The 230,416-nt window shown below is 51.1% G+C and overlaps 6 protein-coding genes, 1 non-coding gene and 1 pseudogene across 10 annotated transcripts; 4 read left to right on the top strand and 4 right to left on the bottom strand.

Moving 5' to 3' along the window:
• Positions 1 to 23,750: 23,750 nt before the first annotated feature.
• Positions 23,751 to 52,294, top strand: Fibcd1 (fibrinogen C domain containing 1). The gene is made up of 7 exons (XM_027943190.2): positions 23,751 to 23,822; positions 31,957 to 32,436; positions 35,865 to 36,024; positions 36,428 to 36,564; positions 48,021 to 48,117; positions 51,365 to 51,544; positions 52,035 to 52,294. Exons 1-7 carry the CDS (start codon positions 23,751 to 23,753, stop codon positions 52,292 to 52,294), a joined length of 1,386 nt encoding a protein of 461 aa, XP_027798991.1.
• Positions 52,295 to 60,447: 8,153 nt separating this feature from the next.
• Qrfp (pyroglutamylated RFamide peptide) lies at positions 60,448 to 61,255 on the top strand. Its single transcript, XM_027935453.2, has 2 exons — positions 60,448 to 60,576; positions 60,791 to 61,255. The coding sequence occupies exons 1-2, from the start codon at positions 60,448 to 60,450 to the stop codon at positions 61,253 to 61,255; spliced, it is 594 nt and encodes a 197-aa protein (XP_027791254.2).
• Positions 61,256 to 66,212: 4,957 nt separating this feature from the next.
• On the bottom strand, positions 66,213 to 189,403 carry Abl1 (ABL proto-oncogene 1, non-receptor tyrosine kinase). Of its 3 annotated transcripts, XM_071601055.1 has the most exons (12): positions 188,710 to 188,846; positions 134,888 to 135,020; positions 91,948 to 92,121; positions 91,022 to 91,317; positions 82,873 to 83,145; positions 77,064 to 77,148; positions 76,389 to 76,566; positions 74,613 to 74,797; positions 73,267 to 73,419; positions 71,980 to 72,069; positions 71,490 to 71,654; positions 66,213 to 69,641 (listed from the first exon to the last, which is right to left on the bottom strand). In XM_071601055.1, the coding sequence occupies exons 1-12, from the start codon at positions 188,743 to 188,745 to the stop codon at positions 67,927 to 67,929; spliced, it is 3,483 nt and encodes a 1,160-aa protein (XP_071457156.1). In that variant the 5' UTR covers positions 188,746 to 188,846; the 3' UTR covers positions 66,213 to 67,926. The 3 variants fall into 3 exon arrangements, with proteins under 3 accessions (XP_071457156.1, XP_027798590.2, XP_027798599.2); XM_027942789.3 differs by lacking the exon at positions 134,888 to 135,020 and having other exon boundaries at positions 188,710 to 189,403; XM_027942798.3 differs by lacking the exons at positions 134,888 to 135,020; positions 188,710 to 188,846 and adding an exon at positions 106,276 to 106,446.
• Positions 111,014 to 111,087, top strand: Trnav-cac (transfer RNA valine (anticodon CAC)). The gene has a single exon. It is a non-coding gene; the product is annotated as a tRNA-Val (tRNA).
• LOC114098567 (small ribosomal subunit protein eS12-like) lies at positions 173,152 to 173,548 on the top strand (annotated as a pseudogene).
• A 10-nt stretch (positions 189,404 to 189,413) lies between the features above and the next one.
• On the bottom strand, positions 189,414 to 190,263 carry LOC139701630 (uncharacterized). 2 transcript variants are annotated; one of them, XM_071601056.1, is made up of 2 exons: positions 190,191 to 190,263; positions 189,414 to 189,549 (listed from the first exon to the last, which is right to left on the bottom strand). In XM_071601056.1, exon 2 carries the CDS (start codon positions 189,510 to 189,512, stop codon positions 189,414 to 189,416), a length of 99 nt encoding a protein of 32 aa, XP_071457157.1. In that variant the 5' UTR covers positions 189,513 to 189,549; positions 190,191 to 190,263. The 2 variants fall into 2 exon arrangements, with proteins under 2 accessions (XP_071457157.1, XP_071457158.1); XM_071601057.1 differs by lacking the exon at positions 190,191 to 190,263 and adding an exon at positions 189,673 to 190,172.
• Positions 190,264 to 193,395: 3,132 nt separating this feature from the next.
• On the bottom strand, positions 193,396 to 204,053 carry Exosc2 (exosome component 2). Its single transcript, XM_027942824.3, has 10 exons — positions 203,605 to 204,053; positions 202,815 to 203,148; positions 201,607 to 201,708; positions 199,823 to 199,868; positions 199,567 to 199,656; positions 198,509 to 198,574; positions 197,833 to 197,901; positions 195,902 to 196,078; positions 195,012 to 195,140; positions 193,396 to 194,242 (listed from the first exon to the last, which is right to left on the bottom strand). Exons 2-10 carry the CDS (start codon positions 202,934 to 202,936, stop codon positions 194,162 to 194,164), a joined length of 882 nt encoding a protein of 293 aa, XP_027798625.1. The 5' UTR covers positions 202,937 to 203,148; positions 203,605 to 204,053; the 3' UTR covers positions 193,396 to 194,161.
• A 5,820-nt stretch (positions 204,054 to 209,873) lies between these two features.
• On the bottom strand, positions 209,874 to 223,618 carry Prdm12 (PR/SET domain 12). The gene is made up of 5 exons (XM_027936111.2): positions 223,396 to 223,618; positions 221,507 to 221,697; positions 219,877 to 220,032; positions 211,623 to 211,734; positions 209,874 to 210,292 (listed from the first exon to the last, which is right to left on the bottom strand). The coding sequence occupies exons 1-5, from the start codon at positions 223,616 to 223,618 to the stop codon at positions 209,874 to 209,876; spliced, it is 1,101 nt and encodes a 366-aa protein (XP_027791912.2).
• Positions 223,619 to 230,416: the final 6,798 nt, after the last annotated feature.

Raw genomic sequence — 230,416 nt, 5'->3', positions numbered from 1 at the left:
CACTGAGACCAGGGCTTCTGACCTCGCCCGTGAGGCTGGAAAACCCGTTTCAGAGAGGCAGTGAGGCCCTGAGTCAGAAAGTGGCTTTTCTAAGGTCACACAGCTTGTAAATGACTTGGAGTTGGGCTCTGAACTGTGGCCCACTGGGGCCACCAGACTTTGACCCCGGCCGGTCACCACCTCCCCACATGCCCGTCTATCCTGAGGATGGTGGACTTCTGAGGAAAACCTATCTATCCCCGCGTCCTCTGGAGCTATGTGCCTGGCCCCTCAGGCCCTCGGTGCACCTCAGCTCAGCCTCAACTGCCTGGGCCCTGCCTGCATTGGGCCCTGGTCCCTGCAGGCCCAGTGTGCAAGGTCACATCTTTGATAGGCATGACCTCTCGGGAGGCAGCCAGAGGGGTTCCTCCGGGACTGGGACCCCCGTCAACCTTCCTGCAGGCTGACTGTGGGGGAGCTGTGACCTTGCTGGAGACAGCTTCCCCACTGAAGACCAGGATGGCCTCATGTCGGGAAAAGCAGCCAGTGTCCCTCCAGGCTGGCAGCTGTGTGGAGCCGAGCATGGCAGCTGAATCATGGCACTTGGGGTGACAATCGTCAGACCATCAGATGGACACTGTCCTCCCTGCGCCCAGGGAGCGGCTTGCCCTTCCTAGGCCCTCACTGCTCCTTTTTGTATCAAACTTTGTTTCCACACCTGTGTCTCCCCCACCATGAACTAGGGATCTGCACCCCCTTGGGGTTGGAGAGGTGAGCACGCTGGGGCCAGGGAGCAGGGGGACAGCAGGGTGGCCGGCCTGGGCAGACACCCTCTTGTCCTCACCCTGCTGCCCTGTGTGATTGTCCCCCAGTGTCTCCTGTCTGGCTGGGAAACTCCTGAGACAATCGGGTCCTGGAGCTGCCCACTGTGGTCCCTGCGGGCAGAGCCGGGCAGGGAGTGGCATGTGGCTGTCATGTGGCCATGTGGCAGGCTCAGGGAAGGGGCAGCCCCCCCAGGAGCCCCATGGAGGAGGGTTTTCCTGTATCCTCCTGCTTGACTCTGGAGAGATGTCACCCCTTCTCCAGCAGGTGCCCACTAGGGGCCACCATGCAGGGACAGGCGGAGCTGAAGAAGGCAGGGTGGCTGTACTTGGGTGGGGGCAGTGAGGCATAGAGAGGTGGGCACCTGCGGCCCCTAAGGAGTGAGTCTGGGCTTTGTCCTTGAGGGGGTGGGTGATCCAGGAAGGGAGGACCATCTGCTGTGTCCCCGTTCTTATGGGGAGGTGCAGAGTCTGCTTTGATAGCTGCACCCTGGTCATTCCACTCTGTCCCCAGCTCTAGATGGAAGAGCAGACATCCAAGTCCCTCAGGGGCCACCCAGACAGAGGTGCCTCTCAGGGACTGTCACTTGAACAACTGTGGGAGTCTCAGGAGACAGGTGAGGGCTACTGGAGGTGGGGAGCTTATGACGGTGGCAGCTGACCTTGTCACAGGAGAGGCCACCCTGTGCTGTGTTATGTCAGCCTCCACAGACCCGGACCTGATGCCCCAGTTCACCCCAGGGTGCCCGTGGAACCAGACTGGTCCCTCTAACACAAGGCACAGCCGAGAGGGAGTTCAGACGTGGACAGCCGGCACACACCGGGCCTCCTGGTGGGCCCACTGACCAGCACCCCTGGCCCCGCTCGCCCCGTGGGCCAAGGCAGGAACTTCAGCCCTGGCCTGCTGCTGTCACAAGCAAAGGTGGCCACAGCCAGGGCCATGGAGGCCACAGGAAAGGCAGGAGGATGCCTGCATGAGTGGGAGTGGGCTGTGGCCTGAGCCCTCTCCTCTGCTTGGGCCCCTGGTGGGCCATGTGGCCGGGGCAGCACCAGGCTCTGGCCAAGGCCCAGCCATCTGCTGAGGTTTCAAAAGCAAACGTCCTGAGAAATAATAGAGTTGAATAAGCCAGGTGATCAATATCCCACTGAAGGGGAGGGAGAGACCCAGAGAGACCTAGAGACATAGAGAGACAAATGGGGGAAAACTGGGGCGAATGGACACTCCCACCCCGAGATGCAGCGGGGTCAGAGAGGAGCAGAGAGACACAGGGACAAGCGGAAACAGGAGAGGGACGGCTAGACACACGGACAGAGGAACAGACAGCTACACAGCAGAGTCTCGCCAAGACGCAGAGGAGAGGGAGAGGGAGGGCTGAGCCACGCACCTCGCAGAGACATGCAGAGACATGGGGCCACCGGAGAATGGGGGAAGTCAGCCATCCAGTGGAGGCTGGGGAGGAGGCCCAGGCTCTGAGCGTGCTCAGGCAGCGTGGAGAAGCTGCTGTGGGACTGGGCCCCCACACCCCCAGCGTTCTTGTCCTTGGTCCTCAGGCCTCTCAGGAGCCAGTGGGACACCCACACCCTCCTGTTCAGGATAACAGAGTGGACACTGGCAGTGTCTCAGGCCACAGGGGCTCAGCTATGCCCCTCCACCTGCCCAGACCCTTTAAAAGTGTGTTTTGGGGGGACAGTAAATGAGGTGAAGACAGCAGAGTCCACCAGTGGCTACCCTTCCCAAGCTCCCCTGGGCAGTCCCTCTGGCAGCCTGGTGACCGTTAGTGGGCTCAGCCAGGGCTACTCTGCTTGCAGGGAGAGAACAGAAGCCAGAGGCCATCTAAAGCCTCGTTCACGGTCCAACAGTCCCCTTCACCGGGTGGGATTAGGACTGGGCCTTGTGTGTATTTTCAGCTTTTGGATGTGTATTTCTATTCTGGTGGTGGAATTAAAGAGTCTGTACCCTTTAATTTAAAGTCCCAAGCAGGCAGATGGGGTGGCCGAGTGTGAATCGTCTGGTACATTATCTGGTTGTAGTAAATTATTAAAATTTTAACAATGAGGTGTCCCTTATTCTTCCACTGTTCCTCACGGGCCAGTCCTCAGTGTCCTTGACCACCTGCGGAGTGCTGGGCCGCAGACCTCCTCTTCCAAGCTCGGAAGCCACCCGCTGGCTCTGCTGAGGCTGGGCCAGGAGCCTGGGCTGTTCCTCCCCCAGAGCCCGGCCTGGCCCGGCCATCAGACCTGCCTGGAGGGAGCCCTGCCCATCCCTGATTCGATCCCCACCCACCGCTCTCCAGGGTCCAGGTGCCACCCCAGCAGGAAGCAGGCAGCCCTGAAGGTTCACTAGAAGAGAGGGTCTTAGCCAACACGCTTCTGTCTCCACCCCTGGGCTTCTTTGTTTCTCTGCAGAACTTCTTCCTGGGGTGGGCTCTGGCAGGGGGCTGCCACCGTGCTCGGCAATGTCCCATGCCAGCTGTCCATCAGAATCAACCCCCCACCCCGGGAGATGGCCAAAGTCCAGATTCTTGAGTCTCCCACAAGAGATTCCGGTTCCACGAGCCTGGGCATAGTATTTTATGATATTAAAATGCTAGCTTATGTCATGTGTTCTATTTCATAAATATGGTCTTATTATTATTGTGATAAAATGCGCGCATCCTGAGATTGGCCATTTTAGCTACTTTACAGCCTACGATACATTTAGAGCATTTACAATACTGTGCCACTGTCACCTCTGTCTAGTTCCAGAACTTCTTCATCACCTCAAACAGCAACCAATTAACAGTCCCCACCCCACCCTGCCCCAGCTCCTGCAAATGGCTCCTGCCCCCCTCTAGGGGAACATATGCCTATATGTCCAGATGCCTATCCTGGACATTTCATGTCAGTGAAATCACACAGTGTGTGGCCTTTTACACCTGGCTGCTTTCACTCAGAACGAGGATGTCGAGGTTCACCCAGGCTGGAGAGGGTATCAATACGTCACACGTCTTGCCATTTTTTTTGGTACCCAGGACTGAACCCAGGGGCGCGTAACCACTGAGCCACGTGCCCAGCCCTTTTTTAATATTTTATTTACAGACAGGGCTAAGTTGCTGAGGCTGGCTTTGAACTTGTGATCCTCCTGCCTCAGCCTCCCAAATCTCTGAGGTTACAGGCGTGCGCCATCGCACCTGGCTTGCGATTCCTTTGCCATGCCACAGTGCAGACCCATTCTTCCATCCAAGGCCCTTTCGGTTCCACATGTGGCTATTGGAAACTATGTTGCCCTGGACATCTGCTACACTTTCTTGTGTTTGATTTATGTGTTCGTTCCTCCTGGGGACACACCAGGATTTTCCGGGTTAACTGGTAACGCTGTTTAACGCTTTGCTGAACTGATGTCCAAAGTGATGGTGCTGTTCCCACTCCCCCAGCGAGGCACAGGGGTCCGACTTCTCCACATCCCAACAACCCTCGCTTTCCTTTGTCTTTGGTTTTGGAAATGGGGCCCTCACACTGGGTGTGAGCCACCTGTCTGTGACTTTGCCTCTGGTATTTGGAGGCCCTGGGTGGATGGATGGCTACGGGCAGCCGTGGGCTGAACACTGGCTTGATCCCCCCTCATCTCTCATAATCCTCCCAAGTCCTCTGAGGCCCCAGGTGAGGGCCACCAGCAGCATAGGCAGGGGGCATCGTGGGTTGGGGAGGCAACATCCCTCTCCCCTACTGTCACCAGGTCCCTGGCCCCTGGGAGGAAGACAGAGGAGCTCAAACTGTGAGCATTTGGGAGGTCAGTGCTCCTGCCCCAGGCCCGGAAGATTCCAAAGGGCTGGGCTCCTCCACTGGTATCCCTGGGGCCCTGGAGGGCAGCCGTGGCCTCTGGGTCTATCCAGCTCCGGCCTGCTTTTTGTTCAGTCCTGAGCTAAGAATGATGTTCGCATTTTTAAGGAGTTATAAAAAGAAATCAAAGATGAATATGCAAAGTCTAAAACGTTTGTGCTGTCTGGCCCTTTCCAGGTTTCCAGACCCCAGCTCAGCTCAGTGTGACAACGCGAGTGACAGGGCCCTCCAGCCTGGGGGTGGGAGCAGGGAACCTGGAGCACAGTCTCCCACTCAGCATTGCCTGAGGCCTGGGTGGAGGCAGAGGGGTGCACGGCAGCGGCTCCCTGGTCAGACCCTGCCGGCCAGGCATGGGCTCTCTGCTCAGCCCTCCTCCAACCCAGGAGGAGGTGAAAAATGTGACACCTCAAAGTGGGACATTAAAGTTTAATGGGGGACAATGCATATTTAATAGGGCTTAACAAAGCATCTTTAAAGACATCCCAGACAGCCACCCCCCAGAGGGGGCGGGCAGGCAGCCACCAAAGCCCCCCTGCCCACCCTGCAGCCTACACTCCCTGGTCTGTCAGCCTACACTCCCCGGTGGCATCCCTGAGACAACGTGGCCTTCATACTCCTGCTAGAGCCAAGCGGGAGCCCATGCTCTCAGAGGGAGCTGCCCTGTCATTACTAATGTTATGAAGATGTCTGAGGAGCCGTGTGACCACAGGGCTGTGACTCGGGCTTCCCTCTGCAGTAGAGTGTGGAGGATGTCCCCTCTCCTTGGTCCCTCTGACCCCCAGTCCATGTCAAGAGCCACAGGTCAGCTGGAGACACCCCAGGTACAGGAAGGGCCATGGGTCAGGGTTGGAGTGAGGAAGGTCCCCAGCCACAGTCCTGAGGCCCCAGGTGAAGGCCACCAGCAGTGAATCAGAGGTGGACGTTTTTAGAACTATGGCATCCTGGAAGGCTGGCAGGTCCTCTAAATCCTGGGGCTCCCACAGGCGGCCGTGAGCTCTGCAGTCACATGAGGGGACAGCCCTTCCACCGCCTCCCACCCCCACTCTCAAAGTCACCCCAATTATTTCTGGGAGTCCCCAAATGCTTTTCAAAAGGAGCCCACTAGCTCCTAGTAACAGTCCCCTAGGTCACCCTGAGGGAGGTTCCCTGCCCTTGCTGCGGGGGATCCTCAAGTGGCCCCGCCTGTCCTGAGACTGCACCTGAGTCACCCTCTTGGTTCCTTGCTGCGCAGAGATGACATGCAGCCTGTCGCGATGGCCTCTACTGCAGCACTCCTTCGCATCCGGCCCCGTCCCTGCACCCCACACAGCACTGGCCAGCCCTAAGTCCAGCCTTAGAAGAGCCACACACCCCCTTGCCCTGGTCGCCTCCCCCACTGTCACAGTCACTGGCTGGACTGGCAGGGACCAGACCCACTTGGAGCCCGTGATCTCACGCCGCTGTATTAATAGGGATTGGCGATTCTGTGATATGCGCCAGTTTAGGGTGTCAACGACAGCGGCCATCGGGGCAGGGCCTTAAACATGCCCTTTGGTCTCAGGTTCTGTGGGGGACTTCGTGGAGGCTGAAGGCAGGAAGGGCTGAGGAAGGAAACTGGGAGCCAGCAGGGCACCGGGACCCTTCCAGAGCCACCCCCACCCAGAACAGCTCTGAGGCTCGCCCGGGAGGTGGGGTTCCCATATGAGTGAAGCTAAAGTTAAATCCAGACACCTCACTTGACAGATGGGGAAGCCATAGCTCTGGGTGGGGGCGAGAGGGGGTCCTCCTGGTCCCAGCCGAGCCCCAGGCTAGTGGACCCAACAGGGGGGATGGCAGAGAGGGCTGGGTGACCTCCTGAGCAGCATCACATGCTCAGGAGGAAGCAGGTGTCCTGCAGCCTCCGTGTCTCCCCACCCCCTCCCTGTTCCCACCCCCTCCCAGACAGCCCACACCCACCCTCCAAGATGGCACAAAGAATCAGCCGTCCTCACATGTGGGAAGCATTTTCAAATTCCTTTGCCATTTGTTATCTCTCTTTCTTTAAAAAAAACATTCTCCCAAACGTCCTGAGAGGCCTGCGATTTCACGTTTCTGAGGCTCTGGAGTGGGGGAGTCCCAGCATGGAGCCCGTGATCTCACACCGCTCCAGGTCACGGCAGGTGCCTGGTCCAGGACCCAGCCACCTGGGTAGCAGAGGCCCCATCTGGCCTGAGTCCTTCCCTCCAGTCCTGGGAAGTCAAAAGAAGTTCAGGGACAAGGTCCCAGTTGCTGGGTTCAAAGATTCCCCCCTCTGCTCTCCCTGTCAGGGGCCGGGTGGATCCTTGCTTGAGGGCAGAGCTGCGGCCATGAATTGCTGGAGGCCCCTCTGTGGCTCCTCCTGCTTCCCTCTCTGGGGTGGCTGTTGGGTGCTGCCCCAGGGGGAGGACACTGCCTCTCACCCCTGGCCCTGATTCTCAAACCCCTTCTCTTGGGGCCTGCGGTTACTCAGGCTGGGCACTTTCCTGGCAGAGACTCGTGCCTGGGGGTCAGACCACCGGCCTTGCCGGCTATTTTAGTCTGAGCAGTTTAATCTAAATTGCTAGGACTAGATGGAGTTCTCCAAGGGACCTTGAAATAGGACACAGCCAAACCTGCTTTACCTCCCGCCCACTGCCCTGGTCCCTGGAACTACTCCTTCTGAAACTCAAGGGGTCGGGTGCCAGGCTTTGGAACAAGCACCCCTCTCCCTAGGACTCCACCAGGGGCCCCTGCCTAGAACCCTAGGGCTGCCCATGACCATAGTTTATTCTGTCCAGCTCCTCTGGGAACCCTCTGGGTTCTGACGTCGATCATTTGTGGGGGAGAAAGTAGGAGGCCAGAGTGGCAGGTGGGGGCTGTCAGCAGAAAATCTGGGCCAAAAATAGGCACCTGCTTTATAATCAGGCCCCACAGGGTGGGCCTGAGCCGGGATGGCTTTGGAGCCTGGTAATCAAGGAATTAACGCTGGGCGCTGCAAGGCAGGCAGGGAGTTTTAACTCTTAGTACTGCTCGAGGGCCTGCGTGGGGGAGGGACTGGTGGCCTATGGGTCAGGGTGCAAGGGGGGAATGAGGGCCTTGTGCAAAAGTAGTGGTGAGGTGTGGTGACAGCTGTGATGGTGGTGGTGGTGATGGTAGTACTAGTTATGGTGGTGGTGATAGTGATGATGATGGTGGTGGTGATGGTGGTGCTGGTGATGGTGGTGATGATGGTGCTGGTGATGGTGGTGGTAATGGTGGTGGTGGTGGTAGTGGTGGTGGTGATGGTGGTGGTGGTGGTGGTGGTGGTAGTGGTGGTGATGGTAGTACTGGTGGTGGTGGTGGTGGTGATGATGGTGCTGGTGATGCTGGTGATGGTAATGAAGATGGTGATGATGATGGTGATGATGATGGGGATGGTGATGGTGGTGTTGGTGATGGTGGTGGTGGTGGTGGTGGTAATGAAGATGGTGATGGTGATGGTGGTGCTGGTGGTGGTGGAGCTGGTGATATGCCTCTTCCTGTTGTACCTTCATGGTCACCCAAGGAGTTTATCTTATTACTTTATTTTCTCAGATTACTTTATTAGAGATAAAGAAACTGAGGCTGAGAGGTGAAGTCACTGGCCCGAGGTCAGGAAGTGGCAAGGCTGGGACTAAGCTCATGTCTGCCTGTCTAGCTGTGCTGTGTCAGACCTTCGTGTCTGGCCCCTGCTCAGGGACCCCAGGATGGGCCGGCCAGGGGGATCTGCCATGCTGGAGCAGAGGGACAGTCTGCCCTCTCCCAGTTGACACACCATTCTGCTCCCTCAGCCCCTGTGCCTGTGACTCCTCACTAATCCGTAAGCACAGTGACTTCACGTCCCTTATCTGCTTTGACTTCCGCAAGGGCCCCAACAGGTAGGCCTGACTAGCAGATGGGGACAATCAGGTCAGAGAGAGGATGTGACCTGACAGAGGTCACAGACCACAGTTGAGGAGCCCATTGTCCAAGAACCCAGTGTCCCTGGCTCTCCCACTACCCTCCCTGGGCTTTGGCACAGCAGACAGGTCACAGAGGGGCCCTCATGGGAGAGGAGTGGCACAAGAGAGTGACGAGGGCTTCTCCAGGCTGTGCAACTTAGGAGCACTTCACCTCTCTGATCCTTGGTCAGGACTCCACAGCACCTGACATTTGGGGAACCTTGGCCCTGTAGGAGGGTGGGAAAGAGCCCACACTGGACCCAAGATGTGGCAGCCCAGTGCCTTGGCATCCTGGAAGGAGCCTGCCCTGCACCTCTGCCCAGGATGGGCCGTCCCTGGCCCTGGAGGAGGGGGTCCACTCATCTATCCCCCTGGGTTAGAGTGTAGTCGGAATCTGGGTCACTTCTCCTGCTCCTGGCCTAGGACACAGGCGGGCAGTGGCACCCTCCTGAGCCTCCCCACAGCGCAGGGCTCGGCCACGGCTGGTCTATTGGGGCTTGACATCAGAGGGCTCTCTCTGGCTGCTTGGGGGAACGGTGACCCCTGCTTCACCCTGCCGTCACCACGATGGTGAGGGCCCGGCAGGGGACCTGGCTGGACGGCGGCTCTTTCCGTAGCACCCAAGCTGTTGACGAGGAAATTTAAAAACAGAGCCAGCTGCTTCCTCGCACATCCCTGGCACCCAGAAGGCAGGAGCCTCAGCCGATGCGCCAACTTCCTCTCCGAGCCTCCTGTCTGAGCCGCCAGCTCCCCCACACCCCAGGCCCGGCAGTGCCAGGCCGAGCCCCCTGCAGCTCCTGGCAGCCTGCAGCCCCCGCCACCCCGCTCTCTTCAGATGGCTCCAACTCGCTGGCAGAGGCCAGCCTCTGACCCAGACCTGGGCTCCCCTGGGAGCCACACTCCGGGACACTTCCTCTGGCCCTGGGCCCATGCATGCCTGATGGCCCCGCTGCCCGTAACTCTCCTGAGAGGCCGTGGCCTTTGCCAGCCCCTGGGGCCTCCTATGGAGGAAATGAGGCCCAAGCTGTGTTCCTGAGACAAGTGACTCATGACAGGCGCTCAGCACCACCCCCTCTAGGACCCAGCAGAGCAGCAGGGGAGGAGCTGGGTCTTCAGGGGGCTCCCTGGTTCTGTCCACAGGCCAACTGGCAGGGCAGAGACCTTCCTCAAGACTCAAAGCCCCTCCCCAGCCCCCCCTCTCTCTGCAAGCCTTTCCTGACACCAGCCCCAGGGTCTTCCGGAGAAGACCCCCTGAAGGGGGCTCTGCCGGGCCTCGGTTTCCCATCTGGACATCAAGGATGTTGGACTAGCTGGCCTCTAACGGCTCTTCCAACTTGGATACTGCAGGATTCTAGAAAGCCCCCTCCCCCTCCCCTAACCACAGCCCCATCTCCACCACCAAGGAAAAATAAGAGGAAAAAAATAACACCCACCCCATCTAATCCTTTCCCGGCTTAGACCACGCAGCTCAGCTCTCCGCCGGCTCCTCTGGGGGATGATGGAAATGTGAATTTAAATAGAGTTATGTTGAAAGAACATTACCCAGCTCGGCCCAGCAGGGAGAAGTCCTGCCGAGACGCAGAGGCAGGGCCGGGTCGGGTGTTTGTGAGAGAGGCCAGCACCTTTGGACAATTACAATCAGGACAGCTTGATTAGCCCTCCTCCTCGCCCTGCCCCCTCCCAGGAGTCTCCTTAATAGCTAGCTGCCTTCCCTGGGGGCGCTGGGCTGGCCACTGGGGACTAGCCGCGTGTGGATAATCTCCTGGTGGCACCACGATGCCATCCGCAGCTAACGGGGCTCCAAACCAGCTTTGCGGGCGGCTCGCTCCCTCCTCAGCGGGGGCAGCCACCAGCCCTGGACAGGATTAGCATGGTTGTCTGCTCTGAGCCGAGGCCTCAGACATGGGGCTCTGCCCAGAACAGGGCTGGCGCCACACGCTGGAACATCCAGGAGGCCCAGCTGCCTCGGCCTGGGCTTGAGCCTGGCTGGCCCCCATGCCCTCTGCCCAGGATGGGCCGTCCCGTGGCCTGAGGGCTCTGGAGGGGAGAGACAGAATTAGCCACCTCTGATGCTGGGCACAGAGTGGGCGCTTTGGCAGGGTTGCGACATGCACTGTCAGCTAGGAGAGGTGTCGGGCTGTCAGGCGGGCTTATCTTAGAGGTATACTGCATGAGGGCTTCTGACACCCCCAAGCTCAGGCCAAGGGGCCATGCAAGCCCCCAAGGGGAGAGCAGGAGCTGGGGCACCATGGTTCTCTGCCTGGATAGGCCCGTTGGAGTTGGGCCCTGCGTGGTCACTCATGGGTACAGACAAGCCGAGCCAAGAGCATGGCACTCTCACACTGTCAGAGCAGGAGTTCTCTGACCCCAGAGGGGTAGAGCTAGGCACAGGTAAGGGGGCTGTCTCGGGTGGTGGCCAGGACCTCACCCTGCCTGACACTGCACAGCCTGATGGGGATGAAAGAAGCCTGCTGTGCCAGGAGAGGCTTTGCTCCCAAATTAGTGGTGGAGATGATGGTGGTGGTGGAGATAGTGGGGATGACAGCGGTAATGGTCATGAGGCTGGTGGAGATGGTGATGGTGGTGTTAATGGTGGGGATGATGGTGATGATGATGATGGTGGTGATGGTGGTGATGGTGATGATGGTGATGGTGATAGTGATGGTGGTGATGGTGGAGATGATAATGATGGTGATGATGGTGGTGATGGTGATGATGATGGTGGTGATGGTGATGGTGATGATGGTGATGGTGGTGATGGTGATGGTGGTGATGGTGGTGATGGTGATGGTGATGGTGGTGATGGTGATGGTGATGATGGTGATGGTGGTGATGGTGATGGTGATGGTGGTGATGGTGATGGTGATGATGGTGATGGTGGTGATGGTGATGGTGATGGTGGTGATGGTGATGGTGATGGTGGTGATGGTGCTGATGGTGATGGTGATGATGGTGATGGTGGTGATGGTGATGGTGGTGATGGTGATGGTGATGGTGGTGATGGTGATGGTGGTGATGGTGATGGTGGTGATGGTGATGATGATGGTGATGATGGTGATGGTGGAGATAATGATGATGATAGTGATGGTGGTGATGGTGATGATGGTGATGATGATGGTGATGATGGTGATGGTGGTGATGGTGATGGTGATGGTGGTGATGGTAGTGATGGTGATGGTAATGATGATGGTGGTGTTGGTGTTGGTGATGGTGATGGTGGTGATGATGATGGTGATGATGGTGATGGTGGAGATGATGATGATGGTAGTGATGGTGGTGATGGTGGTGATGGTGATGATGGTGATGATGGTGGTGATGGTGGTGATGGTGATGATGGTGATGATGGTGGTGGTGGTGGTGATGGTGGAGATGATGATGATGGTAGTGATGGTGGTGATGGTGATGGTGATGGTGATGGTGGTGATGATGGGGATGGTGATGGTAGTGATGGTGATGGTGATGATGATGGTGGTGATGATGATGGTGATGATGGTGATGGTGGAGATGATGATGATGGTAGTGATGGTGGTGATGGTGGTGATGGTGATGATGGTAGTGATGGTGGTGATGGTGATGGTGATGGGGATGGTGATGGTGGTGATGATGGGGATGGTGATGGTGGTGATGGTGATGGTGGTGGTGATGGGGGATGATGGCCCTGCCCAGGGACAATTACTTCTGCAGGTGTTTCCTGTGCACCCACTGAGAGCTCCACACCACACCTTCAGAAGTACCAGCCATGAATCTGTCTTTAAAAGACACTTCTGGCAGTGCCTTGTGGAAGGGCAGGGGTCTCTTCCTTGCTCACCCCTGGGCTCAAACAGATTGGCCTCTTAGACCAGGGAGTGAGAGGAGCAGCAGTCTTGGTCAGGAGGCAGGATGACAGTGGTGGACAGATGGGTGACATGGTGTGGCCGCAAACATGGCTGGAGAAGGGGCAACGTGGAGGCAAAGGGGCTGAAGGCTTAGAGTTGAAAGTGGGCTTCAGGTGGGAGAGGATTCTTGGAGGGTCACAGCCTGGCTCAGGGCATGGGGGGAGGAAGTGTCTGCATAGAGGAAACATCTTGTAGAGAAAGGAGGGGTGGATTTGGATGGGGTAGGGGCACTGACCTTGATCTTGCCTGTCAGGCAAAGGGTTAATCCTGATGGCAGTGGGGACCCTCTGGCTGCTGAGAACAAGGGCTGAAAGAAGGGGGGTAGGGTTTGGGGAGATAATGCCAACGGTGCCCTTTGGGGCAGACTGGGTGCTACATGCTGTCGTTGTAATAGAACCACAATGATCCCCAGCGGGTAGCAGGCTTTGGGCTCAGCACTGTCCATCCACCCTACATGAGTCCTCTCTGATCCCTGGGAAGCAGCTGCAGTGGTTTTAAAATCTGCTTCCTTAGAGCAGGCCTAGCTGTGCCCTCTCTGAGTGGACGGCCGGCAGGGCACACTTCTCATGAGCAGTGGAAATGAAGAAACGCGACTGCCAAGAGCAGGACGTACAAGACTGTGGCTGCCCCAGGCTCCATGGCACATGCCTGTCATCCCAGCTACTCAGGAGGCTGAGGCTGGAGGATCCCAAGTTTGAGGCCAGCCTCAACAACTCAGTGAGACTCTGCCTTGAAATAAAAAGGAAAGGGCTGGGGATGTGACTCACTGGTAGAGGTCTCACCTGGCATATGAGAGGCCCTGGGTTCCACTCCAGTACAACATTAAAAAAAATAATAACTTATGGCTTCTGTCTCATTCTTTCTCTTGGTTGCTCGCTCTGGTCACGTTGTGAGGACTCTCAAGCCGCCCTATAGAGAAGCCCTGGGGCAAGAAACTGAGGCTTCCACCAAACAGCCATGAGAGGGCGCCATCCTGGAAGTGGCTCCTCCAGCCCCAGCCCAGTCCCTGCTGACATGTGACTTCAACCCACGGAGGGGCCCTGAACTAAGAGCCACCCAGCTAAACTGCTCCTGCATTGCCAACCCTCAAAAACCAGATGAGATGATAAACACTGTTGTCTTAAGCAGCTGAGCTGCGGAACAGTGTGTCAGCCGCAGTGATAACCAGCCTGCGAGCACTTCTCCTTTTGGCTCAGACTCGAAATCCCCGGTGGGAGGCCTTCCAGGCAGGGGACCTGGCTTAGACAGAGCTGTCCCAGCCAGAGCACTTGTCTCAGTACAAAGAGCATTTGTCAGGATCCTCCAGCAGCGGGGGCTTCCTTCTCCTTGGGGGCTGCCGCTTGGACACCAGAGTGGAAGGCTGTGTCACCAGGAGCACTCAGCCACTGGAGCAGGTCCAGGCTGGCCGAGGGGCTCCTTTCACTCTGTGCCGGGAGCAACCACACCCCTTCATTAGGACCCTCCCTCTCCACTGCCTCAGCCCAGTGCAGACCCTCCGTGCTGGGATGCAGGCCGGGACCTGGGCTGTGGGAGGCAGGTCACCCCCACGTCCTCAGGTGCAGAGACAGGCAGAGAGAGCCTGGGGGAGGGAGGCCACGGCTGGAGCCTTCCCACCCAAGGTCAGCTCGCAACAGTGTGGGAAAGAAGGCTGGAGATTCCAAGGGCAAGGCCAAAGCCGGGCAGGGGGACGGGGAGTCTTAAAGACAGTCCTGCCCTTTGACTCCATAATTCTATTCCTGGGAATCCACCCTCAGGAAATAATTAGCAAGACCGACTGAGTGCTGGGAGACTATAGACTGCGCTGTTCAGCAACAACTGAAGAAGATGTGTAAAGTCCAGGGGATTCACCAACCGCCTCTCTGTTCCAAATCTGGAGTCCGACGCCCGGTACGAGTCTCCACCCTGCAGTCGGGTGACCTCGGGGCCTCAGTCTCCTCATCTGTAAATGGGGAGAATAGCCAGACTGAGCCACGGTCCCCGTGAGGATTCCAGGAAGCAGTAGCTGTAACACGCTCAGCTCAGCTCCCAGAACCTAGGGCCCTCTTATAACATCAGCGTCATTGTCAAGGAGATCTACGTTAAACACGAGGCTTTGAATTATTAAAGACATGGGCAATTCTCCCAGTCAGGTGACCCAGTGGCCTATGTCGGATAACCCAGCAGGTAGAACGTAAAGGCCATCTCTGCTCTAGCCTGAGGCTAGAGGGTGCTGATGGCACGTGACCTCCATCACTGCCCCTCTGGTGTCTGGTGTCCAACGTCCAGCGTCCATCCTGCGGAGCTGCCAAAGGCCAAGTGGTAAGTGATGTATCTGGAGTGACAGGGAAGCCCTGAGGGGAGGTGTGGGGGGATGCAGGGGAGGGAGGCGGCCAGTACTGGGTGTTCTGTGCTGGTGCTGGCCACCTGGGCCCAAGCCCCTGGGGACTCTGGGAAACCAGGTAGCACTGCTTCCCCAGGGACGAGGGAGCTGGACGGTCATCTCCACGTTCCAACTCCCATCGTCAGTGGCCAAGGGCTGTCCTTGGGAGACAGAGTGCCTCTGCAGATCTGGCACGTTCTGGAATGCCCAGGAGGACAGAGGTCTGACGGCGTCAGCGGTCAACCACGGCACGTGTGGAGTAGACGCGGCTGTGCTTTTCCCACCCCAACCCCAGAGCAAGCCCTCTCCCAGCCCAGGACGCTGCCATCCCACTGGCCCAACATCCCCATCGTCCCCAGTGATGACTAAGGAAACAGATGAGAAGGAAGCACCCAGAGTGGTGACAGCATCGTCTCTGGACGTGGTGACAATATGTGCATTTTACAATTGGGAAAAAAAAAATATGAATCCCCACATTCACAGGCAGCAGCAGGGGCCATGGGGTCCGGGGCCAGGAGACACTCAGGGCGCCTCTCCGGTGGCTCACAATGATCACCTTGACATCACCGCTCTGAATGCTGGCTCAGCACTTCCTGTGGGCAGGCCCAGCCCTGGGGCCCCTGGCGGTCTCCCGTCCTCCGCCCACTGCACTGGGAGGGAGGAGAGCTCTTGGCCTCTGCTCCTGTGTCAGTCAGCCGCAGCTGTGCCGCCGCCGTGTGAGGACCAGTCCCAGCACTGACGGCTAACCGCCACAGTGTTTGTCTTTCTGGTTTGTGGCTCTGCTGGTGCAGGCCCTGAACACATCTCTCGCCCTCTGGGAGCTGCCGTTTCCCAGGGCAGGGCCTGCTCATGGCCATGGCAGGGGGGCAGGAGGGTGGCGCTCAGAAGTTCACACTCCTTAGCTAAAGCAAGCCTCGAGGGCACGTCCCCTGCAGATGGGTAGGAGGCACACAGGTCACCAGTTGAAGGGCACAGGTGTGTGACTCTAACAGGGAGGATCTGGGAGCACAGATGCCACCTCCCCCAGAGCTCCCACCCACCTGTGACCTCCTCCAGCCTCGGGGATTCAAGGCCCACCCCATGCCCTCAGAAGCCCTAATGGACACCTCCAACTTAGCTCCTGGCCACAGTCGCCCCGCCCCCCAGTCTCCCCACCTCATCAGGAGGACCGCTGTCCTGAGGTGGCCCCAGACCTCGGGTCCCCTGGTTTTCCTCCGCCTTGGTCCTCACGGGGCTCCCCCAGCCAGGCCTCCGAGCTCTGTCTCCTGAACCTGTCCCTCGTCGGCCTGCTCCTGCCTGTGTGCACAGCCAGCTAAGCTGCCTCTATCCCTCGCCCGGCACAGCAGCAGCTCCTCACTGTCCCTGTCCTCAAAGTGGCAGTCGGAGCAAAAGTGCAAAAATGTCCATCAGATCACACAGGCCCCTGCCTGTGAACTCCTCGAGGTTTCCACTGCAACCGTCATAAATCCATGCCCTTCCCCTGCTTGCCTCGGCCACCCCTCCTTCCCTCTCTGACCTCATCTCTCCCCAGCCTGCCCCCTGTGCTCCACCAGGCTGCACAGCTGGTCAGCTCTTCACACAGGCCAGCCTTGTTCCTGCCCCAGGGCCTTTGCACCTGGGATTCCCTGCCTGGTTCACTCTCCCTCAGAGCCTCCTCCACAGTCTCCTCTAATCTCCCTATGTGACAGCACCCTGCTTTACTTTCTAAGGTCACCATTCAAACACAGCTTACTTGTTCACTGGAATTGAACTCTGCAAGTGGAAGGAACGTGCGGGTGGATTGGACACCGGAGGAGGCAAGAGAGTGAGGCTTCTCCCTGGAGCTCTGAGGGTCGGAGCTTCGAGCTGGTCTTCATAAGGGAGTCCATCTAGGGGAGCCTCGGCCTGGGAGCCCAGGAGCTGTGCCAGGGCCGTGAGAACCCTCGGCGGAGGTCAGGAGGTTGCCTCAGCCCCGCGAGCAGTACACCTGCCCCCAGGCGTGGTCTGATGAGCCCCGGGTTGCGGGTGCCAGGAAGGTGGGCCCCGCAGAGCAGGCCACGTGAGCCAACAGGCAGATGGGAAGGGGTCACCCTGCCGGCGAGGAGGGTGACAGGGAAATGTCCCCTGTCCCCATGAAGATCTGGGCTGCAGGGCTTGGATGCTTCTCCCAGGGGAAGCACCGGTGGCGCTGGAAGGCAGCCTGGCGGGCTTGGAAGGGGCTCTTTGTCCTCTGGGAGGCGGGAGGGTGGGCTGGGAGCCAGTGAGCCAGGCGCGCCCTTCCACCCCATTGACACTCTGAGGTCTGGCCCCGACCTCGACTTCCTCTGAGGCGCAGGTGACAGCCGAGCTGCCTTTCCAGCCACCGTTTTTAGGATGGACCCTCTGGCAGGTGATGCCGAGGGAGGACCCCGCTGGGGCAGCTTCTCCTGGGGATGGGCTGTCCCCCGCCGAGAGCCCAGAGAGCATGGGGCCGGGGGAGGCTGCGGGAGGCTGGGGGAGGCAGGGGAGGCTGCGGGGCCTTGTCCAGGGAGCCTTTGCTGAGTGACAAGGTGAGAGAATGGACACAGGGGGGGCCACAAGTGCGCTAGGAGGCACAGCTAGCCGTGACATTCAGGGGGCAGTGGCGGAATGCCAGGCACCTGGACCTCCACGCCCTGCAGGAGGGCTGTCCCACGGTGCCACCATGGTGGGAAGCCACTGGGCTGCATTCCTGTACCCTCAGCCACTCCCACCCGTGACCCAGCATTGTCCAAAGGTTGTGTCCACAACACTCCAGGGGACATGCGGCCCCAAGTTCCTGGCCACCCTTCTTAACAGCCCAAAGTGGAAACAGGCCACAAGTCCACCAACGGGAAAGTCGTCCAACTGAGGCGGAGATGAATACCACGCTCAGCAGAGGGGGCAGCAGCCAGGTCCCCAGGCCCCAGGCTGGGCCCCCCCCATATGGTCCCACTCACAAGACGTAAGCTTTGGTGATGGACACACCTGGACGGTGATCTTGGGGGACGGTGACCAGGACGGGCATGAGGCAGTTTTCTAGAAGAGTGGCAATGCTCTCTATGCTATGGGTGCTATGCATTGACGGACATGATGGTCAAGACCCCCCACGCTGCACCCCTACGACCGGCACTAGGAGACGCGGCTCGGGGGTGGAGCCTCACGAACACCAGGCCCTGGTTCATTCTCCAGCACCCAGGAAAAACACGTTAGAATGATCTGTGCATTTTATTACATGCAAACCTGGCTGTCACTGTGTCCTCAAGTCAGGAGGAAACATCCGCATGTGGGAAGGAGGGACTTTGTTTTTAATATGGCGGACTAAATGCCTCTCTGAACATTTGGATACCAGAGTCCACAGAGCTCAGAAACAAAATGACAAACATCATGTTAAATGAACACCTAAACATACACACACACACACACAGCAAGGACAATCGGGGTCTGCAGCCACATTGCCCAAAAGCATTGTCAATTAGGGGAAGCAGACCTTGGGGTTCAGGGTCTGGGACACAGGCCTTGGGGTCCCAGAAAGGATGGGAGCAAGGCCAGGAACCAAGGCCACATCCTTGGTGAAGGCACAGATCAGAGAAAGTGCTCTCTCCAAGGAGAAAGTATGGCACAGAAGACATCCCCTGTAAATTAATGCCCACCGCCTGTTCTTACGGATATTTTTGGATCCAAATTTACTGCATGGGAACTTAAAGTGGTCCTGGGTTGGGAATGTCTTCAGATGCCCCCTGGAAGCAAGCTCACCCTCCAGGGAAGACCAACTCCCAGCCCAGGACACAGGACTCCCACAGACAAAGCTCTGACAGAGACAGAGCCACAGTCCAAAAGTACAAAACACGCACGAAAACAAGCTGTCCTCGAGTGAGAGCTGAGGACACGGCAACCCACAGGACGGGCACCGGGGACTTCAGACGACGGAGCTCGTCTGCAGAATGCCAAAGGACGTGAGAAGAGGGCCCACTGTGGTGAAGCTGGGCCACTCGTGGGTTGGGATGTGGCCCCTGGTTGTATCCAGGCTTCTGAGCAAGAATTTGATTTTTGTACCCAGTTACTTTTGATTCAACACCACAAATCTGTAACCTAATTGTTGGTTGCAGAGAGGCCCCCAATTCTGCCGCTGTGGGTTTCAAATGTGGATTCTGGAGTCAGACTGTGGGGTTTAAATTCAGGCTGTATGTTAATGGGATGAATCACTTTGAACAAGGCGCTTCTCAGACCCGAACTGTGCACAAGGATGCCGAACAAGACCCAGTGTCTTCCAGCCTTCAAAAGAACAATTCCCCTTTCTCCTCCGTATTTATTGAGCCCCAACTGTATGCAGGGGACCTGTGGGTGCAGGTGCGATCCTCCCTCGCTCCTGGGTTCCAGCCTCAGCCTTGGGGGCTTGCTCTGGGCACCTGCTTCTCTGGGCGCAGCTGACAGACTCGCCACAGATGCCACACACAGCATCCAGTGGACTCAAGGCACAGAGGCCCGGTGCACAGGGAGCCAACACAAAGGGACGCACGCACACGGGCACACTCCCTGCTAATTCCTGCCTTTGAGAACAGTCTCTGGTCTGTCATCCCCACTCAGTGTTGACAAAGCAAAATAAAAAATAAAAAGAAAGAAAGAAATCCACCCTGTCACTTGGACTCCCCACCCTGCCAGGCTTGGCAGCCCCACCCCCACCCCCGCCTTTGTATTATGGGTTTGTGTCAAGGTGTGTTGGATTCTAAATTAAATGTCAGCCCACTGTACATTTCTGGCTCCAGCTGCAGAAAATGAGGAGCTGGCGTTGGAGACCATCCAGTTGTTCAGCTCCCCGTGCCTAACCGTGAGGGGTGACAAGCCCGTTGAATCACCGCACAGCACCTTTCCGTGCCATGGGAAGCCAAGACAAATTCATTTTTAATGATAAATGTGACTGTCAGAGTTAAGTTGGAGCAGCTTTACAGGGAGAACTGAGTGCCTGTGGCAGAGCAGGGCAGAGGCTGGGTGGACGAGGGCCAGAGGTCCTGACCTCTTGGCCAGCCAGCCCCAGGCCCCGGGAGATGGGCACATTTGACATTCCCTCCACGTTCGCTGAGTCCCTTGCTGCAATCCAGTTCAGGAGCTCTCAGACAAGAGGCGCCAAGGCATTTGAGAAAGAGAGTGGGTTCCAGCAGTGCACAGACCAGGGCTCAAATCCTGGCCCCACCAATTTCTGTGTGACCTCGGTCCAGGTACTTCTCTCTGAACGGGGATATTAGCAATACCCACAGGTCTTGGGTGAGGATGACTTAAGTAAGAGGTAGTGCTCACGAGCAGGGTCTAGCACAGGGGATATGCTTACCAAATGGTGATTTGGTATTGATTATACAGTTTTTTATAATGTATTTTAAAGTATTAGGGATTGAACCCAGAGCCTGTCACATACTAGGCAAGGGCTCTACCCCTCAGCTACATCCCCAGCCTGGTTTTTACTTTCTATTTTGAGGCTGGGCCTTGCTAAGTTGTCCAGGCTAGCCTTGAACTTGCCATCCTCCTGCCTCAGCCTCCTGAGTGGCTGGGATAAAGGTGGGCACCAACACACCCAGCTTATATTATTAAGGAGACTGCTACTGTGCTGCGTAAGTGACCTTTCCGCGTCCATTTCCTTACCTATAAAAGGAGATGGTAAGAGCTCCCACCTAGTAGAGGGGCTGAGCAGAGGGTGATACTCAACAGATGGCAACTGGCCCAGGGGTGGCACCTGGATATTGTCACCCTATGTCCCCAGCTACTCTTCCTTGTCCCCTCATTAGCACTCTTGGTTTCTGTTCCTCCCACATGGTGTGCCTCACTGTCTGCCCCACACCCCTCCCTGTGTCAGGTCCCCAGAAGCCACACCCTCCCAGTAGGCTGCAGTGGGCACCTGTCAAGGACCATGCCCAGGCCAGCTGACAACCTGTGATTGATAAGGCCTGGTCTACAGGGCGAGTGGGTCAGATCAGAGCCCTTCCTTCTCCCTGGAATTTAAACTAAGTATCTCAGACAGGGCCTTGTCTGTTGGGGAGTTATCGCCTTGGATCTGGTCCCATGTGGCCTGCAGGCCACATGGGCTCTGGCCTCCCTGAGATGGATCCTGGGCTGGCTGGGAAGTCCCGATCCTAGCCAGGCCAGCACGCTGCGCAGGCTTAGCGTTGGTGTCCTGCACCGCGGGCTTTGTCCCAAGGCTATGGGAGGTGGGGAGACTGCTCTGTGGGCTCAGCTGTCCTCTCTTCCAGCAGGTCTCAGGGCGGGGTCGCACAGGCTCTGGGACGGCTTCCATCTCCTCCGCATGACGCCCTGAGGGGTTGGTGACAGGTGCAGCTCTTCTCCAGGACAATGCCCAGGAGCATCAGGTGAGCTCAGCCTGCAAAGCACCTGCAGGCTCACGCCAGTCATGTGTCACGGCTGACCCTCTGGTGTCCTAAACAGAGGCATCATAGGGCGGGTGATGGGGTGTGGACTGAACCCCAACATGCACACTGCAGCCCCATAGGCAGGAGGGTTGAGGATCCTTTGCTGAGCGGGTGTGATGACCCGGCAGAAAACACTGCCAGGAGGAGCCGCTAGGTGGCCCCCGCTCACCTGTCCAGGCTCCCTCTGCAGGCCTGGGAGCAGGCGGTCTGGAGCAAGCTGGGTGGGCACCTGCCCAGGCACACAGCTTGCTGTGGCCCCGCACTGGGAACTCCTTCCTCCCCAGCATCCAGGCACCCCTGCCTTCACGGGAGGCCTATGACCCTTCTCGGGTGCGTTCCCTGGCCACCCAGCACACCCCCCCAGGACTTCCTCTGCTGGCCCTCAGCACCCTCACTCAGACTGCAGAGACTCATCTGGGGTTGACATGCTCTGCCTAACTCCAACTGTGGAACGGCAGACATGCAGCCCCTACCCCAAGCTTGCTTCATACCAGACCCCCTGCAGGGGCTGCACACCTCCCAGCTTCCTCCTCAATGAGGAAACCCAGCTCAGGAGAGAACATGGAATCTACGGGGGGGGGGGGGGGGGGTTGTGTGTCTAGGCCTTCCTGCCAGGTGCCTTAACATACCGTCACTTAGAACCCCACCGAGGCCTTCCTGGAGGGTGCTGTGAACCCCTTGGAGTATGTGGAGAAACTCAGGCCACACAGCCAGGACCCTGTTTCTCCACCACATCCTTCTGCCCAGGCCTGAGGGTCCTCCAGGTCACCCACCCACTCTCTAATTAATAGTAAAAAAGGAGGACACACAGAAAGAGCCAGAGTTTAGAACGGAACCCAAGTCTGACTCAGCCAGTGCTGGGAGATCCTCTCCAACAACCTGGCCAGAGCCTGGGCAGCTGAGGTGGGCTGCAGGTGAGGCCAGCAGGGACCAGGGAGGAAAAGAAGGTTGTAGACCCACAGGAACTGGGAACCCAGCTTCTGGCTAGTGACTGACAGTCTCCTCACACGGCCTGGGGCCACCACCAGTCCGTTGTAGTTCTCGGAGACCAGGAGCACTCCTGCCCCGAGCCCCCACCCCCAGGTGGCCTGCCGCGACCGCGGAGAGGGACAAGGAGAGGGACAAAGATGGGGAGACAGACTGGCAGCCGGTGGGAGAGAGACGAAGACGGTGCCAGGGAACAGCGTGGCGGGCCAAGGCGCCCCGGGAGCCGGAAAACAGCTTCGGGAGAAGCGGGGGACGGGAACGGGGGCGTCTATCTGGAGCTGGGGGAGCCGGAGACAGGCGACCGCAGACAGGCGCGGGGGAGGGGCAGCCGGCGGGGGCGCGGCGTGGGGCGTGTGGGAGCCACCCGGTCAGAAGCCACAATAGCAGCTCGTTAACGGTGCAGATTAAGGACTTTGTCAATTACCTCCGAAGGCTGCTCGGGCGGATTAAATGCTTTTAAAAGTGCTGCCGGTGGGAAGGGGCGCCTAAGAAGCCCCCCTCCCGGCTCAAATCCCTCCTCTCCGGGCAGAGGGGGAGGCGGGGGACTGGGACTGCGCGGGACGCGTCGGGAGCGCGGAAAGGTCGCGGAGCAGCTCGTACGCGCGCCCGCGGCGCCCGCAGCTGTCCTAGCGGCAGGGACCCAGGTTCGGCCCGCGAGCCTCCTGGGCAGAGAAGCGTCGATCCGCTGTGGGCCCGCGAGCTCCAGGGCACGGGTCTGGGAACGCAGGCCGAGGCGTTCCCAAAACCCGGCTGGAGCGTCGGGGCTGGAACGGGGCGGGGCAGGCGGCCGGAGACTCCCCGGCTGGGCACACTTGCCCCAGGACCCCGACCAAGACCTCGGGCCCACAGGGGGCGCACTCTTGCCTGTCCCCACCCCTGACTCCTAGGGTTTAGGAGTGGGCCCCGCGCCCCGAGCCCAGCGGAGCGCGGCACCGCTCCCGGGAGACGCTCGACGGCGCCGCGGGGGCGTCCACGAGGCCCGCTTGGCGCCGCGCCCCGCGCAGGGTGAGTTGGTGCGAGTCCCGCCGAGAGGAAGTTTGTGCAGAGGTGCCGTCAGCCCGCAGCCCGTGCCCGTTTGCCGGGGGTCTGGGGACCAGTTCTGCCTCCTTTATCCGGGCCGTTTGGGAGGTGGAGTTGACTCTCCAAGTCCGCGGTGCCTGTGCGCGTGCTGGTGTGTGTACGTGCGTGCGTGCGTGTGTGTCGGGGGGAGGCCGAGGGGAGCAATAAAAGGCAGGAGAGTCCGAGACAAAAAAGACACGGAGATTGAGAAGGGGGCGGGAGAAGGAGCTGGGAGAGGAGCGCGCAGGGAGGCGCGGGAGCGGGGAGCGGGGACGGCGCGCAGCGAGAGCGGCAGGCGGGCTGGCAGCGGGCGGCTCTCGCGCTCCCGCACACACCCGCGCGCACACCGGGACACACACACACCTGCACACAGCCGCCCGCTGCCGGGTCGCCCCGGTGCCGGGTACCGAGGAAGGGACCCGGCGGACAGAGCGCGCTCCGCGCCCGAGCCTGCGCCCACCTCGCCGCCTTTGCGCTCCGCAGCGGCGCGCCTCGGCAGGCGCCCCCGCCAGTCCTGCCGGAAGATGGTCAACGACCGGTGGAAGACCATGGGCGGTGCTTCCCAACTTGAGGAACGGCCCCGCGACAAGCCGCAGGTACACACCGGCGCGGGGACAGGGGCCAGCGGCTGGTGAGGTGCTGTCCGCTTGGGCTGCAAGGCGGGCACCTACTGCGGGGGCTGGAGTTTGGGGAGCTCCTGCCAGGAGGCCCGGGGCGGGCACCCTTCTATCCTCCCCATAGGATACTGGACTCGGGGCTCAGATGGGGGCGGCGCCCCCGGAGGAGCTTCTCGGGCTGTGGCCAGGTGCACCCTGCTCCAGTCCCCAGCAGAGATTCTGGGTACTCGTGTGCAGACTGAGTAGAGGACCTATAGTTAGCTATGATCAGCCCTTTAGTTTGCTCTTGACCGACAAATGACTTCCCTTGCTGAATCGATTTCCTCACCTCTATCTTGGGCATCTTCAGCACTTACAAAGTCCCCACTCTGGATGCCACCCTGTGCCAGGCACCTGGTACATCAACCTGAGCTTCAGAACCAGAAGTGGCTTCCCTGGATCTCCCCTTAATCTTTCCCGTATGTCAGGACCCTGCATACAGCAGGGAATCAATACACGTTCATCTCCTGTTAAGAAGGCTGGACATTGTGATTCTCTGACTTTAAGGCGAGCAAAGCAAGGCTCAGAGAGGCCCATCTCCAGCCTGAGGCTACACAGCTCTGCAGGGATCTGAACCCTGGTCTGTGTGCTTCAGGGCTGGTTGGGCCCTCCCTTCCTGCTCCTCTGCCCTGCTGGAGACTTGGAGGGTGCCCACCTCTGTCCCGGAGGGTGGGAAGAGGTGAGAGTAGAGCAGGGCTGGCCATCATCGAGGGGTGCCATCCAGAGCTGAGGTGGAGGGGCTGCCCCAGGGCTGCCCCAGGCTGGGCTACCAAGGGACAGGGCAGGCAGGCTGGAGGAGCGGCTGCTCACCATGGAGAGGAGATAATGGGGCTGTTCGTTTTAAATTTTAAATTTCTTCCAGACAGCTGTCACTGGGGAAGGAACAGTGAGTTTGCAGCCACTGGAGGGGGCGGCAGGGGCGGGCCTTGGCGGCCCCTGCTCTCTGGAGCTGCAGCCTGCTCCTTCTTCTGAAGTGACACTGGTGTGGCAGGGGGACCCAGCCTCCGGCAGTTGGCACACCTTTTCCCTTCCTCTGCACTGCCTCACTTCCCAAAGCCGTCTGGGGGCCGGTCAGCGGTGTGCATCCCACATCTCAGACTGGGGTCAGGGTGGTCACCAGTCACACAGCCTGTAAGCAGAAGAGCAAAGATCCAGACCCAGGCTGAGCCCCAACCTTCTCCCAAGCTTCTCCCACCGCCTTCTCAGGGGACAGGAGGGTCTACCTGACTGCCTAAGCTTGGTCTCCCCCAAGCCATCCAGGTACCAAGCCCCTCCTGCTGAGTCTGGACTCAGCCTTAATTTCTAAACTTGTCCTTGAGGGCCGTCCCCAGCCTGGCCCCATCTCTCTTCCTCTGAGTCCCCTGCAGGTACGGACTGCTTGTCATTTGCCGACTCTGGGTCTCCCTCGACTTCCAGATCTTTGATCTCTCTTCCTGTTGGCTCTACCAGGCTCCCCAACACACACACACACACACACACACACACACACACGCCTCTTCATTCAGGGACACCTTACCTAGTCCTCAAACCCAGCGCAAATGAAGCCACCTCCTCTGGGAAGCCTTCCCAGATGCCTAGTGGCCGTGTCTCTCAGTCCCAGTAGGGTTCTTAGCCTGTGCCTCCACTCTGCCCCATCCCCCAGCACTGGGTCCCCCCTCCAGGGCAGTTCCCTTTGGACAGACACCTTCTGGGTCCTCACTTGTGGTCCCCCTGCAGGCCCAGGCCCCCTTCCTTCCAGGCCGTTCAGGTTGGGAGCTGAAAGCTGTTTGCTGAGTGAGCTGCTCAGAGCTTCAGCCAGGAGGGGCCTTGGGCGATGAGCCAGGGAGCCTGCGCTGTCTCTAGGGGAGGTGGCTTCTAGGGATCCGTTTGAGATGTGGCTTCAAGGTGTCCTGGGCCAGGCTCAGCCTCCCAGGCCTGCTGCTCCCCAGGGGCTCAGCTCCCAGCTGCACGTGCCCCTGAGCATGACTGGGGTCCAGGAGCCTGAGCCAATACCAGAAACCCCTCTCCTCACATGGTGAGCCAGCAGGTGGCCGGCTGTCCCCTGGGCCAGCTCTATGCTTATTTGAAGCTTCAGACGGAGCCCAGGCCTTTCTTGTGCCCACTGTCAAGGCAGAGAGAGCCTCGGGGCCCTGGTTCCCTCGAGGCCTGCCTCCCCTGGGCAGCCTCCCCTCCCTTGCTTCCACTTTCACCTTAGCCATTGATTGACAGGCTGTGTGACTCTGGGTAAGTTATGCCTCCTCTCTGGGCCTGGGCTGTACCGTCTGTAAAATGGGAGCAGCAAAATCTGCGTCCTCCTCCCTTTAGGACTGAGTGAAATATGGGGTGTTGTGCAAACTGTAAAGCACTGTGCACCCATGAAGAGGTTGGTTCTCAAAGCACCTGGACCCCTTTCCCAGGCTGTCAGGACCCTAATCTCTTCTCTGCACCCCAGCTCCCACCACAAGGGCCTCTGTCACAGGTCCCTTCTTCTAGAATATTCCAGTGCCCACCCCGGGGTACCAGTTGGGCTCAGCCCTTCATCTCTCACTTCTTAGTCACAACCACCCTGGAAGTTGGGTGGCAGAGGTGCCCATCACCCAGGACAGACGAGGACACGAGGCGCTGGAGCTGGGAGCTGAGCCCGGGCACTCGGGCAGCAGAGGGCGGCCTCTGGGAAGAGCAAGGAGGGAGGTTCAGCCAGAGTGACGGCATCCTTCCCCGGGGCAGGGCTCCGCTCGGGTGTGTGGCTCTCAGGGCACGTCCACACCCCTGGGTCCCGGGACCACCTCGGGCCACTCCGTCTGTCTGGCCTCTTCTTCTCATTTTCTGGGTGACCTAGGACACGTTGCTGACCTCAGCGTCAGGACCGTCCTTTCACCGGGCAGAAGGAGGGGCCCCCAGGCTCCGGAGCACAAGGGTGCGGCAAAGTCTGCAGGAGTTGGAGTTACTTGGATGAAAGGATCTACAACTAGACATGGTCCTTCCAGCCTGGAGGGAGGAAGTTACCAGAAACTGTCTCCTCCCTAGGGAGGTGAGGGCTGGTTTCCACAGTCCCTAAGCCTCCCCGCAATGAGGTTGACCTGCAGCCCATCCCAGACAGTGTCTCTTGATGTTTTCAAAACTTCAAAAAAACATCCCAGAAAGAAAGAAACAAATTCTCATGGGGAAGTTTTTCCTGATGTCTAACCTTAACTCCTGCTGTATTTAATCCACTTGGTGGCTATTTATGGAGAACATACTTGGTGCAAGGAGGCTGTGCCTCAGGAGGCTTAGAGTCCCAGAAGCAAACCCAGAAGCCAGACTTTATCATACCACAGGCGGTGGGACTCAGCATGACCACTGGGCCTCATCCCTCATGTTTCCTGGGGCTTGGGATGGGGCCACGTTTGGGGTGAGGGAGAGGGAGAGGGGAGAGGAGACTCCTGGGGCTCCCCTGTCCTGCTGCTCCGGAGCTCACTGTGCAGCCCTGTGTGGCCGGTGGGCAGCCCCGGGCAGGCAGAGGCCGCAGTGGAGAAGCTTGGTGGAGAGGGCTCAGGTGCAGGGGAGGGTCACCAGGGCTGACACTAGCCGAGCCTCCGGTGCCCTGGGGTGGTCTCAGTGCCCTGGACGGCTTTGCCTTGGGGGAGTCCTTGTGTTGGAGTTGGGGGAGGGGGAGCCGGCAGGGAGATGGTCACTGTGGTCTCTGTGGTGGGGCCTGGGCCAGGGCAGGACCTGGGGGTGGGGCAGTGGTCGAGGGGGCAGCAGAGGCAGGGGACAGAGCTGGGTGACTGACTGGATGTGGGTGAGGGGGCCCAGGGAGGTGCTAGCTTTGGAGGACAGCTGGTGGGTTGGTGCCATCCTCCTGCTGGGGTGGACAGACCCTGGTGTGGGCTTCAGTGGGCGTGAGGCCCAGGCAGGCCACCTGGGAGGCCAGGAGCTGTGTGTTTGGGGAGAGTGGACAGGCCATTATAGGAAACCTCTGGGGGCAGACCCCAGCAGACCAGAGCCGAGCGCCCCCTGGGGAGCCAGAGAGCCTGGGGGCTTCGCGCCTCCAGGAGGGGCGACGTCTGCAGCTGCTTCCTTCTGGACACCGTAAGCCCCTCTTCCTGGGACCCTCCCAGTGCTGTGGCTCCAGATGCCCCTCAGAATGGTCTCCATTGAAGAGGCTCTGGCAGGACAGGGGCACCTGCTCAGGTCACACAGGAGGCCAATCTCTTCCTACATTTGGGGGACTCCAGAATTGGAACAGAAACACCCGCCCTTTCCCAAGGGCTTCTGCCAGGGCCTGGGGCTCATAATTCAGGTGGAGGAAGAACCCCCGGGCTCTGGGCTGGGGCAGGGGCTGTGCGGCTCCCTCAGGGCTCCAGAGCACCCAGGCTCCTGGTTCTTCCAGTCCACGGCCCCTGGATATCCTCCTGGGATGAACAGCTTCCTGCCTGGCTGGGGCTCCGGGGAGAGGCAGTGGGGCGCAGAGGCTCACGTAGGCTCTGACCTCGCCTGCCCCCTGGAGGGGGACCTTCTTCTGTGACTTCATCCAAGGAGATAGGCTCGGGCCACTCAGGGGACTGTGCCACCCACCTTCCTCAGAATCAAGGCAGAAGGGCAGCGTGAGGGCGGAGCTCCTCCCCCTCAGCCCTCTTATCCTTCCCCAGAGCTCCACTGGGGACTGGTGACACCGAGTAGATAGCCTGAGCAGGTGGCACCTAACTGGGGCACCTCCTGCCTCTCTCCCAGCCCAAGTCCATCTTGTCCTCTGTGGGCTAAGGTTTTCCAAGCAGCCATGGACCCTGGGCTGGCACTGGGGGTCACTCAAGGAACAAAGCTGTGTCCCCCGCAGTTGGTAGCTCACATGGGCAGTTAGTGGCTGAAGTGGACCTTGAACCTGGGTCTCCCTTCCTGGGCTCCGGGAGGCTGGCCTCAAGGCTGCCACCTGGGATGCCTCGTTCAGGGGAAGTGGGGCCCCTCCCCCTCGCGCCATCCTCTGGGGTCCCTGGCTCTGTGGTGGCCAAAGGCTGATCAGTGAGCCGCAGCCCAAGGCCCCCTCGCCGGCTCCTCGCTGTCTCAGGCAGATTTCTTTGCGAGGCACGTAAACCACAGCCTATAAAAGCGAATAGCACTTCATCTTTAAGGTTGATCTCTGAAGACTAATTCTCCTCTGCCAAGTGCCCTGCTTCGTCTCCTGGCTGCGATGTCCCTGCCTCCAGGGTCCCCAAGCCTGCGAGAGCCCCTGCCCTCCTTGGTGGCCTCTGTCTTCCCAGGGAGAGCTGGGGGTGGAGAGGAGGGTGCCCGGTCGGTCGGGCTGGTGTCCTGGACGCCCCGTGGGGGGGTGGCTGGCTGCTCTGCAGAGCACCCCCACCACGCCAGCCAGGGACCTGGACGCTGCACAGTCCAAGGATGCAGCGCAGAGATGCTCGGGGCAAGGTGTCTCCCGGCGGACGCTGGAACACGCAAGGCTGGGACTTACTTGCTGACGCGGGGCTTTGTCTCCGGAGCCCCAGCCGGAGCTCCTTAAGAGGAGGAAAGACCCGGGAGGATGCTGGGGAGTGGTCCTGGCGCATCTGCCCACCGCGAGCCGCCCAGCCTGCAGAGGCTGCCTCTACTGCTTGTCCCCACGTGGCTTTGGGCTTGGGTCCTTGCTCTCTGAGCCTCAGTTTCCCGTAGGCAAGGTGAGCTGGACCCTGCTGTTCACTGCAGGAGGTTGCTTGGAGCTGGGGGGAGCACGCGGGTGCCCATGGAGTGACCGATCGTGCCAAGCCTGTCTCTCTGTGAGCCGCTGGGGCCTGGGCCGGCCCAGAGGTCACCTTCATTCTGTGCCGCATCATCAGAGGTGGGCACAGGGTCAGAAGTGGCCCTGCCTCAGGATCCGGGGCTCAGTGGGGAGGCATGAGCCTCTGCCGACCATGCACGGCAGGTCCCAGCAGACCCTCGCCTCCTCCCCAGTCCAGCATCGTCCTGCAGACATGGCCTAGGCCATCTGCTCTTCCTTCCTTCTGTCCATCCATCCGTCTGTCCGTCCATCAATATCCAGCAGTCAAGACAGTCTGTGCCCGGCAGTGAGCAGGTCCTCGCCTGTGCTGGGACTCACCGTCCAGGGCATCCGCCAGCCCTGAGTCCCCAGAAACGCCGTCCACGGCTTCCATCACCTGCCCACGTGGCTCAGCGCCCCAGGGAGGTTATGAATCACAGTCCCTGGGACACGAGCTCCCCACCCGGGGTCTGACCTCCCCACCCTCGTGTCCTCAGGGAGCCTGGCTCCTAGGGAGACCCAGAGAATGTTGCATGGGGGATCTAATGACCTTCTGTCTCAACCAGCACCATCATGGGGAACGGGGAGAAGCCCCCAAGCTCAGGGAAGGAGGGAAATCCAGGAAGGCTTCCTGGAGGAGATGACCCCGCTGGGGCCTGAGGAGGAAAGCCAGTTGGGCCACCAGGAAAGGGAGTAAGGCGAGCAGCTGTGCCCGGCCCAGGAGCAGCCCGTGCGGAGCCGGGGGAGCTGGGGTGGAGTCTGGCTGGAAAAGATTGTCCGGGTGTGGGGGACCCGGCATCATGACCAGAGAGACAGTCCAAGGACCTCTGTCCCTCATCTTGACAAAAAACCAGACCCTTCCTCAGGGTCCCCAGGTCTGCCTGCCCCTCCTCACCTGTCCTCTTCTTATTAGCATGTGAATTTACAGAAAGGCAGCTGGTGCCTCCCGACGCTTTCTCAGTAGTAAGACCTGACGGATTGTCTCCCCAAGGCAGCCAGAGCGCTGTCAGTTACAGTGCAAGACGCCCCTGCAACGTCAGAGATGCTACAATGTGGAGAGAGAGAGAGAGAGAGAGAGAGAGAGAAGGGGGGGTGCCCCTCAGGCATCCAGAGCCACAGAAATAAAACCACCAACAGACACTGGCGCACGTTGATCGCGGGATAATAAAAGCTGCTAATATTTATCGCAGAAACACAGGGGCCAGGCACAGCTCCAAGTGCTTTTGTATACTAACTCATTTAAAGAAGCATCTCAGATTCAGCAAGTTGGAAATGTGTGTCATGACGTTGAGGAGACTCAGTGGTAGGGGGTCCCTGGCCCTGGGGGAAAGCAGGAGGCTTGGGATCCAACTGAAGCTCTGTTCCTAATTTGCTGTGTCACTCTGGGAAAGCCCCTTGCCCTCTCGGGGCCTCTTTTCCTTTGTGTAAAATGTCCAGTAGCTGCCAGCGGTTCACCCCGTGAATCTGCCCCATAAGCACTTGCTGCTGTGAGCCACGCCCGCCCTTAACTGCAAGCTGCACTTTGGCTGGGGCTGCTTTGGTCATTAGGCCCCGCCCAGAGGGCCCGGTCCTCTGACCTGTCCCCTGCCTTCCCTGCCTCCATTCATCCCGTTCTGGGAGTCACAGCCTCAGTCTTTAAGGCAGGGACCTTCCCCAGTGGCCTTCGGGCTGTTTGGCATTTGTCCTGCCAGGGCCCTGCCCTGTGAAGAGGGCCAGCCCAGGGGAGAGGAGAGGAGATGTTAGGCAGCCACTCTGTGCCCAGCAGGTAGAGACCAGCCACCGTAGAACAGACAAGGGATCCGCGGGACCTTTGGTGACTGGCATCCACTACCCCAGGGCAGTGACAGCATGTCCATTTTAGCATGACCCACGTCACCATTCAGACTCTCTCCCTGGGTCAGCAGAGCAGGTGCCCACATACAGAGAGACGCGAGCCACTATTGCTGCATTTTTACAGGTGAGGAAACTGAGGCTCAGAGAGGTGAGGTCCCTCTGCAGAGGTCACACAGGAACCTGAGCCCAGGCCTGCGGGCGGCAGAGTGGGGATGTGCCTCAGCCCCCACTGGACCCGCGGGGCTCTGTGGGATCCAGGTGGCTGCACGTGAAGGGGACCGGGGGCCGCTGTGCTGCACTGTGGCAGGTGGCAGGTGGGGCAGGGGGTCAGAGGGAAGGCAGAGTGCACTTCTCCCTGTCCTGGCTGCCCTCTGGGCCCTGGCTCCCTCCACCTTTCTAGTTCTCTTGCTGCCCGCGCCCCCAGCACCCCCGAGTCCTCACTGGGCAGAGCCGGAGGCCGGGGTCTGCCCCTGACGCTTGCCCCCCTCTCTCCTGTCCGTCTGTCTGTCTGTCCATGCATCCTGGGCTGGCCTGCAGCGGCCGAGCTGTGGCTACGTGCTGTGCACCGTGCTGCTGTCCCTGGCCGTGCTGCTGGCTGTGGCCGTCACCAGCGCAGTGCTCTTCCTGAACCACGTGCACGCCCCGGGCACGGCGCCCCCACCCATCGTCAGCACGGGACCGGCCGGGGCCAACAGTGCCCTGGTCACCGTGGAGAGGGCCGACAGCTCCCGCCTCAGCATCCTCATCGACCCACGTTGCCCTGACCTTGCGGACGGCTTTGCCCGGCTGGAGGGTGCCCAGGCCTCGGTGCTGCGGGCGCTGACTGAGCACCAGGCCCGGCCACAGCTGGCGGACACCCAGGAGCAGGAGCTGCTGGACACCCTGGCCGACCAGCTGCCCCGACTGCTGGCCAGGGCCTCGGAGCTGCAGGCCGAGTGCACGGGGCTGCGCAAGGGGCACGGCCTGCTGGGCCAGGGGCTCAGCTCCCTGCAGCATGAGCAGGGCCGCCTCATCCAGGTAAGGGGTGGGGCTGTGCCTCGGGCCTCGCAGAGGTGGGGGCTGCTGACACCACGCGCTGCCCTTGGACTGGCGCCTGCAGCCCAGGCCTCACTTCAGCCCCGACCAGGGGCCGTGGCCGTTGCCGTCTGCGGAGAGCATGAGGCCAGAGGCAAAGTCTCGCCCACAGCCACCAGCTCCTGGCTACCAGGGTCCAGACCCTGTCTGTCCTGCACATTCTCCTGGTGACCCTGGGACAGCCAAGGGTCACGCTTGGGGCCCTCCAAGAGGCAGGGTGATGCTGGCAAGGCTGGGCACCATCCTGTCATAGCAAAGTGAGGCTCAGAGGGGTGCGACGTGCTCAAGGCTGTGTGGTTGGATAGTGCCCGAGGTGGGGTCAGAGAGCTGCACCCTGTCCCCAGAGTCCCCCCCATACACCGCCCACAGCCTTCCAGGGATGCAGACCCTCAGTCTGTCCCCACCCCGCCCTTCCCTGCCCCTGAGTCAGGTTCCTGCAGGCACCAGCGGGGCTGGATGAAGGATTGCTGGCATCCCTGTGGTGACAGCCCCAAGGCACTGGCCAGAAGGTGCCCCTTTATGGGGTCAGGGACTTTGGACTGTCTAGCTGCCTCTACCACTTTCCACAACAAAAACTGAGGCCCAGAGAGGGGCGGGGGGAGTGGTGGTGGTGTCCTGGTATTGTGCCTGGAATTCAGCCACCGGCTACCTGCTCAGACTCCAGCCCTGAGCCCTGTCACCCCTGTGACTCCCCAGGGGCTGGAACCCAGCCCAGGCCGCCAGCAGCGCCCTAGCCTTTTCCATCCACCCCCCTTCCGGACACCAGGGATGACCAAGCACTTGGTCACTCCGTAGCTCATGAGCAATGGGCTCTTCCCTCCCTCTGAAGGCTGCAGCTGGAGAAATTACAGTCCTCATCGCCCTGTCGGGGTGACAGATGGGGCGGGCTGGGGGAAGCTTAGCTGGCCTTCCCGCCGCCCCTCCCCCCAGAGCGTCCCTGCAGGCGGGAGAGCTCCAGGCTCACCCTCCCCAGGCTCGGCCTGGTCAGCAGGGGCCTGGCCCGCCAACAACGCTCACCCTTTGGGCTGGGAGGGCCCCCCCTCCATTGCATGGACAGCTTTCCTGGGACCCTTTCCTGCCACAGCCCCCAGACGTGGTTGTCCCTCAACACTGTTGAGCTTCCCAGTCTCCAGATTCCAGAGACCTGCCTCTTTGTCTCACCCAGAGGCAGCGGCCATGGCTCTGAAGAAGCCCTCCTCTCCCTGTGCCAGACGCCCAGCTGCACAGCCCTGAGTTCTCAAAGCCCGGCCTCCGCGGGCGTTGGCAGAGGCCAGTTGGGCAGGTTCCAGACCCCAGCCCTACCCCCCAGAACCTAGCACAGGAGCAAGCGTCAGGTGTTCTCAGGCAGGGTCCCCCCAGGCCCTCTGGCTGGGCTGAGCTTCTGCCCTGAGGGTCTGAGGTGGCAGAGCTGGGGTCCGGCCTGGCCAGCTGGGGTCCTCGGGCAGGTCACATCTCTCCAGGCTGGTTTTTCTCACCTGTAAAATGGGGTAACACGTCCATGCCGAGGGACGTGAGAGCCCTCGGGGAGGCTCAGCCGTGCCAGGCCCTGTGTTAAGGGTGACCTTCAGCCCAGTACCCCACGGAGGTGGAGGGGCAGACGCAAAGGGCTTCGGGAGCTTGGTCGCCCGCAAGATGCTGGGAGCAGCCACTGGGATTCTGGCCTCTGAAGCAGCCGCCTCCTCCCGGTGCGAGCAGGGACTGACTTGCCCATTAATTCGGGGCATGTTTATGTGAACATTTTCAACTTTAATCATTTGCTGGTTGAACCGAGGTCTTCCCTGCCCGTTAGCAAGAGGGAGGGCCGCGCCTGAGTTCCTGAGCTGAGGCTGCTCCGCCTCTTGGAAGGACGAGCCACAGCACGGTGGCTCCACTGCCCAAGCCCCCGGGCTGCCCGCGTCCCTCCAAGGGGCCCGCCCAATGGCCAGTGACCCCGCTGCGCTGCTCCCCCAGGCCCAGCCCTCACCGAATCCCCTGCTTGGCGGAGGGGAAGGTGACAGGGGAACTGACAGCTTCGCTGGCTGCCTCCCGCGAGCGGGCATCATATTTTGTAAACTGCCGGCTGGTGCGTTTCTATTTTCCTTCCTCCGATGGGCTATTATCTGGCGAGTGACAGGTTCGGTGTGTGAGACCGGCCTGCTGCACGCTGCCAGCTGCCTGTAATCTGCCCATGTCCCTCCCTCCCTCCCCCTCCACGTGGTCCCACAGCCTCCTGGAAACCAGGCTGTGGAAGCAGGAGACCCCAGACCCTTCAGGCCACCGGCACCCCAGAACCCCCCAGGGAGCCACAGGGTCCTGCTGAGCTCCTGCCCTGGGCAGCAAGGGGCAGGAGGGCAGGAGTCAAAAAAAGGACACTGGTGTAGTGCTTGGGAACCCCCACCCAGAAAGACTGTCCTCATCCCCCTGTGCAGGCCAGAGAGGTCTCACTCTGCCAGGGGCCTGGCTCCCCCAGACCTTGGGTTTGTTGTACAGTGACACAGTCCTGGGGAAGTGACCTGAGGCCTGGTCCTCATGCCTGCTCCCTCACAGGGACTGCTCCTCATTCTGGGCCTCAGTTTCCCCATTTGTAACAAGGAGTTGACGACCTCAAGTCCCAGCCCTCTGCAGCACTGTGGGAGGCCCAGAGAGGTCCGCGACATCAGCCGACCGCGGAACCTCAAAGCAGCGGTCCCATAGGGGATGGGGCTTCGGAGCGGGTGTCCTTGGTCCTGGACCCAGCCCCTAGCCTGTGTCCAGGCTCCCGTCACCTCGCCAAGCCTCAGTATCCCTCTGTCAAGGGCAGATCTGTCACCCCTGCCTGGCAACCTTGCTTGGGGGCCAGAAGAGGTGGCAGGTGGGTGTCCTCCAGCCTGGGGGTGCCATGGAGCTCTGGGAGCACGCCCTGGGCCCACTGTGCTGTTTGCAGTGGCCACCAGGGCAGTTTGGCCAGGGAGGTGATGTTGGCCCCGTTTTCCATAGAAGGACCCCTACAGGGCACTTGCCGTAGCTGTGGAACTGGTCAGTGGGTGGTCAGGCTGACCCCAGCCTGGCCCTGCCACGAGCTGCCTCCACCCACACCCGGCCACCTGTACAGAAATGGCTGAAGGGCAGTCAGGCGGCAGGAACCTGCTGGGACACACTGCCTCCTCCCACCTGGGCCCCTGCCCTCGGGGACCCCAGGTCTCAGACCTGCAGCAGCCAGCAGAGCTCGGCTGACCCTCAGACACCCTGCACAGGGAGCCGGGTCGGAGCAGGCCGGGGCTCACTGGGCCAGGAGCCCACTTCTGCCTTGGGGGAGGGCCCTTCTGGCAGGTTTCTGGCGCGCTGTGTGCCCGTGACCCTGCGGGGTCCCTGCGGGGTCTCTGTGCCCTCCAGTGAGCCCCCGTGCTCTGCAGCTTCTCTCCGAGAGCCAAGGCCACCTGGCTCACCTGGTGAACTCTGTCAGCGACGTCCTGGATGCCCTGCAGAGGGACCGAGGGCTGAGCCGGCCCCGAGTCAAGGCCGACCTCCAGAGGGCTCCTTCCAGGGGCGCCCGGCCCCGGGGCTGCGCCAACGGTGAGTGGACGGGGGATGCCTCCCAGGTGACTCATGGGTCCTGCCCTGGCGAGCAGGGAGAGCCAGGGCCCCACCGTGCCCTGTCCTTGGCCACCCACCTCACGGCTCTGGTAGACAAGGGAACACTCCGGCTGGGGACCCAGGATTTCCTGTGGCTGAGCAGCTGCGAGCACGTCACCCACACCCTCCCGTCGAGCTCTCTTAACCCATTTACCAGAGAAGAAAAGTGAGGTCCAGAGAGTGTCGGAACCAAGTTCTGGCTCTAAGGCCGGTGCTCCTGACTGCACGTGGCATCGTGGGGTGGACAGACAAGTCAGAGAGAGCAGGGACTGTTTGGGTAGGAAGGGGTGGTGGGGACATGGGCCTGGGCCGTGGCCACCCTGATGGGCCTTCCCCATGGCAGGCTCTCGGCCCCGAGACTGCCTGGACGTCCTCCTCAGTGGACAACAGGACGATGGTGTTTACTCCGTCTTCCCCACCCACTACCCCGCGGGCTTCCAGGTCTACTGTGACATGCGCACCGACGGTGGCGGCTGGACGGTGAGTGTGCATGTGAATCTGGTGCTGTGAGCAGCTGCCTGGGACCCACCCGGCCCGGGCCGTAGGCCCAGCCTGACCCCCACCCCCACCTGGACCCGGAAAGGGGGCCCGTGCCCCGAGGGAGCGGCAGCAGACAGGAGCAACCTCGTGCGTCCTTGTTCTGGAGGTGTGCTGGGTCCCGGGATGAAACACGGCTCTGGAGCCGCTGGGTGGTGGACCTCGAGGGCCGCGGCGTGGGCGCTGGACTTCCTGAGCTATCCACCGTGCGGTGTGTGCAGGGCAAAGGGGGGACGTGAGGCGGATGGCTTCCTGGCGAGGAGCCGTCGGATTCCTGCAGCTCCTGGTTCCTGCCTGGTTGGGTCATGGGAGCAATGGGATGTCCCAACCAAGGGACAGGGATGGGACAGTTACCAGTGCCTCTGAAGTTCCTCTGGGAGAAGGGGTGCAGGAGACAGAGGCTCAGGTTTGATGACCACAGGGCGCCTCCAGACCCGCCAGCCGGACGCTCCTTCAGGCAGGGCCTGGTGCTCTGTCTGCAGGGGGCCAAGGGAAACTGGCTCGTGGTCCTGCGGGACTGAGGTCACCAGGTCTCTGTCTTGGTGGCCACTGTTCGGGAAAACAGGAGACCAAAGGGAAAGGCCTGGTGGGCTTCGCTCCAGTGACAAGACTTGTAGACCCTGAAATTTGAATTTCAAAAAATGCTCACATATTCCTCCCCAAGTGTTATTCAGAGGACATTTTAAAATTCTTCTTTTGATTTTTAAAAAAATCATTTAAAAAGTTCAAAATCCTTCTCGGCTTGCTGTCCAGGAGCGGGCAGCGCCAGGAGCCGTGCTGCAGGCCTGGTCGAGCTGGCCACTCTCGACCGTGGGAAGTGAGTTTCCGTCCCAACCCTGAACCCCAGCCCCTTCGCAGGCACCACTGGCCATTGCTTGATTTTGTGCAAATTTGAAAAATGCACGTCCCTTCCTTTATGAGGACGCCCTGTCTCCTCCCACCTGAGCCCCTGGGCGCTAGGCTTGGTGAGTTTGCCCTGTTGGCCAGATGCCCTTGAGCAGTGAACAACTTGAACCACCCTCCCCACATGCCGCCCTGAAAAATCGCTCACCCTTCCCTCACACGCTGACTGTGACTGGGACATCACTCAGCCACGGAGAGCAGGCTCCTTAGGGCTTCTCAACGTCACATTTAATTGCAATTCAACAGACACTTTTGAGTACCTGCTCTATGCTGGTCCTGGGGAAGCACGGAGATGAGGAAGGCTTTGTCCTCCCAAGAAGGCTGGAGTCTCGGGGCTCGGGAAGAGTCCCGCAGCAAAGGCTGGGTGCCCTGAGCCAGCTTCTACAGGAGGGGCTTTTCTGATCGCCTTACGGGTGGGCGGGGCTGCTCAGTGTGGGAAGGAAGAGAAGGTGCCCCAGGAAGAGGGTGGCCTGGCGGGCTGGAGCCAGGAAGCGCGGGGCCCACCCAGGGCACAGGGACTCAGCTGGCACCCGAGGCTGGAGAGGCGCGGCTACGGTGGTTGATGTCCTAGTCTGTGGGCTTGAGACAGACACTGGGGAGCTATTGAGGGTGGTGGAGAGAAGAAAGACGGGGTGAGAATTGTGCTTCAAGGCAGGGGTGCAGCTGGATGGTAGAGCATTTACCTACTATGCGCTAGGCCCTGGGCTCCAGCCCAGCACTGCAAATAAAGAGAAAGGAATTGTGTTTCATGTGCCCAAACCTGGCTGTGGGCATCACTGGCGAGAGCGGGAAGAGAGAGGGGAAGAGGTGCTTCATACAGGCCTAGGTGGAGCCCCTTTGCCAGAGAGGCAGAGGTGCATGAAGGTTGCTTGCTCCGTCCGTCATCCAAGGACAGACCTGGGCTTGGCTTTCAGTCCTGCTGTGTGATCTTGGGCAAGTTACTTAAGTTCTCTGAGCTTCTGTTTCCTCCTGCATCACTTAGACCTTTGAAAGGCAAGCCCCAGGAAGGGACTGACCTAGGCAGAAAAGGAGCGTGCTGGAGGGAGACGGGAGGCCAGAGGAACCCGCACAGGGCCACTCAGCCAGCAAGACTCCCACGCCAGGGGGGTTGGCCTGGTGAGGACCCCATCCCCCAGGGCCGCCAGGGAGTGCTGGATGCGCAAGGCCGGGGGCATCCTCAGTCTTTCTCCGGAGGCCGTTCTCACAGCAGTGATTCCAAGCCTGCGAGGGCCCCGAGGGGCCTGTGCCTGGCCCTGCCGAGCCTGGAAGGATGAGGAAGGACAGCCCAGAGGTCCAGGTGAGCTTCCTGGAGCACCAGGTGTGCCCGGAGCACCTTGCACACGGCCTGGAAGCCGTTCGGTCCTCTCCGTGACCGTGAGCCTTGCCCAGGGCCAGGCACTGGCCACCTGCCCCTCACTCTCCACCAGGAGGGCATCTGCAGCAGTCCAGGGGACAGGGATGGGCACCTGATGCCGGGGGAGATGGATCTCAGCTGCTTCCAGGGAGCCCGGGTGGACGCTCTCCTGGTCCCCGACCTTGGACTTGGACACGGTCTCCGGGCAGAGCACCTCTGTCCCTCCCAAGGAGCTTGGCTCCGACTATTTTCGGCGTATTGATGTCCAGGTGACAAGTGTCCAGGGAAGAGTTTAACATCGCATGAAACAAGTGACCTGGAAGCAGAGCTCAGGGAGGCCTGTGGGCAGCGTCCGCGGGAGGGGAGGGGAGGCCAGTGCGGGTCAGCTTTGAAAGGGGTCAGCAGAGGTGCGGCGTGGGGAGCGGCCAGGAAAGAGTCTGCCATGAGAGCAGAGAATCCCCCCAGACCCCGCCGCAGCCGCATCTCCACTCGTCTACAAGCAGAGAGCTCTGAAGGTATGGCCCCGTGTCTGGGTTAAAAGCTCTTCTGCCTTCGTAACTGTCAGATCTCGAGTTATGGCGTTTGCTTCTGGGAACCCCTCTGCAGGCAGAACGGAGAGGGGCTGGGCCCAGAAATCAGAGTTAAGGGTTAGGACAAGCTTGACGGCGCCTGAGGTGCTGTGTGGCTTGCACTTGACGAGGCTGATCAGCTCTGGGCCCGTGGTTCCTACGGCCTGGGATTCAGGGGCCTGAGAGGCGAGTGCCGGAGCAGCAGCGTCCTGCTCTGCCCTGTGGCGCCCACCCAGCCTCCACACCTGGATGGGGCTGTGGGAGCGAGGCTGGGACCCGCCGAGAGGTGTCTGCGTGGCCAGGAGACGTTGATGTCCATTTGAGTTTCTGTCAGGAGCGATCTGTCCCAGGCACATCAGGATATCTGTAGGACGGCCTCCCTGCCACAAGGAATCTTTTGGAAGCTCAATTGCTGTTTAGAGGGCTCAGGCCACTGCCTCTGCAGACCCTCGTCCCATCCGTCCTCATCAGGCCTCACGTCCTGGCTGCCTGGCCACCAGTGCCAGCACTGGACACTCCTCCCTGGAGGACAGACACCTGGAGCTGTGTGCCTGGGACCAGGCTGGACTTTCCAACCATAGCCTAGGAGCAGGCGGGGACGGAGCGTGGCCTGAGGGACACTACTGTCCACATGCCACTGCCCACCTGGCATTGACAATATGCCTGTTAGTCCCTGAGGCCGGCAGGACAGCCCCCCAGCAGGCCTGGCCACCTGAGGGCTAACCAGGGAGTGACAGTGGCGGTGACTGTCCCTCGGTGGGCCTCGTTCATTCCTGTGTTTAAACACTGAGCACCAAGAACGTGCCAGGCGCAGAGACCAGCAGGGAGTAAGAAAGGGAGGAGCCCTGGCCTGGGGGGAGGTGGACAAGGCAGCTGACCTGTCGGAGCTGAGGGGAGCCCCAAACCCAGGCTGGAGAGCTGTGGCTGGGAACAAGGTGGGGCTCCGTGGGGAGAAGACGGGGTTTGTTCTGGGGCCAGACGGTTCTGTGTGGCTGGTGCATCTTCATAAGGGGGCTTGGGCCAGGGTCGGGTGGGAGGCGAGTAGGTAGGGCCAGGATTGACGCTGGGCACTTGGAGGGCTGGGCACCTCTCCTGAGGGCGGAGCCAGCCCGGGGCCGCAGGATTCCACGGGAGGAGGGCCCGAGGGTGAGGCGCAGGGTGCTGGCAGGTGTGCCCAGCCGTGCCGGAGCCTGGGTACCCAGCCCCGAGCTCACTGCAGATAATGGGAGCTGCCTGGTGCCTGCAAGGCCATTGCTGGTTCCTTGGGGTCGAGGAGGACATGGAGCGGATGGGCAGATGCTTCAAGGTGGCCTTTGGGTTTACGTGGCTGCAGGCTGTGGCTGGGCCTCTCTCCACAGGAGTCCCTTCAAGGCCCCTCCTGAGCGGGACGCTCACCTGCAGGAGAAAAGGCGGAGGAAGACAGGGGAGGGAGGAAGGGGTTCCGCTGCCTGTGGACCTGCAGGCTTCCTCCCGGCCCAGCCTGGGCCCGTCCTGGGCAGGTCTCTGAGCTCCTTCAGGCACTCAGGGGTGAGCTCCGTGGACACTGAGCGCACCCTCTGGTGGCCCCTGCACCCCTTAAGACTTGCAGATGAGGGGCAGCCAGTGCCTCTTGCAGCGCGACCGACCCCTCCAAGCCTCTTTCCTCACCTGCTGAATGGGCACCGTAGACAGCTGCTGCCTGAGCAGCTGCTCCTGGAGCTGCAGGGAGGGGACCTGAAGAGGGAGGAGGGCCCCTGCTGCCCTGCCTCTCTGGGCCGCACAGCCGGCCCCCACTCACTCTGCTGTCCGGGGCAGTGCTGGCACCCGGGCCTAATTGCCAAACCCTGTCTTCATGATCACCGAGGTCGGTCCAGCTCAGCACCTCCTGCAGCAGAGGGTTGATTGGGCTCTGCACCCGCCCCTGGCTTGGATCCTCGCACAGCCCCCCACAGCCCCCCACGCCCCCCACCACACACACCAGGGACTGTGCGGCTCACGCCCCGACCTGCTCAGCAGCCGCTCCTCCAGGCGTTTCCATCATGGGTCACCGGTTCAGATGTGCCTCTAATTGGCTCTGCTGTGAGAGGAACCCCCTCCCCACAGCCGCATTCCTCCACCGGAGCTCGGAGCTCCGCTGGCGGGAGGGGAATCCTGCTCGCCCCTGGAGGACTTCAAAGGCTCCTGGCAGCAGGATCGGGCTCAAGGAGAGATGAAAAGCTTCCAGGGGCTCCCCAGCTAGCACCGGGCTGCAGGCTGGCCCTGTGAGGGGAGGCTGGCTGCAGGGACCAGGCAGGATGGGACCTGCCTCTGGGGCAGCAGCTGTGGCATCCCCCTTGCCCCAGAGGACAGGATCTTGCTGTGAGGTCAGTGGGCTGCCATGTCCCCTGCCGCCCAGCCCACGTGCTGCTCTGGGGAGGAGTCCTTGGAGCTCACGTTACTAATGACCGAGGTGACAGTGCCAACACCCTCGTGCTCCCTGGCTGATCTGAGTGGAGGAAGCTTGCAGCCTCCAACCCGTGAAGCCTGGATTTTTCAAACTTCTAACGCAAATGGGATGGCGCACGTGAAGCGCCTAGCGCAGGCCCCGAGGCGGCTCGCGTTTGATAAATGGCAGCTCTGAGCCGTGTTTTGCCAGACACTGGCAGGCACTGCTGCCAAGCCCGGGAAGGGTGGCCGGGTGCCAGGCCCGGGGGTGCCACTTCCAGTCCAAAACAAAGAGTGGGCCCCATTTCCTCCTGGGCACGTACCTGGCTCCACAGGGAGGCAGCCGCGTTGGCTAGACCTACTGTGTGCCGCCTGTTTGCAGGTCTGCTTTTTGCATTTTCTCCACAACCCTGCAGGGGAGGAAGGGCTTGCAGAGGGGGACTCAGGCTTGGGACGGTTCCAGGACTTGTCTAAAGCCGTGCGGCCGCAGGAACGTGGGCAGAGCCTCAGGCCTGCTTTAACTCACACGGCCAAGTCCATTTTCCCTTAGGGATAGGAACCAGCGTCTCCCATTGCAGCCTCACTGTAGTCTGGAAAAATCCCAGACACTGCCTCCTGGGGACCCTTCTAGGCACAGAGACCACCCTGCCCAGTCTCAAGTGGCTTGGACCCACCTACCCCAGCCCCCGCCACAGTTCCTCAGGCCACCTGGCAAGGTCCAGCCAAGCTCCTCCTCCGTGGAAGTCCTCCCAGACCACACCTGCCCCGGCAGAGGGCTCCACGCCCACTCTGAGCCCCCAGCAAGCCCTGTGGTGACTGTTGTCAGGAATGCTGGGTCCTGGCTCTCTGGCCCCGTCTGAATCCCAGCTGTACGGGGGAACCTAGGCAGGCACAGGGACCAGAGGAACGTGCAGGCGGGGCGAAGCTGGGCCCTGACTGTCCCCCATGCAGCAGCTGAGGGCCAGACTCGTCCTGTGAGCGGAGCGGGTGTGGGGCCCAGCAGGAGAGAAGCCAGACTTGGCCTGTCCACCAGAGTCTGGGTAGACCTCGGGCCCCTGGTGCCAGCCCAGTGTGCTTCCTGGACTGAGAGGTGGCTCAGAGGCCGAAGGCTCAGTGTCCACCCAACCAGGCGAGGGCACCCTTTCCCCTCTGTGCATTGTCATCCTCTGCTCTGGCCTCCTGAGCCCTGGGTCTCTAACCAGGAGCACAACACCTCCCCTCAGGGCTGCGGCGGGACAGGCCGTGGCCGTCCTCTGAGGCACTGGCCTGGTGCTAAGGTGGCCATGGAGCCCAGACCGTGTGTCTGGGGGGGAGCTCCCTGCACTGGCACCAGGGCAGATGTGCAGTGGGGTGCAGGGTCCGTGTGCTGAGGTGGCCCTGCTGCGGCTGGACCCACCCCGCCAGCGTGCGGCTGGGGAGGCTCAGGGGCATCTCTGCGTCCCTTGGCCTGGCTGACGAGCAGCGCGGCTGCTGCTCCCTTTGAAATGGCACAGCACCATCTGCAGGGCCATGTGGGCCGAGCGCTCCCTTGGCAGAGCCCCCCTGGCGGCACATCCAAGGCGTTGAGCGGCTGGCTTTTGAGAATCCGCACCAAGAAAACACTCTGTGTGTCTTCCCACTCGTGGCTCTGTCCCAGGAGGCTGAGCGGCAGCCGTGTTTCTGCAACAGTCACTTTCCAGCCGGAACCCAGAGAAGCCCAGGAGCTGGACCAGCGACTGCTTCAGCCTCCAGACTAACCAGCCTGACCCCCTTCCCTGCCTTGGCCCTCCCACGTCGGCCCCCAGAATCCCGCACAGGCTCTCGCCTGAGCACGGGGAGGTGGACACCCCACTTCTGACCTGCTTCCCTGGGGTGTCTTCCTGTAGTTGGAGTCTCCCCTCCTGCAAAGTCCAGCTGGTGTCCAGAAGTCTGCAGCCGCAGCGGCAGCGGGCCGTGGTCCGCAGAGGCAGACAAAGGTTCCCACACGCCTGGGCCCGGGGGCCATCTGACAACCTGGGGCTGCTTGTGGCCCTAGGGACTCCTCAGGCCACCTCGCACTGCAGTGGGCTCCAGGCCACTTGGTGTTGGAGCCAGTGAGTGAGGCCCGCCCGCGGCAGAGGCCGGCAGTCCCCAGCAGAGCTTCCCAACGTGCAGGTTCTGACCCAGGGCAGCGTGAGAGCGACTTTGATGGGTGGCGACCAGACGGAGAGGCACAGAGCAGAACCCAAGAGCAGTCATCAGGTGCACGGGGTGAATGCCGGTTCAGGAAGCATCCGCCTCTGACAGAAGCGTGTGTGAGGGACAAGCTGCATCTCTCTGGGTCAAAAAGTCACTTCTCCAAAACCGTGTCACGGATGGACGTGTCTCGGCCCCTCAGGGAGGGTCTGCCTGCGTCATAGATGTGTCTCTAAGTTGGTGTCGAGCTGACCACTTTGACAGGAACGTGAGCCGTTCTCTCCAGCATCCTCCATGGGGTGGAGGCAGAAAGCGGGGGCTGTGCTGGCTCCAGCTGATGGCACCCGGGGGGGAGGGCCCAGGAGGTGGTGGCCCAGGAGGTGGGACCAGGAGGTGGTGACCCAGGAGGTGGTGTGGCCCAGGAGGTGGTGTGGCCCAGGAGGTGGTGGCCCAGGAGGTGGGACCAGGAGGTGGTGGGACCAGGAGGTGGGACCAGGAGGTGGGGCCCAGGAGGTGGGACCAGGAGGTGGTGGGACCAGGAGGTGGGACCAGGAGGTGGTATGGCTCAGGAGGTGGTGTGGCCCAGGAGGTGGTAGCCCAGGAGGTGGGACCAGGAGGTGGGACCCAGGAGGTGGTGGCCCAGGAGGTGGTGTGGCCCAGGAGGTGGGACCAGGAGGTGGTGGCCCAGGAGGTGGTGGGACCAGGAGATGGGCCCAGGAGGTGGGCTCAGGAGGTGGGCCCAGGAGGTGGGACCCAGGAGGTGGTGGGACCAGGAGGTGGTGGCCCAGGAGGTGGTGGGACCAGGAGATGGGCCCAGGAGGTGGGCTCAGGAGGTGGGACCCAGGAGGTGGGACCCAGGAGGTGGTGTGGCCCAGGAGGTGGTGGGACCAGGAGGTGGGCCCAGGAGGTGGTGGGGCCACACCCATGACCAGCACCCAGTTCAGAGGGCAGGGGGAAGGGGCTGAGGACAGCTCTTGGCACCAGAGGCTTGGGCCAGGCGGAGCCCCGGCCAGTGCTGCCAGGTGGGAGTGGACGTGATGGTGGACACCTGCTTCAGGCCTTGGCCTCAGGGGCGCAGGTTCAGCCTGTCTCTGGGCTGCGGCCATGAGGCGTGGGGGACATTGCCTGCTCTGCCATGCCTGGCCACCGAGACAGGAGTGTCCCAGCTTCTGTCTGCTGTGACAGGGGCAGGGGGAGGGACATGGAGCCCCAGGTGGGGCTGGGGTAGGGATCTGGTGAACAACGTGGATCTGGGGAGAAGGACTCAGGAGAAGGGCCCTGCTGGCCCCAGCGCCCGGCACTGCCCTGTCTCCACCCCTTCAGTGGGACTCGGGGAGCCCCGACCAGGAGCCCTGCCCTCTGCACGTCAGCTTGCCCAGCAGAGGAGCACAGGCAGGAGGAGCGCGGGCAGGAGGAGCACAGGCAGGAGGAGCGCTGGCAGGAGGAGCACGGGCAGGAGGAGCACAGGCAGGAGGAGCACGGGCAGGAGGAGCACGGGCAGGAGGAGCACGGGCAGGAGGAGCACGGGCAGGAGGAGCACGGGCAGGAGGAGCGCGGGCAGGAGGAGCGCGGGCAGGAGGAGCGCGGGCAGGAGGAGCACAGGCAGGAGGAGCGCTGGCAGGAGGAGCACGGGCAGGAGGAGCACAGGCAGGAGGAGCGCGGGCAGGAGGAGCACGGGCAGGAGGAGCACGGGCAGGAGGAGCACGGGCAGGAGGAGCGCGGGCAGGAGGAGCACAGGCAGGAGGAGCGCGGGCAGGAGGAGCACAGGCAGGAGGAGCGCTGGCAGGAGGAGCACGGGCAGGAGGAGCACAGGCAGGAGGAGCGCTGGCAGGAGGAGCACGGGCAGGAGGAGCACAGGCAGGAGGAGCACGGGCAGGAGGAGCACGGGCAGGAGGAGCACGGGCAGGAGGAGCGCGGGCAGGAGGAGCGCGGGCAGGAGGAGCACAGGCAGGCGGTGGTGATGGTCCCTACTGTCTCGCCCCCCTGCCGTGGGGGTGGGGGCTGAGGCTCAGGAGGGAGGGACGGAGGGGGCCCTGGGGCTCGGGACTCCTCCCCACAACTGCACCCCACTGGGCAGACCTGCTCTCTTCCTGCTCCAGGATCTGGGCCACTTCTGGCCTGGGTGGGAGGTCCCCGGGCACAGACCCTGCCCCTTTGTTCTTCGGCCCCGGGGCCTGGGGGCAGGGTCCCGACCTCGTGCCCGACTCAGTCGTGTGGCTGGCACCAAACCTGCAGGGCGAGGGTTGATGGCCGTGCTCATGAGTGAAGGGCTCATGGCAGGCCCCGCAAGGAAGGCGGGTCAAAGGCCATATAGGGCTGGAGGCTGGAAGGATGCGGCCGGCCAGGGCAGGGGCAGCAGGAGGGAGGACAGGAGGGCCATGGCCAGGCCTGGTACTACCCAAGGCCCACCGTCCACCTGCTCACGCCAGACCTGAGCACAGCGGGTCATCTGGCGGGGGAGGGGCCTACTAGGATCTTCATTTTGAAGAGGAGGAAACGGAGGCTTGGGGCGGTGGAGGCTTGGGGCGGTGGAGGGAGTGGCTGGCCACAGCTGTCTGCAGAGCCAGGGCTCCAGACCCAGATCCTCAACCACCACGCTCCCGGCCTGGCACGTGCCGCCTTCTGTGCTGGGCGCACTGAGGGCCCAGTCACCTCTGGTGCCAGCAGGGCCCCCCCGGGGGCGCCCAGCCCCACGGCCCCTTCAGCTCGCCCCCCGGCAGAAACAGGCTCAGCCCGCCGCCGCCTTCTCGGGGGAGCGCCTGAGCTTCTGCCAGGATTAGGCCTTTCAAAGGGCGCGTGCTCAGGGTCCCAATCTGTAGCCATCGATACGTCTCTCTGCCGCTCCTCAGATCTCTCTGAGCCTTATCGAATTTCCTTCCGCCCCAGCTGGTCCCTCCTGAGGACTTTGAAATTTCAGGGCTGGACCAGCTTGAAGGTGGTGGAGCAAGAAAAGACAGTGTCTTCTCCCCCCGCTCTGTGACATCAGAGCAGCCCAGACGCCCGTGACTGCGGCGTCCCCACGGACCCAGCACATCTGGCTGCTGCACACCTAGCAGACCGCGGTCAGCCCTGGCGCTTGGGCAGTTCCAAGCCACTGAAATCAGGCTGCTTAGTAATGAAACTGGCAGCTCCCGGGCACCACCGACAGATCTCTAACACGTCAGCCGCGGGCACAGATGGAGGCAGGTGGGCGGCGGGGGGCTGCCTCTGCCAAGGAGCAGGAAAAGGCTTGTTAAACAGAAAGGCGGAGGGGCCGGAAGGGCTGTCAGCGATCTTGTAAACACTCGAGGCAGCTCTGGCCTGGGCCAGCGCAGTCCTGATTTCAAAGCAATTTAACCGGTGGGACTCCCGATCCCAAACCAAGAATGTTATTAAAAGAAATAACAGAGGTAGCTCGGGGGCTGGTGGTACCTGGATCGCAGCCAGCCCTGTGTGGCCTCGCCGTCCTCCCCTGAGAAGCCCTGGGCTCGGGGTTCCCAGGCCCCCAAGGATCCCGGCCCAGGGAGCTGCGGGCGGGGCTGGGGAGGCGAGCTCCAGGTGGGGGACGCTGTCTGACAACAGAATGGGCTTTGTTCTCTCTGTTCCTGTTCATTTTGATCTGGAGAAAGATATCAGGGCTGACACGGTGGCACATGCCTGTGAGGCCCCCGGCTCAGGAGGCTGAGGCAGGAGGACTGAGAGTTCAAAGCCAGCCTCAGCAACTTAGTGAGACCTTGTCTGCAAAATAACATATAAAGAGGGCTGGGGGTGGCTCAGCGGTTAAGGGTCCCTGGGTTCAAACCCCAGTATTAAAAAAAAAATAAAAGATATCAGGCTTGTCACTCCCCTCTGCTTGGCCAGGGTGAGACTGAGGCCCAGCCCCCAGCAAGGCAGAGTGGGCCTGGAGCTGGGCCTGCTCCTGACCTGGGCGGGCAGTCCCACCCGAGGCTCCCGAGCCTCCAAGGCTCCCCAGCCAGGGGCAGGACAAGGGGCGCCTGGGTCTAGGAGCCCGCTCTCACCCCACGGTTGCCTTGCAGGTGTTCCAGCGCCGGGAGGACGGCTCCGTGAACTTCTTCCGGGGCTGGGAGGCGTACCGGGAGGGCTTCGGCCAGCTCACGGGGGAGCACTGGCTAGGTGAGACCCGCCACCGGCCTGCTGGGCCTTCTCCCCACGCACAGGCACTGCCCGGGCCCGGCCCCTCCCAAGTGGGTGGCAGTCTGAGGTCCCCTGGCCTGGGCAGGCCTGAGGCCACTCACAGGTGTCCCTGGCCAAGGGGACCTAGACGGGAGTGAATGAGGCCTGAGACAATGGAGCCAGAGGAGGGGGGTCAGTGGTGGGCTGGCTCACGGGCTGAGCAGACCCCTGCCCCCCGCTGTTGGAGTGGCCAGGAGCAGGGCACCAGGGAGTCTTGGTCTGTGGAGGACACTCTGGGACCAGGTCACTGTCCTGGTTGCTGGAGCCATGACAGGTCCAGAGCACCAGGTCATGGTGGGACCAGGAGGACCAGGGACAGCTGGTCAGTAGTGCCCAGTGTCCTTCTGGGGAGGCCAAGCGTGTGAGCCGCCGGCTGACCTAGTCCGTGCCTGGCATGAGGAGTGCGCGGGGGGCTCTGGTGATCTCATTGTCATTACTTGACACAGCACCTCCTTTAAACTCCCTCTGTATTTCCAACTTTGGGGAACCTTATTGAGTTTCATTCTCACCGATGATCACGAGGCTGGGTCCTGGGTCCGTGCTCCAGGGGAGGGGCGGGGGTTGACGTGACTCAGACGCAGTCCCAACCGTGCTCTGTGGCTCCTCTGCGGGCACTGCAGCCGCCACCACAATCCCAGGGGGGGTCTTCACCCCCAGAAGGACGCCTGCCCTCTGGGGCCCGAGCAGATTCCCTCACGCCTGGGGAGCGGGCCCAGGGGGAGGAGCAGGGGCAGAGGCGAGCCCACCTGGACTCTCAGAGGGACCCCCGGGGAGGGTGGGTGGTGCCACCCTGCACAGCCCGCCTGCTGTCTGCCCGGCTGAGTGTCCTACAGACGGCAGCTCCTGAGACCTCCGCCTACCTAGGAGGGACTCCTTTCTGCCTTCCACAGAAGGGGAGATGGAGGCACCTGTCACAGTGTGTGCAGGGTCGGGCGCCCCAGCCCTGCCCTTGAACCTCGCCCTGTACTGAGCCAAGGAAAAGCCGGGCAGGGTGGAGAGGCCCTGGCCAGGAGGCCCTGCCCCAGCCCACTCCATCCAAGGGGTGTACAAAGCCGAAGCAGAAGGCGTCCAGGGAGGGGCCTGTCCCCACACGGCCACCCGCCACCTGGGAGCTGCGTTGGTGTCCTGGCTGCTCGGCGGCATCTTAATTGAAATCTATCAGCGGCCGCAGAAGGTGCGGGAGGAAGCATTAAAGCGGGGCCTTTATTAGTTCTGCGGAGCCGGGGCCTGACAAGAATGCCAAGTCCAGCCGGCCTCAGCCTCCCGGTGTGGCCGCCCTCTGCTTTTGCATGCCGGCTGGGCACCTTCTCCTTGGGGCCTTTTCCTATTGAGTTATGGGAGCTCTTTATATATTAAGGTCATTGATCCTGTGTCTGATACGCATGATACAGAGGGACTGCCCCTGGCTCACCCATCAGCTTCTTTTGTCTTTTGGTAATTCTTACTTCCTAGAAGTTTTACACTTTGAGGTCGTCGATCCTGGCAGTCTTTTTGTTTATATCTCTGAATGTTAGGCCCGGATTCCTCACCCCCATTTTATCAATGTCTCTGGCACTTTTGGGGGGATGATTTGGGGAATTTTGTTTTAGGTTCATGATTTTAATGCCCCTGGGTGACCACGTGAGACCTGGGGGCAAAGGGTTCCGGGTTTCCTCCCCGCCCTCTTGACTTGAGCTCTGGGGAGGACGTCGGGGCTGCCTTCACCCTCCAGGGCCCGGGTCTCGGGGAGGAGCGACTCCCCTTTCTGGCAGAGACCCCGGAAGATCCCCGGGGCTGGGAGAGCCCGGAAGGCCGAGTGGAGAGAGGCTGAGGGAGGAGGTGTCCGGTGCTGGAGGAAGGTGCAGGGGGCGCTGCCCCCGCGTCCCCACCCCTTCATGGGCACCAGGAAGGCACATCAGGAGATGAGTGTCACTTCACCAAAGCGTTGGTGGGCTCAGGGTGGCCTCTGGGCACCAGCAACCATGTGGTGGTGAGCGAGAACCTCCCAGAATCCCCTGGGGCTGGTTCCCTCCCACCCTGTTCCTGGATCATGGGATTCGTCCTGGGCAAGGTCTGAAAAAGAGCAAGGGATCTGGTCCTTCCGCCTGGGTTCAAATCCCAGTTCTGCCCCTCAACAGCTGTGTGGCCTGGGCCACTCTCTAGGCCTCTCTGAGCTTCATCCTCCTCCCCGGTGCAGCAGATCCCCAGCCACCTGGATAGCGTGTGAGGGGGCCAGGCACTGGGGAGGGGCTGCGTGGAGGGGGCTCAGCCTCGCCCTCCGCCCTCTGAATCATTCCTCTGTGTGCCCGTGCCTGCCAGGTGGTGGCTGTAGTCACCCTGAGGCCCCTGGGTCAGGGAGGGGGAGGGCAGCTGGCCCTGGAGGAGAAGGCAGGACCCTGCGCTAAAGCTGCGAGCCCCTTGGGGAGGAGCAGGGCTGACACAGGAGCCGGGAGGCCTCCCGCGAGGTCTCACCTCTCTTTCCCGTCCCCTGGGCGGGGGGGGGGGGGGGAGCAGGAGAAGGGGGGCGGGGGCGGGCCAGACACAGGCCAGGCCTTGGAGATGGCAGGAGACGGGCAACACCTTGGCCTCCTGGGCTCAGCCAGCGTTTATTGAGCACCTGTTATGCTGGGGTCAGCAGTGGCCAGGACAGACGGACTGCTCTCATGGAGCTTCTGCCGGGTGGGGCAGCCACAGGACAGGCAGCTGGACCCGAAGGACGGACCCTGAAGGGGGTGCCGCTGGGATCGGCAGAGGAGACTGCCAACCCAGACAGGAGGTCGGACAGCCTTCCTGACCTGGAAATGAACAGGGAGTGGGGACAAGTGGTCCTCGGCAGAGGGAACAGGATGTGCAGAGGCTCCGAGGACAGATGAGGAGTGCGAGTTCCATTTGCCACCTGGGGATGAGGGAGGAGGATGCCAATGTCCCCAGACTGTTCCTGTTTCTCTTCCAGCCATCCACTAGAGTGGGAGGCATAGCCCAACTTAAAGCGAGCAGAGAAAACCAAACATGAGAACCATCAGTCTCCAGGCTCCTGTCAAACACAGGCCCACAGGAAGAAGGAAGTAGCCCAGAGCTGATGGCACCCACTTGGTGGTTGCTGCCTTTTCTTCACCAAACACGAGCTCAGCTCTTGTTTCCCCTCAGTTCTCTCTGGGAGGCACGTCCCAAGCCCGTGCCCTCTCCCACCATTCTCTTCCTCCCTCAGGGCTCAAGAGGATCCACGCCCTGACCACGCAGGCGGCCTATGAGCTGCACGTGGACCTGGAGGACTTTGACAACGGCACCGCCTACGCCCGCTATGGGAGCTTCGGGGTGGGCTTGTTCTCGGTGGACCCCGAGGAGGACGGGTACCCGCTCACTGTGGCTGACTACTCGGGCACTGCAGGTGAGGCTCCGGCTACAGCAGGGCCGGGGAGACGAGGTCTTGCCGGTCACACCCTCTGCACTCTGGGGTCGGGGTCAAGGCCACTGGTCAGCACCTCCAAGTCCTGTTTTGCAGACCAGGAGTCAGGGCTCCCAGGGCCTTGCAGAGGCCTCCGGGCTGCGCATCCCTGGGCTGTGCGTCCCGAGCCGTGGTCTCTGGGCTGGGGCAGGGCGCGAGGAGAGGGGGCGTGGCCGAGCTGGGAGGAGCCGCGAAGACCACCTGGGGACGCCCTGGTGGCCCCACGTGTGCACACGTGCAGGGGCTGGAGTGCATGAGGTGTGCACACCTGTGTGTGTGCAGGGTGTGTGTACATGTGTGTCCACTCATGTCAGGGGATGGGTCACAAGCACACGTGGCCAGCGAGCCGTGCGTCTGTGCCTGTGCTCATGCCTGCAGTGCGCCTGGGCGCGCCTGGGCCCGAGTGCACACCTTCGTGCGAACTTTTGCGCAGGTGACTCCCTCCTGAAGCACAGCGGCATGAGATTCACCACTAAGGACCGTGACAGTGACCATTCGGAGAACAACTGTGCTGCCTTCTACCGTGGTGCCTGGTGGTACCGTAACTGCCACACTTCCAACCTCAATGGGCAGTACCTTCGTGGCGCCCACGCCTCCTATGCCGACGGCGTTGAGTGGTCCTCCTGGACCGGCTGGCAGTACTCACTCAAGTTTTCCGAGATGAAGATCCGGCCGGTCCGAGAGGACCACTAGACTGGCACAGTGTTCAATCTGAGTGTCCTCCAGCCACACCCCATGGCGCTGCCCCTACCCCCACCTGTGTCCACCCCTGCCTGCTGCTGAGAACCTTCTCTGCCCACCTGTGCATGGCTGACCTGCTTTCCAGGAGGGGAGGGCCAGACCAACCTCGTCACTGACTCCCCAGGGGACGGGGGTCACACATCACCTCCTTGCCCTCCTGCCCGCCCACTCCCTGTTTGCCTCTGCTGATGGGGCCTGGTGAGCTCCTCCACCCAAAATCCTGCCGCCTAGACTGTGGCTCCTGTGCTGTGTCCGCCCCTCCTGGCAGGGTCCGTGGGGTCCGCCGCGCGCCCTGGTTCTGGACGGTGCCCCCAGGCAGCCCCCCCAGGCAGCCCGAACCCCTGGCAATGAGGCGACAGAGAGCGAGGGGCTCCAGCACCGCGGCCTTTCCAAGAGACCAGTGGGGGGCGCTCTCCTGAGCCCAGGCCCGAGGCCCGAGGCCCTCCCAGCACCTGCCCATTTCCTGGGGGCCTGGAGTGCCCACCCTTCCCCAGAAACTGAGCCCTGCCATGCCCCAGGCCAGGCTGGGCACCGCTGCCTGCAGGGACCCGGGTGGGGGCCAGCTGAGACCCCACTCTGTGCCCGGGGCAGGCCTCCAGGCCCTTGGCTTGCTGTGCCCGTCGTCTCCACCAGGCTCAAAGGAGGCCCAACCTGGCTCCCGCCCAGCCTCCCTCCAGCCTCCCGCCCAGCCTCCCTCCAGCCTCCCGCCCAGCCTCCCTCCAGCCTCCCGCCTTCCTCCTGCCTGGCTGGCAGCCGGGCCCATCCTGCCCGGGACTGCAGCTCTTCAGGAAGGTCTCCCTTTGGGCCCTGCCCGGCTGAGGGTCGGGGTGGCCTGGAGGGTCTCATGGGCCCTTGGAGGCAGGCTGGGGTTCCAGCCCTCAGCCGCCTGCCCGAGCCCTGGGACCCCATGTTGGCAGCAGGACCAGCCCCAGGGCTGCTCATCCAAGTTCCTGCCTGGGGGACCTAGTGGGGGTCCTGGGGACAGCCGGCAGCCAGCCTGTGCCCCACCAGCGCCTCCTCCTCCTCCTCCTCGGTCAGGAGGGACCTGAACCCGTGACCTGAGCGTGGGCCTGCTCCCTGCTCGCCTGAGGGCCCCGCCTGGCCGCTTGCCCTGGACAGCGCCTCACTCTGCCTGGCCTCGGCTTCAGCGAATGTCAGCAGCACGTCTGTCTGCGTGGCCAAAGCCCTGGGTACTGGACAAGGCCAGGCTGCGGCCCATTGGGCATCAGCTGGAAGCAGAGGCAGCCAGGAAGCAGCTCAGCGTGGCCAGAGCAGGGCTGGAGCCGCCAGAGCAGGTGGCTTCCCCTCTGCAGGAACCAGGAGCACCAGCGCCGTCATGGGGCAGGGCCGGGCGGGCCCACAGCTCATCCTGGGGGCTCTCCCATGGCCCCAATGGAGCCGGCCTCTGCTGCCAGCCTCGCCGTGCCAGCCTCACTGTGCCAGCGCTGCCTAGGCACGTGCGCTCTCTGATGTGTCATCAAACAAGCCCCCGTGAGCGCCGTGCTAATGGAGTCACAGATGTGTGTGGCGGGCGGCGCGGCTGCCCGTGCCAGGCTTGGCTGCAGCTCAGACTTGCTGGAGCTCTGCCCGGTGGGCAGCAGGGGGAGGGGCAGCAGGAACAGGTGAGGGCCGCCTACAGGGGTCCGTCACTCCCCAGGGCACCAGGCCAGGGCTGGCACCACTAGGGGATGTGGCCTTCCTGGGACTGGCGAATGCACACAAGGCCCGTCGCAATGAGGCATGTCAGGGCAGCAACCTGCTATCCCCATGTCCCCAGTGGGCATCTGACACGGGCTGGCAGAGAGCAGACGGTCCTGGGCCACAGCCCTGGCCTTGAAGAGCCCACAATCTCATGTCCATGCAAATGGCCGCCCCTGAGATAGGAGAGATCACAGGAACCGGGGCACGCTGGGAGACCGTAGGGCCTGAGGGGTGAGTGACCAGGCCCACTGTCTGGTATGGGCGGAGGTCACCAGGACCCACGGTCATTGCACACAAACCTTGCCCCACTGGGCCCAATTTGATGGCCTGGCAGTGGGCTGCCCATGTCCCAGGATGTCACCTAGCCCAACTCCCTCCCCTTTCCTTCCTTCCTTGGTGAAGACGGTGAGCCAAGCCATGCCTCTCCACGGGGACCCGGGCGTGGCTCGCTGACTCCCCACCGACTTTGGAAATGTCCTCTGCAAGCCTCAGCCCAGTCCCCTGCTTCTCTCTGATCCTCTCAGAGCATGAGGCCAAAGGCCACTCAGCTGGTGGCCTGGGCTCGCCAAGAGCAGAGGGTGGGAGGACCCTGGTTCACACCCTGGTGGCCTCAGCCATAGCCAGGAGACATCCCCCAGCTGCGCCTCCCTGAAGCTGCCTGGGAAGGGGATTTCTGCCCCGGGGATGAAGGTGATGTTGGCAGTGCCCATCGTCCTGGTGCCCCTCGCTTGACCGCCACCCACCCTCATCCACACAGGCGTCTGGTGGCTTGGCTGGTGGGAGACGGTGTCCTGTCTCTCTCCAGCCGTGATTCGGGGAATTTGCTGTCAACGTGGACTGCCACCGGGGACTCGGGGCCCTGGCAGGCGAGGGAGGAGGGATGGGCAGATGGGACCTGGGCACGGCCTGCTGGCCCCCACAGATCCCCGTCCCCTGTAGGAGTCAGGACGCCAAACTTGGAGCCAGGTGACCCTCCCGCCGCTCCCCAAGGTCCTCCGTTTCTTCATCTGCTGGCAGAGAAGTTGCCCCAGAGCTCCGAATGGCCCAGGTGGCAGCAGACTCAGCAAACCTGGGCCAGGGGTCTGGCCTGAGGGGACGGGGGCGAGGCCTGATGGGCAGCTTGTCACATGGCCTTCAGTGCACTGGGACTGTGCAGGATCTCTGCAGGCCAGGGCTGTGCGCTGGGCGTCCCGTGGTTCCTGTCTGTAATAAAGTCTCGTGGTGACCCGGCTGCAGCCTCAGCCTGTAACCCTGCTTGGTGTCCATGTTACAGCACGAGGTGGGCCAGACGACACCAGGTTTCCCAGTATCTCCCTAAATTGCTGAGGCTGGCCTCAAACTCGTGATCCTCCTGCCTGGGCCTCCTGAGTTGCTAGGATCACAGGCAAGGGGCCGCTGCACCTGGCAAGAAGAAAGGCCTTTTTTTTTTCTTACAGTGGGGATGGAACCCAGGACCTCGCCCATGACAGGAAGCTCCCCATCATAAGCCACATCCCTGCCCCCCCCACTTTTATTAGAACAGCCAAAGGGCTCTCAAGGCAGCTTTGCTGCTCAAGAACTTTTGGCGGCGCCAGCTGGAGGCTCCGTGGACGGTGGTGGCCTGGGCCTGGCCAGCAGGGGCGGGAGTAGCCACGGCCCAGTGACTGGGCTTCCCCCTCTCCCACACGAGCTGCCAGGGTCTGGGCTACAGGGGTGAACCTGGGCCTGGGCCACCTGGCATCCCCCAGCGTCCTCGGGGTGACACCCTGCCCTGCGGGCCTCCCAGGGCTGGACTGGCACTCAGAGGCACTGAGACTCTTAGGAACTGACCATCCCTCAGGGCTGCCACCCGTAGAGCAGGAGGGAGCCGGGCAGGCGGGCGGGCGGGCGGGCAGTGCTGCTGGAGCTCCCAGGGCCCCGCGGCTCAGCAAGGGACACGGCCAGGGCACAGCTGGCTTGTGGCTGGGCCAGGTGTGGACCCCAATCCTGGGGCTCACATGTGGCTTCATGGGGGGCCCGGATCAGGGAGTCTGAGGTCCACACGCTCATGCCCGTCTCAGCTTCCTCACCTGGAGGGAAAAGGACAGGCGGTCCCCAGGACCCCAGGCCGCGGGTCAGCTGGGACAGGCTGGACGCGGCCTGGTCCACCTCAGGACGTCCTCAGCCTTTGAGGAGCCACCTGCCAGCCCCTGCCCCAGGTTGCTTCCCCTCGGGTTCCCTGTGTCCACCCCGAGGCCGAAAGCCCCGGGCCACTGGCTGCCCTTCGCAGACCCTGCTGTGCCCACAGGCCCAGCTTCACGGCCTGTGCTTCCAGGCGGCCCAGACCGGCACCTGTCCTGGTGGAGTCCCCTTCTCGGCACCAGAGGCCCCACGAGCTGTGGCACTGCTGACACCCGCCTGCTCGGGAGTCGCGGAGCCCGGCTGCTGGAAGGAGCTGGGACTGCCTCGGGAGCCGGCCTTCCAGGCTGTGGGCTGGGGGACGCCTGGCCAGTCCTCAGAGCCGGGAAGTTCGGCATCAAGCCCAACCTCTGCTCTGGCTCCAGGCTGGAGACTGATGCTGCCCCAGTGAGCCCAACAGGGCACTTCCTGTGCCCCACCCAGAGCCACAGGCCTCAGCCCTAGGGCCCTTCTTGGAGCCCAGTAGGTCAAAGCTGAGTATTTCTTGGGGTGTGGGGTGGCCTGCAGGGGCCCACACGGCCCTCCTGCCCACAGCTGGCCCCAGGGCATCCTGCCAAGCTCAGCTTAGGAACCAGGACCTCGAATTCTGCACCCAAAAGAACTGAAGCACAGAGAGGTCATGCTGCTGGCCCAAGCCTCACAGCACAGAAGGATCTATGGAAATCAGCAGCCAGTGTCACCACGGCCAGCTCCCCCCACCACGCACTCACACGTGGGCACATGACGCAGGTCTGTGCGCACAGGTCTGAAGCCAGGGCCAGACCTGAGGCAGCCAGCCAGACGCGCCCCGCACCTGCAGCTGCAGCCCCTTCCGCAGGCCGCCAGGGACGTGTCAAAGGCTGTCCACATCCCCCAGCACCCGAGACACAGGTGACCTGCCAGCTGGGTGGGGGCCCCTGGAAAATCCTCTGGGCTCAGTTCCCAGCTTGGTGTGAGCAGCCAGCCCCAGGCCACAGGAGAGTGGCCACGACTGCCCACTGTCAGCCAGGGCAAAGCTGGGCCAGGTGAGGACAGAGGCTGGCGGCTCCTGCTGTGTCCTGCAGAGCTCCTCAGACAGGGCAGGGCCATCCTGCGGGGGGGGGGGGGGGACAGGGAGGCCCAGGCTGAGCCCCACGCCCCTTGGCTCTGGAGAGCAGGCCCCACGGCCTCCACCTGCTAAGCCACGCAGCCCTGTGCGGTCAACTCTTGAGTGCCCCAGCAGAGCAACGTCCGACTCTGCAGTGGTCAGTGGCCACATCAGGGCAGAGCTGATCCCACAGGAAGCTTCCAGGGCAGGTCCCCAATAAAAGGAGCGGCCTCGCAGCACCCACCATGCAGTTCCTGTCTCGTCCTCACGACTAAACACTCAGGGTCACTCCAGGTGAGCTGGGCTGCAGGAAATAACCACACAAGAGACAGATACCTTTTTCTTTGGGTCCTGTGACCTTAGGGGTCTGGAAAGAGAGAGAGAGAGAGAGAGAGAGAGAGAGAGAGAGGAGCACGTGCTGACCCTTTTATTGAGGAGAAGCCATTCAAACGAGGCCAGGGGTCAGGTGACAGGGGCTGGCTCTAGCCTGGTGGTGTCTGCTGTCAGCAGGTTGTCTGACACCTGGGTAGGCCACACCCAAGGGCAGAGCAAGAGAAGGGGACAGGGCAAAGGGGTAGGATCACAAAGGAACAGGAGAGTGTAGCTCAACTCCATGGGTGACACGCCTACACCTGAAGACAGGCCCTCAACTTCCTGAGCTGGGACGACGCCCAAGTCACCACGAAATGTAGTGATAGGTAGAGCCTCTCGCTTCAGGATGGAAGGCGGGGTCACTCAGAGTGGCTCCCCACAGTTGCCTGTGCCCCACATGGATGGTGGCCCTGGGAAGCAGGTGGAAGCACACCCTGCCCATGAGCCATCTGGGAGAAGCCACCTGGTGGCAGGAGGCTGGGAGTGACAGAGGCTGTGTCCCCACTGTGGGCACCAGTGGGGAAGGAGCAGGAGTCGATGACCACATGACCCACACGGCGCCCTTGCCACTGTCCACACTCTCTTACAGCCTGGCCTGGGGGTCCCCTTGCTGTGGCCCGGAGGTGGAAGGGATCACTCTCAGAGGGTGATCTCAGAGGGACGAGAGGGCCACGTCCACCCAGCGGGACAGTCAGCAGAATTTGAAAACAACGTATCACTCTGGGCCCGGTAGGGGAGTGCGAGGGGGGAGAGCCAGAGCATGCCATTAAGGGACAGCGACTGTGGGGCCAGCCATGGGCTGGAGAGGGCCCAACTGGCCCCACAGCACCAGTGCCCACTGCCAGCCTCGCCTCGGGCTCGGGCAGGTGAGGTGCAGCACCTCTCGCCTTCCTGGGCCAGGGGAACGGCCATAGGCCGTCGCTGGCTTCATGGTGTGTGACTTCCTACTAGAGCAGCCGGCGGGAGTGTGGGGGGTGGCCATCCCCTCACCCCATCTCCTCGGAGAGCGAGGCTGGCCCACAAAGACGTGTGCGTTGGATTATCAAGAGTGGCCCGGGAGCTGCAGCCCGAGGACTTGAGGGTGGGTGGCTGGTGCCCACGATGGGCAGCTAATGATGGCCACTCTCCTCCAAAGGGCAGCATCCGCCCCGCTCATCGGGCCACATCCTGTCGCGCTGGCCTGCATTGTGTGGCCAGCACGGCCCCCTCCTTGACCACCAGTGCTCCCAAAGGAATCCCAGGGTCAGGAATGCGCGGCAATCAGGCAGCGTGGGGCGGGACGCCTGGGGGCCTATAAAGCTGGCCTCCCAGACAGGGACCCCGAGAAGCTCCGCCAAGCCCAGTGCCAGGCCCAGGGACGCCCCTCCCGGGAGTAGCCGGCGGCATGGTGAGTACAGCCCTGTCCCGGCAGGAGCTCTGGGAAGGCCCTCAGCAGGAGCTGGGCATGGGCGGGCAGCAGTGGGCACCCGAACCAGGGCACGGGAAAGGCCCAGCCCTGGGGAGACCTGACCTGGTCCTGCCACAGCCACTCTGCCAGGGCCAGGCCCTTCTTCCACAGTGCTCTTCCTGCCACTTCCTGGGCGTTGGGAATGGGGGGCCTCCCTGTGCCCCGTGGTGAGGCTCCCCAGTTTCTCCCAGGTTCTCAAAGGGGTCTGGACTCCCCCAAAGGGGAGAGTGGCCACATTCTGCTCCACGTCAAGATGCGCCCTTTGTCGAGGCCTGGAGGGCACCCCAGGTATACCTCTCCCCAGGAGGGGCTGCTCCCGGGTCCACATTCTTTCCACCAGGAGCATGGGCAGTGTGTGCTTGTCCCCTGCAGAAAACTGCCCACGCCACCAGGCCCTGATGGGAGAGGGAGAGCCAGCCTGGCTGGTACAGCCAGCTCCTGTGGGGGGCTTCCCTGGCAGCCGGAGCCTGCCCCAGCCCCAGGGGGAGGGAGCCCAGGAGAACTGCTTTGGGCAGAGAGCAAGTTTGCTCTGACGATTCTTTGAAGCTTTCTGGCTGAGCTCACTGTGAAATGTCTTCAAGGAGCCGTTTCTGGAAAGAGCCCTGGGGAGTTTCTGGAAGGAGCTCTTCTCCAAAGCGGGTGCTCTCTCTTCCAGCTTCAGAGCCACTACTCAGAGGACGAGCCAGCTCTGCTCACCCTTGGTCATTACCAAAAAGTCCCCTCTGGGGGAAGGGAGCGGCTTAGTGTCAAGGCAGGCGCATTCCGGGAGGTCTCTTTGTTTTAGACAGTCACACATGGGGGACAGCAGCAAGTCAGGGTGGGCCACACTTGGGTCCAGCACAGTTAGAAGCCGTGGGACCCTGGACGCTCATGTTGCCCATCTGAGCTGATGGGGATGACACCCCTGCTCTCAGAGGGGCCTGGCACCCCAAGAAACCATCCCAGCCACGAGAACCGGGCGTTCAGAGACTCCACTTTCTGGCCCGCACCTGGGCATGATCTTTCTTCCTTTCTGGTGATTTCCTGCCTGAAAAAGTGGGAATGACACTGGTGACAGTTTACCATGAAGCAGCAGCGCGGTCCTGCAGGGAAAGCTTGTAGCTCAGGCCCCCCATGTCCACTGTGTGTGTGGAGGATCGGTCAGGTCACCTGCTCCCCCCCAGTTGAGTGTCTGAGTTAGGGCAGGGCCACCAATTCCCTGCTCTCAGGAGCCACCTGTTCCTGCGCTAGAGACAGCAGCAGAGGATCCCGGTAACCAGCTTACCAGACCCACTCACTGTCAAGTGGAAACAGAGAAACTGACACTTCTCACTTCCTACCCCGTGGCTCTGAGATGATAGGGCCCGAGAGTCAATAATTATAATGAAAGGAAATGAATCCAAATTCCCGCAGCCCTCCGGGGGCTGCCTGGGCACCGCTCTGAGCCGTTCAGAGCCTGAGTGTGACAGTGCTAAGCTGCTGCGGCGGTTGTGTGGCAGGGACCGCGGGAGAGTGAGAACCAGCCTAATTGGTACAGTCAACTCCTGAGCCTGCTAAGAAAAGAAAGGCCTGGTCCCCAAGGCTGCTTGGAAGCTGGGCTCAGGTGGGCCACCCAGCTGGGTAATGACCACCCTTGGGTGGTCACCCAGGCCTTGGGAGTCCGTTGATGGACTGTTGAGTGTGGCCACAGCACGGCCGTGACCCTCTCCCTCTCTCCTCTGGTCAGGTGAGGAGCCATCTCTCCACGCCCTTCCTCCTCCTCCTGCCACTGGGAGCCTGTCTCCCTCTGCTGGACACGAGGGAGCCCACAGACACCGGGGGTGCCATCGCAGCCGGTATGAGCTGGGCCCACCTGGCCCAGGGGTCCAGACCCCACTTTGTGTGGGGCCCCGCCAGGTGGCCAAGAGCACCGCACGCACAGGCCCCACTTGCCAGGGCTGAGGGGCTGCCGGCCTCCGGCGGGGAGCAGGCTGGCCTCCGCCTCGCCAGGCAGGACGGCAGTGAGGCCGCGGGCGAGAAGGCCGGTGGCCCGTTAGGGAGCCTGGCCGAGGAGCTCAGTGGCTACAGCAGGAAGAAAGGCGGCTTCAGCTTCCGCTTTGGCCGGCGTCGTCGGAGGGCCAGGCGTTCTCGAGGGGCGGCGCCCCACGTCTCCCCTGCCCTCCTCCTTCAGCCTCCGAGACCCAGACTCTGAGAAGACGGGGCGTTCCCGTCGGGTGCTGAGCAGGGGACGGGCGAGGTGTGCGCTTGCTTTTGACTTCTAACTTTGCTGAAGAGAAGAAAAGATAAAGGCAAGGAGGAGCCGCTGCGCCCTGGCGGGGAGCCACCCGCCTGCCCAGCCCCGGGCGGCTCTCGGCGGGGGTGGGGGGGAGCGGCGGCTGTGGGGCCGGGACATGAGTGGGTGAGCTGCTGTGCCGCGAGCTGGGAGGGGACCGTCACTGCGGGGTAATCGGGTTCTCACAGTCTCCAGAGGGACGCCGGCAGCTGGCATTCGAGTGCATCGGCCAGCGAGCACATTCCCTGGGTGCAGAGGAGAGACGGGGAGACCCGACACAGCAAGGCGACAATCTCCTTCTCCCCATTAACATGAGATCCCTGAGGAAGAGGACCTGCCTGGCTGAGCACCTTCAGACCGCGGCCCCCCGCCCCCCGCCTGGCCACCCCTCTGCGGCTGTCCCTCCTGGAGGGCGGTGTTTGCAAGCCCGGAACCCCGTGGGAGATGAACTAGGAAGGAACACGTTTTTGCTGTAGCAGGGTTGCATTTCGAATGCTCAAAATATGGATGTGTTGTGCGTATCTTTTGAAATAAAAGTTGTGACAACTGTGAAGTCATAATGAAATGCCGGCTTCTCCCCAAGTCCTCAGGGCCTCAGAAACTTCCTTTTCCTAAGCTCCGAGCGCCTCTGCTTTGGGGAGATGGAAATCTGCCGCCCGCGCTGGCACACCTCTCCTCGCATCCCCTTAATTGGCAGCTGGTCAAAGGTACAGGGAGCCCCGGTGCCGGCTCCCTCCTCCTCCGCTTGCTGCTTGGTCCCCGCTTTCCTCAGAACAGGGAGCATTAGGGAAATGACACCCCCACCCCCGGGAAGGCTGGCGCTCAGCCTGGAGTGGCTGCAGGCCCGTGGCCAGGAAGAGCATTCCCTTCAAAGGCTGCCGAGCGTCCCTGCGTCCCGTGTCAGAGGCAGCAGTCAGAAGCTGCTCACTCCCGGCTGCGGCTGCCGAACTGAGGACGCCTATTGATGTTGCTATGGCAACAGCTCCCTCCCCCCTCAGCACTGCGGCTCACCCCGTTCACAACTGAATAATTTTCCATTGAGCTGTCACAATTAATTGGTGGATTTTTATTAGCCTTTTAGAACCACCCTGGGCCGGCCCAGCTGGCACCTTGGAGCATGCCAGTGTTTCCCTTCTATGAGTGACTACGTTCCCCAGTAGCAGCTCTCAGTCTGTGGCAGCCAGAAAGCCACTTCATTAAGGCGACAGATCCGAGCCACAAAAGAACCGCCGCCTGGGGAGAGGACGGCGAGTGAGGTGGGGGCAGCCCAGGGTCAGAGCCCTGCCCGCCCGCCGCACACTGCCTCTCCCGGTGCCCACTGTGCCCACACAGAAACAGACGCCCTGCGGCCTTGCCGGGCGCCCTGGGTCCTGGAGCTGCTGTGATAGGGACAAGCCGAGGGCACCAGGGTCTGGGAGGCACGTCCTCCTCAACTCTCGCCCCTGTCTGAGGAAGAGCTGATCGAGAGGCCCTTAGAGGGCTGGGGTGAGCTCAGCGGCAGAGGGCTCCTGCTGTGCCCCAGGCCCTGGCTTCAGCCCCCAGCACCACAGGAAAAAAGAACTCCTGCAAAGCATTGCGGTCATCACCTGCTGCATGTCACTAGGGGGGTGGACACAACCCCTGGAGCATCATCTGTAAGGATGGGCAGAAAGGGGCGATGTGATTCTGACTGATTCCCTTGCCTGCAGGTGTGCTCAGTCAGCTGGGGTGCCCAGTCCACTTTGCGGGGGACAGTAATCTGGAGTGACCCCGTCCTGGCTCATCCACACGCTCATCAAAGACCAGGTGGACAGGCCAGGCCGAGGCAGGGAGGTGCCCTGGAGCAGGTCCCCTGCCCACCTTCACTTGCCAACCTCCGTGCTCTGAGAAAGGACGAGCCCTTGGCCACTGGTCTCGAGAACCTGGAGGACGCGGAGCTGAGCCCTCCGCCCAGCCCTGCCCACGTTGGGTCTGCACTGGCAGGTGTCCATCCAGCAGGCTTAGACAGGCCTCGGTGGAGGAGCCTGGGAAGAAGAAAAGGGGCCGGGAGGCTTCAAAGCAGTGGCTGAGCTCGGCCACCCTCTCGGCATTAAGAGCCAATGCTTCCTCTGCCCAGTTTGCTAGAACACCTGAGCTCGCAGGTTGAACCGAGGGCTCTGACCTGTTCCACCACTGCCAAGACACCTGGTCGCACTTCCTCTTCAAGTCCCAGCACCCCCCCACACAGCCCGTGGTCCTCCCTGGGGAGAGCTCTCGTCCCCTCCAGGCTGGTGAAGGTGACACTCAGGAAGCATTTACTTTGGAGCAGGGATTCAGCCCCCTAGTGCCCAGCTTTCTCCCCCAGCCTGGCGGCTCCTGCTCCTCTCCAGAGCCCTCGAGAGCTGCCTACAGCTGTTCCCTATGTTTACTTTAGACACAGAAAGGGGTTCCTCCTGGTGTGCCCTTCAGTGGCCCATGTCTGTCTGTAATCCCAGACTTGAGAGGCCAAGACAGGAGGATTGCAAGTTAAAGGCCAGCCTGGGCAACTTAGTGAGGCCTTAGTGAGACCCTGTCTCAAAATAAATAAATAAATGAAACGAATGGAAAAGCTAGGCACGATGGCCACGCTTGTGATCCCAGCAACTGAGGAGGCTGAGGTAGGAGCATCGCAGGTTTGCGGCCAGCCTGGGCAATTTAGCAAGACCTTGTCTCAAAATAGAAAATAAAAAGGGCTGGGATGTAGCTCAGTGGTAGAGCACCTCTGTGTTTAATTCCCAGTACTGGGGGTCGGGGGGTGGGGAATGGAGAATACTTCTGTCTATAGTTTCCTGTATGTTTCAAAAATCAAAATTCTTCTTTTGGAGGGCGGGTATCAGGGATTAAACTCGGGCGCTTGACCACTGAGCCACATCCCCAGCCCTTTTTATTTTGCATTTAGAGCCAGGGTCTCACTGAGTTGCTTAGGGCCTTGCTTTTGCTGAGGCTGGCTTTGAACTCGCAATCCTCCTACCTCAGCCTCCTGAGCTGCTGGGATTACAGGCACGTGCCACTGTGCCCAGCCCAAAAAAAGGTTCCTGGGGTAGCTGCTGTGTGAGTAGGAGGGAGTCACCTCCTTTAATTTGGCTCCAGTGTGAAGACGCTGCAGCAAAGAGGCTGCTTGAGACCTCAGCCCTGATGAAGCCCTTGTCACCTGGTGCTGGTTGTCCCCTTGGGAACGCCCTCTCAGACCAGGTCTTGGACAGGCTCTCTAACTAGTCACTATGGCAGGCACGAGGCGGGGGGTGCTGGGTGACCACCAAGAAGCCTCAGCTTTTGTGCCCACTGAGGGCAGTGACCGACCCTGCTCTACCGAAGGACAACGCGAGGGTTCCACATGGGACAGCGTCTCCAGGAACAGCCTTCACTGAGGTCCAGCGTGCATCACAACGTGTACCAATTCAAGCTGACCGTGTTTTGTGGTGACACACCCACTAGCCGGTGACATCCAGGCTGACCCAGAGCTGTCCCCACACCGTGCCCGAGCAGCACCACAGCGGAGCTACAGCTCACCCCCAGCTGGCTCCCCCCAGGTCCTGTGTGGGCGCCGGCAGGTCGTGACATGGGCCACTCTCGCTGTGCCACTGTTACCCTGTGAGCACCCTGTAGCCTACCCTCTCCTCCCTGAGGAGCAACTGCACCATTTTCAGTGTCTAGGTTCCTGTTCTGTGACAGTGCCCGCATCAACAGTGGCTGCCAGCCCCTTGGTGCACTGGGCCCCTGGATGCTTCCTGGTTCAGGGCCTGAGAGGAGGACTCAAAGTCACCCAGACGCGCCGCCCCCGTGCAAATGCACATTTTTATGGAGACAGAATATAATTTCTATTAGATTCTGAAGGGGTTCTAGCACCTCAACATGCTTAAGGAACCACGATCTTAGAGTGGCAGACCAAACTCAGTGTGGTGAGGTCAGGGGACACGTGGCAGGTCCTCATTTGGGAGACAAGAAGTATATCATGCCACACAGGCACATGGGCTGAGGTGTCGGGTCTCATTTGTGTCAGCTGACTCACACAGATGCCAACACACCTGAGGACGCTGTGACGACCACACAACAGTTCACTTTGCACACAAGGAGCAGCCTCCAGTTGTGGCTGTCACCAGGCAGGTCCATGTCTTTTTTTCAGACCAGTCCTGAGGAAGACCCTGCCAGCAGCAGGAAGGCCCCGGGAGGCCGGGTGCCCGACTCCACCCGTGAGCAGCAGCGGCCCACACCTTCTGTGTCTGTGGAGGGGGCAGGGCCTGGGCCCAGTGACAAGCCTGGGGCTTCAAAGGCACCATGAGCAGAAGTGCTACTATCCACCTCCTCTTACCAGTGTCACCCAGCTTGCGTGGAGGCTGGTGGAGGGAGGGTTAGCAGCCCCACCCAGAGGTCCTGTGGAGGTCCCCAAAGGCAGGACACTTGTACTCCTTCTTGTCCACACCAAGAAAGACCGTGCCCGGCATAGCTGATGTGGGTGGAGCACATGGGGCTGTGGGTGGGAACAGAAAGTAGGTTTGAAGGAAAAGGAAAAAGGGACCCGACGGATTCACCCAGCCTGCGAGGGCCTCAGGACGCGGCCTCCTCCCCCACTTCAATGACCGTGGCAGCCTGACACGGCCGGTCAGATGGGGCCTGGACGGGGTGTGGAAGCCAACAAGTGCGGGCCAAGGACTCGGAGGGGCCAGAGCGCACAGCACAGCACAGCGAGTGAGTCCTGCAATATCGGCCCCAGGACAAGGGTGACGCTGGGCGGGTGGGTGGGGCTGTCACCGTGGGAACCCGCCACCCCTCTGTTCCATGAAACAATGTTGGACCTCAGCTCAGGAACCCCAAGCCCACGTCACCCTCCCCACATGCACACAATGGCTTGGAATGACAGGAGTCACAGAACAGAGCAATGTGCCAGCAATTTTATAAACACTTATTTATTTCAAAAATACTACAGAGGAGAGATTTAGATAAAAAAAAAAACAAAAAAAACACAGTCATATACAGAAACAAAATGCACTGGACCAAGGGAGAGAAAAGGGTCACCCTGGGCATCCAGAAGGGAGTACAGTGGAAACCATTTACACGTCGTTTATAAAAGAGCATGTCTATAAGAGAGTGTGATACCAAAGTATAAATGCAAAATATAGTGGCACATCATGGAGAGACCAGTACCTCGTGGAACGGGCGGTCGGGGAGTGGGAGGTGTGTGGCTTGGTCTCAAGGCCGCTGGCGGTGTGGTGGTGCCTCCCGGGCTGAGCCACAGCCGTCGGGGGCACTGTGAGGACCCCATGAAAACGACCCAGAGGAAACCATCTTTTCCAGAAAAGTAAAATGTGAGTTTAGGTGGTCGGTGTGCAAGTGGGGCCTCGTGAAGCTGCACCTCGCACCCCTCAGCTGGGGCCAGGCAGGCCCCGGCCCGGCCCCCGGGTCACCAGGCTCTGCCCTGGGCTCTGGTCCCGGCCAGCCTGGCCTGCTCTGAGAAGACCCTGGGGTTTCCTGCCTGTGGTTTTCTCAACAGTCCCTGGTGGCCCCATGGGAACACTGGGCTAAGTGTTGCTCATGGTGATTAAATAAAAGATGTGCAGTTGAAGGTGCCTGAGCTGGGGAGGGCCTGGGGGAGCCGTGGCATTCCTTCTGAGCCTGGGGCCTGGGGGCAGCTCCTTTCTGGGTCAGGTGGCTGTGTGGAGGGCAGAGTTTTGAAATGCTCCAGGAGTTCCAGAAGACTACCTTTCACCAAGAGGAGGCCCCATGACAATCTCCTGTGTCTCAAGAGGAGCAGGGAGGGAAGGGAGACTGGTCAGAAACCCAGGCCTTTTGGGGCACCTGGATGTGTGCAAGGGTCCCCTGGCCACTGCAGACCTGCCCAGGCCCAGCCCTGGGCTAGCACCTCCACTTCTACCCCCCTGGGCACCCGCTCAGCACTCAAGCTTTCTATCCAGGATTCGCAGTGCATGTCACAGGGAGCCAGAGCTAGAGGCTGGGACCCAGCGAGGACACAGAGTAAAGACCCCCAGCCTGACACTCTTTGGCTCCCTGCTGTTGGGCCTCCAAGGCTAGCTGGGTTTGGCACCCCGTGTTCCCTTGACTCCACAGCCGTCCCTTCTGCGAGAACTGGAGAGCTCACCAGCGACTGGAGGGTGGTGCAGCGTGCATACCTCTTGGGGACGGAGTTCTCCAGGCAAGGGGCCTTCAGCGTGGAAGGTCAGGACAGCAGGCGGGCTCCCTCCAGGGGTTGGAGGTGACGGCATCTGGAGGCACAGCTGGAGCAGGAGGTCCAGGGAGAAGCAAGGCCAGGGTGATCCTCACAGCTGTTCCCAGCTGGCCTGAGAGCTGAGTCCAAGCACCAGGGGGTGACAAGCCTGGTGGGCCCTGGAGTGCCACCTACAGTCCACAGAGAGAGGACTCCACAGATAGTAGGAGAGGTGGCTCATGGGGCCGGGCTGGGGAGGCGACGTGCAGGAGGACAGCTGGTGCACAACATAGGTAGTCGGGCAGGACTCTGTGGGACCCTGGTGCCCCCCTGGCGCAGAGCCCTGGGCCAAGTGCGGCTCACTGGTCCTTTGTCAGGCAGGGCAAGCCCTAGCAGGCTGCAAGCAGTTCCGGCTGGTGACCCCTGGCTCCTGCTACCTCTGCACAATGTCGCTGATCTCCTTCACAGAGCTGAGGAGCTTGCTGAAGTCCTGCGTGGCTGCGGGGCCACCCCCTGCCGTGGCCGGGCAGATCTGAAGCTCCCGGAGGCTGCTCTCCAGTTTGTTGATGGCCTCTCGGAAGGCGAACTTGTTCCTCATCTGCTGGATGGAATCCACGTAGCTCACGCAGAACGTGTAGAGGTTCTTGCCGGCCTCCAGCACTGAGCTGTGGCTGGCCATCTGCTCAGAGTTCCTGGAGATGGCCAGGCACAGGGCCTCGGTGCTGTCCAGGACCACGCCCTTCGTGATGGTGCCACTGGCGATCCTCTCTGGGGGCTGGCGGGTTTTCCTAAGTGATACGCGGGTTGATATGAGGGGGACAAAGGCCGTGGACGAAGGCTGGTCACCTGCTTGGGCTGAGGATGCTGCTGGCATCACGGGGGGGCCAGGGGCTGGGCTGGTGGGGGTCCCGGGAGGCTTGGTGGCTGATGGTGGCTTGGGCGTGGATGGGAGCACAGGCTTTTTGAGGCCTTCTCCTGGCTGGCTGGGTTTGGTGGTGTCACTGTTCACAGCATCTACAACCAGACTGGTGGCCTTTGCTTTTGCGCTGACGCCCGTGTCCCCTGCTGCTTCCTGGCCTGGGCTCTGTGAGGGCTTCCCCATTTTCCCTGTGGAGGCTGGTGGGGGCGGGGGGGCAGGCTTGAGCTTGGACAGCCTCCCCTTGTCTCTCCCTGGTGACTCGGGGGGGTGCTTGTGCCTTCTCACTCTGGACTCCTCGGCCGGGGCCTTGCTGGGGACCCCAGAAGCACCTGCCCCTGCCCTGCTGAGGGGGGGCGGTGGCTCAGCTGCAGCAGGGGCCCCCAAGGCACTGCCCTTCCCAGCCTCGTCCTTGTGGGGGAGGCCAGAGGAAGCAGCCATCATGACCTGCCGACGGAGGAGCTTTGGGGTCAGACTGGGAGGGCTGGAGCCAGGGCTGGCCCCGGCGCTGTCTCTGAAGACCTCGTCGGCGGCCTCCTCGCTCTTCTTTGCCAGCCGCGGCGGGGGGGTCACCGTGCCTCTGGCCACCTGGTCAGGCCTGTTCTCGCTGGCCCGCTTTCGAGGCAGAGCTGGCTTCTCACTCTTGTGCCCCGCAAATGTGGAGGAGTCAAACTGCCTGCCGGTGGACTGCAGGTCCCGCGGCAGAGTAACGGACCGCCACTCGGTGTCCCTGGCCCCGTGGGGCACGCAGGAGGCCGAGCAGGACCGCAGGAAGCGCTTGCTGGAGCTGCTGCCAGCCTCCTCTTCACTGGCTGCCAGTCGGCTGCTGGTCAGCGTGCTGGACTTTTTCCACAGGTGGGGAGAACGGAAGCCCGAGCCCCCAGGCTCCCGGAAGGCTCCATTGGGGACACCAGCTCCATTGCTGGGCTTCGGGGACTTGGTGGGCTCAGCTGGGTCTGAGGGGGTGGGAGCTGGCGTCCCGTTGCTGGTTTCCCGGCCGTCTTCCTCACTGACCGCTCTGCGCTCTGGCTGACCATCCATCTCCCGGAAGGAGCTGCTGCGCTTGGGAGGAGTTGGGGCCATTTTCTTCTTCTTCTTGATCAGGGCGCTGAACAGGTTGGTCTTCTTGTCTTTGGGGAGAAGGCGCTCATCTTCGTTCAGGCTGCCGTCGGGGGCACCGCGCTCTTTTCGAGGGAGCAGGGGAGACACAGTAGGCTCTGGGTCCAGGGGGTCTGAAACACAGGGGAGAGGTGAGCAGCTCCAGGCCAGGAGCTCCCAGCGGAGCCTCGTGGGGTGCGGGCTGGCCCGGGCTGATGGCAGGCTCTGCATCACTGCCCGAGCCAGGCCGCTGGGCCTTTCTCTACTCACCCCAGAACTCTCCCACTTGTAAAATGCAGGACGAGAAAACCCACAGCCCGTGAGGACGTAAATGAGACGATGAAGGCAGAGCTCCCGGACCTAATTTCTCAACCATGCCACCATGGTTGTTAGTCTCCTTGAAGACAGAGGACCCAAAGTGCAGGATGGCCCTGGCCTCCTCGTCTTAACACGGGTTTACTCTAAAGCTCAGAGTCCCTCCAATGTCACTCTCTGGTCAGTAAGAGCAATGACAAGGTCAAGCAAGGGGTCAGATGGTGGCTCTCAGGCAAGCCAGCCAGTGGAGGTTCCCACGAGGTACCATCTAGAGGAGAGGCTGCATACCACAGGGGGACGCAGCAGCAGGCCGTGGTGTGTGAGAAACAAGGTGGCCTCTCAGGACTCCCCCCGGGCATCCTTCACACATGAACACTGCTCACAGGAGGGCTCTTTCTCTTCTCGGTGGTGCTGGAGGTCACGCCAGGTCCTAGCCCACACTAGGCGAGTGCTCTCCCACTAAGCTACTCCCGGAGCCCCATACGAAACCTGAAGAGGGAAATTCTAGGGGCCGGAGCTGGGGCTCAGTGGCAGAGCGCTTGCTTTGCACGTGTGCGGCACTGGGTTCGATCTTCAGCACCACATAAAAATAAATAAAGATACTGTGTCCATCTACAACTTAAAAAAATATTTAAAAAACTAAAGAGTGAAATTCTACACATCTGTCTCAGGGCAGGAGAGCCACCTGACATTCCTGGCTCATCATGAGACACACAGCAAAACACCCCTCAGAAGATCACCGATGGGCGTGAATGAACACGACTGTGGACCACCGGGCTTTTACGCTACCACGTGGCCTCTCCCCTCTGCCACTCCCCCGTCCGCAGTCATGGGACTACCACAGGATGAAGGCTGAGGGCTCCAGGCAGTCTGCGGGCCGCAGCCTGCAGCTGGGCGGCGAGTGCAACTGCACATGGCCACTCCTGTGGAGGCTGACCCTTCCAGCCCTTCCTACTGGGTCTGTGGGTTCTGCGGTGAGTAAAAAGCCCTTGCAGACCTCCACCAGAACTGGCTTTATCCTGCCCCTTCCCACTCGCCCAGGCTCGTAGCATCAGGCCCACCACCAGCATTTGCCAGGAGCCTCTGTGAACCCAGACGCCTGGCCCTACTCAGACACCTGGACCCAGTGATCCCCAGCAGAACCAGTCTTCCGACTCTGGAGGCACCTGCTACCTTAGAGCGGAGCCTGGCACGTGCACAGGAGCACTGGGCCAATGTTTGCTAATATCATCCTTGGTAATCTCTTGAGGCCCGCCCTAAACTGATCCCATCTCCGGGGTTCTCCTGGGTAAGTGTGCGACAAAGACACTCTTTCGGAAGCCACAAGGGAGAGGCTGTTCCACAGGCATCTGCTGGCTCCACTCAGCTCGAGTGGACGGCTCCTACTGCTGCCTTTACAACCAGCTGCTCTGTTTGGTCCAATATTTACCACTGCTGCACTGGCCCTGAAAGATGCCTCCAAATGTGGTGAATGAGAGATGCCGAGGCCTCGTAACACCTCTGCCTTCTGACTGAAGCTGACGGCCCCTGAGTGATTCCCAGGGTAGGGTGGTGCTGTGCGGGAGGAGAGCCTTCCTCTGTCCAGAGCGGGACTCAATGAGGGACGCCTACTCCTCAGTGTGGGCCCATGCACAGCCTCCTGACAGGGTGGGTGGCTGGGAACGTACCGCTCTCCCCCTGGCCCTTGGAATGGGGCGTCTCGGGCACGTCGGTGGCATCTTTGTGCTCGGCAGCCCTCCTGGAGGTCCTGGTCTTGGTGGGCAGCTCTGGGGCCTGCAGGAAGGTGCTCGTGGCTCCCCGAACGCCTTGCTTCCCCAGTTCCTTTTCCACTTCTGAGAATCACACAAACAAGACCCAGAGCCATCAGCGACAGTCAGCTCAGAACGGGCTCCCCTTTGCCTTTTAAGACACAGTGGGCATCAATGCTGTACAGAGAAGGGATACAGATGCTGAAGGAACAGCACTTTCTGAGCATTTTCCAGAACTCTGCAGGGCCACCAAAGAGCCCAGTGCCAACACCTGTGGCCTGCTTTCTGGGCTCAGAACACTTGCTGACCCGGGCACTTTTGCCAGAGGAAACTAGAGGCTGAAGGCTGAAGCCGTGTCTGGCAGGCCCAGCCCCACGGTCACCCCACTACAGGCACCCTGGGCCTTTACCGTCCGAAATACTGGATTCCTGGAACATTGTTTCAAAGGCTTGATGGATTTCAGCAAACGAGGGCCGGTCAGAGGGGTTCCACTGCCAACCTACAGAGAAAAGGCCAGGTCAGACCATCCACAGCCCTGCTAACAAGTGTGGGCCAGCAACTCCTAAGGGGCGGTCTGGAAAAGGGACTCCAAGCCTGTTATCACATGGTTCTGTCACAAGTTAAAGTGACAACTGCCACTGTATCCCATTATAGACATTAAGAATTTGAAAAGACATTACCAATTGTCAGGAACATGAACTGCAAAACCCTAGAGAGACACCAACACTAAAAAACCACATTTATAAATCTATTTTCCCAGCCCCACTGTCATAGGTGTTGAGAGTTAATAAGCCAAACGGCCTGCTCCTATCTCAGCCTTACTTCACGGTTACCCAAGTCTGAAACTTCCTCAGTGGAGAAACGCTATTAAAACAAGACCAAACGAGGATGAAGAGCAAAAACGCCAGGGTGGGAGCACGTGGCTGCTCTCAGGTGCTCCCGAGGGCAGTGCAGGTTGGCACTGCCTTTTCGGGATGACAACCTGGAATACTTTATCAAAATTTAAAACGCACACAGTTCTTTGAACAATGCAGCTTTCAGACACGAGGTGAGCGCACAGAGACCACACAAGGGTGCTCATTCCTGCCTTGCTTATGGTGGCGAGAACCACACAAGTACACAAACCACCAAAACCCGTCCCCAGAGGGCTGGGGGGACAGATGAAGTCACTGAATGGAAAGCTAGGCAGCTCCACGAAGACACAAGGCAGGGGTCGGGAGAGACCTGATGTCCGGACAAGGAGAGGTGTCCTGTTACGCCCAGCGGAGCACAAGCTGAGGAACGAAGGAGCACACTCCTCACACACACAGGAAGCACACAAGTGTACCGTCCAAATACATGTGCGTTGACACGGGTGAGCAGTGTGAAACTGCCTGGGTGGCACTGCCTGCAGGTTCGGCCAATGGAGCGCAGGGCTCAGGCAGGCCCAGGAATCTGCACTTATCAGTGACAAGCCTGGGTTTGGTATCCGTCTATCCCATTGAAAAATGAGAACAAAACAACTCAGAGGTATGTCAATGCAGGTGTACAGAGCACTAAAGAAAGTCTCAAAATGTACGTCAAGCTGCTGCCGTAGGGGCTTCTGAAGCACGGGAGCAGAGAGCCACGGGAACCCCACTGTCTGCTGCATGTGCACTCTCCCAGCCCTGGAGTTTCTCACCCCCCAGGCTTTCTAGAACGTGCGGGGGAAGCTCACATGCTCGCATGAGTTCGTAGACCTTCTCGGGGCAGCCTTCCGGCCGCTCCATGCGGTAGTCTTTCTCCAGCAGCTCATACACCTGGGACAGGTCGATCCCCGGGTAAGGAGACATGCCATAGGTAGCGATTTCCCAAAGCAGTACTCCAAATGCTAAAAGAAACAGAGACAGGCTCATGGAGAGGCGTGAAGTCTGGCATCCTGTACGGCAGACATCAGAAGTCACCCCTCAAAAGCAGCCCAGGGACGGACCTGCAACCCAGGCCCACGGAGCACGATGGGACTGTCTACTCCCACCACAGACCAAGCCAGGCTGAGGAGAGAGGGTGACCAGGTCAGCCCCTCTGGGAAACAGCCTTTGCAGGGCCACGGGGCAGAGGGCACCACCCTCTTTCACAGCTCTGCGTCCGCAGCAGGCCACCTCTGGTTTCTGGGTATATGGGATTATCTCTAAGCCCTGGGCTTCCAACTCTAAAAATTTCACAAAATTTTTTTAAAAGACTTGAAATCCCATTTTCCACCAATGGACCAAGGACTCCTTGGAGGAGCATGATTCAGGTCTAGGCCAGGGAGGGGACCTGGACTATCTCACAGTCTCAGACACACAGAGGTGTGGAGGACTGTGAACCATATTTGAATCTCGGTTCAAACTGTGAAAGAAAATATGATTTTTATAATTTGATTGGAAATTTGAACGCCGGATATTTGATAATATTCAGAAATTCCACCAAGTTTGAGGGCAGCACTGTGGTTATGCTAATAGAACTCATCTCTAAGAGATGATACTGAAATATCTGGTGCAGAACATAGGAAGTCTGGGATTTGCTTCCTGACAACGTGGGGCAGGGAGTGGGCAGGGTGGATCACACAAGACCTCCATGAGCCAGTGACCATTACGGCTGGCTGACCGGTACAGGTGCTCATTCTGGCTGTCTTCTTCAGTGTGTGCTTACAGTTGTCTGCACAAAGAGTTCTTTAAAAAATAAACATAGGTGATCGCCACATGAGACTTGAGAAACAAGTGTCCTTTTAAATGCCCAAACCACACTAAGCAAAATTCCCTGCCCAGAGGAAGGTTCTGGGTACCTGTAGGGCCAGCTGGCTGCCCCAGCAAACCCAAGCAGTGAACTGAGAATGACCACATGAGATGGCACGGACATCAGCAGTCAGTAAGCTATTCTGGGCTACCAGGGTTTGGAAAAAAAAAGGGAGAAAGGAATTTTAAAAGGAGAAAGAAAGAAAAAAAAAAAAAAAGACAGGGAATGAAGTAATGAAGAGAAAAAGAGGGAAGGCAAGAAGCCGGGGTGCAGGGGAGGCACTGAAGGCTCGCCCTGGCAGGGCCTCACCCCAGACGTCAGACTTGATGGAGAACTTGTTGTAGGCCAGGCTCTCGGGTGCAGTCCATTTGATGGGGAACTTGGCTCCAGCATGGGCTGTGTAGGTGTCCCCTGTCATTAGCCGGCTCAGGCCAAAGTCGGCCACCTTCACCAAGTGGTTTTCCCCTACTAGGCAGTTTCGGGCAGCAAGATCTCTGAGAAGGGAAGGAGTTCATCTGTGAGGGCCTCTGGCTGGCTCCAGACCCACCACCACTAGGCAGAGGTGCAACACGACACTGGGAACGCGGAGTCTGGTCCCAGGAAGCTTCAGCACGTGCCAGGGGGCAGCACCAGTCCCTCAGCAAACTGCTGGGGCTGGTGCTGGGAGCAGGCCCTCTGGGCCTGTGACCTGGACCAAGTTAATTACTTTGGGACTCAGCCATAAAGTGAAGACAAGAGTAACCATGCTCACCTCTCAGGACTGCTGTGAGAGGTGATAAAACACGTAAAGTGCCTCTGTGGGCACCGAGAACACAGGGGCTTGTCTAAGTGTGGCAACTGCTAGGCTGTGCCAGGCCCAGGGAGCAAGCCCTCAGCCAGACCCCCGAGTGCAGGAAACACAGATCAGAGTGAGCCTCCCACACCTGTCCCGACTCCACAGGAAGAGCACAGTCCAGCCTGCAGCACTCCACTCAGACTGGCTCCCGACTCTCCTCGACTTCCTGGTGCAACCCCGACACACTCTAAAAACTCTCTCTGGCCTAATGCGCTCCCTCGCACCTCAATTCTCCCAGGAAGGTGGGTGTCTGATCTTTGGTTCATGGATGTTAACCATGAAATCCCAGGCAAAGTGGAAGGCAGGGGTAAGGCCAGGCACAGCTCAAGGCGCTGCTGCAGATACAGCTTGGTCACCAGCAATGAGAGAGATTAAATACAGAGGAGTGGTCCTAACAGGATTTTGGTAAAGCACTTAAACTTTGCCTGAATGGAGAGGGGACAAACCTAGCCATGCAAGGCAAACCAGAAGTCAAGAAATCTCAATTTGCAGCATCAGAGGTTTGCTGTGCTGAGTGACAGGAGCATCTGGACTGGGCCTCATGGAGCATGGAAAATCCGCCTTAGGAGGAACTGCAGCATTTCACACGCGCTCTCTAAGAAATCTCATGTAGAGGTTTCACACTTGAGTTAACTGGGTAGGAAAGGCTGACAGTGGCATGGAAAACATCTCACACAAATGACTCTGGCAAAGCCTACCAGGTCCTGTCCTGTGGGCATCCCTCTGCTGAGAAGCCACGTCCACCTGGAAGTGTGACACCATGGCACCTCAGCTCTCCTGAAGGCCTGATGCTCCGGGCCTTGAAGCAGCAGCCCCCAATTCAGGTCTGCACACATGCAGTTCTGACCATCAGGAAATGTCCCTGAACCAGGCAGCAGCAATCTGTGCTCTGCTGTAACCATGAGCTCGAATGAAAGCAAGCTGCTGTCAGAAGAGGCATCACCGACAAACCTGGCCTCGGAGGAACAGCGAGCGAGCACTCGGTCCCCAAGGGAGCGGTGATGTCAGGAAGGACACCTCCTACGGGCTTCATATACTATTCCACTATCCAAAACGGCTCTGGAGTGACATGATTCTTACTCTGGGGATGAGCTGCTCCACTGGTCCAGGGTCTATCCTGGATGATGCCTAGGGCGCTCTGTGTGTGTCTCTGTTCTGAGGCCTGGGGCGGCCAACGCTCACACCAGAGGAGGCGCCTGAGGGCCCCAGGCTGGGCGGCGGGGGAAGGCTGCCCGGCCAGGGTGGCCTACCTGTGGATGAAGTTTTTCCTCTCCAGGTACTCCATGGCCGAGGAGATCTGCGTGGCCATGTACAGCAGCACCACTGCGTTCACCTCCTGCCGGTTACACTCTCTCAGGTAATCCAACAGGTTCCCGTAGGTCATGAACTCCGTGATTATATAGAATGGGGGCTCCCGCGTACAGACTCCTGCCAACAGGACACGGAGGGCTTTGGCATGTGGCTCTGCCCAGCCAAACATACCTGGCAGGGCCTGGCTCAGAAGCAGATTCCGACTCTGCCCCTGTGCCCGGTGCCCAGCTTCTCACATGGTTCCAAGCACCTGCCGCCTGAGACCGTGCTCCTGTGCCAGGGGCGTGGCCACCCTCTTCTCTCAAGCCCAAGAGCCTGAACTGACACAGGCAGAGGCTGCCGGTGAGACAGGAAGGAAGGCCAGGCCCCCACATCCAGGGACCCAGGCCAGGCTATCTGCAGTGGTTATGTCACGTCCACGTCCATCTACTTCAATGAGAAAGCGCCTGAAAATCCCCAAGTTTCAGCAGCTAATAAGAGATTTACATACAACCCCCCCACACACACACACACACAGTCAGTGTGTGTCAGCTCAAAACCCTAGGGGAGTGCTGCTGCGGGCTCTTCCTGTAGCACCTGTGTCCCTCGGTGCTCCCTCTGCCGGCCCCACGTACCCAGCAGCTGCACCAGATTCGGGTGCTTGATCTCCTTCATGACCGCGGCTTCTTTCAGGAACTCTTCCACCTCCATGGTGTCCTCCTGCAGAAGGAAGGGAGAGACATGCTCATGCAGGCAGGCACGCCTGATCGGCTCACATAAGCTGGAACCTCAATGTCCACTCAGCCGGGGCCACCCCGTCTACGGTCACGCTGCTATGGATGGGTGACTCCCCTGTAGGCACTGGCTTTCCCCTCTGTCCCAAGCTTGTGAATTCCTTCCCGGGGCCATGGTTCAAAGGTGGCTTGCACACGTGGTACCAGAGACACTGACCGGACGCTCCACCCTAGGAGTTTGTGGTGTGAGAGGTGTGGAGCGGCTGCTCTCCTGGGGCTCCCGACACACCATAACCACCACTTCAAGAATCTTTAGTGTTCTGCCTGGGGGAGGACACCTGGTGACAGAGTCTGTGCTATGGTCTAGGCGTGAGGTGTCCCCTTGTTCCTATGCTGCAGGAGGGAGAGGACAGGGGACTGGACTGTGAGGCCCCGAGTTCTAGTCCATCCTGGCTTGCAAGGACTCGCTGGGTGGTGACTGTGAGCAGGTGGGCACAGCTGGAGGAGGGGGACACTGGGGCCCTGTGTGGCTGGGGGCATTTCCCCTGTTGCCCCTGCCCCTTCTCGCTCTGCTTCCTGGCCACCACAGGGTGAGCGGCCTTCCTCCACACACCTCTGCCTCACCTCGGGCCCAGAGCAATGGGGCTGGCTGACCAAGAACCCACGGCTCTAAAGCCAAGGTCGTATGAGCCTCTCCCGTCTACGGTTTCCCTTCCAGGTGTCTTGGTCACAGTGATGAAAAGCTAACAGTCTGCACTGCCAAAGAAGGTCGCTCTGCAATGCGGCACCTAGGGTGCTGGGCTGCCTAGGCAGGGTGTCGCAGGCTCCTGGTGAAGCCGCCGCCACAGCTCCTAACAGACGGCATGCGTGTCCCTACAGGTCACACGCAGGAGTCCACAACACCCAATGCCAACAGGGAGAGAAAGGCACGGGCAGGTGCCCACACAAACGCCTCCGGCACTTCCTCACGGTGCGCAGAGTGGAGTGTGAAGAGCAGTGGCCCTGGCACCCAGCCTTGTGGCCTACGTCCATCAGCCTCTTTGTGACTTAGGCTGAACTGACCATCAAGACCAGAAGCAAGCAGGGGACCGGCAGGGCCAGCCGTAGTGACCACCTGGCTGTGGAGGCGAAGGAGAGAGCGGGGCACCTGTTCTGTGGAGTCTGGCTCTGAGAGGAGGACGGCTAGGTGTCCGGGGAGTTCGGCTCCCTGAGAGAAAGCTCTCCAAGCTCCCCGCTGCAGGAGAACCCCAACACTGCCAGACCAAGGAGCTGCCGTACCCTTCCTGTACAGCGGGCTGGGCCGCCCCCTCCCCAACGGGCACCCTTCCCTCGGAGCGGCCCCCCGCGGGTTGGCATGCTCACAAGCGAAGCAGGACCAGCGCGGCCGTGTGCCAGCCCATTACCCCTGGCTCGGGCTCAGAGACGGGAGCTCAGAAACAATTGATCGCTCTTTAAAAACAGCTAGCTGCTCTTAATGGCCATTAAACACGGTGGGCAGTCGCTGTGTCAAGCCGCACGGGCAGAGCTCATCCCTGGCACCACCCGGTGGCTATTTAATTCTTCCAAGTCTGCTCCGCTCTTGCCATCTCAGCAGACCACGCTGGCTTTGGCGTGGAGAGCTGTGATTTGCCAGGGTGACACACTATGTCAAGGGATGAAGAGCTAGTGGCCACCAGAACACAGGGACTGCTGCTGCCCACGTCCAGGACCCAGGCTTTCCGGTCACTCCTCGGACAAGAAGATGCTCAAAATGTAGCTCTCAAATGAAGCTTTTTAGGAGTTGAGTCTTTCTTTTTAAAGTGCCACAAAATAAACCATGCACGGTGAGACGGTTTCAGAAACACCACTTGCTGACCACCTTCCACAAGAGCCACCCTAGGAAGATCATGAACGGCACCAGTCTGCGGAAGGAGCCGCGTGGCTTTCTTTTTTTTTAAGAATATATTTTTTTTTAGTTGTAGATGGCCACAGCACTTTTATTTATTTGTTTTTATGTGGTACTGAGGATTGAACCCAGTACCTCAAACTCTCTGCCACTGAGCCACAAGCCCAGTCCCGAGTCACATGGCTTTCAAAGGTACCGATCTCTGTTCCTGTCTGTTTTCTCCCTCCCTTGCTCTGTCTCTCACACACACATACAAACACGCACATACCACAGATGATACAAACAATTCCTTCTTTTTTCTTTCACAAAAATTAGTATGAGGGCTGTGGCTGTGGCTCAATAGTGGAGCACCTGCCGGGCATGTGTGAGGCCCTGGGTTCGATCCTCAGCACGGCATGTAAGTAAGTAAAATAAAGGTTCATCCACAACAACAACAAAAAGATGGTGTGAACTTGTCTCCTTTGCTGGAATCCTACACAGTTCCATTCACCACTCACTCACACTAACAGCTACGAGATCTGAGAGCTGGAGACACTCCTGGCCTCTCCTTGGGATGCTGGGGTGGAGGAGGTGGCCTGAGGGAGCCCTGGGCAACCTCATCTCCCCATCTGTTAACTGGCCCCTTCGGAGGGCTGGCTGGCCCGGCCCAGCTGTGGACAGGCATTGAGGATGGTACAGCAGAATGGTTAGGAGGACGGCTTGTCAGACACCGACCTTGCTCTGCTGCCGGGTGACCTTGGTAACCTACTGTCCATCTCTGAACATGTTCTGTCACCTGCGAAATGAAGGACTCTCTACAGCACAAACCCAGCATGCTCAGGGCAGGGCTTGGACGTGGGCAGCACCAGGGCGCTCACTGTTAGTAAGACAGTCGGTCTCTACTCTAAGAAGCACCAGCTGGGCGGCAGAAAGGTTCTACAGAAGACGGGCTCTTGTCTTCTCAGAAGAAACTTCACCCAGACCCGAGGCCTGTGCAGCGTTCTCTAACCACTTTTCTTCTCAGTCCTGGTCTCCCGCAGTGTAGCTGCTCTAGGGCGCAGGCAAGAGCAGTTTTCAGGGGTGGCGGGCTCTCAGGGCCTCCCTCCCTGCAGCACCCTGGCATTGCGTGGGGCTCTTGTCCCAGTAGGTCAGTTTCCCTAACTGTTTACCCAATGCTTGGTGAGCAAGGTGACAAGCACGTGCAGTGCCAGCTGTCGCCACCAAGGAGCCAGAAGCAACAAGACTAACAACCTGTGGAGGGAGGGGCAGCTTCTATGCTAGGCCAGACATGGCCTTGAGGCTCACGTGGAGAGCCCGTGGCAGCAGGGCTGGACTCTGGCCCCTAGACAGGCCGCTGCACAGAGCTGCTTGTCCAGAGGACGGGGGACAGCCCCCTGCAGAGAGCCGGGCGATGCTGCCCGAGGGGCCAGGGGCCGCGTAGCAGCAGGCGCTGAGCTACGCAGGCTCCCCTCCCCCTTGCGTGCAGCCCTCCTCATCAGGTCACAGTGCCACTGTGGGCGTGATGCCAAGAGTGGCTGCTGTCACCCAGCCCTCCGCTTTCTCTGCATGTTTCTGGAGCTCCCCAATAAAGCCAATTTCCTGGGAGAAAAAAATAAAACCTCAACCAAAGCCCAGCGAGTGGAGGGTAAGCAGTACTCCTCACACCGCTGTTGGCGGGCAAAGCCACACGCTCCTGGGAGGTGTGTGGCAGCACAACCCAAATCACCAGCGACACACGGGCATGGAGGCCGCCCAACCGGGGCGGAGGACCCTATATGCGGATATCGCCTATTTGAGAATTATCTGCTGCTTCCACTCTCCTGTGACCTGCCGCAGTAGTTTTCAGACTCGGAGACTTAAGGAGAGGTCTTTCTGTTCCACAGAGAACACTGGCGTACACACACTTCCAGAACCCAGCTCACGAGCCTCTAGTTCTTGATGGTTGGTTTTTGGGAACACCTGGCCTTAAACAAAGAAAGCAGGCAGAGCCCAGCAAAGCCCAGTCCTGAGGACACTGGGGACAGGGAGAAGCAGCTTCCCGGCCACAGGGCCTTCACTGCGACTTCCCACCGGCAGGGGTCAGCCGAGAGCCCTCCTCTTTGGGGGTGTTCCCTCTGCTCTGGAAGCACCTGCCTCCGGTTCGGGGTGGAGTGATCAGGACAGGCAGGGCCATGCTCCCCCTGCTGGTTAGGAGAGGTAACAGAGTGGGCAGGAGGTGGGGGGGCGGGCAGGAAGAGCAGTGAGGCTCTCAAGGCACTGGTGAGGCAGGGAGGGCTGGGGAGGCAGGGAGGGAAGAAAAGGCAACTTTCTTAGACATAGACTTGAGGCTTATGTATATTTTTCATGGTGTTTGAAGAATAAGATACTGAGTTACCACTGGGGGAAAAAAAGGGCTTGAGAGTTGGCCTTTGCTGGTGCCTGGGTTCAAATCCTCTTGGCCTCAGTGTCTTCTTCCCGAAGAAGGGGGCACCTTGGTCAGTCTTAAATGGGGATTATATTAGTATTTTAGTACCCTTCTCTTTAGGCTGTAAGGATTAAATGAGACTCCATTAAATAACATGCACTCAGAATTTTGCCAGCACACACTAAAAGCCCATTAAATGCTGGTCATTTGTATAATTGAAACCCAAAGTTCAACATCCACAGTGGAGAGCAGATAAATACCTAAGCATCCACAGCCTTCCCTGACCAAGGGGCGGTGACTGTGCTGGCCTGGTGAGCGCCAGGCAGAGGGCGGTCGAGCTCGCAGAGGTGGCTCATGCCTCCAGACAGGGACACAGACTCCTTCCCGACTATCATTCTTTACTAACAGTGGGGCCACCCGGAGAGGCCACTAAGAGCAGCACCAGAGTGGAATGATGTCACTCAGGTCGCAGCCCTCAAAGGCGGTCCCCCACTGCAGGCCACCGAAGCTCGCAGCTCTGTGCTTCTCCTCTCCCTCAATCTGTGTCTGCTGATCCTGGCACAGAGTGTGACACCAAGGAATTTGACACTCGCTCTAAGACAGGGACTCTGCACCAGTCCCCAAGCCTAGCCCGTGGCACTGCCACTGCAGGAAGGTGGCAAGAGTCTGGCCACACCCGTCTCGGCACTCAGGCCTGCCTGACCTCCAGACACACAGGACACTCAGGCCTGCTGTTCCCAGCATGGAAGTTTCTGTCCTTTTCTTTTCCAATAGCTACAAAAAGGGGCTCTTCTCTTGACTCCTGTGCACAGGCTTCACATTTAAAACAAGGGACAGCAACGCAGGTCAGCACTAGGGGACACTCTCACTCCAGGGAAGAACTCCACATCAGGAAAAAGGCTGAGGGCCGACAATGAACACTCCCACTGGAGCCCCAGGTTTCTTCAGAAGGAAAACAATCTGGAGACGGAACACACTTCGCTGGTGAAGGAGGAGCGTCAGTTAACAGGGGCAGTGACGGAGTGGACAAGCATGTGGCCTGACGCCTTCCCAAAGAAGGGGGCACCTCGGTCTGCAGAAGTCTGAGGCCACGGCACAGAGAACTGGGGCTTGCTGGGACACCCAAGGCACTTGCCCGCAGTCTGCCCGCAGCAGCACACAGGAGTCGTTCCCCTTAGATAACCTGGTTTTAAACCCTGAGGAGCTCTGCTTCCTCCGCCTAGGGGTGGCTCCCTGCCACTCATCAGCAGGGCAAGCCTCTGCTTCCCAGGGCCACAGAACGGGAACCCTCCTCCCTGTGGCCACCTCTGACGCTGCAATGCTCAGCCCCCAGCGGCTCTCAGTGTTCATGGAGCCACACGAAGGGGATGAACTGATCCAACCCGCAGGGGAACCCAGCCAGGCGACACCCAACCACCCCAGGGGCGGCGCACCAGGCCCACCTTCAAGGTCTTCACGGCCACGGTGAGGCTGTACTTCTTCCACACGCCCTCGTACACCTCCCCGTACTGGCCGCCGCCCAGCTTGTGCCTCATGGTGATGTCCGTGCGCTCCATCTCCCATTTGTCGTAGTTGGGGGACACCCCGTAGACCGTGGGCTTATTGCGTTTGGGGGCTGGGTAATGGAGAGTGGTGATGAGCCCGTCTGCCACCGTGGAGTGATGGTGGACCAACTCCGCCAAAGTGTTGAAGCGGCTCTCGGAGGACACGTAGAGCTGAGGAGAAGAGGGGACAGCCTTCAGCTGTGGCGCAGACGCTCTCAAGCAGGTCAGGTCAACCAGCCTGGCTGGACCTTGCTAGCACACAATAAAACCTCCAGTGGCTCTCCACCCCTGGCTGAGTCGAGCGGTCACCTAGGCCGTCTTCCTCTGCGCGTGCTCGCTGCAGTAACTGATGTGCAGAGAGGCACCAGCAAAGGCCAAGGGCCTGCGCACCGGCAGCTCTACCCGAATCCTCCATCTCACCCCCAGGCTTCACATGTCTAGTTCCCTCTTGCCCCGAGAGCCAATTTAAATGTCCCTAGAGTCTTCTCCGATCACTCATCCAAGTCACCACCCAGCAGGTGTGATCTGTGTTACTTCTCTGTGCCATCACGGCTGCTAACATCCTACTCATCTGCTTAATCACTGTCTGCCTCCATCTACTGGGATGCGAGGCTGTAGAGCAGGCCCTGAGCGGTCCCGCGTATCCTGCAGCCTCCACCCTGGAAACAAGTGAGCACAGTGAGTTCAGTGGCCCACGCCCGTCATCCCAGCGGCTTGGGAGGCTGAGGCAGGAGGATCAAGAGTTCAAAGCCAGGGGCTGGGGATGTGGCTCAAGCGGTAGCGCGCTCGCCTGGCATGCGTGCAGGTTCGATCCTCAGCACCACATACAAAGTTGTGTCCGCCAAAAACTAAAAAACAAATATTAAAAAAAAATTCTCTAAAGAAAAAAAAAAAGGAGTTCAAAGCCAGCCTCAGCAGCTTAGCAAGACCCTAAGCAACTCAGTGAGACCCGGTCTGTAAATAAAATACAAAACAGGGCTGGGGATGTGGCTCAGTGGTTGAGTGCCCCTGAGTTCAATCCCCAGTGACCCCCCCCCAAAAAAAGAAGTGAACATGGAAGAGCTGCCTGAGTTAATTAGTGAACAGAACTCAATGCCTGTTGATCACTCGATCTGTAATCACAAGTGGACAAACCGAGACTGAGACTGTGATCAGAGATGAAAGCTGCCAAGTGAACGCACATCTCCTTTGCATGGCTGCCTCTGGCTTCATCAGGGCGGGGACTTCCAATCCCTGTGGTATGCCCATGTGGGCTGTCTCCCAGGCCCCCCAGGAGCCAGTGGGGTCCTGGAGGCACCGGCACTGCCTCTTCCATCACAGGGAGCAAGCAGAAGGCCTTTAAGTACAAGAGCGTAAGAGACCCACGGCAGGCGAGGACCGCTGCCGGGTGTGCCAAGGCCCAGAACAGGACAGAGGGAGGGAAGGCGCAAGCTGGCGGGATCTCCCAAGTGGGCGGCGATCACCACTTTGCCTTCTCCCCCCCTGTCTCAGAGCTGTGGAGATGAAAACCTTCTAACCACAAACAGCTCTGGACTGAAATCCGCACAGAACACTCGGGCTCCAGGTGTGTAACAGTCTATTTGCTTGATAAAGGTGGGAAAGACACCTAAAATCACAACTAGGTACTTTGGTCCAAACTGCAAAGTTGTGGAGAGAAGAAATACAATTTAGGGACAACAGTGACATTTGGTGTATCAAGGTCGTGGTGGGGAGGAATAGGGTCAGGCTTTACCTGAAGCTATAGCATTTTATTACTTTAAAAAAGAAATGTGGTGCACACCTGTAATTCCAGTGACTTGGGAGGCTGAGGCAAGAGGATCCCAAGTTCAAGCTAAACTAGAAAACTCAGCAAGACCCTGCCCCAAAACTAAATAAATAAATAAGGATTGAAGCTGTAACTCAGTGGTAAAGCACTCCTGGGTTCAGTTCCTAGTAGAGAAGAGAACAGGAAGAAAAGCCTGAGACACACAGCAGGGACGAGATCTTTGGCTCCTGGTGATGTGAGCACCACGCTGTCATGGTCTGGGGACCCCTGGGTTAAAGGCCTGGTCTCCAGGTGGCAGAACCTCTAAGGGGGCCTTGTGGGAGGTTCTTAGGCCCCGCTGGGGCCTCAGAAGGGAGTAAGGAGCACTCTTGGACTCGAGATGTTTTTTATTTTTCTTTGCAGTACTGAGGACTGAACTCAGGGCCTCACGTGGTGCAAGTACCCTACCATGGGGCTACACCCCAGCCCCCTCCAGTTCCCGAGAGAGGGTGGTTACACAAGGAGCAAACCCAGCTGGGCCCTGCCTCTGCTTCCTGACTCAGGATGTGACTGTCGACCCCACACGTTCACCACTGCTGTGCTGTGCAGTCTGGATTTTCAGCCTCTCAAACCAAAGGCTAAATAAACTTCTTTTCTTGGTGCAGCCCGCTGTTTCAGGATCTGTCTCATGATGGTGATGAAAGGCTGAGTACTACAACAACTTCTGTAAATCTGTGATGTTTAAGATAAGTCAAAACATTTTTAAGCCAGGTGTGCTGGCCTACACCTATAATCCCAAGACTCAAGAAGCTGAGGCAGGAGGATTCCAAGTTCAGGACCAGCCTCAGCAACTTACAGAGACCCTGTCTCAAAATTTAAAAAAGACTGAGGATATAGCTCAGTGGTACAGTGTCCCAGACTCAACTGCCAGTACCTGCCGCCCCCGCCCCCCAAAAAAAATTAAAGGAGGAAATAAAATATACAAGTTGAGCCCATCAATGCATTCAGTATCAAGGAGATTTTTCTTTCCTTCTTTTTGCTTGAGGAGATGACATACGCAAAATTTTTTAATTTAGACAAGCCAAAGGCAGACTTCAGGCTTATAATCTTCCTTATTATTATTATTATTTTTTTTAGTTTTAGATGGACACAATACCCTTATTTTATGTATTTATTCTTTTTTTAATATTTATTTTTTAGTATTAGGTGGACACAATATCTTAATTTTTTAAAATGTGGTGCTGAGGATCGAACCCAGTGCCGCACACGTGCTAGTAGGCAAGTGCTCCACCACTGAGCCAGCCCAGCTCTCAGGTTGATAATATTTTGGTAACCATCTACTAAAATAAAACCCAAGACTTGTCCATAAAGACCCTTCAGCTCTGTGGAACTTGTTCCTCATGTGCAGACTGTGACCTTGGGACACCGGCTTGTACCTGTGCAAATGGTGCCTCTGAGGTGGCAGCACCTCTGGGATGAGGAGGCACAGCAGGTGGCCCCACTTTCCCACTTCAGAACACCAGAGGGAACTCTGTAGGAAGCGCTCTAGGGTCAAGGTGTGGGACAGACTGGACCCAGAGAGCACGTGCACACAGGGTGCGAGAGCAGGGGCCTGGAGTGGAAGTGGCACCACCACCAAAGACCTGCCGTCGGTTGAGTACCCACGCGGTAATGTCCATGGCGCTCTCCTCAGCATTAAGTCTCAGAGGCGAGGGTGGTGCAAAGGGAAACTGAGTGGGACGGGGGATGGCTCTGAACCCCTCTCCAGAAAAGTCTGTCAGCTGTCCAGTGACTGCACTGATGCCTGCAAATGTCCAGCCCCTTTCTCTCAGGCTGGCTCAGCTGACGTGTCCTCCCCTCCAGGGAGAAGAGGGCAATGAGAAATCGGGGCCAGTCAACAGGCGCTCCTGGAGCTGAGCCCCCCTCCCACCCCGCTGTTGAGGCAAGGAGCCCCAGCGTCTTGCTGGGCTCCTGGCAGGGCTATGAGGAGCGAGGCCTGGTACCCATTTTTTTCCTGTCAGGACATGAAGCGCAGAGTCAGCCTGAAAGGAGCTGCCTAACCTGAAGTTCAAGGCTGCCCAACCCGAAGTTCAAGGCCTTCCACCACACTTGAAGGCAAATGGCTCCCCTAAGCCCTAGTTCACGCAGAATTTGCCCCTGGACCTATTCCACTCCCTCTCAGGCTGCTCTGCTAAGGATTTTAGAACTACAGGAGGTTTCACAGGGTGGACAAACTTTAAACTTTTCAATAATTAAGTTTATAGGCCCTATGACTGAGTTCATCTTTCAACCTAAAGTTTACATATGATACTCATTAAATATTAAAACCACCCTCCTTCAAATGCACTGCATATTTGATTCACAGCCATGTTCCCATGTCCCGCTAACAGTCACTCTGATGGCTTCCTTCTGATCAGTTCCAGTTTTCAAGCAGCATTTTGCTGGTGCACTGGGTAATCATCAGGAATCTGAGGCATGTTCAGGGAACACCGTGAAGTCAGTGCTGTGAACAGCATGTCATTACAGCTCCATACACACTTGGGGTGCGTAGCCAGACTAGCACCCCTTCCCAACTGTGCGTAAATCCAAAAGAAAGGACCTGTCAAAGAACTGGCTTTGTTCCTGATGGCTGCCCGAACAGGCCCACCAGAGCTTAGGCACCTATAGTCTGGGCAGCTTCAGACCCTGGGATCTCACCTGGGATTCACCCTTCATAGGCTGCTCAGCAGGAAGTGAGCTTTAAGCTTCCTCCAGAGCTCCTCAGAGATCAGCTGGAGGCAAGAGCCCAGCAGTTCCTAGCAATGCCCCAGGCTCCTCTGAAAGGGCTGGAGCTAGCCGGCAGGCTCTGCCTCAGCACGGCCTCCTCCACCAGGGTGGGCAAATCCTGGAAATCCAAGGTGCTCCATTGTCAGCCCTTCCTGCCACCTCTGCCAAAGTGTGAATGCGAATTTCACTCCTGTTGACTTGGACCTGAGATGTTTCAGCAGGCCATGAAAGTAAATGTCCACTGCATCTCGTTCAAGACAAGGACAGGGCTTGAATAGGAATCATGGGCTTGACAGTGGCATCTCACAGAGGTGACTGAGGAATAGACACAAATAAGCAGGACTAGGAAGGATTTCGGCAGGGGGTGGTGAAGGAACATCAGTCTTTAATTGTGCTGTCAACAGAGGGACAGCATGGGAAGAACCACCACCAAATCCGGGGTACCTGGAAGTTTCTCAGACTGACAGGACTCGAGAAACAGGGATGGCTCCACCTGACATTGGCCCTTTCAATAGTCTACCTCAACAGTCCCAGAGTGCTCAGCTCTGGCACCCACCTGGCTGCCTGGAGAGCTCAGAACACCATGTCAGAGTAAACTCAAGTCAGGGTGGTAGAAGCAGATGAAATCCTGTGGGGCCCTAGAGAAGAACCTTTTACACTCAGTGTTTTCTAAAGATTACCTGGCTTGAAAGTAAGAATGAAACTTAATAAATCCCTGCATGTCCCTCTTAACAACCTTAAATTTGCCTTTTAGAAAACCACAAAGGATGTACGAATATGTAACAACAAGTCCCACCATTATGTACAACTGTAATGCACCGATAAAAGAATGTGGGGAAAAAAGAGGAACCCAGAAAGGACCGCGTCAGGGCTCTGCTGAGGGCAGAGCACTCTTTAGAGCCTGTCCCCACTGCGAGGGCGGCACCTCCCAGTCTCACACCACCTGACACAGCCTCCTCAAGTGTGGCTCTCATCAAGGAGCCTCTGCAGAGGGCTGAGATGTCTCCAGTGCTCAGATGGCCCAAGAGAGAGCTTCTTCCAGGGAGGGTGAAGGACAGCTGGATGCCCTGGCAAGTCTGAGGAGATGCCCAGAGGTGGATGCTGCCTGGGTAAACGATGCCCTGTGCCCTACCTGGAACACAAGGACCCTATCTGGTGCAAACCAGCTTTTCCACAGAGGGGCTAGCCTCTCCTTCATAAATGTCAGATTCTGCAAATCGCGCATCCTACCTGTAGGTCTTTCCTTGTTCCCCACTGAACAGTGTCTTCAACCAACCCCGGCTAATGAGCTGTCAAACCAGATCATCTGTCTGAATCTGTTCCAAGGCAGCTGGTTAAACAAGAGAAAGACACCACTATCCTGTTAAGCTCACCCCTCAGTGACCATCCTGTGCATGTGGCTTGCCTGGAGAATGAACACCGATGAGAAGCAAGCTGCCAGCTCCAGAAAAATCACCTCCGGGTGGCCCTGATGCTCTGAGTCACTAAAATGTCACTTTGTGGGCTGGAGGCTCTTTCAAAGGGCCACTATCCTGGAGTCCGGCTGGCAGAAAGAAGAGAGACACCACCTCTTCCTGTGGGAGAAGGTCCCAAAATGCAAGTAAAGAAGCCCATTTCGAGTTGCACCAATAGCAGACTCCTTCTGTACCCAAACTGCAACGCTGGTGCCAAAGACACCTGCAAGGACGGAAGCAGACTGGCAAGAGGACGGGAAGCTGAGGCGCGTGAAAAAGAAGGTAAGAAGCAGACACACGTCCATATGGCACAAAGGAATGGGCGGGGCCAGCCAGGAGAATGCTAAACGATAAGGAGGGGTTCTAGCTCACCAGCTACAGGAACAGCAATTTCAGGTCTGGCACGGGCACAGGACAAGCAGACCAACGGGAGAGAACAGAGGATCATCGGGCCTAAACAGATAAGTAAATGGGATATTCCTACACGTACGAAATAGATGAATTTAATAAACGGCATGAGGATTACTCAAAATATGACATATACATATTAAATATGATGAGATGACCTTCATCAATCAGAATGACAGATGTTCTTACAAGTTTGATGGTATTCTACTGATGGGGTGAGGGGAAACAGGCACATTCAGGCACATTTGTAGGTTTTTGTGAGAGAACAAATTTGCATGATTTCTAATTAAGTTGGTTTGGCAATATCTACACGAATATTAAATGCAAATAACCTTTGCTCAGTTCTAACATCCTGTCTTGCATATGTTTACACTGTAAACAAAGAAGAATGTGCAGTGTATTTACAAACTGCAGGACATGAGCCACTGTTGGGACTATGAAATAAATGTAGTGAACTACAATCAGAGATTCTAAAGATTGCCACAGTGCAGAATGGAACATAAACATCAGACTGCAAGACACACAGGAGGTAAGCGAGGTTGGGGATGTCCTGCTACTCGCGGGGAACCCAGTGGTGAAGTGAAACGCTGCTCCTGCAGCAACCTCTTAACAGCATCGTTTACAATAACAAAGGACTGGAAGCAACCTAAAAGTTGTCCATCAGGTAACTGTTTTAATAACTGGTGGTCCACCCACTATCCAGGCCATGAAAAGAATGAAGCAGCCACCAAGGAACAACCTCCAAAATCCCTCATTAAGAGGCTAAAGGCAAGATGCCTAAAAAGGCATTTGTGAATCTTTTTTAGGGAAACATATGTGTCAACAAATTTTGAAGAAACTGGTAATAGTGGTTGCCTCTTGGCAGAACTAAATCAGGAGACAGAATTACTTCTCACTGCAATTAACTTTGTCCTATTGATTTTTTCAAACCATGTGCATACACTCCATGGGACAATGCACCTACTAGCAAGGGTTCCTCAACACAGCCAGGAACAGCTGGGTTCCATCAAGTACTCCCAAACTGAGTACTTGGGCAATAAAAGTCCTCCCCCTAACTCTCCCTTTTTTTTTTTAAATGCAAAAAATGCAGATTACATCAAGGCCTGTCAGAGGACTGAGGGGAGGTTTGAGGAAGATGTATTTCAAGGTGCTCCATTATACAGCCGGAAGATGTACACTCACTAAATGTCAATGCCTCCCTTCCCTTCGTGGATTTTAAAGGACTGTTATACAAAGACCACAAAATAACATGTGCCCACTCCTTTACAAAGCTGTAAATCAGGTTTGGAAATCTATTGAGTATAATGTGGATTCATTTCTGTTTAAAAATTGTTATGTAAACACACACACACACACACACACACACAAAACCCATGTGTGATTTTATCCACAGAAAGGGTGGCCCCGTGCTTGACTGACTTGAGGTGCTATTAAACAGCAAGGGCATATAAATCTCAAGACGGATCCTCAACAGATCTCTCATAAGGCGAATGGAGTTACCCCTGCTGTTTACCTGAATGACTCTTAAAATAGCTTGACTGAGCTTTGTTGCAAGAATTTACTTGCCAATGGCAGGACCTCGAGGTTCTCCTGGCCAGGCCTAAGTACCACCCTAGCCCCAAGGTACCACCCTTGTCCACCAGCTCCCCCGCTGGCCCCTGGCCTGGGTCCCCACCTTGCCATCAGAAGCAGTGTTAATCCTGTAGTGGTACACTCTCCCTTCATATCGCAGCGAGATGGACCTCTGGCCAGGACTGCTCTCACTTTCCCGCACCAAGAAGCTGCCGTTGATCCCGCTGCTCAGCAGATACTCGGCAGCATTGCGGGACACAGGTCCGTGGTACCAGGAGTGTTTTTCCAGACTGTTGACGGGTGTGATGTAGTTGCTTGGGACCCATCCTTGGCCATTTTTGGTTTGGGCTTCACACCATTCCCCATTATGATTGTAGCCTAAGACCCGGAGCTTTTCACCTTAGAGAAAAAGAACCAAATTAAACATTTCAGCTTTAGAGACCAGCTTTCTTAGGGGCTGGGGATATAGATAGCTCAGTTGGTAGGTGCTTGCCTTGTATGCATAAGGCCCTGGGTTCAATCCCCAGCATTAAAAAAAAAAAAAGACCAGCTTCCTTCTTTCCTATTTATTGTATGCTTACTATAATTCTCCAAATTTCTACACACTGATTTTATTTTAACAAGTCTACATAAATTGTGCATGTGTAAGTGTATAAGAATATACGCTCATAACTGAGAACCTCCTGTTTGTAATGAATACATAGATAAGCGTGCAGCCTCAGTTTTTATAAATCTACTGTGTCTACTCGGGTGCTCTGCTCCCACTGTAAGGAAGCTTTTTGTGGAAGAATGTTTTTCCTTAGGGGAAAAAAATAGTAATGTTTTCAGTTTTTAAGGTCCAGGTGTCCTCTGTATATGAAAGCAGGGAGGCTGGCTTGTGAGGACCAGGCTATCCTGGGGCGGCTGCTGTTCTGGGGTGTCTCTGCATTCCCAGCTGTGAAGCTGCTGTCTTACTAAGCAAAGGAGTGGTCAGTCATGCTGTCCCTGTCTGTCTCCTGCAACCACAGCCAGGCATCCAGGGCCCTTTACCTTTAGTGATGCTGAGGGTGTTATCTCCACTGGCCACAAAGTCGTACAGTGCAACAAACAGGTTGGGGTCATTTTCACTAGGTCCAGCAAGGAGATTTTCCTTGGAGTTCCAACGAGCGGCTTCACTTAGACCTTGGGGCTCGAAGTCAGATGCTACTGGCCTCTGCAGGGCTTCTGGAAGACAAGGCAGGGAACAGAAAAATCAAACAGGAACAGGAAGAACCGCAGAAGCATGAGCTTTATTTTCAGGAACAAAAAGTCTGTTTCCAACACTGTATCTTCCTAATTTATGTCATATTAAGGATTTTTTTAAAATAAAAGGACTATTTTACCAAATTTTCTGAATAACAGAAGTATTTTCATTCCAAGGTGGTAATTAATATTTTCAAATGGTTTAGGCTTTTTAAATCCCTTGTTTCAACATGAATTTAGTCAGAAATAAATAAAATTCATCTTCATAACTCTTTGCCATTGCTTAAAATATGGAATTCAAGTTTCTTGCTTTAAAACATTTTCAAGGGGGCTGGAGTTGTGGCTCAGCGGTAGAGCGCTCACCTAGCAAGTATGAGGTCCTGGGTTCGATCCTCAGCACCACATAAAAATAAATGAAACCAAGGTATTGTGTCCAACTACAGCTAAAATATAAATATTAAAAAAACATTTTCAAGTCTACTAACATTAATATGGATACAATTTAAAAATCAAGTAGCACAGAAGAGCTTAAAATGAAAGACAGACACCTGCTACTCCAGTCCCTTCACCCGCAGGTGACAGCTCTGTCATGGTGTGGAGGTGAGGTATCTCCCCAAAACTCATGGAGTCAACACAAGAAGGTTCAGGGGAGACACGCTGGGCTGTGAGTCTTACCCCATCAGTGAATGGACCCCACAGGGGCTGACTGAGTGCTCTCTGGGGTGCCAGGGGGTGGCTGCAGGGCCGGGGCTGGGGCGTGGCCCGGGGTCTGGGCCTGTATCTGGCCAGTGGAGCCTCTGCTTGCTGACCACCCTGTGAGCTGCTTCCCTCCGCCACACTCTCCCACCATGTCGTCCCCTCACCTGGAGCCGGCTGTATGTGGTCTGAGACCTGAAACCCTGAGCCTGCAAATGCACTTTCCTCCTCTGCGTCGTTCTGGTCGGACCCTTTAGTTGCTGAGACAAAAGCGCTGACTGAAACAAGCTGTCTGGGGATGGCCTCTCCTGCCAGCTGTGACCTCTGGGCCCACTGAGGCAGCTCTCCCAAAGCTCACATCCCAAGAGGAGGGCGGAACGTCCCACCTTCCTGCCGCTTTCTTCCCCTCCGCCCACTTTCAAATGTGGTGGTCCTGACTTTTTTTCCTTGTGAAAACCACTGAGTTCTTCTATTCTGGAATAATAAAGCCTTCCATGATTTGTCTTTAAGTAGACTCCACAAGTTGAAAATCAATCAACAACTCTTATGTTAGGCCTGTGTGAGCCTTGCCACTACCAGCCTCAGAGTTCACTCATTTTTCCTGAAGTTCCTTCCTTTTTTACTGTTGAACGGTGCCCAAACTCTAGAATTTCTTTGTAATAATGACAAAATGCAGAAGGTTTTTCCAAACCAGCAAGTCTGTCCAAGTGGATCTTCACAGCTGGGGGACACTCTGAAGTGAAATCCAAACACCGTTTAAAGAGAAACCACAAGAAGAAACCAAACCTGATAGAAAAACAAACAAAAAAACGGCAGGGGGAGAGGTTCTGACTGGAAAAGAATAAAAATATCTACAAATAAGCCCCCACACACTGGTAACAAAACAAAATTATGTTTTATTTATCCCTTTTATGGATATGGTGTATCTTACACATCACTTCTGGGCGATTATACCCATCTTAGAGACAGGCCTGACTCTGCATCCACTTCAAAAAACAGTGGAGGGGACTGGGGTTGTGGCTCAGTAGTACAGCACTTGCCTACATGAGTGAGGCACTGGGTTCAATTCTTAACACCACATATAAATAAAAAAATAAAGGTCCATCAATACCCCCCCCCAAAAAAAATCAACAAACAAACAAAAACCATCACTGGAGCTGCGTGCGGTGGCACATGCCTGTAATCCCAGTGGCTCAGGAGGCTGAGGCATTGAGCAACTCAGTGAGACCCTGTCTCTAAATAAAATACAAAATAGGGCTGGGATTGGTTCAGTGCCCCTGGGGTCAATCCCCAGTACTCAAAAAAAAAAAAAAACAAAAAAACACCAACCCACTGGATACATTTAGAAACACCTGAGGGCCAGTGTAACTTTGAGAAATAATCCTGGAGAGCTTCAACAACAGACATTCCATAATAATCAGGGTCTTTCAATTCTACCTTTTGTATGAGTAATGAAGTGACTCTTCAGAACTGTGTATCTAACAGAGTAAATCCCAAATTGTATTCACTGCGTTTGGCAAATTCATTTTATCAACGGTGAGGGCAAACACAGTTTTAAAGAAAAGGATCTTGCTACACGGCATCTCCTAAAATGTAGAAAGGCCCATCCTGGTAACTGCTGGGCTCTAAGGTACCCTCCGCTCCATGGCAGTAGGACTGGACAGTTTACACACACACACACTCACAAACACACACACACACACTCACAAACACATACATACAGACAAGCTGCTTATAGCAGGAATATATGTATTTTGCTTTTAAATTCATTTTTTTGACAATAGAAACATACAGACTGTACCTACTAGTGAGGTACATGTAATGTTCAAAGCAGGGAGGCAATTTGTCTTATCAGCACATGTGATCCCACCCACCCACCCACCGCAAGCTGGTGTGCCAGCCCTGGCTATCCTTCTGAGGGTGGGGATGTGACTGGGCTGTCTTCTCTAAGTCCTACCTAGGATGCTCAACTCACCTCCAGCTTCTATGGCCTGCAGGTGGAGGGAGACCCAGTGCAGGATCATTCCATTGGCTTATGGCAGCCTCACGCCTAATTCAGTAGCATTTTTAAAAAGTAATCTGCCTTCACTGAGTCTTCCTGAAGCACCCATCTTAATTTTCAGAGAAACAATTCTCTTTTCACACTTACATTTGCTGGTTTCACAATAACTGAGTAATCAGGACAAGTACTGTATATGGAGATAGATAAACAGATCCAGAGCAAACACAATGGCTCTGCTGCAGAGTGCCAGGGTCCAGGAAGGCTCACCTCCAGCAGGAAGAGGAGCATGCTTGCCAGCTCAGCACGACAGGTAAGCAGCGGGCAGCCGGTCAAAAGGACCCTTACCCCTTACCTACCAAAGGAAAAAAAGAATTCCCTCCACTATGGAAAAAGGATGTAAACCATAAATTCACAGAGAATTAAAATCACCACTGAACATGGAAAGTATGTGAACCCTTGCTAGTAATCAAAGAAAAGTAAATAATTCCTCAACTGGGCCGATGCACTTTCTGACAGTTACAGTGGGGATGAGACAGCAATGACCTGCACTTTCTCACAATGCTCAGAGTAGGTGTGTAAGCTGCTGTTATGTTGTAGGAGGCAAGTGGAACATGAACCACACTAAAGAATCCATAATCTTTAATTTACTTCTAGAAATTTAGCCTAAGCAATTAATACATTGATTTCTATATACTAATTTAAAATAACTCAGAAAAGCACAAAAAAGTCTATCAATACAAGATAATTTCTTCTCTACCCCTAAAATAGAATATTTAAGTAGCCATTTAAAATATTGTTGGAAGGGGCTGACGGTGTAGTGTAGCTCGGTGGTAGAGCACTTGCTTAGCTTGAGTGAAAGTCTGGGTTCAATCCCTAAAGAAAAAAAAATATTTTTGGGGAAAAAATTCAATGTTCAGGAATATACTCATAATAACAAATTAAGGGTTTATATTACATCCCAGTACATACAATATGATCCCAATTTTCAAAAATTGAAAAAAGACCAGAAGAAACTTATACCAAAATGTGAACGATTTTTAACTTAAGGTGGTGGAATTACAGGTGTTTTTAATATTCTTAACACTTTTCTATGTTATGGCTTATTTCTTACAGTGAAGGTGGATTATTTTAATGATCAGAATACAATTACAAAGCTTAAAAACTTACAAGTGAAGCCAACCAATACTTACATAACTGATAATTTACTGTGAAGCCTACTGTGGGGGGTGGGGGATCCCAGGTTGTCCTGGAAAAATACTGTGCGTTCCCTCTGTCTCCACCTCTGGGCCAGGAGCATACAACTTAGGCAGACTAGGCCCACACAGGAAATTAAACCCGAGTCATGGATACAGCAATGCTTTTCTTCTCAAATGCCATTTGACCCCTTCTATCAAACATTCTGTAGCATCTGGATTAGATCAAAGTTATATAATCAGGGGAAGTGGCCTGGAAAACACCTGGAGTAAGCAGAATGCAAATGCCCGCCCAGAGGGGGCCCTGAATTTGACGTGTGGGTTAAAGAGGGGCTGTCCCTAGTGCAGACAGATGCTGAGCATTCTATGCTGGGATGAGGCCCTTGCTAGAAAGGAGAGGGCCTCCCACTGCTCTGATTCAACAGGACGCTGGGCCATCCAGGGCAGGCCCTCCGTTTCCCTCCCAGCTCTATTCCACAAATTAATGGCCACAGCCCCAGGGGAAGTATTGCTCATGCATGCCTCTGGGTCAGATGTTGAAGTGAAGCCACAGTCCAACACCAAGTCTTCCAGTCAATTCCCAGTCCAGGCTGATGTCAAGCTGACTCACAATGCACGAGTGCCAAGTGACTTGCTTCATTTCATAGTGAGCTATGTTCGTCAACCTTAAAAATGATCATGGCTTACGGGGCCAAAGGCAGAATGTGCTCAAATCTTTTTTGCTTGGGACACGAACTTTCTGCCAGTCTCACTGTCAGGAAGTCAAGACCCCAAAAGAAGCCCAAAAGCTTCCTTCAAAAGAAGGTGCCAGAGCAGCTCCCCTTCTGTTCTCCTAGAGGATCTTCCAGCTGTTAGGAAGTCTTGAGAAATGAACTTCAGCATCTGCTAGCATTCTGCATTGTTTTCCTTTTTCAGTGAACGCTTTCCGCTGCATCCTTTCCGAGTCATATCTTAAATATACTTAAGATCTGGATCTTTAAAAATGCCTCCCACCACATTTAAAACTGTTTTGTTGTTCTGCCATAATGCTAGCAAAAAGGTTTCCACATCCACCAACAAAACTCAGGGAAGGCCATCAACTAGCTAGCTGAGCTCCAGGAATTGGTGACATCTGAAAAATGCTCCCTTTAGCTTCAGCCATGAGTGCATCGAGTTGTTTGGGAATCTGTTAAGAGCTGAGCCGCGGCACTCACTGGATCTGTGTGTGCCGGACTTGTTTGGACAGTACTCTAGGAAAATGGTTTGGGTCTTTCAAGTACAATTTAAAGACTGCTTTATATAAAAATAACCCTTTTTCAAAGTTGTGAGTCATTGATGAAAAATGTTTACAGAAGATCATCTGATAAAGCGTATCTGGTCTAGACTGCCAGGGACTGCTGCTGAGGAGGGGACACTAGCACAGAGGGAGGGAGCAAAATGCTCTGTGAACCCCCGCAGCCAGGAGCTTCACAGTCCCGAGGGAAGGGAGTCTTCACCTCCAGGAAAAACATCCTGGGCAGCTTCCCACCTTCCCGTTGGCACAGGTGCCAAGGTCGTGGCAGTGGCCGACAGCACTGGTTCCCGTCCACACTTGGGGCAGGGAAGTGCCTGTGGGACTGTCATCCCCTTTACTTCCCAGGCCAAGCACCAAAACCTTGAGGTTTTATTTCTGTTTCCTCAGTGGCTCCTTTGCTAGCGTCCGGTTCAAGGAATCTCTCTAAAGTGAAGGTCTATAAAACAGACCCTTCTAGAAGGAGGCAGGGCTTCGTGTTTTACTTTACTCTCTGTTCCAACTGGTGAGATCATGCTCCGACTATTCTCAAAGTCAGTTTATAACAGTCTCATGCAGCTTTTTATAATATGAGCTTAGAGGGAAAGTATTATTTCCCACAATTTGGACTTGCTGAAAGTCATTTTATCACATTCTACACGGTCCTTCATTTTGCAATTCATACCTTCACTCAGAGCAGTTAAAATTATGAAAAAACAAAAAACAAAACCAAGTTTAACTATAGCCTCTGTATTAATTTTATACCCTGAACAAAATATACTCCGGCATCTTAAAACACCATCTGCTTGGGAGGTTGTGGTGGGTGTGCTGAGGCCAAGAACCAAGCAGACCCTGTGCCTCGTGAAGAGATGCAGTTAATGAAAATTTATGGCAGCTCCCCATAAAATGCATGACAGAAGGCAGGCACTGTCCTGCAGATGAGGTGGTGAGGCCAGGACATGGACCTGGCTGGAAGCTCTGATGAGGGGAGCTCCCTGGCGTGGGGAGGGGTGGACCCCTGACTAAGACAGTCACAGCAAAGGCAGAACAACTACCCAGGGACCACGCCAATGTGATGCTCCCCAGCCACTAATCTGTGCTGTGTGGGACCTCATTATCATCAGCAGATGCCTCGAGATGCCTAAGTTTATAAATGCACAAAATCCTGAGGATTATGATGGCAAACAATTATATTGAAATTGTCCTAAAAGTATTCTTAGAAGCACTTAAGCTTCTTTGTTAACACATTAAATAACAAGATACAGCGGTAACTACAGTCATTTTGAAGGGGTGAGAATTTACACAATAAGCACAACTGTATGTAATAAAAAAAAAACCCTGCTATCCACTGGCGACGGTCTCAAGTATGGCTAATATTACTGTGGCATGTCCTTAAAAAAGTGGAATGGTAGATTTCAGCAAGAGGTTAGTGAAGTGAACTCTTTATTTCTTCCTACCCAAAGACATGGGGCCCCCAAGTTCTACCCCAGCCTCTGACAGTGGGAGAGTCCTGGGAAGGAGACTGGGATGCACGGTGACAAGCCCATACTATGCAGCTTTCTTTGAAAACAAATGCTGTCTTACTACTTTGGGCTTATGGGCATTATAGGAAGTAAAACAACAGGTTTGTAGAGAAAACTCCTTAAAAAATAGTTATTTAAGGTAGCCCAAGGTTTAAATATTTTCCCTGGAATCTTTGTACATAATATTGTACTTAGCCAGTCAATTAAAACAAAACAAAACAGAATTTTCCCTCTTGAACCTCTGCTCTTGTCAATAGCCTAAGCACTAAACTTTCTGAAGATACAGTCTCCCTGCCTCCCTCAACACAAATACAAAGAAGTAAAAAAAAGAAACTTTATATCACCTTCTCTCTTATGGAAGAAGTGTAGTTGCTGGAGATGGAGTAAGACCTGTATGAATATAGACACTGTCATCTTCCAAAATCACTTGAAACACCTGTAACACCCATGTCAGAACCTGGTCAGCTCCCACTACATCTCACCATGGTTCCTGTCCCTTCCCTGCCTGACCACACCCTTTTTGACCATTCCACTTCCACACTACCTACTCTCAGAGGGGTCTTTCTAAAATGTCAATCTGGCCAGGTGACTCCCCTGCTTCCAATCCCATTGAGACAGCTCCTGGCCAAGAGGCAAAGGAAGCAGAGGCTTGGGAGCTGGCCCTGCCTGTCATTGGTCAGCCTCCACCTACTAGCGGTGTAACCCTGAGCAACATTCAGAACATCATGTGCCCTGCAGGGTAGCTGGTAGTTGGCAGCTAACATGGGACAACTATCACTGCTCCTCAGCCTGAACAGGCCCCGAGAAAACGGCTGGCACTGTTACATCATCCCACTACAGGGAAACCTTGAGCCTGGCAGGGTCTAGTCTGGGGTGTCTGCACCCACCCCCTCTGCTGTGCATTCCAGGCCCCTTGCAGTTTTCCCCTCCCCTGTTCCCCCCACCTGATTACAGCTCCTTCAGCCCATTGGAGAACTTTCAGCCTGCCTCTGTCACCGCCCTGCCTCCACAACACCCATCATGGGGGTACAAGCAGCTTGGGCTCTGGCATGGACAGGCCATGCTCCAGTCTCAGCACCACTGTCTCCTGAGATGTTCACATCTGAGCCTCCATTTCTCCTGTGCACGACAGGACAACAGAGCAACACCCCGATCAGCTGACAGGAGGGGGGAGAGCTCTCAACAGAACACTTCTGCCTGGAGCACTAAAGTACAGGGCAGAGCAACTGCCCCTCCTCCCATGGCTGTCACCACAATCACGTCAACTCACAGGGGCTGAGACCAAACCTCGGTGTCTGGAGCCCCTGTGCAGTGCAAGGCAGCACACAGCACTGCCTGGCCTGCGCTGAGCACCTGCGTCTGTCCTTAGCCATGGCAGAATATCAAACCAGAACCCAAAAAGAGCAGCTTCAGAGATGGTGACCCATAACTGGATCGGCAGAAACAACAGGCACTAAAGATGGAAATGTTCCCAAATCTAGGGAAGGCAATGATTTGTTCTGAGCATAATATAAGCCATGGCTAAGGTGCTAAACAAGGTGTAATATAAAAACACACTTCTCTGTGCTTTCAAAAGCAACAGTATTTGTTAGAGACCTCTGCATGCTGAGATTCCCAGATGTCTCCAGAAAGGTTCCAGGAACTCCTGCGCTGGTCACACAAACTGCTTGTCGTGAGCATGAGCCGCCAGGCATTTTCCTTCTCTCACAGGCCAGTCACAACAGATGGAAAGCCTCCTCATTTCGCATTTCCTCTTCTTCCATTTGTTTTCCTGGACTCCTGGGTCCCTTTAGACCACTCACTGGCCTAACTGGGCTACCTAATGGCAAACAATTTCCCCACAAAAAAAAGGCAGGGGTAGGGGGCCGGGGCTGGGTGCAGTGGTAGAGCGCATGGCAGGTGTGAGACACTGGGTTCCATCCTAAGCACTACATAAAAATAATAAAATAAAGATATTGTGTCTGTCTACAGCTAAAAAATATTTTAAAAAAATATTTAAAAAGCGGGGTGGTTCCAAGAGCAACGCCTCATTCTATTCACGGCCTGCCTTTAAACACAGTTTGAAGGTATATAATGTATAGAGATGTTAGTGAGATTTGAGGACCCGTAATAAAGGTAAGATTAAGTCTCTATAGAGAATTTAAGAGTGAAGAGGTTAAATGGATCTTAATGTGATATAATAATAGCTACTATTGATCCCTTACCATGTGCCAGCACTTCATCTTCACTGAATCCCCAGACCCTTTAGGGGACACTATTATCATTGCTGAAGAGGAAGGAAATGGAAGCAGAGGTTTGACTGATCATCTTCCCTTAGTTCTCTAGCCAGCGCCCTGCCTATCACTGGCTCGCTCATGCAGGGTCTCTGCACCTCCCTCTTTCTCCCTCCCCCTCCTCCCAGACTCCTACCTGCTCCTCCCTGGGCATCCCTTCCCCGGCCTGCCCTACTGGCCACTCTCCAGGGTCTTTGCTGTCTCCAGCCTTCCTTCCCTCCCACCCCCTTTTCCCTTTCCTGTTTCAACCTTGTTGTCTTGTTTCCCAGTCTCTGTCTATCCCCCTCTGTCCCTGTCTTCCTACTCCCTACCCCACCCCTGTCTACTTCCGACTGGTTTCTCTGTCCTTCCTGGTCCATCTCTCTGCCTGCCTCCCCTATCACCATCCCCCAATACACAGCATAACATGTATCTATGGCATGGGCTAAAGGTCTTGAAAACAATCTTTGGAGAGAGTAACAGCTCTCCTCACCGAGAACAAATTCACACTTTCAAAAGTAACCAGCACCAGCACCAGCACCTCGGGAGGCTGAGGCAGGAAGATTGCAAGTTCAAAGCCAGCCTCAGCAACTTAGCAAGGCCCTAAGCAACTTAGCGAGATTCTGTCTCAAAATAAAAAATAAAAAGGGCTGGGGGTGTGTCTTAATGGTTAAGCACCTCTGGATTCATTCCCCAGTACCAAAAAAAGTAACTAGCAAGTTATTCTTCCTGACAGCTCTCGAACTACAACTTCACTAGGCAAGAAAACAAAATTGACTAGAAGCTGATAATTGTTAAAATTAGACAATAAGTACAAGAAAGTTCAATGTGGTCTGCTTTTGACATAGGCTGAAAATTTTCCATCAAAAGCAGAAAAAAGAAAAAATTGAACCTAAAATTTATTTTGCACACTGTTCTTCTGTGTTATTAACTTTGATCCACCATTATGGAGGGAAAGTTGAATTTTCCAATGTCTTATTTGCTCTTTAGTTCATGTTATATATTTTTAAAACCTCTCCATTCCTATTTTTTTCCCTTTTTATTTCAGATCAGTGATTACACTGGTGAAATTACAACTGACTTGATTTTACAACAAGGTACTGAGTAAAATGAAATTTCGGTTTTCACATATTTAGGGCTGTGGAAATACTGCCTCTAGAGAGGAAAGATTAAATCCCAATCATAAACCAATGGGAATTTTTCTTGCACAATTACAATATTCACCATGGGAATAAGAGAAGGTCAGAGAAAGGGAAAATATTTTCATCTTAAACCAAGGACAGAAAGTATTGATGACTGCATATGCATTAAAAACTTTGGAAACAAACTGATTCATTAACAAGAAAAACTATGGGTGGGTTCAGCTCAATGCTGTCATCACTTCAGCCACTGGAGAAATCGGTAAAGCCACCATTTTAGAGTGCTTATTAAAAAAAAAATAAATACCAACAGCTTACATATGCTAAACTTTTGTTCTACGTCAGGCTCTGTGTTAAATAAACACAAAATCTCTCAAAAACTCAAAGAGGCAGAAAATACTATGAGACTGATTTTATAAATAAGAACATGGAAGCTCTGAGAGTACCATGCCCAAGATCACCCAAGAGCATGGAGGCATCTGGGTGTGGGTGGCGGGTCCTGGCACTGCTCCATACACAAGTGCAGGGAACCCTAGGAACACTCCAGGGGGCCCCAGGCTGACTAGGCCTAAAGGATCTCAGAGGAGTCTCATGCTAGCAGAAACACACATTTAGCTTTCTGGTTCCAAGGCATTGTATGACTCATCGCACTGGCCCTCAAAGCAGTCCTGAGGTGGGCTGGACAGAAGATGCTCTCTGTCTTAAGAGTAGGGAAACAGAAGCTCAGAATTGGAGGAAACTAGATTCCCGACTCCAAGGAACTGCCACCGAGTGAAGGGCGCGTCTTGCCCTTCTTCCCTGGCATCCCCAGAGCACTGTCATGAGAATAAAAGAGGATGTCATAAGGAGTTTAGCACCAAGGCCTGTCACATCATAAAAGCACACAATCTTAACATAACCCAAAATGACAAGGACTGTTAGGTGACAGAAAGAGCCTCAGAGTTTCTCTGTTACTAAACAAGGGAACTATGTGATGACCTCAGGAGCATATTTAGAGAGCGAAGCCCAAGTTCTAAAAGTGTGGCTGCAGGGCTGGCACCACAAGCGTGCTGGCGGCAGCCGCTGCGAGGCCGTGTTTTTAAAGTGGGCTCTTGAAACACAGTCGAAGTTCAGGAAGAGTTCACTCACAGGCCATCAGGTCAGAACTATCATGTCCATGTACAACAGGCACGCACAACATACGTAAATACAAGCACAAGAGCAAATAAGGTAAAATGGAAAACAACGAATTCAAAAGGCTAGCGTTCATTCTGTCTTTCACATCTCCAGGGGGAGGAATAACCAGAAAGTAATGTTGAAAGTGGACCCCAAAGATTCTGAAGCTCAATGTGTTCATTGTGAATAGATACTGCTATAATATGCTTTTTCACAAAGTTGGAGATCAAATGTTATAAAAACCTATGTATGTATAAGCTATTTCTAAAAGATACACAGTTTTCCAGAAGAAACATCTTAGTGATTGCCTCTGGGTAGGGAAATGAGAAAGGAGAGAAAATTATTTTTCATTAAATACCTGTTTAGAATTTCTTAAGCGCATATGTGTGTTTTAAATTTAATCTTGATATATTTTACTAGTATTAGGTTTCTGCAAGAGAAAGAAACACTGCCCTAACTTCAGAAATTATTAATTGGAGAATTTCTAAAGATTCTTTTCTAAAATCCACAGTGGATTCCACATGAGTCAAATGGTCACAGTGAGTAGGACACAGAGTGGCTAAAAGCAGGATCCCTGACATGAGTTCAAACCCCAGAACCGCCACTGACTAGCTCTGTGGCCTTAGATATGTTGCCCAACCTTCTAGTGCCTCATTTTCTTCATCTGTAAAACGGAAAGTCACAGATTTCTGATGGGACACATGTACATTAGATCACCTGGAGTTCAGAGACAGTTCTTGGCACTGGACAAGCATTTAACAATTGCTAACTATCTTCATGCTTCCTATTGCTGCTTTGGCCAGCAGGCCTGAGAACAGGTAACATGAACATCAAACTGCATTTAAGGCTCAACTTTCTTTGCCAGAACAATGGAAAACTTGATGTTGTTCAGTCTCCCCCCGGACCTGGTATGGCTGAGACCCACAGTGGGTGTCAATAAACATCCATCGATTGATTTAGAATGTAGTAAAAATGGAAAGCTTGGATTACTTATCCAGATGTTGGCAACTGTTCTTCCCAAGAGACAAACAGTACTTCCAGGCTTTAAGAAACAATCACTGAGGTTTGTTCAATTCTTTCTACTATAAAACAATAATTTCATCTCTTTTCTCTAATTAAATAACAACAAAATAAAAGGAAACTCAACAAGAAGGAAGAATTCCTACAGTGATACCTTCCTGAATGAGGCCTTATCCCCAGAGCAATCTGTTGTACCAGAACTTTTTTTTTTTTTTAAAGATTTGACAGCAGGTCATATACTGTGGCATACTCTTATAATCCCAGCTACTAAGGAGGCTGAGGTAGAGGATCACAAGTTCTAGGCCAGCTTGACCAGTGAGACTCTATGCAACTTAGCAGGACCCTGTCTCAAAATAAAAAATTAAAATAATAAAACAATCAAAAATAAAAAGGGGTGTTGGCTGTAGCTCAGTGGTAAAGTATCCCTGGGTTCAATCCCCAGTAACCAAAAGAAAAAAAAGAGGGAGAGACTGACAGTATTATAATTCATTTTAAGGCATGCTGAAATAAGACACTTTAGGTTTTTTTCCCCCAAAGAAATAATTAAACAAGCCAGGTATGCACTAAATCTCAGTTTACCCTCAGGAAAAAAAAAAATCAATGCCAGGCAAAGCTGTGACCTAAAACTTTCCTCTAGCTCTGCAGTTACAAAAGTCCATTCATCTCTGCCTCAGGCATCCATCTGCAAAGTGGAGATGATAATGCCTAACACTAACTCCTTACAGATGTAAACCACAATGTGTTCAGAATTTTGAGCAACTTGGAAAAAATAAGTGACGTAGGAACTGAAGATGATTTTGGCTGCTAAGATGCCAAGTTTTAGGGACAAATAAACCATCTTCCTCCAAATGCTAGATTTTGTGAGCTCACTCCATCTGGACTGGCCTTTTTTGGGGCACGAAACTCTGAAATCGCAGAGAGGAAGGGGGAATCATGTTCATAACTTGTGGAAAGAAGGCAAACCGACTTCACCTACATCAGTGGTATTAATGATTTCAGCAGCACATGTGATGCCAGGCAGTCCTGAGCTCAAGAGTTGTAAAGAAAAGAAAAATAGACTAGAAAGTTAACGAGGCCTCCATTTGCTTCTCCTTCAGTTCCAACCACTAGAACTTCAGGCCTTTAGCAGAAATCCTACTTGTTCAACAATGAGATTTACATTCCTACTCCTATTTTGAGTCCTAAATGAAAGCAACAGAAAAGCCAGGTGCCGTCCGGTCTGAGGTACAACTGGCCCTTCTGCTGAAGGCAGCGGGCTGGGACGACGAGTCCCAAAGCACATCAAATTCGTGCTACCCCATCAGCCTCCACTCACTTTTCTTCTGTTGTCACCTTATGGCAGAAAACTGAAGACAACAGTGAAGGAAAATCATAAAACAGTAATGAGAGGAGCTAGAGGAGTGGGTGGTGGGTGGGCAAAAGCGAATGCGCCGGCTCTAACCCTTACAGAAAGACGCGACCTCGAGCCTCCCCTCCCCCAAGCCCTACTCCGGACACGCTCCAGACGCCTTCCTAAAATGTGCGCTGAAAAGCGATTCCTACGACCTCTTGGTGGTCTGTAGAAAGCCTGGGGGGGTGGGCAGAAAGGTCACTAAAAATTCTGTAGCCGTACAGCGCGGATCGCGTTGCCTTTGTGCACAGCAGTGGAAACGCGCGACGTGGGCGCGCGAGGCCGTCAGGGCCTGTGCAGTGGCCTTTCTCAAGCTTCCTGGGACAGCCTGCCGCGTGGGGCCGCGGGGACACGCCGCCCGGCTGGCGCGCCCAGGGCCCTCCGGGTGGGGGCGGGAAGGTTGCGGGGCCCGAATCCCGCATCCCGGCGGCAGCGCCCAGGACGGCGGGAGAAAGCGGAGGGAAGAAACGGGGAGGGGGCGAGCGCGCGGCCAGGTCTGGGCCCGCGGCGGGCTCACCTTCTAGGTAGCAGCTGGAGGACGAGGAGAGCCCCTTCTTGGATTTGCAGCCCACCAGCTTCAAGCAGATCTCCAACATTTTCCCGCGGAGGCGCCCCGCTCCAGGCTCGGCGCGCGCCCCGGGCCCCCGGCCCGCCAGGCCGCTTTAGCGCCGCCCCGCGCGCCCGCCCATGGCCGCGGCCGCGTCTCCGCTGGGCCCGGACGCGCCCGTTAACAAAGGGCCCGGGCCCGCCCCGCCCCCGCAAGCCTCCGCCGGCGCCTCGAAGCCTTAACCCGTTCCTGGCCACGGCCACCGCCTGCTAACCGCGCCCCCGCCCTCGACGCGGCTGGCACTTCGCCCCTGCCCGCCCCGAACCGCCGCGGCTTTCCCGGGCCATCCCAGCCCATTTCTGTTCATCAGGGGAGCCCGTGCAGGGCCTTTGGAGGTTCTTTCTGGACGCTGGAAGCACAGTCCTGCACTTGACGCCCACCCTGGGCAGTGCAGCACTCCCGGGCACCACTTCGGAAACCTCGCGCATCTCCTTGATGGCATTAGCCGTCCCCAACCTGCCCCCCTTCTGACGAGTTCCACTGGGCGCAGTGCCAGGGCAAACCCCATGTCCCAAGAATGTTGGTGAAAATGCAGATTCCTCTGGAATTACCAGTACTAGTCATGCACATTCAGGGAGCATACTATGATTAAGGCCAACTCTGGAACGAATGGAGAGCTGCAAGCCACGGGACAACCACACAAAATACAGGACACACGGCTCAAACCAACCATCCAGGCATGGAGACAGCTGTAAACAGAAGTGGTTTAAAGTGAAGGGAAATTAGTCTCCCCATGCAGGGCCTGCATCACTTTTTTCCTCATTTTCTGCAACAGGTAACTTTCCTGCCTCTTTAGGGAGACCAGGGGATACCACTGTTTAAAATCCATTTCATTGCTATGCTGGTTCAAAGTTTTTATAACTCTAGTTAGGAATGATCATAGGCAATATTGTAACAAAGTAGCAACAATCACAATGTGTTACTGACACAAACGCAGAAATCTAGAGCAGTGGGAAGCAATCAGGAGCCAAACCACAGCCAACAATTTAATAAAATTCAACTAAGTTTCAATAACAACAGGAAAATACATTTACTTAATATTGTCTGATATCTATATTGTAACCAGCAGAAAATTTAGTTCACGTCTTACAGCACCTAAACAGTAGGAGCTGACATGCACTGAGATCTTACCATGTGCCAGTCCCTATAGCTCCTATGTAAGAAGCATGTTATATACATCACTGCACTACATTTGCACCATGAAACTGAGGAAAATCAAATCATTGTCTTGCTTTTTCATGTGAAAAACAACGAAGAAGAAGGAGGAGGAGGAGGAGGGAAAGAGAGAGAGAGAGAGAGAGAGAGAGAGAGAGAGAGAGAGAGAGAGAGAGAAAGAAAAGAAAGGAAAGGAAGAAAGGAAGGAAGAGAGTAAGAAATTGATTGATTGATTTGAGGGAGGTTGCACCTTGTCCATAGCTGGAAACAGGCAGAGATGGACTCAAAAGTGAAGGGACCAAGTCTGCCTGGCTCCAAGGATCAGGTGCCTGACTAATGGATTAGGTTGCCCCATTCCCACCAAGAATCTGTCTTTCAAGTGGATCAAAGCATTGGGCTATCTGTATCTTTGATCAGATAACTCAGGTTGTCACTATAGATTTTAGAAAAAACTTTGGTTAAGAGAGCCCGGCTACTTGTTAGCCTGTCCTGTAATGATGAAAACTTGGATACCTTAGGTACACTAGGAATGGCTAAGAAACAAGATCTTCACATAAGATTCAAGACTGGACTGGACCAGACTAGTGTTTGTCACAGGGGTTTTCATGAAGGACATCATTAACTTTTCAGAGGGGTTCTGCCAATTCTGATCCATGTATGAAATGAATTTGTACTGCACTGTGTAGACCTACTGCTCGTGTCTGGTACCAGATGAGGCCTTGGAAGCACCCAAGAAGGCACTATTGGGACACTGTTCCCATCTCCTGAAGACCCAGAACTACAGGGCCACTGGGTGACAGATGCAGTGACTGGATGCTATCTAGAGGCGGGAAGACACTGTCCTGATCGTAGTAACTGCCAAATTAAGTTTAGTGTTGTTTTGAACATTTCAACCTCCACATGTAAGCCCAAAATAACATTCAGAAGGGCGCCTCCAATACAAACAGGCTAAGAAATACAATATCTGTTGTTTAGGAAAGTTCAAGGGCCTTGGATCAGACTATGATAAAGTCTGTCATTATATAGCATTTCAGACTAAAGGGCTATATTACTTGGCAGCTTAATGCCAAGAATTATATTTTTAAAATTCTAACCATATTTTGAATACTATCCATTAATTCAGTCCCAGATATTTGTTTGTATGTGCTGTACTTTATACTGGGATATAAGCTTGTTTTTAAAGCTAATGACTATTATTAATGTCCTGTTCTTGAGTCTAAAATGATCTTATCCTCTTAAATCCTCTTAGAAATGAGTAATGCTAATAAACTGTGTCCAGATCTTTTACAATTTCCATATAAAACTATGCATACAGATCTGGCAGATACTCTGAATTAACAGCAATGAACATTGACGATATTGCCAAACTGCACACTACCAAATCAAACCAGGACTATTCTTTCCAGATCCTGCTTCTGCTGCTTTTGAAGCTAACTTGCAAGTTCCAAAAAGCACTGTGGACAAGTGAATAAAGGAATATTGCAATCATCTTAGCAAAGGGAAGAAAGGCCCAAGAAGAATTTCTCTACAACCCCACACTTAAAAAGATAAAAGAAAAGGAATGAAAAGGAAAAAACAAAGGAAGAAATTAAAAGACTATCAGCTAATTTGTGATGTGATGTTGCAATTTAGTTGTTTGGAAAAGAAACTTAATTTGCACCTAATATGAGCCAGACACTCATAAGCCCTCACTGCGAGCCTATTAATTTTGTATAGTTTAATTCCATTTCACTGGTAAGGAAACTGAGGGAAGGGACAAGAGGGGAAGTTCATATAGGTAGGAGGTAGCAAGGCAGATAAGTCTTGAACTTTACAGAATTGCACAAAATTTCCAACTTAAGTGAAAGATGAATAATATGAACAAATCCAAGATGAAATCAAAATCAATAACTGTTGGGAAAATATGTCTTAAAAGAAAATAATGTGGCTGGGTGTGGTGGCGCATGCCTATAATCCCAGAGGCTGGGGCATGAACATTGCTAGTTCAAAGCCAACCTCAGCAATTTAGGAAGGCCCTGAGCAACTCAGCAAGACCCTGTCTCAAAATAAAATATAAAAACGGCTGGGGGCTGAGGATATAGCTCAGCTGATAGAGTGTTTGCCTTGCATGCACAAGGCCATGAGCTCAATCCCCAGCACCAGGGGTGGGGGTGGGGTGCTGGGGCTATAGCTCAGTTAAGGGCCCCTGGGTAAAATCCTGGTGGGGGGGGCGGCGGGAATCGGGCTGGGGATGTGGCTCAAGTGGTAGCGCGCTCGCCTGGCATGCGTGCGGCCCGGGTTCGATGCTTAGCACCACATACATACAAAAAGATGTTGTGTCCGCCAAAAACTAAAAATAAATAAATAAATAAAAAGAAAAAAAATCAGGGAATTACAAATATTGTAAAACATATTTAAGAATATTAAGAAAGAATAAAATTCCTTAGTTACATCAAACCTGTGTTGTGATCAATGTTTCTAAAGTTTGGTGCATGAACAACCGATTGTGACTCACCTGAACTGCCTGCTTAAATGCACACCTATGATCCCTAGCCCACAACATCAGAGTATGTGGACTGAGTGCTTTAAGCTGGCTGGATGATGGATGTGTGTATGTGAGGTAGAAAACTGGTTTGGAAGAGAGCAGGGATGCTCCTTGTTTTCACTGGTAACAGGGCAAACAGAAATAGATATTTCTAAAATTTATTCATTTGAAAGTAATTTCCGAATGTAAGAAATGTGTAACTTCAGAACAAGTTGTCAAAAGCACACTTTTCTCTGAAGAGATTAGGAGATTGATTTTTTTTTTTTTAATTTGGAATTCATCTCTCTTTAAAAAAAGAGGTGGGGGGCAGGGGCCCCCAGCACAGCAGGGGAAGGAGGCAGGATTCAGGTGCAGAAGCTCCACTCAACAGTAAGACTGGGGTGGGAGCATGGGTGGGAGGGAGACGGGCAAATCTGAGATGAGGCCTGGCTGCGATCCCATGATCAGATGACCCCAGGTTTCACTAACTCCAGCTAGTAGCTTGGTGAGAACAGCACAGGTACTGAGACACACGCATTTGATTTCGTATGTACAGGCTAACAAAGCCCACTGCCTCTGACTGTGCAAGGCCTCAGGTTCCCCACTCTGTCCTGCGTGTTTCTGACTAAAGGACAAGATAGCTTCAAAGATTATACAACCATGTCCATTTTTGCCACTGTGTAAGAACACATATGCATCCCTTTAAGTCTCAAATTTTTCAATTTTTAGCACTATTTGTTGGTCTTGAGTTACGTGTCACGGAGGCCTGTGACTAGCCTGGGCAAGCCAGGCAATGGGAAGCAGCCCAATGGAGATGGAATGAGCTGTGGCATCATCCAAGCCTCATTCTGAGCCTAGATCTGCCACCCACCATAGCAACTTATCCCGCCCTGAGCCTTTGTTTTCCCATCTGCAGCATGGGAAGTGATGCTAAGTGTGGCCATCTCACTGGGGTTTGAAGATTAGAAATAACAAATACCGTATGGGGCTGGGGATGTAGCTCAGTTGGTAGAGTGCTTGCCTCACACGCACAAGGTCCTGGGTTCAATCCCCAGCACCACACACACACACACACAAAAAAAAAAAAGAATGTATGGAAGTGTCCTATGAAGAGAAGTGCTCAATGATCTGTGGCTTTGCTATTCCCAAAGGAAGACACCTATCCCAGCAGGTGATGGTCTGTTCCTGCCCAAGCACCTAGGACAGAGCTCAAATTAACAAATGTGTAAGTGAAAATTATTCCAAAAGGCACACTCTGAGGGAGTGAAAGCAGAGTCTGGAGGTTTTCCAAGGGATGAGGAAATGCATTTGTTTTCTGGAGGGAAAGAAACCCCAGCTACGCAGTAGGGTGGCTACCCAAGTTCAGATATCACTGAGCACCACCCCTCTCAGCCTAAAGCTGAAGTCTGCCATAGGGGCTCTGTGGCAAAACACCAGCCCACACTCCCACATCTTTCCCGGGGCCTCTTCCAGGCCCAGGATGCAGTGCGCAGGCTGTACTGATGACTGCCCTGCAGCTGACACTGACTCTGCTGCTCCCCTGGGGGTTTCCAAAGCTACAATTCTCAGTTGGGGCCAAATCTGAATTGCCTTAGAGTAAAACCACTTTCTAGAAAATCTCATTACAGTAAGATGGTATTTTTATGATTGAGTTGAAACACAGCTGTTAAACAATTCTTTTCCAGATGGGAGAAAACTAATATTAGTATGCCCATATTAATTTTTACTAATTTTTATTTTAAATCAAAGTAATATACACACATGTAGTTAAAAATTAAAGACTACTAAAAGCCTTGTAATAGTCTTATTAAAAAAAAAAAAAGACTAAAAATAGTCTTGTAAAAGTCTTGCAATAAAAACCACAGTCCCACTCCAATGTCTATTCCTTCAGAGACAGCCCCCTAGATTTCTAACTAACATCCACATCTTGCTGTTTCTGGATTCACTAGCTTTACACATCATCTACTTACTATAGAAGCACTGTATTGGCAAAATCCCCAACCTCCCCAAACTGAAATCATTTCTGGTTAAACCAACAGTCAATGTTTGCATTACTATATAAATATCGTTCACTGCTCAGCCAACAATCTACTATGAAAGTCTGTTATACAACTTTGTTTATCCTGGAGATATTAATTACCTTGATTTTATTTTTCACTTGATTAGTTTTCTATGTACGTATTACTATTTTCCCTCTTAAATACTTCAAAGATCTGTCAAAAATTTATTGGTATTTTTCCAAATATTCTCAATTCTATTTACTAACTGATTTGCTTCCTCATTTTGCTAGAATTCATCATTCTACAGAAATTCTTGTAGGGGAGGGGGTACATGTCTCAAAAGTACCTTTCTTTAGACCTTGACAGTTTGGCTGGGTATAGAATCCTAGGTTAAAAATAATTTTCCTGACTAAATTTTGAAGGCATTTCTCCACTATTTTTTTTACAGTTTCTAGTACTATTGTTTAGAAATGCAATCCTGTTCAGATTCCTTATCCTTTATAAATGGCATGTTTTCTCTTTGGAATTTTTTTAGGATCTTGTAATATTTTCAGTGTTCTCATGTTTCACAATAATATTGCTTGCAGTGAGTCTTTTTCATATACTATGCTGGACCTCTGGAGGGCCGAAGTCATTAGCTTAAGAAAATACTCGCATCTCTAAAATCTGGATTTTTTCCTTACACTTGCTGTCTCCTAACTTCTCTCCCACTTACTATCCTTCTTCTTATTATTATATTATTGTTATCATCACTATTATCACCATTATTATTATTGAATTCTCTCTCAATAATTCCTATCAGATGGATACTAAAGCCCTGGGATTGAGCTTCTGATTTTATTTGTTCTCTTTTATTGCCTATGTCTTTGTCTTTATATTCTACATTCTGACTATTCTAGAATATTTTTCAAGCCTTCTGTTTGAATTAAAAAAAAATTTTTTTAGATGTTGATGAACCTTTATTTTATTCATTTATTTATATGTGGTGCTGAGAATTGAATCCAGTGCCTCACACATGCTCTGCAAGCATTCTACCACTGAGCCACAACCCCAGCCCCTTCTGTTTGAATTTAAATTTTGGCTATAATGTTTTAAATGGTAAAGCGCTCATTCTGACTGCTGTTGTTTTAGTAGTGTCCTATTGTTTGGTGTTTGTGATCTCTCTGTCCAAGGATAGCAAATAGTTGCTTTGAACACCTCCTGCTTCCTGCACTGTCTTTATTTCCACCGGCTTCCTATTTTCTGTGTTTTGTTGCACTCTCTCAGTTACAGACTTCTCTAGTGTCTGGGTATCCAGTCACTGTACAGGAGTAAGAACTAAAAACACAACTGCAAGTGCTCAACACGAAAGGGGAATGATGCCTGGCAGACTCTGATGAGATGCAAATGGTGAACTAGATTTTTAATCAGCCTTTTCTGTAGGATGATTCTTTTTTTTTTCCTTCTCCTTAGAAAATAATATTTCAGGCTAGATGCAGTGACACATGCCTATAATCCCAGCGGTTTGGGAGGCTGAAACAGGAGGATCTCGAGTTCAAAGCCAGCCTTAGCAAGAGCGAGGTGCTAAACAACTCAGAGAGACCCTGTCTCTAAATAAAATACAAAATAAGGCTGGGGATGGGCTCAGTGGTCGAGTGCCTGAGTTGAATCTCTGGTACTGCCCCTCCCCCAAAAAGGAAAATAATATTTCAATCTTATCTTTGTTAGGGCTCTGGCTAGCAGATACCAGAAGAGAGGCTAAGAACTAAAAACAAACAAATCCCCACTAGCCCAGCGCATTTTTTTCAGCCAATTGCTTCATCTTGACCCATGCTGGAGGTGAGGCTCCTGTGTCTAGAGCCTTAAAAGATACTTCCCTAGTCTCAGGGAGGAGAGGAGGACAGGTGGTCAGCTGGATGCACAGGGTGGGGAGCAGCTTGAAGGATGGAAATGTCCCTTGAGCAGACTTTCACAGATCTCTTGGGCTCACCCCTGTTTGGGTACCAACACCTCTAATGCCCGAACTTTCCTCCAGTCCCTATAAGCACAGTGGCTCACTTTTTATCAAGGGCTCTTTCAGAAAAAGTTAGCCTTGGGCATCTTCAGTGCCACTAACTCTTCTCCCACTCTTCTGACTGCCTTTCATTTCCCAGAACCTGCTGAGCTTTCTACTCCAGTTGAGTCTTTTTGGGTTCCTTTGTCTTATGCACATTCACTTTTTAAAAAATCTTTTTGTAGCTAATTTAGTGGGGCTGAGAGAGACAATGGAGATAAATACAGGGCTCCCACCTTTAATCATTTTTAATCAGTTGACACTGTGGCACATAAAGATAAAATAATTTGTATGTACTAGGGCACTCAGCAGGTTAAGAGGAGAATCTGGTTAAAAAAATCCAGATCTCCAGATTCACAATACATGACATTTACCATGTACCTAGAATAAGAATTGACAGATACCAGGCTGAAAAACGATTTAAAAATTATAAACTACAGGTCTCAAATCTTAATTTTGTGGATGGTCAGGAAATGAACCACCAAACCCTGAATTATTAAATCCACTTACAATACTGAACCTTTAAGTTTAATTATAAGCAAAAATATTATTAAACAAAAGTAGTTTGGAATATTCTTATTAAACTCTAAGTGCTGAATTCAACTTAAAGAGATTCTGAATGGTTTTGTGATATGTCTGTGTCCCTTTATGATGCTTAACTTTTGCAATAAGTGCCAAATAATGTTGTTTTAAGTCACCAAAAGTCGTTTTTGTTTCTAGTCTGATAATAAGTGAAGATTACAATCTCTATAAAACAAATCAAAAATAGCTACATGATGACTTTGTTGCAATCAAAAACAGTAATAGTTTGAAAAACCTACAGGCTTCCAATTATCATCTGCGGAACAGATGAACTGGAGCACACTAAGAAACAATTGATAATAGGAAACGCCCACACACTGGTTATTAACATGCAATCTCTCTTGGTTTTCAAACATGGGCACTGAGCTTGGCTTTCTGAAGTTGTCTTGACTTTGAAGTTGGTAAAGCAACAGTTAATCTTTTTCTTCCCTTTCTCTAAGACTAAAAGAATCCGCAGAGCGCACAGACCAGGCCGGGATCACATTACCTTTGGGGGTGGGGAAGAAGGCAGCGGGAGGGGAGGGCAGAGAGAAGGCTGGAAGGAAAGAAAAGCTGGCTAACCCTCCCTGCAGTGCAAAACCCAGCAGGGACTCGGAGGAGTCCATGTTTATCCAAGTTATCTCCGGGCAGCTGAGCTGGGCTGTGAAGTACTGGATGCCTTGGTATCCGACCCTCTCAGTGGCCTGTGGTTGTGCTGGGGAAAGCAAAGTTCTTGGTAATTATTTACCAAAGCTTGGAACCCTAGAAATGAAACATTAAAGAAGAGCTCATGTTTGCTTCTTCAAAATGTTTAGCACCCATTTGTTTTGTTGTCGAGGTTCTAAACACACACACAAAACACATGGAATCAGATTTCCTCCCTGCACTTGTTAGAAATCCCTGCTCTCCTAGAGAAGCCATGGCATCTCTGAAGTCAGACAGCACTGCAATTGCTTCTTCCTTAAAGCAACAGATTCTGCATGTCCATCCAGAACTACTATGACCTGACTGGGGATAGAAGGGCCACCTGCTGCTGGCTGTGGAGAGACTGTCCAGAGGTCTTTGCTGAGGGCAGGAGGAGGGCCAGGTTGGGGGTCCTGTGTCCCCTTGAGAAGAAAAGTACAAAACAGAGCTTTGGTGCAAAGCCACCAGGGCAGGAACCACCCTCTGGTTTGATACCCTTCCTATAACTGCTATAGAAGTTCTATGCCCTACAGCAACTCCCAAAGCAGACTTAACCTCAAAGTTACATTCACATATCCCGAGTGTGATGCTTTATTTTATGTATCAACTGGATGGCATGATGGCTGGATATCAGCTTAAACCTTAGTTCTGGGTGTGTCTGGGAGGGTGCGGTGAGAAGAGGCCAGCATTTGCATGGGTGGGCTGCGAGAGGGGGCCCTGCTGCATTGTGGGCAGACCTCCCTTCCTCAGCCTGGCTGCCTGAGAGGGGACATCCACCCCCCTGGCCCTTAAGACTCCCTGGAATCCATGCCACTGCCTTGGGCTCTCAGCCTCCCCACTGCACTATGACCAGCTCTCCTGGGTCCCCAGCTTGCAGGTGGCAGCAGTAGGATTCTCTCATTGTCTCCTGAGTCAATACCTTGAAACCTCTCCAGAGATGAAGGCTGTGGTTACCTACCTGTCCTCCTGCCCCACCCTAAACTCCTCCCATGACCTGGCCCTGCTAAGGCCACATAAAAGTCAGATCCTCCTGGTAGCCTGCCACCATTTTGCTCCTGAAGGTGTGCCCCTCCAGTGCTCCATAAAGCATGGCTGCTCATGAGGTCTGCCTTTCTTTTCTTTTTTTCTTTTTGTATTCTCTTTCATGTGCTTTCATTTAGTTCCCTGACAGGGAAATGGGATGTTTTAGGGGTTCTTTTTGCCCCTCCCCATTCCAACAAGCCTCCAGTTTTTTCTCTCTCCATGAGATAAAAACTAGTTTGAGCCAACTTTCTGCCATTTTGTTCCTGCATGCAATGCTGGCCTCCTCACTCCTCCGAGAGGGAAGACCCCTCCCAGGCTCTCCCAGAGGTACTCTGCCCCAGACCCTCCCCTCTGGCCCACCTGGACCCCAGGAGTCCCCTATCATTGAGACTGGAGAGAAGATGTTCTCTCACTCTCCAGTGGAACTCTCCGCTGATGGAAGACTATCAGGGGACGCCCTGATGGCCACCCTGATGGTCAGACCTCTCCAGCACCGGAGCTACCCAGTCCCTTCCACGGACTCCCCCTTAGCTTGCCTTATTGCTCATCTAAAACCCTGGGTTCCTCTACCAATATGGCCACAATCTAAATCAGACAACCTAAGTCCATGGCCCGAATTAGGAATTTGTGACGTTTGATCCCAAAATCCTCCAAGATTTGACAATTTCCTCCAACGAAATGGTAAATGGCCTGAGGCTTCCTACCTCCAAGCTTTTTTAACCCTCTGCTCAAAGCCCTCATTATGCCATCCTTGTTCTGCTCTACAATTATCACCTCATTCTGTTCCGTGAGTCCTCTAGAACTTGCCCTAAGATCTGGCCTTACCCTTGGGTGTTCAATGCACACATCGTCCCAGAACAGAAACTACAGTCCCCAGCCCCTCTTGCAGCAAGGCACTACCAGGGGACTAGGTTCTCACCATCCGAATGTGAACAGAAGTGATGTCTATAATTCTCGGTCAGGTTCATAAAAGGAATGGGCATGTGCTCCCTCCTCTTTGCATGTCCCCTGCCTACAAGGGGCCTGATAGCCAGGATGGCCAATATGGATCCAGAGGTTGAAGTCATGTCTTAAAAGGGTGATAGGACGGAAGGTGTCTGACCTGTGGAGCCACTGAGCCCACTCGGGGCGGCTAATGACAGCCTGGCACAGGAGAGAGAAACAAGCACCTCGCCTGTTCAAATCACTGGAATTTGGGGTCTATCATGACAACCATTTAGACCTTATGGTAACAGCAGTAAAAAAAAAAAAAAAAAAAAAAGAACCAGTTCTGGGGCTGGAGTTGTAGCTCAGTGGTAGAGCGCTTGCCTCGTATGCGCGAGGCCCTGGGTTCAATTCTCAGCACCACATAAAAATAAATAAATAAAAATGAAGATATTGTGTCCATCTACAACTTATATATATATATATATATATATATATATATATATATATATATATTTATTTATTTAAAAAAACCCAGTTTTAATTTACATGAATCTAAGAATTCTCCAAATCAAGTTTATTTTCTACCTCTAGTAAAAATTGTTAATTGGAGTTTTTGAAATGGTCGTGTCACTTTTAGAAAATGAGAAACTGCGGGGCTGGGCTGGGGCTCAGCGGTAGAACACTCACTTGGCACACGCAAGGCCCTGGGTTCAATACTCAGCACCACATAAAAATAAATAAACAAAATAAAGGTATTGTGTCCAACTATTAAAAAGAAAGAAAGAAAGAAAGAAAAGAAAATGAGAAACTGGTCTAAATAATCCCTGTGAAACGCAGTGTCTAGCTCCTAACAAACACTCATCTACTAATCTACTTCCACCGACCATTATTACTCACTGTAAGCTGGTATTGGTGTAAGGAAGATAAAAATCCAAGTGTTCCTCATTGGGCTGGGGACATAGCTCAGTTGGTAGAGTCTTGCCTCACAGGCACAAGGCTCTGGTTCAATCCCCAGCACCACAAAAAAAAAAAAAAAATTCCGTGTGTTCTTCATGTACCTATGAAGAGCTTGTATCAACAAGACAGTATACAGACCAATTAAAAAATAGGCAAAATATCTGAGTTGATATATAACGAAAGAAGTAATACAAATGGCTAAATAGCACATGAACATTTGTGCAGCATGGACATTCAAGAAATGGAACCTAAAGAGGAAGGAGACAAGGAGGGAGGAGGGGAGGGAAAGGAGAGGAACAAGACTGACCACACTGTCACGTGCATGTACAGATATGTCGCGTTAGATCCCAGCATCATGTATAATTATAATGTGCCAATAAAAGAGGGATGAATAAATAACAAATGACATCTGTCTTGTGCTATTACCCTTTCAATCATTTAAACGTACACAGACTGTTATTACATAATCATTGTTTGTTAAAATGTGGGTGCTTGGTTTCATGATGTTAAACTGGATCCAAAAAGGATGACATGCCATGGAAACGGACTTGTTACCTACCGATTAGCACAGTGTCAGTAAGATGACTTCTACCCAATTAGAAAGACAGAGAGAGAGAGATGGAAACCAGGGCCCTAGAAAGAGTGGAAACTACTGTCATAATGAGATCTACGATTTCATATCTATTCCAAAGGCAGTAATAAAAACAACAAATACAACCCAGTGCTGTCAAAGCTGTAAAGAAATAGGAAGGCTCATGTCTTGCTGGTGGGAATGTAGTCACTTTCAGAAAGAACACCCTTTTTTCTTTTTGTGGTACTGGGGGATTAAACCCAGAAGTACTTCACCACTGAGCCACATGCCCAGCTCTTTCTATTTTTAATTTTGAAACAGGGTCTCCCTAAGTTTTCCAGGCTGGCCTTGAACTTGTAAATCTCCTGCCTGGTACCTCCTACCAGGTACTCCTCCCGAGTACCTGGTATTACAGGCATATATACCACTGCCCCGGGTGAAATATGCACTTTCTTAAAAAGCCAAACATGGGCTGGGGTTGTACTCAGTGGTAGATTGCTCACCTTGCATGTGGAAGGCACTGGGTTTGATCCTCAGCACTACATAAAAATAACATAAAGGTATTGTGTCCATCTACAACTAAAAAAAAATATTAAAAAAAAAAGTTAAACATAAAACTTACTGTAACACCCACAATTCAATTCCTAAGAATCGCACCAGGAGAAATGAAAACACATATCCACATGAAGACATACATAAATGCTCACACAGCATGGCCCCAAACTAGAAACAGTCCAAATGCCCATCAACTGGTGAATAAATAAACAAAATGCACATCTGAACAATGGAATAATATTCAACAATAAAAAGAAATGAGGCACTATATATGCTACAATACAGACAGACCTCAAAAAAATACTGAGAGAAAAAAAACTAGTCACAAAAGACTACATAGTGCATAAAACTCCATTCATACAATAATGCACAGAAGACAATTCTATAGACAGCAAGAAAATTAGTGTTACCACACTCATACATTGCTGGTGAGACTGCAGATTGGTGCAACCAATCCAGAAAGCAGTATGGAATTCCTTGGAAAACTGGGAATGGAACCACCATTTGACCCAGCTATCCCACTCCTCCATCTATACCCAAAGGACTTAAAAACAGCACACTATAGGGATGCAGCCACATCAATGTTTATAGCAGCACAATTCACAATAGCTAAATCGTGGAACCAACCTAGATGCCCTTCAGTGATGAATGAATAAAGAAAATTTGGTATATATACACAATGGAATATTATTCAGCATTAGAAGAGAATAAAATCATGGCATTTGCAGGTAAATGGATGGAGTTAGAGAAGATAATGCTAAGTGAAGTTAGCCAATCCCAAAAAAACAAATGCCAAATGTTTTCTCTGATATAAGGAGAATGACTCATAGTGGGGATGGGGAGTGGAGCATGGAAGGATTAGAGAACTCTAGATAGAGCAAAGAGGAGGGAAAGGAAGTGAGGGGTCAAGGGAGCAGGAAAGACAGTGGAATGAGATGGATATCATTACCCTGAGTACATGTATGAAGACATGAATGATGTGACTCTACTTTGTGTACAACCATACACATGAAATATTGTGCTCTACATGTGTAATATGAATTGAATGGCATTCTGTCATATATAACAAATTAGAATGAATTTAAACAATCAGTATTGCCTGGTGGGAGCAGGACTAACTGTGGCGGGGCAGAAGGGATTCTTTGAGGATGATGGAAATGCTCTAAAAGCGGAGTTTGGTTAAGGTGCACGCTTTACACACTTACTAGAGACCACTGAATTACACATTAAAATGGTAAATTTTCTGGCATGCAAATTAGATATCAGTAAAACGGCTAATAAAAAAGGGAAAATAGCAATGTGTACTATGATTCTGATATCCTTTTATGATGTCACACAAAGGAGTAGAGATGCTCCAAGTCACCTGCTCAGTCAGTGCCAGGCCAGGCCGTGCGTGCTGCCGGTGCTTGGTGTACTCAGACACGTTCTGACAAGAGCCATGTTCCATTCCCCACCAACCCTGACGCTCCCAACACCCAACCAACAGATTCCCACTGCGGAGTGTGTGTGAGGGAGGGCTGCGTGAGGACAGGTGCTCCAGAGCCAGAGCAGGGAGAGAAACCTCGGGCTGGGTACAGTACAGCCCTCTGGCTGGGCAGCATGGCACACTCCTGGGATTCCCATCTACTGGAATCCCAGGCTGAGGTGGGAGGACCACTAACTTAAGGCCAGCCTCGGCAACTCAGTGAGACCCTGTCTCAAAGTAAAATGAGATTTTAAAAAAGGGCCTGGATGCAGGTCAGTGTAGGGCATTTACCTGGCATAGACGAGACCCTGGGTTCAATCCCCAGGATCCCCTCACACATGTACACAAATGATGCCTGAGAAAGCCAGTCATTTGGCACAGATGAGGCTGGAATGCATGAACCACCCCTCTCATTCACAGGAAGCATGTGGACACTCTCCTGGGGGCACCTGCAGCCTTCTCAAAGGCACCGAGGGATGCCCATTTGAGCATTCCAAATATGCACACCCTGTGAACAGCACAGTCCCAACTGTTACATCTCTACTGGAAACCAGGTGTCATAGGGACTAGCTGGGGATCAAAATATTTAGAATATTTAAGAGCTGTTGCAGGAAAGTTTCTAGGTAGTAAATATTATGCTTGCAAAGTGCTGAGAAGGAAAAGCAATCAATTAAATATTGGGATTATTAACAATAAATATTTCATGAATCATAAGGTAACAATAAACAAAGGGGTTGTAAAAATGAACCCACGGATAGTTCTCAATATTGTCCAGCCTTCTCCTTTCCACTTTCTCATTTGATCTCCAAAACAACTCAGGGGAAGTAGAAGGGAATGACTCTTATTTCCATAAAGCAGCAGTGGCTGAAGCCCACCAAAACAGAGTCACACCAGGCAGGAGGGGTGGGAGAAGCTGAGAGCCCCCAATGCCTAAAACATGCCCAGGATAACATGCTCGTACCAGGATGTCTGGACAACAGAAATCACACTGTAAGGAGCACTCTGAGAAGCAAGCACCCAGAGAGCATGAGCTAACTTGGACAGCAGATAACCCACCTGCCACCTTATCCTTCTGCCCCTTCTGCAAGTAGCAGAAGGTAGCTGGCGATCAGGGTGACAGGGAGGTCCTGCAGACTGCAGGGAGCCTATATAAGCCCTCACAGAAGCACAGCTCCTGGAGGGAGAGAGGCACTCTGGGAAGCAAGGCTCAGAGACCCCCTGAGGCCTGCTACCACTGCAGGAGCACTCTTCCCCAGTGCTGCTGAGGGCGACACCTAAGGGAGGGGAAGAAACACCCAAGGAGGCACTCTCCTGGCCACATCGGCTGCTCTGCTGTCACTGCGAAACCCGCGAAACCCGCAGCCACTCTGGTTCGAGCTACCTGCCTCCGATCATCAATCATCCAGAGACCACCTCGGTGGCCAAGAGACCAAGAGACGTCGTGCAGTTGGTGGAACGTGGTCTGTTCTGTCTGAGGGACTGCTGGCTGGGAGGAATGGGATAGTCCGCTCTGTGAGTACTAAGAGTGTGTTCAGCCTAACTGCATGTGAAACGCACCTGGCTCAGGTGAGTTCCTCTGACAGCGCTGAGACACACTAGGATAGAATCAGAGATAGCTGCAGAGTAAAGAAAAGCAGAGCTGGGCACAGTGGGGCCAGCAACTCAGGAGGCTGAGGCAGGAGGATCCCGAGTTTGAGGCTAGCCTGGGCAACTTAGCAAGACGCTGTCACAAAGTAAAAAATAAAAAAGGCTGTGGATATGACTCGGTGGTAAAGCACCCCCTGGGTTCTGTCCCCAGTACTGTGAAAAAAAAAAAAAAACCCAAACCAACAAAAGGAAAGTGGATCTGTCTCTTCACTCTTGGACTCACTGGCTGGGGTACTGTACAAAATCCTTGGCTCCTCATCACAGACTTGGGAATGGAGATAAAGATGGCAAAAGAAAAGGAGCCCAGCTTCCTGGCCTAGGGGTGTGCAGTCTTGAGGGGGGGGGATGCAGCACAGAGATGACGAAGGTGGGAAACACTCAATCATAAATGTGTGGTCAGGGGCCAGAAGAAGACGTTGCTTCTGTCCAGGCTTCTCCTTTCCACTTTCTCACTGATCTCCAAAAGGGGAATAGAAGGGAATGACTCTTATCTCCGAGGCTGTCAGGAAGGGCTTCCTAGGACAGGAGCCAGTGCTATGACTTGAATGTGTCCCCCAAAAGGTAGTGGTAGAAACTTAACCCCTGGCGCAAGTGTTGGAAGGCGGGGCCTCGCGGGAAGTGCTGAAGTCCTAAGGGCTCCACCCTCACGGATGAGAAAGGGCATGAGAAAGGGCACCAGGCGCTCAGCTCCATCTCGCTCTCTCGCATACTCTCCCTTTTGCCTTGGGATGATATAGCAAGAAGCCCTCACCAGAGGCCGGGCCTTCGGTTTTAGACTTCCTAGATTCCAGAGCCATGAGCCAAAATAACCTCCTGTTCATTATAAATTATCCCATCTGTGGTATTTTGTTAGAGCAACTCAAAATAGACAAACAGTAAAGCAGAAATATGCAAGTCTTTCTTTTTACCATTTTCCTTTCAGAATTTAGAAATCAATTAAGGGCATACAAGTGACACATACATGTATACACAAGCTGAGCTGATTTTCCACAAAGGTCCAAAGGCAATTGAATGGGAAAAGGTTAGTTTTTTGAACAAATGGTGCTCAGACATTGGATATCCACGTGCAAAATGATGACTCTGAATCAACACTTCGTATAATATGTAAAATTTAATGCAAAATGGATTATAAGCTCAGAAGTCAAATAAAAACTTATAATACTTATAGAAACTTAAGAAAAATAGGTGGGATGGCACACACCTGAAATCCCAGAGGCTGAGGCAGGAGGATCACAAGTTTGAGACCAGCCTGGGCAAGTTAGTATGATCTTGTCTCAAAAAAAAAAAAAAAAAAGACTGGGGACGTAGCTCAGTAGTAAAGTGCCCTTGGTTTCAATCCCCAGTGAAGGAAGGAAGAAAGGAAGGAGGGAAGGAAATTGATAAATTGTACTTCTTTAAAATTCTAAAGTTCTTCTCTTCTAAAAACACTGTTAAAAGAATGAAAAGGCAAATCACATAGTGGGAGAAAATAACCTGGCAAGAATGTCACAAATGATGTGAACACAAACCGGCACAAATTGCTGATGGGAAGACAAAAGGAGAATATATACTCACTCTGTAGAACTCTGCAGTTTGTTATCACATGACCTAGCAATTCCATTCTATTTACCTAAGACAAATGAAAATCATGTTGACACATGAAACTTGTTTGTGGATATTTATAGTGGGTTTATTCATGATAAAAAAAAAAACTGGAAACAATTTAAATGTAGTTCAGTGGGTGAACGAGTAAATATATTGTGGCACATCATACAATGGAATACTACTCAGCAATGAAAAGGAATGGACCACTGATTACATACAACAAGGATGACTTATAAATGCATTCTGGCTCAAAATATGACATACTTTATAATATTATTCATATGGTATTCTGTAATGGGCAAAATTCTAAGCACCAGAAACTGAGCAGCAGTTGCTATGGTTAGAAGGATGGGTTGACAACAAAAGGATAAAGAAAATATAGAGGTCATGGAATGGTTCTATGATTTGTCTGGTAGCTAGTTACATAACGGTATTCATTGTCAAAATGGGTAAATTATACTGTGCATAAATTCAGTGAACTAAAAGGCAAGACAATGGAAATCAAATTATTGAGCCTGAGCATAAGGGACCTATAGAACACTACCAAATGGACCAATATTTGCATTAAGGGGGTCCCACAAGGAGAAGAGACAAAGGGAATATTTGAAGAAATAATGGCCAAAGACTTCCCAAATTTGATGAAAGACATGAATATAAATGCCGCAGTCTGGCTGGGCACAAAATAACCGAGCAGCCACGAGGCACTTGTAGGTTCAAACAGGAACTACTTTATTGCCCGAACTCTCACCCGCACTCCACGCAAGCTTCCGGGGAAATCCCCCAGCCTCCCCGGGGCCGCAAGAACTCAACAGGAACTCTGCGAGAACTCAAAAGTAGCGGGGGCACCCAAGGCAGCAGGAGCCGCCCTATTGCCGGATTGCAGGGGTCTATATACAACTGAATACACAGCCTGTTTCAATCCAGCCATCATCCAGTCACAGCCATTATACACAGCTTAACTTAATTATCATCATCTTAATGGCTTGCGCTGGTGTCACCTCTCAACCACTCCTTCTGGCAATGCCAGGCGCCATCCCGACTGGCTGTGGCTCTCAACATATAAATATCCAAGAAGCTCAATGAGTGCCAAGTAGGATGAATAGAGACCCACACTGAGATACACTCTAATCAAATCATCAAACACCAAAGACAATCAGAAAATCTTGAAAGCAGTAGAAGAAACACTGTGTCATATAGAAGGGATTCTCAATAAGATCACGAGTGGACTTCTCATCATAAACTCGGAGGCCAGAAGCCAGTGGGCTAAAATGTTCAAAGTGCTAAAGAAAAAAACAATCAAACAAGATTCTGTGTCTGGCAAAAATATCCTTCAAAAATGAGGAGGAAGCTGGGTGCAGTGGTGTATGCCTATAATCCCAGCAATTTGGGAGGCCGAGGATTATGAGTTCAAAGCCGGCCTCAGCAGATTAACAGCTCAGTGAGACCCTGCCTCTAAATAAAATAGGGCTGGGGATGTGGCTCAGTAGTGAGTGCCCCTGAGTTCAATCCCTGGTACCCACCCGCCCCCCCCAAAAAAAAAATAGAAAGAAAATTATTGGTTCATGCTTTGGACATGCAATGAATAAAGATATAATTTTTTATAACAACAACAAAAGAGTGGAGAGAAGAAGCAGGGCCTTTGTATGTTACTGAGGTAAAGCTGATATAGATTCAATTAAGAGAGTTTAACAATATAATGTTAAGTGTAATTCCATCTATCTTCTTTTTGTTTTTTGAGATGAGTTCTTACTATGTTGCCCAGGGTAGTCTCAGATTCCTGGGCTCAAGCGATCCTCCTGCCTTAGCCTCCTGCATTGCTGAAAGTAACATGTATGTGCCACCACACCTAGCTATCACCACGTGTCTTGGCCCATTTTGTGCTACTATAGAATAGTAGAAACTGGGTAATTTATAAAGAAATTTATTTCTCATAGTTCTGGAGGGTAGGAAGTCCAAGATCGAGGAATCAGCATCTGGCAGGAGCCTTCTTGCAGCCCCAACTATGGTGAAAGGGCAAAGAGAGGGAGAGGGAGAAGGACAGAGAGATAGTGTTAGGAAGAGAGAGTGTGACAAAGGAAGAAAAAAGGGTGCCAAACTTGTCCTTTTATAAGGAACCCATTCCCATGACAAAGGCAGTAATCCATTCATAAGGACAGTGCCCCCATGACCCAAACACGCTCCTTAGGCCATACCTTCCAATACTAACATGGGATCCAATTTCAACACCAGAACGTTGAAGAACTGAATTGCTTTTACATCGCTGTCAAAAATCTGCTAAAAAGCCAGGCTTGGTGGTGCACACTTATAATCCTAATGACTCAGGAGGCTGAGGCAGGATAATTATAAGTTCAGAGCCAGTCTGAACAATAGCAAGACTGTATTTCAAAAATAAAATACAGGGGATGGAGAGGTGGTTCATTGGTAGAGCACTTGCCTAGCATGAGTGAGTACTGGGTTTGATCCTCAGCACCACATATAAATAAATAAAAATGAAGGTCCGTTGACAACTAAAAAAATCAATCAATCAAGCAAGCAAGCAAGCGCAAAGGGTGTAGCTTTTAAAAACAATGCTGGAAGGTTTACATTGTCTGACTGCAGGTAATGTGGTATTGGGCTGGGGTTGTGGCTCACCTGTAGAGCGCTCGCCTGGCACACCTGAGGCACTGGGTTTAATCCTCAGTACCCCAAAGAAAAAAATCTGGTGAATTTTATATATATGTGAGGGTCTCTTTCTAGACTCTCCATCAATTCCATCGATATATTTTTGGAGCTAATACCACATTATTTTTTAACATGTATTTTTTTTAGTTGTAGGTGGACACAATACCTTTATTTTGTATGTGGTGCTGAGGATCGAACCCAGCGCCCCGCGCATGCCAGGAGAGCGTGCTACCGCTCGGGCCACATCCCCAGCCCCTGTGGTAACTTCTTTGTAGATTCTACCAGGCCTTTTTACATAGGCAATCATGTCATCTGTATATGAAGATAATATTTTTCCCTTCTAATACTGGGCTGGCTGGGCTCACTAGACCCTCTAGCACATGGCTGCTCAAAACTGGTGAGGGCTGGTATCCTTTCCAGTGCCTGAACCCAGGTGCTGGGAAAACCTCCAGTCTTCTATCACTAAGATGTAAGCTGTGCGTTTCCACAGCTGCCCTTCATGTTGAGCAAGTTTACTTGTGTTCATAATTAACCTATCAGATATTGATATTGAGCTTTTGCCAAAGACTTTTTCTGCGCGTACTGAGATGTTCATAGGCATTTGTTGTATTGGATTTACTAAACACTTGTTAAGAATAACGAATGATGTTGGCCTCTGGTTTCTTTTCCTGTAATGTCTGTCTGACTTTAGTATCTGAGTAATGGTGATGTTCTGGAATGAGCAGGGAAGGTCATTTTCCCTCCTTTTCTATTTTCTGGAAAGGTTGTATGGAATTAATATTGTTTCTTCCTTAAATGCTTAAATTCTAGGGTCTGAGCCTAGAGTTCTCCTTGTGGGAGGTTTTTAACTACAAACTCAACTTCTCCCATGGATTTGGGCATTTCAGGTTGATCTCTGGAGGGAACTTGGTAGTTTGTTTTTGTTTTGGTACCAGGAATTTTTGTTTGAACCCAGGGGTACTTAACCACTGAGCCACATCCCCAGCCCTTTTTATTTTTTATTCTGAGACAGGGTCTTGCTAAATTGCTGAGGCTGGTCTTGAACCTACAACCTTCCTGCCTCAGTCTCCCAAGTTGTTGGGATTATAGACAGGTGCCTGATGCCCAGCTGAACTTGGTAGTTTGCAGCTTTGAAGAACTCTGTCCATTTCCTGTAGGTTACTGGTTAATGCTCACTTTGAGTATCTACAGAATGTGAGTGACATCAATCTCTCTGATTCCTGATACTACTTTTTTTTTTCCTCCTCTTTTTTCCTCACCAGTCAGGTTAGCAGTTTATGAATTTTATTGCTCTTCTCCAAGAACCAGCTTTTGTGTTCTTGATTTCTAAAATTGTTTGTCTGTTTTCTATCTCAGATATTTTCACATTATTTGTTTCTTGTTTTTGTTTTTGTTTTTTTGTGCTTAACTGGGATTTTACTAGCTTTCATTTTTTCTGATTCTTAAGGTTGAAACCCAAGATCATTGACTTGGAAACTTTGTTCTTTTCTAATACAGGCATGTAATTCGATATACATTTTTCGTTAGCTGTATCCCACAAATTTTATGTTGCATTTCACCTTCATTCTTGCAAATAATACTAATTTCACTTTCTACTTATTTTCCTTTAACCCATGGTTGATTTAAAAGTGTTTTTTTCATTTTCCAAATATTTGGAAAATCTTCCAGGTACCTTGCTATTACTGACTCCTTCTTAATTCCATTGTGGTCAGACATCATACTTTCTATGAACTGAGTCAGTTTATATTTATTGATGTTTTTTAATGGCCCAGAAAAGTATTTATCTCGGGAACAGTTCCACATGCACTTGAAGACCACATGGATTCTCTGCAGCTGGAGGAGCTCCACAGGTGTTGACTAAGTCAAGTCAGCTGGTTACACGGTCCAAATTCTCTGTATCCTTAATTGGCTTTCTGTCTAATTCTTCTATCAGTTATTGTTAAATTCTTCAACTATAAGTGTAGGTTCATCTGTTCTCCTTGAAGAATTTACAGGTTTTCGATACAAGTATTTTGAATCTCTGTGAATATGTATAAACATTTAGGATTATGTCTTGATGAATTTAGGTTTTATCATTATAAAATGATCATCTTTGGTAATAAGTTTTGTGTAAAAATGTCTTATCTGATACACCTTTAAGGTTTTATTTTGATTAATATTAGCACAATGCTAACAACTTTTTCCCACCCTTTTGATTTTAACCTGTTTGCAAATTAATATTAAAAATGGTTTTGCCAGGCACGGTGGCACAAACCTGTAATCCCAGAGACTCAGGAGGCTGAGAGAGGAGGATTTCAAAGCCAGCCTCAGCAATGGCAAGGCGCTAAGCAACTCAGTGAAACCCTGTCTCTAAATAAAATACAAAATAGGATTGAGGATGTGGCTCAGTGGTTGAGTGCCCCTGAGTTCAATCCCCAGTACCTGTAATCCCAGCAACTTGGGAGGCTAAGGCAGGAGGATTATAAATTTGAGGCCAGACTCAGCAATTTAGCAAGGCCTTAGGCAACTTAGCAAGACCCTGTCTCAAAATAAAAAATAAAAAAGGATGGGGATGTAGCTGAGTGGTTAAGCACCCCTGGGTTCAATCCCCAGTACACCCCCTCAAAAAAAAAAAAAAAAGACAGGAAAGGAAAAAAAACTAAGTAAATTTTTAAATAAATGTGATTTTAAATGGAGAAAAGGGGAAAAGTGGACTAATTGTAGACAGCATATAAATAAAAATGGATTTTACTTTTTTAATCCAATATCACAATCTCTGCTTTTAACAGGGTTTATAGAATCACTCTATGGATCAGCTGCCACCTTGCTGTTTGTTCTACGACTGTCCCATTCGTTCTGCCTGCTTTCCCTATTTTTTTCTAGCCTTTTTAAGATCACATAAATATTTTTATGACTGCATTTTATCTTTGTTGGCTTCTTAGCCTCAGCTGCTGTTCTAGAGTCTGTGGGAAGCATGTCCACCTCATCACAGTTCACCCTCACCTGGCAGCCACCCCGTGCCCCACTCCGTGGGAACCTTGCGACATGTGCGCCCACCTCCCCCAGCCTCTTGTTCCTGTGCCATAAACTCCATTGTAATTAAAGGAGAAATGCCTTTAATTCGCTGATTACAGTTGAGCCTTGGGTTTTTTTAATATTTATTTTTTAGTTGTAGTGGGACACAATACCTTTATTCCATTCATTCATTTTGACGCAGGGCTGAGGGTCCAACCCAGGGCTCCGCACGTGCTAGGCAAGTGCGCTACCGCTGAGCCACAGTCCAGCCCATATTAAGGCTTGCCTTTTAAAGAGATGGTCAAGGAAGGAAGGCTCCTACCATTTACCCACGTGTGACGCGCATCTTCAGGGTCTTGCTCCTTCTGGGGCCCCAGTTTTCCCATCAGCCCAATTTTCCTTCTGTTTTTTTTTTTTTTTTTTTTAATATTTATTTATTTATTTATTTTAGTTCTCGGCGGACACAACATCTTTGTTTGTATGTGGTGCTGAGGATCGAACCCGGGCCGCACGCATGCCAGGCAAGCGCGCTACCGCTTGAGCCACATCCCCAGCCCTTCCTTCTGTTTTTAAGGACATCCTTTAATACTGGTTGTGCTGCAGGTTTGCCAGTAATAAGTTCTGTCTTTGTTGTTGTTTTTGTTTTGGTCTGAAAAATGACTTTATTTTTTTCTCCACTTCTAAAAGACAGCTCATTGTGAAAGGAATTCTAGGCATATAACTGTTTCTTTCCGTAAAGAAATGTTGCTTTACGTTATCTGGTGTAGACTGTTCCCAAAGAGAGACCACCAACAGTCTGTATATTATGTCTTTTTATCTGGCTGGGGTTTTTTTTGGGGGGGTGGGGGCAGGCAGCAGGGATTGAACTTAAGGGCACTCGACTACTAAGCTACATCCCCAGCCCTATTTCGTATTTTATTTAGGGACAGGGTCTTGGCCCCTCACTTTTGCTGAGGCTGGCTTTGAATTTGCAATCCTCCTGCCTCAGCCTCTCAAATCACTGGGATTACAGGTGTGCTTTCTCTGGCTGTTTTTTTTTTTTAATACATTCTATTTTATTTATTTATTTTTAATGTGGGGCTAAGGATCAAACCCAGGGCCTCGCATGTGCGAGGCGAGCGCTCTACTGCTGAGCCCCAGCCCCAGCCCCACTCTGGCTGTTTTTAAGCACTGCTTTATTCAACTTCATTATAAGGTGCCCTGGTAACATTTTTCTTCATTCTTCCTGTGCTTGAGACTCCCTAATCCATGACTTTTAATGCTTTCTTTGCAATTTGGGAATTTTTCAGCTATTTCTCCTCTACTGTTTTTTCGATCCCTTACACTCTTATCCCTCAGGAACTCCAGTGAGCTGGCACACGAGCTGCCCACCACCCACCTGCTCTCAGCTTTTCTTCTGTTTCATTTTGGATAGTTTTTATTAAGTCTTAAAAATCACTCATCTTTAGTTCTTCAATATTTATTTTGACATCAATCTAATTTGGTGTATTCATCTCTGAAGTTTATCTTCCAGATCTCAACTGGACATGTTCAACTTTCCTCCAGCTTTTGTGCAAACAATTACAACAATGTCTGTAGTGTGATAATTTTATCATCTATGCCATTTCTGGTCAGTTATTAAATGTGGCTTACTACTTCTCATACCTAGTAATTTTTTATTAGATGTACTGTAAATTTTACCACCCTGGGTCTTGATATTTTTGTATTCTCAAAATACAAATATTTGTATTGTCTTTTTGTATCCTCAGATTTTGTTCTGAGATGAAGTTTGGAAACAGTGTGATCCTTTTGGGTCCTGCTCTTAAATTTTGTGAGGTAGGTCCAGAGTAGGATTTTCCCCACTATTGAAGCAGGGTCTTTGCAATGATTGATTTTAGTGTCAACTAGACTGGGCTATGGGATGCTCAGATATTGGGTCAAACATTATCCTGGGTGCTTCTGGGAGTCAAACTTGGATGGGATTTACATTTAACAATTTAAACTGAGTAAAGCGGATTTCCCTGCCTATTGTCTAGCAGCCCTCCTCCAGTGGGCTGGAGGCCTGATCAGAAGAAAAGTTCTGACTCTCACTGAGTCACAGAGAACCCTTCCTGCCTGCTGCTTTCCAACTGGGACTTGAGTGTTTTGCTGACTTCAGACTCACACTGAAATATCAGTGTTGCCAGGGTCTCCAGCCTGTCACCCTTCAGACTAGAACTGCTTCTCTGGCTCTCTGGGACTTCATCTTGCTCACTCACCCTACACAGTCTGGGACTTGTCAGCCTGTATTAATTCCACGAGCCAATTCCTCACAATAAGTCTCTTTACATACACATATATGCATGTACACACAAACACACCCACCCAATTAATTCTGATTAAGGAAATGATTCAAACATCAGCCATTATATATAGTTTCAAATCACCCTCCCTTCTTATATTTTGCCACACTAAAGTTTAAATAAAATAAAATGTACACGCATGGAAAAAAAAAAAGCTAAACAAGAAATTATCTTTTTGTTTCCCTAGTGCTTAGAAACTTAATTTGGTGATTAATTTAAATGGTTACAGAGAAATAGAAATGTGCATGCGCGCGCGCACACACACACACAGACACACAGACACACACATGGTCTCTCTGCATTTTTCCCTAAAAAAACTGTTAATTTAGTAAGATGGTAACTCAACATACTATGTACATCATTTTAATTAATGTGCTGATATAGTTATGTTTTAAACTACTTTAAAGCTTTAATCTTATCTACTCACAGAATTATATATTCTGTATAGCTAAACACATACCTAAAAAGGTACGTTAAGCTGAGCATGGTGGCACACACCCATAATCCCAGCCACTTGGGAGGCTGAGGCAGGAGGATCGTGAGTTCAAAGCCAGCCTTAGCAAAACCAAGGTGCTAAGCAACTTGGTGAGACCTTGTCTCTAAATAAAATACGAAATAAGGCTGGGGATATGGCTCAGTGGTTGAGTGCCCTTGAGTTCAATCCCCAGTACCCTCCCCACAAAAAAAGGTACATTAAGACTAACTGAGGAGGGCTGGGGATGTGGCTCAAGCAGTAGCGCGCTCGCCTGGCATGCGTGCGGCCTGGGTTCGATCCTCAGCACCACATACAAACAGAGATGTTGTGTCTGCCGAAAAATAAAAAATAAATATTAAAATTCCCCCCCCCTCTCCTCTCTCTCTTTAAAAAAAAAAAAAAAGACTAACTGAGGAGCTGGGGTTGTAGCTCAGGGGAGGAGTGCTTGCCTAGCACGCGTGAAGCCCTGGGTTCAATTCTCAGTATCACATCTACAACTAAAAAAAAATTTAAAATTAAAAAAAGTCTAGTTGAAAAGTTTAAACATGATAATAGATAACAAAAGACAAATTTGAAAGTAATCTATTAATGATAAATGTAACAAGTCTGAGGAAAATGAACTCTGCTTATACTAAAAATGCCTATAGATGATGAGCTTGAAAAAAACAATAAAATTCTGACAGTGTTGGCTCAATGTTAATAAATTTATTCATGAGAAGTTTTCTAATTGGAAATTGTTGAATTAATGAGATACAAAAAGTAAAATCAGAATCTGAGTCTCCTTTCTGTAAAACAACCAAGTTATTCCACCCCAAGAAAATAAATTCCTTTCCTTTTTATCATCAAAATATTTTGTTAACTATCTGAATCTTTTGGCAAATTCAGAAATAATTTTCACAAAATGTTCCATATTTTTTAAAAAGTTGTCTTCAAATAATTTTATTTATTGTTGTGTGTTTTCAAATTATTGCCTTTAACAATTTTGTGTCTTTGGATACTATGGTTAATGTCATACATGGCTGCAGCAGGAATGTGCAGAGAAAAACTAAGCGTTTCTGGCTTGAAGAATCAGAACAGTAAAGCCAGGAAACCATGAATGCTCAAGAGTGAAGTCATCATGAAGGGGGAAGATGGGAAAGATGGAAGAAGAGTTCCCAACCTGAACAGTCACGTCCCTGACTGACAGGTGAACCACTCAGAAAAAAATAAGAGAGTCAAAAATTTCTATAATTTGGCATTTATATAAAGTCCAGGATACAATCCAGAATTATTCACTATACAAAGAATCAAGAAAAAGAAACACATTTTAGTTCAACTACAAGTCTAACCTGTTTGAAAACAGCTTTTACATTATCTCAATGAAGTACAAACAGACATGTCTTCAATGAATGAATGAAAATCTGAGCAAAGAAACATAGGGAAACACAGTGAAAAAGAATCAAATATTAGAAATGAAGAATCAAAATTTTGAAATTAAAAGTTCACTAGAGGGGAAATGGGGATATAGCTCAGTTGGTAGAGTGCTTGTCTCACATGCACAAGGCCCTGGGTTCAATCCTCAACACCACATTAAAAAAAAAACAGTTCACTAGAGGGGCTGGGGCTGGGGCTCTGTGGCAGAGCACCTGCTGAGCACATGTGAGGCCCTGGGCTCAATCCTCAGCACCACATAAAAATAAGAAAATAAAATAAAAGCTGATTGGATAACAGTATGTAAATTTCAAGAAAAATGAGTAGAAATTAACCAAGATGAAAAACAGAAAAAAAATTAAATGAAAAGAATGAACACAGACTCGGAGACCTGTTAGATGATATCAAGGATAACTAGAATACCAAAAAAAAGAGGAGAAGGAGAATAGTAGAGAGTTCTTTTGAAAAAATAAGGGACAAAAATTGCCCAAACCTAATGACATACAAAAATTTGAAGATGTATAATCCTAAATAAACATGAAGAAGCAGAAAAGCAACCCATATATCACAAAAACGCCAAAGCCAAAAAACAAATCCTTTTTGTGTGTGTGTGTGTGTGTGTGCGCGCGCGCGCGCTGAGGAGCAAACCCAGGGCCTTGTGCATGCAGGGCAAGCCCTGTACCAACTGAGTGGACCAAGGATCTGACTTCTCATCAGAAAGTATGCATGCCAAAAGGAAGTGGAACAACATTTTAAAAGTGCTGCCTAAACCAACAGCAACCAACCAAATAAAACTTGTCAGCTCAGAATTCTGCTCCCAGAGAAACAGAACAAAGGCAAAGGACAGATATTTTCAGATAAAAGAAAACAAAATCCATTGCAGCGAATCTATGCTATGACTTATTGATTTATTTTGGTACAAGGGATTGAACCCAAAGCCTTGCTCATGGTAGGTAAGCTCTCTACCACTGACTATCCTCCAGACACGGCCACCTACCTATCTTCTTTCCTTTCTTCTTTGTGATGACACAGGGTCTCACTAAGTTGCCTAGGCTGGTCTTGAACTTACAATCCTCCTGCTCAGCTCCCAAGCAGCTTGGATTACAGGCATGTACCACCATGTCCAGCTTCTATAAGACATTTTAAAAGAAGTTCTTCAGGCTGAAGGGAGAAAATACCAGAGGCAAACTCTTATACTAAGAAAAGAATACTAAGCTTCAGCAATGGTATATATATCTAAGTAAATGCAAAAGACTTGTTTACTTTTTCCTCCTAATTTCTTTATAAACTATATTTTGGTTTAAAAACAAAAATTATATTGTCGATATATTAAGTTTTTAATGCAAGGGGATGAAACACATGTCATAACAACTATAACTGAAAGGACAAGAGGAACGGGATGTACAAATTGCAAGATTTCTGAGAAACAATACATTGTATTGTATTTGTATTGTATTTGTTTTGTACAGTACAAAATTAGTATGTATATTGTAACCCATAAAGGTCACACACACACACAAATAGAAAGAAAGAAAGAAAGACAGGCCAGGTTCAGTAGCACACACCTGTAACCCCAGTGACTTGGGAGGTTGGATGCAGGAGAATTTTGAGTTTGAAGCCAGCCTGACTAAAATAGCAACATCTTATCTCAAACTTTTTAAAAAGTGGGGAGGGGGCTGGAGATGTAGCTCATTGGTAAAGCACCTCTGAGTTCAATCTCCAGTATTACAAAAAGAGCGAGGTGAGGAATAAAAAAACACAGAAAAATTCAACTACTCCAGACAAGGGTAGAAAAGGAAAAACAGAGGAACAAACAACAGAGAAACAAGAAACAATAAATTGAAATGGTGGATCCAAACCCAGCCATATCAATAATTACATTAAATATTAACAGGTTAAACTTTCCAAGTAAAAGGCAGAGACTGTAAAAATGAATTAAAATGCAAGATTTATTGTGATGCTGACTGCAGAAGACTGCCTTATAAAGGCCCTGCTATGGGCTGGGTTGTGGATCAGTGGTAGAGTGCTCGCCTAGCACGTGCAAGGCCCTGGGTTCGATCCTCAGCACCACATAAAAATAAGTAAATAAAATAAAGGTATTGTGTCAACTACAACTAAAAAATAAAAATAAATAAATAAAGGCCCTGCTAGGTTGAAAGGAAGTGGACAAAAAGAGACTAGAAGGGCTATATCAATATCAAATACAACAGGTTTGAAATAAAATAACAAAAAAAAATCACGTCAATGTGTCAAGAAGACAGAACATAAATATGTATGTGCCTAATAATAGATTCAAAAATACATGAAGCAAACCCTACAGGAATAAAGGGAGAAACAAAAAAATTCCACAATCACAGGTGTATCTCTTAAGAACACTCTAACTAGAATTAGACCAAAACACAAGGCAGTCAGCAAACACACCCAGGAGAAGAACAACACTACCAACCTTCTTGACTTAACAAAGATTTACAGAACTCTATGCCCCAAACCAAAAATGCATATTCTTTTCAAGGGCACATGTTAAATTTACTAGACAGACCATAACATGGGAAATAAAACAAGAACAATTTTAAAAGACTGAGATATGCTCTTTAACCACAATGGAATCAAATCACAAATGAATATCAATAAGATAAGCAAAACCCCCCCAGCAAACCCCTAGTATTTGGAAATAACACACTTATTATCACTGGTTCCAAGGAATCACAAGAAAAATTAGAAAATATTTTAAACTGGGGTTCAGTCCCCAGTACCATAAAACAAACAAACAAACAAAAATTACAGACCAATAGCTCTAACAAACACAGAATTAAAAATTCCTAACAAAATGTATTATGTAGAATCCAACAATATACAAAAATAATATATAAAGACCAAGTGGAGTTTATCCTGAGGATGCAACCTTGGCTCAACATGAAAATCAATCCATGTAATTCATTATATTAATAGAATAAAGGAGAACAAAATATATGATCACTTATACAGATGCATAAAAAGCATTTAAACTAATTTGATACCCCTTTCATGATAAAAATTCTCAGTAGATTAGGAAAGGAGGAAACTTCTTCACCCTCCTTAAAGGCTTATATAAAACCCTGCTGCTAACATTGACCACAATGTTAAGAGGCTTGATGCTTTCTAGCTGGCATCAGGACTAAGACAAGGATGTCCACTCTCAGGACCTTTATTTAGTGTCATACTGGAGGTCTTGGCTAGTGCAGTAAGGTAAGAAAAAGAAAAGCCATCACTGGCCTTATTGGCAGACAACATGATACTTTATCCAAGAACACAGAAGTAAACATTCACTTCAAGAGTGCAAGATATGTTTACTAAGACCATACTCTAGGAAATAAGATTATAAACTTTAAAATATTAAAAATAATACAAGGCATATTCCTTAGGAATCAAATTAAATCCTGGCATAGTGGCACGAGCTGGTGATAACCAGCAGTTCAAGAGTTTAAGGCAAGAGAACTGCAAGTTTGAGGGTGAGGTCAGCCTCAGGCAACTCAACAAGATCCCATCTCAAAAAACAAAACAAACAAATAAACAAAAAATGGGGGGAGGCTGGGAATATAGCTCAGAAGTAGAACACCCCTATGTAATGTTTTGAACAGCCAAGTTCAATCCTAGTACTTCTAAAGGATTTTTTTTAAAGAATCAAATTTAAAAATTATATCAAGAAGATAATAAAATGAAAAACTCAGTATTTGGAGTGAATCCTATGCACTCTACATGAAAAGCTACCAGAACTAATACATGAAATTGCAGGGTACAAGTTCAGCATAGATAATTCATCTTTGTATCTATACACTACAATAAAATGTTAGTGAGTTAAATTTAAGAACAGTTTATTTACAATGTCATTTTTTTTGAGAGAGAGAGAGAGAGAGAGAGAGAGAGAGAGAATTTCAATATTTATTTTTTAGTTTTCGGCGGACACAACATCTTTGTATGTGGTGCTGAGGATCGAACCCGGGCCGCACGCATGCCAGGCAAGCGCGCTACCGCTTGAGCCACATCCCCAGCCCCATAATGTCATTTTTTAAATACACTGTTATACATTTAATGAAAGATACCCAATTTTTGTACTGAAAGACACTGGAAAGGGAAATTATAAAAGACCTAAAGACATGGAGAAATATACTACGTTCATGGATTATAAAATATGGATTACTCATCAAATAAATATTAGTATGACAATGCACCCAAATTGTTTAAAGATTTAATACAATCATCATCAAAATCCTAAAGGTGTTTTAAAAGAAACTGAAAAGCTGATTTTAATATTTATATGGAAAGGCAAATGACCTAAAATAGACAATTTTGAAAAAGAACAACACAACTGGAGGGGTTATACTACCTGAATTCAAGATACATTACAAAACTACAGTATTACCAGTATAGAACGTCAAAAGAATAAATATTTACATACATATATGTATATATATATATATATATATATATATATATATATATATACACACACATATATGTGTGTGTGTATATAATAGATAGAAAGAGAATGTAGTCCATATGCAGGCCCATAGTTACATCATAAACAGAATACAATTCAGATGTTGCCCACATGTGGAATATAGTCCATATGAAACCCCAAACAGGATAACCCCAAAGAAATCCATACCAATATAAATATAACATATATGAAAGTCAAACTTGTGAAAACTAAAGAGAAAAAAAATCTTGAAAGCAGGGCGAGAAATTACATCTCTCTTAAGGGGGAAAAACAACTAGAAGTATGGTGGATTTCTCATCAAAAATCACAGAGGCCAGAAAGAAGAGGAACAACTTCTACAAGTGCTGAAAGAAAAGAGTTGTCAACCTGGAATTCTACACACAACAAAAATGATTCTTCAGGAATAAAGAAGAAATCAAGATCTTCTCAGATGAAGGAACCAGGAGAATCTGTCACCAGCAGATCTACGCTAAGAGAATGACTAAGGCAAGTTCTCTAACATAAGGGAAATCGCAAAAGAAGAGACCTTGGAACATCAGGGAGGAATCAACATGGTAGGGAAAACAATGGTTAAATACACTTTTTTCTTTCTCTGAGTTTTTAAATTATGCATGACAAATGAAACAAAAATTATAACACTGCCTCATGGCTCTAAATGCAAAAATATTTAAGATAATCATTGAAAGAGAAGGGTAAAAGGATGTAAAAGGGAGGTAATGTCTTTGTGCTTCACTCAAACTGGCAAAATGATGATAAAAGTACACTGTGATAAGCCATATACATAGAATGTAATACCTAGCACACCACTTAAACAGTGATACAAAGAGATATTTTTTAAAAACACTATAGATAGCCAGGCAGAGTGCCACAGACCTGTGATCCCAGCTATTCAGGAGGGTGAGGAAGGACAAGTTTATAGCCAGCTTGGACAACTTAGCAAGATTGTCTCAAAATAACTTTTTTTTTTAAAGGGGCTGTTTTAAAAAATAGCTCAGTGGTATAATGCTTACCTAGCATAGATGAAGTTCTGGGTTTGATTATCAGTACCCCAAAAACAACAAACAAAAAACTATAGAATAAATCAAAATTGAATTTTTAAAAGATGGTCAACTAAAAGGCAGGAAAAACACAGAAATGTAAAGCAGAGAAAAAAATTGAATCAAACATCAAATGACAGATTTAATTTCTGATATAACACTAACTATATTAGATACAAATGGTTTAAGTAAACAAATTCAATGACAGAGATTAACAGAATAGATTTTTTTTTAATATTTATTTTTCAGTTTTTGGTGGACACAACATCTTTATTTTATTTTATGTGGTGCTGAGGATCGAACCCAGTGCCCCGCGCATGCCAGGTGAGCGCGTTACCCCTTGAGCCACATCCCCAGCCCCCAAAATGGATTTTTTAATGACCCAATTTATGCTATCTAGGAACTCACTTCAGCTATAACAGTATATATAGGTTGAAAGTCAAAGGATGGAGAAAGAGATATACAATGCAAACTTTAATCAAAAGAAAACAGGAATGACTATATTAGTGTCAGATAAAATATACTCCAGAGCAAACAAAATGACCCGAAATTAAGAAAGACAGTATAAAATGACATAAAGTTCAATACATCAAGAAGACAGTGATCAGCCGGGTGTGGTGGCACACAGCTGTAATCCCAGTGGCTCAGGAGGCTGAGGCAGGATGATTGTAAGTTCAAAGCCAGCCTCAGCAATTTGGCGAGGCACTAAGCAAGTCAGTGAGATTCTGTCTCTAATAAAATACAAAATAGGGCTAGGGATGTGGCTCAGTAGTTGAGGGCCCCTGAGTTCAATCCCTAGTACCCACCCCCAAAAAGAGAAGACAGAATGATCCTAAATATGAAGACACTCAAAAATACGGCTGTAGAATATGTAAAGCAAAACTGAAAGGGGAAACAGACAACTCCACAATTACATTTGAAGATGTCGATTCCTCTCCCATCAACTGATAGAACAACCAGAACTCAACCATACCATCAACCAATAGGGTCCCACTGACATTTATAGACTGACTAGTCCACTCCACCACAAAAGCATATGCATTCTTTCCAAGTGCTCACAGAACATATAACAAAACAGATCATATCCTGCACAATAAAACAAACCTCAAATTTTAAAAAATAAGCTAAGTCATGTAGAATGACCACCATTCAGACTGGAAATCACCAACAGAAAGAAAACAAAAAACAGGATAATCTCAAACTACTTGGAACCTAAAACAATGAACTTTTCAATAATCCACAGGACAAAGAGAAAGTCTTAAGGGGAAAAAAAAAAAAAAAAAAAAAAAGAACTGAACTACTGAACTGAATGTAGACCATACCATATTCCAGCCACCTTAGGAAACAATATGGCATTTATAACATTACCCCTCCTATGACCCATATACTCCACTTTGTGGCATATACCTAACAGAAATGAAAGTGTGTGTGCACACAATGATGGACAAATGTACACGGAGCAGTGTTCACAATAGCCCCAAATTGGAAGCAAGCTATATATTATCCACTAGTAAATGCATAAACAAACTGAGATACAGCCACATAATGGAACATTACTCAACAAGGAAAAGAAAACACTATGAACAGACCTCAAAAAAATTGTGTGAAATACAAATCAAATATAAAAGTCTGTGATTTGGTATGATTTTTGTATGATTACACTCTCATAAGTTTCTTGAAAAGGCAAAACCAACAGAGAGAGAGACAACAGATGAGTGGTTGCCCGTGGCCAGAGGTTGGGGGAGGAAATCAATTGGAAAGTGGCCCAGAAAAACACTGAATGGTGAAGAATCTGTTTTGTAATCTTGACTATAATTGATGTTACTGTATTTTACCCCCAAATTCATCAAAATGTATGCTTAAAATGGATGAATTTTATTATATGTGTTAATCTTAATTCTTTAAAAAATCATTACCAGGGGCTGAGGTTGTGGCTCAGTGGTAGAGCGCTGGCCTAACACGCGGGAGGCCCTGGGTTCGATCCTCAGCACCACATAAAAATAAACAAATAAAGGTATTGTGTCCAACTACAACTAAAAAATAAATATTAAAGGTAAATATTCAGTTTTCTCCCTTACTACACAGTTTGTCTCAAATGACAAGTTTCCCTGAAACTCTTGAGGAGTTACTGTTAACCAATCTCAACTGAATTTCTCTCATAACAAACCACTGGGGGACACATCGTCATGGGATGGTGAAGGTTAACACTCAGTGTGTGCTACTATGCATCGAGCACATTTTGTAAAACACCTCACTGAAATCCCACCAAATCTGTTAGAAGTGCCATATTAAGAGCAAACTGAAACCCAGGAGTTGAGTTCCCTGTCCAGGGTCACAGCTGACATGTAGCAGAGCCTGGATCAGAACCTAGACAGAGCTGAGCCAGCCGTGCTCCTCCTGGGAGCACACGGGCTTTCCCGCGGTTGCTGGACATGGACTAGCTCACCCGTCCCGTGCGTCTTCCCCACGGCCACCTGCCTGGCATGGCCACCTGCAGCCCTTCAGCTCCCGCCCCCGCTGGCCAGCCGCCATTCCAACACTTGCCAGAAGCAGAGCTTACCCCTGCCCTTACCCTGACCTCACCATGCAGACCGCCCCCATGCGAAACCGCCTCTGAGAGGCCAAGTCGTTCCACGTGGGGCATGGGGAAGCCATAGCTTGCAGAGTCCCCAGCTTTAACCACACCCACGCCGGGTGAGTTGGTCCCGAATTCATGTGCACCCAGGGAGAGGGCGTGTGGAAGGCGAGTTTTACTAAACCATCTTGCCTCCTCCACCCTCTCCTATTCTTAAAGGGTCCACTGTTCCTGTGGGAGAGTCCCGAAGCACAAAGTCAGAAAGGTTTGAAAGGAATTTCTGAAGACACACGCGCCTTATGTCATCCAGATAACAAGCCACGGCAAAGCGCTGCAGACCATGAAGGAAAGGAAGGGCGTGCTGGCCACCGCTGGCCACCGCTGGCCGCCGCAGCTCCCATGGCAGCCCCTGAACCCTCTCCCTCGGCGGTGGCCAGGAGCCAAGCGCCGCTATTTGCCAAGAGACCTAGTATTGTAAATCTATATGCTTTTTTTTTTTTTTTTTTAATTTGGGCATAAGCCTCCTGTTCCCTGTCACTCACCTACCTTTTCTGCTTATCCCAGTGATATACTTAGCAACTGTGGATAAACTTTATAGGAACATGTTTCAGATCCCATTATAATAACTTTTATAATGATCAGAAATCTGCCTTTTGTCAGGTCCCTCACAATGGCCCAATGCCTTCTTTTTTTTTTTTTTTTTCCAGTTGTAGTGGACACGATACCTTTATTTTATTTACTTATTTTGATGTGGTGATGAGTATCGAACCCAGGGCCTCGCACGTGCTAGGCGAGTGCTCTACCACTGAGCCCCAGCCCCAGCCCCAGGCCCCCAACGCCTTTTATTAATAATAATAGACTGCACCCTGAGAAGCAGAGCATTCACTTTTATACATGTGCAAGCTGGAGAGTTTCCCAAGTGCAACATGGAAAGATAGGCCTTGACCATCTAAAAGCCAGGAGTGAGAGGCGCCAGGGAACTCAACTGCAGCTGTGCGTGAAGGGAGTCGTAAAAAAGAGACTGTAACTTATTTCATGTGTTTTTCAACAAGAACTATCTTTGCAATGAAAACAGTTTTAACCAAAAGATATTTGTCAGAATAAGAACTAAAAGCTAGTCATTTGTCTACAACTACTATTTATTCGGAAAGCTCTATCAATTTTGACCTGTAGAAGAAATTAAACTGAGGGGTGGAGAGAGAAAGTGAAGGGGCGACAAGAGAAAAGGCAGTGGGCAGTCCCGGGGTGCGGGCCCGGCAGCAGGCCAGCTTCTGGAGTCACAAGCGCGAGCTGGAGCAGCAGAATATCCTGTTTTTCAATTTGGCAAAATGTTCCCATATGGAAAATGCCTGGAATAACTGTCACACACAGACAATAAAGTTCTTGGCAACAAGGACTTAACTGTCAACCAGCCAGCTGCTCCACGTTCTGTGCGCACCTGCCACCTAGTCCCTCATAGACACAGAGTTGACGTGAGCAGAGCACTCAGGACTGTGCTTGCCTTGGCTGCCTGGCGGGTGTGCTGTGTTGTCACCGCCCCACACTCCAGGGAAAGGTTCTCCATCCATCCAGACAGTTCTCCTGCACCCCACTCTGCACCAGGCACCATGGTGAGTGCTGAGTTTGACCAAGCAGGACAGGGGATGGTCCCTGTGCTCACGGAGCTGACAGTCCAAGGAGAGGGGGGTGCAGAGATATCACATTAGTTAATGCTTAATTATAAACTGAGGTAATTTCTTCAAAGACAAGAATAAATTCTGAGAGAATATAACAAAATGAAACCTTATGTAAAAGGTTCCTAATGAGTTCCAAATGTTTTATAATTACTCTCATAAAAATGTTTTCAAGTAACACAGATTTGTGTCAGCGTAGACACTACTGAGATCTCCTTTTGTATTTGCATCAAGTCTCTAACTTAATTTTAATACTGTGGCATCACACATCAAATAGAAAAGTATGGAGTGGAGACCTAACTCAGTGTAGAGCACATGCCTAGCCCACTCAAGGCCCTGGGTTCCATCCCCAACACTATCAGAAAAAAAAACGATCCCACTTAATACTGATTATATAATCAGCCCAGCCCTGGTAATCTGTTAAGAATTTTTCATGTTTCCAAGGTAAAAATTGCTCATTCCTTAATTCATCTCTCTTGTCCATTAGACTTAGACACCAGAGCCCCTAAAAAGAGAGAGATACCTAAGCAACAAAAGAATTTGATCAGTTTTGCCAAATAAAGACAGCATTTAAATCTTTAAGCCACCAAATAAGACAATCAATATATGACGTCTAGAGACAACTCCATTTGCAAATGCAGGATCTGAAGCAGCACTTTCTGACCTGCATGCTCATGTACTTCCGATATCATTGGGAAAACACTCAGAAACAAGAGAACAGGACCAGCTACAGGAACAGACCATTCTGAAACCATTTCCAGGAACAGGGTTTGTTTAAACAAAATGTATTAAGTGAAACCAGCTGTTTCCAGGGTCAGTGCCATCTGAAGTGGAATTCTAAAACCACCTACTTTGTAGTGTCAGGGTCCTGCTTCCTTCCTGGTGCTCTGAAGGAAGAAGTTGGTGGCAGACCAACTGTAGGACTGCCTGGCAAGGAGCAGTTCCCTAATGGATAAGGGCCCAACTGTGGTGCAGTGGACATGCAGGAGAAAGCACATGATCACCTGGCCTGGCAACCAGCTTTGTGCTTCCAACACTCACCAAAATGCTGAAGAAATGTGAAGGAGTCGAGGACAGTGAAGGGGAGGATCATGGTTTATAAGTGGTGCTCTTTTGAGGGTACCAGGAAAGAGGGTCCTGAGGTCAGGCATAATCAGCATATTCTGCAGAAGGTCAACTGATAATCCTGTCACACAGGCAATAGCCAAAATACCCCACTTATTAAGAATAAGCCCAGGGGAGATCAGTGGACTAGAGGAACCAGGGGAGGGAGGGAGAAGGGAACGCAGAGTACAGGGAATGATAATGGTCAAATTTTATTGTTATATTAAATGCATGCACAAACATGTAACAATGAATTCCACCATTATGTACAACTATAATGCACCAATAAAAATATGGAAAAGAGATAAAAATGTACCCAAGGAGAACTCTAAAATGCATTCCTTTTTTTTTTTTTTTAAGAGAGAGAGAATTTTTTTAATATTTATTTTTTAGTTTTCAGCGGACACAACATCTTTGTTTGTATGTGGTGCTGAGGATTGAACCCGGGCTGCACGCACGCCAGGCGAGCATGCTGCTGCTTGAGCCACATCCCCAGCCCAAATGCATTCCTTTTTGATACCTGAAAATGAACATAAACATCCAGGAAAGCAGAGCCTAAATTATAATAAGGTTTGATTATTCAAAATCATTTTCCTGAACTTAATAACAAAAACAGAAGAAAGATCTTGTTCTTTTGAAAATTTACAGGTGGCATCATACCTGGGTAATGCGTGATGAAGTCATCTGACCCTATCAAGTGACTACCAGTTATAAGGTTTTCCCAGTGTATCATCCAGTACATCCAGTGGGACTATAATCGAAACAATGCAGTTGAGAAATGCAGTCATTAATCATGCTATTTTGGAAACCAATTTGGGGATGATGAAGGAAGAAAAAACAGTGATTCATTTGTTTTGATGAAATCTGGCCTTCAACAAATCTCTGGCCTAAAATAGGCCAGGAAATATTGATATTTCTATGGTCCAAGGTGTCTTAAACTATGCTTTTTAAAAAAAGGTTTTTCCCAAGCTTGTGAGCAAATTAAGTGAACAATAAATTAAATAAACCAGCTAGTTGATGAAGCATTCTCTTGACTGTAATGTATTCTTCTCACTTTGTGGATGTGAGTTTAAAAATTGTTCTAAGGACAGTTACAAATCTTGTAGCTGATAGCACTTAAATCAACAAAACTAGGCTGGGCTGGAGCTCAGTGGTAGAGCACTTGCCTAGCATGTAAAGGCCTTGGGTTCCATCACCAGAATTACAAAAACTAAAACAAATTGATAAGAAAGCAATATGCCATGGCCCAGTGTCATCACAGGATAATGATGGCAAGGTCTAAACTGCACTCACTAGCTAGGTTTACCTGTCTCTGTGAAATGCAGGCAAAACTCAGGACTAAAACTCAAGTCAAAATGTGCAATTTGCAACACTGCCGCATGGACTTGAGTTGTTTCTCAAAAGAAATGACCTGAAACTTCTAAAATGCACAGAGAATACTGTCACTAATATCAAAGGTGTAAAGAACTTTCCAGTGATTAAAAAAAAAATTCTGGTAATTCATGGTAATTCAGGTTAGGCTTCATGTTATTTTTATTTTTATTTTTTTGATTTTTGTAGTTGTAGATGGACAAAATGCTTTAAAAAAAAAAAAAAAAAGTCATCTGACCCTATCAAGTGAAGAAGGAGTCAAGGGCAGTGAAGGGGAGGAATTTTTTAGTTTTATGTGGTGCTGAGGATCGAACCCAGTGCCTCATGCATGCTAGGCAAGCACTCTGCCACTGAGACACAATCCCAGCACAGCTTCATGTTATTATAGGGGAAGAAAAGGGGGTACATGCTAAGTAAATGTAAGAACTCGAGTAGAAGGGAGCAAAATAAAGCCATGGAAAAACCTTCAAAGAAACTCATCATTATCCACAGCAATACTAAGAACAAGCAAATCCCACATTCTCCTAAGTGGCTGCTTAAAGGGTGTTGCTTCTTAACAACTCTTTAAGCCAAAGTACGCAGACAGGCAAGATGGCATTAATGGAGAGAGTGTTGGATTAGAAGCCAAGAGAAAAGACGTGAGGTGTGGTCCTGGGGACCTGCCACTTTCTAACTTTACTACTGTCACTTAGCAAGTTTAGTCACTTACTGTCTCTGAGCCCTACAGAGTTCATCCACAGTAGGCATACTATGTGCCATCTCATTTGACATCACAGGACCAGATTTGCCAGGTATGATGTAAACAGAAGGTATTATATTACTTGAATTCTCTTAAACTATCCTACTTTTTAAAAAAAATTTTTTAAATATTTATGTTTTAGTTGTAGGTGGACACAATATCTTCATTTCATTTTTATGTGGTGCTGAGGATCGAACCCAGTGCCTCACACATTAGGTGAGCACTCTACCACTGAGCCCCAGCCCCAGCCCCTACTCAGTGTTTCTGACCCATCTGAGGTCCTCTTATGCCTTCCTCAGTTCAGTACATCCTTACTTGTGCCACACAGGACGCAGAATGGGAATCACATCTGACATGGCTCCTGATGTCAGGGCAGAAAGTAGCTAATGGAAACTGGGGTGGGGGGCAATCAAGATGACAAGTGTGGAATTAGAGTCACCCTATCCTGGGCAACAATGGCGAGGCTGTGTTACTTGTGAGGCTCTGCCCTGGCACAGTGTAGAGTAGATCCCGACCAGAAGCCAGCCCCAAGGCACGTTACATATACTTCCTGGATGGAAATGCTCTGTTTGCAAATCAGCTTCTTGCTCCCACCTTGTCTGGCTAGAAGAAAGATGACTGGAGCTTACGTCCCAGCTAGGTTCTGAACCAAGTGTGATCTTTAGGAAGTTAATGTGTTAAAGGTTTGGAAGTAGAATGTCCAAGAGCTCATGTGTTGAAAGCATGGTCCCCCATACAGCAAGGTTCAGAGATGGCAGGTTTAGGCAGTGACTGGATCATGAGGGCTCTGACCCTCTCAGACTGACTAGACTACAGGGAGTAGGGCCTAGTTGGAGGAAGTAGGTGACTGAGGGCATGCTCGGGAAGGACATCCCTTCTTCTGGTCCTTTCCTCCCTCTCTGTCTCTGCCTCCCAGCCACCCTGAGCTGAGCAGGATTCCTGTACCACACCACTCACCATGACATTCTGCCTCAACCTCGGGCCCAAGGAAATGAAACCTGCCGACCAGAGGGTGGAAGTGCCTAATGCCAAGAACACCCACCTCTAAAGTCCAGGCAAATAAGACTGGCCTAAGGCTGAGTCAAGACCAAGAGAACCAAGAAAGTCCCGGTCCTTTTTTTTTTTTTTTTTTTTTTAGTTTTTCGGTGGACACAACATCTTCTATTTTATTTTTATGTGGTTCTGAGGATCGAACCCAGCGCCCCGCGCATGCCAGGTGAGCACCTTACCACTTGAGCCACACCCCCAGCCCCGTCCCGGTCCTTATCTTGAGCCTGGCTCCAAGTTCAAAGCAATAATAGCTCACCACTGGGCAGTAACTCCGGTAGCTGAAAGCGAAAGGACGGAAAGAGATCCCATGCGAGCATTACTGAGAAGCTGAAGCTGAGTGCGGGGCGCATGCTGCGATCTCAGCCACCCGGGAGGCCGAGGCAGGAGGACTGCAAGTTGGCCATCCTGGGCAACCTGGTGAGACCCTGTCTCAAAATAAAAATCAAAGAGGGATGGGGTGTAGCTCAAGTGAGTTCAATCTCCAGTATCACTAAATAAATAAATAAAGGAAAGCTGCAGTAGCTGAAAGACACAAGTAGACTCAGAACAAGAACGATTACCAGGGATGAGGAGGCAACACCACTCATGATAGAGATTAACTCAACAAAAACCCTAATGATCCTAAGTGTGCATGTTCTGAATAAAGGAACTTTCAAGATATAAAAAGAAATAATATATAAATAAAAGTAGTGATATGGTCTTTATTCTGAGTAGTCATTTCTTCACTTTTCTTCCATTTTTGTTGGTCCAAGTTAGCTCTTCTACTTATTAAATTATTACATGATAACAACTTTATTTTAAAGCTAATGACTAAAATATGGCAGATTTTCATCACGGCACTATTTGGTTTGGCAAAATCACTTCAACACTCTTCTGGGACAAGTTGACTGCACTAGGCAGAGGAGGAAATGACACAGGAGGAGTTCTATGAGGACAGAAAGAAATAAAACATCTAGCCCTTCCCTCATGCCAAAGGTCAGGGAGAAGGAGGAAGAGAACCAGCAAACAGCTTCCCTCCCTGCAAAGTCAAGGGAAGAAATGATGAGCAGTTTGGGTCCAGTTATTTCAACAGGAAAACCCAATATAACGCTGGGCACATAATGCATGCCCATTATCCCAGGCTTGGGAGGCTGAGGCAGGAGGATGGAGGTCAGCTTTAGCAACTTAGCAAGGCTCTAAGCAACTCAGCAAGAGTCTGATTCTAAATAAAATATTAAAAAGGGATGGGGATGTGGCTCGGTGGTTAAGCACCCCTGGGTTCAATCCCTGGTACCAAAAAGAAAAAAAAGAACTCAATAAAAGGAACCATCAACTAACAAAATATGGTTCCAGCTAACACACTGTCTTAACTGTGTCCTTTAGAGTCTTCATTTGTCTACCCTTCACCCACCAGTCACAGGGCCAAACTAATAGCCTGCAACCCAGAGCCCACTCCAAACTACCTCCTTAGCTAACTCTCACGCACAAAGCCAGTATTTCTCCTTCCCTAAATCTCCCAGAGCCAGCTACGGCCCCCGTGGCCCAAGGCCCACGAGCATTACCCGTGCTAAGCTGCTTTCCCATGGAGCCCAGCACAGGCTCTGGCCTGGGCTCTCCCTTCACGTTCCCTCTGATCCTGACCAAATCTCGAGCTTTGCCAAGTGGCCATGCATGGCACGGCACGACCGCCCTCTTGGAAATGTCAGTCATGAAAACTTCTCAATGGCATTAGCTTGTCCCTGTCATTGCTCATTCACTTCCATAAATTAAAATCTTGCAGGTACCAATGAGACAGAGAAGCAAGAGAAAACCTGATGGGGTGCAGAAGTCTCATGTGCAGAACGCAACTACCACCCAGAGCTGAGGGAGCCAAGATGGAAGGAGCTAAGGCTTGGCTGAGCTGTCCCTCCACCCTAAAGCTGAGGGCCAGACCTCTTTAGAGAGCACAGCTCCTCAGGAACATGGCCTGGCAGTAGAGACACTTGCCAGAGGGGTGATTCAGAGCAGCCCAGGGAGTGGCCACCACGTGGTGGAGCAATGTGCTGCAGGGTGTGAGTGGGTTGGAGCGGGTCCCCTGTACCGCCCATCGGGTTGCCTGTGAGGGCTGTTGAGTGGAAATGGGCATCCTGCACCCCAGCCACTGGGACTCACACCCACTGAAACCAGCCTGCCAGATACAGGAGAGGAAGGCCTCCTCCACCATGGCCTCGCAGGGCTCCTTCAGCCCTTCCACCAACAAAGCCTAACACCAAGCTAGCTGCAAAGGAGACGCGGTTACAGAGTCGCTCCCCAACTGCAGGACGGTGACGGAGAATGGACTTGAAGATGACAGGCAGTAAACTGGTGACTGGCACAGACAGTGGCAGGGAAGGGAGACAGGGAAGGCAGGTGGAAATCAGTGTGGCTTTGGTCCCACTGCCTGATGGAAACTGTAGACCACCCGTGGGAGACCACCGCCAATCACACCACATGGAACAGCAGCAAAGTAAAAGAGCAGGTGCAGCCCTCACAGCAAGGCAGCCTGGATTGTAGCACTCGGGACCTCCCTCTTTTGCGTTGCGTGGCAGCAAGGGAATTCTGAAATTCAAGTTGAGAGTCTGACACCTACCCCAGGGTGAATGCAGTGAACTAGGCAAGGTCAGGACCCTGGGCTCGGCAAAAGGAAAAAAAATGCAAGATCAGCAACCATGCCTCAGGGTCCATCTGCAAAGGGCCCGGGGCCCAGCAGACTAGACCAGCAGATAAACAGGCAGAGGGCCTTCCCCTCCCCAAGATCTCGCCCAGCTCTAGGTGGCTATTTTTTACTTCATTTGTCAACTCCATAAGGAACTTTATCAAGACTATCTTAAATTCACTGAAGGGTGTTGGGACCTTTTACCTCCCTTGGGACCACGGCCATTATTGGGTGTTGGTTGAAGTGGCCTCATGGGTTCTTCCAGAGCATTTCTGTATACGTGACCTGGCTGGATTGGCGCACGTGGGCTTTTTTGATTTTAGCTCCGCCTAATGGTGAAATCTGCCCAGGCCCCTTAATGATAGTGACGTAATTGCCCCTTATTGGTTCTCATTACTGTCTCTTCTTACCCCCTCCTATCACTATATAACCTTGTCCCTGACACAATAAAGTTGAGATTGCTGCACCTCTATGGTTGACTCAACTCCCGACTCGGTGTGATTCTTGGCCAGGCTGGGTGGTGGGCCGGGTCGCGACACTTACCCTCTCGCTCAGCCCCTCGGAGACGACAGGCTGGTCCTGCCTGTCTCCCACATACCCTTGTCGCAGGGAGCGACAGAAGGGCTCAGATTTAAAAATGTCCCTGACACTGAAGAAAATGATATTGAATAATGCTATTGAGCTAGTGTTTTGGCGGTGTTGGGGACTGAACCCAGGGCCTTGCACGTGCCAGGCAAGTGCTCTACCACTGGCCAGCCCAAAAGCTGCTCTTCCTGAGCATGGCAGCTGTGCTGCGATGGTGTTCTTGATGATCATGAGTCTTCAGCCAATTTCCAGGTGGTGTAGTGAGAGGTGTTTGCACGTGAAGAGGTAGGAAGAGGAGGAGCGAGGGCCAGGAGCTGAAGAATCCAGGTGAAGAATGCACACGTGGACCTTTCTTTCAACTTTCTACAGTTCTGACAATATTCACTAAAAATGCTAAGCAAGTACTGGACTTGGTGGTGCATGCCCATAATCCCAATGACTCTGGAGGCTGAGGCAGGAGGATTCCAAATTTGAGGTTAGCTTGGGCAACTTGGCAAGACCCTGCCTCAAAATAAAAAATAAAACCAAGGCCTGTGGATGTAGCTCAGCGGTAAGGCACTCCTGGGTTCAATTCTCAGTACCAAAAACAAACACACAAAACCAGAAAGCTAAGAAAGAGAAAATAACAGGTAAGCGCTTGGGACAGTTCCAACCTATCCTCCTCAACATCCTCAGGAAGGAGAATCCCACGCCTTCCCAGGAGGCCAACCCAGCTATAGCATCTCCGCAAGGATAGGCCCCACCAGCTCAGCAGCTAGCAGCCACTGGGGCCCATGCGGCACTGCTCCAAGGGCTACAATGTGTTGTCACCAGGCCTCCTTTCAACAGCCCCAGGAGGGAAGTGTGTTTACACACACCCGCATCTTCAGGCATGGACACCAAAGCTTTAGAGAGGAACACAGTGGCTGTCTGATCCCAGAGTGAAGGAAAGCGCCAGGGTTTAGACTGGGTACACAACTGCAGCTCATGCTCTTTACCACTACCAGTCTCTTCAAACTTGGGTCAGGACCCATTCTTGGTCATGAAATCCTCTGGTGACTCACAGTCAGCATTTTCCAAAATGAAATAAAATAGCAAACATCACTGTGCTCCACAATAAAGGAAAATATGAACTCACATATGTACATATACACGAGTGTGTGCATGTGAGTGGCCCATTGTCATAGCCTAGGTATCCCTGCACCATCACGGCTGAAGGCCACCACATTATTCTATACTGCTTCTTCCTCTCCCTCACTTCCTGTCCAGAAGCCTCACTGTTCGGGAGAATAAAGAGAAAAAGAGCAATACAGATTTAGACAGTTAACAAAAAAAATGCCACTGGGAATTCTCTAATCTCAAAATAAAGTACTCTTAGAACATACTAACAGATAATATTGCATTTGGCAAATCTGCTAGTATAAAAGACATATCTTCAAGCAGGAATTTGGAAAATCCTCTTGGTACTTGTTCTAGTAAGATGTTATCTGCAGTTCTATTAAAAGATATCAGTTTGAAATTCAGGCTGAAACAGTATATATATAAACATGGTCAAAGGTTAAAACAGATGGAAGACTCTTCTCTGGCAGTTCTTCTCACTGAAGATCCAAGTGCATGTTAACATGACTGCAGGACAAGAATGCCCAAGGAAAGCATTCTGACGTTCCCCAAGAAATCCCAAAGCAGCTGAGGGCTGTGTGTGCGCATGGGAGGGAGAGGGAGAGCCCATGCCACGGGGTGAGGTGGAGAATTATTTTAACAGTGTCCGCTTAGACCAAGCACCCAACCAAATGTCCTATTTAAAGAGAATACTGAAGGTTAAAAAAATCATTGCACGTGTGTTTAGGGTCTGCCATTAAAGGAGAGTTGTCTGTGAATTATTCTTATCCTCACCAAATGAAGTCATAGGAAGAAAGTACTATGTCTTTAAATTCACGGCTATTTTCACTCCAAGTTTCTGTGTGAAGCCATCACCGCTCCCTTGGGACTGCGCTGACTCACTCCATCTTCAGAATGACGCAAGTAAGGTTCTCTGCACTACTTCAAAACAGGCGCAGGCCGGCCCCAGAGCCAGCAGATCCATCAGGCCCACTCATGAAGCCAGGAGGGAGCACAGGGTCCTGTCCACGCCTCAGGCTCACCAGCATCTGTTCGCCTTCTCCAGTGGGAAAAGAGCTTGACTGTCAAACCCATATCTCGCCCAACCCCTGGGGGACTTCACCTCCACCTGACGGCCCACTCACAATCCACCCTACCTTCTGGGGCTGACTTGTTCGTGTGATAAGAACAGAAACAAAAATCCAGTGCAAAGGTGCTTAGTACCACCCACCTGGAGTTCCCACCTCTAAACGACCTTATCCACAGAAAACTCCTCCTGCCAGGTGTCAATGGGGCGCAGGAGAAAGGGAGCAAGTGGAGCAGGGAAGGGGTGGCTCACTAGCAACGGCAGGTGCAAGAGTGAATGTGAGGAGAGCAGGATGCAAACACTGAAGCTGGGAGAGGCCGCATCTGGGGTCGGCCACATCCAGAGGACCCACCATCACCACCTCCATGATGAAGGCGAAGAGGCGAGGTCCCCTGGCCTCCGCGGGCCACCACACTCCACACAGTTGCTACGGCTTCCTTCCTTTCTCCCTGGAACACAACCACAACCAAAGGATACACCCATAGCAACTGTGCTGGCTGTGGTAAGTGGTGCACAGCTAGGCCAGCCTCTTTCACACAGTGTTCTGAGGACACTCAAAATCATAAAAGACATCCACAGTGCCCTATTAACACAAGATCAAATGCACCTTCCCCGTGTGCTGTCTTATCTTAGCCTCCTGAAAGCAGCCAGAGTGCCTCACTGCTTTAAACCCAAAGTTGCCCCCATGTAAAAGATGGCTTATATGGCATGTGTGCTGTGTTGTTTGGTTGGCTGGTCAAGGCACTTAACCACCAAATGCATGCTGCTCATCAATTTCTCTGAAATTTACAAACCACCTCCCCAGATACAAAGGTCCTCCATATGTTACCACTGGAAACTAGAACCTTAGTTTACGTCAAGGCCTTACAGACTGGTTCCAGAGGTGACCCTGGCCTGCACGTTGCCCCACATCAGCAAGCTCCGACCTCAAGGCAGACATGGTGGAAGGCAGCAAAGAGGCAAAGATGTCCGCAGTGAGCATTCTGCCGCGGGAACGAGGACTAAAACTCAAGTAGCTAAAACACGCTGCCACTTTTCCAGGACCGCCTCCTTCCTCCCTCGGTTGATCTTCGTTGCCTTAACTACCATACGAACCACCTGACAAGCTGCACACACATCCCTGTGGGAACACTGCAACTACAGACGGGCTTTCATTCACCTGGCTGCTTAGGCCAAAGGATATTACCACGTCCTGGCAGTGGGGCTGTTCTGTGAACAAGTGATTAGAACTGACTTTAGGATGAGATCGTTCATTTAAAAAAGATCATAGTTCATCAATATCTGATATTTAAATCTCTTAATCATAATTCTCAATTAACCATCCAGAAATTGAGAGTGTGGTGCTTTCAAAAGATTTTTAAAATGAGAAAGAGCTTTGGGAGTTAAAAATAGTGACTGGCAAAACAAAAAATTTAAAGTAAATGAATGGAAAATGGTCAAAGAAATCTTCCCCAAACCAGAAAACACCCCCGCCCCCAACACAAAGATCCAGGAGGGCCAACATTAAATTATCCAGGAAGAGAGCCCTTCTAGGGGCTGGGGTTGTGGCTCATGTGTGAGGCACTGCGTTTGATTCTCAGCACCACATATAAATAAATGAATAAAATAAAGATCCATCAACATCTAAAAAATATATATTAAAAAGAAAAAAAGAGTCCTTCTAAGGAGCACGACCTTGTGACCTTGCTGGCTGTGGTGGTGCACACCTGTAACCTCAGAGACCTGGGGGGCTTAGTCAGGAGAATGGCAAGTTCCAGGCAATTCTGGACAACTAGGTGAGACCCCTTCTCAAAAAGGGCCTGGGGTGTGGCTCATGGGTTCCATCCCCTGGGTGGGGGGGGGGGGGGCAAAACAAAAAAGGGGCACCCCCTTGTGCAGGGGCTCTGCTGCTCCTCCCAGCCCAGGGCCACCCGCCACACACCAGCCTGCCAGCAGGCAGAGCTGGAGACTTCACCCAGGGCATCTGCAGGCAAGGCTGGGGCGGGTGGGGGTTCACAGGACTCTAAGGCTGATCCCCTCAGGCAGCCTGCGGCACCACCCCTGGAGGCTGCTCTGTGGCACTGCAGGACTGAGGGGAGATGAGATTTTTCATTTAAAAAGGGTCATAGTTCATCAATATCTGATATTCAAACCCTCCCGTTGGATTCAGCCCACTCACTCCACACTGCTGCTGCTGTTGGGCACTCCTTGCCTTGTATACTTTCTCCCTTTTTGGGTCATTTTCTCTTTTTTAAAAGAATAAAACTTCCTTTGTGAGGGTCTGTTGGAGGTAAACACTGTTTTTGCTGGTCTGAAAATATCATTATCACGCCTTCATTACTTGCATGTTCAGTTGTGCTTGAATTCCAGGTTGACACTAACTCTCTCTCACACTTTCAAGATGCTCTCCTGTCTTCTGTTTCCACAGTTGCTGTAGAGAAGCCTCCTTTCAGTACAACAGAACTCCTGGGCAGTCAGTTTCTGTGTGATTATTGTTAAGGTTTTCTGTCTTTGGGCTTCTATTACCTTCAGATTTTCTGATTTCTAAATGTAAAAGAATCTTGCTTTTCAACATGCTTGGGAATTTTCTAGCATTATCTTCTCAAATACTGCTTCTCACCTATATTTATTATTGTCCTTTGTGCCTTGTAGTTTAAAAATTCATTCATTTCTCCATTTTAGATTCAACTTTTATATTTTTCATTTCTGGTTGTGGTAAATTTTGTAGGATTTCTCTGCCTTTATCCCTCAATTTCCTAAATCTCTCTACAGCTGTGTCTAACCTGTTGTTTAGCCCATCTATTATGGTTTTAATTTCACTGATTTTCTTTTTCTTTTTTTTTTAACTTTATAAAAAAAATAGTTTTATTTAACTCAGCATTCTAGAGGTTAAAGGCAAGACACTGGCATCAGCTCAGCTCGGATGGAGACCTGATGGCAGAGGGTATTACGATGGCAGAAGCATGAACAGGAGAAATCACATGGCAATACTGGAAGCTAGAGTGAGGGGGATGGGCACTGCCTCGTAAAGGTCTTACCACCTCTTAATAGGGCCATCGTGGGTAACAAGCTCTTTTTTTTTTTCCTTTTATAACTTTATTTATTTTTTTTTCATATTTCATACATTAGATTCAAGTTGGTTATGAACTCCCAATTTTACCCCATGATTTTATTTTTCATTTCTTTTTTAGCTCTTTTTCAATTCCTTCAGATCCCTCTTCACAGATCTTATTTTCTGTTTTGCATTTTATTTCCTTAAATGTTTTAAAAGCCATTATTTTATATTCTGGATGATTTTTAATATCTAAAACTATATTCTAGTTTTCCCGCTATTGCTGCTCACTCTTCTGCTCTCTTACACATGATTTTCTCGTGTTTTCAAGTTTTAGATTGTAAGCTCATAATTGGAGCAGCTTTATCTGTGGGAACCCTGTGAGGCTGGGGTAAAGGTGGACATAGTCCAAGAGGATATGAATTGACTTCTGCCAGCTAACCAGGAACTTCAGCAAGCTAGGATCTCTTGAATATAATTCGTCTTCTTGGAATTCCCCAAACAACATAGGCTGGGTAAATTCAAAGTTCAAACAAAAGCAGGCTGAGAACAGAAATTATCCAAGGAGATTTTCCTTTCCTCTGAAAGTGCAAGCTGAGTCAGACAAATTTCTCATAATATTCTGTCCGTTGTGCTTATTTTTCTAGACAACCATTTTGCTAGAGGTTGCCCTGCAATTATCCTACCTTTAGATGGTAGTCTCAGTTCCAACTCCTTTTTACCATAGCCCAAGATTTTGTCTTCTGTACCTCAAAGAGTATTTAAAATCTAGGTCTCACAGGCACCTACTATAATACCAGCCATTCCATTCCTGTTGGCCATGAGAAAAGAAGGCATATGTCAGTACAAAGATTCACTTATAAGTGTTCTAGCAGCTTTGTTTGTAATAGCCTAAAAAAGGAAAAAAACCCAAATGCCCATGGACAAGTGAATAAATAAATAATGGTGCACACACACGCACTCACAATGGAACAGTCAGCACTCGGCAATAAAGAAATAAACTACTGATACAATGTGTCAATCAGCTTTGTATTGCTGTGACCGAGAAAAAAAGTTTGAGGAAAATAAAGTTAATTCTGGCTTAAGATTTCAGAGGTTTACACCAACCAGCCTCTCTGGCCTAGTGAGGCGAAGCATGGTGGAAGGGCATGAGAAAATGGCTTGCCTCGTGGCAGCCAGAAAGCAGAGAAAAAGGGAGGAAGGGACCAAGGACAAGATAAACCCTCCCAGGACACTTCCTCCAACTAGGTCCTACCTCCCAGAAGTCCATCAGCGACCAGTGAATTGATCCACTGAGGAGGTCAGAACCCTTGTGATCCAATCGCTGCTTAAAAGCCCCCACCCCCACCCCCCAGACACCTTTGAACCTTGCTGCAGTGGGAACCAGTGTTTTCAACACATGAAACCCTGAGGGACAACCCAGATCCAAATGCGAACAATACAACATGGGTGAGTTTCAAACAGTTATGCCAAACAAAGACGAGGTCATGAGATATGGCTATATTTTGTATAATTTTATTTAAGTGAAAACGAATATGATGACAGACACAGGTCAAGTGACTGAATGGGAATGGAGAGAGGTGGACCAGGGAAACTTTGGAAGATGATGGGTACTTCACTACCTTCACTGTGGTGATGGTTTCAGGGTGTACATGTCATGATTTATCAAATTGTACATTTTAATATGTGCAGTTTATTTTATGTCAATTATACCTCAATAAAGGGGAGGAGGGAGAACCTCTTGGTTACTGAAATCAGCAAATGACTCCAAGATGGCTTTAATTGTAGCCTGTCCCTCTTATTTCCAGCCTGTCCTTTGTTGTTCTTTGTTTTTGCAGTGCTGGGGATAGAACCTAGGTCCTCCCCACGCTAGGCAGGTGTCCCCACTGAGCCACAACCCTAAACCCATCCTCTGTTTTAAGAGGTTGTACAGACTTCCCTCTTTTCTTGCAAGTTCATGTCTAAATGTTTTCATCTGGTGGATCTTCAGGGCAGCTCAGCTCCTCTACTGGCATCAAGTCTCCCTCCTGTTTGAAGACAATGCTAGATTCTCCTCGTGTTCCTCTCATGTTACCCCATCTCACTCAAAAATCCCCTCAGGTGAGCACGGAGTAAGCTCCTAACCGGATCCCGAGCCCTTGTGTTTTCCTTCCCCCATCCTTCCTCAGGACATTCCCTCTGTCCAGATTCTGTGTCCCCTTTTATACACCCTTTTCTTCCTTTTGACAGGGGGTCTGGAAGTATCACTTCAGGACCCCAGGTCTCTTCAGCTGCCCAGATTCCCTCCCTCGACTCCCACCAGAGATCATACCCATCTTTTTCCCTAACAAATCACCCTAGTGAGGAGCAGTCTCTTTCCCCTCAAACACTACGGTTTTGTTGTTTATTCCTAATGCAGGGTCTCACCAGTGTCACAGACGTCCTGAAGTCCTGGGCTCAACTGATCCTCCTGCCTCAGCCCCCAGAGTACCTAGGACATTAGGTGTGCACCATCATACCTGGTTTGACCTCTGTAATTCTTCCTACCTTTATTACTAATGTAAACCCAATAACAACTAGCATTTGAGCTCAGCGTCTGAGGTTCCATTTTCTCCATTCAACCCCTGAAAACCAGGCCATCTCTGAATGGCCCACAGCACTAGCATAATGCCTGGCACTCGTGCAGACGAACAGTAAATACTTGGCAAATAAATCAATGAACATATGCTGGAGTGGAAATCCATCAAGGAAATGAAAGTGTTTGGGAGAGAGGGCCTCGCCCTCGTGAAGAACCACAGGGGCCAGCCGCCCAGCCTTGGACGCACTGGACTGAAATCCAGTCAGTCACCACAACTGCTTAGAAGTATCCATTTTGAATCTAAATGCTAAACATGCTTTGCTTCAAGAGACCACGACAAAAATGTGAGCACTGTTGTCTCTACAGTAGTTACAGGGCAGCATTCTTCTTTAAACTCCAACTTTGGAAGGAGAAATATCTGTGAAGTTGTCCTTGCAGATGTGTTCTTTCTCCTGTTAGGTGCACAACCTTTCAAGTGAAGATATCCAGAACATCTAAAATCCACAGCATAAGTTAATGTACATAAATGTCGTTGTGCCTAAGAAAGGACAAATGCTCCCACCTTCTGACATGTGTGTAATTTATTAGGCCAATAAAACAGCAAAGACCTGTATCCCTATTCCCCTTGTCCGCGCCCCGCCCCCCGCCAAAAAAAAAAAAAACAGGAAAAAAAAAATGAACACCGGGGCTGGGGATGTGGCTCAATCGGTAGTGCGCTCGCCTGGCATGCGAGCGGCCCGAGTTCGATCCTCAGCACCACATACAAACAAAGATGTTGTGTCCGCCGAAAACTAAAAAATAAATAAATAAATATTTTTTTTAAAAAAATGAACACTAATGTCAGAACACAAGCCAGCACTCCAGCTGCCCTCATCAATTCCATGCCTCACACTCAATGGCGGTCTATGAGGTCGTTTGGGTTTTTAAGATAGCGCCACCATGTGGCTGAAGTTTTTAGTACACTTTCAATAATAGAGACAACAATTGAAGATGTTATACTTGAAAACAAGGGAGCAAACTACACAGGCCCAGCATTATTTTTTATTAATATTTATTTTTTTAGTTGTAGTTGGACACAACATCTTTATTTTATTTATTTATTTATATGTGGTGCTGAGGATCGAACCCAGGGCCTCGCACATGCCAGGCGAGCGCTCTACCGCTGAGCCACAATCCCAGCCCTATAAATTATTTTTATAATAATCAAACTTTCGAGTTCAGGTATTAGAACTCTGTCCCCTTTTGGAGGATTCATGTTCTGACCTTTTCCTAAAGAATTTGGAGAGTGGCATTTCAAGGGTCTGCGACCCTGTCTCCTGCCTCTCTGTATTGTTCCAAAGCTCTTCTGTTCTACATGAAATACAGATTATTTAGAGACTTTGAAATTTTTATTTTTTAACAGACATAGATTTATACTTGCTGTCCTAGCCTTTCAGCTGTCCTAGCAGCTTACAAGTATTTGTAAAGCATTATTTAGAAAGAGGCTGACACACAGAAGCACTATGTAATGGTGCTTTTAATAATAAAATTTTGAAACTTCCAAAATATATGTATTTAATATAACTCTTTCCAGATGAGTACTTTATATATATATATTTTAGTTGTTGATGGACTTTATTGTCTTTATTTTTATGTGGTGCTCAGGATGGAACCCAGTGCCTCACGCATGCTAGACGAGCACACTGCCCCTGAGCTACAACCCCAACCCCCCAGATGAGGACTTTGGAATAAAAGACCATACTATAAATTTTAACAATCTTTCAGGGTTTAAAAAAAAAAAGAGGCACAACTGACTGAAATAAAGACAACAAAAGCCATAAGTCTGTCTGTGCCCCTGAGGCCTGGAGCACAGTCCTGATGCTGGTAGACAAAGAGACATACTAACTGTGGTTGTCACACCAGGGAGCACTACTCGGAGAGGTGACGAGTGCACCACAGACAACCAACTCATGACTGGAGTGAAAGAAGGCAGACTCAAAACCACACACTCTCGGTCATCAGGGTGTCGGGAAGACATCGGGAAGAGGCAGAACACAGGGACAGAAAGCAGGTCAGTGGCTGCCAGGAGGGGCTGAGGGTGGAGGGAAGGGACCCCACCAAGGGGCCTTGCAAGGGAAGTGTAGGGCGATGGAGCTGTTCTGGATCCTGGATTCGGTGGTGATTTCACAACTATCTGCACTTGTCAAGGTCACAGAACCCTACAGTGAAGAGGGTGATTTCTAACTGAATGCGATTATATACCTCAATAAAACTGACTCAAAGATTAACAAAATAAAATACAATAAAAGACTAAGGCCATGGTTTTTATCTCTAAATTAAATACTGATTATGCTTCCAGAAGCTAAGGAAGCTGTATTCTATAAAAGTTAAACAACAAATGATTGGACTTTTTTCTCTATAACTGAACTACTTCAGTTAGACCTTTGGCCTTTACTAACTTTATAACTACCCTGTATATTAGTCACAGTTTATTGATCTAACTATGTAACAAGCTGTATTCTGTTTCTCTAGGTTTACTGCTTAATATTTGTTGCCAATCACAGATGTGCATAAAATAAAGAGTGAAAAAGTCCTCCTCTTCTCTCCACACCCAAGAGACAGCCACGCCTGTTCCACACAGGTAGTGTGAACGGGGTCCCATCCCCCTTGCTTGTCCACTGAATGCTGGACACGCCACCTTACTCCTCAGTCTCTAACAGCTGCCTGGTTCTGTACAGACTGACAATCACAATTGATTTAGCCACGCCCATTAATGAACATTTAAGGCTTTCCAGCTGTTCTAAGTTAGGCTTCCCGCAGAGGTTCTAAGGCAACCTACTCCGTGAGCATCCCATGGAGTGGGTCTAGTACAGATGAGAACTCCAGGCCAGGTCTGCTGGGGACCAGGTGCTTCGATGCTGTGTCAGACAGCCCTGGCAGCACCCGGCTTACTACCTCCCCTCTAAGAGCAACAACCCTCCTGACCAGTGCAAGTTGGGGTTGAGGCAAGGCCTCTGGGGCATCAGCAGGGCTCTCAGGCAGACTGGCAGTCACAGGTGGAAGCATCTGTTTCTGCTCCTGGGTGCTGCGTGCCTTCCACCTCTGTGGGCCTGAGGACATACGGTGAACCATCCCTGATGCTCCAGAGGGAAGTTTTGTTCCCACTAGGGAAAACCTTCCCTAAGCTCCACCTTGCTGCCATTCACACCATGACTCCATGAGGTTGTAACTTAACAAAGCACAAATTATCTCACGTGTTTACAAATGCAGGAATCCCTGCCCCATCAAGGGGAGTCAGAAAGGAGGCTGCAAGCTCTACTGCTAGCAGAGGCCAGGCAGTCGGCGGGGGCGGGGGCAGCCAGGGCCAGCTCTCCAGTTTTAAGAGGCACGGAAGAGAAAAGCAGCCACTGGGCTCTAGCAGGAAGCTGCCATGTGAAAATGTAAGGCTTGGTGGGATGAAATCACCTAGCTAAAAAAATGATCAACGATATTTTAAAATGTCCTCCCTCTTCTCTCTTTCCCTCTCTTCCCTTCCTTCTCCCTCTCTCTCTCTTTTTAAGTTGTGGGTCTGTTTCCCAAGCTGGTCTCAAACTCATAGGCTCAAGTGATCCCCCACTCAGCCTCTCAAAATTTTCTAATTTTTAAATTTACAAAGTTCAACTTCATTCTTTTCCTTGCAAATTACTCATTAATTAAACCAAGTCATTTTTTCTAGAAAGTTTCCCTCAGTCTAAATTTTGATGACTGAGTTTGACAAGCCAGGAGGTATACAAATTTTAATGTTTTCTTCTGTGTGAAACTTTCTTTGCTCAAATACAGGCGGCTCTTTCTGTTTAAAAGACATACAGGTGGCTCTTTCTATTTGTGTGGGTGAACGTGTGCGTGTTTGGAGAGCTGGGCTGTAGCTGGCTGGTGTGAAGAGTCAAGTGTGTTTCTCATGCAATCTGCAGTGCTTACAGAACTAAAAACTTGGTACTGAGTATGAGGTCAGACTCTCTAGGCATTCTGAGGCCATGTGAACCCTTAGAAAAACGGGATCCCAAGGGCCAGGTCATCCTGGCATTCTACAGCAGACAAACGACTATATCAGCAAGTGAATGAGGCTATTTCAGAAGACAGTGCTGTGAAGCAATCCGAAGGGCACAGGAGATAAAGAGCTGATGCTGGCGAAGTCCCGGAGCCACGCAGGAACTCTACCCAGGGTCAGCAGGGAAGACTTTTTGAGAAGTTATCACCTGGGTTGCGGCCTGCGCGGATCTAAATGAGCAAACAGGGCAGGGTGAAGGGCAGGGCCCAGGGCTGCAGTAAGAGGGAAGAGCACCTGCAGCAAAGGGAGCCGTTGGAGGTGAAGGCCAAGAGGGGAACCCAGTCCTTGCAGGGCCCACAGCCCAGAGAGGAGCTGGAACTCCGCTCTGAGATGTGTGTCACTGGCGGCAGAAGCCTGGGGAGTGAGGAGGTCTGATGTAACTCCTGGGGCCAGGTCACTGCCAGTGGAAAGTGAGCAGGCCCAGATGGCAACAGGAGGCCAGGAAGTTTTCCAGGACAGAGAGGTGGCAGGGTGGGGCCAGGGAGGTGACAACAAACTGTGGGACAGCTGTAGGTGTGGGATTTATTCTGGAGGTTCACTGCTGCATGGATGTGGGAGTGAGGCCAGGGTGGGGGCCAGGATACCCCAGCTGTAGGCTGTCACCCTCTCCCCTGGCCTAAGCCATCAAAACCAGACCTGGCCCAGAATGTGAAGGGCAGGCCTCGTGAGAAGCCCTAAGCTGGAGAGAGGCCTGGCCAGCACCTGCACTGCTGCATCTGCAAGCACAGGGACGGGTGCCTTGGAATCCTGACCAGCTATACTGACAGTCACCTGGATGCCCACCAAGGGCTGTCCACTTCTGTCAGAAGCCACTCTTGCTAGAGCTGCCTTTTGCCGCGTGCTTACCATTCCTTTCTTGGGTCGGACTCAGAAGTGTGACTACGATTGTGCTTTCTCTTCCCAAGCTACAGGCCCCTGTCCTCCCAGCAGTTCCCGCTTTCCACACGGGGTGCCGTGGGCCGCTCGGGTTGTCCACATCCACAACGCGCTAGCCGGGGTGCGGCAGGAGGCCCAGTGTGCTTGGTATGTGCTGGGGAATGCCACGGTCACATTCCTCCCAGGGCACCAACACACACCATGGCCCCAGGGCCCTGACAATCGGAAGCTCCTGAGTAGCAGTTTCTCAGCAACCCTGGGAAACTGGTCGTGGGCGATGACCTGCACCCACTTGGTCTCCACTCCACCAACTGCAATTCTGATGAATTTGCCCAATTCTTTGCTCTTTCCTCTCAGGGAAGTTCTCAAAATAAGACCAACACCCCATCCTCGTGACTGCTTCCTCGCCCAGTTCTGCTGAGGAGCAGATTCCCCACCAAGCCACACAGTCTGGCCGGTGCCAGGATTAGGAAAACCCGACAGACTGTTGTGGCCTGCTGGTTTCCCTATGGCTTCTGAAGGTCTCCATATTTGCTGAAGTGTTAAACCTGTGGCATACAGACGAGAGCACAAAAGGGCCTTGGGGGGCCACAGAGGCGGACTAGCAACACAGGGGCTGCCAGGTGCGATCGTGGCACTATGCCCCCAAATGCTTCACTTCGTTATTAGTAAAAAGAAAAAAAATACTGGCCAGTCATCGCTGTACACAGGTACACCGATGTCTGAAGCACTTTCCAAAGAGGCAGTTAGCAAAATGGGATCAAAAGCCTATAAAAGGACCTGTTCTCCTGTTACAGAAATTCCACTTCTAGAAATTTATCCTAAAAAATAATTAGAAAGTATAAAGATAGATCTTGAAGAAAATTCTGAGGGAAAAAGAACAAACAACTACAGTGACTATGAATGGAGGATCAGGGGACAAGTCATGACCTAGCCACACACTCCATGTAACTCCACGTGGATCAGACCTCTACCCTTTTGTATAACACTCCCTCCTCCTTAGAGAAGGCTGCAGGGGGGTAGCAGAACAGCAGCCAGGCGTCCCCAGGCTGCTGACAGAGTAGTTACCACTGACCCAAAGCCTCCCCTTCCACCTCTGCAGGAGCCCCTTGAAAAGCTGCTATAGGGGCTGGGTTGTGGCTCAGCGGTAGAGCGCTCGCCCAGCACGAGCGAAGCCCTGGGTTCCATCCTCAGCACCACATAAAAATAAATAAATAAAATAAAGGTATTGTGTCCACTACAACTAAAAAGTAAATATTTAAGAAAAAAAAGAAAGAAAAGCTGCTATAGGCTACGGACCTCCTTGAAAGGCAAACAAATGACAACAAAACAGAAACAAACAAAATATATCCACACACACACACACCCAAACACAAGAATGCACAAAATGTTTTCAGTGATTTCAGGAAGACCTGGAAGAGGCTCATAAAATTCAGAGGAAAACATATCATTCATACTTAACATAAGAAATCCTCCTGACAAAGCATCGCTTTCTGAAAATGGGTAGCACACTGGCCAATCGGGCGGACGGGCAGCTCAGTGCACTACTCATTCTACTTGCATCCTCTGAAACAATAAGATCCATCCAAACCCAAGGTGTTGAAGGCACCAAACACAACACACTTGCCTACATGCACACAGTGTGCCGGAGGTGCCCCAGGAAGAGAGATCTGTAGAGACTCCCGTCACTGGACGCATCAGTCAGAACAAGAATCTGATCCTACCGACAAACCAAACATGAGACTGCCAGGAGAGAAGCACAGCACAGTCCCCCCAACGAAGAAGGAACCTCAGACATGAAAAATGTCCACAGCAGAAATGAGTTCCAGACAAAAGGCACAGACCTTTATTTCCCTCCAGCCAGAAAAATAAAGCAACTGACAGAGTGCTGGACAGATGGGTGGAGCAGGAAAACCTCACCTGGCAGAACACACCCCCCACCTCCTGCACTGTGGCTGGACCAAGCTCAGCTTTAGTCCTGGACAAGTCTCCCTAAAGGGCAGGGGATGGGTGCATCTGACCCTGTGGCCCTGCTCGCCTTGCCCTTCCCACCCAGAACCTTCACACAAACTGCCCCAGGGTCTGGACGTCCTCACCTTCCACAGCTGCTCATCAGTCCAGTCTGCCCAGTGTCTCCTGGGGGTACCCTGACCCCATTATATTAGGTTCATCCTCCCTTGTGCTGGCAGAGGAGGAGGTGGTGGTGGTGGTGGTAGCAACAACAAAACACAACTGTAATTAAGACTTTTTTTGAAGGCTCACCTGTTCTAGGACTTTTTCTCATTCACTTTATAGACGTATTCTTTCATTTAAAGCTGGGTGGTCGTCCACACTCATAATCCCGGTGACTAGAGAGGCTAGAGCAAATTCAAGGTCAGCCTGGGCTGTTAGAGTCTATAAACAAGTCAGGATGGCGCCTGGCATTTTGCCAGAGAAATGTTAGAGTCTGTAAACAGGTCTGGATGGCGCCTGGCAAAATGCCAGAGGGAGTGGTTTGTGAAGTAACACCAGCGAGCCATTAAGTGTGGAGATTTCTTATTGGTTGACTGATGTATCTAGTTTATGCTAATTAAGATAAGCTGTGTGGAATGTATAAATACCTCTGTTGTCCTACAATAAACGGCTTCCACTCCTGCTGTATCAATGTACACAAGTTGTTCGTCACCCCCAGTTATTTTGCTGCAGCCGGACTGTGGCAGATGGTGGCCTGTACGGGGAGCCCCGGGACACTCGGGGGTAAGTGACGAAAAAAAAAAAAGCAGCCCGTCCATAGATAGGACGGGAGCAAATCTGCTCATCCCTAGGCAGATAGGGCGAGAGGAAAAACGACCATTTCGAGAAAATGGAGAAGATTGATACAGTATGTTTGTGTCTTGTTTTGTCTCAGTGTATTGTATTGTCTTTGTGATGAAAATATGGAAGGGGTGAGAAGTAAATTACTAAGGGAAGAAGGCACCCCAGTGGAACCAAGAATAGTTAGGGCATGTGTTGATGGAAGCCCAGGAACTCTAGTCAGAAAGAAAAAGAAAGTTCAGAAGAAGAAAGATTATCAGGAAAAAAGTTGCAGCAAAAGGCTATTACTAAATACTTTTCGTTACCGGAGGGTGCGTGAAGCGGAGAGGCGGCTGCCGAGTGTGCAAGCCGGTCACAGCGCAGCAAGGATTTTCCAAGAGGCGGCGGCGATTGGCCCTTCCCCGCCTCCTGGCCGGGGAGCTGGCTCTTCCACTGCCACGAGCCCAAATCTAGACCTGACCTGGAGGCACAGTCTCGCAGGCTCTTGCTCCCTGTGCCCAGTAGCAGTTTGAGTCCGGGACACTCCCCAGGGCCATCTGGGGCTGCCCAGGCGCTACAGCCAGCAGAAGACGCTACTGGTGTCCCTGATGTTTGGTCATTTTCAATGCCAATAACTAAGCTACAATGGTTCTCCCACACCTGGAAGCTGATGAGTAATGAGCACTATTAATGCTTATTTCAAATGCAAAAAAACCTTGAGATAATGTACTAAATTGTTCAGAAGGTTGTTTTCTTAGTAGAATGCTACAGGATTTTCTTTAGCCATCCGGAGTTCCTGCCTTCGTCCCAGTGCCGGTAAAAACCAAGGTGGAAGAATTTCCAGTGTTGCTGAAAACCGGACGAGACTTCGGATCAAGCTAGTTGCCTGCAGAACTTACCTGGACTGTGATTTAAGCTAGCTGCCTGCAGAACTTACCTGGACTGTGAGTTAATCTATTGAGACACTACTTTACCTGGACTGAGACAACGAACTGTAATCTACAACAAATTGTAACTCGGTATCTTTGCAAATGGTGTCATTGCTGGTATAATTTTTCCAAGGGCTTCTTGCATGGAGCCATCAATTGGCTTGGTATTGTGACATTTTGTATCCTCCCCTTCTGCTCCTAGTAGATTATTTGTGGTATTTATGTAAAAACCACTATGGTCGTTATTTAAATTAAACAAAAGGGGGAATTGTTAGAGTCTGTAAACAAGTCAGGATGGCACCTGGCATTTTGCCAGAGGGAGTGGTTTGTGAAGTAACACCAACGAGCCATTAAGTGTGGAGATTTCTTATTGGTTGACTGATGTATCTAGTTTATGCTAATTAAGATAAGCTGTGTGGAATGTATAAATACCTCTGCTGTCCTACAATAAACGGCTTCCACTCCTGCTGTATCAATGTACACAAGTTGTTCGTCACCCCCCGGTTATTTTGCTGCAGCCGAACTGCGGCACTGGGCAACCAAGGAAGGCCCTGTCTCAAAATAAAAAGTAAAGGGCTAAGGATGTAGCTTGATAGTGAGACACCCCTGGGTACTATTTTGGGCAGTGTAGTAGCTAGCCTCCAAGATGGTCCCCAATGATGCCCAGCCCAATTGTGTAGTAAGGGTCCTCCCGCACGGAAGAGGCTGCCCTGCATAACCAGTGCGACATACTGAACCCACAGTGGTGTCTGAGGCTAGGTCAGAAAACACGTGGCAGCTCCTGGGGAAAGCAGCTGCCCTGTGGTGGGCATGCTCGGGCAACCTGTGGAGAGGGTGGCACTGCAGGCAGGCCATAGGGGGAGCCCAGCTCTGCGCAGGATGAGGGCTTGGGATTCCAAAAGACCAAATCCACAATCATGAGTACAAGGCAAGGAGGAGACTTGCTTTCATTTTCTTTTTAGAACCCCCTGGACACTCACAACCCATGCCCTCCCTACAGCCAAGTGGAAGTGGATACAGACCAGCCATCCCATGTTTGAACTCAGTCACCAATGCTGACGTGGCAGAGGCCAGCAGAGGAATGGCACCACACGTACAAGTTTCTTTTAGACATGTGAAGGTCCTTTGGCAAGTAGTAACAGTAAATACATCCTCTTCTCCCTTCAACTCCCACAGCCCTAACATCTATGTGGCAAAACATAACTGAGGTGTCCCCCACACTGGCAGGATTACCCCCGGGGTGAAGAGCAGAGAGCAGAGCAACAGCTGGAGTCCAGCAACTTCCATCTACAGGAGGCTAGCAAAGGCAGCAATTTTGTTGTGTTCAAAAATGTACAATATCTTAAAAGTTCAGAAGAATGAAATAGCCCATTGAGGTGGCCACGTGGCCTCTTCAGCCTGCTGCAACAGTGGGTGAGCAACCTGAGCTACAGGCGCTCTTTCACTTAACCACACAGTGAGGAAAACGCCCATGCCAGTGCCCAGGGCCCAGACGCAGCTTCTAGGAGAACTGACAGGGAGCCAGCTCCCAACCAGGTCTGCACATGCCACCAATTCAGCTAGTGCTCACAATCTAGAATAAAAGATGATTAAATGTCCCCAAAAGTGATCTACAGCACTGTCAAGCCAGTGAACTGCCTTGGCAGAAAAAAGATAAGCCTATTCCACACCTGAGTTATGTTGACAGTGGCCTTAAAACTTCTTATGTAAGGGCTGGATAGTGGCTCAGCGGTAGAGCGCTCGCCTAGCACATGAGAGGCCCTGGGTTCGATCCTCAGCACCAAATAAAAATTTAAAAAATAAAATAAAATAAAGGTATTGTGTCCAACTACAACTAAAAAATAAATATTTAAAAGAAAATTCTTGGGACTGGGGCTCTGGCTCAGAGGTAGAATGCTCACATGGGTGAGGTCCTGGGTTCGATCCTTTCAGTAGGCTGAAAAATGGCTCTCCAAATGGTACAGACACCTAAAAAATAAAGGTATTGTATCCACCTACAACTAAAAAAAATACTTAAAACAAAAAATTTCTCATTGAAAAAGATAATTTGGTAGAGAGTAAGCCTGATTTAGATTCTTTATTATTCATTAAAAAGCTCTGTAACGATCTCCTCAGAATCTAAGGACACCGTCTGTTCAAAAACTTGACAGGCAAGCTCCACGGCGCACGGAGACGGGAGTTTCGTCGCCTGTGTGTGTGCTGGAGGATCTGGCCTAAGACAGGAGCGCGCTCCTTCTTTAGCTGTGACTCAGTTCATGATCTTTTCACTCATATTTATGAAGATAATAAAAAAGGAAAATTAAAAGGGTATGAGATTTTCACATGGATACTCAACCTCACTAGTCATCAGGGAAAAACAAATTGAAAATCTAAATACCATAGCCACTTAATGGCTAAGGTGAAGGACTCTGACAAGACCAAATTCTGATAAGAATACCAGAAATTCTGGATGCAAGGACACTGGTGGGAACATAAAATGACTGCCACTCTGCAAAACAGCTTGGCAGTTTCTTATAAAATTAAACACATACTTAACCACATGACCCAGTAATACACATGCCTAGATCTTTCCCCAAGCACAGTAGGCTGGAAAACGGCTCTCCAAATAGTACAGACACCCTAACTGATGTAACCAGTGGACCTCAGGTATATATATGGCAGAGTTGAACCCAAGGCCTCAGGCATGCTCAGCACACGCACTCTACCGCTGAACTCTACTCCCAGTTCTATGATTTTCATTTAACAAATTAGGAACTAAACACTCAGAGAGGTTAGGACTACTCCTGTCTGGCGAGGTAGACATGCTCTCTAGCAAAGCACAGAGGACACGGTCCCCTATATTTGCTAAGTGAGGTGACATTGCTAGTAAGTGGTCATCTGGCATTTGAATTCAGATAAAACTATGATCTTAATGTCACCTCTACTTCCCTATTTGACAAGGAGACAAAGAAGCATGAACTTGCCAAGGAACAGCAACTCCTCTACATTCTAGAGTTTGTGCTCTTGTTTGTGTTCCGGGTCTGTGAGAATGAAGCCACAGTTGGGAAGGTTAGCTTAACACTGGCACATGGTCCCAGCTGACTTGCCCAGGGTCTGCTCTATTATTTTTTTTTCATCTTCAATTTGTTGTCACCTTCTTCTTCTTTTTTTTTTTTTTTTAATTTTGAGACAAAGTCTTGCTAAATTGCTTAGGGCCTCCCTCATTTGCTGAGGCTGGCCTCAAACTTGTGATCCTCCTGCCTCAGGCAAGTTGGAATTTTAGCCACCATCAAATGAGCAGGAATGTAATAACCTGACAGTTCTGGAGTTCCGTAAGATAAGAAACATCAGATTTCAAAATTGAGAAACATTTTCCCACAAGCATTTCAAACAATAAGAGCTGAGGTCTGTTATCAAAAGAATGCAGACTAAAATCTGGAGGAAAGAATTCAGAATGAGAAACCTGCATGTGAAAGTCACTCTCCCCTCACTCCAGGAGCACCAATTTCCTCACAGGCCAGGTACGTAAGCAAAAGGGAGGGCGAGAACAGGGAGATATCTAGGCCCCTGCTGTAGCTAGCCCTATCCCGGCTTTAGGAAACTAGGCAACAGCAAATCAAAGCAGCAGGTGCTCCACCAGGTAGGCCAGCAGGCCCGACAGTCGTGTCTGCGCATCAAACAATTAAAGATATGGAAGAAGGGACAATGCCCTTCTCGCCTCCTTACTTTTCTTGTCCACTTATGCCCAGATAAAACTGAACAGGTAAAAAAACATTCAACCCCAACACTTCAAACAAAACTCTGGCAATGACTTCATTAGGACACCTCAACCTGACTTTAATTTCCTCTCTTGAAAAGGACTAGCAAAGAGGCCAGGTGTAGCATTACATGCCTGTAATCCCAGTGACTAGGGAGTCTGGGGCAGGAGGATTGCATGTTAGGGGTCAGCCTCAGAAATTTAGCAAGACTCTGTTCAAAATAAAAATAAAAAAGGCTGGGGATATGGCTCTGTGATGATAGAGCACCCCTGGGTTCCATCCTCAGTATGGAGGAGGAGGAGGAGGAGGAGGAACAGCATAAGATAATAAAATAGCTGTATGGCAAATGCTAAAGCAAGATTTTAAAGAATAATAAAACATATTCAGTCATATTACTCAATAACAATTTTTTAGAAACAAATTCATACCATAACACATTTTTAAAATATTTAAAGTACAATTTATTTCATCTTAATTTTTACTTTATAAATGCTTTTAAAAATATTTTTAGTTGTAGATGGGGACAATATCTTTATTTTTATTTATTTATTTTCATGTGGTACTGAAGATTGAACACAGTGCTTCTCATATGCTAAGCAAGTGCTCCTCTACTGAGCTACAATCTCAGTTCCTATAAATGCTTTATAATACACAAAATATCTTAATAGCACATGACACTAGCTATGTGTATGTATATATGATACATACAGAAGAGATCTGCTTGCCCAAAAGAATTTTTTTTAATGGAGACCATTGTTTTACACAGGTGTTGTTTTTTGTTTGTTTATTTGTTTGTTTTAGTACCAGGGATTTAACTCAGGGACACTAGACCACTGAGCCACATCCCCAGCCCTATTTTGTATTTTATTTAGAGTTGCTTAGCCCTTCGCCATTGCTGAGGCTGGCTTTGAACTCAGGACCCTCCTGCCTCAACTTCCCAAGCTGCTGGGATTATAGGCATGTGCCACCAATCCCAGCTCTACATAGGTTTATAACGAACCTCAAACTTCAATTTGCGGTTTAGAAGAAGGGCTCCAGCACTAGTTAGTGACTTAAAAATATGCCAAGAGCTCTGCGCAGTGCCTAGCACAGGGAAGCACTCCACAGCTGCTGTCACAGGTACAGACAGTATGACAAAACCTGGTGTCTGTCTCAGAGGGGTATTTATGCACAGCCCATCATCTGTAAATCAAGCAACGGTCTCTGATCTTCTGAATGCCCTGCAGAAAAGCTCATATGTTTTGGTTAAATGGGCCTCAACTTCAGGTGAAGCCATCACACTTCTCAGAAGTGTGTAAGGAAGGGCCCCCACTGCAGTAACAACTGAAAAGCTGTGTGCGCATCTCATCGGACTCCCGACAGCACACATCCTCAAAATGATATCCACCACCACAACACACGAATGAAGTGGTAAAAAGCGCCAACACTCCTCACAAATGGCCACAGGAGTACAGCCCAAACCAGAGGCAACTAGGGCTTAGACAGAAACAGCCTTGCACCACAACCCAGGGCCGCAGTGGGCTCCTTCCTCTTTACAAATGCTCTGTGAAAGGCGCCAGGTCCTGTTGAGAAGGTCTGGGCCAGATGCTCCACAGCTGTGATGTTCCACGGCAGGAACTGGCCCTTCACTCCTTTTCCTCGGCCCTCCTCACCCAACTTCCCTTGCACTACACCGTTCTGACCTGGCTCCTTTCTCTGTAACAGACAGCAAACGCCTAAGGACGGGTGTGGTCTTGCCCGCTTCTGTCCAACGCAAGCTCTCGGTCAAAACATACGCTCCAGCTCTTTCCCTGCCACTGCTGAGTCGAGCAGAGGCGGAGGCTCGGGCCCGTTCAAGATTCCGCTTTACCAGTCCACCCACCGCCATGGCCCAGGAAGGCACTGCTGCTGGAGGTGTAATGGCCATCAACACTGCTTTACAAGAGTGCCGAAGACCGCCCTCATCCACGATGGCCTTGAACATGGAATTCGAGAAGCTGCCAAAGCCTTAGACAAGCACCAGGCCCGTCTCTGTGTGCGTGCATCCAACTGTAATGAGCCAGATGTATGTCAAACTGGTAGAGGCCCTTTGTGCTGAGCACCAAATCAATCTAATTCAGGTTGATGACAGCAAGAAACTAGGAGAATGGGTTGCATCTGTAAAACTGACCGAGAAGGCAAACCCATGAAGTGGTTGCTTGCAATTGTGTAGTTGTTAAGGACTATGGCAAAGAATCTCAGGCCAAGGATGTCATCAAAGAGTACTTCAAATGCAAGAAATAAGTAAATAAATCTTTCATTCATATTCAAAAACAACACACACTCCAGCGTGGTGACTGGTCCTCCCCTCCCGTCCTCCGTCCTCCTCCCTCCCCAGGGCTTCTCTGGGAGGGGGGCTGGCACTCAGACACAGTAAAACCAAGCCCGGGTGGGGTCTAGCAGCTCCCCCTCAGTGAGGGAAAGCAAAGGACTTCCAGGTGCCTTCCAGCCCTGCAATCAGAGGAGATGCCAGGTGCAGCGATGGTGCCCCTGAGCCTGTGTGGCCATTCATTATGCGTCTACTGATGATTCCCCTAAAAGCCAACTGAAACAAAAAAACTTCATGTCAATGAACAGATCATTTACCAACTCCTCTGACTTACCATTAACATCACACAATTATGTGCTCTTAGGAGGCAATGATGTGGACTTACCTGAAGTTACAGAAAGTGGCACTGGGATTCGATCAACTTATAAGACCCATCTACTAATTATGATGTCCTGATCTGGCAACACTTTAACCAAACTCAGTCAGGGAAAAATGCCCTCAGGCTGCTGCATCCCCCTACTTGGATAGGAAAGGATTAATTTTCATCTGAACAAGTGTTAAAGTATCACTGATCATGCATGCTGACTGAACTTCAGATGACTTTCTGGATCAAATCTCCCTTGATTAAATTGCAGAAATATATACTGTTTTGATAAAGAACAATATAGCTATTTAAAAAGTCTACCCTTGTATTTATTTCCTGAAGGCTTTTCTCCAGTGTACCATCATCTCAATTAAACCTCAAAAAACAAAGAGCCCTTTAAAAAAACATCAGGAGACAGTATGCACATCAGCAAAATATAAATAAGACAACAGCAGGGAGGATGCTCCTATTCATACATGTCCCAACCCAAGTAACAGAGCTGTGGAGGCCATGCGGCACTGAGTGATACTTTCTGGGTGCCAGAGTCTGCTTTCACAGCTAGACTGAAAAGGCTCACATATCACAAAGACCCGTTTATCTCAGAGAAATGTCTTTCCATACATTATATCCACCAAACAATATTCTGTTTTGAATGGGGGGCGGGGGGACTGTCACCATTTCTCATACCATGTTTTAGTATTTTTTTGTGTTCTTGTCAAGCAACTACTCAACTGGGCTTCTCAAGAAAAAAAAAAAGAAAACCCTCCAGACATGCTAATATCTAATTCTAACTTTAATTTTTCATTGTTGTTGTGAATATTAAATAACTTAAACTCAAAAAAGTCACCTGTCCCCACACTAGCCTGCTGAGGAAACGTCTGTGTCCTGGGGCAACGCTGTGTATCTGCAGGCTAAGAGCTGTGGGTCCCAGGCCTTGCCCTTGGCTTCCTCCTAACAGACCCTCAGGGCAGGACAGTGTCCTGAGGCTGAGGCTGTTCTACCACTTACGCAAAGAAGGTCACAGGCAAATTCCAGGGAAGACACTGGAAGACACTGGAAAAGGAGATACCTCCAGGGCACTCGTTCACTTGTCACTGCCCCTGGAGGAAGGAACCACCTCCACCTTAGCAGCCTCTCAACTCTGCCTGAGGCCTCCCTGAATCTGGTCTGCACCAAGCACACAGTGCCTTAACTCAGTGGTGCACCAAGTCCAGGCACAAGCCAGGTGGCAGGAAGAGACCAGAGGGCCTGAACTGGATGGTCCAAAGTCAGACCTCTTTTAGAAGAGGCAGTGGCCTCACCCCAGGGCTGAAGGATCATCAGAAGGAGCGGGAATGTTTCCACCACACAGAGGTGGAAAATGTGTGAGGAGACGTGCATACTGAGTTAAAACACAGCATGGGACCTCATAATTTTTGTTTTTAGGTACCCGTTAAAAATATAAATTTAATTTTAAAGAGAAAAACAGTGTCAGTAATATATTATCTCTAACACTAGGTAGTTGCACCATCTACCCTGGGAGATGGTCAGCACACTGCACAGGGACAGCCGAGGACGGCCCCATTAAATGGAATTTTGCCAATTTCACAACAGAAACAAGTGTGCAAGTGGCACGCAAACTAACCCAAGTTAAACAAATATAAGTGATATCATAAAGACTGTAATGTCACTTGATAATGGACTCTGACATCGTTCTTCCCAAATAATGGAAAGAATGAAACCCCGAGGGGAATGAATGCAGGGCTTTTCCCACAGAGCCTGGTGGCTGCAAGTAACAGTGAACCAACTCACAGGGCTTCCACAGTAAGGCGTCAAGGTGCGGTGCGCTCACCAGCTCGGCGCTGTCCTGTTTACCCTCTGGCCTGCCCAGTGTTTCAGGGCCCCCACCTGCTGGCTGGCCTCATGGTGCTACACTGGCTACCAGAAGCAAAAAACACCTCACTCCAGTGCCAGAATAAAAGGCCCTGATTTCAGAAAGATTTGGTCAGTTTAGGATTCATGCCCACTTCAAAGCAAAAGAAGTGCCCAGGACAAAGGAGCTGCTTAGACCAATGACTCTCCACCCCAGCTGCCTGTGAGAACCTGGAGCATTCACAACAAAAACAAGGACATGCCTGCAGATCCTGGGGTCAGAGGGTGCTCCCCACTGCAACAGCACCTTTCCCCAGCTGCAGAAAAATTCTTTTGAACAGAGTCTTCTTTACTGAAACACAAATTAAAAAACAAACAAAACTGATGCTCAGGCCTCTCCCCAGGCCAATTAGGTCAATCCTAAGAAATGGGATCTGGACACAAGTGTTTCTAGCTTCTGAGGAGATGCCAGTGGGCAGCCAGGGTTGAACAGCCATCTCAAGTCCCTCTGGAGCTTGGGACAGCTAGCTCTTTGTGAGATAGAGTCAGAAGGCAATGGAGGCCACACAGTCAACCAGCAGGAGCCTGCACAGTGTCCTCCTTAAATATCCACCACATTAAGAACCTGGTGAGGGGCTGAGGTTGTGGCTCAGCAACACAGTGTCTGCCTAGCATGTGCGAGGCCCTGGGTTCGATCCTCAGCATCACAAAAAAAATAAAATAAAGGTATTGTGTCCAACTACAACTAAAAAATATTTTTAAAAAGAACCTGGTGAGATGGTTGATAGAAACATAAATATATGTCCCTTAAATGTGTTAAAATGCTCAACATCAATCACAGGAGAACTACTAATCAAAACCACACTATTTCTTACTTACCTGATTAGAAAAACTCCCAAAATTTTACCTCTCTCTCTCTCTTTCAGGGGGGTACTGAGGATTGAACCCAGGAGCACTTAACCATTAAGCCACAACCCCAGTCCTTTTTATATTTCATTTAGACAGGGTCTTACTGAGTTGCTTAAGGCCTCACTAAGTTGCTGAGGCTGGCTTTGAATTCGCCATCCTCCTGCCTCAGCTTCCCATGCTGCTGGGATTACAGGTGTGCGCCACCACACCCGGCAACAGCACAATCTCTAAACTAGGTTTTGGGGACACAGAGACCCTCTGCGTTACTGGTGGTGGAAGCATAAACTAGAATCTTATAGAAGGAACTTTGGGATATCTACCAATATAGATCCTGTATTAGTATGTGTCTATGAATTAGTGGATATCCACTAAGTAGTGTCACCTGCTAACGGAAATGACAAATGCACAACCCTTCCATCCAGCACTCCTCCTTTCAGGAGGCTCTTCCACAGACACAGCTGTGTGAGTATGAAATGGCACATACAGAGTTATTCTTCAGCACTGTCTGCAACAGCCAAACACTAGAAATAATCCAAATGCCCCAAAATAGGAAACTGGTTGAGAAACCAACGATATTTCCAGGTTAGTGGGCCACAAGGCAAAAAAAAAAAAAAAAAAAAAACTGCCTTGCATGCACAAAGCCCTGGGTTCCATCCCCAGCACCACACACACACACAAAAAAAGACATCTGTATACCAACATGGAGACATCCTGAAGATCAACTGAGACACAGAAACCAAGATGCACCAACAGCTCACACTGCATGCTATCCTTTGTATATAAATACTCACAAAAAAGAAACATTTAAAGGATAAAAAAAAGGAACTACAAAAGCAGAGTAGTGGAATGAGAAGGTCAGAGGGCAAGATAGGAGCAAGTGTTGCAGAAGACATATTTACTGTTCTGGACTTCAATCAGGAACTGTGCTACCTAGCCAAAGTCATGCAATTTATTTTTTTTAAATATTTTTTTAGTTGTAGATGAATACAATATCTTTATTTTTAGTTATTTATTTTTATGTGGTGCTGGAGATCGAACCCAGGGTCTCACGCATGCAAGGCAAGCGCTCTACCACTGAGCTACAGCCCCAGCCCCTCATTCAGCCCCTCAGCAAGGAGAGGCAGCACACTGCAGCATCAGCCTCTCGGAGGCTGGGGAGGAAGCCCACTTGAGCCTGGGAGAAGAGTTCGGGACCAGGGAGGGAAACACAGTGAGATGGAGTCTGAAATGGAAATTCTAATTATTTACTTTTCTCCAGGTCTTACTTTTTTTGCAGCAGAATACCCAAACATAGAAGATAATTGCAAATATGTGCCCATACAAAAGAAGAGCTAGTGCTCAATTACATACGGGAGACAAGAGTCCTGTTTAAAATAAGTAGCTAACCACAAGTCAGGCCTTGCGAGCGCTGGACTCCAAGTCTGCTTAAGCAGCTGCCCTGCCTGAGGGCTGCCATGATGTCATGAGCCCTCCTTACAACTGAAGGCATGGAATAGGCCAAACACCATCTAGAGCCTTCCTCAGTCCACAGACCTGATCTGGCCAGGACAAAAGTGACTTGAATTTCCCCAAGGTCCACGACAGTTAAGAATTCGACATGATTCTTTTGGTTCCCAATAAAGGGAAATTTCAGAATAGAAAAGTATGACATCTGAAATAAAAATTTTCCAAGACATTAAACTTCAGAAGAGATAGTGAACTTGAAGACACACCAATAGAAAATAAAAACTAAAAACTAGGAAGAGAAAAATGTTTTAGTGACCTAACAGAGCTTCCATAGAATCAAGGAAGAACTGACAGAATATTCAGTCATATTTTCATTCTCAATGGTCTTATTTGTGCCTTTCATTCCATCAGTCTTGCCAGAAGTTAGTCTATTTCACTAGTCTTCTCTGTTTCAAAGTCAGCTTTTGGTTTTGTTGATCATTTCCATTTCTTAATTTATTTTTATTTTGTTACTCTCTTCCTCCTGGGTGGGGGCAACAATCGGGCTGGAAGGAAAGAAAATAAGAAGCTAATACCTCCATCCCCAGCCCTTGAAGGTCAAGGGTCTCATATGTTTTCTCTCATATGTGGAAGATAGAGAGTAAAAAGGCAAAGAAAGCTGGCAGAGCAAAGATCTCATGAAAATCAAAGGGAGATCAGTAGATGAAAAGGACCAGGCAGTGAGGGGAAGGGGGAGGGGAGTGCTGGGGAGTGATATTGGCCAAATCATATATTGTACACAGGTACAAATATGTAACCATAGCACCAATAAAAAATAAATAGTAAGGGAAGCTGTCACATGGTGGTGCAAGCCTGTAATCCCAGCGTCTTGGGAGGCTGAGGCACGAGGATCAAAAGTTCGAGGCTAGCCTGGACAACTTAGTGAGGCCCTGTCTTAAAATAAAAAAGGGCTGGGGATGTAGCTCAGTGATAGAGCACCCCTGGGTTCAATCCCCAACAGTAGGGGAAAGGGAAAAGAAAAGAAATGTACACCCAACAAGAGCAGAACACATTCTTTTCAATAATACAAATGAAACATTCACTAAGACAGGTTATATTTTGAGACATCAAATTAGTCTTAGTAAGTATCAAATGACTGAAACTTTACAGAGGATATTCTCAGACCTCAATGAAATTAAATTAGAAATCAATATGATATCTGCAATATCCAAATATTGGAAATTAAATACTTTAAAAACAACATATCAGGGCTGGGGATGTGGCTCAAGCGGTAGTGCGCTGGCCTGGCATGCGTGCGGCCTAGGTTCAATCCTCAGCACCACATACAAACAAAGATGTTGTGTCTGCCGAAAACTAAAAAATAAATATTAAAAATTCTCTCTCTCTCTCTCTCTCTCTCTCTCAAAAAAAAAACAAAAAACAACAACAACAAAAAAAAACACAACATATCAAAATGTGTATAATGGCAGTAACTCAGTGTGTAGAAGGAAATACACAATTTTAAATACTTAAGAAAAACTCAAAAATTTTAAATGCTTGTATTAGGAAAGAAGAAAAGTTCAAAATCAATAATCTAAATTTCCACCTTAAGAACCTAGAAAAAAGTTGGTGTGGTAGCACCTGTAATCCCAACAACTCAGGAGGCTGAGGCAGGAGAACTGCAAATTCTAGGCCAAACCTGGCAATTTAGTGAGAACCTGTCTCAAAATAAAAAATAAGCCAGGCATGGTGGCACGCACTATAATCCCAGCAGCTTGAGGCAGGAGGATCTCGAATTCAAAGCCAGCCTCAGCAAAAGCGAGGTGCTTAGCAACTCAGTGAAACCCTGTCTCTAAATAAAATACAAAATAGGGCTAGGGATGTGGCTCAGTGCTGAAATGCCCCTGAGTTCAATCAAATAAATAAGTAAATAAATAAAGTAAAAAATAAAAAGATCTGGGAGTGCAGGGTTGGAGTTATGGCTCAGTGGTAGAGCGCTTGCCTAGCATGTGTGAGGCACTGGGTTCAAACCTCAGCACCACATTAAAAAAAATAAACAAACAAAATAAAGGCATTGTGTCCATGTGCAACAAAGAAAATTAAAAAAAAAAAAAAAGATCTGGGAGTGTAGCTCAGTACTAGAGCACACCTGGGTTCAACTCCTAGTACCAAAGGAAAAAAACAATCTAGGGGAAAAAACAAAATAAAGTAAAAAAAAAATGAAGAACAGAAATCAATAAAGTAGATGACAATTGAGAAAGTCAATTTTTTGAAAGACTAATAAAATTGATAAACTCCCAACAAAATTAGCCAAAAGAGGCAGAAAAAAAACAGAATGCACAAATTAACAATAAAAGATTGTTAATGAAAGAAGAAATATCACTACAGAGCCTAAGGACACCAAAAGGACAGGGAAATACTAAAACACGGGGAACAAACCCACTGACACACACAAGGTATTAATTACCTCTGAGGAAGAGCAAGGGAGGATCTGGCGAAACTGGGGAGGACGGGCCCTTCTGAGGAGTGCTGCTGACTTTCCACTTCTTTACCAGGACAGGTTCACAGAGGTGCTCATTTCGGGATTATTCATCAAGCTGCATATTTACCATTTGTATCCCTTTCTGTATGTACAGTATAATTTTTAGAAATCATACAAAAGTTCCATCAACAGATGGAAGGGTAAACAAAATGTTGTACATACAAGCTTGGAGTATTATTCAGTCTTAGAAAGCAAAGAAATCAGCATATATGCTACAACATGAATAAACCTTAAAAAATATGCTAAGTGACGGCTGAGGTTGTGGCTCAGTGGTAGAGCCCTCACCTAGCATGTATGAGGCACTGGGTTTGATCCTCAGCATCGTATATAATAAATAAAATAAAGGTATTGTGCCCACCTACAACTAAAAAAATATTTTAAAAAATTTTAAAAATAGCCAGGCACGGTGGTGCATAACTGTAATCCCAGTAGCTTGGGAGGCTGAGGCAGGAGGATCGCGAGTTCAAAGTTAGCCTCAGCAATGGCAAGTGCCAAGCAACTCAAGTGAGACCTGTTCTCTAAATAAAATACAAAATAGGGCTGGGATGTGGCTCAGTGGTTGAGTGCCCCTAAATTCAATTCCCAGTATCCCTATCCCCCAAAAATCCTTGGATCCATTAGGAAAGAAATTACCTGTCTGAGAACTTTCTTCTATTTCTTGTAAGTGGATAAGTCCAATCTCTTATTTAGTGCATTCAATTCTTATTAAACAAGAAATTTTTACTGAGGGCCTATCTATTCAGCACTGGGCTTAGGTAACAGACAAGGAGGTCGATCCTGCCTGCACACACTTACATTTCACTTGAGGACCCAGCTCACAAGAAGCCATTAGGAAATACTACAGGGCAAATACACAGTGTGTGGGCAAGCGTTCACTGTATTGCAGAAGCACGACGGGGCAGAAGTTACAGAACAACTAGGGAGGGCCAGATGTCAAATGTGGTTTCAGGAAGAAGGGGCACTGAGAGGAATGTGAATGGTAGGTGGGTTTCGAACACACTCAGTGATGTCAGGGGCACAACCACCAGAGGCAGGAACCAGGCAGTCAGGTAATGGTGAGGAATGTGGCAGAGCAGTCCAGAGGGAGTGCTCCCTCTCACCCAAGCCCATCTTCTAAGCAGTAACTCACATCTCTTACACCCAGACATTTCTATGGGTATAATTCCCAGCTCAATCATGGTAACGCATCCCTCTCTCTCCCACCTGAAAAATGCACATACTGCTGGGGGTGGTGGCACACATCTGTAATCCCAGCTACTAGGGAAGCTGAGGCAGGAAGATCACCAAGTTCAAGGTCAGCCTGAACAACTTCTCAAGACCTTATTTCAAAATAAAAAAGCAAATAGGGGGAAAAAAGGGCAAGGGATGTAGCTCAGTGGTAGAACACCCCTGGGTTCAATCCTCAGTACTGCCAAAAAAACTTAATTCCAACACAGGTACACTCAACCAAAATGAAGAGATTTCACATTCTAACTTCTATCTTTTTATTTGATAGAATGTTTGATTCAAACCAGGTAAAACTCTTGGTCAATCATCTTTGGTCATTTTCTTTTACCTACACCACAACAGAAATAGTTTTCTTCTAATCACAAGCATAATTCTTAAAATGGACAATAAAGTTTTATGAAAAACAAAAAGGCCATTCAAAATGTATTAGACTATAGGAATAACAGGGCGCCTATTAAAACATAACTATACAAGATTTTGCATTTTCATAGATCATGTACCACAACCCAACTCTTACATAAATAGAAAGATATATAGTCTTTCCAAACAACCTCTTTTAAGAATCTGAGTGAGCTGTGAGTGGTGGCACATACCTGTAATCTAAGCTATTAGGGAGACTGAGGCAGGACTACAAGTTTGGAAACCAGTCTGGGCAAGACCCTGTCTGAAAATTTTTGAAAGACTTGGGTTGTAAGGCAATGGCTCTTGCCTAACATGCTCAAGGCATATTAATCCCTAGTATCAAAAACCCAAAAAGTTTGGGGAGGGGGGAGGCATGGGAAAAATGGAGGAAGTTTGATTGGGCAACGGGGAGGGAGGGGAGGGAGGGTGCATGGGGGCAGGAAAGATGGTGGAATGAGATGGACATCATTATCCTAGGTACATGACTGCACGTGTGGTGAGACGCTACAGCTACATCCCTACATCATGTACAACTATAGAAATGTAAAGTTGTGCTACAATTGTGTACAATGAATTAAAATACATTCTGCTGTCATATATACCTAATTAAAACACTAAGGACAGTGGCTAATATCCAGTATATTCTCAGTAAATGAGTCAGTTACAATTCTAGTAAAGTCTATGCATTTTATCAAATTAATAAACCAATCATTTAGATAAAAATGAGCATCACATTGCATCTTAAAAATATAAAATTTTTCTGATGAAGAGGGATGTGACCCTGCTATATTTCTAAAAATGTGGTTTAAAAATATTAGTGCTTAGAGCAGTATTACTATTCTTTAGTTACTTTCAATTTTTAAATCTTAATATTAACAATACAGGTAGTAAATTCTGAGGAATTTTTTTTGCAAAGATGAATGTAATGATAGAGTTTCTTAAACAAAAGTTATAATTTTTTGCCTTTTATTTCATAACTTTCTGCAATTTAAAAAAATAGCTACCATATAATCATAAGACATAATTAGATATTTGGAAAGTTTTACCAGACCCTGTCTCCTGCTTAGATAAGGAAAAAAATTTTTTTTGATTGGTTTAACATTAATGCCTATAGGACTCAACAGATGCATTATCCCACCTCCTAACGTGTATAGATATTTAATATAATTTGACAGTGAAGGAATCACAGTGTTGATCTATCATGTACCTACAACTATGACCTAAAGTTTCATTTGAGAACCTTAAAGTAGCTTTGAACTGATAGTAAACAATGTCTTATCATTTTCAGTTAAGCTTAAAATAAAACATTGAGTGTAAGTTAGTTAAATAACTTTGAAGGACAGATATACTGACTAAAAATTAGAAAATATAAAAATAAGTTGTTAAATAAATTTTTAAAATGTTTTTAGTTATAGGTGGACACAATGTCTTTATTTCATTTTTATGTGGTGCTGAGAATCGAACCCAGTGCCTCACGCATGCCAGGCAAGCACTCTACCTCTGAGTCACAATCCCAGTCCCAAATAAAATTTTTAAGAAGCTTCAGCTGGACACAGTAGTCCATGCCTATAATCCCAGCAACTTGGGAGGCATGGAGGGTTAGAAGTTTGAAGCCAGCCTCAGCAACGTAGTGAGACCCTGCCTCAAAATCAAAAACATAAAGCACTGAGAATGTAGCTCAGTAGTAAAACGCCTCCTGGGTTCAATCCCCAGTATCACAACAAAAAAACATATCAGGACCTGAATCTCCAAGGTCCCAAGGGCTTCACTAACCACAGGTATAAAAGTCAACATCCTCGCAACGACCAACAGGACTCCACTCTTCTATCCTCCCTTTACCCCCACTTTACCTCCTACAATCCTCCTTTTGCCTTCTCTGCTCCAGCTTCACTGGCCTCTGGGCTGGTCCTTGAATATGCTAAGCAAGCTCTGCCTCAGGGCCTTTGCACCTGCCTCCCCCTGCCTAAAACACTGTACCCTCTACTTCTATTGCAGCTTGCTCCTCACCTTCCTCCTTCAGTTCTTTATTAAAAATGCCACCTTCTCAGGTGGGCTTCTCTAGCTACCATTACTAAAATTATACCCCCACATACTCACATTCTGGGTTATATTTTGTCCTCAGCACCTTCCACCACCAACACATCTGTACAGTATTTCACTGCAGAATCATTACACCCTACTTTTTCACTCTGAAAATTAGTTTATAACCTTTCCTTGCAAAACTGTCTCATGGATGATTCTGTTCCTCACGTGACGTAAGAAGCAACTAGAGGGCTAGAGTTGTGGCTCAGTGGTAGACTTGCCTAGCACGCGTGAGGCACTGGGTCCGATCCTTAGAACCACATAAAAATAAACAAATAAAGGTATCGTGTCCACCTACAACTAAAAAGAGATTTAAAAAAAGAAGAAGAGCTGGGGTGTGGCTCAGTGGTAGAGGGCTTGCCTAGCGTGTGTGAGGCCGTGGGGAGGGAGGGAGGGAAGGAAGGAAGGAAGGAAGGTGCTGTGTCCATCTACAACTAAAAAAAAGAAAGAAAAAGAAGTAATTAGAGCCACACTATACTCCCCAGTGGCATATGACCATGCTTCAGTCTTCCTGCACCTAGAATTCCCCGGGCTCACTGCCTGTCATCTCTGTAGTCCCTCAGAGTGCCGCTTCTACACCAGTGGCCATAGGACTGCGCCTTCAAGGGGGAAACTGAGGACAGTGGTGCAAAATCTCCACACAGGGAGGATGACCTTTTGCAACACTGCTGCAAATTTTCTCAACTGTAATATTAACTATATCGCACAAAATGAAACAATTAACCTGTTACCCTTTTTCCAAACCAGAAAAATGTTCACTAAATTGTCACAAAGCTATGATATATGTCAATTTGGACTCTTCAATACTCCTGAATATAGGTTACTCAAAACTCTCTTCAAGAGTATTCCATGCATCCTAATCTTGCACCAAAGACAGTCTAATAGTACAATATTTTTAAGTAATACTTGAATAGTTTTATAGAAATTCACATAATAGACACATCTCACTTTAAAAAAAAAAAAAAAAACTAGCAGAAAATCTTCAATGATACAGGACCAGTCTAACTCCACACCATGTACAACCCACAAGAATGGGATCTGTCCACATAGGTATGATATGTCAAAATATACCCTGCTGTATATACCCTAAAAAGAACAAAAACGATCTGCAATAATTACACGGCAAATTACAGTTATTTATTTAGTATATTGATGGTTTGTCTACTCCCACTAGAATGCAAGTCCTAAGAGGACAAGGATATTTTTTTCTTCTCATATGTATCACCATTCACCAAAACACTACCTAGCACATAGTATAGGCACGATAAATATTTGTTGAAGAAAAAAGATACACTAGAAAAAGTTTTACCAGTGAATGCTTTCAATTTTCCTAAGAGAATTTTCTTAGTTAAACCACTAAAATGTGAAAAGAGCATGTGGTGTAAAATAACACCACAGCCCCCCAACACACACATACACTGTCCATATGACCAGGCCCTTCTGACCTGAATGATCCTGGCAAAAGCTGCCATCTGCCCACTCCTTTCAAATTCACCACCATACCACCAACCACCAACCATCATCAACACCATTCTAGGCTTCCAGATTCATGTCTGGTCTAACACTGTGTTTCTTACTTGCAAGTTTTTCAATCCAATTTACAAGGACATCAACAAACTCTAGAAAGATCAGCCTGTGAAAGAGCAAGAACAATTTGTAATACAAAAATAACAGTGTATTTCTCCAGAAAAAGAATCCTCAAGGTCCAAAGAAACTGACTTGTCTTCAATCATGACAATCTTTCATCAATAGGTACAACAAAGAAGTGATTATTGATCCAGCTGTCAACAATTCAGTTTTTCTTTCAATTTTATTACAAAATAACACAAATTTGTTGTAAAAACACATTTGGAACATCACAAAAGTAAAAACTTTAAAATTTTCTCCATCCAGGTCATACTAGCCCGGTGCACTGGCGCACACCTATAATCCCAATAGCTCAGGAGGCTGAGGTAGGAGGATCTTGAGTTCAAAGCCAGCCTCAGCAACAGTGAGGTGCTAAGCAACTCAATGAGACCCTGTCTCTAAATAAAATACAAAATAGATCTGGGATGTGGCTCAGCGGTCAAGTGCCCCTGAGTTCAATACCTGGTACTCTCTCCAGGAAAAAAAAAAAAAAGGGTCATACCATATGGATAGATCTCCAAATGCTTTCTTTCTACTTACCGTAAGCACAGACATCAATTCACTGTTAGTCCTTCAAAGTCTGCTTGTGTACCCTCTGAACAGACTTCCTGTGGTAATGGTTCCCAAACTTTAAAAAATATTTTTATATTTTTTTTAGTTGTAGATGGACACATTATCTTTATTTTATTTTTATGTGGTGCTGAAGATCGAACCCAGTACCTTCCACATGCTAGGAGAGCACTCTATCACTGGAGCTACAACCCCAGCCCCCAAACTTTTTAATCTCTGCTCTTGCTCCACTTTTGAAAATTACTGATGACCCCAAAGAACTTTAATTTATATGGATTATCTCATCAATACTTACCATCTTAGAAATTAAAACTAAAACTTAAAAATATACTTATTGATTTAAAAACAAATATTTTTATTATGTTTTCTCCCAGAAAGGCAAATTTCATGGGTAATAACAGATATTCTTTTCTGCTACACTGAAAACCTCTGTACATGGTGGTTTCTTAAAGGCTGGAGGCCAGGTAGAATCTGAAACCATATCGATAAACTTTTGTATTCTATGACATTAGAATCTCCTGGTTCACCTTGTACTTTGAATGGAGCTTCCACCTGTGCATGCTTCTATATCACATGTTGATCATTTAGAAAACACTGGTTCACTTATTTATGTAGATCTCTTAAGTTATAGCTTTCATTATAAAGTATCAAAATATCACAGCCGTAAATATTACACCAAGCTCTACATCACAGTGATATACAAAAGTTATCCAAAATCCTATTTCACTAGAAAACTAACATTTTATAATTGGCAAAAAAAAAAAAAACAATAAGAAAGAAAAAAAATATATATATATACACACACACACACACACACACACACACTCCCGGTTGTTTTCCTTGAAAGGAAAGATCTTTTCTTTCAAGAAACACAACCGAGAGTATTTTTTTGTTTTGGTTTGTTTTTGCCAATGATAAAATTTTGGCTTTCCAGTGAGATTACTGGGTCACTGACATACAAATTCATCTAAAACTCTCCAAAAAGGCTGTGGCAATTTTCACTATCTAAGGCTGCATGAATGATCACCACTAGTTAAAATGTAAATATTTCCTTTTTCAATCCTGAATTTGAGAAGATCATATATTACCACATTTGCCTGCCTAAAATAATACTCAAGTAAATCCGATGTTTCAAGGTGAAGTAAAATCCAGATTAACTTAGATGAAGTGAATATTTTTGAATTTCAAAGTGCACACCATCTGCACACGCTGCACATCCACTCGTGGGACGGGTGGGCTCAATTCATACCTTAATACTAAGCAAAGCCTGAAAAATATCAGGCTGCAGCAGCACAAACACGACCCTAATTAACGGATCCTGGCTGGCCTCTTTACACATATCAGTTAAGCTGACCCTCAGCTTTAACTTCACACAGGATTCTTGGAAGTGAACAATGTAACATGTACTGTCAGCACTCAAATGCCAGCTATGTTCACAAAAGTGTCAAAGACAATCTTTATTGCCCAAATGTCATTCTAAACAGGGAGAGAGGAAGATGCAACATATCATCAGTGGGGAAAGAGTTACTCCTTATGGAAGGTAAAATAATTAGAAGATGTGTGTCCTCAATTCATCAGAAATGCTGCTTTCCAGTTCAATCTTTTCCACAGAGCACAAAAGTGAGTATTTTCAAATCCTACTTTTGATTGAAAAAAAACAAGGATACTAGTGTCAACTCGGATGTGGTTCTTAACTTTTTAGAACACAAACCACTTTAGGAATAGGATAAAAGCTCTCTACAGAAATAGTAGTAGTGGATTCATGCAGTTAGAGGAAGTCTGTGCCTTCAGTTAAAGCAAATGACAGAATTAGGAATCCCAAGAAGCCACTTAAGACCAACCCTATCATGAAACTGAGGCCCTGGAACAGTAAAACGGCTTGTCCAAGGTCAACAGTGAACAAAAAGTTCAATCAATCAGGCAAGAAGTAAGCAACTCAAACAGATTTTTGAATAAAGCCCTAATTTTCTTATACAAAGAAAGTTTCTGTCGGCAACTAAGAGATAACTACAGTAACAAAAATGTTAAGTAGAACTGGAAGGAACTGACACAAGTACTGCTGTTTCAAAAACCTCCTTGACAGCCTAAGCTGAAGGTGTAAGGAAAAATATGACCAGAAATCTTGAAAAAGAACTCACCATGTTCCATAAAAACATTGCAGTGTGGACCCCCATGCCTTGATGAGTCCTTCTTCCCTGCTCCTTTGATAAAGTGCAGGGCAGGCAAACTTGGCCTTCGTTGGTCCCCAAGAACTTTTCCAGGCTGCTGCCCCATAAAGCAATGATAAGCACCCCTTTCCAGAAGAGGGTTCAAGATCTTCCAGAACGGTGAGTGGACTTAGAAGGAAAAGGATATATGCGTGGGATTTCACATTTACTGCATCTCCCCAAGTTAACTGAGGTCAATCACAGAAAGACACCTTCCGTGACAAAGGGGAGCGGACCTTTAGGTTGACAGATGTAAACAGGAGTTCCAATTATTTTCGCAGTTTAACTTGATTTTAAGTTTCTTGATTTTAAGTATGTTTCACAGGCTGAATAACAGTTTTTTTTTTTTTTTCATCCCCAAGAAGAAAAATTTAAACACAAATATTCACAGGCGACGCTAGGTCAACAGTCCTACAGTCTTTTCCATTCACAAGTAAAAAGGATCGTCCTTGGATGCTACTTCCGAACTTTTCCTGTGGAAGTCACCAACCCCCTATCTTGGTTTCTCCATCTTCCAACAAATTTCCTGCCCCTCTTCCTTCCCTACCCTGCTCTCCGGGAAAGGGCACGGGTCACCCAGATTTCAGCGAGCTTGCCCTCCACTCTGACAAGAAGGAATGCATTGCCAGCAACTTTTAAGTCCGCTTTTTAAAAGGCCTGTGAAACCAATCCAGGCTTTTCCTTTGCATTGAAGTTTTTGGCTGCACTGGGACCGAGGGGGCCGAAGGTGACATTGGAAGAAGTCAGGGCATCAAGGCTCGCGGGAGCAACCTGGAGGACAGGAGAGAACGCCTGACAGTGGGCAGGGGCTCTCCTCCGGCGGGCGGGGGGCTCGGCGGCCGGGCGTGGGCCGGGGCGGCGGGGGCGAGCACCGGCTGCCGGGGCGCGGCTTACTCGGGGACGACGCTCCTCCACGCATCAAGCAAGAAGCCGGGTGTCCCCGGTCGGGGGCGAGTGAGACCACCCCGGCGTCCCGGCGCGGGAGCGGGCAGCACGGGCCGGAGGACGCGCGCGGCCCCAAGCCGGGGGCGGCCACGGGGGGAGGAGGCCCCGCCGCCGCGGCTGCCCCGATCCCGGGGTCTCTGCCCGAGACACCCCCTCCCCCGGCCCCGGACGTCGCCGCCGCCTCCGCCGCGCAGTCACATCCCCCGAGCTCCGCCGAGGCACAGCCTCCCCCCGCCGGTGGGGGCCGCGGACAAGGGAGGGGCTCCTCAGCCACAGGACCGGGAACCGGCTCCGGCTCCGGCGCCGCTCAGAGACAGACACCGACCCCCGCGGCCGCCATGATGGATTACGAGCCGCTCCACAACGAGGCCAGGCCCCGCCCTCCAGCCCCGCCCCCGGCGACTTGCGAAGCCCGCCACGCGAGGCCCGGGCGACCCTGGTGCCGCCTTCTGCGGACGCCGCCGCACCTTCTGCCGTAGTCTTGGTGCGGGTGAGAGTCCAGCCCCGCACGACCTTTTAATTTGGTTCTCCTGGGTGCAAGGTGAGCGGTAAGGAAGCGCCCGCCTCCTCCGCACTGCCATTGGTCCCTGGGAATCCGGGCCCCTCTCTTCCATCCCATTGGCCAGTGAGAGCAGCTGGACCGGCCCTGACAGCCAACCGCCTTCGGCGCGGCCGCGGGGCGTGCCGGGAGCTGTGGTTCCGCTGGGCGCCCGGCCCCCGCACAGACTCGGCCGGCCCTCGGCTCTCCGTTCCAGCGCTCCTGCCCCTCCCGCCAGGGAGCCGGTGGACTCGTTGGCCTCTCCCCTGGCTGGCCAGCTCTCCGGGCGCCCGAAGCTCGGCAGAAGAGCCAGAGCGAAGGGGAAACTGCGGATTGGATTTTCCCAAAACCGGAATTGGATTACTTCCTTGAGCCTCTTTTAGGGGAGAAAATTTGGCTTGATCCTTGAAATCCAAGCTATTTGGTCCCTTTCATCCCATTCACTCCCTAAAAAGCACCAATGTTGGAACTAGAGAAGAAATCCGACATGCTGCTAGCGAATTTAATGGTTTGTTTCTTTGAGGGATCAGGAGGCTGGCTTACTATAGCAACAGCATTTGTTCTGAGGGCGCGTCAGGTGCAATCGGATGTTCGCAGGTGAACACGTATTTGCATGACATTCTTGCTTGTTAGACAACAAAATGCCCATATTAGGCTTTGCAGGCCTACAAGCTAGCTAACAACCTAAATACGCCGAACTCGCACCTGTCATAACCCATCTTCTGCGACTAAAAAGTCCTCATTCTTCACTCTCCATAGAGCAGCACCTAACTGGGATATACCCATTTCTGAGGGGACCCACTCATCACAGTGCCTCTCTACGCCCTGCAATATTGGCACTTTTCATCGACTGCATTCTCGTTTAGTACTCATGATAGCCCTGTGAGGGCTATCATGTAATATTATCCCCATTATACAGATGGGGAAACAGATTCAGAAAAGTGACTTACCCAAGGCACTTGGCTAATATGACAGGCATTACTTCAGCCCAGATTGGCCTTGCTCCAAAATACATGGTATTCCTACTATACCATCAGCCACCAAATTACTTTTCAGAAGTTTCTACTGATACCACAGGCACCACAGCTGCATTGAGTGCCAGTACATTCAGCTAAGCATTTTAGAAATATTTCTGCCACACTGAGACATGGCATTTACCATATACATATTTTTGTTAGTTGTCAATGGACCATGATTTTATTTTATATACAGTGCTGAAAATCAAACCCAGTGCCTCACACATGCTAGGTAAGTGCTCTACCATTGAGCCACCACCCCAGCCCCCCATAGCACTTACTCTTGATAATGGCACTTTGATTACTGAAGAGGAAAATATCCACTTGGAGATTCAATGGGAAACATGAAAAATTTGTGCCAGATTTAGAACTGGAATTCATAAATGCACGTCGATATAGCTTTGTGGCTCAGTGGTAGAGCACTTGCCTCGCACATATGAGGTACTGGATTTGATCCTCAGCACCATATAAAAAAATAAATAAATAAAAACCTTAGTTCTCATCTATAGTATTTTTCTTCAAACTTCAATGCCTTTGTTCCTCTTGATTTATCTGTCTTATACTGATTGCTACTCCCAATTTTTCTTTGTGACATTTTCTACTTTTTTAAATTCCTATTCATGTTTTAATCACTTCCTCCACATCTGCATTCTTCACTCTCTGGTCTAGGTTAAAATTGGGAAATCAAATCAGAACTCTATAATATACATAGCTTACACTTAACAATTCATTTAACAAGTATTTACTGAGTACCTATTCTAAGTACTAGAATACAGCAATGGGGGGAGAAACACCTCCTTATTCTTGGGGAGCATACATGGGACAGGCAATATGCAAATAGGTAACAATTCAAATAAAAGATAACCTCAATGCTGGAAGTTAGACTTCTGGATTCATGACCTTTCAGTCAGTCCTACTTGTCCTCTGAAGGCCTGCTTTCTGATACCTCTAGGGCTTAAACGTGCTTGATTCAGTCACTCATGAACTTACTCAAGTCACCTTACTTCTCAGACTTCTTCACCTATAAGCGGGGTTCCTAGCTGTTTACTTCATAAAGTTATCATGCCAATCAGACCAGACTTTGGTTTTCCACAAAGCTGGAGATATGCTTCATGGTGGTCACAGTAGAGGTCACTACCCTTCATCTAAAGATTAGATTATCCCTAATCTCCATTCTTCACTTCCACTGTTTTGGGGGTTTCAGGAGAGCCCCAAGCCAAGACTTTTTTTTTTTTTTTTTCCTAAAGATGCACTGTACTCTTTCAATCCCTATAGAATGATACTTTTAAGGACTTAAAACTAGAATCCAGAGCCCAGCAAATGACCAATGTTGAATAAATCTCTCTAAGCTCGTTTCCATTAAAAGTGATTCAGCCGAGTCTAATTTTGTCTTCACTCTTGTAAAGCAAAACTCATTAAGTTTAAAAATTTCAGCTTATTCCATTTCTTACACCTACTGGAAATACACTTAACCAGGGCGCCCTCTAGTGGGCCATGGAAAGCAGGTAATCACCAGAAGGTGCTTTCAGACCTTGGTCAGCAGGAACTGGATGAAGAACCAGCATGGGTGAACCAGGTGAGGACAAACAAGCTTGCGGGACGCAGGCTCTGCTCTTTATCATTTCTGTCTCTCAAGTGGAAAATCTTAAAAACATGACAGGTGAGCCAACCTAATGATGCAGTGCTGCCTAAAGCTTATTCATTTGTCTGCACTTTCCTCAAAACAGGTGACACATGGGATAATGATTTTTAAAAGTTGTCAACTGAGTTATAAAGAACCATGTTATTTAATGAAAAAGAGCCAACTGTATTTCAGAGCTGTCCAAGGCAGTGTTTGGTTGGTTACTACCACTGAAACAGCCTAGGTTTGTTTTAATAGAAGTAGGGTAGAAAGGCCTCAGATGGAAGTTATGTCTGCTGAGCCCTCCTTCAGCTAGCTGCATTTAGCTAATTGTTACCCAGAAACCAACACTAGCACACTTACAACCATCAAAAAGTAGTTCACCACACATGTGGAATAAGACAGTACTTCCATATATAATGCCTTAAAAAATGTTTCTGAAAACCTAAATCAGGGCACCATTTTTAAATAGTCATCAGAAAAACAATGGATCGGAATTCTAATATTCCTCAGTGAGAACTTCACTATCTGGTTTTTATTTTTTAACCGTAAATTATTCAAAAATGAATGTGTCACTACTTCAGTTATAGGAGGAAAACAGCTTTGCTTTTCCAATCTCCATTTTCCTCACTTACTTTTCATGTTTATCAGAGCACCCAAAAGTAAGATGGGCCCAGAACATTCATTCTATTATTGGTAATAACTTCTTATAAACCCCCCTCAAAGGCAGGACAGGTTAAGTAAGGGACCTGGTGTCAACTCCTCACCTCTCAGTGGAAGGAACATATAGTGGGAAATGAGATTCTGGCTAAGCAAAAGGTGGCTGGGTGAACTTTATTCTTCCCTGACCATGGGCCTCACTTCACCACTGTATTCTTCACCAAACACTTGAACTTCAAAGGTGGAGTGGAGACCAGAACACACTACTTAGGGGTCAGGGGATGCTGTGTTTTCTAATGGGGTAATTTCAGGGGGCTTCGTGCCTTGTGAATGATGGTGAGTGGAAGACAAAGGATTCACCCAATTGTTCCAGGAGCCATTCGCCTCAACAGGATAAAAGACCTGAAACTACCTCTTTGCACTGGGACCTGGCCTGTCCAGCAATGTTCAGTTCCCGCCAGGCTGTCTCATAACAAGAGAGAGCAAGCTCAGGAGCTCTCCAGCCCCTCAACTGCAATGCAGATGAGTAACGAGTCTGTGGATCCTCCCTGGGCCACATGTGGGGACCTCACAGTGACTTGGCCCACCTTCAAGAGCCTCTCCTCATCCTTCCTGTTCTAAAAGCCTCTGGCGTGTTTCCAGCACAATCTCCTCCATGACTTCTGGCTTTAAGATGTCTTTGATCTGAGAAAGACAGAAAAAAGGTATGTGTTCTGAAAAGAAGCTAACCATTAAGCAGACCATCAAGCCATCCAAAACACGGGAACTAAGCATGGTTAACATAAAACTTCTGCACTCTGTTCCTTTACCAGAAACTCACTTGGTGCTATGGAATGTGATCTGCCAGAAGCAGCTTAAGAAATCAAGACTCCCTGGGACATGAGTGACAACGACAAAAATATTCTGACATTCACTTAAAAGATGAGTGCGGAAGCACAGGCCTATAATCCCAGCAACTCGGGAGGCTGAGGCCCTGAGCAACTGAACATGGCACTGTTTCAAAATTAAAAAGGGCTGGGGATGTAGCTCAGTGGTAAAGCGTCCTTGGGTTCAATTTCCAGTACCAAAAAAAAAAAAAAAGGTTAAGATTTGGGATGGGCAAGATGAAGTCAAGAGGATAGAGGTTTACTATCATAAGAGAGCCTCACCTGGCACCTCCATTCCAAACTCTTAGCCCATGAAAGATATTGCCAGTGTCTTTTTTTCATACCAGGGATTGAGCCAAGGAGCACTTAACCACTGAGCCACATTCCCAACCCTTTTTTAATTTCTTATTTTGAGACAGAGTCTCACTAAGTTGCTTAGAGCCTTAAGAGGGATCTGCCAGACACTCAGTAAGGCTGCCCCCCAGACCAGTCCTTACTGATGAGCATGGTAGAAGCACTGGGGACACTGAGGAAGCACCGTTGCAGCTCTCAGAGGAGTGAGGAAAAACGGAGCTCCGGTGGAGTACCTGATGCGAAAGGGATGCTTCATAGCAATACAGGATACTGGTGTCATACAGCATCATCCTCTGAGTTACCAAGGAGACAATGCAGTTCCGGAGCCGTGATATCACCTCTCGATCAGCAAGGGAGACAGGCTACAAGGGGTAAAAGAGGAAGTAAAGGGAAATACAAATTGGACCAAAACAGTGAAAAGTCCCAGTAAATTAGCAGAAAGGAGATCATGCGTGACTCAGCATTGCTCTGAGACTCCCCCAAGGAAGACGAAGAATGTGGCTTCTTTAATGGTTCTTTAGCTGTTACCCTGCACCTTTGCCCTATCACCCAGCAAAGATCAAACCAGTCATTGAATCTATCTCTTCAGAAAAGAGAAGTTAATTCAATGTTATGAACTGAATTTCCTAAATGGAAACTCAAACTCAGTCTTCAGCAATAACATGCAATCATGCACTGTACAGTGACACTTCAGTCATCAACAGATCGCATATGACAGTCTCCCAAGATTAAACCACCTGGTAGTGCTGGAGCCATCTTAGTTTATAAGTACACAGTACAATGTTCCGACAATGACAGTCACCTAACACTGCATTTCTCAGAACAAAACACCATAGCTAAGCAGCATAAGAGTAATTTAAAAAGCAACAAAGCCAGGCGTGGTGGCACACACCTGTATTCTTAGCAACTCAGGAGGCTGAGGCAGGAGGATTGCAAGTTCAAAGCCAGCCTGAACAATTTAGCAAGACCATGTCTCAAAATAAAAAAATAAAAAGGCTGGAGAGGTAGCTCAGTGGGAAAGCGCCCAATACCACCCTAAAAAATAAGGCAATGAACTCTGCCACAAAAAACACAGCAGAGACCAAGCGTCCTCACCACCAACAGCAGCAATACGCTCACTCACCTCCAGGTTTGCAGTGAAGCCCCCTGCGTCCTCATCCTTGTGCTCAGGGGTTGGGTAGATCCAGATGAAGCCATTGTTACCCAGAATCACTGAGGCACCACACGGCAAGTCATGGAAGTGAGTCTTCTGCCGTTTCACCAGGGAGGGGGAAACCTGGACCAAAACACCCTGACCTAGCTAAAGAAAAAGATCACAGGGTAGGTCACTGTAGACCATCAGTGAGATGACTGAAAACAGATTACAGAACATACATCCCTGTTACATCCCAGTCAGCGTCCTTCATTAATAACTGCGGTCCTCTACGTGTATATACAGAGGCTATTTATATATTCCAAAGAAAGTAACTATTGATACTCTGTCACTTCCTTTTGTAGCAATCATCACATTCTAGTCTAGGGCAGGTGTGCTGGTTAAAGAAGCTAGAGCTGACTGGGATGCACTGAAGTCCCCCATTGCCCAGGACACTGTCCTGTTCCATGGCTCTAGCTTGATTCCAAACACCCATCCTGCCCATGAGATGTGCACCACTGAAGAGCTGGGTACAAACCCATGCCTGGTCCTGGCAGGCCAGCTCCAGATCCACATTCTGCAGCACACAGGCTTGTACAGGATCCACCTCCTACTTCACGTACATGAGTGTGGGTGTCCAGACTCATTAAGGGAAAGGGTTTTTCCTCCACTCAGAACCTGAACAGGTTCACCCAGATAAAGCCAAGAGACTTAATAAATCATAATGCATTTTAGGAAGTATGCATATGCTATCTCCAGGTGCAGTGGCAGACACCTATATCCCAGTGGTTTGGGAAACTAAGACACAAAGATCACAAGTTCAAAACCAGCCTTAGCAACTTAGCAAAACCCTGTCTCAAAAAATAAAAAGGACTGGAAATGTAGCTCAGGGATAAACTGTCCCTGGGTCAAATCCCCAGTATCCCAAAAAGTAAATAAAATAAACAATAGCTTCAAAAAAGTAACCTCATGCTGGGCATAGTAGTACATGCCTGCCTGTGACCCTAGGAGGGAGGTTCAAGTCTGAGGCCAGCCTCAGCAACTTAGTGAGACCCTGTGTCAAAATAAAAAATAAAAGGGCTCCAACTGTAACTCAGTGGTGGAGCATCCTGGGTTCAATCCCCACCCACTACCACAAATTATTGCAAAATAATAAATAATGTAGTCACATGTAAGAAAAATCATGAATTTCATTTAGAGTCTTTAAAGCAGTGAAATTTCATTTAGAGGATCTATATAGAAGAAAAGCAGTAAAAATCCCTTTATTTGCTATCAGTGACATCCATTTCACTGCCTGGACTACTAGGTGCTGAGACCGCCCCTGTGCTGCAGGCTTCAGTCTCCCTTTGTTCTACAGACAGCCTCTTGGCCTGGCCCCAGTGCCACATTGCAGCATCCCTCAGAGGGGCGGAAGGGCTCTTTGGGTGGAAGAGGATAAAAGTCACCACCCTTGGGCTGGGGATGTGGCTCAAGCGGTAGCGCGCTTGCCTGGCACGCGTGCCGCCCGGGTTTGATCCTCAGCACCACATACAAAGATGTTGTGTCTGCCGAAAACTAAAAAATAAATATTTAAAAAAAAAAAATTCTCTCTCTTTAAAAAAAAAGTCACCAACCTTTACAATGCCCCCAACCAATGAAAACCATCTTCTTCCCATGGAGCTCTGGGAACACCAGCAGAATATGGGATGCTAGTGGCTAGTGCATAATTACCTAGATTGGTTTGTTGGTTTGTTTTGTGTTTTGCAGTGCTAGAGATCAAACCCAGGACCTCACTTATACTATACAAAAGCACTCTACCACTGAGCTACACCCCCAGCCCCACCACCAGCGTTCTTTAGGTCAGCATGTCAGGGAGCTACAGAGATTTGGAAATGGATCTGATGTCTCAGTCAGCTAACAGGAACGGCAAGAGCCTGACTTACCTTTCCATATTTCAGGCTCCTCGTATGCAGAGAGACAGCTCCATCAGAGAACACTGCCTGGACCTCAGCCTAGCCAGGGTAATCAAGGAACAAATAGAAGCCTCAGCTGCCCACTTTCATGTCACTGGTCTCCCTGGCCCCATGCCTCAATCTTTCCCTCCTATCACCAATAGTCCACCTCAGCTGTCTTGTTGAACCTAGAGGACTTCAATGTGACCTCACTTTCCTCTTGGCTGACGAGAACAAGAGTTATCTTGATATGAACAATATTTTTTTCAATTCCCCAAGATAAAAGTTAACACTAATAAGAAAACTTAAGGGGCTGGGGTTGTAGTTCAATGGTAGAGTGCTCTAGCTCATGTGAGGCCCTGGGTTTGATCCTCAGCACCACGTAAAAATAAACAAGCAAATGTATTGTGTTCATCTATAATAAAAAAATAAAGAAAGAAAACTTGAGTCTAGTATAGCATGGGCATTATGAGTTACAAGACCCAAAGAAATGAGCTGGCAGCAGGTATAAACAAGAGTTGGGAAAGACAGAGAAGCACCTCAGCAGACTTGACCCAGGACTCAGACCCCTGCAAGGATTCTAAGTTCCTCCTGTCAGAAGCAACATAAGCCCCATGTCCAGCCTCACTGGAAAGCACCAGAGGGTGAAACACAAGATACAGGATACACTGATAAGATCCCCTTCCTGCAAGAAACCTCTCATTGCAAGCTCATCTTCTGCAGATCTTCTCCTCTGAAATACACAAAGAAACAACCTGGTTACTTAAGCCAGATCCTGAGAAAGATCTCTCTCCATTGCTTCTTTCTCTTTCACTTCCTCTTGAGATCATTGAAGCCAACATGAGACTCAAACTCTAAGAACCATAGTAAGAGGAGGTAACTCAAGCCACTGGAGGGGAACAAGGGTGACATTATGATTCCCAGCTCCACTTCTCCTTCCTGCTTCCTTCTCCACCCTCTGAGTAACATTAAAGTTTCTTGTCTGATCTGTGAAACCCTCCCAAACTCGCCCAGCCTAATGCTTCCACTCAACCTCCATGATAGCTCCTGAGCTCCAGCAAGGCCTGAATATCTCCTGCTCGGCTGACTCTGCCCACACATTTCCTGTCACTCAGATTCCCTAAGCTCATTAAATTCTCTCCATCCTTCAAGGAGTATGGCTAGTCCTTCCTGTGAGCTTCTCTCACTGGATTAATAACTCTGTACCACATCCTGCCAGGTGTGTGGGTCAGACCTCTCATACCCCCACTCTTTAAGGAACTCAATTGTACTCCTTTTACCCTCCATCCTCCACAGGACCAGTGCGGTGAGCCTCCCTGTAAACTACGCTGGACTGACGGTGGTATTGTACAAAAGGCTGCAGCTTAGTGACTGAGATGTCTGAAGTTAACCAAATGCCCTTTGATTCACAAAAACTAATCTAAAAACAACTTTACAAGGAATACCTTCACTGCAAAGCTAATACACCCAGAAAAATTATTAGCACCAAGATTTAAAAGCTTCTCTCTCCAGCCATCTCTTAGGATCCCACCCCATGGATGTTTCTGACTCTACCACAGACCAGTTGTTGCCTGTGTTGTAAGACCTGGGCCACCCTACACATATGCCCAGGCAGCAAACTTCACAACAGAGCTCAGCGTTCAGCAAAGTTCTCCAGTGGGGCAAAAGACACCACAGCTCTCACAAGCCAACTGCACACCTCCAGGACCCAGCTGCAGCCCTTACCAGCTCTCCTCCAGGAAGATTCATGGATGAGAGAAGCAAAACTGAATCCAGCCTGGAGTTGGTCTCCACCTTCCACCTCTTCTGTTGAACCTACAAAAAAAGTTCCACACCTGGACACATACTCCAAGGGCAAGAGCTAGCCTCATAAGTGACCAATAATCCCAAATCTAACAAGCCACAGGTCACATGACAGCCAAATGCATTCACTACCCGACTCCTTAAATCACCAGCTGGCCTTCACTCTGATAAACTTTACCTCTGTGATTCTCCCCACTACAATGTCTCCTACTTCACCATTATACCTGAAAGATAAAACAAAAGGTCATTCATCAATAAACAGATTTTCACACAAGACTAATAAGCACCCTTTGAGATTCTGGTTAAACAAGGATGAGAGATTTGATTACGGGCCACATTTAGCAAATCCATAAAATTATTATTATTTTCAGGAATTAATAACCTCAAATATCCCCACATATATAAATCTCCATTGACTATCCTTAAACAAACCACTCATTGGAAATAGTTCTGTTTGCCTAAGATCCCTATTTTGTTGGGTTACATGGCAGAGCAAAGCAAGGCATATTTTCCTGTAAAACAAAGGTGGGTTCTGCATTGGCCAAAGGAGGAGAAAGGAGATTTGAAAACAGGTCACTATCTGAAGGGCCCCATGCTCTCCATCTCCCCAGCCGCTGCCTGCACAACTCAGTCCTCTTTGCAATTTCCTCATCCTAGATTGTAAAGATGAAGTGCTCCAAACTAAGGCCCAGGCCTTAGATCACTTCTTATTTACTCAAGGTGAGCTCATCCAATGTAATGGTTTTAAAATACCCCTAAGAACCATAACACACCCCTGCATCCCAGATTCTATTCAACTGCTAGTTACCCACCATCACCACTTAGACACCTCATGGACATTTTCAAAGATAGCAAGGCTAAAACATGCTTTCTAGCAGTCCACTCCCCTCTTCCATAGCAAGCTGCTCCCCTCCCAGTCATTCCCAGCTCAGTAAACAGTGGTTCTGTACCTCAGGTTGCTCAGGCCTAAATCCTTGGAGAGTCATCCTTGATTTTTCTGTTTCTCACACTGATACATCCAGCAGCAAATTCTGCTGACTCTACCCTTAAAATGTATCCAAGAAATAAAGGGCATCTGAATGGAAAAGGAAGATGTAAAACCATCTCCATTCCCACATGACACTTGGTCCTAAAAACAGGTAATCCCAAAGAACTGGGATCTAATACCCTTTCATGATAAAACTAAACCTCAGAAAACAAATACATGCAGAATCTAATCACAACTCCCCACTTTTTGATATTCTAATCCGAGTTGTCCTCACTTTAGATGATAAGTATGATCCTCTACTCCATCTTCCTAAATCCCTTCCTATCCCCCTTCAATGTCCCCATAGCAGCCAGAGTGATCTGATTAAAACCTAAGTCAAGCTGGGTGCATACCTGTAGTTCCAGATACTCTGAAGGTGGGTGAACTGCTTGAGCCTACAAATTCAAAACCAGCCTGGGTAACAAAGCAAGACCCTGTCTCAAAGAACCTAGGTCAGATCAGAACTCTCCTCAGCTGCACCCCTTCCAGTGGCTTCCCAGAGTGGAAGATTAAAAGATTAAATGACCACCAGGCAGGTCAACCTTGCATTCCCCTCAGTCCCTGCTTTCCTCCTTGTTCATTCGGTTCCAACCCCACTGGCTTCCCTTTTGGGAAGGCTTTATTGACCACTTACAACTATGCAGCCCTGTGCTAATACTTTAAATGTACCGTCTCACTGAATTCTCAGAAAAATCTTTTTGTAGGTCATGCTATTATTTCTTATCTTTACATTGCAAGGCTTGGAGAGGTCAGATGACATAGAGAAACCTTTGAAGCCTGCATTAATCTCTACTACCATTCTTATAGTCACATTGAAAACTGCAGATCTGTAGCAGCGTAGGGCGAGTGAGTGGCGCTTGGAAGATAAGGGGTGGCAGAAAAGACCTAGTTGTACAGTATGGATGCTGCAACAAATACACACCTTCTGTTCTCACCTGGTGTTCAGAGCTTTCACACAGATCAACTTGTTTACTCTCTCCACAGAGCCAGCCACAGATGCAATAAGTTTCTCTTCTCCCATATATGTTCCATGGCCCCTGTTGCAAGACAAGGAAACAAAGAAAGTATACCAGTTTAACACCTGAAGTGATCTCTCCCCTCAAGAACAACGTGTCCAACAGGCTCCTCCTGGCCCAGGGCCTCCAGAAAGCTACCTGGACATCTGCACCTTACATGTGCTCAGCTGTCACCTTCTCCAGCAGGCTTACCTTCACTACCCCATTTAAAATATACTGCCACCATCCCATCAAATTCCCAGCCTCATTCCACTCACTTTTCCCCCCACTGCATCTATCACCAAACATTCTGAATAACTAACTTGATGCATTTATTGTTTATTATCTGTCTCTCCCTGTTAGAACATAAGACTCCACGAGGACAGCGGTTTTTTCCACTTTGTTCACTATGACCCCAACCACACAGAACATAAATGTATGTTGAACATATGAGGAAATGAATCCCAAGAATTTCTAAAACTAAAAGTTTAAAGGCAATGCTATAAATGAGGTACCCCTCCTTATATATTCATGATGTAAAGGTAGGTTTTGTTTCTTTTCTTACATTGCTATTTCATTTAATCCTCACTACCCTACTAAATAGTTACTGTTATCAATATCTTACAGAAACTCAGGTTGGAGAGGTAACACCACGGGAACCGGCTGCTGACTCAAGAGCCTGCCCTCCCAACTACCACACGCAAAGTCGGTGTAGTTGGGTGCAGCTAGCACCGAGTATCTGTCCGCCCCAAGCCCAAACAATTACTGATTCCAAAGCAAAAACCCCGGCTCCGAGGTGTCACTGAAGGGGCAGTCCAGGCCAGGAGGGCCCAAAGTTCCCTCAGACAGGGACACTGTAGGGGGCCCTGCTCCGAATCTTCCCCATTCCCCTCTCCTGATGAAGGCTCGAAGATCTGGTCTCCAGGCAGAGGATCCCAAAGTCATGGCCGCCAGAGCTCGGGAGGAGGGCTGGGGGCTGAGGCTACTCAGGCCGGGACACACAAGATGCAGAGAGTAAGGAGCACCAGGTTCGGAAACCAGGTGACTGGGATGCTCCGGAGCGGCACCGCGAGAGGGTTCCACGTGCCGGGACGGGAGGCCACGTGCAGAGCCCTGCTGCAGCCCCGGACCCCCAAGTCCCCACGTACCGCATGAAGCCCGTGTCCGTGGTGATCGTGTCCCCCGGCACCACCAGGTGTTTCTTAGTATCGCGACCAAGGCTCTCACTGAGGGGCTTGCGAGCTACCGGGAGCCTCATCTCCATCGCCATCTTGGCGCCAATGACTTGCGCAGGCGCAGCTCGGTCGCGAGCCGCAATACTCCGCTCCGCTATTCCCTCGGACGCTCAGAGGGGCGGGGCTTCACGGCTGTGGCAAATGGGAATACACGTTCGGGCGGCCATGTTGACTATTGGCCACTTTAGGTTAACTTGAAGGGAATCAGGGAGCCGAGTTGCCATGTTTACTACTGGCAAGGAAGTACCTGTAGAATTAAAAAAATAAAATAAAATCTCAGATTAGGTGACGTATGAGTTTTTACCCACGCTGTCTCACATCCATCGTCCTATGTATTGTTTGCCAGGGTTAGAGATTATTGAGAAATAGTCTTCTGAGTTTTCCGACAACTCCGTTGCTATATTCTGATACAGGAAGGCTCTGGAGGACCGGGAGGTGGGACCTACCGAAAACACCCTCTGAACCGAAAGCCCATTGCACAACCATTCCGAGTAGCCCCGTTGTCCGCATTCCAGCCACCCGTGGGTGTTCAGCCGTCGCCGACACCCCCCGACAGCGCTCCGATCCCTCTCATTGCGCTGTCCTTTGCTAACGACCTCTCCGGAGTGAGCCGGCTTACTCCAACGTGGTGTAAGAAGGTCGGCCAGATCCTGCGAGGCAGGTGCATGAGGGGGGAGGGTAACCCTTGCTTGCATTTACTCACACAGCAATCGGGGCGCTTTCCGTGCTCGCAGCACCCTTCAGGATTCAGCGTGGAAGTGCACATGTCCCTGGCTTCATCTGCGGCTCCTATTTAGCAGGAAAGATCCTCTGGTTCCTTCTCCTGGCCTCTTACTATCCTCTGCCTTCCCCTTCCCTGCAAGGTTTACAGAAAACTGAACTTCAACCTCAGGGGATCGGAGAGATTTCTCTCCAGGGACTCTAAAGAGGATTAAACGAAACAGCTTGCATGAGCCACACACTCCCACGCTGAGGACAGGAAATCAGGCACATCAAGCCCATCATGTCCTGAAGATTCATCAGACCAATAAATCTCCACAAGGACAGCATTTCCTTCACCTAAGCAAGGCTCACAACTACACTTGTGAAGAAAGCCAACCCTGCCAGGCAGTAGACGACATAAATGCTAGTGCCCGAGTGAGCAGACACACCATCCTTCCCTGTCTAGAAGACAGTAGAGCCAAGAAAGTGCAAGAACCACCCATCTGTTGCGTCTGGCTATGGCCATAAGAGGGCGATGGTGTCCTTTGAACCAACACAGGCCTGGCAATTCAAGGAATGAGGGGTGTAGTCCTGGAATCATCCCAGAGAGAGATTTAACCTTAACCCCTCCCACAGCACTCACATTCCCGAGCCTATCACGAAGCATTGTGATAGGCATTGTGGATAGGAATGGTGGATACCTGTTTATCCTGGAGGCAATGGAGCCCCCCCCTCCAAAGGACTAGAATTCATAGTGGCCTGATGCTTGTTCCAACCACTCCTGCGTTCCCCCAAAGCCTGCACCTTTACCAAACGTGTCCTGGGTGCCTTGCTGGCCCTTTGCTGAGTGCTTTACAAACATGGGGTTATTTATTCCTCAAAGTTGACCCCTCTAGAAGGCACATCTGGCTATTCTTGATGATAGTTTGGGGCCCCTGAGTTCCTAAAACAAACTTGCAGCTAGGACTAGAATCCAAGACTCTGGATTCCCCACCACTACCACCACCACACACACAACTCATCCCTGCTTCACCATGCAGAGGAGTGGGCACCAGAAACAGCTGGACCACCCTGGGTGATTTGTGAAGCATACAGATTTCTAAGGCCAGATTCAGGTATTGAGTCTCTGCAAAGGTAGGGTTCAGAAGTCTGTGTGTGTTTCAACACTCGGTGTGATTTCAATGACAGGTAAGGTCCAACGTCCACCAATTCCTCCCAGATCTGTGTGCCTCCACAAGCTGATCGAAGTTGCCTTTCACCAGGACAACTCTAACAACCTCCTCTCTTACCTCCCTAACTTTGCATTACACACACACACACACACACACACACACAACAGCAACTAGAGGGAGCTTTTAAAAACAGATCACATTAAATCACTTCCCTGCTTAAAACACTTCTGGCAACTTCCCTTTACACTAAGAATAAAATCCAAACTCATCACTGAGGCCCCTGCCTGTCTCTGACTTCACTCTCCTCCTGAACCTTTGCCATGACTCACTGGGTTGCAGCCAGATCCATGGGCCTTCCCTTGGTCCCTTGAACAACACACTCATCACCACCCCAGGATCAGTTTGCTTTTGGCTCTTTCTCCCAGGTCTTTGTGTGGTCAATACCTTCTCCTCACTCATACCTTGTTCAAATATTCCCTCCCCAGAGAAGAAGTCCCTGGCTTCCTTATCTGGAAAACACTCCAATCCCTTCTTTTTTTTTTTTTTTTTTAATTTTTAACATTTATTTATTTATTTATTTTAGTTTTTGGTGGACACAACATCTTTGTTTGTATGTGGTGCTGAGGATCGAACCCAGGCTGCACGCATGCCAGGCGAGCGCGCTACTGCTTGAGCCACATCCCCAGCCCCTCCAATCCCTTCTTGACCCTGTTGTATTTCACATCACTGGGGTTCTCTTGTTTACCTGTTTGTTTATAACAATCTCCCAAACCCCTCCTCCCATCAGAAATAGGGACCATTCCTGAAACCAGGACTTAGACTATTTGGTTCAGCCCTAAATATCACATAAGGCAGAGAGAGAGCAGCCATAAAATATTTGTTGGAAAAATAAGATATATTAAGAAAACATGTTTGTTTATTTATTTGCTCATCTGTCTCCTCCACAGGTGGTGAGCCCCATGAATATCCAGGCTTGGTCTATTTGGTTTGCTGGCCAGTCTCCTGAACTGTACTTGATTTATGGTAGATGTTTGTATTAACCATGCCTTTGGTTTTTCATATTCTGGGAGCCTTACTGACCTTGCAGGATTGCCCCTCCCAGAGTTAACCCATTGCTAGGGACAGTAAAGACTCACCCTAGAGCATGTGTTTCCAGTGAAGCCCATTAGTGCAGAACCCACATCCATAACACCTCCTTTATTGGGCTCTCTCACTTGGGGCCACTATCCCCTGCCCCAGGGCCAGGTGACAGATAGCTAGGGACAGCCTCTTTGCCCCCAGAGCCTGTGGAAATTATCCAAACTAGCCAATCCTAAGCCTGCTCATCCTGCCTTGCCCATTCCTTCCCATGGAAAGCACCAAGATGGCTCTCACCCACATTCTCCCCTGGCTCCCTCTGCTTCCTGACCAGCCCCAGTGTTTCTCCATGTGGGCCTGCATGTTCTGCCTCCTGTTTCTAGGGACATCTGGGTTATAACCAAGTTCTTTCTTCGTGACAGTCATTTTCATGCCTGCCTGTCTACAATTAATTGAAACAAATCCTGGGGACCCTTAAAACAGCCTTCAATAAATATTTGTTGAATGAATGAATAAATTTATTCAACAGATGTTTGCTGGGCACCCACTATGTACTGTGGGGTCACAGAGCTGGGTCATTTGCTACCCCAGCTGTCAGGGTGTTAAGATATTCAGAGAGGGGAAAGGAAGTGGGGGCGGGCAGAAAAGCTGCTATGACACTTGTCACTCACCAAAGGTAGCATTATATTAACAACAGCTCCCATTTATTATTTACTATGTGGAGAGCCATGTACTTTATTCATTTATATACATTATCCTGTCTAATCCTCATGATATCCTTAGGAATTAAGCATCATCCCACTTTCCATCTGAGAAGCGTGACGCACACAGATGTTAATTGACTTGCCTAAGGTCACATGGCTAATGAATGGCAGAGCAGAGTTTCAAACCCACATCTTTGGCCTCTGTTTAGGATCTTCTGTCACTAGAGGTCCTAAACCATGCAATAACGCAAGGGGGGGAAAAAGGCATCCCAATGGGAAGGAAAGAGGCAAAAGCATGCTTGATTATTTATTTACAGACAATATGATCAGGTACAAAGCCCTAAGGAACATACAAGGACTCATGATGAATACCTGAGTCTTGCTAAATTGGAGGATACAAGGGCATTATACGCTGCTTCCTTGTGGGATATGCAGAATGCACTTTGGACTGAATCTTCAGACTGACTAGGAGGTGTTGTGGACAGACGGCTTCTGGAGTTAGACACCAGAGGTGAAACCTTGCTTGGCCATTCAGTGACTGAGTGCCAGGACATATGACTTATCCCTCCATGTCTCAATTTTCTTTTATTTCACATGGACATTAAATAAAAATGCATCCAGGAGAAAAGTGGGACAGTGGTAGTGCATGGGTATGTGGAGATCATTCACAGAATACATGTGTTTAAACACTATGCACAGAAATTGCTTCAAAGATTTGCCTGCCTTTGTCTGGAGGCCAGAGTTCTGCACTCCAGAAAGGCGCTTAAGGCTTCTGCTCGAATGCACAGCCCTCCTTCCAGTTTGAAGGCTCCTCAGAACCACGGTTCACAGCTTCTCATTCTTGTGTCCCAAATGCAAGCCCTGGCACACATAGCAGTACTCCTCTGGGCAGGCAGATCAGTCAGCATCCCTGAGGCATGGGATTGCAATTATGGCATATTGCCACCAGGTGGGTTCTGGAGCCTGGGCATGAACAAATTATCTATAAAGAACAAATTAGATTTTTGTTCAAAAGGCCCATTGCCTTCTTTGCCATCTGACTCCTGCAGGCCTTTCTTCAGGACTCTAGCATTACTTGCTGGGAGACCAACATGTGGGCCAGGAGGAAAGGGGACTCTGGACACATAAGATTTGATCTAGGGAACAAGAGAGCTGGGTGGGTACTGAAGTGCAAGAAGGGTAATGTAGGGTCCACCAGAGGCGTTGGAATCCTTCAAAGGGGAGGCAAGGTTTGGGAGGGAGGAGGGGAACCAAGGGTGACTCCTGCTGCTGAGCATAGGGAGCAAACCCATGATGGTATCTGCCTGTAGGCTTCTCTGCTTGTGCCCCTCCTCCAGGGTGCAAGATTAATCTCCCAAAGCTTTGGGAGGATTTGGGGCATACCCTCTGAACTTCCAAACAGGGACAGCCTCTGTGTGCTAGTGTGAATTCCCAAGCATCTGCAGGTGTGTGCAGCTATTCAGCAAGTGCACAAGTGAACAAGGAAGCAGAGAAGCATGCCCATGAGAAGCTTGACCACACCGTCGGTTGGAAGGGTGGCACACGCTGGAGAACAGACTCAGACTCACACTATCCAGCCTGCACACTCTCACTGACCAGGAAGTCCTGGATAGGAGAGCTGTGTCTAGCCCTATGTTGTCCATGAAGTCTCTCAGACCTAACCTGACAGCCTTCCTGCTCCCTGGTCTTCTTTTAAGTGGCTCTGATGCCGGGCACTTGGAAAGTCTAGGCGTTGGGAGGGCACTTGGTGGTCATTTTGGTCCACCCCATTGGTTCTCTGAACCCCTTCAATTTGGTCATAAAAATTTAAAAAAAAAGTGTTTGGGAAAATAATAAATGAGGTGAGTCAGCTGGAAGCCAAGAGAAATCTGCCAGGTCCCTTCTACGACTTCCAGATGTGCACTGGGGCCCTTCTCTTTGGGCTTTGCCCCTAGTGTGACACCAAGAGCACAATGGTGGATTACAGCCCCAGTAAGTGGAACAACCTCACCAACCCCCTTTCCAGCCTCTGAGCACTTTCTATATTTCCTTCTCATGAAGACAGAAGTAACCACCCACTCAGATGCCAGGTGATAAATGTTCCAAGTAATTTTTATTTTAGAATACAAGAGAGGTACAAATGTATTTACAGTTGTACATATACAATCAAATAATATATATCACAGTTTGTAAATATCATTTTAAGATAAATATTTACAAAGTTAAAGTGACCATTTTCTGGAATTAGAACACGGTTTATTGAAAACTCTATACACTTTATACTTTTTATTAATATTATTATAGGTTTTTTTTGTTTTTGTTTTTGTTTTTTTTTTAATTTTACAAAACCCCCTACGGGAATTCTGCAAGGTGTGAGACGACACCAGAGGGCGCCCACGGCCAGAGCTGGAGAAAACATGGGCAGGTAGCAGGGAAAGTGTGGGCAGGCGGGGCGCAACCCTTGGGATCCGTCGCAGCTCAGAACTGCTTCACCCGCAGAGAAGTCAACCTAGTCAACGCAGTCTTGCCCTGCTCTTGCTGGACGTGCGCGAAGGGGTAAGGATGTGGGTACCTCTCCTTTCCCAAGCTTGACATCAGAGCTGAACAGGAGGCTGGTCCAATTCCCTCATTTTACAGATGGGGAAATTGAGGCCCAAAGAGGGCAGGGTCTTGTCTCGCTCGGAGGCCCTACAGTGGATTCGCAGTGCCTGCACTCTTATCCCGCTTATACACTGCAAAGTATTCGTGCCTCATTCATCCCCAGGAGCCACGTTCGGGATAAGGTGGCCTACAGGAAAGAAGGGCCCAGAAATCTCAGATCTCTCCGGGTCACTGCTGGCTGCCCCCAGGCCCCAATAGCTTCCAAATCTCAAGATTGTGTCTTTGACTCAGGACACCCCACGACCCCGATCCCAGAAGGCAGAGATGGTGGCTCTCCCTTCACTCCGAAGCGTGGGGCTCTGTGTGAGGACGGTGGGAGCTGAGTGCCCTCCGAGATCTTCGGTCCTCTCTCCTGCCACCCACCAGAGCGATGCCCGCTTGGACTGACCACAGAAGGGACTCCGGGGTGAGGCCGGGCATGGAGACCCCTCCCAAGAGGAGGCGCGGCCAAGCAACCAACACCAGCCAAGTGGCCTGGAAAAGGGACGTCGCCCCTCACGTCCTCATTGAGAAACTGGGCGAAGAGTGTTCCGGGGGTCATTTCTGGGGCGCAGCTACGGCGGGCGAAGACGTGCCCGCGGCGGCGTACGTCGAGGGGGTCAAGTCTGCAGAGCGGGGAGGCCCGCCCGGCGGAGGTCCGGGGGCGCGCGGGGCAGGCGCGGGAGCGGGAGCGGCGCTCACAGCACCATGGCCGGCAGGTGGTGCGCCGCGGCGGCGGCAGCGGCGGCGGCGGCGGCGAGCGCGGGCGCGTGCGCATGCGGCGCAGGCAGCGCGGGTGAGTGCGCCTGCAGCGATGCGCTGGGCGGCCGGTGGCGCGCGCTCTTCTGGTGGGCGCGCAGGCCGGCCAGCTGCGAGTACGCGCTCTGGCACACCTGGCACTTGTAGGGGCGCTCGCCCGTGTGCAGGCGCACGTGATTGCGTAGCGTGGACGACTGGCTGAAGCGACGGTTGCAGAAGCGGCACACGAAGGGCTTGTCCAGCGTGTGGATGCGCATGTGCGAGCGCAGGTTGCTGCGCGAGTTGAAGCCGCGGTGGCAGATGACGCAGCGCATGCGGCCCGCGGTGCCCGCCGCCGAATCCGCCGGGTGGAAGTCCTCTGGCCGCGCGAGCGGGGCGCGGGGCCGACGGGGCGGGCGGGGAGGGGAGAAGAGAGGAGCAGCCCCGTTAGAACCCGCGTCCGCCCCAGGCTCTCCGCGCCCTCCCCACCCACTGCCTAGCAGCCTCCGGCGCTGCGTGGGTCAGGGCTGACGGAGCCCTGCGCTGCCGACCGACTTAAGGGCCAGCTAAGGGCCTGGCTTGGGTCAAATGGGAGCTGGATGTCAGATCACGCTGGGAGACCAAGGGGACTTTGCGACTCAGCCTCACTAAACCTGAACTTACTCATCCCTAATATGGGAACCTGGTACTGTCTCTGCAGCTAGGCGCGATTTCCTGAAATGAGTAGGAAAACTGTCTATTAAGTTTTTTCTGTGCTAAGCTCTTTACCAACCTCAGCCTATGTATGACCTGGCTTACGGTATAAAGGATAGCAACTAGGAAACACCCCGCCGAGAAAAATCATTTATTCATCTCATAAATATATACTGAGTGTCCTCTGTACCCATGAACTGCTCCTCAGTTTTGCCATCCCTGAAATGGAGGTAGTAATAGCGTTAACCCCATTAAGTCGGTGGTAGGAATCAGAAATTAATCTTTGTAAAGCATTAGCAGCAGAACAATTGTTCCATAAACAGTAGTTAATGAGCCGTAGGTTGACGCCTAAAATTAGGGATAATCAAATTTCACAAGGGTTTTGTAAGCCCCCAGTGGAATGATGCTCATCAAAGATTTTTATTTCTGACCCAAGGAAACCAGGGCTAGTCCAAAGCTTGGCACAACAAAAATCTCAAGCTAATGAGCTCTGTTGTGATGGGCACTGTCCCTGGAGTCAGGCTGTGTGCCCTGCCCTCATTCCAGCAGTTCATTCCGAGCAGCTACTCTGTTCCTGGACAAGGAACCAGGCAGGACAGGATGTATGCAGAGTTGGAAGGGAACTTCAGGATCTCCTTGCTCAACACCTTTTCTTTATTGATGAGGAAATTGAGGCACAGAGCCATTCCCAAGATTGAACAGCAGAACTGGAACTCAATACAGCCTCCTGCTGCCCTGTCCATTTCTCCTGCCATATCCCATCACCTCTCTGGGGTCTCCTGCACCTGCCCCCAGACAACCTATTCTGGTCAGAAAGCAAGAGGATTGTCTTCCACCCACACTTGGACCATGGTGGGCATTCCAGGAACACCAGGCGCATTGGGTCAGTAGGTCCCATCTGCTGGATGCTGGTGAGGTTGAACCAGGTTCCCAGGAGGCTCCCCGCCCCTTCCTTCCCCCTAGTGGAGGGATGCTCTGATGGGTCTTGTCTCTGTGGCCCCGTGGGGAATACCTACCATGTTTGTTCTTTTTCTGCTCCTCCTCCAGTCCTGGCACACCCGGGATGCCCAGGAAGGTGTTGTGGGAGTTTCCATACCACACCAGCAGCTCCTGATCCGGAGGGATCATCTGTAGGGATGGAGGTGAGAGGTCAGGGAGGCAGCAGCTGGGGAGTGGGAGGCAGGAGTCTCTAAACATCCCCTCACGGCCAGGAGATGTGCATCCAGCCTCAGCCCCGAGAATGCCACACCTGCTCCATGTCCACTGATCTGCCCCAGCAAGCTGCACAGACTGGGCAGGTGCCGGGACATCACAGCCCTCTGCTCCCTCTCCCTGCCTGGACCTCCTGAACATCTCTGTCCTAACTCCACCACACCAGAGCGTTCAAGCAACAGAAGCCTCACGCGAATAGAAGTAACAGAAGATGGAAGCCAGAAAACTTCATTTCTTACTCAGGGAAAACAGCCAGCCCAGCGTTGCAGGGCTGAGCCAGATGTTTCGGAGGAGGAGCGTGGGTTGGAGGGTGCCCTGTAGTGCTTGGTTAGACCCTGTCTGATAATGTTCTGGAAACATCTCTAATCCCCAGCACCCACAGACAGCAGCACATCACACCCATTTCCCCTGCCCAGCACAGGGCCCTGCGTGGCTCCAGGCATTTGGCAGATGCTAAAAAAGAAACTCGGGTTGACAGACGCCTCCACCTCAGGAAGCACCAGGGTACACACAGCCTTACACGAAGTCTATTTCAGCATGATCTAGGTCCATGACCAAGAACTGATGATAGGACTCAGCTGCTCTCAGGGGAGGACCTGCGCGGGAAATGGCTGTTGACTAACCAGGGAGACCAGCAGGCCTGCTCCTGAGTCAGCACAGGGGGCCATCCCCAGGGGCCCTCTTGGCCTTTGGTGAAAGCCAGTTACCTTTCCCGAGTCGGGGGCCTTCAGCCCCAGCCCGGTCAGACGCACAAGAGAAGGGACAGCCCATCATTCTCCTGAGGACTGGCCCTAGAAACATGGCTGTGGCACGTGCCCTGGGATTCCCTGAGGAACAGCCCCAGACGACAGCTGCTTTGTCTTCCTGGTGGGTCCTCTTTTAGTTGAAGCACAAAAAAAAATTACATAGAATTCCACATAGGGGTGTCTGAAGCCCCCCTTGGTCTTCATGGCCAGGGAGTAGGCCCCCTCCTCTTCGGACTGGGTCCAGCCTGCAGAGCCCTGCCATACTCAGAACCCTTGGGTTCACCTTGTCTTCCTTCCTCTGCTCAGAGCCCACAAGACCCTCAGACCATCTCAGCAAGCTCTGTGCTTGACCTTGAAAGGAGGGAGCAGGAGAGGAGGAGTGGGGGCAGGGAGGCATGAGGGGCCTGGGCAACTGTGTCCTCCTGAGACAGCCCAGGGCCACCATGCCCTTTCCCACTCAATCACAGGGCATCGCAGCCCATGACCAGTGAGTGACAAGATACCAGCAGAGAGTACCACACCTACTGTGATTGTGTGGGATTAAATGTGGAAAAACCAAATGGGGAAACCAAGGGAAATTAGGCAGAGCTTCAAAGAAAGCAGGCAGATTAGAATTTGGCACCACAGCCAGCATCACTGTGGCCTCTCTGGTCCTGGCTACTGTCCAAGAGGCCAGTGGGTCAGAGTTGGAGTCCCATGTTAGAAAAGGAACAAGAAAAAGGTTTTTGAACCCATCAGAAAAGTGGGTGATAGAACCCACAATAATTAAGATGCTTTGTATAAGAAGGATGGTGCAGATGGGTTCTAAGTCACTGGGTCCCTGCATGATCCCGGGCAAGTCACTCTGCCTTTCTAAGGTTGTCTCCTAAAATGAGGATGGCATTAGGTCCCCCAACCCAATGACTCTGGTTGTAAGTTACCTCCAACATCATCCCATCCCCTGGCTTCAAGTCTCAGTGGAAACCTGACCCAACAGCCTAGGGCTTCCTCTAGATAGCTCCCCAAACCAACTGCACGTGCCATCCAGAGACAACACTGCAAGGGGTTTGGGCTCAGCCCTGGAGCCGGGCATGGCGGGGTCCACTCAGACTCCCCACCTGCTAAGTGAGTGACTTTGGCCGGCAGCTTCATGTCATGGGGTATCAGTTTCCTCCACTGTATGTATAATAGGGACAGTCTTGTTGCCCCAGCCTCCCTGCATGGTTGTTGGGGCAACAAGGCCGCTCGCAATAAAGCTCTGCACAATGAAGACATGGAAGGGCCAGTTATTATTTTCTCTGACTCACCCATCTCAGAGAGGCTGGCAGTGATCTGGCACATCATGTCCCTGCAGCAGTGCCCACAGAGCCTGCAAGGTGGTGTGGGGCTGTTGACACAGTGAAAGCTCAGGGTGACTAGGGACTTTGCTTTCCATGTGCCCAAATGCCTCAAGAACAATAGTCCCCAACCAGTGTGTCTCAGTTCCCTGGCTCCATTTCCGGAGATAGAAGCCCACCCCTCCGGGACAGCTGTGGGAGGGAGGTTGGGCCAGCCCCAGCTGATGATGCCCTGAGTGATGTCTCCACCTCCAGTCCTGTGGTCCGGGAACCAATTACTAAGTTGACGCTGGCCTTTCCATTTTAATTGAAAATAAAAACTATTATTAAATGCAAAATAAATGTAATAAAAATAATAACAATGGGAATGGTGGATGAAGATCAGAACATCTTGGCTTGTACATATCTTGATTTTTTTGTTTTTCAGTAGTGGGAATTGAACCCAGGAGCACTCTAGCTATGTGAGCTACCTCCCTAGCACCAACCCCCACCCCCCGCGCTTTCTTTCTTTCTTTTTGAAAGTGAGGGTTTTGCTAAGTTTCTCAGGCTGGCCTTGAGCTTGTGATCCTCCTGCCTTAGCCTCCTGAGTCACTGGAATGACAGGTACATGCACAGTGCCCGGCTCAAGTCTCGAATATTCTTATTCAAAATTATTGTTTGTAATATAATATTTAAAATAAGCAGTTCAATGGGAAGGTATAGTATAAGGTGACTCATTTTTTAATTAGAATATTCTTAATGTACTAAAATTAATTTTACTCATTAACCTAACAGTTAAAGCACATGGGCATAAATGTATAAGCATGCAACAGGGTAGATAAAAAAAGTAACTCTCCCACTCTGGATGCCCAGCTGCTGCCACTAGTTCTCTAGGTGTCTTTCCCCAGAAGGATTTGACATGAAAAAAATGCTGATTTGAGGTTTGAGCAGAGAAGCATCTTGGGACAGAGTGATTTCACTTTTACTTGATTCATCTGATTTTTTAAAAAGTAACGAGCACATCTATTTCTTATACACACACACAACAAAACAACAATTTTAAAAGAAGGAAAATCTATTACAAATAACCTACGGGGGACCAGGGTTGTGACTTACTGATAGAGTGCTTGCCTCACATGCATGAGGCACTGAGTTCAATGCCTGGCACCACATAAAAATAAAAAAACAAACAAAATAAAGGTATTGTGTTCAAAACTAGAACTAAAAAAATTAAAAAAAAAGAACCTATGGGAACTGAGTATAACACATTCCCCAGACAGCGGCAAGCCATCTTCGGAGGGCTGGGGGAGGCAGCCCCATCTGCAGAGAGAAGGGGAACCAGGAGTTCCTCTGTCCTTCAGGGTCCTAGACCCTCGCCTCTGGGCTCCAACTGCTTCCAGGCATCCCGCATCCAACGAACTCCTGTGATCAAGCCCAGGAGGCCCTGGAACCTTCAGCTTCTAGTCCAGGATCCTGGAACTACTGTCCAGAGGCTTTCAATATCCCACCAACTAAGTGCAGGGAGTGCCTAGGTCCCCTGCAAGGACCTGTGAGTGCTCCCACTGCTGACGCTCAGGCTGGTCCAAGCCAGAATGTCTGGGGCTCGGAGAACCAGAATCAGCCAGTCATTTGCCTTTCTGGGGAGCAGAGATTGGCTCAGACACACCCTGATTAAAGCAATCCCCAGAGAACCAGTCCCGGTGTACAATCCACATCCTAAAACTTTGGGAGAAATGTCTATACCCAAATCTTGTTTTGACAAATTTTAAGACCTCTGAGCTCATTCTCTGGAACCTTCCTGATCAGTCCAGTTTATCCTGCTCCACTTTTTGCATTTTTAGCTTAAATTGGAAATAATAAGCTTTGAGGTTTGTTTTCCTAATACAAATTCATGACACACCATTGAATATGCTCCCAGGAGACTCCGAGGCCCTCCCCTTCCCCGCATGGGTAGAAGCCCTGGCGTAGAAGGATCTCAGTGTCATCTGGCCGAACATCAATTTCCATTGTACACAGATGTCCTGACACACCAATTAATAGAGTTCCAGCAAATAGATATTGGCCAGGGAGGCCACACAGCCAGGCGATCAAGACCAGCTCTGCAGCCAGCGAGCCCTGGTTCTAATCACAGCTAGCCTTCTCCATAATCTCCAAACCTTAGTTTCATCCTCATTAAAATGGGGAGAGTGGGCTGTGGTATAGCTCAGTGGTAGAGTGCTTGGTTAGCATACACAGGCCCTGGATTTAATCACTAGAACTCAAAATAAATGAGATAAAATGAAATGGGGATAGTAATAGCACTTCATGGGGCTGACCAGATTATATTTTTAAAAAGTGCATAGCTGGGGAGTAGTTCAGTAGTAGATTGCCCAAGGCCCTGGGCTCAGTCCCCAGCACACTCCCCAAAAAAGTTTCTAAGACCTTTTAAAAAGGACCTAGGATAGTGCCAGCATATAGTAAATGCTCCACAGATGGTAACATTATTAGATTATTAGTCATGCTAACTATTACTAATCAGAGCAATTTAAGTGCATCCACCAATGAGCAAGGTCAAAAGGAAAATGGCATTTTTCCCTGTAGATCCAAGAAAAGAGAGATGGGACTCTAGGAAGAAATTAAAAGTTCAACTGCCTGAGATGAGAAGGAAAACAGCAGGAAAGAAAAATCTACATTTCCAGGACACAATAGTTCATCAAAAGGTAGGGAAGGAAAAGACCCAGAATTTTTTTTCTGGTGAGAAAATCCAAAATGGTAACAACTTATTTCTAAATTCTTTTCTAGTGCTGACTTTTTTATTTTTTATCTTTTATTTTAATTTTTTTGTAGTTGTAGATGAGCAGAGTGCCTTTATTTTATTTGTTTATTTTTACGTGATGCTGAGGATTTAACCCAGTGCCTCACATGTGCTAGGCAAGCACTCTGTGGCTGAGCTACAGCCCCAGCCCCAGCCCCCTAGTACTTACTTTAAAATATATATATATATATATATATATATATATATATATATATATATATATTATAATAAAATATATATTTTTTATAATATTATAATAAAAATATATACAACTAAATATATATATATATACATACATATATATATATATATATTTAGTTGTAGATGGACACAATACTTAATTAATTAATTTATTTTTATTGGTGCTGAGGATCAAACCCAGGGCCACACAAATGCTAGGCGAGCACTCTACCACTAAACAACAGCCCCAGCCTTAGTGCTGACTTTTGAGGTCAGTCTTGCTTCTTGGGCCAGTCAGTCGTGTTCTGGAAGAATGGGGTTCCTATGGGTACCTTTTTTGACTTGACCCCCATCACCTGCAGAAAGGTATTCAACATTTAGTTCCTCTTGCTATGTGCTGGGCATTTTCTAGAAAGGCCATTTTAGGCACCCGAGGCTGGAGTAAGTTTCTGTAACTGAAGTAAGCCCAGGGAAGTAAGCCCAAGCAAGAATAACACCTGAATAGATTCAGCCAGATGCAAAATTTTCCCACAGATTCACCTGTGCTTGGAAACCCCACAGCCTTTGTCTCCTTTGGGAGGGCCATGATTTTGTTTGGGAAAGTCTTAGTGCAGCAATAGTATATTGTGCTTATTGACTAAATATGTCCTTCCCCCTTTTTGGCAAGTAGCGGGTTAGTGTTATGAAATATAAATAGCACTAGTGAGTGGCAGAAAGATTAAGAAAACAGATCACAGCAAAGGTCCTTCTCCTTGGCTAACCCCACATACTCACAGAACAAACAGCTGATTTATTCCAGAGACATCTGGATAGTGGCCTGGGTGGCAGCGATATGTCCAGTAGGACTGCGTGAGAGCTGCGCCTCGGCCCTGCCCCCATGGTGGTCATGTGTAGCCTGACACACAATTGATCTGGTAAGTGTACTCTGACAATTTGACAAAATGGTTTGAGAAAATTGCTACCTTGAAAAAAGTGCCCAACTTCATTCATGAAAAGTAATTTGGGGCATTCTGTATTTCCTTGTCCCTCCCTCTCTCAAACAGTTCCTTTTTCCTTTTTAGTAGTCTGTCTGGCCCTAAAAAGCATTAATAGCCACGTCAGAGGAACCTATCTGCAGCATCCATATCATATATACATCATATCCTTGCATCTACTTAAATTTCTGATTAAATGTAGATGAACTTTCCCCCTGATCATATAAATTCCAATCCCTCCCTGGAGATATCCGTCAGCCACTTAGCCCTCTGACTCTGCGTTTCTGAACAAACATCTATTCGTGTGCCTGGGCCCTGTTTGAATCTCCTGCTCCCGCACAGCAACGTGAGACTCAGACCCCATGTCTGCACCAGCCAGGAGTCCTCTTGCCAGAATGGAACAGGTATTGCTGGCCAGTGTCCCGTGTTCACATGCATGTGTCTTCGTGAGAGGGGCAGGATGACTGTGTGGCCCTCCTACGTCAGGGCTGGGAGAGAGGTGACTATGGCAGTGTATAGAATAAGAGGGAGCCTTGGGAAGATGTGAGTGCTCAGGAGGATACACTCTGAAAAAAGTGGGGTTCAGCTGCTCCGGAGGCCAATGCTAGGAGGATGGTCACAGGAGCAACCCCTGTCCTGCCTGGGTCTCTCCTGATACCCACCCCCATCCATCCTAGCTCTCCTCTCGGGGCTCCTGTGGAAGACCTGTTTGTTCATCTTTATATTTACCCTCTCTTTCTGGTCCACTGAGGGTCACCTCTAAGCTGGGACTCAGTTCCTGGTCATACCAGGCCCAAGCAAAGGCTGTCCTGTTATCATCCCTGGAGAGTCCCTGGGACCTGGTTATTCAGGGAGAATATGAGTCCCAGAAACTAGTAGGCCTGAGCACCCTGGGGCATCTTTAAAAAAGCTTGAGGTTCTGAGTCCCAGGGAGCAAAGGAAAGGGATTAAAGGGAAGTCCTTCTCTGGCTCCTCCAGGCCACTTCTAAATCTCAACCAAGCTTCAGCCCCATCCCAAAGGGCCTTGCTTGCCCCCCATGTGAGAACAGAAGCATGAGGTCCAGAGAAGAGTCATAGGACAGCCCCCACCATGCCACAGAGTACTCAGGCCCATCCCACTCTCTGGGGCCAGACACAGAACCAAATTTCCCACCAGGGACACTGACCCGGGAGAATGCCGGCTGCAGCCACCTCAGCTACTACCATTCTGCTTGCCCTACAGTAAGCATTACCGTCCCCACACACACACCCTCAGCTTCTCTGCCCCTGCCCAGCATCTCCCTACCTGCCAGGAACACCTCCTTTCCCATCCTCCTCCTGACCTTTCCCAGGTGCTGCCCCTGGCTTAGCCCTCAACCCCTTTAAAAGCCCCTGGAACACCATGGAAAGGGGCATCTGTCCATCTGCCACCTTCCTTGCTTCTCTGAAAAAGCTCACAGCACAGTCATTAGTGCTGACATTTCCCCCAGAGTCCCTGCAAGAGCCCCCAGCTCTGCCTGCCACCAAGTGAGACCTGGTTTCTGTGTCTGTAAACTCTACTAATCTCAATCCTCCCCGCAGGGTCATGTGAGGATTAGATGTGATAATGCGTATCCAGCGTCTGGGAGAAGCCTGACACAGCGAGCTATCGAGTCATGATCCACAAGTCACCAGCGAGCCATGCATACAGAACAAGGGATAAGGCTCAGCTAAATGCCAGGCACGCATACACCCTCTCCCACCCAAAAGCATTCCCCGCTCTCCACTCCATATCTCCCTCTCTGTGTCTCTATGACTCTTGAACCCCAGCACGCCCTCAATCAATCCCCAAGAACTCACTATTGAGATACCTGGGACATTCACAGTGGCACAACATTGAAATCTCTATCCTTTCTGATCTGCAGCAAAAAGCCCCCCATCAGAACATGCTCCTGGAGACCATGATGCATGAACTTCAGCCCTCCAGCCCATGCAGGACCAGCTGGGCCTGTGTCAATGCCCCTCAGTGCTCTGTGGTCCCAGAAGGCAGCTGCCTGGCACTCTCCCCACAGGGTTCCCGCACTGGTTCCTACACAACAGACAGTACACACCTCGATGGCCTTGTAGAAGATGCTGGTGCCGATCTGGACCACCTCCAGATTCTGCTCCTGCTCATTCCGGGCACACTTGATGTAGGTCATCCAGCTTCGGTGGTCCTCCTGGCTGGCATCGATGAAGTAGCGCACCGTGCCATCCTCATTGAATACCTGGGCGCAGGTGGGGCAGGGAGCAGGTGAGGCAGGGCTGTGCCACATGTGTGGTTTGTGATCAGGGTCAAACCCCAGGCCAGCCATACTCGCCACTCTTACAACAGCCCCAGGAAGTGGAAAAAGCTATCATCACTTTTGTTTCCAGCTGAGGAAGGGGAGGCAAGGGGCGCAGTGATTGGCCTGAGTCTAGCCGGCTAGAGGTTGTCAACAGGAGCCAGTCTCCGGGGCTCTACAGGCTGACCACGCCATGCTCCTGCTGCCAGCTACACCCCAGCCTCAGAAAAAAAGGGGGTCTCCAAGACATCATTCCAAGGGATCTTCTGGAGGATGCAGAGGTACTCCCCAGAGCAATGAGGAGCATTGGCCAGGACCTAAGAGGGGGACACAGCAGCCTGGAGAGGAAGGCTGGCTCACTGTGGCACTGGTCTGGCCTAAGCCTTTTTCTGGGAGCTGCCAAGAGCACTCAGAGGTCAAACTACACCTTGACTTTCTGACCCAGCCACAACTGGAAGAGATAACCATTGGTCCAGGACTCAAGAGGAAAGGAGTTAAGTGAGGAGAGGTCTCTGGGTCACCCCCCTGTTCCCTTCCTCCTGCTCCTGTGACCAGCTATAGGATTGCCTCATTGGGCTCCTCTAGGATCTGCCAGGTGGAACCCTGGGGGAGCCTTAAGGGAGGGAAGGAGTGCACCATCTGGCCTTGGGGTTTTCAATTCTACTAGGTAAAGGCCCCAGAAGGAGGAATCACTGCAGGAGTGGCTTTGTCCTAAGGGAGGCCCTCCCTGCATCTAACACTGTGAGGGTGGGGTAGGGTCAGGAGACCTGGAATGGAAGCCCCTCTGAGCCTCAGTTTTCTTCAGTAAAGAGGAGATGATCACTCACAGGGCTGCTGAGATACCCCACGAATTGCCAGCTGGGGATTCAGATACCGACTCAATGCCAATCAGCAACCATCATTTTGGATGTTACTCTGCCTGGAGAGGGGAAGCCCGTTCTTAAGAAGGACAGACTTCTGCCATTTTCCATTCCAGACACCTTACCCCAGGTTGGGGCTTGACTTGAGGGTATTCCCTTGCTACTTCTGTAGCCCGAGAAAGAATGTGGGTAGTGGGGAAGTCCTCCCCAGGGATGGCTTCTGAGCTGGCCTCAGGACCCAGATGGACTCTCCATCTTGGACCCTCCCTGTGAAATGGAGGCAACATCCTGGTACTCCGGGTTACCGCGAGAAAGGAGGGTCAGATTTTTCCCCACTGTGGCCTACCCAGGGCCGTGCAGGGAGGGACCCCCAGGAAGTGAAAGCTCCATGCACACGGAGGTTTTAAGGGTCCTCCTCAGGGGCATCCAGGCCGCCAGTGACCTCAGCTCCCAACAAGAAAACGGGCAGCAATGGGGCCAGACTCTAGAGCCTATCTGCGGACAGCGGACAGCAATCCTTGCCTATGGCTGGCTCCTCTCCCCCAGTCCACTCTTACCTCCCACATCAGGTTGTTGTTCTTGCAGATGTCCACGTGCTCTGGAGCAATGACGCGGCCTGTGAAGGGGCCCATCTCGGTGCCTGCTTTGATCCACGTCTTGGAGAAGATGCCAAGGCCCTCGCCAGGGATAGAACTCTGGGCGATGATCACCTCCACCGGTAGAACCAGGCTGGACAGCTTCTGCACCTCTGCCGCCAGATGCAGAGGAATCTGGTCAAAGCCTTCGCAGAGGAGGCCCAGCCCTTCCGGGCCCAGGACCCCTACCCAGGTCCTGCCCAACCCGGCCAACCCCAGCGGCCACAACTGCGGAGAAATCTCTCCAGTGATGGAGGAGTGGGCAAGCGCAGAGGCTCAGCGATCATTCTCCTCTGTTTGCAACGAAGGACCCTTGGTGCCCTCGAAAGCAAGTGGTGCGTTGGGGTTAGTTTCTAAGAGCGAATTTTCAGTTTCCACTTATTCTCAAAACATTCTCTACTCGGAAAGGTTTAAGAACTAATGCGCCGACTGCAGAATGTCGGGTTTACAGACGGGAAAACTGAGGCCTGGTCCCGCGAGGAGTAACGACCAATCCGGGACTCTCGCCCAGTCCTGCTCCAGGCGCCGCAGCCGGTGAGTTCACGCGCAGTGCGCTTAGAGGCACAGGGCAAGGGCGGAGGAGCCCCGACGGACGTGGTCAGCACTGAGGACAGATCTCCGACTCCAAGATCGCAAAGGCATAAAAGAAACACTGACAGTGAAGGGCTGGGCTGGGCTTTGGCTGTGTGACCCCGGGCAAGCCCTCCCTGCTCCTAGGCTCTGGGTGCCAGGGAGGGCGGCGCTGGACTCAGACGGCTCTGAAGTCACCTCTCCTGGCAGGGAAGAGCCAGCGGCCCCCAACCTCCTGAGGGTCCCCCTGTTGGGCCTCTGCGGCCGGGGTGCGAGCGGAGAGGCATACAGGGGCGGCCTCCATGTCTTACAAGGTTCCCCTCTAAGCTACCTGGGAAAATACCCAGCGAGCGGACCGGCTGAAAGGGGGGGGGTTAAACGGTGTCGGTTGCGGCGCGGCTGGCAATTTGTCACGCTGTTAAAGTGATCGCATTCATTCGGCTCCATTCGAAAGAAATTGCTAATTCTAAATTCATTAGCCCTGGAAGAATGCTGTAGCAGTAAATTGTAGCTCAATGCGGAGGGGACTTGTTTAAAAGGGGCCGAGGAATTCCCCTTACAAAAAGGGGGGATTAGATGGTTGACATAGCGTGAATGGAAGTGGAATTAGTCTTCACGGTAAATTAAGAGAGGAACAGAAATCGTAAAGGGGGAAGAGAGGGCGACGCGCAGAGATGCCAGAGCCCGGGGAAAGATATTGTTTGTGGGTTGATGAATGAGGAATAAGAACTTGAGACATCTTAAAGAAAAGAAACTTTTCTCGCTCTCTTTCTCTCTCTAGCTCTCTGCGGCTTTTTCTCCCGGCCCGCCCGCCCTCGGCCCCCTCCCGGGCCCCCGCTGCCTTTTAAAGTTCTTGGTTTAAGTGGGAACTTTCGGGGGTCAAGCCCAAGTTAACTAAATGAATTTAAAACCCCTTCTTTTTGAGTCAACTGCTATTACACGCCTAGTAAGGCTTTAAATGCCGGGAACCGCCCGCTCAAGGCGGAGGGTGGGGTGAGGAGAGAAAGGCCGGGGAGCGCCGGAGCGGTGGGGCCTGTGGCTGAGATCCGGTCCTTGAGAGCGCTCTGGCGTCGCTGCTTGAGCCCTGGTTTAACCAAGGGAAACTAAGTGGCAGGAGCACCCAGGTTGATTTGAGCTGCCACCAGGTCTGGTATCCCCACTGTCTTCCTGTGGTGGCCATCCTGGGGGTTGGGGGTCCCCGGGAGGAGAGCATGGGATTAGCCTCGACGGCTCCGACTCACCTCCAGAGAAGGACTGGGCCAGGACTTCAGCGGTGAAGGCCGTCTTGGGGCTGGCATGGTGACTCTTGTCCTCCAGGAGCTGTTCTCCCAGCACGTTGCGCCATCGGCCGTATAGGAAACTGTGCAGGATGTCGGAGGTGATGACCTCGGCTAGTGCCAGCCCCGGTGCTTTCAGCCCCGTCTTGAGCACCAGGGCTTCAGCCGGGAGCACGGAGCCCATCATGGGCGGCCCGGGGCTCGCCGGCGCCGGTGAAGGGCAGTCGGACAGATGCGCGGAGGTGGGCGGTGGAGAGGGGAGCAGAGGAGCCGAGGAAAGAGCTGAGACGGAGAAGGAGAATGATGTGGAGGAGGAGTATGCGGGAGGGAGTGGGTGGCTGGGAGGAAAGTGAACGAGGGGGAGACAGGCAGAGGGGAAGAGAGAAATCTGCGGAGATGGCAGAGGCGGCGCAGAGGGCTGGAGAGGCGCGGGTGGAGGCAGAGGCGGGTGCGGGAGGTGCGGGGTAGGTGGGAGGCGGTGGATGCAGAGAAACGCCGGCGAGGGGCTCTCGGACGCGCGCTCGCCTCTCGCACACCCAGCCAGGACCGTCTTCCCCTTGGCAAAATCTCAGCGCCTTTATAGGAGCCGCAGTGACCCTCCTAATTGGTTATTAATGACCCCCTGACGTCGGAGGACAGACTTGTTGTACCCGGCCTGGCTCTGAGGAGCCTTCGCTGCGAGAGCGCGAGGGGCGGGGGCTCGAGGACTGCTCCGAACTGTTCCCCTCCGCATCTCCCTCCCCTCCCGGTCCTGCTCCCCCTCCTCTTCCTCCTCCTCTCCCCGTGGGAAGCGCCAGGCCGGGAGGGAGGCTCAGCCCGCAGGGAGTAGAGGAGGGGTCGGAGCAGGGGAGGGGCGCGGCGAGGCTCTCAGGGACTCCAGGGACTGGACAGGACTGGAGGGGACACATGGCCTCGGCCCCGTGGGCCCAGCGGTCACCTCCTGTCCAGGCAAGATCCCTGCTCGCCATCCCGCCCCGGCCGTCACCTTCCCTCCACTGCCTTCCCTCACGGCTCGGCCAGCACCGCGCTCCCCTCCCTGGTCGGGACCCGGGCTTCGCCTTTCTCCCACACCCCATTCTCTGCGGGGCTCCACGCCCCCGGCTGCAATAGTTGCCCAGCGGCCCGCAGCTCCTGCTCAGACCGCGCTAATCTGCGCAGACCGCGCTGCAGAAGCCGGAGTTTCGCTTTACACGGGCCGCGCCAACTGCCCTGCACGGTGCGCGCAGTCGGGTACAAAACATCTCCGACTTTGAGGGCTGCCGGGGCTGGGCCCCTGCTGCCGTCGGAGCTGGCCGGGTGTGAGATGGCTGTGTGGGCGGCCGGACTTCCTGCCCCAGGAGGGCTAGGTTGGGGGCTCTGGAGCGGCAGACCGAAATTCATACTGCCTGCCAGTTGCTTGCAAAAGGCTTTCCTGCAGGATACCATGAGTCCCAAAAGGGGTCCCTGGACTTGTCGTGGGTGGAAACTGCCGAGCCTCAGAGTGAACGCCCTCCGAAGCCTCCAGATGCGCGGCGACGGGTCGCGGTGCGGCTTCGCTGGCGACTCAGCCTCCGAGATACGTCCTGGGGAAGCCGGCTGCGTCCTCTCTCCTCCTTGCTCCTAGCTCTTTCTCATCGGCCACTCCACTTCTCCTTCCTCCCTTTCCCGCTCTGTCACTTCACCCCAGTAGTAGACTTTCTGGCCCGATGCTTACAAGACACTTCGGATCACCTCTCCTGAAACCGGAGTTACTGAGTCCAAACCAAGGTGGGAAAGCCACAACTTCTTGCAGGCTTGGCTGCCTCTGGGATTAACCACACGCCCGCCTCCGATCCCAGCCCCAGACACACCTGGTGATGCGGGACATTAGGAACATTCCCTCAACTGCCAAAGTCCTTGGCCCTCCCACCCCCACACTTGTGAAGTTCACTTAAGATACCGCAGAGGGAAGTGTTCTGCACCTTCCCAGCTAGTTTGGGCTCATAGATTAGGTCTCAATTGGACATTGCCAACAACTCAGAACTTCCTTGAAGTTCCCGAACTTGGTTGGAGGAACGGTGACCTGTACTCACACAAGCCAGACTCTGTCTCAATACCCTTTGGAAAAAAAAAAAAAAAAAAAACCCGCTGGGCCGTTGCTAAATCTGCCTCAACCTGGCAGCCATGGATCCCAGGCCCAGGCACTCCAGTTTTGGCCAGTGGTCTCTAACATTCCGGTCCTGCCTGGGAACATTGAGAAGGGAAGGCACCCAGAGAGTCTTCAGACCCTGCACCCAGATCCACCGTAGCCTGGCGCCCAGGGCAGGCACCGCAGAAAGCAGAACCATCGGGCACCGCGCCAGCAGAGGGCAGCCCTGCGGAGGAGCAAGCACAACCGGCAAGGTAGGGTCCCAGAACCTCCACTCCCTTCCGGATGCCGCCAGCAGGACTCGCTAGCTCACTCCTGAGGGCTCAAATCTGAAGGGGCGATTAGAATCCAATGGTTTATGGCAAGAAGACCTGACTGGCGCCTGGGCCTTGGCTTCTACTAGACTAAATGGAGAGGAGAATGTGCCAGGGTAGAGGAAAGGAGACTACGTCGGGGAGCAGTGCTGGCAAACGCGCTCTCGGCTCCCAAGGCCGGAAATCTACTTCATGGCTGGCGAGAACGGATATGCGTTCTACTCTCTAGGCCTCAGTGTTCCTGTCTGTGCAATGGTTTGGGTCGTACTTTGTGGACTGAGGTTTCTTCCTACCTAGCTTCTCTTTGGGTCAGGTCAATCCCCCCTCCCCCAAATCCTGAGGATTTTGACATTCCCACGACGCTCCCCACTGAGAAAAGCCCTCAGGTCTGTGCGTCCTTCCATTCCGGAGCGCAGTATTTGGGTCCCAGATCCCAGCTTGAGGACAGAAGATGCAAGGGAGTGGCCAGGGAGTCCCATTCCCTTGCTCTGCTCAGAATCAGCAAACCTGGCAGGGAGGGAGGGCCAGAAGCAAAGGTCAGAACAACCTTCCAGCAGGCATGCCCGCAGATCTGGGGCGTCTCCAGGGCGCTTTCGCATTTTGAGTTTCTGGCCTAGCAGTACCTTCTCCCGGGCGCGCCCCTAGGAAAGGGAGCTCCTAGCCTCGGGGCCCATTGGGATTGGGGGGCAAGGCCCCTGAGTTCGCTTCGCGTGGTGATGTGGAGGGGAAACATCACATGTTCCAGTGGTTCCAGCGGATGAACCGCGTCGTTTACTTCAGGGCCTAGGCAGTGTGCGCCCGCGCCGAAGACCCCTCCCTTGGACCGGCCGGCCGGAGCTGGCAGGCGCCCCCCCACCCTCGCGCCCACGGGCCGCCGCTCCGCGATCTCTTTAATATTCATGGGCGTTAATAGAGAAGCCCCCAGTATATCGGTCCATTGTGGGCGGCTCGTAGGGCTTGAATAGGCCTCGGCCCCCTTTCTTCAGCCCGGCTTCCCGAGGGGCCGGGCCAGGAGTGAATGGCCCCGCTTCCCGCTCCGCGCCCCCTCCCCCTTTCAGGGAGAACATCTTTATCCCCGCCGCCGCCGCCACTGCTGCCGCCCGGGCCCCCGGTCCCGGCTCCGAGCGGAACGAATCAATCGGCCGCGGCTCTTCGGAGGTCATCCTCACAGCCCGGTTCCCCTTCCCCCCTAGCCCACGGGAGTAGGAGAGAGGGAGGCAGAGGCAGGCCGACAGACCCAGGGACTGGGGGACACTCGGGAGCCGGTGTGGAAGAGAAGAGCAGGGGCGACCAAAATGGATAGCGGGGGGCCGGAGTGCGCGAGGAGGGGCTGGGGCCCTGCGGCCGCCCGGCGCCTGCTAATTTCTACTTGTTGCCTTGCGCAGGGCGGAGCGCCGAGGGGACCCGCCGGTGGTCCTCGTTCAGTGATGCGTCCTGCCTCCGGTAGAGGCCCCAGCGCGCACCCATTCAGGCCCCGCTTTGCACCCACGAGACACAGAGCGCTGGGAGCAGCCCGAGGCTCCCAGTCTCGGCAGATCAGCCGGCGGGGCACTTTCGTTCTCGTCGGTGCGTCGCGACGGTCCTCTCAGGCCCGGACACGCACTTCAGTGGGACGTCTGGAGCGGAGGCCAGGTTCCCGGCTCCTGCGCCCGCTCTCCGCGGCTGGGCCCGGGTGCCTGGGGGCGCGAGTTGATCAGGCGGGGCCAAAGCGCACGGATCCCCGCCCCTACCGCCCCGCCGGCCTGGGGAGGCGCAGAAAGAAGCCCATTGTCCGCGGAGAAATACATTTTTGGGGGCTGAGTGAAAGCCCCTTTCTTTTGAACTTTAGAAGAAAGTCTCCGGCCCTCGCCCCTCGGAGGGAGAGATTTGTCTCCTCCCTCCCGGGGGCTCCGCTCGCCTCCTCCTCCCGAAACATCTGCCGGGCGAAAATCCACCCTGGAGGGCAGATCTCTCTGGCTTTAAGCCCTGCGAACTCATTAAAAAGATATTAGCGACGGGGGCAGGTCCCGCGCAGGTATCGATCGACCGGAATGAGCCCGAGGAAAAAAGGCGAAGAATGTGGCCGCGCCCGGAACCCCCACCCGGGTCCCCAGCCCCCTGCGCCCCAACCCTGCGGCGGGAGTGGGGCCCCCGCGCCCCCCTGCGTCGTCCGCGCGTCCCTCCTCATTTGGTGGCTTCTCTATAGCCCCTCCCGCGACTCGGTCCTTGCTTGCGCGGGTTTCCGTCTGCTCCCTGCGCTCCGGGTGCGCTCGCTGCCGTCGCGCTGTCCCTACCTCTTGTCCCCCGCCCCCCATCCTACCCCGTCTCCACCTCTCCTCCCTTCCTCCGCAATGTCCTCTTTCGCCTGCGCTCTGAGACCCTCTCCCGCTTTCTCACACACTCTCAGCTTCCTCCTCCCACGTCTCTCTCTCGACGAGTCTCAGTCTTTCTCTTCTCCATTCCCGCGGTGGCCCGGGAAATTCTCTCCTTGCTTGGGGCCCATGTGTCCGGTCCCACCCATCCCGGGTTCCCGTAGGACGGTGCTGGGCTCCAGGGCGCCCCCTGCGGTGCGGACAAAGGCGCGACCCGCTGCCCATGTGGTGTGGGACCTCGGGCAGCTGGACCAACTTCAATAGACGTGACTTGGGACCAGCCCAGCCTGCTGCCGGGCAGAGTAGCGGACGTGAAGCGGTGAATAGGGACAGCGGTCTCCCCTCCCCCGCAGCCTCACTCCTACCCTATCTAATTAGCCTCGGAGGCCTATGGCGAGACAAAGGCGCGCCCCGGGGCTCCCACGTCGAGCCTGACGAACTCTGAGCTGGCGCCCGAGCCCGCAGGTGACTGGTACGCGAGTCTCCCTGGGCGTCCAGGGCGGGTGGCTTTTCCCCTGTGCCTCTCAAAACAACGCCCCTCGCCACCATCGCCCATGCCCCATCCCCCAGGCCAGCGGATGCCAGCGCTAAGGCCCTGGCCCGACCAAGGCAAGAGGCGCTGGGTCAAGCTTGGACGTCAGGAGAGGCGAGAGGCAGAGGGGGCGGAGGAGGAGAGAGACTTGTGTAAAGAGAGGCCAGTGTGAAAAGATCAGATACAGTCAAAACATGAGAAGTGGAGACAGAAAGATGGATGAAGGGAGCTGAGGCGGGGGATTGCAGAAGAGCCCCGAGATCTGGGAGACTGAGGGGGTAGAGAGGGAGGACTGAGGGCATCAGACACACAGGCCTCCCCAACATCTCCCCAGCTCTCACGGCTCCGTCTGCGCAGCTGCCTGCTGCTCCTGTGAGTCTCAGGGTGGCCAGAAGGAGCCATCTCCCACCATCATATCCCTTCCTCCACCAGAGCCCCTTCCCACCCCACCAGCCACCTTGCTTTCCTCAGCCACCTCCTGGGCCCTCAAGGCTTCCTGCCTCCTGGTCCTCATGCCAGTCCTCCTCCTGCCTGGAGCTTCCTCTCTGACGTTGTCTGGGAGCAGAGGAGTCTAGAGCTGTCAGGGTGCACTTACTGCATCTGGATCTTCTCTTACCTCACCTGGAATCCTGGAGGCTTCTGGTCATTCCTTTCTTCTATAAATACTTACTGAGGACCTAATGTGTGCCACACCCTGTACAGGACCCTGGGGCACCATGGTGACCAGGGCAGACCCAGTCCTTGGTCTGTCTACCCAGCTTCTGCCAGGGTGCACCCTGGTGGGCCAGAGGTGGTGGTAACTTGTTTTACACCACCTGACCCTTGGTCTCCTGGGCAACTATGAGGGCCTGGACATAATGGATGCTCTGCCAGTGACAGACAGCTCTCTGGAGGACTCCTGTCCCTGTGTCTTCCTCTTTATCTGCAGAGTGAGAATAAGGACCTGCCCTGCAGTGAAGCTTGCTATGAGCTGAGCTGCGCAGAGGACACTGAGGTGACACTGAGGCTGCTATTGCTATTATTTTCCCTGTTCTGTGACCACTTGGCCCATGTGTATGGATCATCTGGGCCCATAAGAAAATGCCAAGAGCCCCAGAGATCTGCAGATGTGTATTGGAAACAAGGTACCCATTCTCCTCTCTGAGCTTTAGTCTCCTTATCTGCAAAATGGGGTTAGCAATAGAACCTCCACTGGGAGGGCTGTTGTGAGGGACCGAGGACACAGCATGGAAAGCTCATAGGACTGTCATCCCAGGCTGAGGCAGGAAGACAGCAGATTTCAAGCCAGCTTGCACAACTTAGGGAGAACTTGTCTCAAAATAAAAAGGGCTAGGGTGCAGCTGTGGTAGAGCACCCTGGGCCCAATCCCCAGTACAAAAAAGTGAAGGAAGAGGGGAAACCAAAACCAGCACCAACAACACATGCAGTTTTGGGAACTAGGAAGGTACAATGGTATACACCAAATATTGCTGGGGTCCCTCCTCAAGGCTGAGAGCGCCTCTAGACCTAGGGGCTTGTCCTGGTCCCCAGTGGTCCCCAGAGCCAGTACCAGGGGTACACATTGGTGAGTGCATGATGCGGGGGGGCCATGGACCCCGGGTGGCAGGAGCAGGTTCCAGGACAGTGAGGCCTCCAGTCTTGCCGGCCTGTTCTGGAAGGCATGTGAGGTCTCTGACCCAGG

Source organism: Marmota flaviventris, chromosome 13 (genome assembly GCF_047511675.1).
Source record: "Marmota flaviventris isolate mMarFla1 chromosome 13, mMarFla1.hap1, whole genome shotgun sequence".
Lineage (NCBI taxonomy): Eukaryota > Metazoa > Chordata > Mammalia > Rodentia > Sciuridae > Marmota > Marmota flaviventris.
This window is presented reverse-complemented; position numbering and strand designations above follow the sequence as displayed.

Bases quoted from the DNA above. Each gene is read 5' to 3' on its own strand.
- Fibcd1 (XM_027943190.2), top strand. From the start codon at position 23,751: ATGGTCAACGACCGGTGGAAGACCATGGGCGGTGCTTCCCAACTTGAG. The intron at 23,823-31,956 runs GTACACACCGGC...GCTGGCCTGCAG, and splicing joins GGCCCCGCGACAAGCCGCAG to CGGCCGAGCTGTGGCTACGT. The intron at 51,545-52,034 runs GTGAGGCTCCGG...ACTTTTGCGCAG, and splicing joins TGACTACTCGGGCACTGCAG to GTGACTCCCTCCTGAAGCAC.
- Qrfp (XM_027935453.2), top strand. From the start codon at position 60,448: ATGAAAGGAAATGAATCCAAATTCCCGCAGCCCTCCGGGGGCTGCCTG. The intron at 60,577-60,790 runs GTGAGAACCAGC...TCCTCTGGTCAG, and splicing joins GTGGCAGGGACCGCGGGAGA to GTGAGGAGCCATCTCTCCAC.
- Abl1 (XM_071601055.1), bottom strand. From the start codon at position 188,745: ATGGGGGTCCACACTGCAATGTTTTTATGGAACATG. The intron at 135,021-188,709 runs GTGAGTTCTTTT...AATGTCTTATAG, and splicing joins CAATGTTTTTATGGAACATG to AAGCTGGACATGGTGGTACA. The intron at 74,798-76,388 runs GTAGGCCACCCT...TTCCCTTCTCAG, and splicing joins AGGAAAAACTTCATCCACAG to AGATCTTGCTGCCCGAAACT.
- LOC139701630 (XM_071601056.1), bottom strand. From the start codon at position 189,512: ATGTCACCTTCGGCCCCCTCGGTCCCAGTGCAGCCAAAAACTTCAATG.
- Exosc2 (XM_027942824.3), bottom strand. From the start codon at position 202,936: ATGGCGATGGAGATGAGGCTCCCGGTAGCTCGCAAGCCCCTCAGTGAG. The intron at 197,902-198,508 runs GTATCCTGTATC...TACCCTGGCTAG, and splicing joins AGGAAGGGGATCTTATCAGT to GCTGAGGTCCAGGCAGTGTT. The intron at 195,141-195,901 runs GTGAGTGAGCGT...TACCCCTTGTAG, and splicing joins GCTTCACTGCAAACCTGGAG to CCTGTCTCCCTTGCTGATCG.
- Prdm12 (XM_027936111.2), bottom strand. From the start codon at position 223,618: ATGATGGGCTCCGTGCTCCCGGCTGAAGCCCTGGTGCTCAAGACGGGG. The intron at 220,033-221,506 runs GTAAGAGTGGAC...ACCTGCGCCCAG, and splicing joins ACAACAACCTGATGTGGGAG to GTATTCAATGAGGATGGCAC. The intron at 211,735-219,876 runs GTGTGTACTGTC...CCATCCCTACAG, and splicing joins TCTTCTACAAGGCCATCGAG to ATGATCCCTCCGGATCAGGA.